The sequence below is a fragment of the Ambystoma mexicanum genome, chromosome 3p (genome assembly GCF_040938575.1).
Source record: "Ambystoma mexicanum isolate Mex_15411 chromosome 3p, UKY_AmexF1_1, whole genome shotgun sequence".
Lineage (NCBI taxonomy): Eukaryota > Metazoa > Chordata > Amphibia > Caudata > Ambystomatidae > Ambystoma > Ambystoma mexicanum.
The window spans coordinates 368,727,820-369,016,177 of NC_090925.1; the positions used below are offsets into that span (position 1 = coordinate 368,727,820).

The 288,358-nt window shown below is 45.6% G+C and overlaps 1 protein-coding gene and 1 non-coding gene across 4 annotated transcripts; one reads left to right on the top strand and one right to left on the bottom strand.

Moving 5' to 3' along the window:
• The first annotated feature begins 10,412 nt into the window (after positions 1–10,412).
• Positions 10,413–239,850, top strand: LOC138580467 (WD repeat-containing protein on Y chromosome-like). 3 transcript variants are annotated; one of them, XR_011304264.1, is made up of 7 exons: positions 10,413–10,462; positions 10,555–10,619; positions 61,587–61,811; positions 129,482–129,874; positions 131,930–132,094; positions 141,693–141,755; positions 239,054–239,848. XR_011304264.1 is itself a non-coding variant. In XM_069651033.1 (5 exons), the coding sequence occupies exons 3-5, from the start codon at positions 61,752–61,754 to the stop codon at positions 239,351–239,353; spliced, it is 525 nt and encodes a 174-aa protein (XP_069507134.1). In that variant the 5' UTR covers positions 10,413–10,462; positions 10,555–10,619; positions 61,587–61,751; the 3' UTR covers positions 239,354–239,848. The 3 variants fall into 3 exon arrangements, 1 of the variants encoding a protein (XP_069507134.1); XR_011304265.1 differs by lacking the exon at positions 61,587–61,811 and having other exon boundaries at positions 239,054–239,850; XM_069651033.1 differs by lacking the exons at positions 129,482–129,874; positions 141,693–141,755.
• On the bottom strand, positions 39,518–39,624 carry LOC138581571 (U6 spliceosomal RNA). The gene has a single exon (XR_011304633.1). It is a non-coding gene; the product is annotated as a U6 spliceosomal RNA (small nuclear RNA).
• Positions 239,851–288,358: the final 48,508 nt, after the last annotated feature.

Genomic DNA, 288,358 nt, shown 5'->3' on the forward strand with positions numbered 1-288,358 from the left:
CTTCTCCATAGCCTTCAGGTTCATTCCCACGCCAAACATGTGGGTCTCCCTCTCTCTCTCCAGATTTGTGTGTCATCCTCTCTCCTGTCTCTTGGATCACCTCCCCAGTCTCGCAAGTGTCCCTTGCTCCCCAGATCCCTCTTTTGCCTGCCCCTCAGCCTCCTGGGTTTCTGTATCCCCAGATATCTGGGTTTCACTCTCTGACCTCATGGGTTTATTTCTCCTAGCCTCATGGGTGTATTTCTCCCGAGCCACCTGGGTTGTCTCCCCAGCCCCTTTGGTCTCTCCCTCCAGCTTCCTGGGTCTTTCTCCCATCAGCCTCTTGGGACATTCCTTCCACCCACAGCTTCCTGGTCCCTTCTCTCACAAGCTGTCTGGGTCTTTCTCGCTCCATCTTCCAGATGTTTTTTTCACTCGACAGCCTCCTCAGTCTTTCTCTCCCCCAGGCCCCTGGGTCTTTCTATCCCTCTGGCCTAGCAGGATTCAAGTGTGGCTCCCTGTGCAATTGATATGAAGATTTGTTTATTTGCGCCGCCCATGGGGATGGCTTACAGTATCAATGTGGACTTGGGATCGGTTAGTCTCTCCTGAATGGCCATCCTCTTCCTGTTTACTATACCCTGTCAGCACCCTCTGTGTCCTCACTTAGCCTAACAGGTCTTATTTGCATATGTGTGGTGTCACGAATCAATGGGAAACAAGGTCTGCGCAGACTGTGTAAATCTTAATTTTTGGTTTTGCAACGCTGGTGGTTGTAATGGCGCCTACACAAGCGCTGTGAGCAAACGCGGCATAAGGTCGCATTCATATGCGTGCCGGGTAAAGATCAGGTTGCCTTGGTTACCCGACGCGAGGCGCAACAGAAACATACTGTCCGTCTCCCGTGTTTCCCATAAAGCACTGCAGCATCCGAACGCTGGTGCTTTGGATCAAAAGTCAGGGCTGTAGGTTTTTCTGCCTTCTTCCTTGCCATTCCTCTGCTGATTCTTGTTGTGACCCGGAAAGTTCGATTTGACTGCCTCTTGGATTTCGATTTTTGTACCTTTGACTCTCTGCTCTGCATGGTATTGACACTTCTGCTCCCTGGATTGCCTTTTTTCTCCTTTTGCTGTGTCGATTGATTCACTTCCTGCCTTCAGCTCATTGTGGAACTTGGGTAACGTAGAGTTATTTGCTGGGATTTTAACTGTGCACTGTACTTTGGACGCTATGCAGGATTTGTGCACAGGAAAGAATCATTAGCTGCGCCCTCATACTACCCGGGATAGTACCCTACTAATCACACTAATTACCCTTTCCTTTCCGCTCCTAGTTCTTTCCTTGGATGAATTTTTCCTATTTTTGATTTTCCTTTCAATTTTTCCAGTGGGCCTCATTACAACCCTGGCGTTAAGGGGTCAACGGCGCCGTTAAAGGCTGCGGCACCGTTAAACCCTTAACGCCAGATTCACACTTTAACGCCTGCTTTTTGCAGGCGTTAAAGTGCAACCCGCTAAGGGACCTTGGTGCTAATTACGGCACCGTAATTTACGGTGCCGTAATTAGCGCCTTCCCCATTCCCATTGAGCCCTATTGGCCAAAAATGGGAATGGGCCATGGTGAATAGGGATTTACTGCCCCGCCAACCTCGGAATGGGGCGGTAAATCCGCCATCCACCATGGCGGAATCCGGCATGGACCATGGTGCTAATAGCACCATGGTCCAACGCCAGGGTTGTAATGAGGCCCACCCCACAGAGTTTTCTTTGCCATCAGACGATTCCTCTGAATTTAAAGCCTAGTCTCCACCTAATCATGTTAGTCTCATATCCTTACGTTTATTAGAGAGCATCTCCTGTTACTTTGCCGCTAGATCTATCCCTTGTTTTTTTACAGCCTGGCGCATACCTGGTGGTATATTTTTTGCTCTTTCATTTAAACCGCAACTCTACCCTTGAATATCTTAACGGGCAGAGTGGTGCTTCAAGGGGACGGTCACCCTAAAATAGGAGACCCCACATCCTGGTCTGGGGTTTTGTCTGACCCAGAGAAGACTGGCCTTCTGATCTCCAATCCTGTTCGTGAGTACCACTAACATGTGGATACCTTGTAAGGTGACTGGTTCCTGGGTAATGCTTTCTGTCTTAGATCTGGTCCTGCTCTTTCCCCCTGTGGTTTTGGATATGATTTCTTCACCTGGGAGAGGGGAGCCAAGTCTGCAGATGTTACTCGCACCATGGAACCGGCCCTAATAATGGCTCCCTTAAAGGGGCAGGTTCTTCAAAGGAGCAATATTACAAGCCCCTGCCTCTGGTGGATTGCACAGCGGGGTTAGTGAAGAGAATCCTCCTGACGCTGTCCCTGAGCTCTGCATTACCTGGCTGGTGGTGGCATCTGGCCCCACTAGCAACCCCATCATCCAACAGTAAGTTCAGCCATGGGGCTTTGTTACAAGACACTCTTTGAATCCACAAGTCAAATAGCTACAGGGCAGTAGACCTATTACCTATTACAGTCCTATTTCCTTTAATGAGAATGCTTTTTTATTATCTTTCAAATTACAGAAGATCAAGTGAATCAACCAAAATGATATGTGATATGCTCACGTTAGAAACAATCTCTGTACATTTTATACATTCCTTCCCTCCATAACACCTTTCTATTGCCTGCAGTCCATGTATTCAACAAATAACATTCTAGTTCGATCATACAGTCCATCAAACTAGTAAGGAAGGCCATAAACAAGCAGTGCAGTCAATTCAAGAGCCCCAAGGCGCTCATCATCCAGGGGCAGATATAAGCCTTATTCATAGCTTCCACAAACTCCAGAAAACCACCCCCAAACACACAGCATTCTAGAAATGCTATCAATCATTTATTGTGGGAATTTACTGCGACTTCCAATTAGCAGCTAATGTGGACTTTGCCATCACCAACACTTTTGTTATTAATTCATAATTCCAGAGATTCAGGGAGTAAACCACCTGCACCTTCTCCCAGAAGTCTGAATGCTGGAAAGTGGACTACTCTAATTGCAGAGGTAGCATCAATTACTGGCAGCATCTCATCCTAAAGTCGCTTAAGAGATGTGGACATGTAAAACCTCCCCTCCCTATTGATATATGTAAATTAGTGTTAGAGAACCTATGTACTGACCTCAACAGATAACGGATATCATTTTCCATTGTAGTTAGTTAAAATTGGAATTTGTGACATGTAGCCCCAAAGAACGGAATAATTCTAAGATGTGAGGTAATATATACATTTTGGTTTTTGCTATCCTACCGAACCAACAAATGGCCTGATTGTGCCAAGAACATAGATCTTCTCTGATCGAAGCAAGAGTCCCAGGATAGTTTGCCCAATATATGGCTGACTTTTTGGAGGCCAGGGGCATGCCTAAATATTGACTACTGTTTGTTGGCCCAGAGAATCGGGCTGGTAGTTTTCAAATAATCAAAGTCAGAGGACTTTGGTGTCTTATTTTGGTCGCCAAAGGGTCTGCTGCCATCTCAAACAATAAAAGCAACAAAGGGCAGCCCATTCTAGTTCCTGTGGTAAGAGATATGTAATCTCATTGGAAGCCATACACCCCTACCCTAGATGTCCAAGAGGCATATAATGCAAAGATGCTCTGGATGAAGTTGTCACCAGCCCTAATTTCCCCATGAGGACCACTTAACTCGGGTCTAAGACTTTCTCCATGTTAAGGGCAAGCAGGGTGACCACGAAATGTTTATTATGTGAGACGCCAAACAGGTCTACATTCTTCCTGATATTGTTGGAGGCTTGCCTCCCATTAACAAACCATGATTGGTCTACACCTATAATTTTAGGGAAATGGAATCCAATCTTTTTGCTAAAATCTTCAAATAGAGTTTGATATGAGCATTAAGTAAGGGTATAGGGTGATATGAAGAGAAACTGGTCGGATTGTGTTTCCCTTTAGGAAGCATTGATGTTTTGGCTTCTCCTATTGGGTAAGTGTTTAGACCATTTTCACAAATAAAATTGGAAAGATATAAAAAGGTTCAATGCGTTGTTTGGCAAAGCACCTATGCAAGGAATCTGGGGCTTGTGATTTGTTAACTTTTGCAGACTTAATTGCCAACAGGTTTTCTTCTTTAGTAATCTTGCCACCTAATGTCAGTCTATCTTCCTCAGTTCTGGCCAGTAATGGGCCATTTTTAAGAAACTCAGTGATATCTCTATAACACTCGCCTTCTGCAGAGCAGAGCTTGGTTCAATAGTCCCTGAATTCTGACAATTTCTCATTTCTTTCGTGTGCAACCACACAGTCCCCCGGACTTATGTCTAAAATGTGAGCTTCATCTTACATGCCATGAATATTTCAGACTTACTGCCAAATTCAATGTTTTTGCTTGGTTTTAAGAAGGTTTATACCACCTTCTCGGCCAACAGGGTTTTAATTTGCACACAAATGACCTGCAGTCTGCAGAAGGGTTGCAGGAGCCTCTCCATCTATAGTTTTATTCAAGAGAATGAAGCTCACCAGAAAGCTTATCGGATTCCTGAGCTTGTAACTTTTTCTCTTCAAAGACTTCTCAGTCAGGATAAGTCTCCTGGAAACTACACTGCTACTTGTGAACCGAACAAGTCGTTATTTCTTGAACCTTCCATTCCAGTGCCCCCATCATTCCATTATCCTAGAGTGGTTGCATAAGGCTAAAATCTTTACAGGTATTATTAGCAATACCGGAGAAGGGGTCAGCTTAGAATCTAGGTGCTAGTTAAGTGAACAAAGTTAGTAAACCCCTCTTGGTCATCTTTCTACAGCTCCATCCTGTCTTTTTGGGAAGCAGAAAAATACTTTCCTACCACCCTGATCTGTTTCTCTCAGGGCACATAAATAATTTGTCCCTGTGTGGGAAGGGTACATGCCCCAATATTCCTGCTTTTCAGGGAGTGTGTCTCTCTTTCTTTTTTGTTTTTAAAGTAGTAATTTATCGGTATTTACTGGACAACTGTAACAGATGCTGGCTGACCACCAGGCAGCTATAACAAGTTCACCAACATCAAAGCAGTGTCCTTTTAACCCCCCTCTCCATCCTCCAGGAGTATTCCATAGACAGACGTTCAGTGCAACAACCAGATCAGGACGGAAAGTGTATCAAGACATTATTGCAGGCATACTTCAGGGCATATCTATAAGATTCAAAGCTCTCAGTCTTGTTGGCAAGATAGGGCATTAAGGTATTTTCTCATGTAAGATGAAAAGAGGGACCACACCGCCATAAAGGGAAGCTGTGAGTTCCTAATATTCGCTGTGAGTTTTGCCATGCCCAAGAATGTCCATACATTATCCAGCCATGGATGCTTTGTGGGAACCCCTGCTCTGTCCTCCACAACTGGAGTATTGACAGTTTCACAGCTAACAGGAGGTGGATCAGCAAGGTCCTTTCAGCAGAATTGCCTGAGAATGACAAAGGTCGCAGAAGCCAAAGGGGACACACGACTGGATCATTTGGTATATCAACCTTAAGAATCTCCTTCAATTTAGAACGAACCTCCAGCTAGTAGTCTAAGATCTTCGAGCACCCCCCAGAGCATGTACAGCATCATCCCTTCCCCCTTACAGCCTTGCCAACACAGCTTAGAATGGCCTGGGTGATAATGATGCAGTTGAGATGGGGTTTTATACCATCTCGTCAATATCTTAGTCTGGGTTTCTGCCAATTTGGCCCGTAGTGAAGAACATGCTCCCTTGTAAATAAACCCCCTCTCTTCCGTGGTTAGCGAATGCCCTAGCTCCCATCCCATATAGTATGATCTGCGTACAGAAGTGGAGAGAGAGTTAATACATTCATACAGGCGTGATATAAGTCCCTTCGAGTCTGTCCGTAATTTAAATACTCACTCCAGTTCCGTCTGTGGCCTGGTGGCTACTGCTGCGTTGGGTGGGTTAAGGACCCAATATCTGGCCTGGATCTATCTAAACCTGTCTGCCTCTTCCAATCCCAAGAAGGTCTTGCACTCCACAAAGCTCCTAATCCTGACATTAGCAAAGAAGTCTCTGATCTTACCCAACCCCCTTCCCATCCAATGTAAAGGCTCTATCTAACTGCCCCATGGTGAACTCAGCGTTGTTAGTCAGGGGGGTAAAGGGAGAGGGGAAGGGGACATTCCCTCTTCTTTTGCCAACACCGTCCAATCTTGTTTATAATTTTGCTTTTTTGATTAATGGTTTCTCCTGGTTCTATTGCTTGAATTTCCACCTGAGACCCTTTCAGTTGAACTTTGGGTTCAGGTTCCTCAGATTGCTGCTTTTTTTCTCTTTCCTGTAGTGTTTTGTTATTTACGGTTCCCGTTTGGTGTTGACATGTTATATGTGTTTGCGATGCAGTCACTTCTCTCTCCTTTTACTGTGCTGTTTTACTCATTCATTTTATCGTTTCCATCAAGTCAGCCATTATTTTATTTCTTTCCTCCTGTTCGTTGGTTGCCAGATCCCATAGTCTTTGCTGCCACAATGCTGAGGCTTCTGCTTCTTGATTTAGTCTCTCTGCAATTTTGGTCGTAAAATCCTCCATTTTTGTCAGTTTGTTTTGAATTGTAGCTAACATGTTCGTATTGTCTTTTACATTTTCATTAATGGCCTCATAGAGTTTTATATATGGTGCTAATGAGATGGTCATCGCTGCCATCACATTGTTGTGGATTTGTATCCCTGCTGTTGTTGATAATTGGATTTGAAGTAGTTGATTCTGACTAACAATTTTCCAAAAACTCCCCACTTTTACACATTACCGAAAGTACATAAAGATCCCAGTAATCCCCCAGGTAGACCAATTGTTGCAGGAACCAACAGTATACTACAACCATTGCGGATATATATTGACTATTTTTTACAACCTCTAATACAAAAAACTGGCACCTATGTGAAGGACACAACTCATTTTTTGAAATATTTAAGTTAAACAGAATACATAGCATCAGATATTCTCTTCACAATCGATGTGAAAAGCCTCTAGACGTCCATCCCACACGATCAAGGGAGAGAGGCAGTGGAGTGGTTATTACTACAAGAAGGAGACATTCCGGCTCAAAAATAATTTATAATGACCCTTTTGGAATTCATCAGTGAGAACTTGTATTTTTAATACGAAGAGGAGTTCTTTTTACAAACAGCCGGCGCCTCGATGGGGGCAACAATGGCACCTTCTTATGCCAATACATTTATGCATAAATTGGAAGTTGAGCACGTATTGAAACATGATGAATGGAAAAGTAAAATTGGGCTATGGATTCGGTACATCAATGACATTTTTGGAACATGGCATGGGAATGAAGAAGAACTGACACAATTCCTTGAATATTTGAACAACATAGACCAAAGAATCCAATTCACATCAGAATTCTCCAGAAACAGCATCCATTTCTTGGACGTAGAGATTAACAAGGAGACCTCAGGATGAAGAACGAATATATATCAAAAACCGTCTGACAGGAACTACATTTTACATAAATTGAGTTTCCATCAATCGAGTTTAATCAGAAATCTACCCTATAGCCAGATGCTAAGAGTTAAAAGGATTGTTAGTGATCCCACAGACTTTGAAGAAGCAATAAGCAAGATGGGGGAGACATTTCTAAATAGAGGCTACACTGTTTCAGAAATTGAAGAAGCAGAGGCAAGACTTGACAAAAAAAAGAGAGAAGATCTGCTTAAGCCCAGTGGTGGAAATGGAAAAAATGTGGTGGGGGATCCCACAAGACCCGTGTGGGGGAGGAGTTGGGGAAGAGAGGGCGTGGTCTAGAAGGGGCGGGGTTGGTAGTGGCCAGGCGATCAGATAAATACTTAAAAAGAAAAAGAAAAAAAAGCACCCACAAAGGCAACATTGCCTTTTACCACAGGGCTCAGCCCCGGCAGGCTCCGAAATTTCAATTTGAGGCGGGGCCCTGTGGGGCCCACTGATCTCCCCTGCCAGCCCCGGCCACTACACGAAAAGGATTTTTTTCTGAAGCCTCAAGCTCTCGCTCGTGTGCGAAAGCTTCAGGCTCCAGAAAAAACTGCCTTTCAGCCATAATGGTGGCGCCGCACCTGTGAGGCATCCCTTTAAGCAGGAGATGCCCGTGGGCCGGTGCCACCATTGTGGAGAGAAACGTGAGGCCACTGGAAGCTGAGGCTGTTTTCCTGAAGACTGAAACTATGCGAGTTTCAGTCATCAGGAAAACATCCTCAATTTCCAGCGGCCTCACCCTTTCAGCCTTAATGGTGACGCTGCCCCTCCCGAGCTGCCGAGGGGAAGGGTCACCATTAAGGCTGAATAGGCGAGGCGCTGTCCCTTGCCAGGCAAGCCTATAGAAAGTAAATGCAGAGATCAGCACCCTCTCCCCCATGGGAGAGGGTGTTGATCAATACAAAAGGATGCATGACAGGGGTGCCAGTTGCCCATTGAGGCGGGGCTCTTCAGGGGGGCGTGGCCTAACGGGCCAGCAGGATGCCTGCAGTTAGGCCAGGCCCCCTTGATGAGCCCTGGCTCATTTTGTTGTGCCAAAAAAAGAAGAAAAAAAAACGCCCGCGAGGGCAGCATTGCCTTTTATGCGGCTCTGGCACTGGTGTGTAAAGCACAATGCTTGCTACATGTACAACTGATTCCTTTCAGTTGTACATGTAGTGAGCATTGTGCATTACACATCAGTGCCAAAGCCGCGGTAAACGGCAATGCTGCTGTCGCGGACGCTTTTTTTTTTTCTTTCTTTTTTCCTGCGCGGTTCATGGGCTTGGGCGGCTGACTCTGGCCGGATCCCGAGATCCGGCTACACATCTGGTGCCGGATCTCGGATCCGCCGAGAGCCGGCCCAATTACCAGCACTGCTTAAGCCAAAATAAAAAAACAGGGAGACGCCTCCATTAGTGTTTGTCTCCAAATATTCGAAGCAAAGTAAACGCATTAAAGAAATTATCAAAAAGAACTGGAACATTCTAGCCTTAGATGAGAGAGTTGAAACATTACTCAAGGAACCACCCACTTTCGCCTACCAAAGAAGCCAGAATTTGAAAGATAAATTGGTAAAGACAAGAAACCTTAAGACTAAACAGAACACAACCAAGACTGGGACTTTCCCATGTCTAAATTGCTCCAATTGTGGATACATAATCAAAGGCAACATAATTAACCATCCACATAGTGGGGAGAAGATAAAACTCATGGATTTTGGGACCTGCAATTCCAATAACATCATCTATTCAATAAAGTGCCCATGTGGACTCTATTACGTGGGGCAAACAACACGGACTGCGAAGGTGAGATGGAACGAGCATCGCTCATGCATACGGAACCACAATAAAAATTCGGCAGTGGCCAGACATTGGGATCTGAAGAAGCACACTTTGTCACAAATAAGATTCCTAATACTAGAGGTGGTTAACAAAAGGGAACCACACATGAACATACAACAGAGGCTTGACCAGAGAGAAACTTTCTGGATCGATAAGCTTGGAACATTAACACCGAAGGGACTGAATGAAGGGATTAATTATGCCTGTTTTCTTTAAAAATCACAGTGACGTTCATATTGTACCAGAAATATCTTGAAATATTTGAAATTGTTTGTAATAGCCATATCAGCACCACTGATAGGGGAGCATGAGACATTGACGACATGGTATCAGAATAAGAAATGCATTGACATGTGGGGCATATATATGGGATCAGAATAAGAAATGCATTGGCATATGAAGCATATATAGATACAACTGATGTGATTATATGGCAGGTGGGACACACAATGCTAAACACCAACGTGCTGTTTGAATATGGAGTCCAAGGCAATTTAAAAATGATTGGAGAATATATAGTTAGATACTGTATAAACAAGAATTGATCGTATGAGATAATGGTTAAGGTACTCGGACCAGGGTCATGAATGATAGATGCACTTCAACTAATTTGACATAAGGAGACGCTTCATACTTCCGTGTGTATGATTACTTAGACAGATAAATAGGATAACCATTTTTTATGCACTGCAGCTTTAAGTAACATGGGCGATCACGAGTGTGTGTTCTGTCTACCCCGACAAGTAAATATGGTAACCATTTTTTATGTACTGCATCTTTAAGAAACATAAACACACACAAGGGTGTGTTTATCCGACCATGATCTACAACACTGATTAGCACCACTTAGTTTGAAAAGAGTTCCATTTGCCAACTGAGTAGTAATCATGACATTTGAATCTTGGAAAGAGTGTCTGCATGTCCAGCTCTCATATGAACTCATACGTCTAAACGAGTGTACTGTTTTCTGTGCACCCAGCATTTCGTAATTGCCATGGCGTCCAGTCCTGTCCGTCCACAGTGCGTGGGCGGGTGGGACTGGAGGCGCGTTCACTTTGTCCAATCAGGGACAGATGACGCCGCCTCGATCGCCAAGGCAACATCAAAACTACGGCTGCTTGCGGGCGCGCGCATTCGCGACCCTACCGAGGAGACGCGAGGCAGCATTTCTGCATGCAGGTAAATCACGTTGTGCTCGCCCGGCGGGCACATTAAGAACAAATTGCGGTCCAGAGCAGACAGTGTATCTGATCTCATGTTTATACCCACAGGATTGGGGTCTCGAAATACTAATACGTAGAAATGAATCAATTCAAGTTTCTGGAAAGAAGCTAAGGTAAATTTAAAACAACATTGATGGTAACTGCAAATGTTCACTTTTTCTTTTCTTTTGCTTTCACCTTATTACATGAACAGATGATTCCATTTCTCTCTCATGCATCTACTTGGTGGTATGTATATTTTGTGTATTAACGGAATGTTTGAAATGTTTATGTATATGTTAATACTTTTCAATGTAAAATACAGCCCTGATGATGGTGCTTTGCACCAAAATGCATTGGCCAAATTAGCTTAAATCCTGAATTGAGGAACCAGTGATTCATAACAACTGTGTGAATAAAACACAAACATTTGTTTTACACAACGCTTGTGAAGAAAATATTTAAGAATATTCACAAAGACTCTGGAAATACACGATTGAAGAATATCAGTTGAATATAATCCAAAATATATCGAATTATTGATCTTCTAAGAATTAAGGAAGGAAATATAAGCTCCAATAGGGGAGCCAAGAGGAGCACAGGGTCTGACAGGGTGGTTTCCACTCCGTTTTTTCGCTGGTTATTTGAGACATAGAGCCCTTGTGTCGCTGGGCTCTTTTTAAACCGGTAGCTCCAAATACAAACTAGTAATATACCCAAGAACATCCTATGTACTAAATGAAAATGAACAGCATTGAATGGACTATAAATCAATAAAGTAGTGCCCACCTCAACCCCACGTTGTTCCACATTTCAAAGATGTTACATGGTAGGCCTCACTTTGTCTTCCTATGTTGTCTCTATCAGTAAGGTATCCAGGTATTGTTTCGAAAACATAGTTTCGAATGACAAAAGTTTTGAAAAAAATGCATCAAAAAAATGTGTTTTTTTTGTAGAAAAAGGTTTTTTCTTTACTAAAATGGGTGTTAAGGGGAAAAAGACAGGGGTTGGTGGGGGACCCCCCATTAAAAAAAATGAAAAAAAAGCATTTTTTTCAACGCATTTTTATTCGAAACTTTGCAATTCAAAACTATGGCATTTGAAACTATCACTAGGAACCATCAGTAATCCTCATTGCTTCTGATAGCCTCTTGTTCGTCCCAGTACTTATTGGGAATGGGGAGTGTGAGATTGGGTGAGATTGGAAATACCCCATTAGGACTGAGGGAGAGTGAGTTGGTGTATAATTGGGATGGGGGAATACCATGTCTCGCCCTTGGGTATTCTCCTCCCAATCACTAGTGACCCTCCACTCAGGTGATCCTCCCTCGCTTGTCCACCCCCAGGGTCGGGTTCCAAAAGCGATGGGCCTTTCCTGGCCAACTGATTGGAAGATCCTGGGGGAGTAGGTGGGAGAATACCATCAGGTTTCTCCCAGCAGGTATTTGATTTTATGCATTTAAACCATAGTGTTTTGGAGAATGCAGAGAACTGGACCTGGCCTAATGGGTTTTCATCTTCTTAACTCGATTACATTTCTTTGCAGGTAACTCGAGTTTTCTGGTGGGAAAGTTTAACCAAGTTTGGGCTGAGTCGAGTGACCATAACTGTCACAGATTTCCCCCCTTCTCACCTGCCTGTGTTCTTTCTTCGATAGAGTCTTCCTGCGCACAGTGCGGGTCTTGTATAACCCTGTGTCCTGGATCGTTCAAAATGTCCAGGAAGTCCTGGAAACAGCGAAGCGTGCACTCGGCAGCGAGTACTCGGAGGTCCGGGATGCAAGAGAGGGCAAAGGGAAGGGAAGAATGTGGAGGTAACAATTGGGAACCAGGAGCCAGGAAACAAGAGGTAACGAGAGCGAACTACAGCAGCACATGTCTAGCCACAGTAAGCGGTAGCGTTGAGATGCGCAGAGCCGTGGGGGCGTGTCTGCTTTATAGAACGTGATGCGTACAACGCGGAAACTGGTACACAGCGTTCCGCGTTCAGTGGCCATGTTGGGAGTACTACTTAGTGTAAGCCTCAATGGGTCAGGGACCAGGAAGTCCAGAAGGGACGAGTCCGATGGTTCATGACAGCATGCCTCCTCCCAAGGTCTGTTCCTCCGGGTTTGCCGCGGTGTATAAGGTGGTACTTTTTGAGTAATCTGGGGGCATTGAGATTTGAGAATGGTTCCCAGGTGCGTTCACTGGGAGGGTACCCCTTCCATTCGACCAGATATTGTAGCTGACCACATCTGTACCTGGAGTCACATATTCTGGACACTTCATATTCCAGCTGGTCATTGACAATCACAGGTGTAGACCTTGGAGCAGTCTGGGAGGACTGGACATATGATTTCAGTAGAGACGTGTGAAAAACTGGGTGGACCCTCTTCCAGGAGTCCGGTAGTTTGAGTCGGAAGGCCACTGGGTTAATAATTTCCTTTATGGAAAAGGGACCATAGTACCGGTGGGCCAATTTATTGGGTCGTAAATGCCGAGGCAGTAGTTTCGAGGATAGCCAGACCTTATCACCTACTGCATAGGAAGGCCCTGGTCTTCCTTTGGAGTCTGCATAGAGCTTTGTAGTAGCTCGGGCCTTTTTGAGGTGTTCTTTGGCTTGCTTGTGTACGTTGATGAGGTTTTCAATCCAGGAGTCGAGTGTAGGTACTGGTGTAGGATGTGGGAGCAAGGATGGTAGAACCGAAGGATGGAACCCTTGGCTACAGAAAAAAGGGCTGGTTTTGACAGCCGAGTGATCCGAATTGTTATAGGCGAATTCAGCCACAGGTATTAAGAGTGACCAATCGTCCTGGACCTTGGTGGTGAAACAACGAAGATATTGTTCCAGGGTTTGGTTCACACGTTCAGTAGCTCCATTGGTCTGTGGATGATAACCTGAGGAGAGGGCACATTGGATTCCTAGTATACGGCATAGGTGTTTCCAGAATTGAGATACGTATTGAGGTCCCCTGTCTGATATGATTTTGGAAGGGAGACCATGAAGTCGGAATATCTGTTGCAGGAAGATTCCAGTGAGTTCTGAGGAAGATGGTAGTTTATATAAGGGCGTAAAATGAGCCATGTGGGTGAATAAGTCAATGGTAACCATGATAGTTGTGTATCCCCTGGAAGGTGGCAATTCCACAATAAAGTCGGTAGCAATGAATTCCCAGGGCCTTGTTGGTAGGTTGGTTGGAGTAGGAGACCCGCCGGTCTCTTGTTGTCATGCTTGTTTTGTTTACAGATTGCGCAGGATTGGATGTACCGTTGGACATCAACTTTCATTTTTGGCCACCAAAACTGTCTTTGTATCAAACGGAGAGTGTTGATAATGCCACAATGTCCTGAATGAAGGGTATCGTGGCAGAAGTTCATGATCCTTTGTCGCTGTCTTTGTGTGGGAATAACCAGGCCATTATCCTTAAATAAATACCCATCCTTTGTTCTAAGATTCCATCGATTCTTTCCAGTAAATTCCTTCCAGATCTCAGAGGACTGGGTTTGAATTTGAATGTCTTCCAGGAGGCTGATTGCTTGGGCTACAAAAATTGTGTGGGGAAACATCTTGGGAAAGGATCGATCTTCAAGAGTTTCGTAGTCGGGACGTCGGGATAAGGCATCAGCAATTATGTTGTGAGTTCCAGGGACATGTTGTATTTGGAACTGATAGATAGAAGCGAAGAAGAAGGCCCAGCGGGCTTGGCGACTATTCCTACATTCCAAGGATTGTAGAACTTGAAGATTCCGATGGTCCATACGGACCTGAACAGGATGTTTTGCCCCCAAGAGTAGATGACGCCAGTTGGTAAAGGCTTGACGGATGGCTAACAGTTCCTTTTCCAGGACAGAATAATGAGTCTCGCTAGGAGTTAGGGTTCGCGAGAGATAAGCGATGGGGTGTTCTAACTTGTCCTCGAGTTCCTGCTTGAGAACTGCTCCGATGGCGAAGTTGGAGGCATCTGTCTCCACTATGAAAGGTCGATCAATGTCAGGTTGAGCCAAGATGGGGGCTTGTGTAAACTCCGATTTCAGTCGTTGGAAAGCTTTATCTTGGGCTGCTGACCAAAGAAAGGGCGTATCCTTCTTCAACAGTGTAATGATCGGTTGAACCATGTCCGAGAAGGAAGGTATGAATTTCCGGTAAAAGTTGGCAAGCCCCAGGAAGGATTGAATCTGTTTCACGGTGGTTGGGACTGGCCATGATAGTATGGCTTTTACCTTTGAGTGGTCCATCCCGATTCCTTCTGGACTAAGGACAAATCCTAGGTAGTGAACAGTAGAGACATGGAAAAGGCATTTCTCGGGTTTAGCCAGGAGTTTATGTTGACGTAACCGCTGTAGAACTGCCTTAACATGCTCTTCATGCTTGAGATGGTCCTTGGAGTATATTAGAATATCATCCAGGTAAACTATGACAAAGAGGAGCAACATATCGGAGAACACCCGGTCCATGAAACATTGGAAGACCGCCGGGGCATTGGCGAGTCCGAAGGGCATAACCAGGTATTCAAAATGTCCAAAGGGTGTTCTAAAGGCTGTTTTCCATTCGTCACCCTCCTTTATACGGATTAGATGGTAGGCACCTCTGAGATCCAATTTCGTGAAGACTACAGCACCTCTCACCGCTTCCAGGATATCCGAGATTAAGGGTAACAGGTAGCGGTCTTTGAGGGTACATTGGTTTAAACCACGATAATCGAGACAAGGCCTAAGCTCCTTGGTATCTTTCTTGGGAACAAAAAACAACGAAGCTCCCGCTGGAGATTTGGATGGTCGTATGGTGCCATTTTCTAGATTGGTATCCAAGTATTCTCGGAGGGCCCTTTTCACTGGCTCGGATAGTATGAACATCCTTCCAAAAGGAATCACTGCTGAAGGTTCAGTATCAATAGCACAGTCTTCAGGACTGTGAGGGGGTAGAGACTGAACAATAGCAGTTGAAAACACATCAGTGTAATCCTAATAGGCCCGAGGAGCCTGGATAATATTTGAGACTGTGAATGGGCCTTGCTGTTTTGTCGGCGCACCTTCTGGGGATGTTGACGAGGAATCCAGGGATAGACAATGAGACATGCAATGTTCGGAACCAAGAAACAAGGATTCTACTGCCCAGTTGATGTATCGGTTGTGCTTCTGCAACCAGGGCATACCCAGTACCATTGGATAATGGGCAGACTTTGTGATGTCAAATTTGATAACCTCTCGATGATGGTTTACAGAGAGCTGGATCTCTTTGGTTTGTAGGGTGATGGGTCCTGAAGAGAGGGGTCTTCCATCGATAGCTTCTACAGGCTGCATGATGCCTCGAGTTTCATATGGAATGTGGTGGGTAGTGACCCAATCTTGATCTATAAATATCCCCATGGCCCCACAATCCACCAATGCCAAAATGGGGTAGGTTTCTTTCTTGGATGGCGATAGAAAGGCCTGCAAGATCACAAGATTGCTTTGTCCAGGAGAGTTCAGGGATGGAATAGATGTGGAGCAAACATCTCTCTCCCGAAGCTGTGCTCCATCTAGGAATGGGAGCTGGCATTTCACGAACGCCGTGGAGGAGCTAAGGGACATTCTCTCACAAGGTGTTTATCTGAGGTACAATACATACACAGCCCAGTGTGAATCCGTTGCATTCTTTCTTGCGGGGAGATGGGTCCACGGAAGGCCCCCAGTTGCATAGGTTCTGGGTCTGTAGTAGGGGCAGGAGTGGGCTCAGGTTTAGAGGAAGGTTCTATGGAGGCCTTTTGGCAAGGCATTTTAGTCTTCTTCTTTTCCGCCTTCCTTTCCTGGATACAGAAGTCTATTTGTAAAGAGCGATCCATAAGAGCCTGGAAGGAACCTGGGCGAGCTACCCTAGCTAGCTCATCTTTTATTTCCTCATTCGGGCCTCTTCGAAAAAGGGTAAGGCAGGCCTCCGGGGACCAATCTGCATCCTTGGCCAGTTGCTTAAAGCGTGTCACATAGGTCAGCATATCATGGGAACCTTGTTGGAAATCCAGTAATCGTTCCTGGGCACTGTAGACCTGTTCTGGGCGGTCAAATATGGCCTTTAGAGCCTGTACGAACCCATCATAGTCATCCAGGAGGGCATCTCCAGAATTAACCAAGGGCGTAGCCCAAGATAACTCATTCCTGGAAAGATGCAAAATCATAAAGCCCAACTTTGCCCTAGGGGTAGAGAAGTAATAGGGCTTAAAGGTAAAGTGGACTAAACATGAATCAAGGAATCCGCAAAGGTTTTTTGATGTACCATCATATTTATCCATTACTCCGCCCAGCAATACACTTTCCTTGGTCTTGGAATCACGTGACAGGACTAACTGTTTTAATGCTGCATTCTCGGCTTTGAGATTCTGAACTTCTGTTAACTCCTGAATGCCGCGCATGAGGTCTTGGACTGCCGCCTCCATGTCCGTATCCGTGTCGGTTTGTTGGCGTCTAAATCTGTCACAGGTTCCCCCCTTCTCACCTGTCTGTGTTCTTTCTTCGATAGTCTTCCTGCGCACAGTGCGGGTCTTGAATAACCCCGTGCGAATGTCCTCGGGTTCCAGCGTGCGTTCAGCGTCCCGAGTCCTGGATCGTTCAGAATGTCTGGGAAGTCCTGGAAACAGCGAAGCGTGCACTCGGCAGCGAGTACTCGGAGGTCCGGGATGCAAGAGAGGGCAAAGGGAAGGGAAGAATGTGGAGGTAACAATTGGGGACCAGGAGCCAGGAAACAAGGGGTAACGAGAGCGAACTACGGCAGCACACGTCTAGCCACAGTAAGTGGTAGTGTTGAGACGCGCAGAGCCGTGGGGGTGTGTCTGCTTTATAGAACGTGATGCGTACGACGCGGAAACTGGTACACAGCGTTCCGCGTTCGGTGGCCATTTTGGGAGTACTAATGAGTGTAAGTCTCTATGGGTCAGGGACCAGGAAGTCCAGAAGGGACGAGTCCGATGGTTCATGACAATAACATTTTGCAATTAGAGCATACCCAGGAGTATATGGAGCGGACGCTGCAAGTAAATTCCCAGGATAGCAGGGTCTCTTGAACTCAGGATACAGTTTATATTATAAACAAAAGGCTCGCCAATGATGAGATCCCTTGGGAGCTGAAATCTATTTCTGAGGTGGAGAAAGCAATGGAAATCCTTACTTCTTATGAATATCGTATTCGATCAGCCCTGGTTACATTTAGTTTAGATAACACTGAGCTCCCGGGGAAGTTCTATGATGCGATTATTGCTGCAGGGAAATGCATGGTCCTGCGAATCATTCAATATTTGAAAAAATTGGGAAAAAAGGCACCTTCTCTTCTCCTTGCAGCAAACAGCTTATATCTAATATTCATACCAAACAAAAAAACTGGGTTAGAATGTACAAGAAAATGGCCAAAACTGCAAGTTGGCAGATTGTGCTCAACCTGCTGAGGACCAATTACATCAAGCACTTTTGGTGGGTGGTAAAAAGCTTTCTCCACTGGAATAGTTCTAAAGAAATTAATCCCATCTCCAAGGGCGACTGGAAGTTCTACATTGGTGAGCTTTATGGTAGTACGATCCCCTTACAGGGTGATTTTACCTCTGTACCAGTCTTCTCGATTTCCTTGTCATTGAACTGGATTGTGGAGGATATCAGAGCAGTGAATATGCAACTCAAACCATCCAGGGCTCCTGGGCCTGACAGCCTCTCTAACCTAGTGATAAGAGGAGATCCTGATCTTTGGTCCTGAATATTCTGGGGGCTTTTAAACAAAATCATAGCTGATAGTGCCATCCCTGCGATCTGGAAAAAACCACTTCTCATTCCGGTATTCAATAAAGGAGAGTGTGGGAATCCGTCAATAGGCTTTTAGCCATGATTGAATCCCCATGTAAAGTATTTTGTATATATTTATTGAGAGAATTGCAGCGTTGGATTGTGCAGAATCAGATCTGAGCAGTACAACAAACTGGATTCCATATATGTATGAGCACTGATTGTAACATCTGGGCCTTAAAATACTTAATTCATTCCACTTTGTGGCAAAAGTCGTCTAACCTTTACATCGCCTTCATAGACTATACAAAAGTCTTCGATAGTGTACATCGCAATCGCCTTTGGGTAACATTATCAGCATTGGGACTCGATCCAGAGGTACTCTATTTGATTAGGCAGTTGTATGAAGGCACCACAGTGGCAATTAGGATTAGTCAATATGGCCAGTTGTCAACATTTATTCAAGCTGTCAAAGGGATGAAGCAGGGATGCTTTCTCGCTCCTATGCTTTTTAATCTTTATGTGCCGACCTGGAAACTGCAATGCAAAATATTATAAACGTTCCCCCCCGGGATTGGTTCACACAAGGTTGCCTGGTTGATGTACGCAGACGATAGCTTGTTATTAGATCGAACATCGGTGGGCTTGCAGCGCTCGTTAACGGCACTGTATAAGTATTCTAACGAAAATGATTGTGAGCTGAATAGACAAAGACAAAAATTATGATTGTGGGATGCAAACGACTACATGGGAACTTTAAATGGAAAATTCAAAACAAAGCCATCGAGGTGGTCACAAAGTATGTGTACTTGGGGGCCTTATAATATATCAAGCCTGTAATAAAAGCATTGTTCCTAGCATCCTGTTGCTAAGTAAGATCCTCACTGATCAGGGAAAAACACACAGTCGGGCTGGTATTAGGAAAACTGGAAAGACCCCCATGAATATATATATATATATATATATATATATGTGTGTGTGTGTGTGTGTGTGTGTATATATATATATATATATATAATTGGTTATTTATAACGTGCTTAATACCCAGAGGTTTCTTGGTCTTGCAGACCCGGGGATCAAACCTGTGTTGTTCTGCGTCGTCTTGCTTCCAAGGTGAGCACATTGCCCCTGAGCTATCCTCCCTATCCTCAATGAGGAAATTGATTAAGACATGTAAAGAGTTCCATGCTGCAATTGAATGGTAAAGTTTCTTTAAACATGTATGCTAAGCAATCCTTCCCGTATCTCGCTCCTGTTTCATACTTGGTGCTGCTTAATGATAAAGCATTGAAATATTTTGGTCAGAAAATTAGAATTCAATCTTCTGCCTGCTCTATTGGCGATAGGTGCTAAGGGGCAAATACCTTGCTCGGAAAGTCTGTGCAGAGTCTGTGGTGTGTAACTGGAGTCAATAAGGCACTTATTGACACAGTGCTCCAATTGGAAAGCTGATTGGGCTGCCAATGATCTGTAATGTGTACATTCTGAAATGGAACGAACTGGATGTAACTTTATTTTTATAATTGTTTTCTACGTGTTTATGATTGGATGTTTCTGTCTATTCCTTAAGTTCCCCCACAAAAAGCTCAGTCCATAAAGAAGTAAATATTTTATCAAATGTATATGTTTATCAATTGTTGATGTGTAAAGTGCCACAATGGAAACCAGAGTTACTCTGTGGCACTCCAAGAGGTTGCAGGGTAAGTGGTGATACAAGTGTAGACTGGCCCACAGAGGGCCTCTGAATCCTGGGCCTCCTGGGTGGCTACTCTGATTTTCTGCTCCTCTTACCCTCCCTCTCTTATGCAGTCCACACCCTTCATTCCTACTCTCTTCATACCCCAACATACTTTAGAAGTAAATCATTTGTTACAAAGCTTCCATTATGTTATTGTTCATTATTAACAAATGGGGTACCGTCACATTTTTGTTACAATCGACTACTTTTGAATCCCTGAATAGAGACAAATGTGCTTTAAAACTATCCACTAGTTGGATTCTTGCGTAAGGTCACTATTGCTGGATCTTTGATCTCGTTCTCAGTCACCATTTCACTGCGTGAACTACTTCTGGGGGTCACTCTGACCACATCTGGGAGGTCTGTTACTCTGATGATTCAGTGTTTTGCTGCAAACGCTGCCCATCTGGTTATCAACACTGATCATTCCTGCTTCAGCCAAAATGGCTCCAATCTGAAGGCATTTTTCTGGAGCAACTCTGATTATGTTTCTTTGTCTGGATTGCATGTTGAGGGTCCCCTGATTTACCATTGAGGTTGGTTCTGTTTGTCCTTGGCTGTGCTGTGCTGAGGTAGATTATCTAGAACAAAACCACAACCTTCCCTGATGGTGATGTTATGACTCACCTCTGAATGCTCCCATCCTGGGGCATATTAAGTGCAACTCTTGAGCTGGACTGCCTCTGATGGGTCCTTTGATCTCTCTGGAGGTCTTCAATCGGTCCGAACCTCTTCAGGGGCCCTGTGTGCCTGATATTCACTTATCACCATAGGATAGCATTGCCCTGTTCATTCCCAATGTGCCCATAGACTCAGCATTGGGACTTGGGTGAATAATCATTTTTTAAAAGCCTGTCTGACTTGTCAGACCACTTTCTGTGTTTTTATCCATATTATGGAAATATATTTTACTCTTTACTTGCCTTTGTATTTTGTAGCTAATTCCTTTGTCCAACTTTATTAGAAAAATGAATCTTTACAGATATATTGTGTGGGTATTCCCTTTTTGGTTGATAAACTCATATAATGTCTTAGCTTCTCTGGACATACTACACATTTGACAGTCAAGAATGCAAAGGAAATCACCCTGTAAACCAACTATAGTGACATATCTGTACCCTGTAAGTAGAGTCTAAGAAACATTTCTCTAGCAGATCAAATGCTCATCTAAAGTAAGCCAGGAGGTTAACCACAAGGATTACCATGCCCTCAAATTATGAAGATTTTGCCAATGCTGTTTAGGAGACAGCCACATCCCGCTTACATCAAAGGAGGCCTTCACACTTTACATTTTAAATCTGGACAAGACTAGCTTTCTTTAGAGTTCATTTATCAGTTGCTGTGGCTTAGATGAGATCTCCTTCAAGGATGTCTTCAGACAAACTGCCTGTTGTATATTGCATTTGAAGAGCATGAAGAGGGGAGTTCATCATGCTGGTATATCAGTGCACTAATAGGAACTCAACCTCAGCTAGCATGTTTGTGCTACATGTCAGATAGGAAGTTGACAGGAAAAGTGGCTTTTTTGTAGCAATTACTTCAGCTAGGATGTTTGTGCTACAAGCCTAATAGATTGACGAGCCATACACAGTATGCTACCAAAGCAGGAGAGTGTGAGGACTGATCCTTCTATCCTCCCAAAAGTGATATATGCATTCCAGCTTGATCTGACAATTAGCATGCCATCCTTTTGCACAAATCTAATCTACCTCACAGAACAAGCTCTACATACTCTTGGTTTCAAGATCTTTTCATTAAACTATATATCAAATCTGACGGCCCAAGACCAGCACTTCCACCTCCTTCCACATCTTGGGCGAGTTAGGCTTTCATCAATCTCTGGGGACCCTTTGCTGTATAGCCTGGTAGTATCTAATAAATAAATGGCATGCCCATCCAACCACATCCTTTAACCCATAAAAAGACATCTTCCTGACTATTCTATAAAGGGGGATTTTGAAATGAATTCAACTATTTCCTTTTGTTGGCAGAGGATTACCCCATCTGAGATCTCCAGAGGGAGTGCCTGAAACAAATACAAAAGACCCAGGAAACTATTAATCTTGATCAAGGCTATACAGCCGAGCCAAGATACCCATAAGTTGCTCCAGGTATGGAGATCTTCCCTTATTTTGGCAATATTGGGTTTGGGAGGCAGAGGGGTTGCCAAAACACAACACCCAGGTATTTGTCTTTTGAATCTGCCCACTGAAAAGTGGGAGTGTACCTAGTAAGCAATTTCTGCTGGCACGTGAGTGGTCTTCATCTCACTCTTGTATAAATTAACTTTTAATCAGGACATTAATGGAAGGTCTTCTAGGAGCCACAAGAGAGCTGGAATGGAAAAGGCTGGGTTGGAGACTCTGAGGATAAGTTTGTCCACAAAAAAGAGACTTTGAAATCAGAATCTTGGTATTTGATGCCCGTTAATATCCTCATTTTGGCAAGTATTTGCTGTTTATGTTTTTACCACCAAGGAACACTGCAAGTAGGAAATCAGACAGCCCTGTCTTGTTCCTCTAAATAATTAAAAAGCTGCAGAGGGAAACCTGTTCACCATGACCCATGCTTTGTGGGCTACAATAAGCGAGAAACATTGCTCTAAATAAATTCTCTGCAAGCTCCATCCTCACCATCACCACCCTCAGGAAGGCCACTCAAAACTATCAAATGCCTTCTCTGCATCAAGGAAAATCACTGCTTTGTATAAATGGGTCACATAATCCAAGGCCTGTACGCCCTACATGAATCTTTACTGATCTATTCAAATTATCCCAGAGAGCAGGTTGTTCCCTCTATTTGCCAGGTTCTTAGCATAGAGCTTGGCATCTGTATTAAATGAAAAAAAGGGCTGATATAAAGTACAGGGGGAGGGATATCAACTTTGACAGAGCCAAGATTCTTGCCTTTACTATTGTATGTATAACCTCTCCTCTTGCATAACATTATTGACAGTGTAAGGGATTGAGTAAAAGATGAGAGAATGTTTTACAAAAGAACGTAGGAAACCTTTCTGGGATTGAGGATTTATTCATTTTAAATGACTTCAGAGTGATCAGGATCTCACCTTTTGTTATTTGCCTGTCTAAATCTACCCATCTCAGGGTAAATAAAAGGGCAGATCAGAAGTTGCAAGGACATCTAAAACCCCTTGCCCTTCAGGGTTTTCATCATTTTATAAAGTGGAGTAAAAGCTCCTGATCAAAGCATGTTTACCCCCATTCCCCGTGCACACTTAATCCATCTCCTCTATATATGTATTAAGTAAAGCTGGCATTGGTCCTGGCCTTGAGATGTATGCTAAAAGCTTTCTGATTTTGATGCCCCACTCATAGTATTGCTGTTTACCCCTTTTGAGGGTGTATTTATGCTGCTGGTCATACTGATTTGATTTTGACTTCGTTGTAGCTGATGGTAGACCTTCTGAGATTCCAGCATTGAGTGGGCAGAAAGGAGGTTTCCACACTGAGAGGCAAGTAGCTTCTTCAGCGTTCCTGCCTTCTCTAGGATATGGCCCCTCTTAGTCACCCTAAATGCCTCTTACTAGTTAAATACTAGTTAAATATGCGGTATGAAGATTTTCATTAAAGTAGTTGGTTATGTCAGTTTCTAATTCTTTCCTACAAATTGAGTCCCTCAGAAGTGAAGGGTTAACCTAAAGCGTGATCAAAAAGTGAAATATCTCCTATCATTATCTCCATAGTCATAGGGGTGATTGAGACCCCAGCAAAATGTAATCAATTCTGGTAAGGTTCTTACTAGAAGTGAAATCTAGGACTGAGATCCAGATACCCTCCTCTTTCTAAGCCCCATCCCTCACCAAAACCTTGCAAGTAAACCTTTAGGAACAAAAAAAAAACATAATTGTCGCCTGAGGTACTAACACAAGGCCCAGTAAGGTGGTGTGTGAGTATTTTAAAATCTCTTTATTGCCATTTAATATTTATCCCTGTACAGGAGAAGAAAATGCATGTTATGTCACAAAAAGCCAGCTTGAACAAAAAACAAACACACAAACAAAACGGGCCAATATTCTTACAGTTGCTAAGAGACATTTTCACCCAGGAGCAGGTCCTGAGGCTTCCATGCAATTATCCACATACGATAAACATAGCTAATAACAGGATCAGCAATTTCCGATGCTCCACTACCATCCCAAGCTGAGGACATCACTTGGGGGCGTGGGGGAGAATGCCTCAGCACCTTCACCTATCAACAAAGCAGTACAAAGAGGGAATCTAGGCCCTCATGGGAGTTTGTCATCAGGTGAACCAAACATTGCTAGAAGGAGTGTATTCCACGCCTCTATATTGGTATTATGCTCCCTAAGGACTTTCTGCATGGCCCGATAGGGTCGGTGTGAGCACCTAATGTTAGGAAACACGCACCCTTTGAGAAAATACAGGCACTGCAAGCCCCAGAGGTTAGCCCTGTGCGCAGAACCATGAAACACTCTTCAAAGTAGTTGTAATAAATAACAGCTCAAACTGTATACCCTTAGACCTTGCTATTTCAGGCTTGATACTTTTCCTCCCGCTGATATTGACACAAGCAGACACCCAACCCACTGTCCCTAGACGAAACAGTGCGAAACCTATGCTACAAATCAAACAAGAAGGATATTACTAAGGAGAGACTACTTCCTCTCATCTTCCCCTGTCTCAACAATGCTGCATTATCCTGCTATGACCCCACAGTCCTAGTTGATATTTACAACCAAACTATCCTAAAAGCATTAAATTCCATAGCTCCATTAAAATTGCGCAAACCTAAACCACGTGCGCACCTCAACTCGTGGTTTACACCACAGCTGAGAGACTTACGCAAATGTAAAAGAAATGCAGACTCATGCAGGAAAAGCCATCCAACAGACGCTAACAAAAGTACACTGATCAGGAGGGGCGTGGCTCGCTAGCCATGTGAGAGGTCGGGCTGCTCCGGAGCTCCTGAAGATGCAAAATTATGCTGCAATGCCCGCCTGGCAGAACCGCAGTAAATACCACCTAAACGGAGTTGCAGCTGAATAAAGGCAAGCGGTGTGAAGCGGACCACGTTGGAGCCCAAGCCGAGCAGCCACAGAAGAGATAATAGTAAGAAACCTGCGGTGGGTCCCGGACGAAAGCCCAGTCAAAATGGCCGTCCAGCAGAACAAAGGACTTGAAAGGGACAGACCCCGGAAGAGCGTTGCAGCAACTCACAACACAATGAACTAAGAAGTGAGGGGGGCCCTTCATGGACATAAACAAGCCGCGGTGGAACTGATAAGCTTGCTACTTGCCACACAGAAACCAGTGCCCAGACAAGCCAAGGACACGATCAAAGTTGCTGGGAGAAACGGATAATACCTTAGAGCAACGCCTGCATCGCATAAGACACTGGACACCAGCAGAATGTTACGGAAGCTGCATTTATTGAGAGGAGCTGGCAGTAGTGTTAGCACGGCCTCATCGTCCGCGTGGTTCTGTCATGTGCACAGCTAATCCCCCAGATTAGCAATGAGCGTGCCAGGAGGAGGAGGCGCACGACACAAAAGAGCACTGCAAGAGGATGCGAGGGGGCCCGCCGGACGACTATTAAAGAAAAAGAGGCCACCGCGTGAAACGGCCACCACGCGCAGCTGAGGACCCACTGCACAGGAGTGAGACGCACAGAGGATGATGGAGACAGTGGAGTGAACCCCTGAAGGCAGCTGAGCTTCACCCCAAGCAAGACAGGGACAGCACCCCACGTGGTGGTGCACCACTGGACTGAAATGAGGAGTATACTAAGAACAGACAGCAGGATCCAAGGCCGGGCAACAAATAAAGACAAGAGCCTCATGGACATGCACCCTGCAGCACAGGCACGGGCATACCCTGCACAGTAAAGGAAGGATCACCCCAAGAGTAAGGGGGCGTAGTGACTGTGACCCAGAAAGGAATATTGGGAAAAGAGAACCCCACCACTAGGAACGATCATCCGGCTACTATACGTCAAATCAGAGGATGCGACAGAGTGGTTGGACGCACAGAATTGCCCGGCAGGGACGGACGACCGAAGGGAGAGCGAAACGGCTAATTGAATCTGGGGTTCCTGAGGCCAAGGAGCTGTATAAACTGTTACATTCGGACTCGAATATAGTAGTGGATATAGGTACACAGAAAATATACCATGGCCGAAACTGTAGAATACGGGCGGGCAGAGCATAAAGTAGTACAATTGTGGGAGATACAGAGGACCCAAACTCATACCCCAATAGGTAGATTAGTTAGGTTGCCGGTAGGGCGGTAACCCCCTGCTGAGCTCCAAGTACCGGCATAACCGAGAAAGGTCACATGCTACTGCGCATGGAACGGAAGACGAGGGAGGACAGAGGCGGGACTGGGTATGGATGAGATATGGGAGACCATAAGATAGCTACCTGAAATGTCAGGTGGCTTAATAGTTATTTGAAGAGGAAAAAGATCATGATGTACTTAAGGAGGCAGAGAATAGACATTGCCCTGCTACAAGAAACTCACCTCACTAAAGAAAAACTTGAGGTGATAGGCAAGAAATGGAAAGGAACCACCATAGGGGCAACATATTCGGCTGTGGCATATTTTAGGACCTAATATAGTAAAGCTAGCCCGTACCTGGGAGGGAGAGGGGCAGTCATCTGGGGGTGACTTCAATTGCACGCTGGACCCCAGGGTGGACAGATCGGACAGGAAGCTTGACAAACCCACCCCTGCAGCTAAAACCCTGAGGACCCTGTTGGGAGACCTGCAGCTGGAAGACATATTTAGGCTACACCACCCTCAGGATAAACATTACTCAGCCCCACAAAACCTGTGGCAGGAGAGATGGTGCGGTCTGAATACAAAGCAAGGGTCCTTTCAGACCACTCGCCACTGGTCGAAGCATGGCAACACTCGCCTCCTAGAGCCAGGATCCCAACGTGGAGGCTTAGAGACGAAGCATTGAAGGATACAGTGTTCAGGGGGGACCTGAAGGAAGAAATAGTAGAATATTTTTAAAACAAACACTGGACGCGTAGAACCGGCCGGCACTTTATGGGAGGCCTTCAAGGTGGTGGTGAGGGGAGCTGCCATATCTAAATCCAAAGGGCTACAGGGAGGCATAACTCAAGGCCTACAAAAGGCAGAAGCAAAACTAGAGGCAATCATGCGAATAGGAGACGGCTCCCTAGAGGAGGCCAAAACCATGAGCCAATTACAGCAAGAGTGCGGTAGACACTGGGAGAGATTATGCAACCTAAATTACAAGAAATATATAGAAAGACAGCACGCCGGTGGGGACAAACTGGGGAGGCTGTTAGCCTGGCTGTATAAAAATTAGACACCTAGAACAACGATCAGAGCGATAAAAGGGGAGGGAGGGTAAATACTTGACACTCAGGAGGGCGTGAAAGAGAGTTCTATCAACAATTATATGGAGACGTTGAGGGAGGAGAAGTGGACGAGATGATAGAAACACTCGAGGACATTGGTTTACCTAAATTAAGTGCGGAGGAGAGGGAAGACCTAGATGCCCCAATCACTTTGGAGGAGCTAGAAGCATTGTTCAAGCTATTACCCACTAGTAAGGCCCCGGGAGCGGATGGACTCCCCAGTGAGTTCTACAAAACGTATAAGACGGAAGTGCTCCCCCTGTTACTGCCAATGTTGAATGAAGCGCTAGAAATAGGGACACTCCCGGAATCCCTGAGAGAAGCAATCATTGTCCCACTCCTCTAGCCTAATAAACCGAGCATGGACTGAGGGTCGTATAGACCGCTATCCATGCTGAACCAGGATAGCAAGATCCTCACGGCAGTGATGGCTAGCAGACTGAAACAGGTCATTCAAAAACATATACACCCCAACCAGACAGGATATGTCCCGCACAGGAGCATATCCGACAATCTTAGAAGACTCCACCTTGTCATTGAGCAAGCAGATGAGGACCCACAAGAAATCGCAATTGTCTCAGTAGACGCGGTGAAGGCCTTTGACTCGGTCAGATGGGCATGGCTCATGGCAGCTCTAAAGGAATATGGAGTTGGGCCCGGGTACCTCAAGTGGGTGAAACTATAATATAGCACACCACTAGCCAGGGTCAAGACGGGCGATCGTTTCAGAGAGGTGGCAACTAAGAAGGGGCACCAGACAGGGATGCCCTTGGTCCCCGATGTTGTTCATCCTCGCACTGGAACCTTTAGCGATATACCTCAGGCAACAATACGAGGGGGTAGGGATCTACACAAAAGGGGGACCACACTTAATATCATTGTATGCCGATGATATGCGGTTATATCTGAAGTACCCAGAAGAAAACCTGCAGTATATCTTAGAAGTAATGGAGCGATTTCCGATGATGTCAGGCATTACAGTCAACCCTAAGAAGGCATGCATATTCCCCCTAGAAAGATATAAAGGGATCCTGCGAGAGAACCTACCTGTATTGCAAATACATTGGGAGACTAGAACCTTCAGATACCTGGGGATTGATGTCTATCATACAGTGGAGGCCGAATTTAAACACAATACAGAGAAAGCAGTAGCAAACATTGAGAGCAGCATGAGATTCTGGGTTAGACTCCCCCTGGCCATGGTAGGGAGGGGAGCACCGTTGAAAATGGTGGTACTGCCGAGGCTGTTACACTTTTTTGGGACTATACTATATATGATTCCCAAGAGATTCTTTGTCAAACTTCAGAGTATTTGCAGACGGTTCATATGGCACAACACCAGGAATAGAATAGCCCTGTGGAAACTACAGAACATGTATGACAAAGGGGGCATAAAATGACCCAACTTTGAGGTCTACTACCTGGCCAGCCATCTACAATATGTGGCCAAGTGGCTAATGGAAGACTCACCGCCAGAGTCCAGATTGTTGAGGGCAGACTGTGTCCCGTAGTTCTTGAAAGAGTGGATATGGCTACCGAAATAAGAGCTCAAAGTGTGCACGAAGATGTTAGAACTGGGATGGAAGATGTGATATGATATGATCAGGCATTTATAACACGCCTATACACAAGTGTTTCAAGGCTCGACGAGGCAAGGGAGGGGGAACAGAGGTAAGACAGACAACGATCCTACTAGGGTAGGTGTCATTCTGATCGCGCAAGTGCATGGGAAGGTCGAAGGGGAAAGTGCAGGGGGATAAGGGGAAGGGGACAGTGCAATACATGGGATAATAGAATAAATAACAAAATAAAGTAAGGCCAGCAGGTGGCAAGTGCAAGGGAGAAGGGTAAGTGCAGGCATCAGGTGTCAAGTGCTTGTGGTAGGACTGTAGGGATACAGAGAACAGTCCCCAAGTGCGGGGATTTCCAGGAGGGCAGTGCAGGGGTGCGACTGGTGGAGGGGGGTACCTGGGCCCGAGATCAGAGGGTGGCCAGGTAAACCAGTGCAGTTTCAGTATAAGCCAGGAAATCAGCAGGGGGAGAGGAGGAGAAATAGCAAAAGCAAACAGAAAGGTTTTGAGGTGCTTCCGGAACCATAGATGGGTCTCCTCAAGTTTCAGGGGGGCAGGGAGGCTGTTCCAGAGGGAGTCCCCGGCCGAAGAAAGTGATTACCACCAACTCGTTGCTTGGAGAAGCGACTGACCCTGAGGGAGTTGGAGGTGGATGAGCGAAGAGCTCGAGAAGGAAGATATTTAGGATGAGAGAGTTGGAGGTATTGAGGCCCCTGGCCCCAGATGGCCTTGTGGACGATGCAGAGGGTTTTGAACTTAATCCCCGCAGCCACTGGGAGCCAGTGCAGAGATTTCAGTCCTGGAGAGATAGGATCCCTGGGCTTGAGGCCAAGGACAAGTCTCGCAGTCTGGTTCTGGATGAGCTGCAGAGGGCGGAGAGTAGAAGCAGGCAGATTTAGAAAGAGGCTGTTGCAATAGTCCAGCCTAGAGAGAACCAGAGCTCTGGAGACAGTGAGCTTGTGGGGGAAGGATAGGAAAGGAAGAATACCTCTGAGGAGGTGCAGCTAGTAGTGTGACCTCTTAGAGATATCAGAGATGTGGCGTAAGGCATGCCAGATCATGGAGAACCCGACCCTGTATTACCCACATGTGCCGCTAGTGGCACTGACAGGAAAGGAGGAGGACTTGAGGAAGACAATCTGCAAGTATTGGGAGCTGGTAGGCATAGCAACGCTGGGAGATGTATGGCAAGATGGGATGATAACGGAATTCAAGGCACTGGTAGAAGACACTGGCCTACATCCGGGGCAGTATATGACGTACACTAGATTGATAAGGCGGGTGACAGAAACGTGGTCGGAAATAGCGCTGGAAGACCAACCCGACATGGCCATTGAAACGATCTATGATATCTCAGAGGGGGGTGTACCAGGTCTCCTGATTCTATGAACTGCTGATGTCCAGGGCGGGGAAGGAAGGGACCCAGCTGAGACGTGACTGGGACGAGGAAGCAGGGGAACCCATGGGTGATAGGCTATGGGAGAGAGTGCAGAGATACCACAAAAAAGTGTCCAGGAACGCGAGACTGCAACAGATCCAGCTATATGTCACTTATAGAGCGTACATGACCCCCCAGAGGATTGCTTGATTTAAGGGCGCAGAAATACAAACATGCCCCAAATGTGGCGAAGTAAATGCAGGGATGATACATATGTTCTGGGCATGCCCAGAAATTGGAATATTTTGGGGAGAAGGAGCTCACCGCTTAACAGAGAAAGGGATCACGCTAGAGGTGGAATCTGTGTGGGCATGTATGGTAGGGGGATTCTCAAGACCGCGCACACTGAAACACGTGAGCAACCTCAGGGATCTGGCCTATATACTGGCCAAGCGCAGGATCGCCATGGGATGGAAAGCACATAATAGGCCAAGGGTAGAGGTTTGGTGGCAGGATCTCCTGAAATGGGCAGAAGCAGAAACGGCAGTATGGTATGAAGCGATGAATAGGGGAGGGGAGGAGGAAGTAGAAAGCTGGGGGCCTGGAGACACCTGGTGGCCATGCTGTCCAAGTTCACCCAGTCCTGTCTGAGTGAAGGGGACTCCTCCGAGAACACAGAGGGGGAGGCACTCCGAGTGGGAACAACAGCGGGGAGCAAAGCGAGATAGGCTCGAGTTAGTGGGAGGGGCAAGGGCAAGACAGTGGACAAGTCACGACATTGAACATGAAGCTTGAAGTTCTTTAACATGCACTGTTCGGTTTGACTTTGTTGTAAGGTTGTTAATGAAATCAATAAAAATTGTTAAAAAAATAAAAAGTACACTGATCACTGCTTCCACTAACTACAAGGAAGCGATACTCACAGCGAAAAAGGACACCTACAATAAACGTATCCTACAGGCAGAATCTAACACCAAAGAGCTCTTCAAGATTCTTAAAGAACTTGAATCTCCCATTACCCCTACTGACAAGCGCATTACCAACACTGCATGGTGTACTAATATCCAAAAAGCACTTTTGGATAAAATAGCTACATTGAAGACTAAAATCAACAATAGAAAATGTTATTTACAATCAGACCCACTATCTACTGTACCTGTTCTTAACCCCTCAGCACCTGCTCACCCTTGCAAACCCTTCAGTCTCTCTCCATTATCTATCTGGGAAGTGGAAAACATCATTAAAAAACTTAAACCATCTAACTGCCAACGCGATTCATGCCCTCCACCAATCATCAAGGAAGCCGCCCATGACCTAGCCCCTTTCACCACCACCTTCATCAATGCCTCATTCAAAGCAGGTATGGTCCCAGATAACCTCAAGGACTCTTGGGTCATCCCTCTCGTTAAAAAAACCTACACTTGATCCTAGCAACCCTTCGAACCACAGACCCATTACCACGGTACCCTTCCTTCTGAAAATCTTAGACCGAACTGCCTATTTATGAATTCAGGTATACATCAAATCTAATAGACTCCTCGGTCTCCGGCAATCAGGCTTCCGCCGCAGACATGGTATTGAGACAGCCCTCATTGACCTAAAAACACAAAGTGAGGACCTTAAAGACAAGGGCAAGCTAGCTCTATTACTACTACTCTCTGCAGCGTTCGACCTGGTCAATCATTACATTCTCTGCCATCACCTCAAAACCGCTGCCCACTTCTCAGACGAGGCCACTTCGTAGATCAGATCTTTCCTGGCAAACAGAACCACACAGGTCTTCTCACTGTCTGCTACGGCTGATCCATCATCAGTCACATGTGGGGTCCCGCAAGGGTCTTGTGTATCCGCCACACTGTATAATGTGTTTACCAAACCACTATTTGATATTCTCGACTATTTGGGTGTCACCTACACTAACTATGCGGATGACACTCAGATACTCTTTCCCATCACTGGCGACTACTCAACTAATTCAAAAGCTCTCAACAAGGTCTACACAGTCATTCAAGCATGGATGGCTCATCATGGTCTATGCTTGAACGATGATAAGACGGAGTTAATCATCCTAGGCTCACACCTAAGACTTAGCAAACTGGACTCTGCTTTTAAAACCTTTATCATCGACGGGAACTCTATTAAGGTGTCTAATGATACTAAAACGCTCAACTTCCATCTGGACTCAACCCTCTCCCTGACGAAACAAATCAATTTGGGGGTTTTAGCATCAGCAAACACATGCAAACTTGTGACTGCTTGCCGACCTTTCATCACCACTCCAAATTGCATCATCCTGGCAAGAACTTTCGTTATGGCCAAAATTGACTACTGCAATGCCCTTTATATGGGGCCTAGGCAAAAGAACATCAACAAACTTCAAGTAACTCAGAATAATGGTATCAGAGCAGCCCTCCACATCCCCAGAAAAGCACACATCTCTGACACCAGATGGAATCTCCACTGGCTCCCCGTTGCACTCAGAATATCTCACAAAACCCTTGCACTCACACACAAGTGCTTAGCCAACCAAGCACCAGAATACCTGGCTAACCATTTCACTGCACACACAGCCACGCGGCCACTCAGATCTGTACAAGCTCACTAACTTGCTATACCTAGATTTAAACTACAAAAAGAAAGGGGGTCAAGTGTCCCTGTCCTTGCCTGTAAACTCTGGAATACACTCCCCAACACACTTAAAACGAACTCCTTTACCCTGCATTTAAGAACAAAGCCAAACACTGTCTCACTGAGCAGGACCTAGCCACCACTTTTGTATAAATGGTCATTTCTGTCTCTCTGTAGCGCCCACATTGTTGAGACTCTTATATGCTGACAGCCTCAGTTCCTATATGTAAATCCTGTGTACTCCTATGTAATGTTTGAAACCTATGTACCGTTATATACCATGCACTTCCTCTATGTACCTATTACCCCAAAAATTGTAATTGGAGGATCTTATCTGTAACCTTTGCAAGAAATGTGCCCAGATGCCCCCGGGCCAAGTGTGCAATATAAATGAACCAAATACAAATACAAACAATATCAAACAAGTGAAAATTAAATAGTGTGACGAATCTCAGGATGTCAACACTGCTTCATAGGAGGAGCCCCTTCTCATGAGGCCAGGGAGGTGAGGCCAGAACCCAATAGTCCCCCTGAGCCGGTACTCAGCGGGAGGATCTCATGGGGAGGGAAACCCCCTATGAGACCAGTGACGACTATTCAGAGAGAATGCGGTATGCTCCCCAATACATTACCCCCTTCCTCGCGCACCCCCTTCCCAGGCACCATCCATCCCATATGCCTCCATATGTCTCTGTGTGGTATACAATATCCCTCTGTCTGGAAATACTGAGACGAGGAAGAGTATGGTTTACTGGGAGAGAAAGTTCTCAGAAACTGGGACGAAGAAGAACACTGACAACCCATTAGAGAGTGAGAGCATAACTACTGAGACGAGGAAGAGGTGCAGAGCAATGTGGAGTGCACCGCAGAACCAAGGCAAGCAGACTAGACAACCTAGAACAACCAACACCATGCATACAATAAAAAGGGAAGAAGGATTTTGTTTTGATTTAATCTGCCGTGTAGGCGTGAGAAGCATGGAGACTGACCAAGACGCTGAGAGAGGAGCAGAAGGGACCAGTGCTGGTCGGGAGTGTGAGTACTAACATGCGATCCAGTGAACTAAAGCTCTTGGTGCTGAGAGGAGAACCACGCGACCAGGGAGACCGCAGAACGACTTCAGTCCTGCAGAGGTTTCCACCAGCCCCAGCAGTATCACGGCTGCCTCCAGATGCCTTTGAGACGCCTGGTTTCTTGCAGAAACAAAGTATGCTCAGGGCACTGGAAGCTATGGGGAATTAAGAAGGTTGTATACAATAGAAGGGACAAGGAAGATTACCCACACAGAGTCTGGGACCCACAATTGAGAAACCAGAGAAAAGAGGTCTTGGACCCATGACTAAGAAGCCAGAGAAAAGGGAGTCTAAGGCCCACAACTGAAAAATCTAAGTAAAGGGGTCTGGGACCCACAACCAAAGGCGCAATATACACAAGGTCTGGGATCCAAGATAGTCCCTGGCAGGGGAATACACCTGGGCTATCTATTGAACCATAGGTCCATTAAGAGGGGATCAAGAACCCAAAGCAATCCCTGGCAGGAGAGTACACCAGAGCTATCCGTGGAAGTGCAAAGAGCAAAGAGCTGAGAGAGAACCAGGGGAAGGAAGTCAAACCCCCGGTGTGTTTTTGAACATTGTGAAAAGCCAAGAGAAGGTAGGCACTCTGTTGCCAGTGCAAAGAGCTGAGAGAGAAACAGGGGAAGGGAGTCATACCCCCTGGTGCGTTTTTGAATTTTGTGAAAAGCCAAGAGAAACGGGGCATTCTCTTGGCAGCCCAAGGAGCTGAGAGAGAAACAGGGGATGGGAGTCATACCCCCTGGTGTGTTTTTGAATGTTGTGAAAAGCCAAGAGAAGGGAGGCATTGCAACCACCTTGCCGTTGGTAAAAACTCCCAAATTCCCTCTCGCCAATTGCTTGGGAGGAGCTTTCCCTATTAGGGCTGCTAAGCTCTGGAATGCCCTGCCCCTGGAGCTTATGCTGATAAAGGAATACAATATCTTTCGTCGGAAACTGAAGACTGCTCTATTCGTCTAAAATAATTTAAGTTCTACCTTGAACTAATGCTGTTTCCCTGATGTGCTGGTTCTTCCTGCACTTTTGTCCTGTGACTTTGTTTGTCCACTGTGTTTTTGTTTGTGCGCCGTGATACCTGCGGGCTTTGGCACCCTATAGATAAGTGTATAAATAAATAAGAGAACCAGGGGAAGGGAGTCATACTCCCTGGTGTGTTTTGAAAAGTGTGAAAAGCCAAGAGAAGGGAGGCATTCTCTTGCCAGTGCAAGGAGCTGAGAGAGAACCAGGGGAAGGGAGTCATACCCCTGGTGTGCTTGTGAACATTGTAAAAAGCTACGAGAAGAGAGGCATTCTCTTGGCATTGCAAAGAGCCTGGAGAGAGCCAGGAAAGCCATGAGAAGAGAGGCATTCTCTTGGCAGTACAGGGAGCCAGGAGAGAACCATGGGGCGAGAGTCACTCCCCCTGGTGTAGTTGTGAACATTGCAAACACTTTGCTGAAAAACCAAGAGAAGGGCGCATTCTTAACTTCAGAACCTTGTGTTAGAACTTTGTTTTCTCTCTGAGCAAGATAACTTTTTGCTACTTTGGAGGTTTGCTTTAACATTTGGGAAATGGATCTGTGAACTGGGGAAGGGAAACCACCTCAAGGACAAGTTTATCTGAAATATGGAGCTGTACCTGTCCAGAAGACAGCAGGCCGTTTAGTTTAGTTGTAAGTGTAAGGTTTGGAAATAGGTTTTTGACACAGAACGGTGGACTCTTGTTAACTCTTGGACATTCTGACAGATTCCCTAGTTTTGTTGAGGCAGGGAAATCCCTCTTAGAGTCAGGGCAAGATAGGGGTTTCTTTTCTTTTTTTCTCCATATAAATAAAAGTTTCTGCTAACTGCCATGCCACCACTGTGCCGGAGTCATTCTTCTGCACCCTTAAAATAGACTAGTGGATTTCTCGCTTGGTCCATCCATGCATATGCAAAAAGGAAAGTGTTGGCATAAGTCTCTGTAAATGGGTCTTCTCTGTTGTTGTGCCGCTTTTAAACACATAGCCATCATCCAACCCACCTAAATAGAGGAGCTTACGTGACAGCGTAAGGATCAGTCTCTGGAAGACAGTTCCCTTCTTCAAAGGTTGTGCAATTCACTGTCTTGCCCTCCCATTCAAAACCATACAAAAGGGGAAAGGCAACTTAAATTTAAAGTTCAACTGATATAATATAACTGTGATCGGCCTAAATGTTTCTCGCTTCTTCAGGGTGGCAGCTGCAAAGTCCTTATAGATTATTAGTATCCGGGTGCCATTTTTTTACTTACCTGACCGCACCCATTGGTGCATTTCCGAGGCTTACCTCTGTAGTAAGGCCTCCCGTCTCACGCCCGACTCCAGGCATCCTTTGCTTTTTTGTTGTTATTCTATTTCGTGGCCGCCATGGAAAGGGAGAAATGACTACGTGTAGTTCCTTCTCTGTGTTCCAGGGTGGCCATTTTTTGTTTACCTTTTTTTCCATTGGTTTTAATGGCTGCTAGGGAAAGGGAGAATGGACTACGATTCCCAGTCCGCAGCGGGAAGTTGGTTTTTTTTCTGGTTCCGAAACGTGAAGCGTCTGCAACCGAGAAAAAAAAACACCATAAGTACCCCGTTCTAACGGGTGGGGATACTAATGGCAATAAGCCCTAAGCCAGGGGAGGGCGGGTATTACCTGATGCAGTAATGTCCCCCAGCTCAGGGCTTATTACCTAAATAGAGACAGGGCCTACCAAAATAGCTACCAAGTACCAGGCAACCCAAGCACTCATTGCTTTGTAAAGCAGATGTGAAACTTCATAATAGCATCTCTCAAAGTGCCCTGTGCCCCACGACTCAGCGGACCTACCCTGTGTATCCTGTCAATCAAAATTCCTTCCTTATGGATCTTGGCAGCCACTGCTTGAAACATCAGTTTGATACATCGCTCCAGTTCCTAAGTGCCCTTGAACAAGCCTCTACCCCTGAAGTTCTGACATCTCTGCTTATTTTCTAAATCTTCTAGACTGTTCATTACTAGATCCAGCACCTGCTTGGTACCTTCAAGGTGATTTTCCACTTAGGAGAGATCATGCTGCGGCACCTGGATAGAATACTCATTTGTGTGCACTCAAGCCTCCAAGGAGACTGACGTTCTGCTTAATGGCGGCATGTGAATAGCCTATGCCACCAATGTCACTTGAATGTCCTTATTTATTGTATCCATGATATAATGTGTCTGCAGGGCAAGGCATAACATAATTTCTTGTTTGGTGGGTGGGTAATTCGCATGTTCACCCCTCTGCCACCCAGGATTGACCAAAGTATTTTTATTGTGTTAACCTTTAGTGAAGAAACACATAACAACATTGAATAACGTTCAGGTAAAAGGACGGCTGTTGTTTCACAGTACCCTGAACAGGGCACCTCCAGTCGAAGGCTCAGCCACCATATGACATACCAAAGATTAAGAGGATGAAGAGTATGCCGAGTTGTAATTTCCCAGGCAGAAACAAGGGGCTCTCGATCTAGTACTTTGGAATCAGGCAAATCTCCTAAGGAGACCCTGATCAAGTCTTTTAAGAAGCGGCACTTCCGCAATGGCTCTGGATCGACTCAATTGAGACAACTATCTTTAGTAGGCTCTGAGCTCATCTCCAGAAGCGGGCAGTTTGTATAATGTTAAGGCTTATACCGCCCACCTATAGAACATTCATGTAAAAAACATTCAGCAGCTGCAAGCTAGGGCCAGAACACAGAGTTCCTTGGTCAAGCGGACACACCTGCCAACTGCTTAATATCAACTTGCTCCTGTCTGAGGAAACTAGAGTTCAGGCTATAATGGGGAGTTTAGAGTCTATCGCACATCATTTGCCTCTGTGATGGTGCATCCCACTGCCAAGCCTCATAAGCCTGAAGAGCTGTAGAGCCCACTGAGCCCCTCCACCACGCCAATGTGTGTCACAGACCATCCAGATGGATGAGGAGTTCAGGGTGGGAAGGGACATTGATGACTCGAGAGAGACATGGATGACCATCTCAGTCTTCAAGTCATGACTTGATGACTGAGATGGTGAGCTGCATAAGCTTTTAAAGTCCTATAGACTAACGTTAAACTCCATTGGCTGCAGGAAAACTAATCACTCCTCGTACGGCCCTTTCATCTGCAGGGCAATACATTTGGGATAGGAAACAGACGCAACCATGCGGAAACGTGTTTCAACACAAATGCCAGGAAATCACATTTTAAGAAGAGTTGTGTTATTCACCCAATATTGTAGATGTAATGTGTCCAAACTCTTATGTACACTGAGTCTAACAAATGGGGTCCAGTATGAAAATATTTTGATGGTATTGTAGAGAAATGCCAATATGTAAGTTTCTACACATAATCCAAATGTGTTCACATGTACAGTAGGCTGATGAATACAATCCTTCAACTAGCCTCCAGTTTTTCCAAATGCAATATTTGCATCTTCCTGGCATTCACTACTGCAGTGATTGTAATGCCCAAGCCTGCCTAATAATGACACACCGTTTTGAAACTAGAGGGCATGTTTTTGCAGCCTTCACTCTGTGCTATGATCATATAATCGGTCAACCACGGTTACTTATGCCTACTCGTCTGCATATGATAGAATAAAAACAGAAATGTTCCCAAGGATGACATGGTACAATGTCTAATTTTATCGTAGTGGACCTCATGCACGTCATTTTCTTACTGGCTTGAATACAAAAGTGGCAAATACAAAAATGCATTGCTACTTTTAGTATTGTGAAATGTGCGCTGTTAGCTGTGGGTGCCTCTTGTGTGATAATGAGTACCAAAAATGTCAGCTCAGACATCCAAAAGTGCCCTTTTTGCTGCCTTTGTCCATATTCAGGATTCTGAAACACTGTGTCCAAAAGTTGTATGTGGGAGGTGGTAATGACAATTTGTCTTTTGGCATCATCAAGGTGGTTTTCTTGGTAGTTCCAGGCTAAAAGTTGACCATAGTGTGTCATACCCCCTCTATGTTCAGACTACATTTTCTTAAGTTGAGCATCTTCAAGTACTTGAGCTATCATACTCTTCTTGTGTGTTATCTAAAGGCCACTTTTCATGCCATAACTGACAAGTCATTCAGCATGTGGGTGTCCGTCTTGTGTGAAATGTTGACCAACTGTGTTTCTGTTCTGCGGTTCAAGATGGTGTATCTACAAAGGTGTATTCCTTGCCATAGTCTCACCTGCATACATTCCATGTGGGCATTACTTGCATTGGATGAGGTGTACAACATGGACTAGTTGCAGCTGATTGGCCCGTCTATCTGTACTGTTAGGTCCTGTGGAGTTGTCATATAAGATCTGGTGCGGATGTGTTGGCAGATTTTGTATCTGATAACATTGCACAGGAATTATTCTTAATTGTTCTTGATCTGGCAGAAATGTTCTTCTTTTGAGGGGCCATGCTAGATTTTGCCTGAAAATGTCTCTCAGCTTCTCCTGCAGGGTACATTTTTATTTTAGGTCTGTAACAGTTCTATTTGGTTGTGTTAGTGCTAGATGATATGTCACTGTCAATAATATTTTTTCCATAATTTCAGTTTCTTTTTTTTTTTCTTCTTTTTTTTACTATGGAACGCTTCACGAATTTGCGTGTCATCCTTGCGCAGGGGGCATGCTAATCTTCTCTGTATCGTTCCAATTTTAGTATATGTGCTGCCGAAGCGAGCACATAATTTCACAGTTTCTGTACAGAACCATGTCATCTCTGGGTAGTCTCAATACCCAATCAAATTTCCTGTCAATTGGTATGGCTCAGTGACCCTTTTGCAAGAAGCATGATTAGAAAGTGGCATTTTGATTGCACCTTGTCTTCCTGTTGGTGCATGTACATTGGTATGAGTTGGTCTGGGGTATCCAGTGAAATAATTGCTAGAAATAAACAACAAGCATGACTCAATATTTTTTTAAAGGCACTATGCAACAATTTCCCCAAATATTCTAGGAATGGGGTTTGTTTATATAATTGCACCTGTCCTAAAATATGTTGGGAAGGGTGTTTAGAGAGTCACCCTTCGTTTTTTCCAGCAATGTATATTCCATATAACCATGGTCTGGCTGTAGATAATAGATTTCTTTGAATGGCTTGAATTGAAACTTGTCCTGTGCAGGTATGTGTTCCTGTATGTTGATTATTTGCATACAGCTGTTTCTAGGTGGCCTTTCCTTCCAACGGAAATGCTGGTGCCCAAGAAGTGTATGCTCTTCTTGGGGTATTCTATGGTGAATTTAATGCAGTGGTGATTTGATATAAGGCATTTATAACGCGCCCATAAACAAATGTTGCAGGGCAGGATGAGGCAAGGGAGGGAGAACAGGGGGAAGACAGAAAACGATCCTACTAGGCCAGGTGTCATTCAGATCGTGCAAGTGCATGGGACGGGAGAAAGTGCGGGGGTGAGGGGGAGGGGACAGTGCAGTGCGTGGGATAATAGAATAAATAACCAATAAGTGAAGTACGGCCAGCAGGTGGAAAGTGCAAGGGTAAGTGCAGACACCCTGTGTCAAGTGCTGGTAGTGGGACAGTTGGGATACAGACACACTCCCCAAGTGCGAGGGTAACCAGGAAGGCAGTGCAGGTGTGTGTGGCTGGCAGGGGAGGGACCAAGATCAGAGGGTGGCCAGGTAACCAGTGCAGTTTCAGTTACAGCCAGGAGGTCAGCAGGGGAGAGGAGGAGAAAAAGCAGAAGCAAAGAGAAAGGTTTTGAGGTGCTTCCAGAACCGGAGATGGTTCTCCTCAAGTTTCAGGGAGGCAGGGAGGCTGTTCCAGAGGGACGCCCCAGCTGAAGAAAGAGATCTACCACAAACTCGTTGCTCAGAGAAGCGGCTGACCCTGAGGGAGTTGGAGGCGGCTGAGTGGAAAGCTCGAGTAGGAAGATATTTAGGAAGAGAGAGTTGAAGGTGGTTTATAGTCAAAATGTCGAAAAAAAAATGTCGACACGCAAAAAAGTCGAAAAAAAAATGTCGAAAACAATAATGTCGACATCCTATACATAGAATGGAGGAAGTCAATTTTTCGAAAAAAAAAATGTCGACAAAAAAAATGGTCGATTATCATAGACAATAACCCGAAATAATTATTGGGGGGGGTCCCCCCCCCAACCCCCCAACCTCACCCTACATCACGAACCATCCCAGCACCCCCTCCCCTTCCCTTCGTCCGTAATCACCCACTTGTCTGTTACACTAGATAAAGATAGGTTACGAAATGGTTAACACACTAGATGACATTCCTGAGTAAAGCACCTTGTTTTTGATAGCAGGAAACCAGTAACGGCTGTGGAAAACCGTCATTACCTGACAGAACATCTCTTGAGAGGTTACTTCGGGCAATTGATAACACTTCTTTCGTACTTATAACAGGAGAAAAGGTAAGACGCACTACCATAATAAAAAATAACGTGTACAATAACACAAATAGTATAAAATACCACAAAAAAATTAATTTTATGTGTCGTTTCAGGTGATAAAATGGAAAACAAAGTAGAATTTATAGAAAGCCAAAAGGGAGGAAAGCAGTTAATTTGGAATGGATACATATTCTATAAAGAGCTTCAGCGAAAAGAGAGAATTTACTGGCGCTGCACAGAATATGCGAAAAATAAATGTACAGCCCACGCAGTAACAGTGGGAACAGAAGTAAAGGGAAATGCTGAACACAATCATATGCCTGATCAGACAAATATAATAATCAGGAAAACATTAACGGAACTAAAAAGAAAAGCAATAGAACATGAGGGGGAAACTAGTGGATCTGTACTCAGAGAAGTTTGTGGCCAATTACCAACGCATGTAACAGCGCAATTACCAGCTGAAAAATTAATGCAGCGCACTATTAACCGAGCCAAACATACTAATGAAAACCTACCCCCTCCACCTACATCCTTTGAAAATATAACTATTCCGGATATTTTTAAGGTTACAGCACGAGGAGAAAATTTTTACTGTGGCTCAATTGGAGTAAACAATGACAAAATCTTGGTGTTCGCTACCGCACAAAACTTTCAACATCTAAGTCAAAGCAAAAATTGGCAGAGTGACGCCACTTTTAAGGTATGCCCTCACCCGTTTTTTCAATTTTATACAGTACATGGAACAATCAATGACAAAATATTACCACTTATTTACTTTTTGATGCCAAAAAAAACAGAGGACGCATACAAAATCATATACAATAAAATTAAGGAAACTACACCAGATTCGCAACCAGAGACAATAATCATGGATTATGAAACAGCACAAATCAAGGGTTTTTCTAGCGTGTACAAAGAAACTAGAATAAAAGGCTGTTTTTTTCATTTCACACAAAGTGTTTACAGAAATTAGGTTTGGGATCAAAATATACGGAGGACAGTTACTTTCAGATTAACGTTAAGAAACTTTTTGCATTGGCTTTTGTACCGGAAAATCATGTTATTATTTATTACGAACATTTCATTGAAAGTCTGTACTATAAAAATCATGAGGATGAATTAACAAATTTACTGGACTACTTCGAAAATACCTGGATAGGGCAATTAACTAGGAGTGGCAACAGACTCAGACCAAAATACGCAATTGAATTGTGGAACTGCTACCAGTCTACCATGGAAAAACAACCAAGAACAAATAACGCGTTGGAAGGCTGGCATAGCCGCATAAATAAAAATTTCAACACCCTTAATCCAAGTTTATGGCATTTCTTAAGAGACTTAAAATTAGAGGAACAACACCAGGAATTTAGAATTTCACAAACAATTTCTTTGGCAAATCAAGCACCGAAAACAAAAAAATACAGAGACTATGATAATAAATTAGTGCAACTAGTACAGGCATTCACAATAGAGAACAAGGACATTTACTTAGATTCTATTGCATTTAACTTAAAATGTTAAAAAGAACACTTACAGTTGATGGTCGTCAAGAATCCGTGTTGAAAAAGGTGAAAAATCCCCAAAAAAAACCATAAATCCAGGTGCAAAGGGAGATTGCGTTAACCATGAAAAAGTGCCAATTCCATGATAAAATCCACAGCTTGAGTAAAAAAAAGTATCCAAAGTCCACGTAAAGTATCCAAAATCCACATTAATCCGAGATCCAAAATTCTGTTCCAGGTAAACTCTCTGCTCCATGAAAAAAAGACTTCCAGGAAAGCCGTATCCGAAAAAAATGGAAACATCCAGGAACGCAAAATCCAACATCCTTACGGCAAAATCCATGGAATCCAAGTAGACCCAGTCCATCCGATGAAAAACCAAGAAAAAAATGATGAAATACCCAAAAAAAAAAACAATCCAAGGAACGAACGGACGAGGACGCGACCGCGGTAGAAACGAGACGATAGTGAGCTTTAAAAATGGCGCTCACGTTTACGTTGTACTACGTACCGTACGTAGAAAGTTAAAACAAATATAAGTTAATAATTGTATACATACATTTTTAACTTGCTAGCGCCATCTACTGGTTGTTTAGTATATAACATGTTGAACTGAATTATAAAAAGATGTTGCATTTAATTATTTATTTATCTGAAAAGAAGCATTGTTATGTTTATTTATTTATTTAATACAATACGTTGGTATTACCTATATATTTATATATTACCTATACATATTTTTTAGATTTAATAAACATAACGATGAAACTAAATTACTGTCTGAATTGTTTATTTTATATAGAATGTATTTATGTATTTATTTATGAGTCGAAAAATTAATGTCGAAAATATATTATGTCGACATTTTTGTATGTCGACATTATAGATTTTCGACATTAATTTTTCGACATTATTGATGTCGACATTATGACTGCACACCGTTGAAGGTATTGAGGCCCCAGGCCCCAGAAGGCCTTGGGGACAATGCAAAGGGGTTTGTACTTAATCATTGCAGCCACCGGGAGCCAGTGCAGAGATTTCAGTCCTGGAGATATACGATCCCTGGGCTTCAGGCCAAGGACAAGTCTCACAGTCCTGTTCTAGATGAGTTGCAGAGGGCGGAGGGTAGTAGCAGGCAGATTTAGAAAGAGGCTTTTGCAATAGTCCAGCCTAGAGAGAACCAGAGCTCTGGAAACAGTGAGCTTCTGGGGGGAAGGAGAGGGAAGGAAGAATACCTCTGAAGAGGTGCAGCCGGTAGTGTGACTTCTAAATGGAAGCCATTTAGGGATTCAAGGAATTATTTAAGGGACTATTTGCCTTCTGTCCAAATAAAGAACATGTTATTGATGTATTGCATGCAAGTTAGTGGTTCCTGGGATTGTTGTGAGAAAAGCCCCTGCTCAAGATCTGCAATGAAAACTTTTTCATACTGAGGCACAATTTTTTTGTCCATGTCCAATCCAGTATTTTGTAGCAAATGTCTTCCATTGACGCAGAAATTGTTGTGTGTAAGAATGAATCTCATGAGGTCTATGATGGCTCTGTTTGGGGTGCCTGTCTTTCTGGTCTTGTTTAGCAGGAATACATGGCATGCTACTTTTACATGTTCCTGTTCATGTGGAATGTTGGAATAAAATTAGGTGACTTCCAACATAGCGAGGAGTGCATTTGGTGTTACACGTTCTACCTCCTGAATCTTCCTGAGGATGCATGTTGTGTTATCTACAACGTGTTTTTGTGTCCATCACCAAAGGTTTTAGGGTGGATCCAATCTATCCCAATATGGCTTTGGTTAATGTGTTGACCTCAGAGATGATTGGATGGCCAGATTTCCTGTTTTTGGATCTTTTTCCCAGGAATCAGATTGTTTGGTAGTAGATGTTGATGGTGTTCCTTAATAATGCTTGGTATGGACTTGATGATTTGTTCCATAATGGAGTCATCGTTTTTTTCCTGGTAAATACTGTGTGTCAAGAAATTTATATGCTTCCCCATTGAATTTCTTGATATCGATGGTCCCAACCGCACCACCTTGTCAGCTGGTTTTATTATGAGTCCCTCATTTGTTTGGAGTGTTCTGATTGCCCTTTTCTCTTAGGAGGTAAAGTACTGTTTAGTTATATGCTGTTTGTTGATGAGTCCTTTTGGTCCTCAGATTCTGTTTCTTGTAAACAGACAGAAAGTAAATTTCGATGTCCAGCTGTACTTTCCGTCTCATATAGCAGATGCGCCATTGTTTTCCGGCACAGTTCGGGATCCATTATAATGTGCAGAGGAAAGGTTTGGCGCTACGTTAGTCCAGTTTTAAAATCAAACAAAGTCCAACTTTTGATACGTTTTATTGGAGAAACTAAAATGGCATGCTGATGTGGTAGGATGCATAAGTTTACAAAGTCATCAGTTCATGCTCATATGATAAAATGAGCAACAACAAACACACAGAGTGGACATATCTTTTACAGAGAAAAAGATAATATTTCACCTTAAATTCCATTGGCTGCATGAAAAAGTATGCAATGAATCCAGTCCTTGGAGGGCCCATTTATATACCAGGCAATACATTTGAGATAAGAAGCAGATATATACTTACACCCATTGGAAAACAGGTTTCAACTCCACTTCTGGGAAATGGCATGGTTTGTTCACATCCGATTGCCTCCTCTGTCGCTCTCTTGGTCAGTTACATATGGTTATTCTCCATAACATGGTTAATTTACTAAAATGCCCCTTTGAAATGGCCCACTGCAATTATCCAATCAAAAAAGATTTCACGCAGGCTGATTCTCTTGATGCAAGTCTGCATTCGATCAGGCGACCAAATAAGGTTTGGTTTGACTTTTAGCGACACCTAGCTCATACTGGGCATAAAGGACTCCCCAATTCACCCTGCAATGCCTTCACCATCAACACAGCTTAAAATGGTAAGACATTTGCCACAATGAACCAACCAAAAACTACTCAGATCTTTGAGACTGTACTCAATGTCAACTCAGTAGAGCTATGCATGCTGTATTGTCTAACCCATCTTCTTATTCCACTCTCTAGAACTTAATATGTCTAGGTTACCCCCATTGCTCCCAGCTTATTTGTTTACCCACTAAAATTATCAAATTCACCCCTTAGTACATCACATCTCTGGTATAGCACCAACTCACTTGGTAAGAATATGCTATGAGCCCTAATGAAAACCTTTTCAGTCCAAGTTGATCTGTCTCAGGTCGACAGAAATCATTCTATCCATGCTGCTGCAATCCATTTGTTTGGTGATGCAGGTCTGGCAACACGATAAATATGTATTGTCATTGGACATCGATCTGAATCTTCCTTCAAATATTACTGCAACCGTGCCCTATTGAACATTGTCAGTGGTCCTCCATCATATCATATGCCTTCTCCATTTCAGTTCCGTAGCACTCTTTAAGAACCTGTTTGTCACTGGCTACAGTACCCCAATCAATCCCCATTCTTCCCCTCCCGCTCCCCTTTGCCCTCTTTCCCTCCCTTTCCCACTTCTCCAGTTGTTCCACCTCCTTCCATGGCAATTTCCATTTTAATTCTAAATAGTTAATATTTCTGATTTTTCCCTTATTTACTCCAAAACTCTCACATGCTTTTCCTATGTCACCCCTAGACTCATTTCTTTGAAAGAACCTCTTTCCTCTTACTCTCTGTTTCTCACCCTCTTTACAAGATCTCTCTCTTTTTCTCTAAACACACAGAACGTTTAAATTGACAACAGTCGATTTACACAACGCTGCATGTGTGTAGTTGTATCCATTCTTGTTTCTCTTTTTTAACCTACATATAAATACATTTATCAATTAATACTTTGTGCAGCCCTTGACTGTATACTAACACAAAATTCACTAATTAATTCACTAATGTTTCTTTCTCCTTCTGACAGAAAGATATGCAGGGTGAGTTATTATGCCCTCTTCCTGTGATACTCTACTCATCCAATATGGCTGCCACTTGCTCCAATCTCGCTATACACCTGAACACGTACTCCATGATGTCCTCTCCACCATCCCCGCCATTTTCCCCTAAGCTACGTAAGTATTTTCCAGTGCCTCACCACCTTTCATTTCCCCTCTCAAAACCTGTTGAGTCACACCAACTTCCAAAACTCTTTCCCAGAGACCAGACTCCTCACTCTGCGAGGCAAACAGCAAGGATACAGACATGTGCTAATAATAAGAATCACTAATACTGTGGGCTGTACCAGTGGTAACATCCCTAGGTCCCTCACTAGGTCCATCGCTAAAGGCTGTCACTATTGACTCGGACATTGGCTTGTTACAAGACCAAACACCCCAGAAGAGGTAATTATCACTTAATGGCTCCTCACACATTCATGATTAAATGTCATTTGTTAAAGGAATGCTTCGGTCAAAAAATTTTATTGCCCCTACGGGTCGGCCATGTGTTTTTAAGCCTAAGTCGCTCGATTTAAAAAAAATTTCCTATGGACCTTACCCGAGTTTTCGTCCATTAAACGCACGCGAAAACAGGCATCAGGGAGCGGCCATTTTGTGATAATCCTATCATTTCCCCCATCGCCCTGGCTGACCTGCTTTTGCGGCACTAAATCATATCCCCCGCCCCTGAGCCTGACATCATCAAAACATTCATATTCCCCGCCTCTCTCCGTGACGTTTCCGTGCTGCGTAGGCAAACGTGCCCAGTCGTCTTCTACGCGAATTCACACAGAACCCGGAAACCAACACAGATCAGCTCACAACACAGCGCGCCACAATTCGGAATATGAAACTGTAATTTAAAATCAAACAGCAACACGGTAAATTTGGTAAAGTCATTTAGTTGACATTAAATGTTTATAGAATATTCAGCAATTGCCATATGAACTCCGAAAGTCATTTATTTTCTTTTATCTCTATCCGCAAATCCGTATAAGTTTATCGTAAGTCACGCGCTGTTCCTTTATGGTACACACGGTGTTGGTTTTCGTTCAAAGAAGCACTTTTGTCGCACGTTGAACCGCAAGGCTGTTCCATCAAGTAGGCACTAGGCCAGCGTAAAGGTTGATATGTTGCTTCTAGCCACTAGTACCGCGTAAGGGCATATGGGCCCTTGGCGATCATCCCATAAGATCATCAGGATTGTGCAGTTGTTTACATTAAGCTGCAGCTGGCGGTTAAAAAAACATCTGCCGGTGTCTGAAACTGGTGGCAGTGGCAAAAGGGAAGGATATACCTGTTTTGAAAACATAAAATTTATAATTAGTCTCGCCATTGATCTTTATTAATATTATTCATTTTATTTATTACGGCCGAGCTGAAACTATTTGCTTTCAAGGATAGTGCAATGGAGTATGTTCGGCTCTAAAATCAATGCGAAAACTAACAAAATAAATCGAGGTTAGTACACAATGAGAAACGACTTTTTGTCTACATGCGTGTGGAATGTAGACCTGCATGCCCATGTGCCCGCTACAAGGACGATCCCACAAACCTTTTCAAAGCTCTTCATTCATTAATTTATTCATGCATCCATTCATTAATTCTTCATTCCGGTATAAAAGCGTCTAAAGAGTTACTTACATTATATTTGCAATTTCCATTGTGTCTGCGCAATGCAGTCCGTAAATCCCACTGTGCTCTTGACAACGATTTTTCGTATACTGAACTAACATGAAACTCGGTCTAGTTTCAGAATTTTCTGCCTTATCGTCTCTTACGTTTCCCCCCCCCCTAAACCTCCTTCAAATGAAGTTCTTTCGGCATGGTCCCTGTCTCTCAAGGTCAAAAAACAATAGAACCTTATACTGCCAGTGCGAGTTGTGGGCCTCTTCAGAGCGCAAGCTGAAAATCAAAGCCGCTGACCTTCACTAGAAATTAGCATACATTCTTTCTTTGCAACATCCTGTAGTAAAGCCATCTTTGAGAACTTGAAGTTTCGAATCCATCTATGTAGTGCGCCTCAATGTGCCAATGCGAACTGGCTTGTCTCCCATCTGCAACGGCTCGCTTGGCGCGTTCTAAGGCCCCCAATTTTGTCCTCGTTGTCTGCGAGCTTTGAAGCCCCAAAGAACCATAACTATTGAGACTTTTAATTTTTTGGGGAAGGTCAGGGAAAGTATAAAGTACCCGAGGAGTTGAGTTGAAAGTGAGATTTATTGTTTGTTTGTTTTATTATTTGCAATACGCAAGCCTCCCCTCGGTTAACAGTGCCCAGCATTTAGAAGAGATTGCGAAAATTAGTTACATCAACAAAAATATATACATACACATATAGACAAGGTCAGCAATATGAGGTGAATAGAGAGAGAATTCAAAGATGACACCCAGGTTGTTCGGCACCCAGGATGGTGAAGGTAGGGGTTAGGGTTAGCGTACTTTATATGCACACTGTACAATAACATTTATTTACAAAAAGACAATCGTATTACAATTATTTAAACCAGGATTTGTACTTCACAACCAGCTCTCCTTTGGGTGGACATGGCACAGTGGCAATGTTGGGTGGCAATGGATCAGTGCTCTGCACAGAAATGTTCAAAATTCCATGTCTGTGCTTCTCTAATGCAGCAACAATAAGGCTTTTGACAAAGTCGAACTCCATTTCCTCATAGACTGGTTTGATCACCCATTGCTTACTTCTTTTTGAAAAGGCCTTAGTGTAGCGAGGCATCCTTACATTACCCTTAGTCCTAGATTGTTCATGGCCGAGATTCTCGTTATGGGCCAAGACCGCTAGTAGAGTCCTATGTCTCATGCCTTGTATGCTGAAATGCAAGCGCTTTGGCCTGTACTTTAGACACATATTGTGGAACACCTCCAAACCTCCTGTGTGACAGAATTCTGTCAGTCCCCTCAAATCTCTTGATAGAGTTTTATCGAAAACAATCTTCTCAATGGCTTTGTGTGTCGGTGAAGATGGATTCAACCACTTCTTCTTCCGTGCCTCCACTGGGGACAAAGGGCCATGTTCACATTGGTGGAAATGTAGGTTTTTTGACCAGCGGTGCACGTTGGTACAGTGGTGCATCAGTGACCGCCATTTTTCAAGTAGTATTTCCACTGACCCTTCACAAGATTGATTTACCAAGATGCCATACATCAACGTGATGTTTAATATGTGGGAACTGCTCTCTCATTGTCTTGGCAATTGAACCGTGTCTGTCCGTTGCTATGAGGTCGATGTGCATTCCCCTCGATTGCAGATATTCCACTTATTTTATAAATCCTAGTTTCTCCATGGCCACTGAGGATGTGCATTGTGTTACCTGCACGACCACCAAACTCCCAATTTTCTTACTATCCATGTCCTGAAAGTGGTAGGTGCAGTACTTGGCAGAAAATCCAGGGCTGTCGCACTGTCCATCGCCAGCTAGCCTGAATCGTTTGCCTTCGAATGTACTTGCTAGAGACAATTGTTCAATTTTCCAAGCATCACTAATGGCCGCTAACAGATAATCATGTTGGTATTTGTAGTACTGCGTTTTTTAAATGAAATGTAGTCCCACAAACTGAAAGAAAGACTTTAACTTTCTAAAACTGGAGCCACTAAAAAGTGATGCAGCTGCACACAGTAGATTGCCTGCTGGCAGTTTCCCCAGCATCGGTTGTGCAGACCATGAGAACGTATGATGTAATCTACAGGCGGCATGTATTGTGACATTACTGCCTTGTTTTTGACGAGTCACATGAATCAATGGCTTCCCACATACTTTCCCTCTGACGGAATGCCCACATTTCAGCATACTTATAATATCCATCAAACAACTGTCGAATACTATGTATTTGTCCTCTTTCATTAGACTGTCATCGTGCGTCAAAGTTGTTTCGGCCTGTGACGTTGAGGACATATCACCTCATTTGAAAGAAATATCGCTGCTATCAAGTTCTGATGCGTCGGTGAATGCTGCTGCTGGTTCATTCTCTGTCATTTCAACATCTGCTACTTCAACATTGATGGGAGAACACAACAATGTCGACAGCTTTTTTGGTGGCAATTTTTTGGCGGGTGTAGATTGTGTGAATTGATCTGTGACTACTTCAGAGCTATCTTCAATACATCCAGTGTCATGTTGTTGCGGTGGTGCGGTCGTACTGTAGCAATGGTCCAATACAACTTTGCCGGATTCTTCGGACACATTAATTTCATTTTCTGTACATTGGACATGAGCATCCCGAGTCTCAACACGCCGCGTCTGAATTAATAGTTCCTCCATAGCCTCCATAGTGTAAATGGTCTGGCAAGCAACATCTCTCATTCGCTTCACTGTCTGTGTATGTATAGTTCGTAGACCCACGGGTAACTAGAGGACAGATTGGAAAAGGGATGTGCAGTTTAAACACAAGATAAAGTATAGTAGAATTGACTTGAAAAAAACATAAAATAGTCCCCAGCACAAAAAAAATTCTAAAGTTATGAACTGTTTGTAACTAACCTTATTTTTGTTTCTTTTCTTTGCAACGTTTTTGACTCGACCTTCAACATCTGCACGCTGTTACTCTGATACGTATCCGCATGTCTCCCCTTCCTCTTGCGCTGCAGCGACTATATTTTCTGTATCCGCATAGACAGCACGGAATGAGGCTCCATCGACTCCCTGAAACATAGTATTTTCATTACTGTGTATCAAAATATTGTTAGCATAAAACACACGTGAGGACGAACACACATGTACATCTCAATAGCCAAACACGATTTAAACATTGTGTGGAACAATCAAACGACAAGTATTCAAGCTCTGATGACCTAGTTTGATGGAGCTGTCAGTATCCATACCTCTGGCTCTGCATGGACTGCCATGAATGATTGTATTGAAGAGGAGGCATGAGCAACTCCCTGAAACACAGTACTTGCGTTAGTATGGTTTTCAATATTGTAAACATAACACACACTTGTGGTCGACGGTACAGGTACATCTAAAGAGATAACCACAAATGTTGCATTGTCTAAAATAATCAAGGAATATTTAAATATGATCAGATTTAATCAACTTATTTCTCTGATTTGTTTACATCTGCATCATCTAAATTGGATCTTGCGATTGTAGTGGAAGCTCCATTGTCTCCCTGAAACACAGAACTTGCGTTAATAGGGAAGAAAGTATAGCAAATGGAATCACGTTATATGATCACGCTCGATGGAGCTGTCAGTATCCATACCTCGTGCTGCTGAAGAATATCTAGGGCTGTTGCCAATGTGGTGCGCACTTCCGAAAGCTGTTGTGCCGATTCGTATCCGCATGGTCGCGCTTCCACCGGAATAACTTGAATGTCAGGCTCCGCATCAAGTGCGTGGGTTGACGATTCAACAACAACTGCCTGAAACATAGTATTTGCATTAGTAAGGATTACAATATTGAAAACACAACACACGCTTGGGGCCGCACAGGTACATATCAACGGCTAACCACGAATGAAACATGGTGTAGAACAATCAAACGACAAGTGTTCCAGTCCTGATGATCACGGTCGATGGAGCTGTCAGTATCCATACCTCGTGCTGCTGAAGAACATCTAGGGCCGTTGTCAATGTGGTGGACGCTTCAGCATCTCCTTGGAAGACAGTACTTGCATTAGTATGGATAACACTAATTATAACTGAAAAAAAAACCACCAGGGGATGACAACTAAGGTGTATATCAATTGGAAAGCACTAACCAAACAATTGGTAAAATAATCACACGATACATAAAAACTATGACTTGACATGCATAAAACAAGTCTGTAGCGGAATAGCCAAGTATGATTACCTGATACGCACTAGAAATGGTTGATAACTGCGAGCCTGTGACGGAAGTAGAATGTTCTTGCTTCAGATTCAAGGGATAGTCAAGAAGTTGTAAAGGTAAATTATTGTTTGATAATGAAATGCCAATATTTAAAATTGCCATGTAAGGAGACAGAATACTTGAGTAATGCGCAATATAGCACAGTTGCCTGTGCCCATATATAGATTTTGTTTGTGGGTTATGAAATCTAAAAATAATATATTGATAAATGTCAGTATTCAAAAAGCTATACACTCATATCAATGTTGAAAGTATTACAAATTGGAAACAAGACCTAAAATATCAATGAATCCATTCAGCTACCTACACACTGCCGCAAGGCCTAAAGCTAAAAACAGACACTTGACTCACCATTGGCGGATTGTGGACGAATAGAGTGGGAATAGCGTTTGCGAGCAATTTTCATGTCGATCGCCGTTTATTCTTCTTTGTTACCCAAGATGTGGTGTACATGTTTGAGGGAAAGAGACCGGCTGCAGATGCGGTATCGATCACCCCTCTTGTCCTCAAAGACTTGTTGGACTCTACTTTCCAGCTCATCCAGTGGATATCCGCAATGTCTGACCCATTCTCTTATTTGATCAACAGTTTTCGGGAAAACATGCATTGTAGTGCCTTCAGATTTAGCATGGGTCTTCGAAGGGCAACCGTTAATCGAACAGGCAGGCATTGTTGAAAATTCTGAAAATTAAATATCAAGATTATTATAAAACCTTGATGAATAAAAATGTCATAAAAAAGTAAATGAACCATACCATGCTCAATGCAAGGTTTGTTTTGGGCGCCGGAACTATACCAGTTCATCATGTGCGGCTTAGTATTTGCATAAATTAGACATTTTTTTAATTATGTGACTAAAATCTGAACATGTGACTCGTCCCTTGGATGTTCTGTCTTGCACGAAAAGGAAACATGCTTACATTATAGACTGGACCCCCGAAGGATGCCATTCGATGACAATTGACACAGATGAAAATAAATAGATCTATTGATAGCATAACAATTGAAACTCAAGTTAATAGCAATGAGACCAATGACCACAGCTCTATTGGGTACTGTAATAGCAAATAGATTGAAATGTAAAAATGACCGAAATATGACTAGGATACATGGCCTTACCTTGACCAACAAACAGTTGGATTCAGCAGGCCGAGCAGTATGTTGCAGGAGAACAGGTAGATGGCCACAGGTAGCACACTGACGAGTTTGCTCGAAGCGGTCACAGATAGCACGGCGACGAGCAGATTAGCATAGATCTCAGTGCTTCTCAGGTAGAAGGTTCAGGAGTTGACTTGCAAAGCACGAAGATGTTCTCATGAGACATATCAAGTGGTTTATAAAGTATTAGAAACAGGGGTGTGTTTGTGAATGAATGACGTGTGTATGTCGTGGTGCCTCGGGGGAGGCCTGCCTGGAGACACGGGGTCTGAGGAGGCCATGTGAGCGATGGCCCCTGGGCGTGGGATACCTTTTGAAGTGTACATGCTGTTTGGCACCTTGGCCGTTTGCGCCCGTGACAGCCCCCCATGCCAGCGCTCATCCCCGGGTGCGAACCGCCTTTGATAGAGGGGGTGGGATGGATGGGCCTGGGGCGTGCAGGCAAGTGTGTGGGAGCGAGGGGCCATCAGGCCCCTCTCATCCTTTACTTCTCAGTAGAAACTCATTCCAAGTGCCTCCAGTAGTGGGTTTGCCCCTTGCCCTTATGTGATGTTATGTGATTGTTACCTTTGAGTTCAGATGGGAACACTGAGCAGGACACGGGGCATCCATTTTTATACCCCTTTCCACTCCATCTTGGTGACCAGGCCTCACTGCGATAGTACAGTGCGCAGAGCACATGGCCCACACCCTCGTTCCCACTCTGACTGGAAATCTCCAGAGGTATTTGCAACAGCTAATAAATGTAACACATCACTCTCTGAGATCACGGTCCTGCATGTGAACCGGCCTGAACCAAGCACAGAGCTTGTTCATCTCCACAAACGTGTCCTTGCCCACGCACCCTCGCCAGTGCAAACTTACTGCCATTCTGACCCTGTGTCCCTGCAAGGAATTCTCTTCATGTGCCAGACCACTGACCACGCCATGATGCTCACCTCGCAGATCCCCAACTAACATTAGACCCCTACTGCAGTATATCGTTGCCTATCAATAACAAATGCCACATACCGGAGATTCTTGTGAGCACAAACCCACACTTCAAACAGTGTATTATAGTGGTCAAGACCCTTGACCTAAGGCCTGTATAATCCAATGTTAATTGATAGTATAGATATATGTGTGACTTTTATAGAGACATAACCGACTGAAAGACTTTGAACAAGTGTTATTTAGTGCATGCATTATTGATAATATATTATGTTAGCTTAGATAGTGACCACCCTGCTTCACAGCGACCTGAACTTCACTGAACCATTCCGAGCACAGATGTCTGACGTCCATCCTTGAATGGAGACACACTTGATTCATTTAAAAAATCAAAACATCCGTTGTTAAAATATATGTGGTGTTTTATTTTGTATCTTATTTTGATGACACAAAAATACAAGACTTTAAACATTGTACAGTAAAGGTTGCAGCACAGCGAGAGAAAATCCCCTGTACTGACCGCTGTCACTCGGGAACGTTTCTCTTATGGCACGAACGGCACAGGCGGGTATCACTCTTCGAACGCGGTGTCCAAGCCTCCCGTGAAGCCACCATGTAAAGGAACGATAGGCCACCAGCCTGTACCACCTGTGAAAAGGAATGAAACAAACTGTTTTTAAATGACCAAGATAAGTTTAATAAACGTTTGTTGTCAAACACAATTCTTGTAACTAATGGCATTCTGCTCGGACAAATGCTATCTAGACACTGCACACTATTGAACGACTTTCGTGCGTTACAATGATATGTAAATATAATTTTGGATATAGTAGAAGACCATGAAATAGGAGTGGCATGACAAGCAGAGTATACTTACTTGTTACTTGGATTACGAGGACGAACAGTTGCGCGAAGTTTGTGCATAAGCACCATCATTATCCTCAACACGGACCGTGTGAGGCAGGCTGCCCTGAAGTCTGACAGCTCGGTGATGCATTGCGGTCGTGGCTCACCTTCCGAAATGTAGGCCACGCATCCCGAGTTTTCACAGCAGCAGCAGTTCTCCTCCTCGGTTGGCATTAGCTCGCACCGATTGCATGTGCACCAGGTGGAAACACCGTCCATGCGACTAGGTCCAGGCTCTTCAGCTGCCGTCCTCCCAACTGCCGTCCGAAGACCCATCGTTTTCGCGTGTTTCCCTTTCCAGTAGTTCCTCCTCGGTATACTCGGGCTCGTACATGTAGGGCATTATTGTAGCCATTGTGTGTTCAGAGCACAAAAACGAGTCACAGAATACTCAAAGTAACACAGAGAGAGGAATGGAATCGAAAATCTGCTGCTGTGTGTTGTGAAACAGTCTGTTTATACTTATTGAGGAAAGAGGCGTCCTGCCATTTCCATGGCGACACGTCATTAGCTGAAGTGCAGCGAATGTTGACACGAGACGTGCTTTGGCGTTGTGAAATGAGCGGTACGCGTCTGCTGATGACAGGCTCAGGGGCGGGGGATATGATTTAGTGCCGCAAAAGCAGGTCAGCCAGGGCGATGGGGGAAATGATAGGATTATCACAAAATGGCAGCTCCCTGATGCCTGTTTTCGCGTGCGTTTAATGGACGAAAACATGGGTAAGGTCCATAGGAAATGTTTCTAAAATCGAGCGACTTAGGCTTAAAAACACATGGCCGACTCGTTGGCAATAAAAAATTTTGACCAAACCATTCCTTTAAAGACAATTTGGCTGATGTGGGGTATGTGCTATTTGCATTCTATATGCTTGGCAATCTAGGGTGAACTAATAGATGGATCCATGGTGGTCTTGTGCCAACAAACGTTCTCACTCTTGGTGGTAGTTCTAATGTATGGATACTCAATGTTTACTTTTGCCCTCATTCAGCCTTCCAGGCAATATTCAGGGCACTTTCAATCATGTAGTTATACAATCTTGCAATTAGGTATTATTGATGGCTTCTATCTTCAGTAGTAACCTCCAACACAATATCAGTTTAATACGACTCATAGGCAAGATATCCATGTATTGGTCCCGTTCAGACGTGGTACACCATTCTCAAACTCAGTGTGGTAGGTTCACCTTGAACACAGGTTACATACGTGAGGTTTAACGGTCCATATTATATGTTACAGATCCTGAATATTGGAACACTAATCATGGCCCAGCAGGGGTCACCCTTTTCCCTTGTAGTGTTTTGCCTTTCTCTTTCAGGACTGCAGCAGAAGGTTTTGGCCATACCATGTTCAGAAGTTCAAGCTCAATGGTGCCTTGCAACAAAGACTGTGTCAAAATAAGCACTTTCTATTGTTGTATTAATGCTTATTCTAGGGCCGGAAGGACTATCTACATTTATGTGACTGTTAATACCTTTGCAGGTTCAACTGCTCCTTGTTAGAAATGGTGCCCTTTCTTTCCACTTACTGCTTCTAATTATGCATATGAATGGTTATGAGTCTTGCAAGGGTGGTTAATACCTCATATCCATTCATTTGTTCCATATTATCTTATTGCTAATGTAGCGGGGGATCATACCACACACCTTATAGGGAGACAGGTGTAGGCGGGCACACAATATACTTATTATATACCTTTACTGGATTCTTGACAAGCCTCTTAGCTGTCTCCAATTCTGCTTACCAGGGCCCAAGATCACACAGTGAGCTTCGCTGTGACGCGGGGAAGGGAGTAAAAGGCAAAGGATCCTTGCGTGGCTTCACGCGCCAGGGATCCTTTTGTTTATTCTTTTTCCCACTGATATTCATTCATAATGAAAATGGCAAGATCATTACCAAAAGTATTGTTTTGCTGAATCACGGCTAATCTTCAATGCAAATACATCTGGTTCGTCCTTGTCAGCATTCAAGTGTTAACACTGCCTTCAGGTTCTGTTTCAAAACAAATGGTACCCAATGACATCGGGTGGCCAGTTCATGGCACCCATTGCTTCATTTGGCAGTTGGTATCATTGAATGGTATAACATATCCAAATTGCTACTGGTGAGACAGCTGATGGGTGAGTAGTCTTGGGCTGCTTCTCCTCAGGGGTAAGGATTGCTAATTGAATACTTTCTATTCTTAGCATCAATCTTGAAGAAAACACATGGATTTTAGCTGGATTATCTTTTTATTTTTGAGTAGCGTTAGTGGAATTAATGTCTATTCATCATCCTAAGAGGGTTAGGCACGCTGCTATCCTCCTCTGGATTCGCCTGCAACCGGCAGAAGTACACCCTGTGCTACGCTTATCGCATATCTACAAATGAGTTGTGCGAGTATGCGTTTGTAGATACCCATTCAGTCTACCGTGGCGCTGTCATTGACTGGCTCTCTCTCAGATACTAGGGTCATACATCAGTCATGTGTTCATGAAGTGATGTTAACATATTGTTTCCATTAGAACTTCTGGCTACTGTGTTCCCGGTTTGCACGGCAGAAGTATATGAGATACTGCATTCTATATCTTCATTTAATAAGGAATGCAACTTGACAAAGGTGGATGGAAAGTAATGTCCAATTATGTATGGGAAACATCATCACTCCTAGTTCAACAGTCTTGTCGCATTGCTTACGTGCCACCCGCCTTCTCTCCCTCCTGAGTTCTTCTGCCTCCTTGTCTTGGAATAATAACAACACTGGCAGCGGCCAAAGAGAGGCAAGTTTTTTCTCCCCTTTGGCAGTAGTGGAAAATTCTGGAAATGTTAGGAAATTAAATTGGTTCATGTCTGGTAAGGCAGGGAGCCTTCATTAAGTAAGGACTGTAACCCCCTGTGTTGAATTTAAGGAAATGAGTGAACTTGAATTCATTGCCTTCCTCAAATCCATCAAACCATCAAATTGTAAAGGGGACGCCTGCCCGGCTCAGATCATCAAAGATTGTGCCCCCTCCGTTGGCCCATTTATCACTGCCTTCATTAATTCCTCCTTCCAGTCTGGCCATGCCCCAACTGGACTCAAGGAAGCGTGGGTCCGACAGCTCCTTAAAAAACCCTCCCTTGACTCATCGGTTCCAGGGAACTACAGGCCTATTACCACTGTCCCCTTTCTGTTAAAAATCCTGTTACAAAAAATCCCACTAAACAGCTTCCTTCCCTTACCGTGCTGAGTGAACCAACTTAGATGTATGTGTACTTAATTTTTGCATACTTAAACCTAAACAAAAGGGCACTTCACCTCTTAATTATCGAAAAATACTCATATTTTATTGTTTATCACACCATATTGACAATTCTAATATACACAATTAAAAATATTCCAAACACATATTCAACAATGAGTCATTGTATGTACATCTTTCTTCATTACAAATGAAGGCATAGACATATCTGCTTAGACAAACCTTTTATATGCCTTACTGGGGGTGTGTTCTCTTTTATAGAACGAACCCCACTCTTATTTCTGCCCTTCCTAATTTCTCTGGGCAAAGCGGACTGTGCCAAAATACTCGTTACCGTAACAGATGTATTTCGTTTTTTGCATAAAAATGTTTTATTTTAACCATATTTTAAAATGCAACTGTTTTATTTGTCTTTTAGAAAGATTGCAAATTACGACAAACCATTAAGTGGGTGAAAACCACTATATGAACTAAGCCTATGTGCCCTGAAGTCAGTACCAGCAGGATTCGCCATAGGGATTACTGACCTAGCTTATTCTTAAAGATATATTTCCATGCTGGTCCTAGAAACACATTTTTATAAAAGTGTTGGCACAGTCCGCTTTGCCCAGAGAAATTAGGAAGGGCAGAAATAAGAGTGGGGTTCGTTCTATAAAAGAGAACACACCCCCAGTAAGGCATATAAAAGGTTTGTCTAAGCAGATATGTCTATGCCTTCATTTGTAATGAAGAAAGATGTACATACAATGACTCATTGTTGAATATGTGTTTGGAATATTTTTAATTGTGTATATTAGAATTGTCAATATGGTGTGATAAACAATAAAATATGAGTATTTTTCGATAATTAAGAGGTGAAGTGCCCTTTTGTTTAGGTTTAAGTATGCAAAAATTAAGTACACATACATCTAAGTTGGTTCACTCAGCACGGTAAGGGAAGGAAGCTGTTTAGTGGGATTTTTTGTAATTGGTGTTTCATTATCCTCACCCACTCAGCCCCTAAAAAGAGGATAGGTACAGCTCAAGCAATATTCAATGTTAAAAATCCTGGACAAAGCAGCCTATCTGCAAGTCAAAAAATTCCTTGAAGATAACCATCTTCTTGGTCTACGGCAGTCCGGGTTCCGGCCACGACATGGCACTGCCTTTGATCTGGAGGATCACAAGACCCTTTGCCATCACCTCTCTACTGCAGCTAACTTCTCCCCGAGGGCCTGTGCCTGGGGAACTTTTTTCCTACAGGAAAGAGCGATGAAGGTTTTCTCCGAATCATCATGTGCCAACCCTAGTCTCATTAAATGTGGGGTCTCACAGGGTTCATGCATAGCTCCCACCCTCTATAACCTTTTCACGAAGCCTCTGTTCAATATTTTGGACACCCTGGGCATCTTATACACGAACTATGCAGATGACACCCAGGTGCTCATCCCGCTCTCGGGTGATTATCTGTTTGACCTGAACACGCTCAACTCCATTTACTCAATGATCCAATCCTGGATGGCAGAAAACTGGTTATGCCACAACAGTGAGAAAACCGAACTTCTGTTAATTGGATCCCCGTCCACCTTGCGTAAATTTGACAGCCAATACAGCTCCTTCACCGTTGATAACATTCCCATCTCTGTCTCCCAAGCCATTAAGACCGTGGGCGTATATCTGGAACCTAACCTGACTATGAATAGGCAGGTTAATGCCACAACCTCCTCTTCAGCGTACCACTCTAAACTGCTTAGTGCAACCAGACCTTTCCTATCCCAACAGAATTGCCTCATCATTGCTAGGGCAATAATTGGGTGAAGACTGTACTACTGTAATGCCCTCTTTGTATGGACCTCCCGTAAGAATCTTGCTAAACTTCAACTAGCACAAAACAAAGCTCTCTGGGCTGCAAACAGGTATCTCACGAATGGACCACATCTCTGAGGTCAGAAGGCAGGTCCACTGACTTCCCATCAAGGAAAGGATTGTTTTCAAAACCCTCGCCCTGACGCACAGGTGTGTCCATGACTTGGCTCCCCCTTACCTAGTTCAAAGGATTTCCAGACACATTCCCTACAGGCCAACCAGAGCAGCATATTCCAACAGGATCACCATACCCATAACCTGCACAGTGCGTGCGGGCGGTACCAGCTTTCCAACTATGGCCTCCACTTTTTGGAATGCCCTCCCTTCTCATATCAGGTTGATTGACTCTCATGCAGCCTTCCGGAAAGCCATCAAAACCAGGCTCTTTGTTTGATACTGCACATGTACCACCTGTATCTATCGTTGTATATGTAACTAAGCAACCTGTAATAAGTAATTCTTGTTGGGCCGCATTCTTGTAGCCCTGAATCAAGCCTTCTTATGCTCCTTCATAGCGCCTCGATGCCAGTGGGCTGTAGTGCGCTCTATAAATCAAAAAAATTAATAAAATAAAATAAACGAGACAGGTGGATTAGGCATAAGTAATGATGATTACCATGCTGAATCAGCCCATTTGCTGTATTTATATGATGTAAAAATTGAAATATTTTGTCATTCCCACCGAAAGCTTATGAATCTGGGAAGGATATCCTTGCAGGATAAATAAATGCGTGTATGGACAGTGACATCTGTGTCAGCTACTGTATAGATGTGGAGATTTCGTAGGAGTGGTACGAAATCTACACGCTCTTTTTGAGACTATTAAATTGGGAATAATAGGATGCCCAGGAATCCTCTTAGCATGGAGAGTGGAAGCTGTACCTGTCTGGATATCTGAGAAGAAAGCTTGATATCAGTGACACCTATATAACGGCTTGTCCTATCTTTTTCACAGGTTCTTTTCTTATGCACACGTGATAAGAGTCCTGACACCTCAATATTGCTCACGAGTTGCGCTAATGGATTCATTTACGCCTGGTCAGTCGGTTCCCATGGAGGGTTGCTGGGTAAATTTCGAGCAACATACGGAGATGAGAATCAGGATGCCTCAATCAGCACCATGTGCACAGATATGAACAACCAGATACTTTTAACTGGGGATTCGAAAGGGTTCATTAAGGTAATCAATACAATTTGTCAATTAGTCTAAAAAGACACTTTTCACAATTGAGGCAGCCAAAGGTGTGTGTTGATGTCGTACTGTCATTAATGGAACAAGCTCAACTGGTTTTGTAATATGTACTAATGTGAGAATAATTGCAATTTTCTTTTGGAAATTGAAGTGCTGATACTCTTGGCTACGTGGCCTATGGAGATATGTTAGCTTATTATTTAAGCCTTAGTGGTCGGGGATAAGGGTGGGGGCAGTGGGAATTCCTGGGCATTAAGTACCAAGAAGCCTGACTTAAGGTCCAGTGCGGAGCATGGTCTCCCAAAGGAAACAAGTATTGGCAAAGCCAACTGTTTTGGCTTGCGTATAAATATTCTGTATTAAGTCTTAATGGATCAAAGTAACCTTTCCTTAGAAGCATATTGTAAACACGATCTACATACCAAGTGTGCGCTCACAAACTTCTCAGAGCTGATCACTACAAAGAAACTGTTTACAAGTATGTAATTTCAAATATGTTCACAGGGAGGATAAGAAAAAAAATGCATTGGCAAAGTCAATAGCTATGGCTTTGTTTAGGCATTTACAAGGCACTGCCATAATGGTACTACCTGGCCATATGATGGTCCCAGCTGAAAAACAGTGTGATTACCTGAGCATATGATAGCAGCAGGGCTCAAACTTTGCAACCACCAATAGCCATTGGTTAGCGATAATTGACTTTTGGAGTTACTTTTTTATGGCTGGCTACTAGCGTTCCTGGCAAATGACCATCTCATACTATACATAAGCCAAAATAAGAAACTGATGGCTTTGTCAATGCTTTTTATTATCAGAACTTCAGTGCATGGAACAGATATAAAATCAAGTGGTTGAAGGCACACTTTGGTTAAAATAAGTTTATTACACCAGTAAGACATTTACAGCTGCAATTAAGCCATTAACTCTGACTACATAGAAAGAACACTGGCAAGTCAAAGTTTGACTGCTTAATAAAGGGAGCTTCAAGAGCTACCATGAGAATGTGTTTTGGGCATGGATGGGCAATCAATGGATGGGTAAATAACCAAACCACCACACCCCTACAAGATGTGTCCCTTATCACGTCATCTCCTAGTTGTACTCCCATGCAATAGTCCACCTTCTAGGTGGCGCTAATAGCCAAAGCTAAAAAGGGAGGTAAATGTACAATTGAATGCAATGTATAGTGCCATCTTTTAACACACATTGTACAAGTCCCCATTAACTATGCCCTGAAATCACTCCCTTGCTCAAACTAAGTACTATGCATCATCGAACCTGGTTACGAAACACCCAGATGTCTCTACCAGCGCTGTAGATTATACCAGGTGCTAAGGGTACTGCCAAATAATTGTAAACTTTATATTTTTCATCCTACAAAAAAAAGGCATTTGACTAGCACATAGTCAATTATCAGTACTAAATTCAATGGTTGTGGGCTGTCAGGAATCAAAGATCACTTCCACAAAAATCAAATCCTCATAAGCGATCATAAAAATATTTAGTGAGGTGGAGTGACCACTCATGGTTGGATAGAATCAGCATGGTAAAGAGCAAACTTCACAAATGCAATATTTGTTAAGACCCTAGCTGTCCAGGTACCTAAAATACATTTCGAGTGGATTGTGTCCTCCAACGTATTCCTCATCTTAGATGTATTCCATCCAGCTTTGCTGCTCTTCGGAATTTTTTTTCAGCAGAGGGCGCCGTGCGTCGATGTCGTCGAGTCGACGGTCCCTCAAAGGCCTCCGTCAAGGGTGACGTCATCGGGTGTATAAGTAGCACGCGCGGCGCCCGTGGGCCTCAGTTCTGTTTTTCCGCAGTTACGTTGCTTCGGACATTCGGCGCGCCTCGAGTTCTGTGAAGAAATATAATATAATAAGAAATATGTCCTCGTCATCGACGACGACCACGACCCCGAGATCGGGTTTCAAGAAATGCAAGTCGTGCGGCTCAAAAATGTTGATCACAGACCCGCACCGCTAGTGTTTGTGGTGCCTCGGAGAAGGCCACGACATGGAGGCCTGTTCGAAGTGTCAGGTGATGATGGAGAAGGCCTTGCCAGAAAGGAGAGGAAAACTACAGGTAGGTTGGAAGGATCGAAAAGCTTCTAGCGTCGAGTCGAGACCCCATGAGGAGAAATCTCCTCGACGCGAAAGGCATCGATCTAGATCCCGAAGCGATTCTCATCGCCCGTCGTCTTCGTCAAAAAAATCGAAGAAACGAAGCCACAGGTCTCCCTCCACCTCGTCGTCAGACGAGTCTCCGAAAAGGATGAAATGCCCCACGAAACATTCGTCTTCCGAAGAGTGGGAAGCATTCAGGGTCAAAATGATGGAGGTGTTTCAGAAGGCGAAGCCTCGGTCCACGCATTCTTCGGAAGCCGGCCGGGAGTGTCATCGCTCCGACACTCGCGCGCCCTCGAGCCGGGTGATCGTAAAAGGAAGGCTAGGGAACCTTCCAGGACGCCGAGCGATAAACGCTCGAGTCGAGTCGACTGCTCGAGGTCACCGACGCCGTCCGAGACCTATCACACCTCGAAGGGAAAATCGTCGAAGACTGCCTCGATGCCCTCAAAGCAGACTCTGCCGATGACCACTATGTCGTCGACGCGTCAACGGCTTTATCGACGTCGACGCCGAAACCCTAGGCGCCAAAGGCTCCAGCCAAGCCAGGGAAACCAGAAAAAGAGAAGGAGAAAGTTACAAAACATGTAATTTCTTCAGAGTCTGGTACTACACCTCTTCCTCTTCCTCTCCCAGAGAAGGTTTTCAAGCCTCTACCTAGGAAGGAGTTTTTCAAATCCTTGACCTCAATTTTTAAGGAACAGGAGAGATCCGATGAGGAAAATGTACCTTTTGGATTGGAATATGGCACCCCAAATGTCCCAGAATGCTTGATCTCAGAGGAAAGCAGAATGAGGGATTTGGTGGAGTCTTTACATAATGCAAGTGGCATTGACACTTCTCCTGAGAATTACTTTGGCAGACCAGATCCAGGAGAGCATGCCAGTCCATCTTACCGTCAGTTAATGACCAAGGTGGTAGATTACTTGGGATGGGCTAGACCACCAGCCCAATTCGTCCAAGACGATTTAACAGACATATTGGACCATGGTCCCACTGAAGACCCAGTACTACCTTTTCATGTAGCCTTACAAAACAGGGTGGCCAAGAATTGGGAAACTCCGGATTCTATTCCTCCGGTAAATAAGTCCCTCGCATCAAAATACCGCCCAGCCAGTAGCGACCCCGGCTATCTGTCAAAACATCCAACTCCCAAGAGTCTGGTCATACAGGCAGCCACAGCTTCCAAAAAACTTGCGTACCCGTCTATCCCTCCTGACAGGGACGATAAGCGTGTGGATGGTTGGGCACGGAAGCTATTTTCAGCCGGGAGCATGGCATTAAAATCTGCCATCTCCACATGTGCCTTGGGAATATTTTCGTACACTCTGTGGGAGTGCATCGCAATGGCGGCGGAGCACATTCCAGAAGGGGAAGATCGTTAGAGATGGAAAGGAAGCCATGCAGGAATCCCTTCAATCTGGGTTGGACACTGCGGATAGTGTAAGCAGGTCCATGGGCACTAGCACGGTAATGCGCAGGTTTGCATGGTTACGGAAGTCGGGTTTTGCACCGGACGTACAGAACCGTCTTCTGAACATGCCTTTTGACGGGTCTCACCTTTTTGGCAACAAGGCTGACGAGATCCTTGAGAGGTTGCAGACCTCAAACGCAGCGGCCAAATCTTTAGGAGTTGCTATTAGGCAACCTCAGCCTTTTCGTGCACAAGGGCAATCATGGAGGGGACGATCCTATTGTTATTACACCTCATATGGAAAGGCGAGAGGAATGGCCAGTCAAAGGGGCCAAAGAAAGGCCACTCGCGGTGGACGAGGAAAACGTGCTAAGCCAGCACCAGCTGCAGCCTCTCTGCCAGCAGCGGCTGCAACATCCGCCACAAAACCACTTTCAGGACTTGCACCACAAAACATCTGTAGGAGGCAGGCTGTCACAGCATCTGCAAGAATGGCGAGCCATTGCTTCAGATGTTTGGGCTCTAGAAATAATAGCCCAAGGCTACTGCTTTCCTTTTCTAAAGCAACCTCAAAGCAATCCACCAGGGAGAAACCCGTTGAAGTCTTCAAACCCGCTCCTACAGCAGGAGGTTCTAACCCTGCTGGAGAAAGGTGCCATAGAACCAGTACCTGCAGCGGAGAGGAACAAGGGATGGTACTCCCCGTATTTTCTTTATCCCCAAAATGGACGGAGGACTGAGACCCATCTTGGACTTAAGAAACTTGAACAAGTTCCTCAGGAAGGACAAATTCAAGATGGTTACCCTTTCTCAGATCCTTCAGGCCCTTCAACTTCAGGACTGGTTAGTGTCATTGGACCTCCAGGATGCTTATTATCATGTGCCGATTCATCTCAAACACAGAAAATACCTGAGGTTCGTAGTTGGCGACTCACACTATCAGTTTCGAGTCCTGCCATTCGGGTTGACCTCTGCCCCGAGGGTCTTCAACAAGTTAATGGTAGTGGTGGCAGCGCACCTCAGGAGAGGGGGGATTCATGTCTACCCCTACCTGGACAATTGGTTGATCATAGCGCGTTCTGCCTAACAAGCACTGGATCATCTAAAAGTCACCTGCCACTTCCTCCACAAACTGGGCTTCTCCCTCAATTTCAAGAAGTCACAAATGACACCTTCCCAACAGCTTCAGTACATAAGGGCTTTACTAGACACATCCTTGGGAAAGAGCTCGCCTCCCAAGACGAGGGCTCAAGACATTCTTCAGATGGTTTCCAAATTCCAAAATGCACAAAATCTCCAGGCTTACGACTTTTTAAGGTTGCTCGGCCTCATGGCATCCTGCATCTTCCTGGTGCCAGAGGCACGCTTGAGGATGAGATCCCTTCAATGGGCTCTAAAGACTCAGTGGTCCCAGTTCTTGAGTCAAATGACGGATCTTCTTCAGATTCCGAACAAGGTCAGACAAGACCTTCTATGGTGGACCTGTACAGAGAACATCCTAAAAGGAGAACCTTTTTGGCAACCATGGCCGGAGATCACAGTAGTGACAGACGCCTCACTCCTGGGGTGGGGAGCTCATGCCAACGATTTGACAATCAATGGTCGTTGGTCTCCATCGGAGTCCAAACTACATATCAACCTTTTAGAGCTGAGGGCAATCAGACTAGCGCTGAAGGCCTTCCTGCCATCTGTCAGGGGAAAGAATGTCCTGATAATGACGGACAACACAGTGGCCATGCACTACCTAAACAAAAGAGGAGGTGTGGGGTCACTACCCCTGTGCAGAGAGGCAATGCAGCTCTGGTATTGGGCGATTCAGGAAGGAATATCTTTAACGGCAATTATCTAGCCGGGGAAGAGAATATGACGGCAGATGCTCTAAGCAGGCAGAGCACGGTGTGCCACGAATGGGAACTGGCTCAGGAAGTCATTCAAGAGATCTTCGCCCTTTGGGGAACCCTCCAGGTAGACCTATCCGCAACCGGTACCAACCGAAAATGCAAAAGGTATTGCTCAAGGGAATTTCCCCCGAGAGGAGCCCTGGGTGACGCGTTCGTGGTGGAGTGGAATTTCCCACTATTGTACGCGTTCCCTCCGATTCCCGTCAATCCTCAGGTCATCAGGAGGCTGAGACGCTTTGGGAACCGCATGATCCTAATTGCCCCGGATTGGGCCAGGAGAACGTGGTATCCGGACCTTCTAGATATGTCCATCTGTCCTCCAGTACGTCTTTCTCAGAAAGAGAACCTTCTCTCTCAAATGGAAGGTCAGGTTCTCCACCCAGAGGTCAGAACACTCAACCTTCATGCTTGGTATCTGAAAGGCTGAGATACAGGGATTGGAACCTTCCAGATGATGTTATGGAGGTGTTGCTTTCGGCAAGAAGGCCAGCAACAAAGTCTCTATACCGTTGCCGTTGGAAAAAGTTTTGCAACTGGTGCAGGGAAAGGAATGTCGATCCTTTTCTATGTTCTATTCCGGAAGTACTATCTCTCCTTCTGTCCCTAGCACATAGAGGTCTGAATATCGGAACAATAAAAGGTTACCTTGTGGCGCTTTCCATTTTCAAGCGCTCATTGGAAGAATGCTCCTACTTCAGAATTCCTTTGATAACACAATTCTTAAAAGGTCTCACTAATGTGTTTCCTCCTCGCCCATTTCAAGTACCGATTTGGGATCTAAATTTAGTCCTAAAATTCTTAATGTGTGCCTCTTTTGAGCCTGTGCACACGTGTCCATTAAGATTACTAACGTGGAAAACGGCCTTTTTAGTTGCTCTAACATCAGCAAGAAGAGTGAGCAAATTGCAGGCACTGTCTTCTGGACCACCCTATACTGTGTTCCATAAGGACAGAGTTGTATTGAGGGTTAAGCCATCATTTTTACCAAAAGTAATATCTGATTTTCATTTAAGTCAGAATTTTTTTTACCCTCATTCTATCCTCCACCTCATCCTTCTAAGGAGGAGGAAAGATTACACAGACTCGATCCAAAAAGAGCTTTAGACTTTCTAGGCTTGGAGTGGACAACCAGTTGTTTATAGGCTACACAGGAAGGAAACTGGGTCAATCGGTAACAAAACAGACAATTTCACGCTGGATCGTACTTTGCATTTCAGAATGCTACAGACTAGCACAAAAAGACCCACCAGAAGGGTTAAGGGCTCATTCCACCAGAGGCATCGCCTCTTCCATGGCCCTTCAAAGAGGTGTCGCAATAAGGTCCATTTGCGAAGCAGCAACTTGGTCTTCACTTTACACCTTCTCAAAATTCTATAGCCTGGATGCTTTCCAGTCTAGGGAGCTGACTTTTGGAAAAGCAGTGCTTTATTCCGCCATCTAAAAGCATTGGTGGGGAAAATATCTGACCCCTCCTCCAGAGAAAGTATGCAATATACTGCTTTGGGAGTCCATCTAAAATGAGGAATACGTTGTAGGACACAATCCACTCGAAGAACAAGTTACCTACCAACTGGTAACGTTCTTTTGATTGGATGTTCCTCCAACGTATTCCTCATCGCCCTCCCAACCTACCCCTCTGTAGATTTTTCCGGGTTATTGCCATCTCAAATCTCACAAGGCTGATACCTGTCTGCCGGCACAATCTACACAGTACAAGATCACAGGCAAAAAAGGGGGAAAAACAGAACGTAGGCCAACGGGCGCCGCACATGCTACTTATACACCGATGATGTCACCCTCGACGGAGGCCTTCGAGGGACCATCGACTCGATGACATTGACGCACGGCGCCCTCTGCCGAAATTTTTTTCCGAAGAGCAGCAAAGCTGGATGGAATACATCTAAGATGAGGAATACGTTGGAGGAATATCCGATCGAAAGAATGTTACCAGTTGGTAAGTAACTTGTTCTTCATCGGCGTCGAGAGCTTTAGCTCTCGGGCAGAGCTCTTACAGCAGTATGTAGATGGGCCCTGATGTCAATCAGCTGCTCTATGATGAAAAGTGTGTGCTTCTTGGCACAGCTCCATTATAGCGTCTGCCATTTTGCAGAAGATAGTACAACTCTATGTTGGAACCATTGGCTTTGCCAATAAAAATTAGTCAAACCTATTGGCTTTGCAATTATGGTTTTCATCTGGTTAGTACATTTTGAGGGGCATGGGACTTTATTTCGATTTAACCACACTGCTTAAAAACATGTCCCCCGCCCCCCACTGCACTACTCATCCTAGTCATTCCTCAAGACAAACAAGTCTGCCTTTCAGTGTAAGCCGAGTCCAGCTCTCTGGCTACACCCCTGCACTCATCTCACCACTTAAGCCCAGCTCTCTATCTAGGGTTCCACTCACCCCGGCAATCCCGCTTGCGATCATGTACACCGTTGGTATACTGTGCTGCCCCCTCGATAAGCACAGCCGTTAACTTCAAAATGTTGAACCTACAAATTCGTATCCAGTCGCACCAGACGAAGGGATCAGAGAAATGCTGTCCAACTTGAGTCTACTTGAGTCGCTTAGTATACGCTGCGCAACACGCAGCCAACTCTAAGGCGTCATCAAAAGATGGCTGACACACCAGGCGTGCAGCAGCAGGAATAACAGTCATTGGGCCTCCTTATGACCCTGGTTAAAACGGCACGACTGCCGCTGGAGTCATTTATTTTCTGGCTTCCGTTGCCGGGCGCCAGGAAAAATTACTCCTCCATTCTCATTCGAGTCCCATTGGACTCAATGAGAATGGGGAGGACGGATGCACCAGCACTGTGTGCAACAGTGCCATTGCATTCGTCAAGATCTGCGAGTGGGTGCCGTTCTGCCCGCTAGGTAAGACCTGGCAGGCGTAAAGGCACCCACTCGCAGATCTCGCAGTATGCCGGTCCGGTAACAACCAGGTCCTGACAATGCACTAAAAGCATTATTGCCTGTATCGGCTAGACAATACAATGGGCCTCATTCTGAGTACGGTGCTAACCAATGGCGCTATTAACGCCTTGGTTGACGCCGTACCCGGACCGGCAGCGCCTTGGTGGGTGGCGGAATTACCGCCCCATTCCAAAGTTGGCGGGGCGGTAATTCCCCACTCACCAAGGCTCTTCCCCATTCCCAAATGAGCCCCCATAGGGCTCAATGGGAATGGGGAAGATGCAAATAACGGTGACCGTTCATTACGGTCACCGTTATTGGCTTGGAGGCCCCTTTGCGCCCTCGACTTTAACACCTGCTCAAAGCAGGCGTTAAGGGCGAGGGCGCAAAGGGAACTCGGAGTATGGCGGTAAGGGATCACCGCCACCGGTCTTGTTACCGGTGGCCGCTATCCTTACCGCCATACTCGGAATGAGGCCCAATATCTTATGGTCTTATGATCTCTTACCTCCTTTATGCACCCTTTCTTCGCTTGGGCCCTAAGGCAGCCTTGGGCCCTCAGAGCCCGTATCGCCTTGCAAATGTAGAACGTGCCGTAGCATCAAAAATCAAATGTTTAAGCCACAGGCTATCATTTTTATGTGTTCTTTACTGCGTTTTGTGTTAAGAAATATTTCCATTTGGTTATTTCATATCTTAGGTACCCCAATGTCTTTCATCTGATCCACGATGCAGAGCCTGCCCCTCCGTGGCCCATTACATCTTACGTTTGACTTTGACCCATTACCTTCGTTTATCATCTTGCCAGTCCATCCCAAAAATGTTTTACAAAATCTACTGTGCATAATCGTGCTGGGGACGAAGCCCATGCAGGACCCAAATATTTTTTTATTAGTATTATGCAACGATTTTCTTGATAATAAACATATCAGAACCTTACAAGTATCCTAATATTGACACTGATTTTATTGATTATAATTTGGAGTCTCTTTTGCATATCTTGGTTCTGCTACCTCTGAACCTCTTTTGACCTTCACAGAGGTCCACAGTCCTTATGTCCATCATATCTTCTTTGCCACTTTCATTCCTGTGTAGTTGTTGTTCCAGAATTAGGGTACATTAATGTATTACAATATTTCCTGATCCCTCAACAAGACTTCTGGGGGGAGGGGTGCAGCCAGCATCCAGAGGATGAAGGCGAAAGCTATCCCCACTCCAGCTAAATCCATTCTCAATCAAGATATACCATGTAGACCAAAGTCTTAATGCCCTAAAGGCAATAACGAAGACGTGGAAAACACCCCGCAAAGGGCATTTGCCATGGCCAGCCACTTTTCCACTTAGGCAAAGGCATACTTTGCATGGCACTTGGCAGATATGAGGCGAAATAGCGGGTGTTTCCACAGAGTGATTAAACTGAGACACAAAGCCAGAGTGATGTGGCACCTGTGGAGTGGCACCCAGAGCGATGGAAAAGTGGAACAATTTGTGGTCTGACTGGGTTGTCTCTCCCAATAAATTGCTTATTCTGTCTCTACTGCCCAGGGAGTTCTGTGCGGGGGATTAGGAGCAGTACCGAAAGGCATAAGATGGCAGCCTGAGCTGAGAGATAGACAGACAGGGAGGTGATGAGAGGGAGCGACCTGCCCAGGGCAGACAAACAAAGTTGGTGACTGACTGCTGCACACCAGGATAGGACATCACTGGAGAGAGGATCTGATTTTGGAGAGTGTGGAGGTGGCTTGGATGAACTTCCAGGGGCCCAAAACGGGGGAACTAGTAGTGATTGTGCAACCTGGTGTTAGCGGCTGGCTCTGAAAGTTGGTGGAGAGTAATGGGCCATAGACTGAAGATACCTGAATCGGCAGTGCCCTAAGTGAAGGGATAGAGGGGAATGACGTGCCGTCAGGCACCATGTAATAGGGAGAGCAATGGCCAACGGGAAGCTGATGGCACAGGACAGTGGGACTCCAGCAAATAATTCATGATCATTTCTTAGGGTCTCAAACCGCCACTGATCATCAATCATGGCATTGCAGCTGCCTACCTCATAAAAAAAGAGTGAGGGAAGCCCTGATGGGGCAATGACCCAGGGAGCTTGTGTGGTGGCCTGTGGGTGACTGGAGGTTCAACTGGAAGATGTATCCTTGCACAAAGGGGATCGTGTCCCAATGTACTCTATTCCAAACATATCAGCAATAAGAATAAGGTGCGAAATTGTTTCTGATGCCACCGCCCCGGGAACCCACATACAAGCAAACTCTGCAGCAAGAAAACACAATTAGCACCAACCTCTGTATGGCATGCATGGTTGCCCGACTCACAGAAGATGCATGCTTTTTTTTTAATTGTGATTTGGTTTAATAAAAAAAAACTTTGACACGTTTCCTTTTCCTCATATATTACATTTGTTTCCTTCAAAGTATATTTAGTTACATTTAATTATGATCTAGTCCCAATCTTCAACTTTGAGAGGTGCCAAATGTAGGTCCCTTCGAATGGATTGTGTCCTCCCACGTATTCCTCATCTTAGATATATCCTTACCTTCAGCTTTGCTGCTTCGGACATTTTTTCTCTCTCCACCAGAGGGCCCTCCACTCGAGACTGTGACATCGATGTTCCTCGTCATCCGTTGTATAAATGCCTAGAGCGCGCCCGTTGGCCTCAGTTCCGTTTTTCCGTTAGCTTCGCTTCGGATCGAGAAAATGGCGCTTCAGTTCATACGATAATGTCATCTTCATCTAATCCTTCCACACCGAAGACTGGATCCAAGAAATGCCAGAAATGTGGGAGAAAGATGTCACTAACTGATCACCATCGGAATTGCCTCTGCTGCCTCGGTTCCGACCACCGTATAGATGAGTGCGGTTCCTGTCAGTCGATGACCCATAAGGCCTTAAAAGAACGAAGAGGTAAACTGGCGGTGGGGGAGAAATCCTCGAAGTTTTCTTCGAGAGGGAGAAAAGACTCAGCTGAGTCTTCAGCAAAAGGCCATTAAAAATCAAGGCAGGGAGTAGATCATGGAAGTCCTCTTCTTCTTCCTCTAAAAAGGCTAAGAAAAGACGACACTGGTCTCCCTCTTCCTCTTTCTCTACGTCGTCTGAGGAAGTCATAACATGTCCGTTGAGACATGACTCCCCAAGAAAGTGGGAAGCTTTCAGAGCAACTATGTTCAAATATTTTGAGAATGCGGCCCAGACCCCCTCAAAAACGTCTGACGAAGATCATGCCACTGCTCACAAAAAAACAGGGGACGATCTAAGACGAGAAAATCCGACAAAAAATCGTTGAGGGTGTCGTCCAGGGAATCTTCCCAGACACCTCACAGAAAAAGCCTACCGGTGCATAAATCAGAGGTAGAACTCAAGAAAATGCTGTCAGACTCTCATACGTCATCAAAGTCCTCATCTAAAACATCCTCGAAGCCTCTATCGAAGGCGGTCGAGCACAAGGTGTCGATGACCCAACCCAAAAAGGTTACGTTGAGTGCTCAGTCAACGGTGTCGAAGGCTCCTTCGACGGTGTCGATGGTCTTGACACTCCTTCGAAAGGGTTGACGATTCCTTCAAAGGTGTCAAAAATTACTCGACAATATCGAAAGTAATGACTACAACATCAACCCCATCAACGCTTTTGTCGACGTCTTCGTCCACTCCAATGACAAAATCGACACCAATGTTAAAATCTATGCCACCTGAAAAGGTGCTTCATCCAGAAAGTAGACATGATTTTTTTTAGAACCTTGTCCTCCATATATGAAGGAGATTCATTAGCAGAAGAACAGATTTCACCTGCTGGTTTTAAATTTGGTACAAAACAAGTCCCTGAGCAGTTAATTGACCCTCAATCTGAGATGCAAGACTTATGAGTGCTTGCAGTCAGCAAGAGGTCTGGATACATCTCCAGAATATGAATTTGAAAAGCCTGACCCAGCTGAACATGCTGATGCTGGTTATAGAAAATTGATGAACAGGGTAACTGAATTCATGGGATGGAGTAGAAATTCACCTGTCTATCAGGATGATGACATGACTGACATCCTTTCAGGAGGACCTCAGCAAGACCCCATACTTCCCTTTCATGTAGCCTTACAAAGGAAGGTTAACACTGCATGGGAAAACCCTGAATCTATTCCGGCAGTAAATAAGAAGTATGTGTCAAAATATAGACCCTGTCCCTCAAATCCCAAATACTTAAGTAAACACCCATCTCCTGAAAGTCTGGTAGTTCAAGCAGCTACCTCTACTAGAAATGCTGCATACTCTACAATTCCCCCAGATAGGGATGATAAAAAGATTGATGCATGGTCCAGAAAGATTTTTACGTCAGGGAGCATGGCTTTAAAATCCACAAATGTAACTTGCACCCTTGCAAGATTTACATATACCCTGTGGGACTGCATGTCAGCGGCAGCTGAACGCATACCGGAAGGTGAGGAACGCGAAGAGTCCCTATCCATAGTAAGGGATGGAAAGGAGGCTTCGGGGGAATGCCTTCAAACAGGTTTGGACACAGGTGACAGTATCAGTAGGTCCATGGCGTCTAGTACGGTGCTACGCAGATTTGCGTGGCTAAGAAAGTCAGGTTTTGCACAGGATGTACAATCCAGGCTTCTTAATATGCCATTTGACGGCTCCAGGTTGTTTGGCAGCAAGGCGGATGAAAGTTTGGAGCAGACCTCCAAAGAGGTGGCAAAATCACTCATTGCCGCTATATGACAACCTCAGCAACACCCCTACACAGGCTCATCTTCCTGGAGGGGTCGTCCCTTTCGATGATTTTATTCCTCATTTGGGAAAGGAAGGGGACAGGCCAGTCAGAGAGGGCAAAGGAAATTTCCGCGTGGGCGAAGAAAAGGTGCTAGACCTGCCCCAGCAGCAGCAACTGTCTCTTCAGCCGCTGCTGCAGCTGCCGCAAAACCAATCTGATGTTTTGACCCACAAGACCTCAGTGGGAGGCAGGATCTCACAGCATGTGGAAGAATGGCGGGGCACTACTTCAGATGCTTGGGCACTGGAAACAGTATCCCAAGGTTACAGCCTTCCTTTTCAAAAGAAACCTCAGAATCACCCGCCGGGATACAACTCTGTCAAACATCCAGACCTGCTCCTGTTGCAGGAAGTCTTAACCCTGCTACAGAAAGGTACAATAGAACATGTACCTGTAGCGGAGAGGAACAAGGGTTGGTACTCCCCATATTTCCTCATACCAAAGAAGGACGGAGGACTTAGACCCATCTTGGACTTGAGAAGCTTGAACAAGTTCCTCAGGAAGGACAAGTTCAAGATGGTCACACTTTCTCAGATTCTTCAGGCGCTCCAACTCCAAGACTGGTTGGTATCATTGGACCTTCAGGATGCTTACTTTCATGTGCCAATCCATCTCAAGCACAGAAAGTCCTGAGGTTGGCGATTGGCAATTCTCACTATCAGTTTCAAGTTCTGCCATTCGGGTTGACCTCCGCCCGAGAGTTTTCACCAAGTTGATGGTGCTGGTGGCAGCGAGTCTCAGAAGAGGGGGGATTCACGTCTACCCCTACCTGGACGATTGGATGATCAGGGCACGTTCTCCAGGACGGACGCCTCACTCACAGGGAGGGGAGCTCACACCAACGAGTTGACAATCAGCGGTCGTTGGTCTCTATCGGAGTCCAAACTACACAGCAACCTATTGGAGCTGAGGGCAATCAGACTAGCGCTGAAGAAGGCCTTCCTGCCCTCTGTACGGGGAAAGAATGTCCTAATAATAGTAGACAACATGGTGGTCATGTACTACCTCAAAAAGAGAGGAGGAGTAGGGTCACTACCACTGTGCAGAGAAGCAATGCAGCTCTGGTTCTGGGCAATACAAGAAGGGATCTCTCTGTCGGCAGTCCATCTAGCCGGAGAACAATACACAGCAGCGGACGCTCTGAGCAGGCAGAGCACAGTTTCCCATGAGTGTGAAATAGCTCAGGAAGTCCTTCAAGAGATCTTCACCCTTTGGGGAACCCCGCAAGTTGATCTGTTTGCGACCAGTGTCAACAGGAAATGCAAACTGTACTTCTCAAGGGAATTTCCTCCGAGAGGAGCTCTAGGGAACGCGTTCGTAGTGGACTTGGAGTTTCCACTTCTGTATGCGTTTCCTCCAGTCCCTGTGATCCCTCAGGTAATCAGGAGGTTGAGAAAGTTCAGGAAAACCATGATCCTAATGGTCCCGGATTGGGCCAGGAGAACGTGGTACCCAGACCTTGGCCATGTCCATCTGCCCTCCAATACATCTACCAAAAAGAGAGGATCTTATCTCGCAAGAGGAAGGTCACGTTCTCCATCCAGAGGTCAACACACTCAACCTTCGCGCATGGCTTCTGAGAGGTTGAGATACAAGGATTGGGACCTTCCGGATGACGTCATGGAGATCTTGCTTTCGGCCAGAAGGCCAGCAACTAAATCTCTGTATCGGTGTCGTTGGAACAAGTTCAGTAACTGGTGCAGAGATAAGAATGTGGACCCGTTTCATATGTAATATTCCCACAATATTATCTTTTCTGTTACAATTGGCTAATCTGGGGCTCCAGGTTGGCACGATAAAAGGTTATTTAGCAGCACTATCCATTTTGAAGCGCTCCGCAGAGGAACAATCTTACTTTTAGATACCTTTGATAACTCAATTCTTAAAAGGTCTAAATAATGTGTTTCCTCCAATACCTTTTCAAGTACCTGTGTGGGACTTAAACTTAGTACTAACGTTCCTCACATGCACTCCATTTGAGCCTTTACATTCCTGTACGTTAAGGCGCCTTACTTTAAAAACAATACTTCTAGTGGCAATTACATCAGCCCGCAGGGTGAGTTGCAGGCACTTTCTAGCGGGCCTCCACACACCATCTTTTATGAAGTCCTTAGAGTAAAACCCTCTTTCTTGCCAAAATTGGTCTCAGATTTTCACCTGTCACAAAAAATGCACTGCCTATTTTCTACCCTCCTCCTCACGCAAGTAAGGAAGAGAAACGGCTACATAGATTAGATCCTAGAAGAGCTCTTAGCTTCTATATTTCAAGATTGGCAAAACTACGTCAGTGTGGCAAACTTTTTGTGGGATACACTGGCTGCAAATTGGGACAAGCCGTGACTAAGCAAACATTATCTAGATGGATAATTGTGGCTATAACTGAATGTTATAGATTATCTGGGAAAGATCATCCAGATGTGCTGAGTGCTCATTCAACCAGGGGCATGGCAACTTCAACAGCACTTCAAAGGGGTGTCCCTGTGCAAGATATTTGTGCAGCAGCCACATGGTCATCCATGCACACTTTTATAAAACATTATGCTCTAGATTCGACTCCTTCACAAGGAGGTCTGTTCGCTAAATCAGTACTTCATTCTGTACATGACTAAAATTTCTGTACTCCCACCTCCAATACAAAACTGCTTTAGGGGTCTATCTAAGATGAGGAATACGTGGGAGGACAGAATCCATTTAAGAACAAGCTACTTACCAACTGTAACATTCTTTCGATTGGATGTTCCTCCCACGTATTCCTCAGCCCTCCCAGCCTACCCCACAGTACAGTTTACATGGTTTACACTCTAAATCCTTTTAAGGCTTGGGTCAAAAGAGGCACGCCATTAACTACAATCCATTGGCTGCAATATACGAAAATACAGAACTTAGACCAACGGGCGTGCTTGAGGCATTTATACAGTGGATGACGTCGGCGCTCGACGGATGCCGACGAGGGACATCGACGCTGCAGCATCGAGTGGAGCGCCCACTGGTGGAGAGAGAAAACATTTACGAAGCAGCAAAACTGAAGGTAAGGATATATCTAAAATGAGGAATACGTGGAAGGAACATCCAATCGAAAGAACATTACAGTTGGTAAGTAACTTGTTCTTCTTTCCGTTAGCTTGTTAGTTTTAGTCTGTGGTTCCTTCTGTTATTCTGTCCTGCTGTTTCATTAAATTGTCTAATAGGTTTATGCCCGCATACACAAGTCGTGAGTTGTTTCTTAGTATAAATTCATTCCACCAATCTTCTTTCGAAAAGGTTGTATATTTACCCATAAACCCAGTTAAGTATTTCGCCCTTTCCACTTTCACTGCTGTACACAATAGTAGCACATGCTTTACAGTTTCTTGTGTACCTTGTAGTTGGCAGATTCTACATTGTCCGTTATTCACACCTCAATGTCCTCTTGTGTGGAGATATTCATTTGTTGGCTATACCGCTAGCCTTATTTGCAGTAATTTTGCACAATGATCTTGCTAGGATATTTTGTCAGATATTGTGGCATTGTATCTCTTTTCCTATGTTCTTTTGCTGCACGTTTTTGTGATTTAAAGGCTAGTCTAGTTGTTCGTGTATTTATCCAATCTTTCCTCTTAAGTTTTTCATTTACTTTTTCAGGGTTCTCGATTAGCTCATCTATTGAGTTGTCTAGAATTTCCAGCTGTTGAGACCATTTATCCTTCCAGTTGTTTAAGATGAATGCACTCTTTCCATACACTTTTGCTGAGAGGATTTTATAACCAATCACAGGCTCATTTAATGTTATTTTCCTTAGCAATGATAATGACTTCCAGCGTATTATAGAGTGCAAGGACTGTAGCCGTAGCTCAGCTCTTATAGCAGCTATTGAAAAGCGTCTTGATAGGTTTAGGATTGGTTTCCAGAACATACTATCAAGTCTTGCCCAGATCTTCCATGACAAGTTTAAACCTCTGGAAGTTAGCTCAGCGGCAACGTGCTCGCCTTGGAAGTAAGAAGACACAAAGAAACACAGGTTCGATCCCGGGGTCCTTAGAAACCTCTAGGTATTAAGCGCCTTATAAATAACCTATCATATCATATCAAATTAACCTGCTTTCACATCATAGGTGATAATCGGTATCACTTTCTGGCCATAGAATGTTTGTAAAGGGATTATGGACAATTTTCCATATCGCCCATTTAATATCGCTCATTGCGAACATAGCATTTTTATCTTGAATTGGAGTGCTTTTTCCCAGTTCTATTCGTCACTTGACCGGTTGAACTGTATTCCTTAGTATCGAATTTAGTTTACAATTTCCAATTTCTCTGTGCCATTGTTCCACTTGAACAGTTTTAATCTTAGATTTTGATTTACTCTATTCATCATTATTTTGTATTTATCGGCGTTAATTACAAGATCATTTAGCTTCATATATTTTTTAAGATGATCCAATAAATACTGCAAACTGATTGGAGTCTGCTCTACCAGGACCATCAGCATAAGATAATATCGATATCTCTGTGTTGTTGATTTTAGGAGGAAAGTTCTTTGCTGTACTTGGATCTTCTGGCAGATCCGCTATGTATAACTTAAAAAGTGTCACCGCAAGTGGACAACCTTGTTTGACTCCTCTTTTTTTTGGAATTGCTGCTGTTCAAGCTCCTTTGTTGTTTAGTCTCAATTGAGTTGTTGTTTTCTCGTGAAGAGCTTTAATTGGCTGCAGGATCTCCTCTGGACATTGCCACTTCTGGAGTTTTGATCATAGTTGTTGTCGATTCACCCCATCAAAGGCTTGCCTTAGATCTATAAAGGCCAAGTATAACTTGCCTTTTGTTCGCATGGTCTTCAGCTTTAACAATGATAGGATGAACAGGTTTAGCTCCGTCCCTGTCCCCTTCATGAATTCCGTCTCTCTGGGATCGATAATGTGATTTCTTTCTGCCCATTTTGAAAGATTGTTTTGTAAGATTGACGCAAACAATTTTCCAATAACGTTGAGTGACGTTATCGGCCGGTAGTAGGATGGATCTTCAAGTCAGCTTTTTTGAAAATCGGCACAGTTATGCTTGTGCTCCAAGATGTTGGTAGTTGTTGGCGTTTGTCGATGTTCTTGAATATTGATGCAATCAACAAGCCCCATATTTCAGGATCCTTTTTTAGTTCCAAATTTGTTAGATCATAGGGTCCTGCGGCTGAGGAGTTTTTTAACCCTTTTGTCATGTTTTCCAGTTGGTGATCTTCAATGTTCAGGGTCCAGGGTTGGCTGGTCTTATTAGTTTGGTATGGTTCATCTTTGTTCTTACTACCGAAGACTTTGGAATAGTGTTCAATCCATTTTTTTTCAGGGACACTGCTATTTAGTCGACGCTGCTGGTTTAGCGTTATCATGGGTTGTCGCATGTTTCATCACACTCAGCATCATTTCTCCCTGCTCTTGGTCTCGCTGTTGTTTAAACCCTTTCAACCAGTGTTTATAGTATTGCTTTTTTGTTTTGATTTGACTTAGTTGGTCGTCACTGTTGCATACGTTTTTCTTTATTCGTGCAATTTCTTGCCTTAATTGCTTTCTTCTATCGACAACCAGTTTACTGTAACAATGTTTTGTTTCCAGTAGAGGCAACTTCATTCCTGTTTTATTAATCCTATAAGTGCTTAATAGAGCATCATAAAAAGTGTTGTTATTCTCACTTCTTGATTGCTTACTATAATCCTCTGTTAATGTCTGGATGTCTTGTTTTCTTAACCTTAACCTGTTTCCTCCATAATTTATCTCCAGTTGTTCAGTTTTACCCGTTTCCCTTTTTCCTGGTCCAAGTTAGCCTTAATATGTTATGATCACTCACATGCTGAGTAAGTATGTCTAGTCGTTCGACTTTGTGTATTTAATTTTTGGAGACCCATAAGTAATCTATGGTTGACTTCTGGTTCCCATTTGACCAGGTTTCTCTTCCTGGAATATCCCCTTTTGTTTGCCCATTCAGCATATGTAAGTTATATGCATCTGCCATCTGCACCCATTACGAGTCGTCTTTTTTCCCTTTTCTTAGATGTTCTGATCTGGGTAATCCACATTTATGAAGGCATTTGATGTTGAAATCACTGCAGACGACAATTTGGACTTACCTTATTATTTTGTTAATTTCCGAAAGTATCTTTACTGCACTTTTTTTGCCCTGATTCCAATAAGTGTTAATCAGCATTATTTTGGAGTATTTTTGTGGAGATTGCTCTTTTTGTTGTATTAACGCCCACTGTATATGGGAATTTGGGATTTTATGTTTTATTAATATCACCCCCCTCCCCCATGAGGTCACCGTTGACTCCCTTTTTTGCCGGATTCATTATGATTTCATGGGTTTCACATACTGGAATTTCCTGTAGCCAAGTTTCTTGGAGGCAGATTATTTTTGCTCTCACCAATTGTTGGTCCAGATGGTTAAAAGGGTGTTGAAAGCCTTGTGTATTATGGGATATTAGACTGTCGGTTCCCTCTTTTTTTCCTTTTATTTGTTAATCATTGTCTTCTTTATTTAAAGCATTTGCCAGCCATGACCAGTCATTCTTGCTTTTTAAGTGGTCTGTGTTGTCGTCTTGGCTTTTGGCTTCCCTTTCAACATCTTTTTGTTGTCAAATGTCACTTTTATTGATGTTTTTTTCGTTATTTCTTTGTGACTGTTCTCGTCTATTAGATTCGACTCTTCTACTTGTTTTTTTTTTTTTGTGGTTTGATGTGATCTGCTTTATTTTCCTCTGTGGTCTTTGAGTTGTGAGCATTTACTTTGAATCCCAAATGAAGTAGCTCTGTTGTTTCCTTCAAAATGTGTTTTTTTACCATGCACGTTTTTAGGTGTAAGATCACTTTATCTGCTTGTCTATGTATTCCACTATTGCAATATCGTTGAATGAGATTTTGCTCAAAGATGGTATGCATTGTATCAAATGCATTACATTTTTCCAATTTAGGTTGGTATCCGTTCTATCCTTGAACATGTTTTCCAGCCTGATTTTGAAAATGATTTCTTTATGTGCTGTCAATAATTTGTGTCTCAAGGGCCTGTGGGCTTCTTTTTGTGACCTTTCTGCCGGTTTTGTTCCAGACTGGACTCATCTAGCACGCTTTCGTGTCCAATCTGCGTTTTGTCCTTGTCATCTATTTCAATTCGTCATTCATTTATCTCAATGTAGTACGAGACGTCATCAATCAAGTTATGTGTTATTTCTGGCCCATCAGTGTATTGGTCAGACTCATTTTCCTCCACTGTTGATTCTAATTGCGTTACTGCTTTGCTTTGCCTGACTTTGTTTCTGTCATTCTCCTTTGCCTCGTCTTGTTCATTAGACCTTCCTGTTGTTTTGGCAGGAGGCGTTGGGAGATTTTATGAGAATGCCTGTGAGCCATTTACTCTCCTCTTTGTGGTGTTTTTTATGTTTTTGGATTTCTTTTCTCTGATGTTTTCTTTCAGGATGATTCTTTTAGTGCTGCCTTGTCGATCTTTATTCTCCTCTTGCTCCTTGATTTTTTTCTCTACAGCCGTTTTTTTATGAAAAACCGACTTCCATGTCTTTTTCACTTTTTGTTTCAGGACTAATACTTCTTTCCGTTTTGCTTCTTTCTGCAGCTTTTTTTCCCTCTTCGTCGTTGTTCCTTTTTTCCTGTCTGGATGTCATTACTCCCGATTTTTGTTGGGAGATTTCGTCCTCTCTGTGTTATCTGTCCCCTGTTGTCTCCTCCATTCCAGTTTGTTCCTGGCTGAATTAGCTCCTTATCCACTTGAGGTCTTTTTGTCCTTTCATTCATTATTACATCTTTATTTGATATTGTTTTTTCAGGTAGCGTTCCTTTTATACTTTCGTGGATGTTGGGCCTCATTACACGGTAGGCGCTAAAAAAAGTGATTTACCGTCATGGCGCCATTAGCGTGTCCGCCATCGTAGGAGACCGCTAATAGCGTCACATTACGAGTTAGCGGACACGCGCATAGGGCCATGACGGTAAATGACCCCACCGCCATGGCGGAAAAGCACCTTACCGGCTCCGACCAAAGTGCTGATAGCACCTCCGCCCTCATGCTGCACGCTATTAGCGGCCACCGCTGTTAGCGGTCACTGCTATTAGCGGTCACTGCTATTAGCGGTCACCGTAAAACACCGGAACCGGAAATAGCGTCATCGCACCGGAACGGGAAAGAGCCCGGCGGCCATCTTTAAAAACACAATCCATTGCCATCCCCTGCACTCAGGACCTGCAGCAACACCACGACTGGCAAAACCACATCCCAGAAGAACAAACAATGCCCAAGGCCCTAAAGAAAGCCGATGCGCGCCAGCGCAAAGAACGCTTCTCAAATGAGGAATTGAAAATGCTGGCAGACACCCTGGCTGCAAATGCAGATGTAGTGTTCGCTAGCGACATGCGGCGCCCGGCACTCCTGAGAAAAAAGGAAATCTGGGCTGAGGTGGCGCAGAAAGTCAGTGCGGTGGGCTCCACCCCCCGCACCGTAAAGGACGTGCGCAAGCGGTGGGATGATCTGCGCCTCCGTGTACGCAGCATTTTATCGGCCAACAGGAATCTGGCCATGGGCACAGGAGGCGGAGGTGGATCCCCGATGAAGATGCAGGAGTGGGAGGAGACATGTGCCAGCACCATTGGCATAGAATCCATCGAGGGAGTGGGCCGAATGGAGTGTGGTGTGGCAACAACGTCAGACGGAGGTGAGTGACCACGCAAGACACAGCAATGCCAAGCATGAGTCCCTCCCCTAAATGTGAATTGGGAATCAGCTAATGGATGGGGTCATCACACACACATGTACACAACCCTGCATATATGCCCTGCACATCCCCACACAACCACATGCATGCAGCACCTCACACACGTGTCACCCTGACACATGTCCGGATGACCCACCCATCTGGCCAACAACCTGCAGGCCCAAAGTAGATGTCCAAATCCAAAGAACTGCAGCAACAACAACATATGCATGATGCACGTTGACCCATCACTGATGTTATCCCTGTTTTGCTCCCCCACAGGGTCACAATCTGACAGTGAGGAGCTGGACGCTGCAACGCAGGCCCCACCACCCAAAAAGCAGGCCAAGGGAAAGGATGCAGGCACCAGGCCCAGTACATCGAGGGGCACTGGGATATCTGGAGTGGCCCAGCGTACAAAAGCCACCCACGCAACGACCACACCAAGGGTCGAAATGCCATCCGACACTGGGGCAGCACCCCCACCACCCACCCCCACCACTCAGGAGCCAGTGCCAGAAGGCACGCCGTCCGCAGCCAATAGCTCCGTTGGGGAAGCAGCAGCCACGGCACCTATGAGTGATGTGGACGACCCATGTCCGACACCGGAAGGGCAGCGTACACCCAGCCCCCAGCTGTCCCCACTCCACAGCCCATGCAACACATCCAATGGCAACATCCATGAGGTGCATGCCGGAGATGCAATGGATGGGTCATTCAGTCCCGTGGCGAGCTCACCTGATGTCGGCCACATGCAGCAAGCTGCGCCGAGGAGTAACAGGGGCAGGGCCGCAGACGACACCATGAGCCTGATACGCCAGCGCCAGGAGGAGCTCAATGCCCTGGTTGCCCGGCAAGTGAGCGAGGCTGCCTCGACCAGGGAGGAGATCCGGGGGTTGTCAAGGGACATGAAAGCTGCCATGGACAGCAACACGACGCGCCTATGTGAGGAGATGGCCGCTGTGAGGCAGGTCCTAACGCGCATTGCTGAGGCGATGGAGAGCATGCGTCACTCACAGGGAGCAGATCAACCAGCCACGCCCTCGTCTACTAGCTCCGACCAGACAACCATCCTGCGCAGGTCCAGCCGGTCCTTGCGGCGGTCAGACTCACAACCCCCCAATGGTGGTAGTGGAGGAGGGAAGTAGGGCCAGCCTGTCCCTGTTGACACTTGGGAACTAATGCAGCACTGATGTGCACACCATGTTCGGTGGAGTTGTGGGGGAAGGGGGGTGAGGGTGTTTGGGGGAGTTGTGGGGGGAGGGGGGTGAGGGTGTTTGGGGGAGTTGTGGGGGGAGGGGGGTGAGGGTGTTTTGGGTGGAGGGTACATGCACGTTTGAATGTCATAATGCTCAATACAGACGTAATGGCATGGTTAATCACATGACTCGACATTGATAATTGTGTATGTGTGTTTTATTGTTGAAGGGTGCACTGTGATTATGTCCTCCATACACCCCGTGCCCTGAGCTGAACACCAATTGCACCCTCCTAATCCATGTGCATCAGAAACAATGGTCTATCAGGTGCTGCCGCACAGCACGTCCCTCATGGGCATCGCCACCTGCATGACCTGCAGCCCCCTCTCCTCCATCCTCATCCCCGTCATCATCCTCAGACGGTGGTCGCAGTTCTATGTCAGGGGGCATTGGCACATTCCGTCTGATACACATATTGTGAAGCATGACACATGCCATGGTGATCTTGGCCACCTTCTCATGCCCGTACAGGAGTGCCCCGCCCGACCTGCTGAGGCACCGGAAGCGTTCCTTCAATAGGCCGAATGTCTGCTCGATCACCACGCGGGTACGGGTGTGTGCATGATTGTAGTCCTCTTCGTGCCTGTTCTGTGGGTTCCGCACAGGGGTAAGGAGCCACCTCTTCAGGGGATAACCTGCATCACCTGCATGGGTGCAACAATGGGTATGTGTAAGTGTCTACATAATGTGGAGCGTGCACATGTCACACAAACAAACATTGCATATTCAACGACATCCACTGATCCAAGCACGCATGGCAATCAGGGTAACTGCAATGTGGGAAGGTGAGGTGGTCCTTGCAAGTGGACATGCACCATGCATGCATACAGCAGGGATTGCCATGTCCCGCCAGAGTTTAAGTGATTTGTGTTTCCTGGCCCTGGCAACGTTAGTGCCACACTGCTAGTACACTGCCATTCCTTAGTTGATGTCCCCATGCTGTTTGATGGCAATTCTGTGGTGGGGTACGGGTGTGCCTCACCACAATGGCTACAGGGGATCCATTTGTATGCACTCATGTGCGCGGACCATTTCTGATGTAGTTCAGCGTACATTTCAGTTGTGATTTTGATATGCATGTTGCTGATTTGTGTAATGGGGGAATGGTGTGTTGTGCGGTGTGCATGTTGTTTGGAATGGCCTGTTTGGCGTAATGGATTGATATGTTTGCCGTGGCACTCACTTCCGGCATGTGGTTTTGTCTCTGGTCCATTGTGGGCTGCCTCACTGTACAGTGATGCAAATATGTATGTCCATTCTTCTCATGACACAAGTTCACGCACAGTTGGAGTATGCATCTCCCCCCCCCCCATTCACGGCCAGTTGGAGTATGCATCTCCCCCCCCCACTCACAATCCACATCACACTGACATGTGGTCAGCCTGCTACTCACCAAGTAGCCACGAACGTTGTCCAGCATGTCGCTCCATGTATCGTGGTATTGTCGAGTTCCGCAGGACCATTGCATCATGGGTTGAACCGGGATATCGGGCACAGCAATGTGTGATGATCTTATTGGAGTCACATACCATTTGGACGTTGATGGAGTGGTATTGCTTTCTGTTACGGTACACTACCTCATTGGCATGTGGGACCAGCAGTTCTACATGGGTACAGTCGATGGCCCCGATGCAACTTGGGATGCCTGCCAGTGAATGGAAGCCAACTTTGGTGTTGGAGATCTCCTGGGCAGTCCGTGGCATGTATATGTGTTGACTTGTGTGCTGCAGCAGGGCATCGAGCACCTGGTTCAGTGTGCGTGAGAATACTGGTTGTGATATGCCATGCATCTGACCTACCGTATGCTGGTAGGTGCCTGTGGCCAAGAAGTGGAGCACTGTTACTACCTTCAGTAGAGGGGGGATGGCAGTACGGATGTCAATGAGACTCACAATGTCGTTGTATATCATGTCTACTATGGTGGTGATGGTATCCCAGTCCAGACGGTACAGGGTGTGTATCTGCTCAGGGGTTAGGTTGACTGGACTGGCTCTGATCCTGGGAATTGGTGGCTGCCTCTGTGGTATCACTAGGTGCACTGGTGGTGCTTGCTGCGCCTGTCTTGCCCTCCTCCTCCTCCTCCTGCGTCTCCTCTGTGCTGCCTGTTGTTGTAGCTGCTGCACAGCAATCATGTCCTCTAGCCCATGTAATGCTGCTAGTATTGCATCCATCTTGGTGTGGGAATGGGTGTGGGGAGGGGTGTGGTGTGCTCTTTTGTGCTGCCAGTCTCCATTGCCTCCACCTGTGCTGATTTTGTCCACCTGTGGCAGGTTGGAACTCTGCTGTGCTCTTTTAACGTGTGGTTCGCGATGCCGGTATTAGCGCCTTGCCGGTAAGGGTTCTTTGGGTCTAGTACATGCCGGTATTGCCATGTACGCATGGCTCGTGATGCCGTGATATTAGCGCTATGCCGCTATTTCCGGTCTGAGGGGCCGCGCGCTCACGGACTTGCCGCTAATAGTGCCACCGTACTTTGCGGTGCCGCTAATAGCGGTATGTCCGGGTCGTGATTGGGGAGGGGATTTACCGATATCGGTAATCCCTTACCGGTAACGGTATGTCCCTACCGCCTACCGTGTAATGAGGCCCGTTGTCTTCATTGTAGTTCGAGGTCCCCATTTTTTTCATTGTTTCCTTATTGTGTACTTTTTCCAGATCTCTTTGTAACTCCCTCTCTCTCGTATCTGCTGATTTTCTCATCCATTTTATTGTATCTAGTAAAGTTGAGATGATCATTGTTTTTTCTCCTTGGTCACTACTTGCCAGATCACAAAGTCTCCTCTGCCAAGCTGCTGAGGCCTCGGCTTCTTGGTTTAGATGGTCTTCTGTCTTTTGTGTAAAAGTCTCCAGATGTAGCAGTTTGCTATGTAGCATGGCCAGCAATGTTGAGTTATCTTTGACACTTTCGTTGATCGTCTCATAAAGCTTAGTAAATGGTTCTAATGAAATCGTCATTGCGGCCATGATGTTATTATGGATCTGTTTCCTGCCGCAATAGACAACTATATTTTATTTACCAGTTTTGTGTTTGCTACCCTCGCGTCTATTTTGGAGCTTTGTGCATTGCTCATGTCATCTGTTTCTTCAGTTCCTTTTTTGAGGTCCAGGTCTAGGTCTAGATCTTCCTTTCTCTGAAGACGTTTATTTACATTTTCTGTTTTCGGTAAAACGTCTTTTGTTTTTTTTGTTTTATTTCCTAGATTCTTTTGTTCCTTCTGTTTACTTGCTACACTCTGAGAGAGTTCCGACCGTGAACCACATGCTCCTCTCTTATGTTCCACTTGTTCGTTGTTTACCTCGCTCAGGTTTAGTATGCTGATGTTTGTTGGTGGTCTTTTCTTATTCATAACCTGGTTACTTGTCTTAATGATATTGTTTCCCTTTAACAATATTTGCTCTTCGGACATAAGTTGAAAATGGGTTTTGAACACTTTTTATGCGAATGTGGCCTGGATAACCATTCTTCTCTGAGTTTCATTGTTTCTATGAATTTTGTACGTTGTTCGATTTCTCTTATTTCATCGGCTAAAGAAGAGGTTTCCTGCCGACTTAAACTTCGTGAGTGCCACCTTTTTCCAGTCAGTGGTAATGGCGTTGACATTTGCATTTCTTGTAGATGTTTATTTGTATCGATTTTACCCGTTGGCCTATGCTGGTCATTTAAATGACGTCGTATCTTTCCCTCCTTGTTTTTATCATTGCTTTCAAAGACATCTTCTGTTGTCATTGAATCTTCGTTGTTGTCAAATAAGTTTTTCTCCAACTCCTCATGCTCCATTTCAAATGTGTAGTTAGATATGTCCAATCCTTCATCTCTTTCTACTGTGTCTACCTCGTTGTTTCCCTTCACCTGTGTGTGTTTTTCACTTGCACGCAGGCAACCTGTTAAACATTCACTTTGTATCGAATTTTCATTTGTTTCATTTGTTTCCATTCTCTCGCCCACGCTCTTGTTTAGTCCGTTACAGTCCTTTGTAATGCTCTGATTACTTACCGGTAATCTTCATTACTCCTAGTCCTACTCTTCCTCGTCACAGTACTTACTTCATGAGGCACCTGCCTCCGACACAGGACCTTCTTCTATTTCTTTAAATCTCTATAACTCCTCCCCCACATCCATGTCACTCAGTTTCATATTACCAAGCCGGAGCATGGGACCTTCCCCGGAGGGAGGGTGAGGAGGGTCGTCAGTACTGTGACGAGGAAGAGTAGGACTAGGGGTAATGAAGATTACCTGTAAGTAATCAGAGCATTACCTCCACGTCCACTCTTCCTCGTCCCAGTACTTACTTCATGAGGTATACCAAAGCAGCAACGGGGAAAAGGTCCCAATGAGACACAGAGCCAAAAACAGTGCAGCAAAACACACCCACAATAACTCTTAAATCACATCCCCACAGACAAAACTCCAACCACGAAGGAACCAACCCCCGAGTGGGAGAAACTCAACCCATAGCGGTTGATGAAAATGCCTAGACCAGCCAAGGCGGCAGCCATACAAATCTCTTGCAGAGAAAAACCCTCCTTGCATCGGCCCAGGAAGCCGCCAAACCCCTGGCAGACCGCCCCCGATTGTGCGCAGGCACAGGCAGGCCAGAAGCCACATAGGCCCTAGAGATCACAACCCGGAACCACCGGAAAATGGAAACCACAGATGCGTTATACCCAGCCCCAGCCGGACCACAAGCAATCAGAAGACTATCAGATTGGTGGAAAAAGCAAACCAAGCCAAATACTCCAACGCGTCCCGTCGGACATCAATGTTAAGCCGAGCCACCTCCTCAGGCGTTCTTGGATCATGAAAGAAGTCAGGGAGAACCAGACCCTGAGAGGTGTGAAAACCGAGAGACAACTGAAGGGAGAAACATCAGACCACACCCCGGCACCACCGAGTCTGGCAGCACCCTCAGGAAAGGAGCGTGACATAAGAGAGCCCCAATCTCCCCAAGCCTACGGGCAGAAGTGAGGGCAATAAGAAAAGCAGATTTCAGTGTAAGATGTTTGATATCAATCTCGGAAATGGGCTCAAAAGGAGGCCCGTGAAGGAACCGTAATACAAGAGGGAGATCCCAAGAGGAAAGCCCTTTATCAGCACAAGGACGGGAAGAAGAAAAACCCTGGATCAATTTCCCCACCAACACCTCCCCATCCAAGTGACCGTCAGAGTCCCCCAAAAGTAATTTCATGGAGGCCTACTGAGAGCAAAGCCTGGAAAAACTGCCAGGCCCCTGTCAAAACCCCTCCTGGAGGAACTGAAGGATAGCAGAGGCCAGAACGCAGGGGAGGGATCCCAGACCGCCCATACCAGTCTCGGAAATGGCCCCAGTGTCTGCCTAACACCTTCAGAGTGGAGGGTCTAAGAGCATCCATTTGGACCCAACTACAGGATCTGAGAACCCCTGAGATATCAACCTAGACTGAGCAATAGCCACACCGCCCATTGCATCTGGTGGAATTCCAACCGCAGATCCCCTTGAAGGGGACACAGCCACCTCGGAACCAGCCAAGGTTCCTAGGACCGAAGCTCCAACAGAGAGGGGAGCCAACTCCGGCGGGACCAGAACGGAGCTAACAACAACACAGTCACCCTGGACACTCTGATGCGCCAAACCACCCGGGGCAGAAGGGGAATAGGCGGAAAGGCATAAAGGAAAACCCCAAGGCCACTGTACAGAGAGGGTGTCCATCCCCCAATCCCCTCAGCCTGAAACCTAGAGCAGAAGAGGGGAACTTCTGCTGAGGCCGGGGATGCAAACAGGTTTAGAACCAGGGACCCTAATCTGACACAGGTCACCGCAAAGACCTGGGCCAACAGGACCAGTTCCGCAGAGGAGTGAAAACCGGCGTCTGAGAAGATCCGCTTGAACATTGTCCACCCTTCTGATACGTGAGGCCACCAGAGACACCAGATGAGAGTCCTCCCAGGTGCCTATCAGCGCTGCCAGAGCATTCAAGGAGTGGCCGGAACCCCTTTTGCAGTTGACATATGCCAGGGCCGTCGTATTGTCCGATCGGACCAAAAACCGCCGACCGTCCAGCAACTCCTCGAAGTACACCAGAGCTTGGACAATGGCACAACTCTTGCCAATTGGATGAACGCCGGCTCTCCCCAGATCTCACAACCCTTGAGCTGAGAGGACCCCCAATGTAGACCCTTTCTGCTGGTGTTGGTAGTAGGAGAGGCCACAGGAGGAAGGACCATGCACACCTCCGCCTGTAGACCTGAAACCCCCCGCCACATAGCAGGGACACTCGCAGCGCTGGGGACACTGAAAACAAAACTACGAAAGCTGAGATGTCGGGAGCCAGTGGGAGAGAGTATAAGACACCAGGAGACGTAACCGAAGACCCGCTCAAGGAACTGGAAAACATGCAAGACGCCACGTGCCCAGTAACTTCAGCAACAGGCGAGCCGAGACATACTGCCTTCTGAGAACCCAGCCCAGAACAGCCAGCAAGCGCCCCCCCTGCACAACATCCAGAGTACGCTCTCCCCAGACGTCCGGACAAGCAGTGCAGGGTCTTGAGACACATAAGCAGGTGACACATCCTAGAAGGCATAGGGACCAGGAACACCCGCAAGTAGAAAACTTGACCCTGAACAGGGAGAGGAACGGGCAAGACGGTAACCCACAACAACCGTTCGGAGAGAACGGATCCCATGGCCAACTACTTGGACCGTGAGCTGGGTACCAAAGTCCTAACCATGCAAACCTGGACAGGAGGAGACAGGAACGGCAACTGATACCCCCTCCAGAAGGAGCCCATTACCCAGGAAGCCGAACCCCACCAGTCCCATACACCTCCGAGAAGATAGAGACGAGGAGCCAGGGAAAACCGCCAGTCACTGCACTTGCAGCAGAGGGAAATCACAGGACGTTGAAACAGGCCTGCGCCACAATATAACAGCATGCTTGTCAGCCCACAAAAAGATCTGACCTATCAAAAGGAAGATACTGGACAGCCCAGAAGTCCAGCAGACTATGGCCCCCTCAGCTGACAGAGGAGCCACCAGGCTGGCGTCAAAAGGGCAGAGTACTGTCACAAAGCGGGGCAAAGCAATCCATCCCGGATAGCCGACATCAAAGGCAACCCCCTACCTGAGGTATGCCTATACTGGAAAACCCACTGAAGTGATATCCCCCTCCACCGGCACCAGGGGCTCTGAGAACCCCTCTAAGCACAGACATGTGCCACCATGTGCCCTATCACTTCCCACAAGTCTGAGAGGAGGCGTGAAAGCAACACGTCGGCACCGGAGGACCTAGGCCCTAAAAGAAGAGACACTGGGAACCCCCTGCATGGCTGTTACTTCCATGATGCATTTTCCATAATCCCATGCCGGACAAGGGAAAAGCAAATCAACTCCTTCGACTTTCCCTCGCGCAGTTTAGAGGAAGAGGACAGGACAAGGAGTCTGCGTCCATAGCTGGCACAGACCCAAACACACCACTAACACGCCACATGACTGAGAGGTGGCTTGCACCCTGTATCCAGTAGCTGGTAGCCCCATGCTCTAGATCGTTCCAATGCGTCGGTCTAGGAAGGTTGAAGGACCGAGTCAGCACCGCTGATACTCGAACCCGAAGTGTAGACTATGCCAGGCCGGTACCCTTCCGGCCGCTTGCAGACGTGTCCAAATCTGCGCCGTATTCACAGGCAGCACGCAAGGAATGCAGCCAACATCCGGTGCATCCTGGGCTGTGTGTGTCTGAGGAGCGGGTGGTATGTGACATGCCTGTGACAGTACAGAGCCCCCACACTTTCAAATACTCTGTCACAGACACCCCACAACAAGAAGCAGAGAGGCCTCACAACAAAAAGGGAAGGCTAGCCCATACTGCCAAGTGCTTGCCATCATTTCCAATAAAGATGTGTACACAGAGCACAAGATAACGGCCTTTCGAAGGAGTCAAGATGGCCATACCAGCAAGAGAGGGGAAAACATCAAGCACAGTCCTCCCCTCTCCTTACCTTCCCCCAGATAATGCAGCTAACATCCGGTGCATCCTGGGCCGTGTGTCTCTGAGGAGCGGGTGGTATGTGACATGCCTGCGACAGAACAGAGCCCCCGCACTTTCCAATACTCTGTCATAGTCACCCCACGACAAGAAGCAGAGAGGCCTCACAACAAAAAGGGAAGGCTAGCCCATACTGCCAAGTGCTTGCCATCATTTCCAATAAAGATGTGCACACAAGGCACGAGGAAAACGGCATGTTGAAGGAGTCAAGATGGCCATACCAGCAGGAGAGGGGAAAAATATCAAGCACAGTCCTCCCCTCTCCTTACCTTCCCCCAGATAATGCAGCTAACATCCGGTGCATCCTGGGCCGTGTGTCTGAGGAGCAGGTGGTATGTGACATGCCTTCGAAAGAACAGAGCCCCCGCACTCCCAAAGACTCTCTGCCACTGTCACCCCACGACAAGAAGCAGAGAGGCCTCACAACAAAGGGAAGGCTAGCCCATACTGCCAAGTCGAATCAAGACGGCCAAAACAGGAGGAGAGGGGAAAAACATCAAGCCCAGTCCTCCCCTCTCCTTACCTTCCCGGGGCCGTGCAGGACCCGGGACACAATGCTCACGCTGCGGTCCGGAGCCCAGCAAAGAACCGAGCGAGGCAATCCAGCTCAACTGTGACCCCAAGCCCCGCAGGGGGCCCAGGAGCAGCGCCGCACCTGAGGGAGCTGAGGGCCCCGCCACACAGCCCCCCCCAGGGGGCCAGCAATCGGTGCTCCCTGGTGCCCCGCACCGGGAAGAAAAAGTCCAACCTGCCGGAGGCAGGAAAAATTAAACTGAGTGACATGGATGTGGGGGAGGAGTTATAGAGATTTAAAGAAATAGAAGAAGGTCCTGTGTCGGAGGCAGGTGCCTCATGAAGTAAGTACTGGGACGAGGAAGAGTGGACGTGGAGGTAATGCAGTCATTCGTAGAACTTTTCTCATGTCTTTTATTCATGTTATCGATCGGTGACCGACCTGTTGACTCCATGATGGCGCATTTCTCTTTACTTGTATTTTTTTTGGCTGTAGATAGTCTCATGTTTTCAGGCTCTTCAAAGTCAAGAGCTACTATCATGTGCTCATGAGTGCATGTTTGTTTGTGCTGTTTATTTTTAGCTGGAATAGCCATGTTTGACCTATACACTTCGCCTTCTCTGTTACCATACAACGATGTCTCTACTTCTGCATTACTTATTAAGCTTTCTGTTATCTTAGAGACGGTTGCGCCTAAGTCTGATTGCATGTCTAATTGTACCGACTGTGCAGCCATTTCTTCCCTTTCGTTACGGTTCCTTGACACCGCTAAGCATTGTGATGGCGAGTATATGTTAGATCCAGCCTCTAGCAGCTCTGCGTCTGTGACGTCTAGAGTTACTATTTCAATCGCGGCAAGCACTTTGAAGTCTGGACAAGCTGGCATTTCTACCTCTCTCACACTTAGCCGTGCCTCGTTGTTCACACCACTCTCTCTGCTCACTTACTTGGTGTGTTGTGGTCTGTGAGGCTTGCATGGTGTGCGGTCCCGCCTTTGTCTTTCTCTTCGTGCTCCCTGCCCAATCGGTTGCTGATATCTCCCCTTGTGTCTCGGCCCCTCCCACAAGACGAAGGTTTGCTCTTGTGTTTGGCCAACTCCCGGCTTGCGCATGCTGTCAGGGTCCATTACCGCAGTCAAGCCTGTCTTTGCCTGGACTATGACTGGAGTAAGACTGGACTCCCGCAGCACTCACGCGTGGTGCTACGTGCCTGGGATGATCTTTTAAGGCGGTCTTTCACAATTAAAGGCACTAACGCTGTAACACGGGTCCAAAAACAGCCTGTTCACTCTCACGACTGGAGTAAAACTGGACTCCTGCAGGACTCATGCACAATCTGGAGCCTTGTTGCTGACTTTTCTTGGTGTCTGCTGTCGTATGGGTAGGGAACCCAATGGCAATCGAAGGCCTAGACAGCCTGCAGCTGAATGAGATTTCACCTGAGGCCTGGGCTCCTACCTTCATGAAGCCTGTCACATGGGCACAGCGCAATACTGACCGTGGCAATGGGTAAAGACAAAACTACGAAATTTTCCCCTGAAAGACGAGAATGGTTTCACGTCCTGGACATCTTTAAAACAGGTTCTTCAAATGATGTAGAGGGGTACATGAGCAGATAAAAGCCTGTAGTTTAAGAGTATTGAGACAGGCTTTTATCATCCTTCAATACATGGCTCCCTTATCAGGGCCTATTGAGATTTTGCATCCCAGGTAAACAGAAATCGGCAACGTGAAAAGGTGTTATCAACCAAGTGTCTAGACACGGTATCAGTATTTCCCCTTAAAATGAGTAGGTTTCAGGATTCCTCAATCCAGATGGATGATTGGATGGTCCGATGAGGTGCAGAATGAGGACTCCGGTAGCCTATTCATCATAAGGGGAAACCCTCTATCACTGAAGAAGATAAAAATGGCAAACACATAAATGCCTACAGATTATGGGATTTTTGTAAACATAGAACCCGTGTTAAAGATACAATTGGAAACCATTAAGCTGCTTCACTTCATAACCAGAATTGTCGTTCATAACAACTAACTACCAATAGTAATGAAAGAGTCCTGAGGAGGATCAAAGCTTCAATCACGTGTAGGCTCATGCGGATCAAATGTTCTGAAATACTCTGTATTAAAATTTGAAAAAAACATTAAATGAATGCATAAGGTTATACTAATTGTGATGTATTTGATTCGACTTTAAGCATATATTTCATTGTTATTTTGAAAAAGAATGTGATTTATTTGTATGGCATAGTGGGATGATATATGCAAGGAAGGCACAAACATCATCCATGAAATAATGTTTAACCGTTCGTTTCTCTTTGGCCTATTGACCATGGGATAAAAAGCATCAAGCAGGGGTCCTGCGCTGAGACAATGGACCTTGTATTGAGGCAAAAGGTGCATCATATGTTGCCCCATATTACAAACGTCGATGACAAGTGCTGTTGGAGCAGATCCCAGCTTGAGCCATCAAAGACCAACATATCACAGATGAAATCATCCAGGAGGAAATATTACAGAGGACCCCTCCCAGGAGCAAAATAACAGTGCAGATATCATAGATTACCCCACATCGATGCAAATAATATCGGTGGTCCCATTAACTTGTGGACTACTCAATGAGTAGCGTGATTTCTTAGGGCATTGTTTCTTATCTGGTCAACAGGCGGGTTTCAGGGGGCATGGAGGGTGGAAGTGGTGGACATAGGCGATTTGGCAAACAGCAAAACAAGCAACACACATAACCTCTGCCCTTCGCTGGTGGCCCGGTCCATGTTGCCTTGAAGGGGCTATTGCTGTTGATCAAGGTTTGATCATGTAACCCTCTGATGGCCACTGGAGGAGCAGGGAACATTCACACACCTGGGATAATGTTGGGCAGGGAACTGCCTGCTGTAAAAAGGCTTTAAAATGAAGTTCATCTCTGGTCAAAGTAAACCAGAGTTCTAGCCAGGCTTTCCCAATATCGATCAGTGTCTGCTCGAAGACTGTGCCTGAGGATGGTGGGCAAGGTACTTCGCAGCTCACATAACCTTCGTAGATGATGCTGGAATTCTGGGGAAGGTTTGGGTGGGTAATTAGGTGGTGGAAGGGGCTTTACAATTACATTCAACTGTTGCAAATGTAAACTAGATCTCTTATCAGGCATTCCCAATGGAAATGAGGGTCTGTAATGTCTGGCAAATGGCTGTGATCTGAGGGTCTAAGGTCAGACACCTGGCCTGAGGTATGAAGATAAACAATTTAAAAGAAGATTGAATTAGTGCGCTTTTGTAGGTTGTAGTGAAGCTACTATAAGGTTAAAATGGGCTTCTATGACCTCTGTTGCAGGGCAGGCCCCAAAGGGCTATAGGTATTAATCTCATGCTTGCCCTCTGGGAAATACCTGACAGAGCACTCTTAAGTTAAAGTTGGGCTGCATCATAGTACTTAATAGCTCCTAGTCATTACTTATCAGAGAGTCCCATAGTATGCACCTGTCTACGCAATCGAATACTGTGGACAGCTGAATGAACAACATGCTGTAATAACCCTTACCGCTCCTTACATACTTTTCACAAATCATTGTGAGATTTAAAACCAGGTCCACTGTATCACTCCTCCTGTGAAAACCACATTGAACGTTGCTCAAAATCTTCACCACTCCTGCAATTGAATCGTGAGGAACTGCAACATGATTTAATGGATGCATCAAGGAGAGCGATTGGTCTATAGCATTTGGAATCTGTTATTAATCCTGTTCTAAAGATGGGGACAATGACGTAGGGCATTACCTGGGAGGATAGCTCAGCGGCAACGTGTTTGCTTTGGAAACAGGAGGACACAAAGCAACACAGGTTCGATCCTTAGGTCTGCACTTAGAAACCTCTGGGTATTTAAGCGAGTTATAAATATGCAACTAAAACACACAAAAAACAATTATGCAACTAAAATAAACACAATTCCTCTGACAGCGCTTCGATGCCCGCGGGCTGTGTGAGCACTTTAAAAATGCAAATAAATAAAATAAATGACAAGGGAATCATGCAGGCCAAACATAAAGCACCGAATAAGTTAGCAATCAAGGGGGGGCCATCCCTCTATATTATCTAGATGCAGGTCAGTTGGAATCCAATCTGGTCCTGGTGCTATCTCTGATTTTTGGGAGTGCATTATTTTTACACCAAGTTCTTTTTAGCAACAGGATGGTCCCACCTATTCCAGGGAAGGTATTCAATAATGTGATAGTGAGTAGTCTTCAGGTTGGCCAAGGCCTGGACGTCAACAATGGCTGTAGCCTAATACATGCCTTAAGGTTGAGTTTGGCATGGAGCATTATTTGGAGTTTCTGAAAGCAGCCCAAAAAAGGATATCCATAACTAAAATTCGCTTTGGATAGTTGGAGACTGTGAAAGTGGCCTTTTGTCCTTGTGGGCGTACGATTTTAGCCACCCGTAGGCATAGAAAGCATTCTGTTCTTTGCAGATGACATCTAAAAGAATGTTTACATTCCTGCGCTGAAAAGGTTTACGTTTCAAATTCTGGAATTGGTTTACGTTATTTATTGGCTTTATTGGCAGCTATTCAGCCGGTCTTTACCTAAGCAGGAGGATGTTTTTTATCTGATATAACAAAAAAATCGTTTGTTTTGTAACGTTTTAGCAGCTAATTTACAAATGAATAATGGTGATAAATAATAATTTGGCATTTATATAGCGCTAAGAACCCTCGGGGATCTATCTGAGCGCTGCTTACATTTATCGACCTCGGAAGGATGAAAGGCTGAGTTTGGCCCCGCCGGGATTCGAACCTGCGTTAGCAGGCTCCGCACGGATGTCAAAGCGAGCGCTCTACTCGCTGTGCCACTTGACCGTCTTGAAGCGGCTTTTGAAGGGGCTATGGAAGGGGCTCTTGAAGGGGCTCTGATGCCAGAGGAGGGTGATTTTATGCACATATTTGTACAGAAGGAATTTGGGATGTGGTAATCAAGCGGGGCTTATTTCTTGCTATTTCTTGCTCCGCTCAAAGATGGCTTTTGCTTTTTGCCAGAGGTCTTGAAGCAGTGTCTAGAGGTTCCTAGGTATCAATCGGCTCGTGATGATGCAAACACGGCATTGTGGGGGGAATCTCTGTTACAGTTTCAGCCATCTTTTAGACTATTGTATGCTGCTTTTAAGAACTTCCTCTGTTTCCATGCTGCTTTATGCATGTTTTTACAGTATTGTGCTGCATTACAGAGTGGCTGAGTAGTCAATAATCAGACTCCCAATCATACCAGCCAGCTGCCATGACATGCAGAAATTGCCTTTCATTGGGCCTTTGCGTGGTCATTAAACCAGCATTTGTAAGTATGCACATTTTGGAATGCCATGGCCCACTAAACAATGCTATTGTGTTTATATTTGGGCTTTTATATCGTGCCCACTAGATAGGTTTGCAAGAGATCACTGTACATGTAATTGAGGGTAACATAGGAGGTAGAGATGGAGAGGATGTTGCAATCTGTGGCATAGGATATGGCCCTGGGGGTGGGATTGGATGCTGGACCGCAAGGAGCTTAGGTGTCATCTAGTTATTGACTGAAAAGTAAGGTCTTGAGTTCCCTACTGAAGTGCGAGAGCCCTGGCGCGGCCCAGATTGCCACAAGGATGGTGTCTCAGTGCGCAGTGGAACAGCAATAGAAGGCTTGTTTCCAAGGCCTTGCAAGTAAATACTGTTCTGATCATTTAATCCTGTAAAGCTTTGTATGTTGTCTGTAGAAAACACAATGGGCCTGATTCTCAAAGCGCTTTTTGGCACAAGCGATGAAATGCACTAGCGCATTGCATCACTTGCACCAGAAAAGATGCGCCTAAATTCACAAAGGGCTTCTGAATGTGTACATTTTAAATGCACCCAGTCACATGCCGCTTTTCACTCACTTTGCTCATTTGCCCATGTAATTGGGCGTTTTTGCTAATTTCAACGTGCCTCCGCAATACACAAATACACAAATAAAATACGCAATACACAAATGGGTTGCACTTTGAAATGCACAAAAATTCAAAAAAGACCTTAATCACTGCGTGTTTGGACTTGTCGCGGGGCAAGGCACAGTATGTTAATTTCTGAACCTTTCGTGCCTTTTCGTTGACTTCCATTTCTACCCTTCAAACAAGGACAGAAATGTTTTTTTTTATTTTTGACTGCATTTCACAATGGCAGGCCGTTTATGAGCCTGTCACCCTGAAACCTTCTCAATGCACCCATGTGGTTGCTGGGAGCCTGACACGCTCCTCACACTAATGCATTCAAGAGGGCTAGGCAGCGCATCTTGGCGCTACTGTTCAGCCACCCCTGAAATGTGCCGGTCTCCTTTGTGAATAAGGTGACCTGCACATTTCGCAAACGAGCGTAAATGAGAAAAGTGCATCCTCTGCACTTTTTCATTTGCGCTCATTATTGAGAATTTGCCTCGATTTGGCTGTTCACTATGGCACAGCTCCTGTAGTGTTCTCACCTTCTGTGGGGAAAATATTGATCACGAGCAATCCTGAAAGATAAAATGCATATTGAGACATTTTTCAGAAAATAGCTCACTGATGTAAGCACTCATTACAGAAATGTGTGCTCATATGTCAGATTGCAGAACCAAATTCCAGCAAGGCAGACACAGCCTTTCCTATGTCGCAGGCTGATAAACACGAGTTCCTAAATACTTTTGTGAAAGTAATACAAAACAAGATTGTGTTAAAAAAAAAAAGTAACAAAGCATCACAGTATGATGCAGCTCTACAGCTTGGTTCCTGCAGACGTGTTGCAAAAACTGGCAGCCAAGCCCAAGAGAGAGCATAATGTATTAGTCTGGAGAGGTGATTAGGTAGTACAATTCGAAACTGCTGACCCAAAGTGTTGAGGCTCATATCCTAGCTTTACCAGGAGACCATATAGTGATCCTGGACCAAGCAACGTATCTCACATAATAGTATTCTGCTGCCTTCCATGGAAACAGTTGCCTTCTCAGCTACTGGTGGCATTGTTTAGCCCATTGCCTGATCTTGCTTTTTGTGTGAACGGCTACTAGACCGAAGAGATAACAACAAATGTCAGAGGCCGCTGGCGAGAATATTTTAAGGTGTGCTTAGGTGGCACAAGGCATTGTTTGCTTTTATGTACAATTTCAAAGAAGGTACTGCTGCACATCATAAATGACAGTCTACAAGTGTATGTTTGTTGGATGTATTTAAAGCTTTGAAATTAAATCGGAAGACCAAGAGAAAATCTTTTAAGCTTACATTTTTTGAATATTCTTTCACTTGTATGATTGTATGGGTGGTGGAGATCATAAAGTCAGAATCATTCTCCTTTTGCATAGCAACCAACGTTCTATAAGGTTTTGTTTTTTAAATGTGGTCAAGTTGGATTATTAAATGATGTATGCACTTCCAAACAGGGTGCTATTTTAGTCCATGAAAGCCAAATATTTTAGCACACACAGCGATAAAAGTGTCGGAAGCGGCCGCCTATTGATTATTGTGAAGCTGAGCGGGGCGGTGCGGCTTGACACTCGTGGTTACACTATGCCGGCCTTTCCTCAAACCTGCTGATCCTTCGCGTTGGTTCCTCGCGCGTCCTGAAGCTCTTTAAGCTCTGCTGCATCACCCCAAGACTCGGCTCCAGTTCTCGAGCTAGTGCCGGCGCTAGACCGGCTCCCTCTGTTGTGGTTAGCTCGGGGCCCTATTCGAGTTGCCAGCAGGGGTGCTCTTGTGTTCTACCAGCACCCTCCCCAGGCATCCGCCCCTCCCCCCAATACATATTTCCCATCTGTGAAAGGTACAGTGAGCTAAAGTGTGGTTGCAGACTCTAGAGTGGGTACTTTCCCAAAGAACAGGCCATTTATGCCGCATTTGTTCTCATAGAGGGGCGCCAATGACTATTTTTTTATTCCTATGTATATACATTGACGCACCGCCGCAATCTAATTTACTACGTAGCAAGCCTCATGAATACTTTTCCCTACTTGCGGTTAAGCAACTGTACATGTGTAAACTGATTTACATATTCTTTAGCGTTTCTGTAGCATGAGCATCTTCATCTCGAGACGAAATGTTGCTCATCTGTACCATCTGTTCTTCAATTCTTAGAGAATACTGTTATGTTTCTTCTTTCCATCCAGCCTCTAGATACATCAACTCCTATTTCATGTGACGTCATCAGGCTCCTTTCTTTGTTCAAATGCACATTTCTGCCGGTACTTCATCCAAAAGAATACTATGTCTCTGTGCATTTAGATAGGGTTTCCTCAAAGGATATCTTGTCTCGAAGGTTCTCTGCGGTATTGGTATACTGACTGGGACTGCACATGTCGTCATCTCTGGTTCCCAACATATAAGCAGCATAGGGGCAGAGCTTGGATTGAGGATGTCTGACTGAACCTCTACACTCTCTGTATCTCATCGACCACTTCATTATCAACCTCTACATCAAGACACCCTCGTCTGAAAAACTGTTTCTTTGGGACTCAAATCTTCACAACTCCGTTCAGGCCTCCCACTGAATTCACATGCTCATCAACACTCTAGCTCATAAGAGTGCAGTGCCCAGTAGGACTACAGTAGACCCATCTTCCCACACTTCTTCCGTTGTCTTGGGTACAGAAACCTTGTACCTTCAGGTGCATGTATGCTGGCTTTCACGTAGCCTCTGATTTCTTCATCGGTTAGTTCCTGAGTCTTCCATCCTGATTCAACAGCAATCATGATCTTCATTCCTACAGCTTTCTTTGCAGTCTTCTTGCACTGAGCGATTATAATTCTGATCACATAAATTCCAAGCATGATCATCACCAACAGGGCTCCAATAAACTTTAACATGTCTGCCATCCATTGTGGAACCCATGAGAAAACGGTTCCAAACCAACTGTCATCAGCATTTTCTTTCACTTCATCAATCATCTGGACGTGTAGGTCTGTCAACATGGATATGGCCTCTGTCAAGGTGTCGTTCTCATCGTCATGAGAAGGTATACATGTGCAACATGATTCTCCAATCTTGGCACAGACACCTGCATCCATTGCTGTAATCGTTTCTAGAACATATCGGTTCTGAAGAGTCATCAGTCTTATGGCTCTCAGCTCCTCCTTGATTGCATTGAATCCTTTTATGGTAGTGTTGATCATTTGTAGAAGCTCCCATCTGGTTATCTGTAACAATTTAGTATTTGCATCCGTCTGGATCCTGGGCATAAAGATTATCATGAATATCGATGAGGTCTTGCTGAACAGTCTGTGTTCATATGGGATAGAATCAAACGCTTCTATTGATTTTGCTGAGAAATAGTTCTACCTCTTCAATCGATGCAAACGTTCTGTAGACCTCTTCTTTCTTAGATGTGCATCTGCTTTCGGGAATTCACCAATGGTCAGATCACTTTTCGGAATCACCAACGCTGGAAAATGAACATTCACTATAGGACATAGACCTCCCCTATCCTTGGGAAGCTTCATATAAACTCTGTATCGACAAGCCCAGTAGTGATCCATTATTACTGCTGTCCCAACGCTCATTCCTTGTGCATCAAAGATTCAACCACAATTCTGATTTTCTCCCATTTTTCTTGTGCCATTATTTCTGAAACACAACTGGGCACTATCTGCAAGGGTCCTCCTTTGTCTTCAACCCTTGTCAGTAGTTCAGCAAGTCCTGACCATAATGGTTTGCACAGCTTTTCCACATTGTCATCAGTTGGCTTGTAGTTACCCATTACTACCCAAGCTCTGCAGATTACCACACCTTCTTGCCAACCATCTGGAGAGAGCACTGAACCCCAGATCTGCATTTGGCCTCTTTCCTTCTTCAGATCTCCTCTTTAGCTTTTCCTGGGCTTGCCAGTCTTCTGTTTAATTCCCATCTGATTCCAGCTCCTTTTACTCCAGGCCGTTCATACCTGATCACATGATTCTTGTTGTGGGTTCTTGCTCTTGTCTTTATGTCTTGCACATAGTCATCTTCATCCGGGTCTGTCTATTCAGTTACCCATTTTAGATAAGCTGTTAGTCCCATAAACTGGCCTCTTTTTCAACAGAATGCTATGTGAGATAGGCAGTGTGCTGTCAGGACATCTATTTCAATAGCTATGAAGACCTTAGATTTTCCCATACTATAAAACAGTAGTGCACATACACAGCAGTCCTCCTCTGAGGTTCTCTTGCCCACCTCTTTCATGGGCTGATGCCAAACATTGTTTCCCAAGGTTGTTGTGATGTCTAGATAAGGCAGTGTGCTGTCAGGACATCTATTTCAATAGCTATGAAGACCTTAGATTTTCCCACACTATAAGACAGGAGTGCACATACATAGCAGTCCTCCTCTGAGGTCCTCTTGCCCACCTATTTCATGTGCTGATACCAAACATTGTTTCCCAAGTACGTTGTGATGTCTAGATAATTATTAAATTCATAATCATCCTCTGGTGCATATCTCTTAGGTCTCCTCCTAGCCACATGAGGTTCAATGATTATGTCATAAACTATATCAGCATAACTCTTTCTTTCTGCAGGGATCATAGGAACATTAGTCAGTACAATTGGTGTCTTTACATGTACTACTGGTGTAGGGTTAGTTACAGAAATACTTCTTCTTTTGTCTTTCCCTAAGAATCCGTATCTGGTGCTCATCAAGAATTTCCAAGAGACTCTTTCCTGAATAAGGATGTCTAGTGACATTTGCCACAGAACCAGTTGCTTTCACATAAGCTATTGGAGTAGGGACAACTTCATAAGGCCTAGCATCTCTTGCAATTTGGACTTCTGCCTTACCTTCAGAAGCAGGGAGAATAAAAGGAACTCTCCCTTTTTTCGGATCCATAATATATGCAGCATGTATTACCAAGATCAAAATGACGACAACAAACATTAAGCAGGCGTAAATCATTCACCAATCAAAGATGCCCCATCAACGTGAAGATGGTGATCGTCGTTGTCTTTCTCTTTCTGGAATAGCTAAGTGGTTTATGGACCACATGATTTGCCTGTATTTAACTTTAAGGGAAAAAAATGCTTTATTCAGGCAATTTCATAACCCTTCTGATAGCTGCTGTATCTTTTCCACAAGTTCCGCAAGCACCTGACTGATTGCTGGACGATTCATAGGGTTCTTAGTAAGGACAAATGTGTCGTCCTTTCGCCAAACGAGGTAGGGATGTGCTTCAATTAGATAATAGAAGATTAACGCCAATAAGTTATGGATATCTTCCTCTGACAACACCATTCACTAGTTCATGAAGAAATGTCATATAAACGATGAATCTGCTCCATTATGTCACGTAGCAATTAATTAAGGGCAAGCTGATTCCTTGGATCTCTCAGACATGTACGAACATCAGTTTGCCTACCAACAAGATGTGGGCGTTCTTCAATTAGGAAATAGAAAACCATTCCACATAGTTTATGAGCGTCATCATTGGACAAGATCATCAGTTTGTTCACAAAGATGCACCAGGTGGTGAATGAGCCTGTTTGCAAAGTTCACATATCAACCAATTTATTGCAGGTCGATTTCTGGGATCCCTTAGAAATACACAAGTGCTTGTGCGTCGGCCAACAAGATGAGGATGCTTGTGAATCAAAAGGTAGAGAATTAATCCAAGTAGTTTATGAAAATCTTTATCAAGCAGAACCATCTGTATGCTCAAAGAAACGTTCAGGCAACAGTCTTATTTGGTCTAGAATTGCTGCCAAAAGTCGTCTAATCGCTGGACCATTCTTAGGATCGTGGAGGAAAGTACAAAAAGTTACCACGACTGCCAATAAGAGCAGGGTAAGCTCTGAGTATGAAGATAAAGGCAGCAAGGAGTAGTATGTATACGTCCACATCCGTGAGAACCATAGAATTGTCCAAAAAGAAACTTTGTTTGAAACTATTACGGGAACTGCTCTCGCTTCTAGTCGTCGTATATAAAATCCAAGTCTGGCATTGCTCTGCTCTTTCTTTTACAGTCCAAAGTCAAATGTCAACACACTTCTGTGGCTCAGGAACAGTGATTGTTGTCACTCTCTGCTGTAGCAAATGCAAAGAATGCTTTCCAGGAAAGCCATAGTCCAAAGTTCTCTTTGTCTACGCTTAGTTAGTCTCTGCATCCTTCTTCCTTGTCATCGATCTTGTATGCACGTGCTGAACTGCTTCTTCTTGACTTGCTTCCGAATGGGGTGGCGGTGCAGGGGTCTCTCCAGCGTATATTTTCACTTCACCTTGATGAATCCATGCTCTTCTTCCTACAACCTTTATAGCTGACGGTGTAGTGTTTTCCACAATGAAAGGACCACCAAATCTAGGCTCGTGCCACTTTCTGGTGAAATTGAGAATCAGTACCTGGTCTCCTGGAAAGACCTTTGGTACAAAAAATTCTTGCACTCGAGTAGCTGAATGGTCTTCAACTGTCTTCTGAGCCCGACAACCCGTCCGCTTGACTTGGTCTGAAATGACAGAGATACTTATGGTCAAGCATGTTAAATATTCTTGCAGCTCAGGTCCTAACAATTCTGCAGTTGTCTGGGCATCGCTTCTAATCCTCGATGGAGGAGTTTGAGGCGTTCTCATTTGCCTCCCAGTGACTAGTTTGTGGGATGTGAGGTGGTGGTCTGAGCCAGGTTGATTTCTAAGTGCATATAATGCAAGGGACAGGCAATGCAGCCAGCCCTTCTTTGGGTCAATTTGAGCTTGGCTATCCTTTCTTTTAGCAGGCCGTTGAGCCTCTTTCATATCCCATTTCCTTGTGGATGATGCACTGAAAAAATGTGTGTTTTATGCCAAGCAGCAAACTTATTTGCTCAAAAACTTTGTTTACAAAATGGGGGCCATTATCTGATCTCAGCACCTCACATACTCCCCATCTAGGAAAGACTTCTTGAACTAAAAATCTTGCAGCGCAAGTGGCATCTGGATGTGTGCATGGATCAGCCTCGATCCACCTCGAGAAAGGGCACACTACCACTATCATATACATATAACCATTACAGGCTTGCAGCATATCCACATAATCTGGGTGTAAATGCTGAAATGGATCATTCGGTCGAGGGATGACTCCTCTGACTGTTCGCAGAGTGTGCCGAGCAGTAAACATTTGACCTACGATGCAATTTACTACATAAAATGCAATGGGCCTCATTACGACCCTGGCGCTAATGTTTTAACAGCGCTGTGAAAGAGCGTCAGCGCCGTTAAACCATTAGCGCCTGATTACAAGGTCCCTTAGCGGGTTGGAGGCTTTAACGCCTGCTTTTTGCAGGCGTTAACATCCAACCCGCTAAGGGACCTTGGAGCTAATTACGGCAACCGTAATTTACGGTGCCGTAATTAGCGCCTTCCCCATCCCCATTATGCCCTATGGGGCGAAATGGGAATGGGGAAGGGCAAATGGTGAATGGGGAATTACCGCCCCTGCCAACCTTGTGATGGGGGCGGTAATTCCGCCATCCACCATGCCGGAGACCGGCATGGACCATGGTGCTAATAGCACCATGGTCCAGTGCCTGGGTCGTAATGAGGCCCAATGTGTTCTAACAGGTTCGGCGTGAACCAATCCACTGCAATGGTTGCTGCAAGGCTTTCTCTAGTGACATGCGCGGGGTAGTGTAGCTGTTCCAACACCACCCTTAATAATGCTACAGGCATTACCGGTTTACCAGTGCTGTCCTGTCGCCATAACGCTTTGGTGGGGGATAAAGAACACCCCCTCCATATCCAAAGGTCGTTCTCTTCCTGCAGGATACCACCCTGTATTTCCATAATCTGTGTTTTTGACTGATTATTAAAACTCTCATTCACAATCATCATCACCACAATCTTCTCTTTCATCAGGTGTGTCAAAGGTCATTATGTCTAATGAATATTAGACAGTTTTTTTTCTGCACTAATTTGGCTTCCACTACCTTTCTAGTATCCTCCTTCTTCTTGTTTTTCTCTTGCAACAATCAGCAATGATGCGCAATGGTCAGCTGGATTTCTGGCCATGGCTTTGGTTCCATACCCACTAATTTCTTGAGCTGAGCTGCCTCTGTACTTGTTCTGGCAATCCCTGACATAAAATATGATAAAACACTGGTATAGATTTCCCCCACAGCTCTTGCATTTCCAAAGACCACTGCTCTTGAACATTTTTAATGTAAGCAAGCAGATCTTCCCCTTTCTGCATCCTTCATGCCATTATTGCTCCCATATCTCGGCTCTCGTGTTTCCAACTACCACTGCTCTTGAAAATGTTGAATGTAAGCAAGCGGATCTTTCGTGCCATTATAGCTCCCATATCTGACATATCAGGATACTACACTCTAAGCGCTTTCCACTGCTCTACAATTATTAGACGGTGCGCCATTGTGTGCCGTGTTCTGCGCGGTAACTCCTGCGTATCCTGCTCTAGACCAAATGTCATCAGCTCTTTCCACAAGAACGGCTGCAAGGAGACCTTTAAAGTCTCCTATAGCTAACGTGTTACCTCCTATCATTTTCTCTAGCCCATAGATCCATTTTCCGGCAGCCAACGTTAAACTGGGAAACTTGTATCTTAAGTTGTCCTTATCCATCTGAGGCCATGGAATATACTGTGGTCTGACCCCTCCTTTCTATAATAAAGGAAACTGTGAAACTCCGAAATCGCAATCGGCTTCCATCATCTGCCTATCCATAGTAGGGACGATGGTTTCTGATCTCCTTCTTCCTGGCAATGACCTTAATCTACTTACATATGGCAGTGATTCACCCTGCACACTCTGGGATCGTCCTTTAGGTCCACCTGGCTGTGCTACTGTGTGTCATGAACTACAGAACACGTCCCTTTTGGACTTCCTGGTCCTTGTCACAATGGGGCTTGCACTCCATAATACTCCCAACATGGTCGTCCAGCGTGAAACCCCTTTCTCACTCCACGCGCTGGACGTAACGTATTCTATTAATAGACCACGCCTTCCGCGGCTCCGCGCGTCGCAATGCTATTGCAAAGTAGCGGTCCGACGTGTGTCCCGTAGCTCGTGGTATTGTTTCCTTGTACCTGTCTATCTACCTTCCTTGACCCTTCCTTTCCTCCTATCTCCTGGACTTGTGTGCTAGTTGCACTCTTCCTAGTTTCCCAGATTCCTGGATCCGCGTCCCGGAAACTGAACGCACTCTGGAGTCGGAAGAGACTCGGGCAGCCTTGTTCAAAACAAGGTCCGTCCGCAAGAAGGCAGCAACCAAGGACTCCAGCAAAGAACGGACCCAGGTGAGAAGGGGGGAACTCCTTGACACTGTGTCTGGCATCCTCGGTTTAGGTAGGTCTAGGTCTGACCATCTAATCTCCTTATCTGTCAACAAACATTCTCTGACCCCACATGCACCGGTCCCTCCTTCCTCACGGGAGGTTTCCCTTTCCTCATCTGACATCTCCTCTCCTCAACTTGTGTGAACTCCTTCTTTCTCGTCCCTATTCAGAGTCAGCCTGTCCAAAGACAGAGCACGGTGCTCAAAACTAAACAGACTTCCCTCCTTTCCTCGCAATTGGGAAATCTCAAATTGATCATCTTTCCCCTTATTTTTCAATTCACTTTTCATCTTCATTTCATGATATGCTTTTGCAATTCTTTCTCAAATAGTTTCCTCTTCATAATCCTCCTCTAGATTTACTCTAGAAGGCCCTGCCATCAGCTCTTGTGACGGGAAGAACTCCTCTATATCCTCTCATGCTACTACTGGATTCGGGTTCCTTTACTCTTTCTCAATGCAATCAATTGCATGTGCTGTCTGCCTTCTTTTTTGTTCCATTGCGTGTTTTGTCAACTGCTTGCACATGTGTACATGTGTACGAGCAGAGTAATATCCTCCATTCTGACAAGGCTCACTCGCCTGTCGATACTCACACAAACAACACTTTAATCAACAATTACTATGATGTGAGCATTCACCAATCGTCGCAGCTCAAAACCTCTATATCTCATTTCACTTCCACTTCTCTACCTAATCAATATTCTAAACAGCACAAATAGACAATTCTCCTTCTCCTTTTAAACACAAAAATATTCTCTTGTCGCTCTTCGACACTTCACTTTTCTTTTTAACTTACATACACATAACATACAAAACATATAAAGATACTTGGCTGGCCCACATATATCTTCTAGCCGACGCTCCTCGCGGCTTTCTCGTATTGCCCCTAATTTTTACTCCTGATGGGAGGTGTATGATATCTTCTTTAACAAACCTGTTAGTTTGTCTCCTATGTATCTACTTAGATTTTAAGATATCTTCTTCTGACGTTCCTGAATGCAGGCTTCTGGGCTACCTATGGAACACTCTTTGTCCATATGTCTCTATTCAATACGTTTTATCACTATTCACAATATTCAACTAACCCTCCGTTATCCTTTCCCATTGTTAGTTTCCCCATGCATACAGTTTTCCACGTTCCCCAATCTACTCACCATTTGTTTTTCGACTTCCGAATCTCTGGATCGCATCCTCCTCAATCAGCCGCTTCAGCCTTCTGTCCGCTCAGCTTCCCGTAGAAATCCGGAGGGATTTTCGCAAGAAAATGAGAGACCTGTCCTACCCATACTTGCAAGATTTTGCTTTTTAATCTAAACCGCTATCTACAGGGAGCTTTACGTTCTTTCAGCTAAATGGCGGAGGACGTCCGATATTACCGGCACCCCAAAGCTTACTAGATCGATGGGCCTTTAACCATCTTCCCTCTGCTACCGAGTGAACTCTTACTCCTAAGAGCCCTTTAAGACGAGGTAGCAGTACCCTTGACATGGATGGGGATGCAGAAGTTACTCAAACATCAATAATCAAAATGACTCACGAAGTTTGCCAAAGTGCGTTTTTGTTTTAATATCAATTATCTAAAATAGGGAGTATAACGGGCATTATCTAACGCCGCACAGCTCGAAACATTTAATAAAAAACAGCTCTTTTATAACAATAATTTGTCACTGTTGATGTCATACTACGTGGTAAACTACAAAAACTTATGAGTACCTGTGGTTGGCTCTCAGTGAACATCTACGTATACGTTCTTTATAGCCACTGGTTATGATTGGGTAGCTAAGTGAGGTGGGCATCAAAACCTACCCTCAATAACTGGTCATCATTGTCGTCACTAAATAAACAATGATTTATTGGTTCTTCAAACTATAGGGCTCTTCATTCTACGGCCCACTATGATTGGTTTGGCACCCTTATAACCCTCTAGAATATCCCACACGCTAGCAGCACGCAGGCTACCATGCCAGGTGCATGGAAGCTCGGTGTGATCATGCCTCCCCTCCAATTAATCGACTATCCATCAACACTCCTTCAGTCTATCAGATAATTAGGCTTTTGAACTTGGCCTTGTAACTGTTGACTTAATCTGGGAAATAAAGGGAGTGAAGCTTCACTCTGTCTTCTAGTTTCGGCACAGCCTGACCCAAGCTATTTCGATCTCACTCATGTGACTTGAAGACCACTCTTTTCTAGCCTTTTGCCGCATTTAATCCTATTAAATGATGAACTGTAGAAACCGTTAGTGTTTTTTCATGCTGCTTCAATCAGAAGCATGTTCCTTTCTCACATTCATTGTAGCCTTCTTGACAGGCATCAGTTTCACTGTGGTCTTTTCTACTTGTTTCTGGGCCAGTCCCATCTTCTCTGAAACTTGCCTTGCCATCAGTAATGTCCAACTGCGCCATTTATTTGAAAGTCTTTTTCTTGTTCATCAGGTTTCAGGCCTGCTAAGGTGTGTTGTGCAACATCCAGGTTCTATACATTCCTATGTATATACATTGGCACATCGCTGCAATCAAATTTACTATGTAGCAAGCATCATGAATACTTTTCCCTAATTGCGTTTTAGCAACTGTACACGTGTAAACTGATTTAGATATTCTTCAGTGTTTCTGTAGCATGAGCATCTTCATCTCGAGCCCAGAATGTTGCTCATCTATACCATCTGTTCTTCAATTCTTAGAGAATACTTTTGTTTCTTCTCTCCATTCAGCCTCTAGATACGTCAACTCCTATTTCATGTGACATCATCAGGCTCCTTTCTTCGTTCAAATGCACATTTCTTCTGGTACTTCATCCAAAATAATACTATGTCTCTATGCATTTAGATAGGGTTTCCTCAAAGGATATCTTGTCTCAAAGGTTCTCTGCGGTATTGGCATACTGACTGGGACTGCACATGTCGTCATCTCTGGTTCCCAACATATAGGCAACATAGGGGCGGGGCATGGAGGAGTGAGGATGTCTGAATGTACCTCTACACTGGTGAGGCTGGTCCAACACTAAATGACTACACTGTTATGCACTGTTACCTTATCATTGTTCCAAACACCTGACAAGTATATTGATGGGCTGTAGGAAAGTCAAGGTCACACTAACTCATATGCTTCACTCATTCCCAGGTAGCTCAGCAACGTCGAAGGTCCTCCACCTTTGTTTTTGGGCTTTCATTTAGTTGTTACTCTGCACCTTGCTGCATAAATCACGTGACCTATTTCTGAAGGCGCGATAGCCTTGCCATCTGATCTTAGTGATCGATCCAGGGGTGTAAAGGTGTTATGGTCGGTGGTCTGGGTTTGGGTGGTGCTGTGGCATGTGGGGGCGTCTTAAGATGAAAGCATTGCAGAGCTGCATTTCTCATTTTGGGATCGTTGGGGGCGGGAGGCCTGGCTATCAGTCTTACAGGATGATTCTGCCAAGAGGCGCGCTGCACCCTTCTCATGACCATGCAGGGCGCATTCTTCCCTGTGTGCGAGGGCCTCTAATTCTTTGGAACAATGTAGGATTTCATGGGCTGTGTGGGACCTGGCAGGGGTGGGTGTGTTCGCACTCTTGCGAGGGACCTAATATTTGCACACCTAATATTATTTGCTACCTTTGGACCTACATGCTAGGATGGCTGCCATTTGCATAAGGTGGCATTTGCACTTGCATTTATTTTATAGCTCCTAATACATGCATCACAGTGATTGTTCACCCCATTTGTGTGTACCCTCCTCCCCCTGCTCCCCGAATGTGTCCTCTAACGTTTGTGCTTTATGCAGTAATGTTTAGGGGGGTGGGAAAACCCTGTCTGCTCCCCAATATTAGCCCCAACATTGAAGACTTGATCTCGAGCGCGGAGCAGTCCTGTGACAAAAGTCGTTCTGTTGAAGAAACTTCTGCTGTAAACAAGAATAATATCTTGCAGGGTGCAGCAGCCCCTGTTCTTGCTATCAACGCCATCATATCTAAAATTGATGCTCTTTTCACTCGTTGCACAAACTTGGCTGCTGAGCATCATGAGTTGAAGGGCATTATTTCAAAAGTTGTTGACGTTTTATTCGATTGCTCTTCTGAATGCATATATCAGGATAATGAGCCTTGTTGCTCTAATTTTTCTGCAGCTCAAATCTCAGCTGAACCAAGGAATAGAATGCCATTACAGGATAATGTGTTTATTGTTGCAAATCATGCTGCTCATGTTGGCGATCAAGTGGTACATTCAAACTCCCCTGACCCTGGGTCGGAGCAGGAGAATGCAATGTTACTGCCGAATCAGAACAAGATACAATTGAGGCACTATGCCATGAGATCGCACTGTTAAACAGCTTGCCTAAAGTGCATAACGGTCGTTGAAATCGCCCATTGGCTAGAAAAGAGTGGTCCAGCCACTCAGACGGGTGGATTTTAAGAATGCTTCTAACCTTGCAGTTAATCCTCTCCATATTGAAAGCAATGCAGCTTTGCCAAACCACCACGTACACCAAAGACCAGGATCAAAGCTACACACAGAATGAAAAGATCAACCGATACAAAAATTGTCTAAAAGCCCATAAGTGCTCTTTGGCAGTGGAAATTGGCGACGATTATACCAACTTATCAAAAGTCATGATGAAAGAAAATTTTGGGCCACAATTAGAACATGTATTAATTATAACTCTAAACTGGAGGTCAATCCTATTAGTGAATCTGATTGTGGCTATAAAGGAACTTTATCACACTACTGATGTTAATGAATGGCCCAATCTTAAATATGAGCCCAACACTTCACTCTTAGAGTGTTTTGATTCAGAGGATATTGTATTGATTATCAATGCCCTGAACAATTTGCGGGCACCTGGAACGGATTCCTTGGCAAACGCTGTTCTCAAGGGTTCTGGGCTTCTGTTCTTGAGCAGCTCTATTAGAAAATGTTAAACAATGGTGTAATCCCCACTAGCTGGCCGAGGGCTGTGCTGATTCCGGTGCATAAAAAAGGAATAACCCTTTTAACTACCGCTTATTGGCCATGATAGATGCTAGATAAAAAATATTCGCCACTTTATTGCTGCAAAAACTAGTTAAATGGGTCAGGGATGAGAGCTTATTTCCATTTCAAACGGGTTTTCGTGAGGGTCATAGTAGCTTGCATAACTTATATGCTCTACAGTTTCTCATCTTTGCCTGCAATGCCTCTGCTAATGATAGGCTATATCTTTGCTTTGTTGACTTCAGCAAAGCTTTTGACACAGTATCTAGACCACAATTTTGGACAAAATTGAGAAAATGGGGCATTGATTCACCATTATTGGACTTTTTGGTCACTCTCTACACTGACAATACGGTGATGGTATGCATGAATCAAGTTGGGGAGATCACCTCTGAAGTCCCCTTCAATATTGGTGTGAAGCAGGGATGCATACTTATCCCCCCTTCTTTATAATCTTTATGTTAGCGACTTGGACCTGGCTATTAAAGCTGTCTGCAATTTCCTGCCTTGTATGGGTACCACCCCTGTACCGTGGATAGGTTACGCAAATGAAACTATTTTTATTGATTGTACCCCAATTGGATTACAGCGCTCATTGGAGGCTCTATATACATTTGCTGGGACTAACAACCTCAAAATAAATGCTGTAAAAACGAAAGTCTTCATTATTGGTGGTAAACCCAAGAAAACAAATTACTCCTGGTCAATCAACAAGCCTTTGGAAATAGTTGATAGATATACTTACCCCGAATTCCCGATTAGCAGCTCACCATCCCAAAAGCTCTATGGTAGCTTTGACTGTTTCAAAATATTGAAAAAATGGTTCCTACTTAAGCGATATGCATGCACCATGGGTGGGAACAACATTGAGGGATTAATAGCGATATACTGTAAAAGCATAATCCCAGGGATATTGTATAGGTTAGCCGTAAGTCCTGGTAACATGTTATGTTATGTTATGTTATGTTAGGTCCAATTGTAAACCCGAGGTTATCATGGCGCTAGAGTGAAGGAGATCCTAGCTAGGGGCCAGCAGCCTAGAAAAGAAAGGTTTTAACAGCCTTTCTAAAGGCTAGATAATTCAGAATTTTCTTGATGGTCGTTGGACTGGCTAGACAGCATGGAGGGGAAGATCTTACGTTTGATCTTGGGAGTACCTCAATCTGTATTGCTTGAGGCTCTCCGATGAGAGTTAGGTGTTCCCTCCATTCGCTCGCTATGGCAGGTACAGCATAGTAATCTTTACTTCCCTCTTATTCTTTCATGTAAAGTAATTACTCCCATGCTTAGTTTGTTGGCTGAACAGTACGCACTGGGTAGCAAAAATGAATTTTTAATACAATTAAGGACAAACACAGTAAGGTCTTTAGATCAATTAGATGTATCGCATGGGGATATCTTGTCAAACCCTAATATGATAGCGATATTAAAAAGTAAAGCAGGAGACAATGATATGTGTAATAATATCAATCGTCTTGCCAAATTAAAAATGTACGCTTTGTACACGGAGCAGAGAGCGTTCGCCCCAATTCGCCCTGTACTTATTTAACCAAGCTATGCTCAAAGCAATTGCAAAGATGTATTATTTATCTGCGATTTAATATATTAGGTACATTCGAACGTACTGGGCGGTGGGCCAACATTCTTCAGCATGAGAGAATTTGCTGATTATGTAATGCAACAGTCAAAACCGCTCACCATCTCCTCACCCAGTGTACAAAAATGAAATATTACTATTTTAAGTTATTCTAATTGCATTCTACTTCTGATCTGATTGAGTACGATCAATTTTGGAGTACCTTTTACAGCGCAGAATCTATTGTAATTTTTGCCGCTGCCTATCACGTCAGGAGGGAAGTCCTATATTTGATTTCTATCTGATACACTTGGACAATATTTTCTCGGGATACATGCTGTGCGTTCATTTTTCATTAATTAATGTTTAATTAGGAGTTGTATATTTCTGTCAGCAGTTTTAGGAATTTTTGGTAGTTTTATTGAATTTTAGTAAGACGAATTTTACCATTTTCATGTTTTTCTATCCTATTAAAATGTATAAAAGGTTTGTATTTACTGAATAAGCACAATAAAAAATAAAAATAGTAAAAAAATATTGAAAATAATTTCAACTTGCTAGACAAGGCATTCATTTTGTGGTATCTAACCTGTCAAAATTGCCAGTCTCTAAAATGGTCACAATTGTCAGGCTCTAAGAGTGATTTAGTTCTCAGGGTATGCTCTTCAAAAAAAAGTCTTGCTCATGCTTTATATAGCTATAGTTTTCTGTCATGCACAATCATAGTGGCCTTGATATATTGCACAGCACAAAGTCATTGGTTTCTTCGCTAGCTAAAAGCAATATCGCTTGAAAACCAATCTACGTTACCATACATGTACCTTTCTGTTAACTTCTAATTTATATCCACTATATGTGCAATGCTATGTGTACCTTTCTCATTGTTTCCAGTCTGTCTTCATGGTTGAGCACTTTTACTCCCTGTGAGAGTGCTAATCAGTGGCACCCCAGACAGTTTTTATAGGGGGGGGCACACTGGAAATCTTGTGGTGGCACACCAAAACAAACACACATAGCTGAATGGGCCTGTGGGGTGGAGGGCAGCATTTTATAAGGGTGGCTGCGGCCCCCCCTTCGTGGTGCCCCTGGTGCTAATATGAGTGCTCCGTCTATGATGGTGTACTTTTTTCACTGACATGGCTACTGATCAGAGTCCTGCAACTGATACTATACCCTCCAATTGGCAGTGTGAGAAACCTGAGGGTATTCTCCCAAGTAGACCTTGAGAATCCCTTATTCAGGTGGCCCCAGGTGAGATGCAGTAATACACCAGGGAGGAGGACAGAGTCCTTGAGGCTTTTAAAGGCTATTCCAAATTAAATCGTTATCCCCACAGTCATTCTCCCTTATCAAAATCCAACAACCACTCCTTGTCTGTGAAACAAATTAGGAACTTGAACAACTTTACAGTGGGTAACTACATCTCTTAGAGTCCCTATTTTCCGGTTACCTACCCGAGTACTCCCAGTCATTCTTCTCCCCGTCCCTCAGATTATCATTTTCCGAAGTCCCAGTCGTCTGTGACAAAACACTATAGTTCCCACAATCTCTCCTACTCATTTCACAAAACCCAACCTTCCAAGCTAACCACAACCACTAGGAAGAGGGCTAACCAGCAGAATATTAAGAACCTCTACCCCTCCCCATTTTCTGAAATGAGCACTTTCTCATACCGCGAAAGACAACGGAATAACAACAAAGCCGTTTATCTGACATGTCCCAACGCAAGGGTCAGGCAGAGTCAGGCAATTGACCATAACTACTCACGCCTGACAGCCCTTTCCCATCCCCACAGGGATAAAAGGCGGAGCACGAGAGCACACTTTGAGCAAGGTCGAACGCACGAGCAAACATCTACACCAGACCAGCAGTTCAAATGGAGGAGAAAAGCGGGGAGAACGGGAAGGACGACAAAGGGGGAACTGCCCTTGCCCTTTTCAACTCAGACCCACGAAGACTCTGAAAGAGAAATCATAAGACCGGGAAGTCCAGCTGGCGTGTGGTGTGACAGGTATCAGTGGCACACAGGGCTTACCCGCACTGATAGCCAAAGCAGGAGGAAGCACTTGCCGCTGTGGTACTGTCCTTGACTCACAAGACAAGAAAACTCTGACAGTTCAGCACAGCCGGTGAGTCGAACAAGTTAGATAAGTAAAACCGAAGTGTGCTGGGCACCAGGTTGCAGGCGGCGACCTTGTTGAACAAAGAACTTGTGTAAATGAACTTTAAAGAAACCTCAGTATAAGGTTCAGAAGCAGAGTGGGGCGCTCATTCAAAGAACTCTAACTGAAGCCTCTTTTTGGGTTTTGTTTTTTTTGTTTTGTTGAAACTACAAAAGCCAAGAGGCCTTAAGAGAGGCTGGAGAGAAGTGTTAAAGTGATCCTATGAGGGTCGAGCAAAACCCCTAATCGAAAGTCTTTGACACATTGGAGAAAACTGATAGAACTGTGTGTAGCCTGGCTGGGGGCTTTAAGGCAAGCCTGACTGGGGGCTGAGACCCGGACTTAGGTAGAGGGAAGAACCTAAGGGGTCTAAAGAGACTGTATTGGGACTGTGGCGAGTGTGAGGGATGCCAGGAGAAAGCTAGGGGAAGGGAACCCTGCTTTCCGATGAGATGAGCAAATTGAATTAACTGTGAAACTGGCAAACGCGAACCCGACAGAGGGATGCCAAATTGAATGAACTGTGAAACTGGCAAATGTGAACCCGACAGAGGGATGCCGAAGAATTGAGGGGGAAAAAGTAATGTACCCGTGAACATTGTGACAGGCCGTAGTGAACCCGATTGCAGGAGGCCAACATTGCAAGAGGGATCAAAGCCCGGCTGAGGGGGATGCAAAGGGGCGAAGAGCAATCGGCCAACGTGAAAGATTACCAAAGAGATACTTTGTTTGTTTATTGTTGTGGTTCAACCGGCCTTCTAAAGCAAGAGACTTACCAGGAAAGAGAATTAGCTCCAGAAGGTCCTGGCATCATTGAAGGAACTGTAATCTCATGCTGGCGAGGCCCATGAGTGTGCTGTGCTCAAAGGTCCTGCCTTGTCCCGTGCTAAAAACGTAGGTAAGGGAGACCCCATCCTTACCATCCTACCATCCTGACTTATCATTTGGTAAACACTTCTTTCTTTTCTCGTGAACATTATCACACACTACTTTGTGATTTAGTTGTAAGGATAGGCAATGTTTCTTTTTTAGTATAGACCCTTTTTATTTGACAAGACGCCACTAGGACTGCCTTATTATTATTTGATGGTTGTAGCTTGCTTCCATCTTAGATTTAGGTTTAGGTTAGGCACTTTTCTCACCCATTATAACGTTTCATAAAAACCCTTGAACTGTGATCACTTGTGTCTGTCTTTACTGTTGTCACCATGAGTTCCTCACAGTTGCTCTTTATAAAATGTGTCCTGTAGCTATGCTAGTAAACAAGTACCCCTCATTGTCCATTGCTAATGTTACACTTGAAATGCCACTTGTTTTTTTGTCTAATTCCAGCAATTCTGAAGAGGGTATGGAGACTGTAAGGGAGTAGAAATGCATATTTTTATTTTGAATGGATTGTGTCCTCCCACGTGTTCCTTATCTTCTATTTTGATAGCCTTCAGCTTCAGCTGCTTCAGAAAATCATTTCGGAAGTGGGTGCTGTGCATCAATGCAATCGACTCAATGTCCTTTGAGGGCCTGCGGCTCGTAGTTGATGTCACAGACGGTATATATAGCACGCCCAGCGTCCCTTGGCTTCCGACTTTGTTCCAATTATGGCCTTGTCTTCAGCTCCATCAACCCCGGCGACGAAGTTCAAAAAGTGCTACAACTGTGGTGCCAAGATGTCCCATCGAGTGTGTCTGTGGTGCCTTGGCTCCGAACATGAAACAGCGGATTGTCAATCCTGTCAGTCGATGACTGGTAAGGCGCTGTAAGAGCATAAAGGGAAACCAGCTGCGGGTAGGACCCCTACTAAATCCCCTTCGATAACTCAATTGAGAAAAAGATCAACCGACGAGTTGAGATTCCTCTCCTTGAAGGAAGAAATTTAAAAAAACATCATGCTCCAGGAACAGGTCACACCATTCCTCGTCATCTTTGAGGAAATCGAAGAAAGGGCATCAAAGGTCGCCCTCTTTGATTTCATCCGATTCCTCTCCAGAGAAAAGTATAGCCTGTCCTTCTAAATCCTCCACCTTGGCTGAGTGGGAAGATTTCAGACATAAAATGATGAACATCTTCGAGAGAGAGGCCCCAACCCCCTTGAAGGAAGAAGTGTGCCATACCCGTGTCGAGCCGTATAAGGCAGACAAGGAAAGACCAAAGACTACATTTCGTGCACCCTTGAGCCCGGAACGTAAGTCGAAGACCCATCGAGATCCATTGAGATCTCGACATGACCAGAAATCGGCAAAGACTCCTTTGAGTCGAGTGTTAAGCCCTCTGAGGACTCTGACGAAGGCAAAATCGAAGAATTCATAGACGTTGACACCTTTAGCGTCAACGCCATCAACATCTAAGTCATCGGCACCATTAGTGTTGAAGTCATCAACACCTTTATTGAAGTCATAAGAGCCTTTACCTGCTAAACCAAAGGAAATTGAGAAATCTTACAAGTTAGTAACAAAGAAAGATTTCTTTAAGTCTCTATCCTCAATGTATAAGGAATTCGAGCCCTCAGATCAAGATACACCACCAATTGGATTACATCTAAGCACACCTAACGTCCCAGAATGTCTGGTCTCACAAGAATCAAGATTAAAGGATTTGTATGAAAATTTGCAGTCTGCTAGTGGGGTTGACACTTCACGTGAGATGCAGTTTGGGAAGCCGGATCCGGCAGATCATGGCGATGCTTTTTATAGGCATCTGATGACCAGAGTAATAGATTTTATGGGATGGAGCAGGCCTGCTCCACCGTTTGAGCAAGACAACCTAATGGCTATCCTGGATAAAGGTCCACAAAAGGATCCCATACTTCCTTTTCATATAGCTTTCCATAAAAGGGCCATGGGGAATTTGGAAGTTCCAGAGACAAACCCTGCAGTGAACAAGAATCTCCCCACAAAATATAAGCCATCTAGTAGCAACCCTACCTATTTGTTGTAACGTACTACACCTGAAAGCCTAGTTGTGCAGGCAGCAATGTCAACCCAAAACAGACTGTGTACCCTACCATTCCACCAGATAGGGATGATAAGCGTTTCAACGCTTGGGCGAGAAACATTTTTTCTGCTCGAAGCATGGCGCTCCAGTCCACGAACTCCCCTTGCGCGTTAGAAAAATTACCATACACCCTGTGGGACCGTGTAGCTATGGTAGCTGACCATATTGCTGAATGGGAACAGAGAGACAGCTTCCTGAGCTGGCAAGGAGGCAATGTGCGAGTCTCTGCAATCAGGATTGGACTCATCTGGTAGCACCAGCAGAGCCATGATGGCAAGCACTGGGATACACATATTTGCATGGTTGAGGAAGTCAGGTTTTGCACCGGACATGCAGTCCAGGCTCCTCAGCATGCCCTTCGATAGCACCCAGCAGGTTGGCAGCAACCTGATGAAAGTCTGGAGAAGCTGCAGACCTCAAAGGCAGCAGGCAAGTCTCTTGGAGCCTCTATTATACAGTCTCAAACCTCTCATCCCAGTCAATCATCTAGGATGGGGCAAGTCCTTTTGCTTCTACTCCTCAGTTAGAAGAGCGAGAGGATTCACAAGTTAAAGGGGCCAAAGAAGATTCCACAAAACCTCTCTGATGCCTTAACCCACAAGACCCCGGTGGGAGGCAGACTATCGCTGCATCTGGAAGAATAGTGGGGCATTACTTCAGATATGTGGGCATTGGAAACAATAGCCCAGGATTAATGCCTCCCCTTTCTAAAGAGGCCTCAGGACCATCCATTGGGGAGCCACTCTTTCAGGCTTTAAGATCCGTTCCTTGTGCGGAAAGTTTGAGCCTGCTAGAGAAATATGCTATAGAACCAGTGCCTGTGATGGAGAGGAAGAAAGGATGGTACACTCTTTATTTTCTAATCCCCAAAAAGAACAGAAAATTGAGACCCATCTTGGACTTGAGAAACTTGAGAAAGTTCCTCAGGAAGAACAAGTTTGAGATGGTTACCCTTTCTCAGATTCTTCATGCACTCTGTCTCCAGGATTGGATGGTGTTGTTCGACCTTCAGGATGCTTACTTTCATGTGTCGATCCATCACCAGCACAGAAAGTACCTGAGGTTCGCAGTTGGCGGTTCTCATTATCTCATTTCAATTTCGTATTCTGCCATTTGGGTTGACCTCCGCCCGAGGGTATTCACCAAGTTAATGGCAGTGGTGGCAGCGTGTCTACTCCTACCTGGACGATTGGATGATAAGGGCATATTCTCCTGAAAAAGTCCTGCAACATCTCAGTGTTGCCTGCCACTCTCTCCAAAAACTGGGCTTCTCCCTCAATTACAAGTCCCACATGATACCATCTCAAAGACTCCAATTTATCGTAGCAGTCCTGGATACAACTTTGGGAAAAGCCTTGCCACCCGAGGTGAGGGCTCAATACATTCTGCAGATGGTCCCCAAACTCCAAAGTGCCCAGCGTCTTCCGTCCATTTACTTTTTGAGGTTGCTCGGCCTCATGGCATCCTGCATTTCTCTGGTACCAGATGCTCGCCTAAAAATGAGATCCCTTCAATGGGCTCTCAGGACACAGTGGTCTCAATTCTCGACAACAAAGTCTGACCTACTTCAGGTTCCAAACAGGGTTGTACAGGATCTCCTGTCGTGGGCCTGCAAGGACAATATTCTAAAGGGAGAACCTTTTTGGCAACCGTGGCCGCAGATAATTGTAGTGACGGATGCCTCACTCGCGGGGTGGGGAGCCCACGCCAACGATCTGACAATCAGCGGTCGTTGGTCACCTTTATAGTCCAAACTAAACATCAATCTTTTGGAGCTGAGGGTGATCAGACTTGCGCTGAAGGCCTTTCTGCCCTCTGTATGGGGAAAGAATGCCCTGATAATGACGGACCACACAGTGGACATGTACCGCCTCAACAAGAAAGGAAGTGTAGGGTTACTTCCACAATGCAGCTCTGGTTTCTGACAATTCAAGAAGGACTCTCTCTTTTGGCAGTTCAACTAGCCGCAGAGAGGAACACGGTGGTGGACGCTCAGAGCAGGCAGAGCACAGTCTCCCATGAGTGGCAACTAGCTCAGGAAGTTCTTCAAGAGATCTTCACCCTTTGAGGAACCACTCAAGTGTACCTGTTCATAAGCAGTGTCAACCGGAAGTGTGAACTGTTCTGCTCCAGGGAATTTCCCCCAAGAGGACCTCTAGGAGACGCGTTCATAGTGGACTGGGAGTTTCCAGTCCTGTACGCTTTTCCTCCAGTCCCCGTAATTCCTCACGTGATCGGGAGGTTGAGAAAGTTCGGGAAATCCATGATCCTAATTGCTCCAGATTGGGCCAGGAGAACGTGGTACCCGGACCTTCTGGACATATCCATCTGCCCTCCAATGCGTCTTCTGCAAAGAGAGGACTTTCTCTCGTGAGAGGAGGCTCGGATTCTCCATCCGGAGGTCAAGACACTCAACCTTCAAGCAAGGTTTCTGAGATGTTGAGATATAAGGATGGGGACCTCCTCGATGACATAATGGAGATTTTGCTTTCGACCAGAAGGCCAGCAACAAAATCTTTATACCACTGCTGTTCGAATAAATTCTGCAGCTGGTGTAGGGAAAAGGATGTGCATACTTTTCAATGCATTACACCTATGGTGTTGTCTTTTTTGTTACATTTGGTTAATCTGGGGCTTCAGACTGGGACCATTAAGGGATATTTGGCAGCGCTTTCTATCTTCAAGTGCACCTCAAAGGAGGTATCTTATTTTAAAATGCGATTGGTCATACCTTTTCTTAAGGGGCTCACTAATGTGTTCCCTCCTACACCTTTTCAAGTCCCAAATTGGGATCTTAATCTGGTATTAAAATTCCTGATATGTGCTTCTTTTGAGCAACTTCAGTCATGTCCGTTAAGACAGCTTACATTTTAAACCATTCTATTGGTGGCGTTAACATCAGCCCGCAGGGTGAGTGAATTGCACGCCTTATCTAGTAAGCCTCCAATTGCCATTTTTTAAAAGGATAAGGTGGTCCTTAGGGTTAAACTTTCTTTTTTTACCAAAAATTGTGTCTGACTTCCACCTAGCCCAGAACACTGTGCTTCCAACTTTATATCCGCCACCTCAGAGGAAAGGCTACATAGGCTCGATCCAAGAAGAGCCTTGAGCTTTAACATTTCTCGGATGATGAAGATATGTCAACATGACCAGATTGGCTAAGAAAGATCCTCCAGAAGGCTTAGGAGCACACTCTACAAGCAACGTCTTCCCTCTCCAAAATAGGGTGCCTATAAAAGATGTGTGTGCGACAACCACTTGGTCTACCATTCACACTTTCAGACAGAATTACTGTCTGGACTCATTCGCTAGCCAAGAAGAAGGATTTGGGAAAGCGGTTTTATACTCAATCCATGACAAACATTAACACTGTTAATTCATACTTCTTCCTCCAAAACATAACGCTGTTTTGGGAGTCTATTATAAAATGAGGAATGTGTGGGAGTACACAATCTGTTTGAAAAACAAGTTACTTAGCCCTGGTAACATTCTTTCGACTGGATGTCCCTCCCATGTATTCCTCATCCCCCCCACCCAGCCTAACCCGTTGTAGAATTTGCAGGTATTTCACGTTATGCTCTTTGAGAATCTAGTACTGTTCAGGTTTGACTGATGCTGGTAATTCTGCATGAGGAAGGCATAAAAACAGAACTGAAGCCAACAGGCTCTGCATGTGCTATATATACTGACCGTGACATCGACTACGAGATGGAGGCCCTCAAGGTAAATCGAAAATGACCTAATCGACGCACATCGCCATCTGCCGAAAATCTTTTCCGAAGCGGCTGAACCTGAAGGATATCATATCATAAGATGAGTATTTGGGAGGAACATCCAGTCGAAAAAACGTTACTAGTGGTAACTAACTTGTTCTTTTGTGGGGCAGCATATCAAGCTATGAGTTGTAATCACATTGAAGGGGGGGCGCACAACCAATTTTGTGTTTCTCATAATGAGTTGTGCCCTGGCAAATTTGGTGGCCCTAACTGGGGGCAGTTGCATTACATGAATACTGGTGAGGACAGCATTTACCTCATTAATGTGTGAGATTACCAGTGCCTGGACTGTGGTTCTGAAGTCCTCTGGTAGAACAAAGGGCATTATCCTCCAGAGAAGGTTTATCTGGTCTCTGGTGGTTTGGGTCCTTTTTCTCTATCTATCCGTTCTTGGAATAACCTACACCATTCTAGCATATCTTATAGGTCAATATCGGTCAGTAATTCATAGGGTCACTTCTGTCCCCCTTCTTAAATATCAGAATTACAACTGATCGCTTCCAGAAAGGGGGCGTAGGTCCCTGTGGCTTATACCCCCATGAGTAACTGCCTTCTTTTGAATTTGAAAGGCAGATTTGTATCAGATGGAATGAGAGGTATGTGCAGTATAAGAACAGTATCTAAGTTCCATCGATTACACATGATGTGTCTTTGGTGATGGGTAACTGTCAACCTTGTTCCATTGCAGTGTCCCTGTGATCGCATAGGATTGTGTAATAGCATAATTACAGCACCTACTTTCCGTTTTAGCTTGTGAGGAGGCATGCGTCCTACAGGGTTTCGATTTTTAGGGACTGAAACTTTGAGCCAGTAATTAACTGTTCATTGACACTGGAACTGCTGTGCCCTGTGTGAAGAGAAGTGGCCATGGAAAGAAGTAACTTGAAATTATTCCGAATGTTTGCGATAGTGGAAGTTGAAGATGACTGCGTAGAACCATGCTCATTCTGTTAGTTAAAATGATTGCTGTTGTTGAAGTTTAACGACACACAGAGGTGCACCTTTCAATTTTGACGGCAGATGGCAACCTAACACTGATAAATTGCATCAGCTGAGTACAGAAACATACCTAAGTGTTATATATATATATATATATATATATATATATATATATGTTGTTGGACCGAGAAAGTGATGTCTTTAGTGAACCTGCATGATTTGTCAGTCGAGGCTAGGTGAGGTGTGATGCCATCAATATGCATGTGGTTTAGCTACCTACGAATGGTGTCCTGCTTAGATGGATGAGCGAGTAGGATTAATTTGATCTTTGTTCAATTGAGCTTCATGTATGTGCTTTTTATCCAGGCTAGGTTGGAGGGTAGGCAATTCTTCAGGTGTGAGACATCCTAGGTACCATTGATGTACAGGTATAACTGGGTATTGTCTGCATATTGGTGGAGTGAGATGGAGTCATTGAGAAGTGCTCCCACAGCTAAATATATACATTGAAGATCACTGTAGAAAGTATTCAGCCTTTTGGGACTCTGCAGGGGATCGGGAGGCGGTATGAGTGGAAGCTGCTCATCCAGACAGCTTAGTGCCCATCTGAGAGGTAATATGTGAACAAGTTGCGAATTCTGTATGAGAGGTGCATTCTGTTTGAGAGTAGGCTGGTCAGTGTGAGGTGGTCGACCATGTCAAACACAATAGAGAAGTCGCAGAGGACCAGGAGGCAGGACCAGGAGGCATGAGTCGTCTTTGCGCATAGTTTACAGAGTGTCAACTCTGACCTGGATGGTGGCTGTTTCAGTGCTACATTTGCTCTGAATAAAGGAGCAGGCTGTGTTGGTTAATTCCATCACAGAGTTGGTTTGAAACTGCCTTCCCAATGATTTGTCCAAATAATGAGTGGCTAGCAATCGTATGGGTCCAAAGCAGGTTCTTTGTAGAAAGGAAGGATTAGTCCTGTTTAAAGGTGCTTAGAAGGATGCATTATGTGAGTGAGGTATTTATTGTTTTGAGGAGGGGAGAGACAGTGGCACATTCAGCTGCTTTAGGATGGCAGTAAGGAGGTCATTATCTTTGTATATAATTGATTTGAGTGACGCAAGGGTGTCAGCAAGATTCTTGGAGGAGAGGGAAGTGAAGGCGGTGCTGGTTTGTGTTGTGCACCGTTGGATCGAGAGCTGGTTACCGATTTTGCAGTATTGATCTATCATCCTATGTTATCTATCTTGCTAATGAAAAAGTTAATAGTATTGCATTTTACTGTAGACACAGGGATTACCGGTTCTGGCAATGGGTTTGAGCAGTGTTTGACTTCTTTGAAGAGATCTGTACTCTTATTGGTGGCCACACACATAGATGATATAAGGTTTTGGCTTCAATGATGAAAGACCAGAACATACTTCATGAGGCATTGAGGGTGAGGAGGTCTTTGTTCCTCTGCATTTTATGCAAGCATTTTTCGAGTGACCAGATGGTCCGCTTATTGTTGGTTAGTACTTCCATGTAACAGGGGGGTTTGGCTTTGTCCCTGGTTTGAAGTAGTTTTAGGGGGCATATACATCAACCAGCTCCATTATGGTTTGGTTAAGAGTTGATTAGAGAATGTTGAGGTTATGTGTGGTCGGTTGGTTAGAGTTGCTAGTTTGGGTTCTAGTACTTAAGTTGAATTCCTTAAATGAGACACTCAAGGACATGATGGTTCGATCTGCCCAATCAGGTGACAGAAGGTTAAGATGTTGCATCATCGAAGATGCTGAGAAGATGAGGAAGAGTATCTATCCTGTGATGTTTATGGGGTTTAGTCAATCTTTGTTTATGTCTAGGGAATCCATAAAATGGAGGGGAGCATCCCCGATTTGATGTAGTGGCTTGGGTCCCTGGCAGATCATATTACCAAGGAATATGTTTGTTGAGTTTGCGATTGATGCTGTGGTGATGAGTTTGGAAGAGTGATTGGGGAATGACCCACACCTGTAGGTCGCGTGGTAGATCAAATGGAATGTGGCAGTTTGTTTATGCAAGAATAGAAGCTGGTATGAGAGAAGCTCTAAGGAGTTCATGGTTGTTTGTCGGAGTATGGTATAGGTCCAGTTTAATTTGAAGATAACTCCCACACCTCCTCTGACTTCCTCATATGGTCAACATGTTGGTTGATGTTTCTGGGTGAGCTGAGCACATCATCGACTTGGGTAGACATGGGAGAAAGGCTTTTGAATGTGCCAGTTATGTGATAATGTTTCTATTCAGTGTGGGTTTTCATTGTGCATGAAAACCTTAAGATGCAGCATGTAATGACACAATATAGTGAAAGAATACCTGTACTTTGTCACAGAACATTATTGCTTTGTGCGTTTAACTTTGAGCAGTGATAAATAATGTACAATTTACTGACTATAATGTGTCTCTGCATTATGTTTATATTATAGAACAAAATGTACAAACACCACCGTTTATGTGTAGCTTTGAATGACTGGGTTTCATCATCAACTGCTAACCTTCATTAGAGTACTTTATTTGTGTAACACAGCTGTTGTGAGATGGAGACACAAGGGTGAACAGACAGAGGCTTTTCCTATTACTGAGGAGATGAGGCAAGGCTGTTTTATGGCCCCCTATCTATTCACCTTGTTCATAAACAACCTCGCCAGATCATTGTTGGGTACCCAAACCGTTGCCCCATTAATATATAATGAACACATACATATCCTGCTATTTTCGGATGATGCAGTCCTGATATCCAAACACAAAACTAAAATAATGACTTGCTATAAAACAACATTGCCTTTCCTGGATCTGGACCTGGACGGCGTCAAAATTGAAAACATTGATTACTATGACTATTTAGCGGTATGTTTGAATAATAATGGGACCTGCCATCCTCAAACCCAAAAGAGCAACTTGATCTTGCACAGATGAGCTAGGGCACACCTGAGCTTTTAAAAAAATTACTTGGATTCTCCCAGGATCTCCCACATATGATAAAGAGTGACGTGGGCATTTGAGCCCTGTCTGCAATTTTGGCAATTGGTCCCATTGTTTCTGAGTCCTTGCTATACAGCAAAGTGCACCTATTTGTGAGTGTTTGATTTTCCTGAACTAAATGAATACCCCGTTTTGTAAACCTGATTTTGAAAGTGTAACTATCACAGGGTAACTAGACATGAACATATTTAAAAACGTATAGAAACATGTTATGCAACATGAAAGTGATTCTTTCGTAGCTTTATTTTCTCCTTCATCAAAAGAAACATACACATATGAGAACGCAAATTGATGTGGGTTTTACTATTGTCTTTGAAAGCTTTAAATACACCCAAAAAAGAAACTGCCTGATGAAGTTACCTTTGTAAAGTCATTGTTTAACATAGAGTTGAACATTGTTATTCATGTTGCGAAAAATAACACTTGAAACTGTATACAGCAAACAATTTTTTGTGTCAAATCAGCTGACCTGAAAATAAGCTCTCTAGAAACGTATGATATTTGGTAGGCTCTCTCCTATCTAGGACCCCTTCAAATCAATTGGCCAACCTGAAAAGGAACGGCAGGCAATGGACTAAGCAATGTAACCATAGTGTGAGAAGGAAACCCTTTTCACAGAAGTCAGCACAGTACTATAAAGTAAGATACAAAGATTTGACCAGGGTCACATATCATCTTTTGGAAAAACCTCGACATTTCACTTTGACAGCCTTGAATTTGGCTGCCTAATCTTCTCGCCTCACTAATGCTTTATGCTCTTCATTAGGCGTCACTGCTCAGTTTTTATAACCCTCATTCAGAGGAGCTGAACTGTAGACTTGCACCACTCTGATGTTATGTTATACTTTCTAAGTCTTTTAGCCCAGCAGGTTTTACTATTATATATTCACCTTTATCAACCTCACAGAGTAGAAAGCTTGATTTAGTATTTTGATCTGGTGTATGAACACTTAACAGTTTTTCATAAAAAGTTGTTTTACACTTTCAAATTGATGTGGCATAGTATCAGTTTATAACGAATAATCGGCCTCATTCTGAGTAATCCCTTAAAAATCTGCTAATACCGGCAATCAGGTATTAGCGTTTCCGGCTGGTCATGCAGCAGAATCCCTGCCGTACTATGAGTATGCGGGCGTGTGCACAAACCCAAGCCGGAAGCGGCAATAACAGATTGCCGGTATTAGCAGATGAAGGGGAAAAACAGCTGGCAATACCAGACTGAAAAATAAAGAAATAACAGATCCGCCATCAAAAATGGCTGTAAACCCAGAATGGCGTTAAAAACTGGTGCCGGAAACAGAAATGCAGCAGAAACCACAAGAAGTGCGGCGGCCATTATTAAAACCCCAATCCAAATGAATCCACTGTTTCCCACAGCCATCCAGGACCAGAACAACCTGAAAAAGATGCAGAACTCACAGCCCTGATGGACACTGTGCTGCAGTATGCAGAAGAGTTGTTTGAAGCCAGGCAGCCCAAGACAAGCTGCCAGATGAAGAGCGCCATATGGGATGAGGCGGTGGCCAATGTGACAGCTGTCAGGACCATCCACCACCAAAAAAGGACTGCGGGAAGAGGTAGGACGACCTCAAGTCCAAGGTCCGTGCAGCCATAGTCAAGCACAGGAGGGAGTGCGCAGCCACTGGTGGCAGCACCGTGAACCCTTACGACTCATCCCATGGGAGGAGCGCCTCAGCAGCATCCTCCACATGGAGGGGATTGAGGGCATTGGAGGTGCTGAAGCGGGAGCAGAGACTCAAGGAGATGCCAGTAAGTACAAGTGCATGTACATGTGCATGACCCCCCTCACATTGCATGCATCCACAAGCAAAGCACAGAGTAACGGGCATGGCAAGTGGCCTGACCCATGGCATGTCACGCATTACACACCCCTCAATGGCAGTGGCACCCTGATAAATCACACATGCATGCACATCGCACACACCCAGCATGAACCCAGCCCCCTCTCCATAAATGCCCCCCATGCATGAACCCCCCCATGCATGGCCTCCCATTTGAGCAATACGACCCATGTGAGACACATGCTACCAACAACACTGGGACACACACATCATGGGATGGGTAGAATGCATGACTGACAACACATGTGACAAAGTGCTGACAGCCCATCTTGTCTCCCCAACAGCTGTGTCAGCCCATCCACCACCACCTCCGGCAGTGGCAGCCCAGCCACCACCAGTGACACCTGCACACACTGTTGTGGCCTCCAAATATAGCACAGGCAGTGACAGTGCACACATGCCACAGGACAGCGTCCCGACACACACCAGCACTCCCCTGCACCATACCCGCCGCCACATGCCACAGTTGGACATTGTCGAGGAGCCTGACTTCAATGAGGAACAGGATGTGGCCATGGAGTCATATTAGCAATATGAGGGAGACCCCCACACCTGGCTTCAGCCCAGCCACACCCCCAAGCTCACATAGCCCGCCACCACTGCCTGAAGTCAACCTGTCGGCAATATGGTCACAAAGCACACTTAGGGACTGGGGGTGAGTAGCTAACCTGTAACTATACCCAAACACATTCACACATTACAGAAACAGGTTACGTACTCAGTTGTGATTATTCAATTGTGTGCATAAATACATCGTATTTGCACCTCCAACCAATCTTCCTAAGCCCTCGCTTGGGAACTAAACCCTAAGGTACGGTGGTGTGCTGCTTATCTAGGGTTAGGAGACAGAAGAAGAGGCTTGCCCTAACTTGTAGTAACAATGTGCGGACTGCAAAAAGTGGCTAATTTATAAAGACCTTGCAGGCGTTGCTAATCAGACCTTCCAGTGTTGGAAGTTATACAGGGTTCTGCTAATTACTTTTAATGACCCTGTTTTACGGCTTCACAGTTGTTCAAAACTAAAAATGAAAACGTTTTAAACTAAAAGCAAACCTCTGTGTTTTAATGGCGCCAAGTACATTGTTTACTATGCACTGAGGTTACTTTGGAGGTCGCAGGAACCCTTTTCTCGGTACAAGAGAAGGGTTCCTGTGACCTCCAAAGTACTTAGGAACTCTCACACCGTTCACTAGTCCTGCGACGGGAGCTATGGCTTGTTCTCGCAGAGTAGAGAGATCTGTTACCAAGTCCTTTGAGACATTTACATAGTGTGTTGTTGGAGGGGTAGATTGCTGTTATTCTTTAATAGATCTTTCTCAACACCCTTTTCTGTTTTAATGAGACATCTTGTGACCAATAAATACAACTTGTCCATGTGATCTGGGACTGTGTTCCCTCTATGCATATGCTCTACCACACTCCTGAATTCTTCGAATGTGATAGCAACTCATTACTTTCCCTTGTCCCCTGCAAAGAAATTCCAAAAAATGACCTCATTCTCTGTGTGCTAAGGTTCCTCTTGAGTGCTAAATAGCTGTCCATAATACTCCATAGAAAACTCAACAATCTTACCTCCCTTACCCAGCCGACCCTTCCCCTCTCCTCTACGGGCGTAAATGCCTCGGCAGTTAGACAACAAGATAACCAGTTTATAGTCTCTTTTGTTCAATAAGTGTATCTATTTACATGCCTCGTCCCCAAATTAGCCCCAAAGCTCTTGTGATAAAGTATTTTAACTTACTCCTTTTCCTTTCTAATTTTCTAAGTGTGCCCTCCTTGGGGGTAGAAATATACTCGTGATCAGAGACTGGGATGATAGCCACGCCAGTCACATTTTGTAGATATGGTGAGAGAAGAGAGTGTGCATTATTGTTCTAAAGCTAACATGTTTTACCTGCATATACATGCCAGCAGTTGCTTCTCAGAGTACCCCAATAAATGTGTATATTGTGTCTTACAACAGATCTGGGATATTGAAAGTTACTGCAAGCGTGAAGGAGAAGTGAGCAATGAGAAAAGAAGAGATGAAAAAGCCCCTCGCACAGACCAGAACTCTCTCTGTTCCTTAATCCCAGGGTACTGTAGACCCTCTGTGCCTGGGCGTGCGTCCTCACAGCCTAACACTGATGTAAGTGAACCAGGCTCAGAGGTTCTGCATTATTGATCAATGCTTTTAACAGTTGGCACAGTAAGTGTTTGAAATTTTTGTTCTGAGAGAGAAATATACAATGCACCTTTTCTTTTTTAAGCAGTGAAGCAAGCGCAAGTTGAACCTTAGAGAACACCAACATATTTGTCCGGATATCATACTCCACCCAAGAGATTTGTCAAATTTTCCTCTTTGGGGAGATAATTTACAACAAATCTCTCCAACTCAGTTTTCTTTTCAGACTGCGGCTCTGGTTCTGCTGTTGCAATACTTCATCCTGTATTGTGAACTTTGAACTGTAAGACTGCAGTTCAGAGTTAAAAAATATGTTACCTATTATTTCTTTAATAGTCAGTTGCTCTTCTCTAAGATTCAACTGATGATTATAGCAATGTTTAAAAAGAATATATATATATAAACAATGGAGTGGGCAATTTGCAGTCATTCTCGGATTACTTACCAGTAATCTTCATTAAACTTAGTCCTACTCTTCCTCATCACAGTACTTTACTCTATGAAGATGCTCTGCCTTCCGACAGAACACTTTACTAAAAAGATATTTTTTTCTTTTAGCCCCTCCGTCTCATGGGCATAATGCACCTGACCTGTCCCATGATCCTCCTGTCTATACCAAAGGCGCCAAGCTGATTTTACCACCAGGGAGGAAGAGGAGGGTGTTAGTTCTGTGATGAGGAAGAATAGGACTAGGAGTAATGAAGCTTGCTAGTAAGTAATCTAAGCATTACCTCCACGTCTTTCTACCTCATCACAGTACTTTACTCTATGAACCAAAGATCCAAGATCTAACCGGAACATACTAGAACCAAAAAGGAAGATCTCTATGCACAGGGTGAAAATGTTCTCATCCAAGGGAGAATCACAAGCAACCATCTTGAGGGGAGAAAGGGAAGTGCAGAGGATATTGCTCACCAAAACCAACCGGGGAGGGGCAAAATCACAGTTGCTTGGATGCACACATATCCAAACCACTAACCAGGACCACGTCAGGAAAGCCAATGGCTCTTCTTCTGGAAAATCCAACCCAGGGATCACCAGAGAATCTCAGAAGACACATGCAAAACACCAGGGGAGAAGCAACAGCAGGTCAACTGCCAAGTTGATGAGTCCCAAGGAACAAACTGCGTGAGATGGGGGCCCATCACACTTTACAACAGAAAAAGGGCAACAACCACCCTATATTCCCAGAGTCAGATGATCAGGAATAGTCTCCCAGAAAGATTGCCATCTGAGAGATCAACAATCAACAACTGGCCAGCAGTAGTCTAAATGTGGAACTGCCCATCCATTGAAAAATGGGAACCAAAAACTTTAAAAGGGCTGCAAAATAGGCTTCCTTGGTCCAAGGGAGCCGACTAATCCCCAAGGCAGGCACTCTTCAAAGAGGCAGAAAAATGAGCTTGGGGGGATCGTTTGACCCTGCCCTTACAAATGGAACAATAGTCAATTGGGGGAGAAACACTAACAGAATGAGGGGCTATGCCAAAGAGCTACTACCCAGTGGCTAGTGCCTCAAAAACAATCATCAAGTCATCCTGTGTTACAGCCTGTAGCCACTAGATCCTCATCACCATTGGGCTGAAGAAGCAGACACCGAAAGTGGGAAGAACCAGGCGCCAAGCATGCACAGATTCAGAAATGCCCTCCACAAATGAAACATGTCAACAAAGTAGATCCTGCTTGCGACTACCAAATCAGAAAGATCTGGGGTGGGAGGCAAAGGAGGGCATAGGCTAATTCAGAGAAAAACACCCCAAAAACACCTGAACAATGCTGGAAACAACCGTCCAGCACGCCCGATCTGAGAATGGAACCCCCCACAATTAACACAATAGTGCCACTATACTAAGAGTGACAGTGAGCTATCCCTCTCAACCATATTCCACTGTGCTAAACATGCCACACTACAACACTGCAGGAACAGGCCACATCAGGGAGAAGGTAGGAATGCAAAGATGGTCAGCAGCCCCCTTTACCTCTCACCAGGGGGGGGGGCTTGCAGAACTCAAGGGTGTCATCCTCACCCATTACAGAGCTAGAACATAATTATCTATATTTATAAAAAGTGAACATTTGTGGTTTGTGGGTGGGTGGGTTTGTGACTTGGCGAAGCGTTGTTCATTATACAATTCCACACCGTTTCCCCAATCTGCACCACATTTTGCATAGTTACCTGTTAGGCCCCTCCGGCCAATAATGGCTACATGACATTGGGATACCCCACCCCGTTCCCTGGATTTCAGAAAAAGTACAAATATGGTTGTGGGTTTGTGGCTTGGCAAAGCTTTGTTCATCATACAATTCCACACCATTTCACCAATCTGCAACACATTTTGCATAGTTACCTGTTAGGACCCTCCGGACATTACTGGCTACTTGACATTTGGACACACCACCCCTTTCCCCGGATTCTAGCAAAACTCTACATTTGTTTTTGCTAGGCGAAGCATTGGTCCTCAAACAATTCCACACACTGTATCACCAATCTGCACCAGATTTTGCATAGTTACCTGTTAGGACCCAGTGGACATTACTGGCTACATAATACTTAGACACTCCACCCCTTTCCCCGAATTACAGCCCCTTCACACATGACACGGTTGCCTGAAATCAGCAAAACATCAATGTGGTTGCAGAAGGACCGGTCCTCAACCTTAGAATGCACGGTTTGAGGAACATTTACACCGCAATTCACCGCAACGAACTGTACCACGCCAGTGTGAGGCAACAGGTGGAGAGAGAGCACGGTAGGTCCCATTATGCAGCAGCACACTAACTCTCTCCTCTCCCCAACGTCTTCTCTGGGGTATGTCAGCCATCTACACGCCCATTCTCAATGCAGTTTATTTCAGAGTTCAAAGCACATCAAGTGATTAGCAAATCGGAACAGCGACCTAGAGGATCATTGATTTTCAACAATTGATATGAGAGTTGTTATGTCTGTCCACAGAACCCGTTCAGAGAATGGGTAGTTTTTGCTAAGAGGATATAAACTACAGAGGGCACAACGGCTGCCCACACCATACACCCACTTTTTTAAAGGGTCTCCTACCAACAGCTGACCAGCACCCACTCCATTCATCCTCTGAAGCAAAGAAAGGGTCTAGTTAAACTATCTAGGCCACATCTACATTTGTCACAGGATACCCAGATACCTTCTTAGAGAATATGGGTGCAACTCTACATGAAGCATCCTTAAACAAGGGCACTCCAGTGGCTCCTGAGCAGAGCCAGTCATGACCCACACAGGTCTGATACTGCCATTGCACAGGCGGAAAGCTCAAACTCTCAGGTATTCCTGAACCACAGGGCGTAGAGTACACCAATCAAGGGCACCCAGTAATGGAGGAAGACGAGGGCCAGGGATTTGTCCTAAGAGCAGAGACCCTGCCCATTACCACTAACAGGAAGGAATATCCTACCTACTGGTCGGACAGCCTCCAGAAGGCCACCAAACTCACAACCCACTAGGGTACTTCACACAAAGCATATCTGGTCCAGACAGGAGGTGACTCGAAAGCTGAGTCCCGTCAACACCAAACCAGAGAGGTAGGAGTGCATGTTACCCCCTCCACCTAAGACTGAGGTCAGCAACTGGAGGGAACCTGGAGGCAGAACCCAAAGAGCACTCACATCTACCTCAATGACCCTACTGCAACTCACAATAATACACAGTAAAGACTTGAAACCATGCAGCAAGAATCGAGCACCTACAGTAGTCGGTGCACATTGCCAACAGCTTGCTCACACCACACGCCTCAGATGCGGGAGGACCAGTGATTACAGATTACACCAAGGGCTATCAGGACTCAGCAAAACCAAAATCTTCACCCTGAGCCATCACTAAGTAAGGTCTTTTTTTTGTTTTGTTTTTTTAAACTTTGTTTTTTATGATTATTTGCAATAACAAAATACACTACAAACAGGTAAAACAAGAAGAAAACAGTGGTATAGTGAGTCATTCTTCTTGCCCGCAATTCCCCAAGGATGTTTGTTCTCAATCACAATTACAAACTTTGATCTATTCTCTGTCCCACATATGAATTGGTCAGTAATAGCACTACGTGCCCCCCCGTACATATGGACCTGTCACCCACAATAGCAGGTACCCAGCCGCTTCACTCTGGCAATCACCATTAACAGTTACATTAACTATTCTACAGGATCCAGCACACACTGTTGGGCTTGAACAATAGCATATTGTACATATGGACCCAAGATATCTGTGGGCCTGGTGCAGGGATGCATCAGCGTACCATATTCCACTGCCATTTCTTTACAATAATGTGCTCTCGCCACTGTTCCACTTTAGCGCCCACCCCTCATCATCGCCACCCTCCTCTCAGTTAAGATTAGGAGCACTCCGCCAATCTCCTCACTCGTCCCGGAATCAGTTTTGTATAACCCAACAAGGCGGGAACTGGCGATGGCTTCACCCCCTCCCCCACAATCACGCTCAATGTCTCAAATACCTGTTCCCAGAACCGTGACAATGACGGGCAACTCCACGCCACATGCACAAAGTCAGTTGGTGTAGTGATGCATCTAGCGCACCCATCTGAGGTATCTGGAATGAATCTGTGCAACACAACAGAGGTGTAATAAAATTGATGCATGTTTTTAAAATTAATCGATTTAAATCGGCTATTGTTAGCTACCTTCCTTGTTTGTCCACAGCAGTAAGCTCACACTTCGTCCGACACAACACTGCACAGTGACTTTTGCCATTTCTTCCAGGAAGATTTCCCCCATCCCACCCAAGCACCGAGTATTCTACTGTAAAGGTCAGAGATAACTTCACCAGCATTGACCCTTTCCAACATTCCATCTAGTATAGGAGCCACCTGCGGCTCCTTGGGGAAGGTGGGGAAGAGTTTATTCAGAGATTCTTTCAATGAAAAATACAGAAACAAATCCCAAGATGTGAGAACTCCTTTGCTCCTCTTCTCTTCCAGTCAGAAATTGCCCCTCCGGGAAAAGATACCTGAAATAGGAAATATTCAATTGCTTCATACAGCTTACAAACCCAAGTTCATTAGTCACTTGCAAAATCCCGGAATGTGTATAATCAGGAGTTTTGGAGAATAGATAACCTTTCCCTTCGCCTTTCCTTCAATACGAACCTACGATCTACAGGTAATCTCCACCACATTCTCCACTTTGGAAGTAAATACAACCGCTCTCATCAGAAATGGGGTTGCGGGGGCTCTCTCCACTTTCACATGCCTTCTGTCTATGTGGTCCCCAAACCAATATGTTAGTAATACCATTTGAGCTACCTCATAGTACATTTCAAAATCGGGCAGTACCAGTCCTCCCAAATCCGATGGCGCCACCAACTTCTCCCAGGATACAAGCGCCTCTTTGCCTGCCCAAATGAACCATGAGATTTACGACTGTAGCTCTCTAAATAAGACTTCAGAAACACCAAAGGCACATTGAGAAACACATAGAGAAATCACGGCAACAGGGCCATTTTGACTAGTGATATCCTCCCATAAAGGGTGTGAGGTAACTCCAGCCACCTAACCACTGCCGACCTTGCACGTTCCAACTCCTGCCCATAGTTATGTCTGTATAACTCCTCTGAGGATTGTACAATATCTATCCCAAAATATTGAGTGCAAATCGCATGCCACTGAAATCCATACCCATCAACGAACCAACTCATACCCTCTGTGAGTACTGATTTTGTAACGTTAATCATCAACCCAGAGAAGTCTCCAAAGGCTAACACATCCACCATGATCGGGTCGAGGTTATCCTGTGGGTCCCTAACATAGATTACCATATCCGCATCGAAGGAAACAACCACCCTCTGCTTACACAGCTGTATCCCTCTATGGACATGGCGTTCCCTAACAAATTCGTCCAAGGGTTCAATCGCTAACGCAAGCAACAGTGAAAGAGGACAACCGTGTCGCATGCCTCTTTCCAGCTGTATATTTGTTGTAAATTGGCCATTCACTCTAATATTTGCAATAGGCAAGGTATAAAGAAATGAAACTATGGAGATGAACTCCTCCCCCATCCTGTGCAATATCGTGAAAAGAAATGGCCACTCCACCGAATCAAATGCCTTTGCAGCATCCAACAGTGCCACCACAATTCAGTCTAACTGCCGGACCACCAACAGCAAACCAAAACATCCGCCGTAGACCAAAGGAGGTGGAACGCCCCGGAATGAATCCCGACTGATCTGCCTTCACACATCTGTGCATTAAGGGTGCTGACCTGGATGCCAATATTTTAGGTAGAATCTTATTATCCAAGGTAATAAGTGAGATGGGACGGTAGGAAGAACAATCGTCTGCCACCTTAACAGGTTTCAAAAGTACCACAACTACGACCTCCTTCACTGACTCCGGCAACCGGCCATCTCTCGGACTCTGGCGGAATACCTTCAAGAGATGCAGAGCTAGCTTTACCGCAAAATGTTTGTAAAACTCAGCTGTGAAGCCATCAGGCCCCGGTGCTTTTCCTGATGACAGTGGCTTGATCGCCAGCATAATTTCTTGAACAGTTATGGGACGACCCAATATAGCACCACCTGGTCTAGGTAAACCATATATCTCAGATTGCGTAGCCCGGGTATGCGAAGAATATAACTGAGTGTAAAATGTGCAAAATTCCTAGACAGTATCTCCATCCCCAAACTTTACCTCCCCATGTTCATTTTTTTAAATGTATATATTTTTATTGGTTTTACAACATATTACTTGCAACATTTTCAACTTCCCCTAGAACCCCTCCTCCCCCCGCCCCCCTGGGAATGTCTGCATCTTCCTGTCTTCCTGTCCGAGTTATTCCGCATGCTTTTCTAACTAAACATGTCCAAAATCCTTATCTGGTTCCATATACTCACTCTGGAGGTATTCCAGGGTTTCGCCCCAATCTTCTGGAAATTTCTGGTGGGCCCCTTGTATGTTGTAGGTTAGCCTTTCCATTGCCATGTGACTCCAAACCCTCCTGATCCAATCGATGGACAAGGGCGGATGATTCTGTTTCCATTTATGGGCTATTTCAAGCCATGCGCCTATCAAAAGTCCCATAAAGTTCCGTTTTTGTTTCTTGGTGAGTTGTTTGTCCTTGGGGGCCCACAGCCAGCACATCCATATCTCTTCTCCTATGGTTCCCATTGTCGGGAACATCAAGTTCATATGTGCCTTGATTTCTCCCCAGAATTGCTGTATTTTTAGGCAGTCCCACCATATGTCTCCAGGTTCCTTCATTTCCACAGCCCCTCCAGCATATTTTTGTGGAATTCCGGAACATTTGACTAAGCCTTTCTGGCGTGTAATGCCATTGCAAAAGGATTTTCATCCATATCTCTTTTGTTTGAATCGCCGTTGTCAATTTTGGGATCATTTTCCATATATATTCCCAGTGCCCTTTGGTGATGCTGTTGTTTAAAGTGCGGTCCCATCTTTTGATGTAGTTCCATTTCACTTATTCTTCAGAGGTGTTTATAAATTTATAGGTGGTGGAGACAAACATTTTTTCGCCTGTGTTTGTCGTAATGTATTTTTCAAACGGGGTTAACTCCCTTGACACTGCTTCTTTGATTCTCGGCGTGTCCAACCAGTGATATATTTGATCGTACCTGTATTTGTCTGTGATGCTGAGCTTTAGCAGGGATGTGCTTTGATCTTCGTACATATCGGCGACCATTTTACAACCCGCTTCTTTCTGGAATGCCCCTTTCTCCAGCCCTGCCGGAAATTTGAGGTTTCCAAAGAGAGGTATGAAGGGAGCCTGATCCTTTGTTAGTGTTCCTTTCTGTGTGGCTTTGTCCCATATCTCTAGTGCTGCCTTCATGATTTCACTGATTTGTACATTTGGGTGTCTGTATTTCTTCCCTACCCAGAGCATGTATCTGGTGGGTGTTGCCGCTACCGCTCTGTCTTGGGCTGCCCATATTTTCTGTGATTCGACAGGTATCCATTCCTTCAGTACCCACAGCTGGGCTGCCTCGTAGTACTTCTTAAAATGTGGGAGTCCACATCCACCTTCACTTCTTGGGGCAGCGAGAACTGTCCTGGATACTCTCGGGGTATTCCCTTGCCATATAAAGGTCATAATAGTTTTTGTTAGGGCTCTGAAGAAGGCTGATGGGATTCTAATTGGAAGGGCTTGGAATAGGTATAACAGCCTTGGGAGTATAGTCATTTTAATTACCGTTATCCTGTCCCACCATGATATTGATAGGGGATTCCATCTCATCGTTTCACATTTCATTTGTTGCAGGATTGTGGGGTAGTTTTGTGGGAATAAATCTTGTATTTTCACTGTCAATGTTATTCCCAGGTATTTAACCCCAGTTTATGCCACTTTGAAGTGTAATGCCTCAGCCATTTTGTGGGTTTGTGCGGTGTCTCCTGCCAGAGCTAAGAGTTCAGATTTCAGTCTATTAATTTTCAGGCCCGAAAGTGATCAGAATGTGTCAATTTCCTGCATCAAAAGTGGGAGAGAATGCTCTGGATCCACCAGGGTCACCAGCATATCATCCGCATATGCGGCTATTTTGTGGGAGTATCCTGCCATGTCTATGCCCTTAATATCTTTATTGGCCCTTATCCGTTCGAGTAATGGTTCTAGGAAAATGGTGTATAAGAGAGGGGAGAGCGGGCACCCTTGTTTTGTCCCCCTTCTAATATGTATCTTGTTGGTTAGGCTCCCATTCACTGCTACTCGTATGTTGGGGGAGTTGTAGTTTGCTCTTACCATCTGGATGTATGTCTCCCCCATCCCCATCTTCCTTAGTGTGTTAAAAAGGAGTGACCACTCTTCTCGGTCGAACGCTTTCTCTGCATTGAGAGCGAGAACTATCGCCGGAGATTGCTTGATTCCAGATTTTTCCACCAGGTGGATTACCCTACCAATATTATCATGCGTCTGTCTATCTGGGATGAACCCCGCTTGGTCTTGGTGGATTAGTTTCGGGAGTACTTGTTTAAGTCTGGAGGCCAATATCCTAGTATATAACTTAGCATCTTTATTTATCAGGCCTATGGGACGATATGAAATAGGGAGCTGAGGATCCTTTCCCGGTTTTTGGAGAACCAGCATCTTCGCTTCATTCATTGATCTAGTGATATCCCCCTTATTCTTAAAGGAATTAAATATGTTTGTTAGTATAGGAGCGAGTATATCCTTATATGACTTATAGAATTGTGCAGTAAAGCCTTCTGGACCTGGGGCCTTGTTCCTTGGGAGATCCCTAATTGCTATCAAGACTTCTTCCTGCGTGATTTCTTCGCCTAGCATTTGTCTATCCGTTTCCGATACTGTTGGGAGATCGATGCCCTCTAAGTATGAGGTTTGTAGCCTCTCCTCTGGCAGGTCAGATGTGTATAGATGCTGATAGAATTGTACAAATATGTGGCCTATCTCTTCCGTTTGTGTCTTTCTATCCCCTCCCTCATCCCTCAACACCTTTACCGTCCACTCTTGTTTTTGCCCTTTTAGTTGTCTAGCCAGATATGTGTCTGCTTTATTGGCTTTTACATAGTACCAGTGTTTCAATCCTAACAGGTGCCTTTCTGCTCTTTTCATGCAGAGGGAGTCCAGCTGGCCCTGGACGTGTCTGAGTGCTTTATGCAGCTTCGGGGTGGATTTCTAGGTAAGTTCTGCCTGGATCTTTGCTATGTTATACTCTAGTTCTCTTTCTCATTGGGTCTTTTGTTTCTCCCTTATATTCTTTAGGGCTATTAAGTGTCCCCGGGTAACTGCTTTTAGGGCCTCCCATTGTGTTTCTACGGAGATTTCTGGAAGGTTGTTTAGTTCTAGGTATTCCGTAATATGTTCACGCAAAGTGTTTCCTAACACTGGGTTCCTAATTATCTCCTCCGGAAGCCGCCAATTCCACAGCCCCAGTGATCTATAAAGCAGGGCTATCTCTACCCATAGGGGGGTATGGTCCGATAACGAGATGGACCCTATATCTGATTCACATATTTTGCCCAGGAGGCCTGTCGTGACCCAAAGATAATCTATCCTGGACATTGTCCCATATACATGCGAAAAGTATGTGCATCCCTGCTGTTTGGGGTTGGTATGCCTCCATACATCTTCCAAGGATAGGTTAGACATTTTCTGTTTTAATGCATTTGACGGGGTTCCCTGTCCCTGATGTCTGGGCCCAGATCTGTCTCGATTCGGATCCCACGTTATATTCAATTATGATTTCCCATTATGATCCCCCCCCTGCACATTTTTCCACTTTGTCTAATGTATCTTTAAGAAAACCATCTTGGCCCGAATTTGGAGCGTATATGGTTGCAAAGGTGATAGGGATTCCGTTGATTTTTGTGTTAAGGAATAAACATCTCCCCTGTTTATCTCCTTCTGTTTGGAGTCAGGGCTGTCACAGGGTGAGGTGAGGCCCGGGGCAAAACATTTGGTGAGGCCCCTTCATTTTTTGCACTTGGCCAGTGGCACCGTAAATAAGTGAAGCGAGAAATCTCTACTTGAGTTTATTTATGGAAGAACCCGAATATGGTTTATTCTTATGACTACAAATCAACTAAAGCAAAGCCATGTTTCTAAGCTGAAGAAAGGTTAATTCCAGACTTGGTTTGTATCATACACATTAAATATAGATTTGCATGCATTTTATTTTTAAAAGACACTTTCTGAGGTAACTTGTATTACAACTCTATATATATGTCAAAAATTGAACATATGAACACATGCCACCCAGCTTTCACCGCAAGTTCCACTTTCGGACTTTGTTCTCTGTAAATAAAGAAATAATTCTTTTGTAGTCAATTTTGGAAGCCAGTGCATTTTCAATTGACAAAATAGATAGGCTATTTAATCTCTCTTGGCCCATTGTTGACTGTAGGTAGTTCTTGATTAATGACAGTTTGCTAAAGGAACGTTCCCCTATAGCCACACTAACTGGGATTGTTAGAAAAATCCAAAGTCCTATGCAAACCTGTGGAAATAAATTTTCCACATTTTCCTTGTATATTGTGTTCAATAAATGTAGAGGATCAGGTTCTGTACAATCTTTGAGGTTCAGAAGTGTTTTCCTGACACTGCACAGATGGTTAAGTTGATCTATGAGCAGTTCAGAAAAATCCTCTTTATAAAATTCTAGCAAATTGGTGGCTTTGCTGTGAATAGATTCTGGATCCATTTGGTCAAAGTTCCACAATACACAAAATTTGTTATAAATCTGTTCTGCTGACTTTGAGCGCTTGCTCATTTCTTCAATCAAATTATCAACCACTCTGTAGAACACATTTCTGCGGAAAGTGGTTTCTTCAAGTGTTTCAAGTGTGTCTCCAGGCGGTAATGGCTCTTCTGGTGTTTCATCTAACATTGTTTTCTGTTTCTTTATCCGTCGAGCTGGAAATTCTGCTGGGATGTTTAAATTTGTTGCAATTAATGTTGCTTCATGCAGTATTTTTGGCCATGAATCACAAAGATTTCTAAGATCAGACACAAGTTGCTTACCTAGCTGCACTGACTTGGAAAGGGAGAGCTGATTTTGCTGTAATACTCTGTTCACATGATCTATAAACAGAAGAATTTTAAACCATATGCAGGACATCAAGATTGAAGGAAATGAAGAAAAGTAAAACTGCAGTGATTTTGCTTCTGCCTTTGCATCTTGTGTTAAATTGATTTGTGCCTGAACTCTCTCAAGTGCTTTAATAAGAGATCGCAAGTGTTTGGCGACTGGTTTTACAGCATCAAGTCTTTCACTCCACTTCATTTGAGACTGTGACTTGAAGGTAATCTTCATTTCTTCATTAACAATTTCCATCTTGCTGGACTGCAGCTGAAAAGTGTATATAACTGTTGTATGCTTCCAAAATATGTTACACATTCAGAACATATTTCGGCAGCATGGACTCCACAGAGGTTGAGACAATGCGCTGCACAAGGAGAGAAGAGTGCACATTTGATTTTACGAATCATTTCAGCCTGAAGGCCTTTGTAAATTCCAGCCATGTTTGACCCATTGTCATACCCCTGTGCTCTACAGTCTGCAAGACTAACTTTGTGTTTCTCTAAAACAGAGCACAAGAATGAGTCAATCTCAACACCGGTCTTCTTTTCATTTTCCAGAAACTCAATGAATCTTTATTCAATTGTCCAACTTTTTGAGGGCATGTCAAATTCTGTGTATCTCAAAATTATGGTTGTTTGCTCCATATGGCTTATGTCTGGAGTAACATCACAGATAAATGCATAATACTTTGCTTTTGCTACTCTTTTCATAATTTCTCTGCTGACTTGTTCACTGCACAGTGATAAAAATTGAGAAGTGCCTGAAACATAATGTACTGTCTTTTCTCCAGCTTCCTGAGACTCCTGGTTTTTTTTTAAATGGTCTGCTAATAAATTGTCATACTTTCCTAAAAGTTCCAGAAGACCAAGAAAGTTTCCATTTTGCGGACTACCAATTAAAGAACTACTGCCTCTAAATGACAGGTTCTTGCACGCCAAAAAGAGAGTCACATCAAGATAACGTTCCAGCAATCCTTTCCATTTCTGGACCTGATTAACCACTGCTGTTTGCATAGCAGGGTCAATGCCTTTTCCCTTTAAACTGTGCCGTCTATTTTGCCACTGTAGAAATGCAAACAAATGAGGTTTGCTTTGCTCATGTAGTTCTATTTTTTCATGTAATTTTTTATAAGCACCAAATCTGCGAACCATGTATCCATCTGGAAAACATAAGCGTGATCTTTGTGCAGGATGTTCGTTAGAAAACAAGCGACATGGAAAACAAAATAAAGCTTTTTTCCTCTCACTCCAGCACAGACAGTTTCGAAAACATTGTTCGCCATTGGGGAGAACACAGGAGAGTACAGTTTTAGGAAACTTTCTATTATCACCATCTCTTGGGAGACCACTAGCCTTAATTACTGATGGTCCTTCTTTAATGGGAAAGTCAATTTCACCTTGTGTAAGAATCTCTCCCCATGTTCCTGGATCAGAAGAAATGTTTGTGGTTGTTTGTCTTAATTGTACAGCAGCAACCGCTATGTTAAGACATTCTACTGTACCACTGTCAAGTTGTAATTGAGGATGAGGTTGCAATTCGGTTCATTGGGCCAATGCAAGCTGATTAGTTGAACGTGTAGGTTCCTGATCTTCAACTGCAGGTTCTTTTACGCTGTCCGGGTGGATCCTCTCTTCCTCGTGTGATTGAACAGCTTCTGGTTTCTGCTCCTCTGCTTGGGAGATAGGTGCCTTCTTTGCAGTCTCTGTGATACCAAAATCAAGTAGAGTCCTTCTTCCTCCTGTTAGGGCCTTTTCATGTTGCAATTTTCTTTGTCTTTTCACAGACCCACTTTCATGCTTTCTTCCGATATCACGTGTACGACCGATGTCCTCCCAGGCAAATAATTCTACATAAAAGGCAAATGGAAATAGATCTTTAAAAGAAAAATATTCATCCATCCTAGAGGAAGTACATCTTTTGTCTAAGGGACGTTGATGTATTGGGTATTGGCTAAGCAACATTTCTGAAACAATTTCTAAGCACTGAAAGAGTAAAAGTAGGTATTATTGAATGGTACATCATTTATCAACCTCAGAAAGATGAAAGGCTAATTAGCCCAGCCGACATTTGTACTTGGAAAGTACAAGTATGCTGAAAAATGAGCATTACTTTTAGTTATTGAGTAGTAAGGAAAGCTCAGTGTGAAGAGAGAGCACTGCACTGCACCTCTCTGGGCTGGGCCAGTTTGATGAGTTACTTTACTATGCGGCTAGTAGTTCTGACCATTGTGGCTGGATAAATATTGTTTATATTGCACAATTTGCATCCAATTTCATCAGAAAACTCCCCCTTGGGTACTAGTCAGACCGTCATAAAAGGAATGAACAGCCATTTGCGACTATGGCCACTTTTTCATTGGTGCCCAAGACAATTATTTGCCCCAGTCCTACCCAGTCCTACCCTTGTGACGGCCCTGTCTGGGAGACAGGTGTACCGTGTTCCCCTTCTTCAATGCTCCTCCTCCAATCGTCTAATGTTGCACAATGCTTTTAAAAATCCTACATAGGCAGCCACTGCACAGTCTCCACATGTGCCATAGCAATGTGTATGGCAGGTCACCCAAACCCTGTGCTTTCTCCCAGTGCCTCACTGCCTCCATTACAAACATTGCTTCAAAAGAGAAAACCTCTCCAAGCCAGGGTAATGTAGTATGAATTTGGGAAATGCAGCCATGTTTATTCAGGCCTGCAATAAGCCTAGCAGGTGAGTTGTGAAAAGGTTGCATTTGGGAGATACTTGAAAAGGGGAGCCCTAAATTCACAGCATTGTCAAAGACGCACAGCAAAGCATTTGCACTATGGAAGTAGTGAATGCATTATCTTCAAGTGCTTATTAGAAATACATATGTATATCAACTAAACATGTGAAGATGTGCTCAGTTGCTTAAATTGTCCCCATCGCGGTTTCACCACTTAACCAAAGTGTGTGATCCTGGGCAGATCATTTAATCACACTGGGCCTCATTACGACCTCGTCGGTAGCCATGCCACTATTGGCGGCATGGCTGCCGCCGAAATCGCGTCCGGTCCGGGTCCTCAGAATGAGGAATTACCGGGCCATTCTGAGTTCGGAAGGCCCGGTAATTCCTCCCTCCAAGGACCCGGACCCGGTCCTTCCCCATTCCCATTTCAGCCCCCATAGGGCTGAATGGGAGAGGGCGCAAACAACGGGCCATTACGAGTTGGCCAGTTGTTTGCTCCCTCTTCCCCTCACGGGACCTGGTAAGCACGCCTGGTTTGACCAGGCATTGCTTCATCGGTCCCGTGAGGAGACCTCGTAATGAGGCTGTACGGGGTAAACGGCACCGGCACCTTTTACGGCGCCTTTTACCCCGTACCGCCAGGGTCGTAATGAGGCCCACTATGTCTTATGGCAGCTCTGTGCTTCACTTCAGAGCTTATGTTAATATATCCTGCTGTTATTTAAATAAAGTGGGTGTGGATGTCCACAAAATGCCTACCATATCATATTATACATAACAATCAAATATCTAAGCTGTCAGGACTTGTGCTGTCTGTTTTTCCCCCATTCGGGGGGAGTTGAAGGGATCTGCCTCGGCCCTCTTGCCTCTCAGTGCGCTGGTGTTGAGGGGACAGCAGCAACAGAAGAAAAGACAAGCTGCACACTCGAGTGACAGGTGACTGAGGAGTGCTACCAGCCTGCCGCCACAGAAGGCGAGAGAAAAGTGCCCGCTAGCGCCTCTACCTTTACAAGTGTTGCTGCCTAGTCCAGTCCCCTCTGGGGATGAAGAAGAAAGAAGACAAGTTGCATTGTCCCTTTCAAGCCCCCTGCCACCAGCTGTACTTGCAGGCAGCCTGGCTATGCCCAGTGAGCGAGCCCCACACTTACAGTGTCTCGGGCGGGCATCTGCCATCTGGGAGGAGTGCTCAGGGCTGTCAATGTAGTCCTCCTGCCTGATGCCACAAAATACAAATACACTCTGCCTGAAAGGAAACCTAGTACCTTTCACGCCAGTTATGAGGTCCCAGACTCTGTAGGGAACCAGGGCTCCACTGTAGACTTTTCTTTACATTTCTGGCCCCTCCTCCCCGTTCAACCCCCCTCACTTTGAAGCAGGTGCCTTTCTTTCTATTTGTACACCGTATACCTAAGATCACTCCCTTCTTTTCTTCTGTCCCCAGGAAAACCCCACAACCCAATGGTAAATGCAGGGGCCATCGTCATCTGCTCCCTCATGAAGGTAAGGAGAAGCTCAGGGTTGAGGTGCACTGTCAGAGCTGCTGGCGGGTTCCTGTGTGGAAATTGATGGAGTACTGTACGGTAGGGCGCAAAGCTTCATTGGCAGAGCTTCATTGGCAGAGCTTCTGTGCATAACAGTACCAGAAGAGGTGGGCGAGCGAGGCAAAGAGTATGGTAGATGTGCGTTAGGAGAGCAGTTTACTGAAATAGCAGATAATGCTGCAGGTGTGACGCAAGAATTGACGAGCAAACGGGACAGAGGGCAACTAAAAGGAAGATAGTGGAGAAAACAAAATAGCGGGGCAGAGTGAGCACTGATTTTGTAACGTTAATCATCAACCCAGAGAAGTCTCCAAAGGCTAACACATCCACCATGATCGGGTCGAGGTTATCCTGTGGGTCCCTAACATAGATTACCATATCTGCATCGAAGGAAATAACCACCCTCTGCTTACACAGCTGTATCCCTCTATGGACATGGCGTTCCCTAAGAAATTCGGCCAAGGGTTCAATCGCTAACGCAAGCAACAACGGTGAAAGAGGACACCCCTGTCGCGTGCCTCTTTCCAGCTGTATATTTGTTGTAAATTGGCCATTCACTCTAAAATCTGCAATAGGCAAGGAATAAAGAAATGAAACTATGGAGATGAACTCCTCCCCCATCCCCATCCTGTGCAATATCGTGAAAAGAAATGGCCACTCCACCGAATCAAATGCCTTTGCAGCATCCAACAGTGCCACCACAATTGAGCCTATCTGCCGGACCACCAACAGCAAACCAAAACATCCGCCGTAGACCACCAAAGGAGGTGGAACGCCCCGGAATGAATCCCAACTGATCTGCCTTCACACATCTGTGCATTATGGGTGCTGACCTGGATGCCAATATTTTAGGTAGAATTTTAATATCCAAGGTAATAAGTGAGATAGGACGGTAGGAAGAACAATTGTCTGCCACCTTAACAGGTTTCAAAAGTACCACAACTACCACCTCCTTCACTGACTCCGGCAACCGGCCATCTCTCGGACTCTGGCGGAATACCTTCAAGAGATGCAGAGCTAGCTTTACCGCAAAATGTTTGTGAAACTCAGCTGTGAAGCCATCAGGTGCTTTTCCTGATGACAGTGGCTTGATCGCCAGCATAATTTCTTGAACAGTTATGGGACGACGCCATATAGCACCACCTGGTCTAGGTAAACCTCACATTGCGTAGCCCGGGTATGCGAAGAATATAACTAAGTGTAAAATGTGCAAAATTCCTAGACAGTATCTCCATCCCCAAACTTTACCTCCCCATGTTCATTTTTTTTAATATATATATTTTTATTGGTTTTACAACATATTACTTGCAACATTTTCAACTTCCCCTAGAGTCCCCTCTCCCTGCCCCCCCCGGGAATGTCCGCATCTTCCTGTCTTCCTGTCCGAGTTATTCCGCATGCTTTTCTAATTAAACATGTCCAAAATCCTTATCTAATGTGGGCACCATTGTTCCATATACTCACTCTGAAGGTATTCCAGGGTTTCTCCCAATCTTCTCAAAATTTCTGGTGGGCCCCTTGTATGTTGTAGGTTAGCCTTTCCAATGCCACGTGAGTCCAAACCCTCCTTATCCAATCGATGGACAAGGGCAGATGATTCTGTTTCCATTTATGGGCTATTTCAAGCCATGCGCCTATCAAAAGTCCCATAAAGTTCCGTCTTTGTTTCTTGGTGAGTTGTTTGTCCTTGGGGGCCCACAGCCAGCACATCCATATCTCTTCTCCTATAGTTCCCATTGTCGGGAACATCGAGTTCATATGTGCCTTGATTTCTCCCCAGAATTGCTGTATTTTTGGGCAGTCCCACCATATATGTCTCCAAGTTCCTTCATTTCCACAGCCCCTCCAGCATATTTTTGTGGAATTCCGGAACATTTGACTAAGCCTTTCCGGCGTGTAATGCCATTGCAAAAAGATTTTCATCCATATCTCTTTTGTTTGAATCGCCGTTGTCAATTTTGGGATCATTTTCCATATATATTCCCAGTGCCCTTTGGTGATGCTGTTGTTTAAAGTGCGGTCGCATCTTTTGATGTAGTTCCATTTCACTTATTCTTCAGAGGTGTTTATAAATTTATAGGTGGTGGAGACAAAACATTTTTCGCCTGTGTTTGTCATAATGTATTTTTCAAACGGGGTTAACTCCCTTGACACTGCTTCTTTGATTCTCGGAGTGTCCAACCAGTGATACATTTGATCGTACCTGTATTTGTCTGTGATGCTGAGCTTTAGCAGGGATGTGCAGTCCGCAAAAGATTGTATGCTTTGATCTTCGTACATATCGGCAACCATTTTATAACCTGCTTCTTTCTGGAATGCCCCTTTCTCCAGCCCTGCCGGAAAATGTGGGGTTTCCAAAGAGAGGTATGAAGGGAGCCGGATCCTTTGTTAGTGTTCCTTTCTGTGTGGCATTGTCCCATATCTCTAGTGCTGCCTTCATGATTTCACTGATTTGTACATTGGGTGTCTGTGTTTCTTCCCTACCCAGAGCATGTGTCTGGTGGGTGTTGTCGCTACCGCTCTGTCTTGGGCCATATTTTCTGTGATTCGACAGGTATCCATTCCTTCAGTACCCACAGCTGGGCTGCCTCGTAGTACTTCTTAAAATGTGGGTGTCCACATCCACCTTCACTTCTTGGTTCAGTGAGAACTGTCCTGGATACTCTCTGGGTATTCCCTTGCCATATAAAGGTCATAATAGTTTTTGTTAGGGCTCTGAAGAAGGCTGATGGGATTCTAATTGAAAGGGCTTGGAATAGGTATAACAGCCTTGGAAGTATAGTCATTTTAATTACCGTTATCCTGCCCCAACATGATATTGCTAAGGGATTCCATCTGATCGTTTCACGTGTCATTTGTTGCAGGATTGTGGGGTCGTTTTGTGGGAATAAATCTTGTATTTTCCCTGTCAATGTTATTCCCAGGTATTTAACCCCAGTTTAAGCCACTTTGAAGTGTAATGCCTCAGCCATTTTGTGGGTTTGTGCGGTGTCTCCTGCCAGAGCTAAGAGTTCAGATTTCAGTCTATTAATTTTCAGGCCCGAAAGTGATCCGAATGTGTCAATTTCCTGCATCAAAAGTGGGAGAGAATGCTCTGGATCACCCAGGGTCACCAGCATATCATCCGCATATGCTGCTATTTTGTGGGAGTATCCTGCCATGTCTATGCCCTTAATATCTTTATTGGCCCTTATCCGTTCCAGTAATGGTTTTAGGAAAATGGTGTATAAGAGAGAGGAGAGCGGGCACCCTTGTTTCGTCCCCCTTCTAATATGTATCTTGTTGGTTAGGCTCCCATTCACTGCTACTCGTATGTTGGGGAAGTTGTAGTTTGCTCTTACCATCTAGATGTATGTCTTCCCCATCCCCATCTTCCTTAGTGTGTTAAAAAGGAGTGACCACTCTACTCGGTCGAACGCTTTCTCTGCATCCAGAGCGAGAACTATTGTTGTAAATAGCGTCACGAGAACGCTGCGTACCTGTTCGTCCGGTTGGGTTCCTTGGTGATGAGGCCAGGCTGTCAGATGATCCGAGGGGACGTGAACGATGGCGCGGGGAACCAGCCCAACACCAGCCCGAATGGAACCGGATTGGAGGTGAACCGGCTCCCAACGCCACGGGTTGGCTCACCCCTGATTTGCGTGGCGTCAGGACAGTGCAAGCACTGGCAGGGGGAGCCTCTGAGTAGAAGGTTCAAGGTCCACAGGAGGCAGTGTGATCTCGGCGGAAGCTGATGAAGATTAGGAGACCAGAAGCTGAACAGTACCTCCAGGAGCGAAGACTAGGAGCAAGAGGAGGCGGCCGGACAACGAGATGAGCACGGAAACCAGAAGGAGAAGTGGGAACTCAGTGCTGGATGGAATCAGGGAGGACTGAGCCGGACAGGCGGGAAAGGAGCACAAGGACCAGAACCAAGGTAGGCCAGCGGGAACTCAGAATCAGGGAGGAAGCAGGAGGAAGGGAGCGAGGCAGAACAGGTAGGAGGGCAGGGTGCCCCAGGCAGAACAAGGGCAGGTGAAGGTAACAGGATAACGGGAAGGCAACACAAGGCAGCAAAGACACGATCCGAACAAACCGTGTTGAGACGCGGTTTGAAAAAGGATCAGGACTCCTTAAATAGCCCCACCAGCACCTGGGAGGCTTGCAACGCAAGCCGTGCCATCTCCCAGGCATTGAATACCCCACAACGAGGCTTGAGCCGCATATCTCCCTGAATCGAGCATCCTGCGCACCGCGCATGCGCGGAGAGCGGACGCCCGCGCATGCGCAAAGCAGTGTGCACAGGAGACCCGGAAGCGCCCGAGACCCAGGACAACCCCGAAGCCGAAAGCGGGGATACAATCTCCAAGACGGGGAGCGCCGTAGCGGGTAAGGAGACCCCTGGACAGGCGGCGTGACACTATGCCCCCTCCCAGAAAGACCCGGGGCCCCAGGTTTCCAGGGAAAACGAAGAAAGAATTCACGGATAAGCCGGGGAGCGTGCACATTACAGTGCGGCTCCCAGGTGCGATCACAAGCAGGATAACCCTTCCAATCGATTAAGAACTGGAGTACACCCCGACGAATCCATGAATCACAGATTTCCCGAACCTCAAACTCAGGAACCCCCTGTACCAGAACAGAGGAGGGCTGTGGACCAGAGCGCTTAAAGACATCCTTCACATAGGGCTTCAAAAGGGAGACATGAAATACAGGGTGTATTCTCCAAGTGAGGGGCAGCACTAATCGAAAAGCCACTGAAGACAAACGTTTGGCAATCCTGAAAGGCCCATAGAACCGGGGTGCCAACTTGGTGGGTAAATTACAAACAGGTAGGTTCTTGGAGGACAACCAGACCAGATCGCCCACCTGGAAATCGGGCTCCATGGTTCGGCCCCTATCAGCCTGCTCCTTCATGCGTTCCCGTGTCTCCGTAAGGGTTCTCCGGGCCAGGTCATGCTGTTTCTGAATATTGAAGACCAATTGATCCGCAGATGGAACAGAGCTGGGCACCACAGGTGAGAAGGGAACCAGCTTGGGATGTTGTCCGGCTGAACAAAAAAAAGGACTGATGCCGGTGGCAGCATGGGCCGCATTATTGTAGGAAACTTCCGCCAGATCCAGGTACCTTAGCCAGTTTGACTGAGTGGCATTGGTATAGCAACGTAAGTATTGCTCCAGGGTTTGATTTGTCCTTTCGGTCTGACCATTGGTGTGCGGGTGATAGCCTGAGCTCAAGGCTCTGTGGATACCTAGATGATTACACAACTGATGCCAGAAAGAAGAAAGAAATTGTGAACCACGATCAGAGATGATCTTCTCTGGGAGTCCATGTAACGATAAATGTTGTGTAGAAATGCCAAAGCCATCTGGGAAGAAGTTGGGATCTTCATGAAAGGAATGAAGTGTGCGTATTTAGTGAAACAATCCACGACCACCATGACACAAGTGTGACCCTCAGAGGGTGGAAGTTCAACAATGAAGTCAGTGGCGATAGTATGCCAAGGGTAGGGTGGTGTTTCAGTAGGCTTGAGTAGTCCCAAAGGCTTTCTTCTGGGCGTCTTCGTCTGAGCACAGATCGGACAACTTTCCACATACGATCTTACTTCTTTGGCCCATCCAGGCCACCAGAATTGTCTGGAGATCAACTCCTGGGTAGCCTTGATACCTCGATGACCAGCTACTTGAGAATCGTGAAAACCATGTAGAATGTCCAAGCGAAGGGCAGTCGTTGGTATGTATAACCGGTTCAGGAAGAACAAAAAACCATCGCGTTCGCAGATCTGGGGTCTCTTCAGCAGGTTGACACGTTCCGGATCCCTCAAGGTCTCTTGAATGATCTTCTGGAGATGCGGAGCTAAGGTCAGTAGAAAGTGTTTGGGAGATATCATAGGCGTGTTCAAACCGACTCCCACTTCTTCCTTTTCCAAGGATCGAGATAAGGCATCAGCCTTCTGGTTCTGGGAGCTAGGAATGTATGTGATATTGAAGTCATAGTGAGAGAAGAAGAAGGCCCATCGCGACACTGCAATGATCGTAGGAACTGCAAGTTGCGATGGTCAGTACGAACTTCTACAGGGAAACGACCACCAAGTAAGTGATGCCTCCACTCTTCGAACGCCGTCTTGATGGCCAAAAGTTCTTTTTCAATGACTGCGTAGTTCAGCTCACTGGAGGTGAGTTTCCGTGAGTAATAGGCCACAGGGTGTTCGTCGCCGGACGTAGGATGCTTTTGCAGGAGGACCGCTCCAACAGCGAAGTCGGAGGCATCTGCTTCGATGACATATGGCATCTCATCGTTAGGATGACGCAAAACAGGAGCTGTACTAAACGCTGTCTTTAAGCACTCAAAAGCTGTTGATGCCTCTTGATCCCAAAGGAAAGGTATCTTAACACTGGTCAGACCTGTCAATGGGGCCGTGACCTGTGAAAACTGTGGGATAAAACGCCGATAAAAGTTGGCGAACCCCAAAAACCGCTGAAGGGACTTCAAATCATGTGGTTGTTTCCAGTTCTGAATAGCCGTCACTTTGCCCAAATCCATGTGTATACCTGCATTGCTGATTACGTATCCCAGGAACTCCATGCTATTCCGATGAAACTAACACTTTTCGGCTTTGGCGTACAGGTGATTACGTGACAATCGCAGAAGTACTTCACAGACATGCGAGACATGTTCCTTCAGATTGTCCGAGAAGATCAGGATGTCGTCCAGGTAAACCCAGACCGAGATTCCAACCAGGTCGCCAAAGACGTTGTCCATAAACCGTTGGAAGACGGCTGGGGCATTACACAACCCGAAGGGCATTACCCTGTATTCGTAGTGCCCAAAGGGTGTCTTAAATGCTGTCTTCCACTCGTCGCCCTCTTTGATTCTAACCAGGTGGTAGGCACCCCGGAGATCCAACTTGGTGAAGATATTGGCAGAACGTAAGGACTCTATGATGTTCCGAATCAAAGGTAATGGGTACCTGTCCTTGAGTGTTATGTCATTCAATTGGCGGTAATCGATACAGGGCCGCAGGGTCCCCTCCTTCTTCTTGACAAAGAACAGCGGGAAACCGGCGGAGGATTTGGAAGGTACGATGTAACCCTTCTTAGAACAATCATCCAGATAATCCCGGAGTACCTGTTTTTCAGACTGAGTTAGAGAGTATAACTTCCCATGAGGAATCACAGCACCAGGAATCAGGTCTATGGAACAGTCGAATGTCCTGTGAGGAGGAAGAGGTATTTCTCCGGGCTCAGAAAACACTGTACAAAAGTCGGCATAAACATTCGGAATCAAGGACAGGGAACATAAAGCAGATGAGTCCCCTCCCGGGACTAGAGGGATCGAGGTTGTAGACTTCAAGGATGTGTTGTGGCAGCAACATTCACGGAGGCAAAAGGCAGAAACAAACTTCAAAGTGCGGAACTCCCAATTGATTGCAGGATTGTGTCGCAAAAGCCAAGGCAGTCCCAAAACCACTGGATACGAAGGTGACTTGATGACGTCGAGGGCTATCCTTTCTTCATGCCCCTTGATCTGTAATAGCATGCTGACTGTATGCAACCGGATGGGACCGGAATCCAAAGGTGTACCATCGATGACCTCTACCGGTATAGCAGTTCTTCTGGTAAGTAAAGGCATACCAATGTTGATGGCGAATGCCTCATCAATATAGTTTCCGGAGGCCTCGCAATCTAAAAGACCATGGACATTAACCGTTTTATCAAGCCACTTTAAAGTGATCTCAAGAATCATCAAGACAGCAGGCTGCATTGGGGACAGTTGTAACCCAGGACTGGAAAGGTCTGAAAGCAAGAAAGGACCTGTCGTAGCCTTTCCCTTAGACAACAGGTCTTCTAGTTTCCCCCTTTCTTGATAGGACGCAGAGGGCAGGTTCCCAGAAAATGACCAGCACCTCCGCAGTACAAACACAGTTGCTGACTTCTCCTGCGCTTCTTCTCCTCTTCCGATAAAGGGCCCCTTACAGCTCCCAGTTGCATCGGTTCCTGGGTAGAATCGGAAGGTGCTGACATCCCAGTAGGTAGAGTTAGTGGTCTGGGGTTTCTCTTCTCAAACCGTCGTCTCTCTCCTTTTCTCTCGGCCAACCTTTGGTCAATTCTCAAAACTTGATCAATAAGTTTCTGTAGATCGTCAGGTTCAGGAATGTGTAACAATTCATCCTTGTATTCCTCTCTTAATCCCCAGCGAAACAAGGTCTTTTGTGTTACCTCTGGCCATAAGGAGTCAGTTGCTAATTGACGGAAACGGCTGATGTAAGAGATAATGTCAGTATTGGCTTGTTGTAGGTCCATCAATTGGTTCTGTGCTGCTGAAGCTAGATTGGGGGATTGAAACACATCCAAGAATGCCTTCTCGAAGGCTACAAAATCATTCAGGATTGGGTTATTGGTAACGACCAAAGGAGTTGCCCAGGCCAGTGCGTTTCCAGACAAGTTGCCCAATATGTGTCCGATCTTGGCCTTGTCATTGGTTAAACGAGTTGAACGGAAGAGAAAGTTTATGCGGCAATGATTACAGAATTCACCCACGCGGCGGGGATCTCCATCGAACTTGATGGGAGCAGTGTGAGCCATGGGACCTTCAGGCTGTGGAATGGCACCAACATTCTGTGTCACCATTTGGCGCAAGGTTACTTTCTCCTGACGGAGTGCCGCCATCTCAGCATGAAGCGCTTGAAGCTCGTTACGAAGACCCGAATCCTCTTCCATTGCAGAGTCCGAGGTTTCAGAAGACAGGCGTCTCAATCTGTTGTAAATAGCGTCACGAGAACGCTGCGTACCTGTTCGTCCGGTTGGGTTCCTTGGTGATGAGGCCAGGCTGTCAGATGATCCGAGGGGACGTGAACGATGGCGCGGGGAACCAGCCCAACACCAGCCCGAATGGAACCGGATTGGAGGTGAACCGGCTCCCAACGCCACGGGTTGGTTCACCCCTGATTTGCGTGGCGTCAGGACAGTGCAAGCACTGGCAGGGGGAGCCTCTGAGTAGAAGGTTCAAGGTCCACAGGAGGCAGTGTGATCTCGGCGGAAGCTGATGAAGATTAGGAGACCAGAAGCTGAAAAGTACCTCCAGGAGCGAAGACTAGGCAGCAAGAGGAGGAGGCCGGACAACGAGATGAGCACGGGAACCAGAAGGAGCAGTGGGAACTCAGAGCCGGATGGAATCAGGGAGGACTGAGCCGGACAGGCGGGAAAGGAGCACAAGGACCAGAACCAAAGTAGGCCAGCGGGAACTCGGAATCAGGGAGGAAGCAGGAGGAAGGGAGCGAGGCAGAACAGGTAGGAGGGCAGGGTGCCCCAGGCAGAACAAGGGCAGGTGAAGGTAACAGGATAACGGGAAGGCAACACAAGGCAGCGAAGACACGATCCGAACAAACCGTGTTGAGACGCGGTTTGAAAAAGGATCAGGGCTCCTTAAATAGGCCCACCAGCACCTGGGAGGCTTGCAACGCAAGCTGTGCCGTCTCCCAGGCATTGAATACCCCACAACGAGGCTTGAGCCGCATATCTCCCTGAATCGAGCATCCTGCGCACCGCGCATGCGCGGAGAGCGGAGAGCGGACGCCCACGCATGCGCAAAGCAGTGCGCACAGGAGACCCGGAAGCGCCCGAGACCCAGGACAACCCCGGACCCCGAAGCCGAAAGCGGGGATACAATCTCCAAGATGGGGAGCGCCGTAGCGGGTAAGGAGACCCCTGGACAGGCGGCGTGACAACTATCTCCGGAGATTGCTTGATTTCAGATTTTTCCACCAGGTGGATTACCCTCCCAATATTATCATGCGTCTGTCTGTCTACCTGGGACGAACCCCGCTTGGTCTTGGTGGAATAGTTTCGGGAGTACTTGTTTAAGTCTGGAGGCCAATATCCTAGTATATAACTTAGCATCTCTATTTATCAGGCCTATGGGACGATATGAACTAGGGAGCTGAGGATCCTTTCCCGGTTTTTGGAGATCCAGCATGTTAGCTTCATTCATTGATCTAGTGATATCCCCCTTATTCTTAAAGGAATTAAATAAGTTTGTTAGTATCGCAGCGAGTATATCCTTATATGACTTATAGAATTGTACAGTAAAACCGTCTGGACCTGGGGCCTTGTTCCTTGGGAGATCCCTAATTGCTATCAAGACTTCTTCCTGTGTGATTTCTTTGCCTAGCATTTGTCTATCCGTTTCCGATACTGTTGGGAGATCGATGCCCTCTAAGTATGAGGTTTGTAGCCTCTCCTCTGGTAGGTCAGATGTGTATAGATGCTGATAGAATTGTGCAAATATGTGGCCTATCTCTTCCGTTTGTGTCTTCCTATCCCTTCCCTCATCCCTCAACACCTTTACCGTCCACTCTTGTTTTTGCCCTTTAAGTTGTCTAGCCGGATATGTGTCTGCTTTATTGGCTTTTACATAGTACCAGTGTTTCAATCTGAACAGGTGCCTTTCTGCTTTTTTCGTGCGGAGGGAGTCCAGCTGGCCCTGGAGGACGTGTCTGAGTGCTTTATGCAGCTTCGGGGTGGATTTCTGGGTAAGTTCTGCCTGGATCTTTGCTATGTTATACTCTAGTTCTCTTTCTCATTGGGTCTTTTGTTTCTCCCTTATATTCTTTAGGGCTATTAAGTGTCCCCGGGTAACTGCTTTTAGGGCCTCCCATTGTGTTTCTACAGAGATTTCTGGAAGGTTGTTTAGTTCTAGGTATTCCGTAATATGTTCACGTAAAGGGTTTCCTAACACTGGGTCCCTAATTATCTCCTCCGGAAGCCGCCAATTCCACAGCCCTGGTGATTTATGAAACAGGGCTATCTCTACCCATGGTCGATAACGAGATGGACCCTATATCTGATTCACATATTTTGCCCAGGAGGCCTGTCGTGACCCAAAGATAATCTATCCTGGACATTGTCCCATATACATGCAAAAAGTATGTGCATCCCTGCTGAGTGGGGTTGGTATGCCTCCATACATCTTCCAAGGAAAGGTTAGACATTTTCTGTTTTAATTCATTTGACGGGGTTCCCTGTCCCTGATGACTGGGCCCAGATCTGTCTCGATTCGGATCCCACGCTATATTCAATTATGATTTCCCATTATGATTCCCCCCCTGCACATCTTTCCAATTTGTCTAATGTATCTTTAAGAAAACCATCTTGGCCCGAATTTGGAGCGTATATGGTTGCTAAGGTGATAGGGATTCCGTTGATTTTTGTGTTAAGGAATAAATATCTCCCCTGTTTATCTCCTTCTGTTTGGAGTCAGGGCTGTCACAGGGTGAGGTGAGGCCCGTGGCAAAACATTTGGTGAGGCCCCTTCATTTTTTGCACTTGGCCAGTGGCACCGTAAATAAGTGAAGCGAGAAATCTCTACTTGAGTTTATTTATGGAAGAACCCGAATATGGTTTATTCTTATGACTGCAAATCAACTAAAGCAAAGCCATGTTTCTAAGCTGAAGAAAGGTTAATTCCAGACTTGGTTTGTATCATACACATTAAATATAGATTTGAATGCATTTTATTTTTAAAAGAGACTTTCTGAGGTAACTTGTATTAAAACTCTATATATATATATATATATATATGTCAAAAATTGAATATATGAACACATGCCATCCAGCTTTCACCGCAAGTTCCACTTTCAGACTTTCTTCTCTGTAAATAAAGAAATAATTCTTTTGTAGTCAATTTTGGAAGCCAGTGCATTTTCAATTGACAAAATAGATAGGCTATTTAATCTCTCTTGGCCCATTGTTGACCGTAGGTAGTTCTTGATTAATGACCGTTTGCTAAAGGAACGTTCCCCTGTAGCCGCACTAACTGGGATTGTTAGACAAATCCAAAGTCCTATGCACACCTGTGGAAATAAATGTTCCACATTTTCCTTGTATATTGTGTTCAATAAATGTAGAAGATCAGGTTCTGTACAATGTTTGAGGTTCAGAAGTGTTTTCCTGACACTGCAAAGATGGTTAAGTTCATCTATGAGCTGTTCAGAAAAATCCTCTTTATAAAATTCTAGCAAATTGGTGGCTTTGCTGTGAATAGATTCTAGATCCATTTGGTCAAAGTTCCACAATACACAAAATTTGTTATAAATCTGTTCTGCTGACTTTGAGCACTTGCTCATTTCTTCAACCAAATTATAAACCACTCTGTAGAACACATTTCTGCGGAAAGTGGTTTCTTCAAGTGTTTCAAGTGTGTCTCCAGGCGGTAATGGCTCTTCTGGTGTTTCATCAAACATTGTTTTCCGTTTCTTTATCGTTCGAGCTGGAAATTCTGCTGGGATATTTAAATTTGTTGCAATTAATATTGCTTCATGCAGTATTTATGGCCATGAATCACGAAGATTTCTAAGATCAGACACAAGTTGCTTACCTAGCTGCACTGACTTGGAAAGGGAGAGCTGATTTTGCTGTAATACTCTGTTCACATGATCTATAGACAGAAGAACTTTAAACCATATGCAGGACATCAAGATTGAAGGAAATGAAGAAAAGTAAAGCTGCAGCGATTTTGCTTCTGCCTTTGCATCTTGTGTTAAATTGATTTGTGCCTGAACTCTCTCAAGTGCTTTAATAACAGATCGCAAGTGTTTGGCGACTGGTTTTACAGCATCAAGTCTTTCACTCCACTTCATTTGAGACTGTGACTTGAAGGTAATCTTCATTTCTTCATTAACAATTTCCATCTTGCTGGACTGCAGCTGAAAAGTGTATATAACTGTTGTATGCTTCCAAAATATGTTACACATTCAGAACGTATTTCGGCAGCATGGACTACACAGAGTTTGAGACAATGCGCTGCACAAGGAGAGAAGAGTGCACATTTGTTTTTACGAAGAATTTCAGCCTGAGCGCCTTTGTAAATTCCAGCCATGTTTGACCCATTGTCATACCCCTGTGCTCTACAGTCTGCAAGACTAACTTTGTGTTTCTCTAAAACAGAGCACAAGAATGAGTCAATCTCAACACCGGTCTTCTTTTCATTCTCCAGAAACTCAATGAATCTTTCTTCAATTGTCCAACTTTTTGAGGGCTTTTTGAGGGCATGTCAAATTCTGTGTATCTCAAAATTATGGTTGTTTGCTCCATATGGCTTATGTCTGGTGTAGCATCACAGATCAATGCATAATACTGTGCTTTTGCTACTCTTTTCATAATTTCTCTGCTGACTTGTTCACTGCACAGTGATAAAAATTTATTTTGAGAAGTGCCTGAAAGATAATGTACTGTCTTTTCTCCAGCTTCCTGAGACTCTTGAATTTTTTTTAAATGGTCTGCTAATAAATTGTCTTACTTTCCTAAAAGTTCCAGAAGACCAAGAAAGTTTCCATTTTGCGGACTACCAATTAAAGAACTACTGCCTCTAAATGACAGGTTCTTGCACGCCAAAAAGAGAATCACATCAAGATAACGTTCCAGCAATCCTTTCCATTTCTGGACCTGATTAACCACTGCTGTTTGCATAGCAGGGTCAATGCCTTTTCCCTTTAAACTGTGCCGTCTATTTTGCCACTGTAGAAATGCAAACAAATGAGGTTTGCTTTGCTCATGTAGTTCTATTTTTTCGTGTAATTTTTTATAAGCACCAAATCTGCGAACCATGTATCCATTTTGAAGACATAAGGGTGATCTTTGTGCAGGATGTTCGTTAGAAAACAAGCGACATGGAAAACAAAATAAAGATTTTTTCCTCTCACTCCAGCACAGATAGTTTCGAAAACATTGTTCGCCATTAGGGAGAACACAGGAGAGTACAGTTTTAGGAAACTTTCTATTATCACCATCTCTTGGGAGACCACTAGCCTTAATTACTGATGGTCCTTCTTTAATGAGAAAGTCAATTTCACCTTGTGTAAGAATCTCTCCCCATGTTCCTGGATCAGAAGAAATGTTTGTGGTTGTTTGTCTTAATTGTACAGCAGCAACCGCTCTGTTAAGACATTCTACTGTACCACTGTCAAGTTGTAATTGAGGATGAGGTTGCAATTCTGATCATTGGGCCAATGCAAGCTGATTAGTTGAACATGTAGGTTCCTGATCTTCAACTGCAGGTTCTTTTACGCTGTCCTGGTGGATCCTCTCTTCCTCGTGTGATTGAACAGCTTCTGGTATCTGCTCCTCTGCTTGGGAGATAGGTGCCTTCTTTGCAGTCTTTATGATACCAAATTCAAGTAGAGTCCTCCTTCCTCCTGTTAGGGCCTTTTCACGTTGCAATTTTCTTTGTCTTTTCACAGACCCACTTTCATGCTTTCTTCCGATATCACGTGTACGACCGATGTCCTCCCAGGCAAATAATTCTACATAAAAGGCAAATGGAAATAGATCTTTAAAAGAAAAATATTCATCCATCCTAGAGGAAGTACATCTTTTGTCTAAGTAGGTATTATTGAATGGTACATCATTTATCAACCTCAGAAAGATGAAAGGCTAATTAGCCCAGCCGACATTTGTACTTGGAAAGTGCAGGTATGCCGAAAAATGAGCATTACTTTTAGTTATTGAGTAGTAATGAAAGCTCAGTGTGAAGAGAGAGCACTGCACTGCACCTCTCTGGGCTGGGCCAGTTTGATGAGTTACTTTACTATGTGGCTAGTAGTTCTGACCATTGTGGCTGGATAAATATTGTTTATATTGCACACTTTGCATCCTATTCCATCAGAAAACTCCCCCTTGGGTACTAGTCAGACCGTCATAAAAGGAAAGAACAGCCATTTGCGACTATGGCCACTTTTTCATTGGTGCCAAAGGCAATTATTTGCCCCAGTCCTACCCAGTCCTACCCTTGTGACGGCCCTGTCTGTGAGATAGGTGTACCGTGTTCCCCTTCTTCAATGCTCCTCCTCCAATCGTCTAATGTTGCACAATGCTTTTAAAAATCCTACATAGGCAGCCACTGCACAGTCTCCACATGTGCCATAGCAATGTGTATGGCAGGTCACCCAAACCCTGTGCTTTCTCCCAGTGCCTCACTGCCTCCATTACAATTATTGCTTCAAAAGAGAAAAGCTCTCCAAGCCAGGGTAATGTAGTATGAATTTGGGTAATGCAGCCATGTTTATTCAGGCCTGCAATAAGTCTAGCAGGTGAGTTGTGAAAAGGTTGCATTTGGGAGATACTTGAAAAGGGGATCCCTAAATACACAGCATTGTCATAGACGCATGGCTGCCGCCGAAATCGCGTCCGGTCCGGGTCCTCAGAATGAGGAATTACCGGGCCATTCTGAGTTCGGAAGGCCCGGTAATTCCTCCCTCCAAGGACCCGGACCCAGTCCTTCCCCATTCCCATTTCAGCCCCCATAGGGCTGAATGGGAATGGGAGAGGGAGCAAACAACGGGCCATTACGAGTTGGTCTGTTGTTTGCTCCCTCTTCCCCTCGCGGGACCCGGTAAGCACGCCTGGTTTGACCAGGCGTTGCTTCCTGGGTCCCGCGTGGGGACCTCGTAATGAGGCGGTACGGGGTAAACGGCGCCGGCACCTTTTACGGTGCCGTTTACCCCAAACCGCCAGGGCCGTAATGAGGCCCACTGTGTCTTATGGCAGCTCTGTGCTTCACTTCAGAGCTTATGTTAATATATCATGCTGTTATTTAAATAAAGTGGGTGTGGATGTCCACAAAATGCCTACCATATCATATCATACATAACAATCAAATACCTAAGCTGTCAGGACTTGTGCTGTCCGTTTTTCCCCCATCTGGGGGGAGATGAAGGAATCTGCCTCGGCCCTCTTGCCTCTCAGTGCGCTGGTGTTGAGGGGACAGCAGCAACAGAAGAAAAGACAAGCTGCACACTCGAGTGACAGGTGACTGAGGAGTGCTACCAGCCTGCCACCACAGAAGGCGAGAGAAAAGTGCCCGCTAGCGCCTCTACCTTTACACGTGTCGCTGCCTAGTCCAGTCCCCTCTGGGGATGAAGAAGAAAGAAGACAAGTTGCATTGTCCCTTTCAAGCCCCCTGCCACCAGCTGTACTTGCAGGCAGCCTGGCTATGCCCAGTGAGCGAGCCCCACACTTACAGTGTCTCGGGCGGGCATCTGCCATCTGGGAGGAGTGCTCAGGGCTGTCAATGTAGTCCTCCTGCCTGATGCCACAAAATACAAATACACTCTGCCTGAAAGGAAACCTAGTACCTTTCACGCCAGTTATGAGGTCCCAGACTCTGTAGGGAACCAGGGCTCCACTGTAGACTTTTCTTTACATTTCTGGCACCTCCTCCCCGTTCAACCCCCCTCACTTTGAAGCAGGTGCCTTTCTTTCTATTTGTACACCGTATACCTAAGATCACTCCCTTCTTTTCTTCTGTCCCCAGGAAAACCCCACAACCCAATGGTAAATGCAGGGGCCATCGTCATCTGCTCCCTCATGAAGGTAAGGAGAAGCTCAGGGTTGAGGTGCACTGTCAGAGCTGCTGGCGGGTTCCTGTGTGGAAATTGATGGAGTACTGTACGGTAGGGCGCAAAGCTTCATTGGCAGAGCTTCATTGGCAGAGCTTCTGTGCATAACAGTACCAGAAGAGGTGGGCGAGCGAGGCAAAGAGTATGGTAGATGTGCGTTAGGAGAGCAGTTTACTGAAATAGCAGATAATGCTGCAGGTGTGACGCAAGAATTGACGAGCAAACGGGACAGAGGGCAACTAAAAGGAAGATAGTGGAGAAAACAAAATAGCGGGGCAGAGTGAGCACTGATTTTGTAACGTTAATCATCAACCCAGAGAAGTCTCCAAAGGCTAACACATCCACCATGATCGGGTCGAGGTTATCCTGTGGGTCCCTAACATAGATTACCATATCTGCATCGAAGGAAATAACCACCCTCTGCTTACACAGCTGTATCCCTCTATGGACATGGCGTTCCCTAAGAAATTCGGCCAAGGGTTCAATCGCTAACGCAAGCAACAACGGTGAAAGAGGACACCCCTGTCGCGTGCCTCTTTCCAGCTGTATATTTGTTGTAAATTGGCCATTCACTCTAAAATCTGCAATAGGCAAGGAATAAAGAAATGAAACTATGGAGATGAACTCCTCCCCCATCCCCATCCTGTGCAATATCGTGAAAAGAAATGGCCACTCCACCGAATCAAATGCCTTTGCAGCATCCAACAGTGCCACCACAATTGAGCCTATCTGCCGGACCACCAACAGCAAACCAAAACATCCGCCGTAGACCAAAGGAGGTGGAACGCCCCGGAATGAATCCCGACTGATCTGCCTTCACACATCTGTGCATTATGGGTGCTGACCTGGATGCCAATATTTTAGGTAGAATTTTAATATCCAAGGTAATAAGTGAGATAGGACGGTAGGAAGAACAATCGTCTGCCACCTTAACAGGTTTCAAAAGTACCACAACTACCACCTCCTTCACTGACTCCGGCAACCGGCCATCTCTCGGACTCTGGCGGAATACCTTCAAGAGATGCAGAGCTAGCTTTACCGCAAAATGTTTGTGAAACTCAGCTGTGAAGCCATCAGGTGCTTTTCCTGATGACAGTGGCTTGATCGCCAGCATAATTTCTTGAACAGTTATGGGACGACGCAATATAGCACCACCTGGTCTAGGTAAACCTCACATTGCGTAGCCCGGGTATGCGAAGAATATAACTAAGTGTAAAATGTGCAAAATTCCTAGACAGTATCTCCATCCCCAAACTTTACCTCCCCATGTTCATTTTTTTAATATATATATTTTTATTGGTTTTACAACATATTACTTGCAACATTTTCAACTTCCCCTAGAGTCCCCTCTCCCTGCCCCCCCCCGGGAATGTCCGCATCTTCCTGTCTTCCTGTCCGAGTTATTCCGCATGCTTTTCTAATTAAACATGTCCAAAATCCTTATCTAATGTGGGCACCATTGTTCCATATACTCACTCTGAAGGTATTCCAGGGTTTCTCCCAATCTTCTCAAAATTTCTGGTGGGCCCCTTGTATGTTGTAGGTTAGCCTTTCCAATGCCACGTGAGTCCAAACCCTCCTTATCCAATCGATGGACAAGGGCAGATGATTCTGTTTCCATTTATGGGCTATTTCAAGCCATGCGCCTATCAAAAGTCCCATAAAGTTCCGTCTTTGTTTCTTGGTGAGTTGTTTGTCCTTGGGGGCCCACAGCCAGCACATCCATATCTCTTCTCCTATAGTTCCCATTGTCGGGAACATCGAGTTCATATGTGCCTTGATTTCTCCCCAGAATTGCTGTATTTTTGGGCAGTCCCACCATATATGTCTCCAAGTTCCTTCATTTCCACAGCCCCTCCAGCATATTTTTGTGGAATTCCGGAACATTTGACTAAGCCTTTCCGGCGTGTAATGCCATTGCAAAAAGATTTTCATCCATATCTCTTTTGTTTGAATCGCCGTTGTCAATTTTGGGATCATTTTCCATATATATTCCCAGTGCCCTTTGGTGATGCTGTTGTTTAAAGTGCGGTCGCATCTTTTGATGTAGTTCCATTTCACTTATTCTTCAGAGGTGTTTATAAATTTATAGGTGGTGGAGACAAAACATTTTTCGCCTGTGTTTGTCATAATGTATTTTTCAAACGGGGTTAACTCCCTTGACACTGCTTCTTTGATTCTCGGAGTGTCCAACCAGTGATACATTTGATCGTACCTGTATTTGTCTGTGATGCTGAGCTTTAGCAGGGATGTGCAGTCCGCAAAAGATTGTATGCTTTGATCTTCGTACATATCGGCAACCATTTTATAACCTGCTTCTTTCTGGAATGCCCCTTTCTCCAGCCCTGCCGGAAAATTTGGGGTTTCCAAAGAGAGGTATGAAGGGAGCCGGATCCTTTGTTAGTGTTCCTTTCTGTGTGGCATTGTCCCATATCTCTAGTGCTGCCTTCATGATTTCACTGATTTGTACATTTGGGTGTCTGTGTTTCTTCCCTACCCAGAGCATGTGTCTGGTGGGTGTTGTCGCTACCGCTCTGTCTTGGGCCATATTTTCTGTGATTCGACAGGTATCCATTCCTTCAGTACCCACAGCTGGGCTGCCTCGTAGTACTTCTTAAAATGTGGGTGTCCACATCCACCTTCACTTCTTGGTTCAGTGAGAACTGTCCTGGATACTCTCTGGGTATTCCCTTGCCATATAAAGGTCATAATAGTTTTTGCTAGGGCTCTGAAGAAGGCTGATGGGATTCTAATTGAAAGGGCTTGGAATAGGTATAACAGCCTTGGAAGTATAGTCATTTTAATTACCGTTATCCTGCCCCACCATGATATTGCTAAGGGATTCCATCTCATCGTTTCACGTTTCATTTGTTGCAGGATTGTGGGGTCGTTTTGTGGGAATAAATCTTGTATTTTCCCTGTCAATGTTATTCCCAGGTATTTAACCCCAGTTTAAGCCACTTTGAAGTGTAATGCCTCAGCCATTTTGTGGGTTTGTGCGGTGTCTCCTGCCAGAGCTAAGAGTTCAGATTTCAGTCTATTAATTTTCAGGCCCGAAAGTGATCCGAATGTGTCAATTTCCTGCATCAAAAGTGGGAGAGAATGCTCTGGATCACCCAGGGTCACCAGCATATCATCCGCATATGCGGCTATTTTGTGGGAGTATCCTGCCATGTCTATGCCCTTAATATCTTTATTGGCCCTTATCCGTTCCAGTAATGGTTTTAGGAAAATGGTGTATAAGAGAGAGGAGAGCGGGCACCCTTGTTTCGTCCCCCTTCTAATATGTATCTTGTTGGTTAGGCTCCCATTCACTGCTACTCGTATGTTGGGGAAGTTGTAGTTTGCTCTTACCATCTAGATGTATGTCTTCCCCATCCCCATCTTCCTTAGTGTGTTAAAAAGGAGTGACCACTCTACTCGGTCGAACGCTTTCTCTGCATCCAGAGCGAGAACTATTGTTGTAAATAGCGTCACGAGAACGCTGCGTACCTGTTCGTCCGGTTGGGTTCCTTGGTGATGAGGCCAGGCTGTCAGATGATCCGAGGGGACGTGAACGATGGCGCGGGGAACCAGCCCAACACCAGCCCGAATGGAACCGGATTGGAGGTGAACCGGCTCCCAACGCCACGGGTTGGCTCACCCCTGATTTGCGTGGCGTCAGGACAGTGCAAGCACTGGCAGGGGGAGCCTCTGAGTAGAAGGTTCAAGGTCCACAGGAGGCAGTGTGATCTCGGCGGAAGCTGATGAAGATTAGGAGACCAGAAGCTGAACAGTACCTCCAGGAGCGAAGACTAGGAGCAAGAGGAGGAGGCCGGACAACGAGATGAGCACGGAAACCAGAAGGAGAAGTGGGAACTCAGTGCCGGATGGAATCAGGGAGGACTGAGCCGGACAGGCGGGAAAGGAGCACAAGGACCAGAACCAAGGTAGGCCAGCGGGAACTCAGAATCAGGGAGGAAGCAGGAGGAAGGGAGCGAGGCAGAACAGGTAGGAGGGCAGGGTGCCCCAGGCAGAACAAGGGCAGGTGAAGGTAACAGGATAACGGGAAGGCAACACAAGGCAGCAAAGACACGATCCGAACAAACCGTGTTGAGACGCGGTTTGAAAAAGGATCAGGACTCCTTAAATAGCCCCACCAGCACCTGGGAGGCTTGCAACGCAAGCCGTGCCATCTCCCAGGCATTGAATACCCCACAACGAGGCTTGAGCCGCATATCTCCCTGAATCGAGCATCCTGCGCACCGCGCATGCGCGGAGAGCGGACGCCCGCGCATGCGCAAAGCAGTGCGCACAGGAGACCCGGAAGCGCCCGAGACCCAGGACAACCCCGAAGCCGAAAGCGGGGATACAATCTCCAAGACGGGGAGCGCCGTAGCGGGTAAGGAGACCCCTGGACAGGCGGCGTGACACTATGCCCCCTCCCAGAAAGACCCGGGGCCCCAGGTTTCCAGGGAAAACGAAGAAAGAATTCACGGATAAGCCGGGGAGCGTGCACATTACAGTGCGGCTCCCAGGTGCGATCACAAGCAGGATAACCCTTCCAATCGATTAAGAACTGGAGTACACCCCGACGAATCCGTGAATCACAGATTTCCCGAACCTCAAACTCAGGAACCCCCTGTACCAGAACAGAGGAGGGCTGTGGACCAGAGCGCTTAAAGACATCCTTCACATAGGGCTTCAAAAGGGAGACATGAAATACAGGGTGTATTCTCCAAGTGAGGGGCAGCACTAATCGAAAAGCCACTGAAGACAAACGTTTGGCAATCCTGAAAGGCCCATAGAACCGGGGTGCCAACTTGGTGGGTAAATTACAAACAGGTAGGTTCTTGGAGGACAACCAGACCAGATCGCCCACCTGGAAATCGGGCTCCATGGTTCGGCCCCTATCAGCCTGCTCCTTCATGCGTTCCCGTGTCTCCGTAAGGGTTCTCCGGGCCAGGTCATGCTGTTTCTGAATATTGAAGACCAATTGATCCGCAGATGGAACAGAGCTGGGCACCACAGGTGAGAAGGGAACCAGCTTGGGATGTTGTCCGGCTGAACAAAAAAAAGGACTGATGCCGGTGGCAGCATGGGCCGCATTATTGTAGGAAACTTCCGCCAGATCCAGGTACCTTAGCCAGTTTGACTGAGTGGCATTGGTATAGCAACGTAAGTATTGCTCCAGGGTTTGATTTGTCCTTTCGGTCTGACCATTGGTGTGCGGGTGATAGCCTGAGCTCAAGGCTCTGTGGATACCTAGATGATTACACAACTGATGCCAGAAAGAAGAAAGAAATTGTGAACCACGATCAGAGATGATCTTCTCTGGGAGTCCATGTAACGATAAATGTTGTGTAGAAATGCCAAAGCCATCTGGGAAGAAGTTGGGATCTTCATGAAAGGAATGAAGTGTGCGTATTTAGTGAAACAATCCACGACCACCATGACACAAGTGTGACCCTCAGAGGGTGGAAGTTCAACAATGAAGTCAGTGGCGATAGTATGCCAAGGGTAGGGTGGTGTTTCAGTAGGCTTGAGTAGTCCCAAAGGCTTTCTTCTGGGCGTCTTCGTCTGAGCACAGATCGGACAACTTTCCACATACGATCTTACTTCTTTGGCCCATCCAGGCCACCAGAATTGTCTGGAGATCAACTCCTGGGTAGCCTTGATACCTCGATGACCAGCTACTTGAGAATCGTGAAAACCATGTAGAATGTCCAAGCGAAGGGCAGTCGTTGGTATGTATAACCGGTTCAGGAAGAACAAAAAACCGTCGCGTTCGCAGATCTGGGGTCTCTTCAGCAGGTTGACACGTTCCGGATCCCTCAAGGTCTCTTGAATGATCTTCTGGAGATGCGGAGCTAAGGTCAGTAGAAAGTGTTTGGGAGATATCATAGGCGTGTTCAAACCGACTCCCACTTCTTCCTTTTCCAAGGATCGAGATAAGGCATCAGCCTTCTGGTTCTGGGAGCTAGGAATGTATGTGATATTGAAGTCATAGTGAGAGAAGAAGAAGGCCCATCGGGCTTGGCGAGCAGTGCGACACTGCAATGATCGTAGGAACTGCAAGTTGCGATGGTCAGTACGAACTTCTACAGGGAAACGACCACCAAGTAAGTGATGCCTCCACTCTTCGAACGCCGTCTTGATGGCCAAAAGTTCTTTTTCAATGACTGCGTAGTTCAGCTCACTGGAGGTGAGTTTCCGTGAGTAATAGGCCACAGGGTGTTCGTCGCCGGACGTAGGATGCTTTTGCAGGAGGACCGCTCCAACAGCGAAGTCGGAGGCATCTGCTTCGATGACATATGGCATCTCATCGTTAGGATGACGCAAAACAGGAGCTGTACTAAATGCTGTCTTTAAGCACTCAAAAGCTGTTGATGCCTCTTGATCCCAAAGGAAAGGTATCTTAACACTGGTCAGACCTGTCAATGGGGCCGTGACCTGTGAAAACTGTGGGATAAAACGCCGATAAAAGTTGGCGAACCCCAAAAACCGCTGAAGGGACTTCAAATCATGTGGTTGTTTCCAGTTCTGAATAGCCGTCACTTTGCCCAAATCCATGTGTATACCTGCATTGCTGATTACGTATCCCAGGAACTCCATGCTATTCCGATGAAACGAACACTTTTCGGCTTTGGCGTACAGGTGATTACGTGACAATCGCAGAAGTACTTCACAGACATGCGAGACATGTTCCTTCAGATTGTCCGAGAACATCAGGATGTCATCCAGGTAAACTCAGACCGAGATTCCAACCAGGTCGCCAAAGACGTTGTCCATAAACCGTTGGAAGACGGCTGGGGCATTACACAACCCGAAGGGCATTACCCTGTATTCGTAGTGCCCAAAGGGTGTCTTAAATGCTGTCTTCCACTCGTCGCCCTCTTTGATTCTAACCAGGTGGTAGGCACCCCGGAGATCCAACTTGGTGAAGATATTGGCAGAACGTAAGGACTCTATGATGTTCCGAATCAAAGGTAATGGGTACCTGTCCTTGAGTGTTATGTCATTCAATTGGCGGTAATCGATACAGGGCCGCAGGGTCCCGTCCTTCTTCTTGACAAAGAACAGCGGGAAACCGGCGGAGGATTTGGAAGGTACGATGTAACCCTTCTTAGAACAATCATCCAGATAATCCCGGAGTACCTGTTTTTCAGACTGAGTTAGAGAGTATAACTTCCCATGAGGAATCACAGCACCAGGAATCAGGTCTATGGAACAGTCGAATGTCCTGTGAGGAGGAAGAGGTATTTCTCCGGGCTCAGAAAACACTGTACAAAAGTCGGCATAAACATTCGGAATCGAGGACAGGGAACATAAAGCAGATGAGTCCCCTCCCGGGACTAGAGGGATCGAGGTTGTAGACTTCAAGGATGTGTTGTGGCAGCAACATTCACGGAGGCAAAAGGCAGAAACAAACTTCAAAGTGCGGAACTCCCAATTGATTGCAGGATTGTGTCGCAAAAGCCAAGGCAGTCCCAAAACCACTGGATACGAAGGTGACTTGATGACGTCGAGGGCTATCCTTTCTTCATGCCCCTTGATCTGTAATAGCATGCTGACTGTATGCAACCGGATGGGACCGGAATCCAAAGGTGTACCATCGATGACCTCTACCGGTATAGCAGTTCTTCTAGTAAGTAAAGGCATACCAATGTTGATGGCGAATGCCTCATCAATATAGTTTCCGGAGGCCTCGCAATCTAAAAGACCATGGACATTAACCGTTTTATCAAGCCACTTTAAAGTGATCTCAAGAATCATCAAGACGGCAGGCTGCATTGGGGACAGTTGTAACCCAGGACTGGAAAGGTCTGAAAGCAAGAAAGGACCTGTCGTAGCCTTTCCCTTAGACAACAGGTCTTCTAGTTTCCCCCTTTCTTGATAGGACGCAGAGGGCAGGTTCCCAGAAAATGACCAGCACCTCCGCAGTACAAACACAGTTGCTGACTTCTCCTGCGCTTCTTCTCCTCTTCCGATAAAGGGCCCCTTACAGCTCCCAGTTGCATCGGTTCCTGGGTAGAATCGGAAGGTGCTGACATCCCAGTAGGTAGAGTTAGTGGTCTGGGGTTTCTCTTCTCAAACTGTCGTCTCTCTCCTTTTCTCTCGGCCAACCTTTGGTCAATTCTCAAAACTTGATCAATAAGTTTCTGTAGATCGTCAGGTTCAGGAATGTGTAACAATTCATCCTTGTATTCCTCTCTTAATCCCCAGCGAAACAAGGTCTTTTGTGTTACCTCTGGCCATAAGGAGTCAGTTGCTAATTGACGGAAACGGCTGATGTAAGAGATGATGTCAGTATTGGCTTGTTGTAGGTCCATCAATTGGTTCTGTGCTGCTGAAGCTAGATTGGGGGATTGAAACACATCCAAGAATGCCTTCTCGAAGGCTACAAAATCATTCAGGATTGGGTTATTGGTAACGACCAAAGGAGTTGCCCAGGCCAGCGCGTTTCCAGACAAGTTGCCCAATATGTATCCGATCTTGGCCTTGTCATTGGTTAAACGAGTTGAACGGAAGAGAAAGTTTATGCGGCAATGATTACAGAATTCACCCACGCGGCGGGGATCTCCATCGAACTTGATGGGAGCAGTGTGAGCAATGGGACCTTCAGGCTGTGGAATGGCACCAACATTCTGTGTCACCATTTGGCGCAAGGTTACATTCTCCTGACGGAGTGCCGCCATCTCAGCATGAAGCGCTTGAAGCTCGTTACGAAGACCCGAATCCTCTTCCATCGCAGAGTCCGAGGTTTCAGAAGACAGGCGTCTCAATCTGTTGTAAATAGCGTCACGAGAACGCTGCGTACCTGTTCGTCCGGTTGGGTTCCTTGGTGATGAGGCCAGGCTGTCAGATGATCCGAGGGGACGTGAACGATGGCGCGGGGAACCAGCCCAACACCAGCCCGAATGGAACCGGATTGGAGGTGAACCGGCTCCCAACGCCACGGGTTGGTTCACCCCTGATTTGCGTGGCGTCAGGACAGTGCAAGCACTGGCAGGGGGAGCCTCTGAGTAGAAGGTTCAAGGTCCACAGGAGGCAGTGTGATCTCGGCGGAAGCTGATGAAGATTAGGAGACCAGAAGCTGAAAAGTACCTCCAGGAGCGAAGACTAGGCAGCAAGAGGAGGAGGCCGGACAACGAGATGAGCACGGGAACCAGAAGGAGCAGTGGGAACTCAGAGCCGGATGGAATCAGGGAGGACTGAGCCGGACAGGCGGGGAAGGAGCACAAGGACCAGAACCAAGGTAGGCCAGCGGGAACTCAGAATCAGGGAGGAAGCAGGAGGAAGGGAGCGAGGCAGAACAGGTAGGAGGGCAGGGTGCCCCAGGCAGAACAAGGGCAGGTGAAGGTAACAGGATAACGGGAAGGCAACACAAGGCAGCGAAGACACGATCCGAACAAACCGTGTTGAGACGCGGTTTGAAAAAGGATCAGGGCTCCTTAAATAGGCCCACCAGCACCTGGGAGGCTTGCAACGCAAGCTGTGCCGTCTCCCAGGCATTGAATACCCCACAACGAGGCTTGAGCCGCATATCTCCCTGAATCGAGCATCCTGCGCACCGCGCATGCGCGGAGAGCGGAGAGCGGACGCCCGCGCATGCGCAAAGCAGTGCGCACAGGAGACCCGGAAGCGCCCGAGACCCAGGACAACCCCGGACCCCAAAGCCGAAAGCGGGGATACAATCTCCAAGATGGGGAGCGCCGTAGCGGGTAAGGAGACCCCTGGACAGGCGGCGTGACAACTATCTCCGGAGATTGCTTGATTTCAGATTTTTCCACCAGGTGGATTACCCTCCCAATATTATCATGCGTCTGTCTGTCTACCTGGGACGAACACCGCTTGGTCTTGGTGGAATAGTTTCGGGAGTACTTGTTTAAGTCTGGAGGCCAATATCCTAGTATATAAATTAGCATCTCTATTTACCAGGCCTATGGGACGATATGAACTAGGGAGCTGAGGATCCTTTCCCGGTTTTTGGAGATCCAGCATGTTAGCTTCATTCATTGATCTAGTGATATCCCCCTTATTCTTAAAGGAATTAAATAAGTTTGTTAGTATCGCAGCGAGTATATCCTTATATGACTTATAGAATTGTACAGTAAAACCGTCTGGACCTGGGGCCTTATTCCTTGGGAGATCCCTAATTGCTATCAAGACTTCTTCCTGTGTGATTTCTTTGCCTAGCATTTGTCTATCCGTTTCCGATACTGTTGGGAGATCGATGCCCTCTAAGTATGAGGTTTGTAGCCTCTCCTCTGGCAGGTCAGATGTGTATAGATGCTGATAGAATTGTGCAAATATGTGGCCTATCTCTTCCGTTTGTGTCTTCCTATCCCTTCCCTCATCCCTCAACACCTTTACCGTCCACTCTTGTTTTTGCCCTTTAAGTTGTCTAGCCGGATATGTGTCTGCTTTATTGGCTTTTACATAGTACCAGTGTTTCAATCTGAACAGGTGCCTTTCTGCTTTTATCGTGCGGAGGGAGTCCAGCTGGCCCTGGAGGACGTGTCTGAGTGCTTTATGCAGCTTCGGGGTGGATTTCTGGGTAAGTTCTGCCTGGATCTTTGCTATGTTATACTCTAGTTCTCTTTCTCATTGGGTCTTTTGTTTCTCCCTTATATTCTTTAGGGCTATTAAGTGTCCCCGGGTAACTGCTTTTAGGGCCTCCCATTGTGTTTCTACAGAGATTTCTGGAAGGTTGTTTAGTTCTAGGTATTCCGTAATATGTTCACGTAAAGGGTTTCCTAACACTGGGTCCCTAATTATCTCCTCCGGAAGCCGCCAATTCCACAGCCCTGGTGATTTATGAAACAGGGCTATCTCTACCCATGGTCGATAACGAGATGGACCCTATATCTGATTCACATATTTTGCCCAGGAGGCCTGTCGTGACCCAAAGATAATCTATCCTGGACATTGTCCCATATACATGCGAAAAGTATGTGCATCCCTGCTGAGTGGGGTTGGTATGCCTCCATACATCTTCCAAGGAAAGGTTAGACATTTTCTGTTTTAATTCATTTGACGGGGTTCCCTGTCCCTGATGACTGGGCCCAGATCTGTCTCGATTCGGATCCCACGCTATATTCAATTATGATTTCCCATTATGATTCCCCCCCTGCACATCTTTCCAATTTGTCTAATGTATCTTTAAGAAAACCATCTTGGCCCGAATTTGGAGCGTATATGGTTGCTAAGGTGATAGGGATTCCGTTGATTTTTGTGTTAAGGAATAAATATCTCCCCTGTTTATCTCCTTCTGTTTGGAGTCAGGGCTGTCACAGGGTGAGGTGAGGCCCGTGGCAAAACATTTGGTGAGGCCCCTTCATTTTTTGCACTTGGCCAGTGGCACCGTAAATAAGTGAAGCGAGAAATCTCTACTTGAGTTTATTTATGGAAGAACCCGAATATGGTTTATTCTTATGACTGCAAATCAACTAAAGCAAAGCCATGTTTCTAAGCTGAAGAAAGGTTAATTCCAGACTTGGTTTGTATCATACACATTAAATATAGATTTGAATGCATTTTATTTTTAAAAGAGACTTTCTGAGGTAACTTGTATTAAAACTCTATATATATATATATATATATATATATGTCAAAAATTGAATATATGAACACATGCCATCCAGCTTTCACCGCAAGTTCCACTTTCAGACTTTCTTCTCTGTAAATAAAGAAATAATTCTTTTGTAGTCAATTTTGGAAGCCAGTGCATTTTCAATTGACAAAATAGATAGGTTATTTAATCTCTCTTGGCCCATTGTTGACCGTAGGTAGTTCTTGATTAATGACAGTTTGCTAAAGGAACGTTCCCCTGTAGCCGCACTAACTGGGATTGTTAGACAAATCCAAAGTCCTATGCACACCTGTGGAAATAAATGTTCCACATTTTCCTTGTATATTGTGTTCAATAAATGTAGAAGATCAGGTTCTGTACAATGTTTGAGGTTCAGAAGTGTTTTCCTGACACTGCAAAGATGGTTAAGTTCATCTATGAGCTGTTCAGAAAAATCCTCTTTATAAAATTCTAGCAAATTGGTGGCTTTGCTGTGAATAGATTCTAGATCCATTTGGTCAAAGTTCCACAATACACAAAATTTGTTATAAATCTGTTCTGCTGACTTTGAGCACTTGCTCATTTCTTCAACCAAATTATAAACCACTCTGTAGAACACATTTCTGCGGAAAGTGGTTTCTTCAAGTGTTTCAAGTGTGTCTCCAGGCGGTAATGGCTCTTCTGGTGTTTCATCAAACATTGTTTTCCGTTTCTTTATCGTTCGAGCTGGAAATTCTGCTGGGATATTTAAATTTAAATATAATACTGTGCTTTTGCTACTCTTTTCATAATTTCTCTGCTGACTTGTTCACTGCACAGTGATAAAAATTCATTTTGAGAAGTGCCTGAAAGATAATGTACTGTCTTTTCTCCAGCTTCCTGAGACTCTTGAATTTTTTTTAAATGGTCTGCTAATAAATTGTCTTACTTTCCTAAAAGTTTCAGAAGACCAAGAAAGTTTCCATTTTGCGGACTACCAATTAAAGAACTACTGCCTCTAAATGACAGGTTTTTGCACGCCAAAAAGAGAGTCACATCAAGATAACGTTCCAGCAATCCTTTCCATTTCTGGACCTGATTAACCACTGCTGTTTGCATAGCAGGGTCAATGCCTTTTCCCTTTAAACTGTGCCGTCTATTTTGCCACTGTAGAAATGCAAACAAATGAGGTTTGCTTTGCTCATGTAGTTCTATTTTTTCGTGTAATTTTTTATAAGCACCAAATCTGCGAACCATGTATCCATTTTGAAGACATAAGGGTGATCTTTGTGCAGGATGTTCGTTAGAAAACAAGCGACATGGAAAACAAAATAAAGATTTTTTCCTCTCACTCCAGCACAGATAGTTTCGAAAACATTGTTCGCCATTGGGGAGAACACAGGAGAGTACAGTTTTAGGAAACTTTCTATTATCACCATCTCTTGGGAGACCACTAGCCTTAATTACTGATGGTCCTTCTTTAATGAGAAAGTCAATTTCACCTTGTGTAAGAATCTCTCCCCATGTTCCTGGATCAGAAGAAATGTTTGTGGTTGTTTGTCTTAATTGTACAGCAGCAACCGCTATGTTAAGACATTCTACTGTACCACTGTCAAGTTGTAATTGAGGATGAGGTTGCAATTCTGATCATTGGGCCAATGCAAGCTGATTAGTTGAACATGTAGGTTCCTGATCTTCAACTGCAGGTTCATTTACGCTGTCCTGGTGGATCCTCTCTTCCTCGTGTGATTGAACAGCTTCTGGTATCTGCTCCTCTGCTTGGGAGATAGGTGCCTTCTTTGCAGTCTTTATGATACCAAATTCAAGTAGAGTCCTCCTTCCTCCTGTTAGGGCCTTTTCACGTTGCAATTTTCTTTGTCTTTTCACAGACCCACTTTCATGCTTTCTTCCGATATCACGTGTACGACCGATGTCCTCCCAGGCAAATAATTCTACATAAAAGGCAAATGGAAATAGATCTTTAAAAGAAAAATATTCATCCATCCTAGAGGAAGTACATCTTTTGTCTAAGTAGGTATTATTGAATGGTACATCATTTATCAACCTCAGAAAGATGAAAGGCTAATTAGCCCAGCCGACATTTGTACTTGGAAAGTGCAGGTATGCCGAAAAATGAGCATTACTTTTAGTTATTGAGTAGTAATGAAAACTCAGTGTGAAGAGAGAGCACTGCACTGCACCTCTCTGGGCTGGGCCAGTTTGATGAGTTACTTTACTATGTGGCTAGTAGTTCTGACCATTGTGGCTGGATAAATATTGTTTATATTGCACACTTTGCATCCTATTTCATCAGAAAACTCCCCCTTGGGTACTAGTCAGACCGTCATAAAAGGAAAGAACAGCCATTTGCGACTATGGCCACTTTTTCATTGGTGCCAAAGGCAATTATTTGCCCCAGTCCTACCCAGTCCTACCCTTGTGACGGCCCTGTCTGGGAGATAGGTGTACCGTGTTCCCCTTCTTCAATGCTCCTCCTCCAATCGTCTAATGTTGCACAATGCTTTTAAAAATCCTACATAGGCAGCCACTGCACAGTCTCCACATGTGCCATAGCAATGTGTATGGCAGGTCACCCAAACCCTGTGCTTTCTCCCAGTGCCTCACTGCCTCCATTACAATTATTGCTTCAAAAGAGAAAAGCTCTCCAAGCCAGGGTAATGTAGTATGAATTTGGGTAATGCAGCCATGTTTATTCAGGCCTGCAATAAGTCTAGCAGGTGAGTTGTGAAAAGGTTGCATTTGGGAGATACTTGAAAAGGGGATCCCTAAATACACAGCATTGTCATAGACGCATGGCTGCCGCCGAAATCGCGTCCGGTCCGGGTCCTCAGAATGAGGAATTACCGGGCCATTCTGAGTTCGGAAGGCCCGGTAATTCCTCCCTCCAAGGACCCGGACCCAGTCCTTCCCCATTCCCATTTCAGCCCCCATAGGGCTGAATGGGAATGGGAGAGGGAGCAAACAACGGGCCATTACGAGTTGGTCTGTTGTTTGCTCCCTCTTCCCCTCGCGGGACCCGGTAAGCACGCCTGGTTTGACCAGGCGTTGCTTCCTGGGTCCTGCGTGGGGACCTCGTAATGAGGCGGTACGGGGTAAACGGCGCCGGCACCTTTTACGGTGCCGTTTACCCCAAACCGCCAGGGTCGTAATGAGGCCCACTGTGTCTTATGGCAGCTCTGTGCTTCACTTCAGAGCTTATGTTAATATATCATGCTGTTATTTAAATAAAGTGGGTGTGGATGTCCACAAAATGCCTACCATATCATATCATACATAACAATCAAATATCTAAGCTGTCAGGACTTGTGCTGTCCGTTTTTCCCCCATCCGGGGGGAGATGAAGGAATCTGCCTCGGCCCTCTTGCCTCTCAGTGCGCTGGTGTTGAGGGGACAGCAGCAACAGAAGAAAAGACAAGCTGCACACTCGAGTGACAGGTGACTGAGGAGTGCTACCAGCCTGCCACCACAGAAGGCGAGAGAAAAGTGCCCGCTAGCGCCTCTACCTTTACACGTGTCGCTGCCTAGTCCAGTCCCTTCTAGGGATGAAGAAGAAAGAAGACAAGTTGCATTGTGCCTTTCAAGCCCCCTGCCACCAGCTGTACTTGCAGGCAGCCTGGCTATGCCCAGTGAGCGAGCCCCACACTCAGTGTCTCGGGCGGGCCTCTGCCATCTGGTTGGCATACTCAGGGCTGTCAATGTAGTCCTCCTGCCTGCTGCCACTAAATACAAATACACTCTGCCTGAAAGGAAACCTAGTACCTTTCACGCCAGTTATGAGGTCCCAGACTCTGTAGGGAACCAGGGCTCCACTGTAGACTTTTCTTTACATTTCTGGCCCCTCCTCCCCGTTCAACCCCCCTCACTTTGAAACAGGTGCCTTTCTTTCTATTTGTACACCGTATACCTAAGATCACTCCCTTCTTTTCTTCTGTCCCCAGGAAAACCCCACAACCCAATGGTAAATGCCGGGGCCATCGTCATCTGCTCCCTCATGAAGGTAAGGAGAAGCTCAGGGTTGAGGTGCACTATCACAGCTGCTGGCGGGTTCCTGTGTTGAAATTGATGGAGGACTGTACGGTAGGGCGCAAAGCTTCATTGGCAGAGCTTCATTGGCAGAGCTTCTGTACATAACTGTACCAGAAGAGGTGGGCGAGCGAGGCAAAGAGTATGGTAGATGTGCGTTAGGAGAGCAGTGTACTGAAATAGCATATAATGCTGCAGGTGTGATGCAAGAAGTGACGAGCTAACGGGACAGAGGGCAACTGAAAAGAAGATAGTGGAGAAAACAAAATAGCGGGGCAGAGTGAGCAAAAGAAAAGCAGAGAAAGCTTCAAGGACAAAGAAAGAAAAAATGACACAAACTAGGAAAGCAAAGAGGGAGAAAGGAATGATAGAAGAAAAATGATGACAGGAAAGAAACAAAGAAAGAATGGAACAGAATGTAGAGTAATACAAAAATAAGGAATGCGCGGGATCGGGATTCAAACATGAGTTGCGCTGCTTTGTCTTGCCCCGAGCTCTCCCACCCGCTCGCCATACCTGCCACCTTTACTCATTAAAAAGAAGTAAACACTCCGAAAATTATAAGATAGGGAGTACAAATGCTCCTTACAAAAAATATGCTACATATGACGCATTTAACATGAACATAGGAAGCTGCCTCCTGTTTCTACACAAACCGATCCACGGATATGTCTGCATCAGCGTCACCAGAGGAGCAGGGCCACAGGAAGGAGCTGAAATATCATTACAGCCAGATCTAATGAGCACATTTAAGGTCAAAATGCATCTTTTAATTGCATGCACTATTAGGTTCAAACAAGTATGGATTATACAACAGTACGCATTTTAGATTTAAATACATTTTCTTTGTTTGAAAAGTAAATACCCCCACTCGGAATGGGAATTACTTTTTTCAACCTAAAAATCTTTTTATTCCCAACTTCAAAAAATAGGGAGTAGAGTAGAATGCTCTGACTGACCTTTTCTGGAGTGGGTGTGCGCAGTGGGGTGCTGTTCTGACTCCCGGGGGAGACTGTCTGTGGCTGGAGGGATCTCTTTTTGCACCACTTCACCAGCCGCCAGCCCGGAGCCGGGGATGCGGCCCCCAGAAGCCATTGCAAGCCGCTGCACTGTTGCACTCCACAGTTCATGCCCTGAGTGAGGCAGAGGCACCCAAGTCTGCGGGAGATTCAAACCCAGTGCATCAAACCTCGCATCTTCCAACACCCGCGCATCCCCTGGACGTTGATGCCAAGTTTGCAGAATGATTTCTCTGCCCCTGTCCTTCTCTCTGGCATGGGAGAGGGGGCACAGCACCCCAACGTGGTTCTGGGTGCCCCCCAGGCAGCCACACGCCAAGCATTTCCCAAGGACGTCAGGTTCCAGCTGCACGGAATGCAGTCCTTTCAATTCCTTAAAAATTAGTTCAACCCCGTGGCCCGCACAGGCGCATCTCTTCAAGGCTGCCTGGAATCTTTTTTTTTGTGCAAAGCAAACATTGCATACAATTAGAAGTAGTCAAGTGGATATGTATAATTGGGCTCAGCGGTGATGGGAGGGCCCGTGTTGTAAGGAGTCGTGATACCGGAGCGGCGGAGCCACATACATAACCCCCCTGACTCCCCCTTGTGTGTCTCCCTGGCAGAGTCAGAGTGAGGCTAATGTATGAGCAGGGCTTGCTAATGGCCTCTTGCGGCGGGTTTTGTGCAGTCCATAATATTAATGATGTAGTTACTGCTGCATGCATCTCTGCTATTTGACTCGCACTGTATGTGACCGTTTCTTTGGAAAACAAGTTAACAAACATTTTATATTGGAAAGATGCAGGCAGAAATTTTTTCCCAACTTCTTCTTACCTTCCAAGTGTCACTGTCGCCTCGCCCTTGCCTCGCCTGTGCCGGCCGCCTGGGTCAGGGTGGGTGGCTGCATGAGTGCCGCTCTCTATGCCATCAGCCCTCCTGGGCTGGCTGGGGGATAAGGGGGGGAGGGGTGGCGGGCGGCCGGCCTCTGGCTGCTACACTGCTGTGGTCCTCGATGGTCTCTGAGCCCGGACTCCTGACGGACTCGCAGGCCTGGCCTGCCTCCTCCTCGACCTGGGCTGGTCCTGTCCTCCTGGACCACCAAGTTGTCCTTGACTCGAGTCCCTGGCCACGGCCCTGGTGTGGTCTGTCCTGGACTCCTGGCAGATGGCACTGGTGAGTGTGACTGGTCCTCCTCCGATCTGTCACTGTGCGTGGGTGGCTGAGAGGCTCTCTGCAGCCCAGTCCTCTATGCACAGCACCTGTTGCCAGCTACTAGTCTGTCAGGGCAGAAGGCAGGGTCAGAGCATAATATAGGGGCGGGGGGGCATGCAGGCATTGAGTGCTGGTGGCAGCACAGACTCTTGTGGTGCCGCATTTTCATTGGCCATTACTTATTTGCTTTTAACTTCGCAAAGTGGCCTCGTGCAACAACAAATTGGTTGTTTGCTTGGCAGTGCAAAGTTGAAAGCAACTTTCATGTGCACGCCACTTGCCCAGCCCAGCACTGCAGGCAGCCTGGCTCCAGCCTCCTCCTCAGGAGGCCAGGTGTGAATCTTATCGCACATCGACAGGTCTTTGCAATTGCAAAGAAACAAACACTTGTTGTCTCTTTGTGAGCCGACGGAGCAGAAGCAGGGCCCGAGCACCGAGAGCCGACAGAGCGGAAGCAGGGCCTGAGCACCGGACGGACCGCCCCTCGCCCCCGGCCCTCTTGTTGTTGCATAATTGATTTGCATACATGCTGCCTGATGCATGCATCATAATTTACGATGCACACATCATGCATGCATGCTGCAAATCAAAGCAAGATAACAATGAGTGTTACCTTGCTTTGTTGATTTATGCTGCCCCCCGGCCCCAGCCAGCCCAACCCCTCCACCTCCCCCTGCATTGATAGCAGATACAGTTCAGATCCTCCGAACAGCCCGCCAACGCCATCCTGGCTGCTGGCGGCGTGGGCGGGCAAAAGCAACTTGCAAGTTAACTTTGCAAGGGGCTGAGAAGGGCAGTGCACTCACTCTGACTGTTTTACGGTCTGGCCACCAGCCAGCCCAGAGGTTCTTGCTGGCGCGGGTGGGGCGGCGCCACGCCTGACCTCCGACCGAGCATGAGCTTGAAAGAGAAAAACAAACAACACTGTTCTGGTGTTGTCAGAGTCACTGGGATGTGATGTTCCATAAAATGCACAAAGCTGCACGGCAGGCACACAACAGAACAGTGTCAGTCTGCAAAGCAGCTGCACGAGGCCTCCCTGAGCACTAGGCCCGGGGCAGTTTTCCCCCCCTGCTCCCCATTTGTGAAGGCCCTGTTTGGAGTATCTGAGGGTTGAGGGAGTCACGGATGGCTATCATGACCCCTGCTCTTTTCTCGTGCGCGTTTGCCTGCAGGATCATGTTGTAGCCTTTCAGTTTGATTTTATTTTTATCTTGTCCCCGTATGTGTGTTTCTTGGAGCATCAGTATATCATATTTCCCTTGTTTTAAGAAGGTTTCCACTTTCTTCCTTTTGACTGGGGAATTTAGGCCTCGAATGTTATATGTTAATATTTTTATACCCATTGTTCTGTTTTGGATTGTTGCTTCCATTTGCCTCGGACAGAACCTAAATACGTTTGTTAATTCCCGTGTGTATAACTTCCCCCAACCTGAGCAACCCCCAACCTGCTCGAACAGTATACCTCCTGCCCCCCTAAACTGCCCTGAGGTGGACTCTGTTTCCGATGACCGCTCTGGCATTGCGCCGTCCGCGCCATGCCCACTTTGTCTCAGGGATAACTTGAGGGGTATTCTAAAACCCCTCCGGTTGCCACGTGTTGACCCAATTCCTCCCCCACCGCCCCTGCCGCCCCTATGTGATTGTTGGTCCTGCTCTTCCTGTTACCATTGGATAGCTGAGTAGGTTGGGGTGTCGCTGGATCTGTGGATTTCAGAGGCTCTTGTATTTCTGGTTGCTTCGACTGGGTTCTCACTCCTTTAGTTGAGGCCCTTTTACCTTCCTGTCATTCCTCTTCCATTCCCATTCTGATCTTCTCTGGGTGAACTTTTCTATCCGTCCTCTCTGGCTAAATCCTTCTTGATCCTGTATTCCCAGTATTTGCTTCCCTTCCCACAGTCCGTTACCCTTCTTTGTTTCCCTTCCCTCATGACCAGCAAACCAAATGGGAAGGTCCACTTGTATCTAATTTGTTTCAATGAAAGTTCCTTTACCACTGGGCCCATTTCCCTTCATTTCTGCAGTGTGGCCTGTGCCAGATCCTGGTAAAGTTGGATGTCCTCCCCGTTCATTCGTATATGAGCCATTGTCCGGGCTCGCCGGAGAATTTGTTCTTTTTGAGGGGAAGAGGATAAAGCCACCAGTACATCGCAGGGTCTTGCTCCTGGTTCTCCTGTCCTCTTGGGGCCCACTCTATGTATTCTGTCGATTGCAATTTCCTCTTCCTCGCTAGCGTCTAGGAAGTCCTTGAACACCTGTTGCACTGCTTCTTTCAGGTCTTTTTCTTCCACCGTTTCTGACATGTTCTTAATTCTTATGTTAGCCCTCCTAGAGCGGTTTTCCAAGTCTTCGCATTGCAGTTCTAGGTTATGGGTCTGTCTCAGCAGCTGTTCTTGGATTTCCGCCTGCTGTTGCGCCTCTTCATCCAGATTTTGCATGATTTTCTCCAGGGTGTCTGTTCTCTCCCCCACCGAAGCTAACTCAGTTTTGAGCTCTTGCACAATAGTTCTCATGTCTGTTTTTATAGTTTCAAATTGGGACTGCACATTGGCCATAAACTGTGCCTGGAATTCCGCAAACCACTTTTTCATATCTTCTTTTGTTGCCATTTCTCCTGGCTCTGTCTCGATGTTTCCCGCCGTGGCGCTCTGACCTTCTTGGGTTTTTTTCCTCGTTGAGACTGCTGGTGTACCTATTTCTGTTCCCCACGGTTGAGGGAGGCGCTGCTCCTGCTTTCTCTGAGGTGATGGTTGGAATTGTTGCGCAGTTTTTCCCCTAGATCTGGACATAGATGCTGTTATATGTTTGGATCACTCTGCCCCTGTGTTCCCACTGGTCTCTTCTGTTGCAGCTGTCCAGGCGTGTATATTGGCCCTACTAGGGGCAGCTCTTACGGTTGGGTATTGTAACGCTCACCTGATTCCCGCAGAGGCGCCGGTCTTGACTGGGTGAATGCCGTATCTTCAAAGGTGATGTGTAACACACGGTTGGCTCTTTGGGCTGGACCTCTGTGCACTGTATGTCTGACTCGAAGAGTAAGATGTCTGCAGATAGAAAATATGGGATTAATGAACTGGGGTTATTGGGTGCCTCTCTCCTCTTCCCTTTCTCTTCTCCTGTAGAACCCCAAAGGTTAACGCCCTCACCTTAGGTAAGTGAACGCCGAGCTCTCCATCTGCCTCGGGGCAGGGTGCCGTAACCAGTTTCTTCACTGGATAAGGGTGCAGGCCTCTTGACCTCAGAGGACTGCTGTCCGTCGTTAACTGCACGAACGGTAAGTTCTGGGCACTTCAAATGTCTTAAAAGTCTTTTATAATGATATCTCTTGTTTTGCAGGGTTCCGGCGATGGCGGATGGTGGGCTGATGAGAGTTGAGGATCGAACCCGCGTGAGGAATAGAAGCGCCTGGAAGCACGTAAGTAAGCGCTTGTAGCCTGCTTCACGATGCGCACTAACTGTCCCTTTTATCTTGCAGGTACAAGTTCGGAGCTTTAGAGAAGCTGAAGGGTGCTGGAATACCCACTGGATTCGGCGTGTGAAGGAGTAATGGCACGTGAGTAATAAAGTTGCCCAATGTCTTTAAACGCACCTTCTTTTGTCTTTCAGATGCGGGATGCAGCGCCGAAGGCCTCCGGAGCGTGCAAAGAGCTGGTAAGCTTTTGTCTTTCAGATGCCGGAATGCAGTGCGAAGACCCCCGGAGCATGCGAAGAGTAGGTAAGCCTTTGTCTTTCAGATGCCGGAATGCAGCGCGAGGCGTTGGTGACAGCCGATGGACCAGGTAAGAGATGCGCTGCCACTGAAGACCGTAGTGCTAACCTGTTCTTTCTTTGTCTTTACAGGTGCTGCTGAAGACTGGATTCCAGGATGGTAAGCCTTTGTTCCCTTAGGCCCAGGATCAGAAGCAGAAGACATGATGAGCGTTCTGCTGCAGAGAATGCAGAATAACGCAAAGCAAGATTCATCCATCGGGTGTGGTTTAAATAGCCTCCTGTAGTGCTTAGGTGTCTCCTTCCACAGCCACGCCTAGGTAAGAAAAGAGTTCCTGCTTTTCAGAAGAGTTCCAGTGTTCTGAACCTAGGGAGTGGCTCCTGCCCCACCCAACAGGAAAAGTAGTCCCAAACAGAAGAGGATCAGGGGTTCAACTGGCAGGTAAGTAAGCAGCATGGTCTGCTGCAGGTAAGTCCACCCAAGCATTATGAGCCCGGCGCTTCCAGCGCTGGGACTGGGCATCTTTATGAGCCTGGTGCCACTGGCGCCAGGACAGGGTCCAAAAGGTCCCAATTGGGACTGGCTGGCACTCGGAGCCGGGGTTATGGGTCTGCTTCCAAGGGAGTCGGGCAAGTCCTGATCTTTTGGAAGCAGAGATCATGACAGGTATTTTTAGTTCTTCCTGGGCCTTATCTTTATATTCCCGGGTCTCTCGTAGGTTGGTTCTCTTTGAGTAGCGCAGATGATGAGAGCCTCAGTGTTAGGTGCAGCTTGTGTAATTGAGGTTTCCCCTCCAGGAGGGGTGGTGGGGTTAGTGGGGTTTCCTCCTACCCAGAGCTCTTGCGTGCTTATATTCTCCTCCCCCCACAGGGGTTCTGCCTGTCCTTGTATTGCCCTGAAGTCCTTGGGCGCCCCTCTTTGTGGGAGATATTTCAGATTCTTTTCTTTACTCCCTTTTTCTCCCCTTCTGCCCCTTCTGCTGCACCCCTCTGGCTGCCCAGTAAGTAGTGTACCTTGTATTGTGGGGGGGCCAATGTCCCCTTGTGCGATGCCTCTGTCCGCTTGGGCTGCTCTGCTCCGTGTCAGGGTTTCCCTCAGCTGCCGTACCTCCTGGAGTTTGCCGGTGTTTTGCCTCTCCGTAGGCCGTGCTCAGTCAACTTCTCGCGTTTTCTCATTTGTCCCACCGCGATCCTCCTGATCCCGATCTCCTCTGTGTCTCTCGTGGGCTACTCCCCGAGCTTCCTGCTCCCACACCTCCAACCTGCGGGGGGAGGTTGCAGGGACCGTAATCAGCAATATTGAGGTTCTTTATTGGTGCGGCTGTTGGAGGAGAGGACGGAGCTCCTCGCACGCACATCCTCCCCTCGTCGCCGCCATCTTGTAATCCCTATGTTCATTTTTAATCAATAGGACATGTCCTCTGTGTGTGTGTGTATGTCCTTGAGGCTCTCGCAAGTAACCTACCAGGGCATTGTCCCTCCCCGTACCGCCGAACAGCTGCCTTCCTCAGTAGAAATGTCACCTCTCTCTGTGCCAGGTCTCTAAACAAATCCAGCTGTTCCTTATTCTCCGCCTGTCTAGCAGGTGCATTAGCAGACACGCCCACCTGCAATTGCCCTATCTGGGTCTCACTGGCTGCCAAGTCTTTCCGAATTAGTTTCAGTATCCTATATTCCTTTAAGATGCACTCCACTTGTATCACACATTTAAAACCATCCCACGACACTGCATATGACTCAACCGAACCTGCATTCTCCTCAAAAAATGTATCAATAGCATGCGTTACCCCTTCTCAGAATATCTCATCCGTCAAGCCCTTACTTTTAAACACCCAGGGCTGTGTGAGAATCCAGAGGGTGTCTCACCCGCTAATCCCCAGGGATCTCTCTCTCAGTCTCTCTAGGCCAGGGCAAGGCCATCACCTTTGGATCCAGACCCTGAGGGTGGACCAGTGCGGGAGGATCATCTGGATGAGGGGTCTTCGGGGAGTGGGGGTGAGATAGCTGATGGTGAGGTATGGCATTCCCCCCTTTTTCGTTCATCTAACCCATCCCATTTTTAAGGATTCTCTGAGGTCCCAACTGCCCCCTCCCCTTTTCACACATACACTGGGCCAATGAAGAGGGTGACTGAGAGTAACAAGACTAAATCTCATATATCGTACTGGACATGTCCCGCTAATCGGGTCAGGCAAAGTCAGGCACTTGACTCCAAGTGCATACACTTGATACCAATTAGCTCTCCTCACACGGATAAAAGGCAGAACCTACAAACACACTATGAGCAAGGCAAAACACGAGCACGAGCATAACTTCCGGGATGAAGGCAAATCTACTGGAGCAGAGCGATGCACCAAGGGACGAGAGCAGCAGGTCGAAACCCCAAGAGTTCCCCGCTGGATGACGTTGCCTCTGACAGGCTGCAAGTGGAGAAGGCCAGATCCTACATCCAAAGGCTGCATTGTGTTCCAAGGACGCCAGCGACCCTCCTTGGTGAACGGCAGAGTTGGGGAGGCGAGGCCAAGCCTGTGGTACTAACTTTGACTCGTAAATGGGAAATCGTAAAACCAAGAAAGAAATGCACACAGCCGGTGAGTTGCAAAGCAACCTGAGAGACCGGTGTGTGTTAAAGAAAGTTTGAAGTGAAACATTATGTTGCAAGTGAAGGCTGCACGTGTGTGGATGAGACATGAAGAAAGGCAGACCTGTGAACAACGTTTGAAGTGAGGACAGCTGTGAAATCAGCGATACAGAGTAACAAAGTGGTCCAGCGAAAGGAAGTAGCCCACTAGTAAGTTTCAGTGAAAGGTACATTGTTTGTAACGATAAAACGAATTAACTGCAAAAGTGAAGTAAGCAAAAGTAAGTCCTAGAGAAGGGGAGAGTGAAAATTGAATCTTGAACTTTTAGTCAAAGTGGTCCTGCGGTGGTCTGTGAAGAAAGCCACGCACATTCGAAAGTCTTTGACCTTCGAAAGTAGTCTGAGCCCGACTGAGAGAGACCCGAAATGTAATAAGCTTGGGGAAGGGAGCCCCTTGCAGGTTTTGTTGAACTTTGTTCTGAAGAGGTCTAAGCCCAATAGAGGGGGACCTATATGAGCTTTGTTGTGAAAGGTCTGAGCATGACAGAGGAGGACCCACCTGAGCTGTGTTTTGAGAGGTCTGAGCCTGACAGAGGGGGGGCTATGTGAACTTTATTGTTAAAGGTCTGAGCCTGACAGCTGGGGACTACGTGAGCTGTTTTTTTAAGAGGACTGAGCCCGACAGAGGGGGACCTATGTGAACTTTTTGTTGAAACATTATTTGGAAGTCTGAAAGAGAGACTTAAACGTGAAAGGCCAGACGAGCCTCGATCCACGTTTTGAAACTGTTTATTGTGTTTAAAACCCGATCCAGAGTGTGTCATCCCGCCTACAAGAACCGCCTTACTCCATGTGGTCTAACATGGGGAGAAGAGCTGATTCAGCCATATTTATTATTTTTAACACTGATTTTTCCTTTGCATACATTTCTCCTTCATACACTTTTTTGTACAAGAGATAGGGCAGGCATTAGGTTTTTGTTAGCATAGGCCATTTTGATTTGACATCAGACGGAAAGCAAAATGAGAAGTTAAAACCTTTTAATTGACTATTGGGATGAACTTTTATGAATTGGAAATGATAATGTTAAAGGTTTAAATTGTATTAACCAATAAAACATAAAAAAAGAACAAGATTTGACACACTCCACTAGGACTGTTTTGTTTATTGTTGATGGTCGAGACTACTCCCATATTAGTTATAGAGCAAAGTAGGAATTTCTTCAACCCCAGAAACTGCAAATAAAGGTTTTACAAATTGTACCTATTGTGTCAGTGTCATACTTGTGATGCCATACCTCCCATACAGATGCCTCTCACCCATTCGTCCCGGTACCTCAAAGGCCAGTCCCATAGGTGCATAGTGTGACAATGTACGTGCCAGTATTCTGGCCTCAGCCACCCAGCGCACACTTGTATCAGAGACCAAAAAGTAATCCAACAGAGAAGCCAGTGGTGGACTTAAGAGTGGAATGTATACCCTGCCTCCCCCTCGTGTCTGGTCTTACAAATATCATTTCACTCCCAAGTCCAACTCGGATCTCGTAGCTTACAAGTTACTTTCAAAAGTTGTCTATGAACCCCCCCTAGTTCTATCAAGGTTGGGCTTCAGCACCATGTTAAAGTCTCCGGCCCATATAATAGCCCCAGCCAAGTTCTTATCCAGCTGCTGAGCTACCCACTCCAGGGTTTCCACTGAATCCTGATTCGGCCCATAATAGTTAAATAACTGCCTGTCCATGTAAAGTCCCAAATACCAGCAAAGCCCGCTCCTCCTGATCCTTAGTCACCAAGACCAGGCGAAATCCAACAGAGCTCTGCAGCAATATGCACACCCCTCTACAATAGGAGGAGTAAGCGGAGAAGTAACAGTGGCAACCCCAATTCTGCCCAAACTTTGTTTCCCCCGACAAGGTCAGCAGAGTCTCCTGGAGAAATGCTATATCAACCTGGTGACAATAATACCTTGCGACATTTAGATGGATAGTTCAGACTCCTAACATTCTATGTCATGCATTTTTGTGTCTTAGCCATATTTCTGAGCCAACACCGTAAACATCCTGAGGCTCTCCAACTTATAGTCAGTGACACTGTACCTCCCCATGAACCAGGAAAGAGAAAACCAAGAGTGATAGAAAGCAACCCCCAGAACCACTGTCTTCCCCCAACTCCCATTCAAACCCCAACCGTCCCCTCATCCCCCACCAGCAACCCCATCTTGCCAGTTACCACCACCCGCCCACACCCTACCAACAAACCTATGCTTCCGTATGAGGACACACTAGCACTCCGTCGCCGTGGCAACCCTGCGAACAATTAAAACCCACTGCTACTTTCACAGAAGAGTATTTCCACAATCTTTATCCACTACCAACCCATGCTTCTATTTCACAGGGAGTCCCCCTACCCGCCCTGTGCATTGTTCCCTCTGCGACGTGGCACTCTTGATAACGATTATAGAAACGTGTTATCTTCCTCTGGGGTTTAAAAGAATAGCGCCAGCCTTAATGTTCCACCCTGTGTTTGGCGGGTAAGAACATGGCATATTTCATGTCTCTCTCCCTGAGTCTCTTCTTAACATCGATATAAGTCCTCCTGAATTCTTGCACTTTATCCTAAAAATCAGGGAAAAAACAGATTGGTGCACCCTGATATACCAATGATCCTTTTTCTCTGGCCTTCTGTAGGGCTAGGTCCCTAACACAATAGTTCAACATCTGGGCTATTATCGGCCTCTGGTATTGGCTTCCTCCCAATGGAGAGAGCCCACTGCATCCCAACAATGAATACCGCTGAGAAATCCTCGCTCCTAAGGACCTCTCGTAAAAGACGCTCGACCATGGGCTCCATTTTGCGTTGGTCAGCCGCTTCAGGTACTCTGACAATTCTCAGATTATTCTGGCACGGGCGTGACTCGAGATGTTCTGGCTTCTCTGCCAATTCCTTAAGCGCCCTCTGAACTAGGCCCAGTGCCTTCGTAGCTGAAGAAGATTCATTTTCAACCGTCGACACTCACCCCTTGAACTCATCAAGCACCTCTCTCTGCTTGTCTAAGCGCACCTACATGTGGTCCACCTTTCATGTATGGGTGTCCATTTTCCCATTCAATAACTATATGCCTGCCTGCAGCTGACTGAGTATAACTTTAATATCACTGAGTGCTCCACTAGGGTCCAAGGAGGAAAACTGAGAGGTGCCCCCCGAGAATCTTCCATCATTGCCTGGTGTTTAGCCGGAGTTGAGGTCTCAAACTGTAACTCGGATTGTTACTTACCGGCCTTCTGCAATTTCACCATGTCACTGCTCTTCTGCTACTTACTTCACACTATGCCTCTGCTTCTCATTGACTGTTTAAGCAGGTGGGACTATTTAGGGCGAAGTAGCATCAACCACAGTCTCCTCCACTGCTCCTCCACCAATTTCGGTCTGTGCACCCCTTCGCCCTCTACACCTTCCAAGGCAGCAGGGACAGTCCTGTCATGCACTGTCTCATATGGCAACCCCCCTAGTCGAGGCCCCCAATCAATTACAGAAACATACCAATGCCACAGGCAACTGTGGTACAATATGTTGAAAGGAAGGTAGGGATCTAGGCACTCACAGTTAGCACCTGCTGGAATTCCGAAATCCAATCAAGCAGCTCTCCCCAAAGTGTGCACATACAGCTGGGGCGGTACCACAAGCAGCGCCCGCACAAGAATCTGGCACCAGACGTACAAGTGAAACAACCCGACACAGTCAATTATTGAGCAGGTATCCCCTTCCAACCGCAGCAGTTCCGCATTCGTCCCCACTGGGGATGCCACCCTTGTGGAGCGCACGTATCCCATGCACGCACTTTATCCAAGATCCAGCACAGCTTCTCATGTAGGGGTCTCAGTAGGGGCAGCTGTGTGCTCTACACGCCAAAGTCAAGAAGGCTCCTCCGCGCAGGGGTCTCAGCAGGGATCCTGCCACCCAGTCATGCAGCAGCTATGTGCACCGTGCCCCAGAGTTCAGCAAGCCCCTTCACACAGGTGCCCCAGCGGGGGCCCCACCATCCAGTCAGTGCAGCAAATCAGGTATGGCAGATGCAGTGTCTCTCCCCTGAGGCCTGATTTCCAGCCTCACATTGATTCCCAATAGACTGTTACACCCAGCGCTTCACTCCTCACTACGTGCTACAGACCTGGGTCTCATCCACTGCCCATGCCCACCTCAGGTACCAGTGGATCAGGTTCACCATCCTACTGTTGTGAGCCCTAGTCAAAAAGGAAGATCATCCTGGAATCATTCTGGAGTCATCCGATGAATCCATTCTAGAGTCATCCTTGGATAGTTCAGGAAGATCATCCTGAAGTATATGTGTGGGCTGAAATATTTAATGAGATGATGACTCTAGAGTCATCACAGAAACTACTCCAAGATGAGTTTGGATTACTTCCAGTGATGATCTTGGATTACTCCAGGATGACTCCATTACAACTTCAGGATGAGGGGGGATTACTCCCGGATAACTTCGGATTACTCTAGGATGACTCCATGACAACTTCAGGATGACTCCATGACAACTTCATAATGAGTTGGGATTACTCCCGGATGACTTCAGATTACTCTAGGATGACTCAATGACAACTTCAGGATGACTCCATGACAACTTCAGGATGAGTTGGGATTACTCCCGGATGACTTCGGATTACTCTAGGATGACTCCATGACAACTTCAGGATGACTTCATGACAAATTCAGGATGGGTGAGGATTACTCCAGGTTTTGGATTGTGAATGATTATTGCAGATAACTCCGGGATGAGTTTAAATGATTTCAAGATGCTTCCAAAAGATTTAGGAAAAGGGGTTACTTTTGAGTAAGATTGTTGGCATTACTTTAGAATGACACTAGTTAGACCTACGTATAGTGTACTGGAAAACTCCTAGGGAATTTTGCAGCCGTCACTTTCCCTCTTTGACTTCTATGCTATAGCACCCAAATGTTGTCAACTAAGTTCGCTGATTTAGTGTACAAAACTACAAATCCCCCCATGTCACGAACCAACCTGTAAACTCTCTCATTTCATTTCTCACCTCTAGCTAACATGTCCTCACACCGAATAAACTCCCACAATTACAAAGCGCTGCACTAAAATACACAATCTTAAAATAAACCCAAGCATTGGCTTCCTTTTGGTTTAATGCACCGGAAATATGTTAATTAGAAGTCCTTCCTGGTAGAAGCAATGCAATCCCAAAACAATCCTATAAAAATCCAAAAGCAATGCAATATAACCCTGAAAAGAAACCCTCCTGCAGGCATTACACTCATTGGGTCTTAGTCGTCATTTGGGTAAAATGATATGACAGTCAAACAAGGCTAATGGGATATTATCTATTTAAAAAAAAAACGAACACCTGATTTCTATTCAATTGCATTTATTAAAAGAGGCACAATGAGGTTCAACCTGAAAATGGGCACATATACACAAGCATGACTAGCAATCCCAGAACTGGGTACTTTACAATTAGTGCGCATGCATTGATTTAAAAAAAAAAAACAATACCAGCCAGGGAGTCAAACCCGGATAAGCCCAGTAAGCAAGAAGTCAGGTACGGACCAAGCTCACAGAGCAATTGTGAAGCAGGTACCCAGACTCAGCACAGCTTTCAAGGAAGTTAGGTGGGGAGCCAGAACCAGCCAATGAGACAAATTGAGACCCACGGCAAGTGTGAAGGAGGGACCCAGAACCAGCGCAAGGAGCCAAATGGGTACCCAGACATAGCCCAGCCAGTAAGGAAGTTCGTTACGGACACAGAACAAGCCAGTGAGTCAAATGGGGAACCAGAGCAAGCTGGGGAGCAAGGGATTCTGATGTGGACCTAGGGTGAGTCCAGGGATCAGGGGAGTCAGATGGTGACCCAGAACCAGCCCATGGAGCAAGGGACGGGGCACAGACCCAGACCAGGGAGCTGGGGGGCATGTCCCATCCCAAGGAGGAAAACGGAGGTGGGGACACAACCCAGAGATTAAAGGAGAGGGTGATGCATACCCATCCCAGGGATCAAGCAAGTGTTGGGGAGGCCCTTGATTAGCCTTGTGAGCAGAGGAGAGGGAAGATGCAGACCCAGCCCAGAACGCAAAGGGAAGGGATACCGGACCGGCCCACGGAGCAAGAGAGTCAGAGAGGGGAGGGCACCAAACCATGCGAGGTAGGAAGAGGTGGAGGGGACCCAGCCACAACGCAGGGAGCAAGAGGGTCGGGGGGGCCCAGACAAGTGCAGGCAGCAAGGGAGTTCTCCTGAACCAGCCCAGGTAGCATTTTATAATACAATAACTAAATGATTTGAAAAATAAGATGAATTTTGCATTCTGTAAATAGTGACTAGACTTGCGTAGAAAAAGACAAGTCAGATGCCTTCTGCTTCAGACAGGAGATCCCAATTGTGTTCGGCAGTGCTTTTCGGTATTCAACAGCAGAGAGTTCTGCAAAGCCCATTTCTGTTGCTTTAACGGATACATTCTGAAATGCAAAAAGGAATAATTCTGTACAAATTGTTTGAAAAGAGCTGGAAAAAGACATCTTACCAACAGGTAGATGTTGAAAGGAGGTAATTAACAAACATTATAACTTTGCTGAACAAGTGCCTGGCATAGTGATGCCTGGATGAAAGGAAGTGCAGTAGACAATTAGCAGTGTACAAGCTCCAAATAAATATATTTAACATGTGTGTTCTGAATGGCATTTATGTACCTTTTATAGCTTCTTGTCGATGACAATCCAATGTTAATCTTTCCTTTTCTGCCATTTTGCTACATTCACGGTCCCGCGGTTTTTTCAGCAGATAGCAGGCCAAGTTGCTCGTCTGTCTTTTTTTGCCGTCATCACAATCTCCCTTGGTTCACCATGAAGCCTGTAACAAGAAGAATGTTCCTCTGTGCATATAAGAAAAGAAAAAATGATTAGATTTCTCAAACCTGAAAAACTATATAAAGATCTGGAAATTGTTCAGATTTCAATATTTAATAAAGCCACGCCCACAAGTATATGCTCTCTTTTTGGTGGTCTGTTTATCGTGTTTCCTTACTGCTTTTCTGCCTAATTGGTTATTTATTCACATAGTATCGCGCTTTGGTGAAACAGCTTTGTAAGCACAATACATATAATTATAGATCTGTAGGCTTAGGCATGTAGTCGATTGCAAACTTTACAAAAGTATCGACCCCAAGATGTCTTTACAGGAATGCCGGAGGTAGAGGGGAGAGATGAGGCAGGAAAAGACTACGATTTCACTGGCATATTGACTGAGAAAATAAAGCATTACTTTTAATAGGGGTGTCAACCAACTTGCTTTTTACTGAAGGGGTGCTTACTTCTGATGCTGTTGCCGGACCAGGATCAGGCACTCTGTGGTTCCGGTCCCCCTCTTTCTCCACTGAAGAGCCAGTTCCAGGCAGTGTCCGATGGCCAGCTTCCGATGCAAGTCCATTCTATCCCAGTGCACTGAAATAGTAGCACAAACATTAATATTACACATGACCAGTGACCAAATTCCCTTCTACCCCCAACGGCCCGCACCCCCCTTCTCCCTGAACTGCCCCATCCCTCTTTTTCCCAAACTACCTACCCTTCTGCCCCTACTATTCTTACACCACCATACATACAATATCTCACAAACAACGCACACACTATCTTCTACCCACACTCACATTCCCAACCGCACAACCTCTCCTACCCACCCAGCTAATCGATCACTCCCTCTATGCAGTTGAAGGGGCCAAAAATTACAATATAAAACTCCGAAATAAAATAACCAAGAAAAAATAAAAACACACATTGAAAGAAATAATATGAGATATCATTCTTAAAAAAGGTAGCATATTTGCATTGGAGTAGCACACTACTTCCTCCCAAGCTTTCACTCTTGTTTTCTTTATCCATCCTGGCCTGGAGAGTTCGTAAACACCAAGAAGATAAATCCACGCTGGCAGCTTTTACCAACAACACTGTTTGCATCTGCTGGGGAAAAAAGACAATGGGGGTCATTACGGTATTGCTGGTCTGGAAACAACAGTAATGGTAAGCTTGCCGGTACCGTTGTTTCCAGACCAGCATATGCCGCACTTAGATGGAATCCTCAACCTAGTCTGCGTCGCATCTAGATAGAATTGTGATTGTTAGCATGTGCACACTTAGAGGGAATTCCTAACCTTAGCATGCGCCACATCTAGATAGAATTGCAAATGTTAGCATATGCTGCACTTAGATGGACTCCTCAACTTAGTCTGCGTCGCATCTAGACAGACATATAATTCAATGATTGTTATACGACTCTCCTGCAAAGCCTGGACCAAGCGTGCAATCATGAATCAATAACCAACCCACTAACAATTTCACTCCTCTGCATACACCTCTCAAACTCAAACCAAACACAACCACAAGCCTTAAACGCAGCAAGCCGCACAAACTTCACTACACTGCAACAACAAAACAAACCGCACATAGACTTCCACAACAGCACACGCCGACTTCTGACCGTGAAATACCCCAAGCTCAGCCAACGGACCCACCGGGCTGAGGCTGCCAACAGCACATCACTGGTATCTTGCACTTTTCCAGCTCATTCCCACTAACTCACCCCCTCTCCCTTTTTGTTCAGAGCCGCCAGATCGCCAGGGGACCTCTCCGGTGGTGATAGTGCACGGTACAAATATCCTTTAACATTAACATTAACTATCTCAATTTATTTATTTATTTTTTTTATTGTGATATAACCACATTTGGGTTTTTTTTCACATTCAAAAACAAAACATATATACATGCAAAACATCATATCTATAAATTGTGTCTGGATAAAATTTAAAACTAATTCGTCACAATCCTTTAAAATTAGCATATTAAAATTGAATTTATCACACCAATATCTAGTTTACCTATAAAACAGTTTTTCCCCTTATTTCAACAATCAATCAACAGTATTCTGACGATATAAAACCTGTCAGTTGCAAGACCCTTAAAATATTTAGGGTCAATTTTGTTTCATGGCCCGCAATCATTCTTTCCCAGAAGGAATCGGAGGATAGTCTATCCAATGACCCAACTGAATTCCCTAGATGTTCCACCCTAATTTTCCAAGTGCCTTTGCAGAATCTTAGTAGGTGCTCTAGCGTTTGTTTGCTTAAATCTGAGCATTCCGTGCATAGACTCCGATTTGGTTAATACTGATCCAGTTTTAATCAAGTTTAACCGTACCCTCATAAAATTTTGTCTTCCTTTTGGGTTAGGGAACTTCGTCAAGTATCTTGGTACTATACCCTGTTTTTTCCCGTACTTAAAAAACCCTTCGGGAATAGAGGATGATCTCACCATGTCCCCTGTTGAGATCCAATCTCTGAAAGATAAGGACTTCTTAACTTTCAGCGGGTTTGAACTCAGTGTTAGTTTATCTGATTCACTATAAGTCAGCAAGTTTTCTGCTATCTTTTTCAGTTCTGTCAAAGTTAGTGAGGAATCTAGATTCATATTTTCTAGGAGATTTTCATATAGTGTATTTGTCATTGGCACCGTGATTGACCTATACAAGGACAGAAGTTTCCAATCTACTGCGTATTTTAAAGATTTTAATCCAAGCTCGTATCTGAGGGTTATCGTATGTAATCCTTTAGGCAATCCTAATGCCTGTTTCCAAATGTAACCTTCTATTTTTTGCCAGTCTATTGACCACAACAAAGGTTTGGATTCGATTCCGTACAATAGTACCGGGATTACTTTGGCCACATAGAAGTTTATAATAGGCATAATCGAAAATTTACCATAGAGGCTGGCAATCTTCTTCATCTGGGCTATTAGTTGTGTCCCTTTAGCCAGGATTTCACCATACTGTTTCCCAACTGTAGGGGTTGCATACATAGTGATGCCCAGATACATTACTTCTTTTGCCACCGGTATCTGGTTACTGCCAATTGACCACCGATGTTTTGTTTCTTTGCAACCTTTCTGCTCAAAAATTACGATCTTAGATTTATCAGGGTTTACAATCAGGTCATTTAATTTCATGTACTTGTCGAAGGCATTCAACAATCTTTGTAGACCGATGGGAGTCCTATCTAGAAGGACTATATCGTCCGCATACATAAGCCATTTTACGGGCAAGGACCCCACCTTAGGGCTTATTAGTGATGAGGATTCTAGAGCAGCTCCAAAATCTCCCAGATAAAACTTAAAGAGAAATGGAGCAACCATACAACCCTGTCTGACCCCCCTATCTATACTTATATGTTCTGACAAATGTCCATCTATATTTAATCTTACTCTGGCTGTATTTCTTTCGTGAAGTTTTACTAGTATGTTAATTAGAGTTTTAGGAGCCCCTTGTTCCAATTTGCTCCATAATTTATCTCGATTTACCATGTCGAAAGCGCTTGACAGATCGATAAATGCTCCATAAAGTCTTCCTTTATTATTTTTATCTTTCAGATTTGATAATGAAGCTAATATTATACCATTCAAAGAAGTTGAATGGCCTCTTCTAAATCAGGTCTGCTGTTTAGGGATTACGTTATTTAGTTTCGCCCATGTTTCAAGTTCTCTTAGTATCAGACTAGTAAACAACTTACTTTCTACGTCAAGCAATGTAATTGGCCTGTAACTAATAGGGTTTTTACGATCCCCCTTCTTGAAAATCGGGATTATAATTGCAGTCTTCCAAGAAGATGGAATTATTCTATTTGCAATCACTTTCTTGTACAAGGTATATAGGATTTCAGCCCACAATGTCCCATTTCCTTTAAGGACTTGATAAGTTAGGCCATTTGGGCCCGCGGATCGCGGCACCGAGGAGTTTGTGATCAAATTCAAAATATCCTCTTTGTCAAAATTTAAACCCCAATTTCCATTGTCACTTATATATTTTTGTCCCCCCACTGGTTCCTGATATTTTACGCCAAAGTAGGTTAACCAACTTGCTTCCGACACATTATTCGTCTGAGCAATGGTTTGATGTATTTGGGGAGCATTTATTAGTGACTAGAAGTTTCGCGAGGAATTATTTTGTAATGCCCGCAGCATCTCTTCCCCATCTTTCTGCCATAGTTTTCCTCTATGTTGTCTAGACCAACTCTTCAAGTCATTTTTATTTTTTTTTGATTCTATCTCTAGCTCTAGTAAACTTTTAGCCCGTTTCTTAGCGAGTCTTAGTTGTTTTTGCGTCTCACGTTTTTTTGCCCAAACTGCTTCGTCAAAAAAGTGTTTGTGTACTCGCTGCAAACCCTTTTGGATACTTGACGGGGGATCAATTGACCACAGGAATTCATGAAACCGTGATGGGTGACAATGCTGGTGCAAAGTATTTTGTTCTCCCCAGTTGGAAAATCCCTCCAGGGCTTTGTTTAACCGCTCTCCTTCCCTCTTGTATTTTATCAACCGATTTTTCTGTACATTAACTTCTACTCTCTGGTCCCAGATCTCTATTTTTTCCTCACTACACCAATTTAGATGGGCAACTAGTCGCTTATGGTCACTTGTTCCACCATCGGCCACTGAGAAATGTATACAAGTGTCGAAGCACTCTGTTGATAAGAGCATATAATCCAATGTCGATTCTGATGAACCCCTTTCCCACGTTGTGGTCGATGGAACATCACCTTCTATGGAGCCATTTAGGAATTTTAAATTCCAATCCTCAAAGAAGTTCGACCATTTTCTCCCGTTATTCGTTGCTTCTTTCATTTTCCCTGTGTGGCATTTGGAATTGATACATTGCGAATTTAGATCTCCTGCAACCAATATGTGTGCCCCAGGGTACGTTATATTAATGTCACAAAGGGTTACCGCAATTGATTCTAGAAACTCTGAGAGTTTTTCCCTCATGGGGTTCCAATACAGGTTCACAATTATTATCTCCTTAACTGGAGAGCTTTTGGGGGGAGTGACCACTCTCACCACCAGTGTTCCTTCCTGTTTGCAAGATAACATTGTTATTTCTTTAAATAGAATTCTTCTACAGGCGATCAGCAAACCTCCCGTCGGTCTTCCCTTGGCTTTGCAGTTAGCTGGTTGTGCTATCAGTGCAAAGCCTTCGAGTAGTTCCGGGGTGTTTACTAACCATGTTTCCTGTAGAAGGATCAAATCGTTTCCCCCAAATAACAACGCACTCATTTTATTATTTTTAAGTGAACTGGATCCCCGAGTGTTACAACTAGTGATTCTCAATTTGTCATTATTAAAAGACCTTTGTGATACACCCAACTTCTGGCAGACTTGCATAATTATCTCTGGTAACATTGACCAAGATGATGTTTGTGACCCATCATTGATGATATTTTCGTTTTTTCCCCGATGGGTTTCAGGCAGTAAGGAAATGTTTCCCTGGTTTAACTCATGTTCCTCCGTTTCAATCATTTCTATTGCGTGAGATGGCAATTGCTCATGCACTTCCAAACCCACCTCCCTTAATCTTTCTTGTAAATTTAGAAAAGCTTTTACCCCCAATTTAGAAACAAATCCAACTTCGACTAAACTGATACATTCTGGTTTAGGAAAACGAACATATTCAATGTCTTTTGTTGAAAATAAATATAATTCTGGAAGTTTTTTAACCAGTGATAAAATCGAACTCCTATTCAGTGGTTTACCAGACTTTCGATTTTCCTCATTAGTAAACCACAGTCTCGGGATTGCATATGGATTTGGATCATCTTGGGGATTTGTTATTCTTTCAATTACCATTTCGGAGGATGAGTTTCTCACCGGGGCGTTCATAGTCTCTTCTTTTCCTACCTCTTTGGTTTGATCAAGGTAATACGTATTCAATGTTAATGTTTGGTTACGTATTGTATCCTCTACGTGACCCATCCTAGAACTTTGGGTGACCACCAAATCTCCAGTCTTTGTTTTTGTTTGATTGAATATTGGAGCAATTCTTAAGCCAATCTGGGTCTGCATTGGTACTTTGAAATTATTTTTCTGTTTTTGAAGAAATATAGGAGCTATTTTTAAAATCTTCCCTGTAGTCTCTGATCTAATCGAGTCATCTTGTGATTGGTTTCTATCCAGGTCAGCCATTTTTCCTTCTGTTTGAGGACCCATTGATTTTTTTACCATGTGTGCATCCCCCTCGGGAATTCTGTCAGTCTCGAGTTTTTTCCTTGGTTGTTTTTTGGGTTTATTTACCCTGACAGTTCTTTCTTGTTGTGGAGAATCATTACCTTTGGTTCTACCATCTTTGTCTGATATATTTTGATTCTCGATTTTTGCAGGATTTTTGCAGGATCTGAAATCCCCTTGACGAAGCTATTTATCTGTGATTTTTTTTGATCCATTATTCTTCACATTTTTTGTTTTCTTTTCTTGTCGACCTCGTAACTTTGAATCTGTTTTATTTTGCTTTTGGTTCTTCCGCCTTTCTCTTCTCCTTCTCTTATAAGATTGTTGCGAACTCTTCTTCCACATATGGTTGTTTTCTGTCTCCACTTCATGATTCTCAATAACTTCCCATCGATCTTCCGCCAGCTGTTCCACCGTTGACTCAGCAATCTGTGCCAATCGGCAGAATTCTTCCATTATTGATTCGGATAAGGGAGTATCATCCCCAAGGATATTCAATTCAGGGGCTAAAACTTTTGTTTTAATTGCTAGATCTTCATTTAATGAAGAAGTCGAAACATTTCTTTCATTCATTTGCAATAACAAATCCTTGATCTCCTTATTCTCACTCGTGAGGGAAGTCATTTGGTGCTTAATTTCCATTAAGTCTCCACTATGCTTTATGAGACCATCTTCCATCTTTATCGTCAAGGGTAGAACTGAACAATTTATTACATTGTTTTGGCCTACGACTGAAAATTCAAGTTGTTCAATATCCTTTGTCATTTCCATTAAAATCCCTGTGTGGGTCTGCACATCTTTTTTTAGAAGGTCAAAAACCTTCACCAAGGAATTTAGAACAAAATTTAAAGCCGAGAGAGAGGAGTCACCATCATTTGGGTTTTGATTCTTGTTTCCCTGTGTCATACTTGGTATTTGCACCGGTTGATCCAGTATAATTCCATCAGACTCGACCGTGTCCCCTCTCGATGCCACTGTTGAGTTTAATCTTTCCTCATGCGGTTGTATATTCTGCGCCGAACTCAACAGATGATTTGGGGTCCTTGAAAGTCCCATAACTGGGATGAGTAGTTCAGATCCACTGATCTCTGTTTGTAAGTTGATGTTTTGATTTAAAAGTTTTAGGGTATGTAGCATAGGTCCATGTAAAGATTCTTGCGCAAATTTCTGAAAATAATAATCAATAGTCCCTTTTATATTAGTTGATGTCAGAGTAAAATCTTTCACCTGTCTAAATGGGGTGTTCCTTGTTGAGTCCCTTAGAATTTCTCCCTCCGTTAATTTGTCCACTTGAGGTTCTTGATGAATTTGTGCCTCTATTATGTTGTTATTTCTTGTCAAGGTAATCGGAGTTTGAGAATTTATGGCGTTCACATCCTCATGCAGGGACTTTTCAATGTAGGAACCATCCCACTCTGGAGCTCTTAGATCGTCAACGTGTTGTCCACTCCTTAGATTGTATCGGGCCATTTCTTACCCCTTCGTTGACTGTGAGAATTCAGCCAGAAAAAAAAAAAAATGGGGGATCAAAGGAGTAAAATCTCCCGCAGTCTCCCCCCTTTTTTTACTTTATATTGTCTGAACCAGGCCCCAACCACTTCTTTTCCGCTATCCACTCCGAATTACCTAGGCTCCAAAAATTCCTGCCAGCGAACCGCGGATTTTCCAAGAATAATCTCTGGGGCTCTTGTTTAAGGAGACTTATAAAGGGGCTTACAACTTGAGGCCGCTGCTGTCTAGTACTAAATGACAACGGCCCACCGCATATAGGATAAGAATTTCTGTACTACTACCCTTCGAATCCTCAACCTAATGCCCTTTATAAGTATCAATATCGAGCCCGGGTTGACTCGCTGTCGGTGGCGGTGGCTGTGGATCAGATCAGGGTGGCTGCCGTTAGTTTGGTGAGTTGGTTATATATCAGTAGACCCTCCAGCACTGATACTGGCACTTATACGAGGCCCACCAAATGTAATAATCTATCTCTGCAAAGTCGCTGGAGGTAGCGGGGGTCGCCGCCTCAGGCTGCCTCAAGCCGCTGCAGACACTCACTTATGTGCCTCTGTGCTCGCGGGTGTGTGAGGATCGGTTCAAAAAAAAAAAAAAAAAAAAAAAGAATGCTAGGCTCGCAGCCGCGGGCTGCTTCAGGCCGCCACGGACACCCACCTCTGTGCCTCTGCTGCCTCGCGGGTGCGCGGACACGCCTCACTACACAAAATCTATCGAACTGAGCTCACTCTCCACTCTTCGCTCCGACGCTCCGATGCCGCCGATACCGCTGTCTGCTCACCATCTGCTCACCATCCGATCGAGGAAACCCAACGGTTGTCAGGACCTGGGACGTCCTGAGACTTCCTGCTAGAGGAAAGGACCCACACGCCCGCACACGCTTTGCTCGTCACTCGTCGCCGCAGTCAAGCCGCACTGAAAATCTGCACCAACGAGCCACCAGTGTACAGAGTGTCAGCCGCTTCCGACCGCCTGTTTTAACATTAACTATTCACTCACACCCAAAATGTGGCCTTCAAACCGCACAATGACCAAAATGCCAATCTAACTTCCACATGAGATGCACACTTTACTTTGTAAGACACCAGTTGGCCCCGGGAGCCAAAGGTAGTACCTGCTAATCTTTGTGAAACACCAAAACAGAATAGATAGCTGGGTGGGTTGTGTGCCTGCTACAGGGTTTCATATGCAATCTGCATGTCACACGTTCCAAATCTGAGATTCAATAGACTTTTATCAATGTTTTTTTTAAAGAAAACACCCCTTGCAGAAGCGACAGGAGGCAGGTCGCGTTGCATGCTGTATTGGGTGATTTTTAATTGTTACTTGCTAAGAGCAGTCATGGTAGAGGTGAGTGACGGCGCTTCTAGAGTGTTTCTTGTAGGTAAATGAGCTTGTTCCGTCATCCCATTATACTGCGGCGAGTTCGTGTTCAGCGCTCTTATTTTCATTATTTTTGGGGCTATATATTGGACCACCCCGCTTCTGAGCGCGCATGGACTGCTAGTTAAATGCAGACCCGTTTCAGAATGCTGACCTATATCGCCCATGGTGGCCACCCTTTATGCAGAATCTCATGCCAGATGTGGGAAAGAACCTATGCCAGTACTAATGTAGATGGTATGTTACTGTGAAGCACTGCAAAAGAGCGTATATTTGCCCCCTAGCACTTCACTGCAATAGAGACTGTACGTTAAAAGCACAGATTGTAAACACTAATGAGCTTAAACAATTTGTATCATTTGTTTACCGCAACAAGACACAGGCTTGGTGAATCATGGCACCCATAGTTTCGTGTTTCACAGTATAACTCAAGGCCTACAAGTTCCATAATGCAAAGCGACATTGGCTAAAAAGAAAAAAAACAGGCCGTCTTAATTTCTAGCTGTTATGAAAAAATACGGCCGCGAGCATACGTAATTAAGTGGCTGCTGTGACCTATGCTGGCATGCCCATTCGTATTTGGACCGTACATTAAATCCGCCACTAAGCAGATCAGATGCCAGATGTTATTTTTGCAGCTCCTCCAAAGCGATTACTGTCTGTAACCCCTCCAGCAAGGGAGTCGCCAGCCCCCCAGCACCCAGATGTATCAGAGGGGTCACAGCTCAGCTCATTTCGCAGTATGCATGAAGCGGCAGCAGTCGCGAGTTACCGATCAGCTCAGGCAGGTCAGCTCCCAGTTTAAGATCGTTGCCACGGCAACTGCAAGCAATCTACGACCCCCCATAGGGCTCAATGGTAATGGGGAGGGAGTTAACAACGGGCACGTTAATAACGGGCCCGTTGTTAGCTCCCTGGTCCCCTCGCGGGACCCGCAAAGGACGTCTGGTCTGACCACAGCCACCCACAAGCCTGGGCACTCGTTGCGCTCAGCCTAGCAGAAAACTCCTGGGGTGCCCCATACTAACACTTCCTTGGTTCGGAAAAGCCAGCACAGTCAGCTGAAGTCAAGCCATCACTTGTGATCAGAATAATAAAAGCACTTTCATACATATCGGGCTTCATTACACGGTAGGCTGTAGGGGATTACTGGCACTGGTAAGGGCACCGGTGCCGGTAATCCCCTACCGCCCTACTACGAGTTCCCTTTGCGGGTCCTCCCTTAACGCCTGGTTTTTCCAGGCATTAAGGACAGGACCCACAAAGGGACTTTAGAGCTAAGAACGGTACCGCAATTTGCGGTACCTTTATTAGCGCCTTCCCCATTCCCATTGAGCCCTATGGGGGCTCAAATGGGAATGGGGAAGAGCCCCCCTGGTGAATGGGGCATTACCGGTCCCGCCAACCTTGGAATGGACCGGTAATTGCTCCATTCACCAGGGCGGAGTCTGTAAGGTTTTGGAGGCAGCCATGGTGTTATTAGCGCCATGGTTACCTCCTACCGTGTAATGATGCCCATCAACTATTTCGAGTTCCTTGGTTGGGTGAAAACTGCGGTTGAGAGCCTGCTGAACCTTATGGACAGTTATTGGGTTTTGCGGGTGAGTTACATGATTACATGGCGTGTAACAACTGCCAAAAGATGTGAATTGAGAGGTATAGTGGCATGAGGAGTTCTCATATAGTGCGGCGAGCAACCCCAAGAACTGTGTGACTTGCAGTTTCCTCGCAGGGTTTGTACACTGTACAGGAACTCTGATTAACCCTCATCAGAATAGGGCAGACATGGCCAAAAGTGGCAAAAGGCCTTATTCCAAAGCGCAAGCACATGAGAGATGGGGTGAATGAGTTAGGTGTTTTTGCAGTCTTTTCTTTGCGAAATTTGCTTGCACCTTCTTTATACATCCTGTGTACGGAGTAGTACGATCACCAGGAAAGTCTGCTGAGAGGAGAGCCAAAGATGGAAGTTCAGTGGGCTGCATAACAGCTCCAGGTGCTTTGATTACCAAACCATCTATGTAAAACCACTTCATAGTATATTACATTACATAAATAGATATGGCGCTAGCATAACACCCAGAGGCAATTTAGGATTGTCCTGGTGGTTCCAGATGTAAGGAATTTCATTTTCTGCAACTGTTAGGCTGACTTTTTTATTTGTATATATTTATAGAGAGACTTTCTAGAGGGAATGATGCTGAGAATAAACTAGAAATACAAATGATTTGAGAAATAGCTTTTTTGGGAATGTTATGATTTAAAGGTTTTAAAAGCAGTTGTAATGCAAAGGAAAAGAGCAGTTGGTTGCGATGGGGGTGCAAAGAAGAGGCAGCAGAGCGGCAAAGACGTCACGAAGTAGGACGAGTTGACAATAAGGGATAGGGCTACATAGGTGGGACTACTGAAAGAGAATAGCAAGTACTGGGTGCATTTAGGAACAACAGCTAAACGTACAGTGGATGACCCCCATGCTGGATTCTCCACCTCCTCTGAATTAATTGTGACTGCCTCTCTACTCTTCTTTGATAAAAAATGTTTTGACCTCAAATGGTTCCAACTACTCAATGATTACATGATTGTGTGCTATACTTTTATAGTTCTTAACATGTGATTTATTTCAAAGGTTCTCAGCATAACATGTTTTCATTACACTGCAGCCATGGCTTTGATTATATGCAAGATGTTTTCCAGGCTTTGATATCATCAACTCTCTGTGCTGCAAGTATGAATGTTATTCCATACTTGAGAGCTCTGTGTGGCACTCCTGAGAATAGATTTTAGTCCCACTTGTTGGCTTCTGATATTAAAGCTTGTTGCCAATGCTTCATTGATTAGAATACCAAATACTCTCTTAACTGATTCACCTTGTTGTCCTCTATTAATGTTACTGCCTAATGCTGATTCTGCTAGCTATGCTGAATAAAATCATATTTTGCTAAAGTAAGGATGTTGTGGACAACAGTAACTTGTTCCTAAAGAAACACCTTATTCAACTTGACAACTAGATCGAACATCATACCTAACTTAAGAAAACTCCATCAAACAGACTCATTCTTCACCAGGTGCAGAATCCCCAAAATGTAGCCAGATCACTAGCCAATCCATGCTACTGAATCTTATCCAGGGATCTGCTGAAAAACAGCATAACACGGATGAAATGTGTGGTGATGTGGACTTTTCACATTGCCACCTACTCCCTGCACGTGAACAGCCAGAATTCTGGACAATCTGATAGAAAATGTGTTGCACAAAACACACTGTGCACACCAAAAGCATCCATAAATGTGTTTGTAAACCCAATGAACAACCTGTAATACCTACGGACCCCAAAATCTCTGCTGCAGAGGTTTATCCTACCATTGCTTACTGCTTGTACTGCCCGTCAAACACCTGTACATAGATCCTGCCCCTAACATCTGGCCCTTAAATGTGTACTTGCTCCCTGTTGTGCCTACTGTATCCTGCCCACGCACCACCAGGCAATGCCGCCTGCCGTAATCCAACTCCTAGGATTTCAAACGTACATAATACCAAATTCTCTGATGAAGAGCCGAAGGCCCTAGTGGATGGCAAAGTTGAAGAGGTGCGGGTTGCCAATGATGAAGAAGCCATCAGGGATGAGAACTTACTTGTGGGAGAACATCTGTATACAAGTCAGTGCTGTGGCTGTACTCTTATGCAGCATTGAGGGCCTGAAAAAACGCTGCAGCGATTTGACTAGGGGTATTTGCGGCAAACTGTTATATCATTCGCCAGAGTCTCTTATCCCAGAAGATGACCTACTACCATGGCTGGAATTGAAGCATTACGAGAAGGGGATGCAGATCATTGGTTCACATACTAACGTGGAGCGACCTTCAAGGGAGCTGTGAGATATGACTGTAGACCCTCTCAAATTAAAACAATCAATTAGTCTGGAAGCAAGAACATTTATTGCAGTTTCACATTCACGTTCCTCTGTTCCAATCAATACTGTTTTGTAATTTACTTCGAAAAGGTATAGAATACAACATTCTTTAGGCTTCATATCCCTAATTTCCCCCATGCTATTAACAGGCCGATTCATGGAATTCCTCACAAAAGTGTTGCACGCCGCTGGCGCACAGCGTGCCCTTGCGAATGTCTGCGCCAGCCGCGTGCGATAAAATCAATTTCCGCGCACAGCGTATTCATGGATTCTCGCCTCCAAAAGCAGACGTGGCGCAGAGTGGCGCAGCGACCCTGCAGCAGCGCCAGTTACGCCCCCAAGAACGCCCTTGCTCAAGGAAAAGCCATCAAGATCGCAAAACCATCGCAAAGGGCTGCACCAACCCTGTACCCGTTTACCTGACTGGCAAACAGCAAACGCAAAGCAGGGAACGTGTATTACGGGTTTCGGGAACACGCGTGCGCGAGAAGTCTCACATGCGATTTGGCCTGGGGGAGCGTGTGTGTGTATTTCAGGGGTGCGCGAGAAGTTCCACACGTGATTGGCCTGGGCGCGTCTATTCCAGAGATGCGCGAGAAGTTCCACATGCGATCGGGCCTGGGGGAGCGTGTGCGTGTATTTCAGGGGTGCGCGAGAAGTTCCACACGCGATTGCCCTGGGTGCGTGTATTTCAGAGGTGCGCGAGAAGTTCCACACGCGATCAGGCCTGGGGGAGCGTGTGCGTGTATTTCAGGGGTGCGCGAGAAGTTCCACACACGATTGGCCTGGGCGCGTGTATTTCAGAGGTGCGTGAGAAGTTCCACACGCGATTGGCCTGGATGCGTGTATTTCAGAGGTGCGCGAGAAGTTCCACACGCGATTGGCCTGGGCGCGTGTATTTCAGATGTGCGTGAGAAGTTCCACATGCGATCGGGCCTGGGGGAGCGTGTGCATGTATTTCAGGGGTGCGTGAGAAGTTCCACATGCGATTGGCCTGGGCGCGTGTATTTCAGAGGTGCGCGAGAAGTTCCACACGCGATTGGCCTGGGCGCGTGTATTTCAGAGGTGCGCGAGAAGTTCCACACGCGATTGGCCTGGGCGCGTGTATTCCAGAGGTGCGCGAGAGGTTTCACACGCGATTGGCCTGTGCGCGTGTATTTCAGGGGTGCGCGAGAAGTTCCACACGCGATCGGGCCTGGGGGAGCGTGTGCGTGTATTTCAGAGGTGGGCGAGAAGTTCCACACGCGATTGGCCTGTGCACGTGTATTTCAGAGGTGCGCGAGAAGTTCCACACGCGATCGGGCCTGGGGGAGCGTGTGCGTGTATTTCAGGGGTGCGCGAGAAGTTCCACACGCAATTTCAGCAGGGTACGTGTATTTCAGGGGTGCGCAAGAATTTTCACATGCCATTTCAGCAGGGTACGTGTATTTCAGGGGTGCGCAAGAATTTTCACACGCAATTTCAGCAGGGTACGTGTATTTCAGGGGTGCACGAGAATTTTCACATGCGATTTCAGCAGGGTACGTGTATTTCAGGGGTGCGTGAGAATTTTCACATGCGATTTCAGCAGGGTACGTGTATTTCAGGGGTGCGCAAGAATTTTCACACGCAATTTCAGCAGGGTACGTGTATTTCAGGGGTGCGCGAGAATTTTCACACGCGATATCAGCAGGGTACGTGTATTTCAGGGGTACCGGGGAGTCCTACATGTGATTTGGCAGTGTGGGTCCTCCCAGGTGTCCCCTGTACACCCTCCACGGCCCCTGCAGGCAGCCCACACCACAGGGGACTACCCTGCATCCCTGGTCATGTCCCGCAGGCAGCCCACCCAACATAGGCATGCCCCCCAGCAAAGGCACATGTCTCCTTGCACTACTGATCACCAACTCATGTCCCCTTGCACCCCCACCCCCAGCATTGCGGGGCACCTGCCAGCAGGCCCCCACTCATGTCCCACTCATGTCCCCCTGCACCCCCACCCCCCAGAATTGCGGGGCACCTGCCAGCAGGCCCCCACTCATGTCCCCCTGCACCCCCACCCCCCAGCATTGCTGGGCACCTGCCAGCAGGCCCCCACTCATGTCCCACTCATGTCCCCCTGCACCCCCACCCCCCAGCATTGCGGGGCACCTGCCAGCAGGCCCCCACTCATGTCCCACTCATGTCCCCCTGCACCCACACCCCCCAGCATTGCGGGGCACCTGCCAGCAGGCCCCCACTCATGTCCCACTCATGTCCCCCTGCACCCCCACCCCCCAGCATTGCGGGGCACCTGCCAGCAGGCCCCCACATATGTCCCCCAGCCAACATGTCATCACAATCTAGATCCCTGGCCCTTATGGTCAGCCTCCAAATGCAAAACACCCACTCGAGTATTGCATCCACCCACTTAGAAATGGCAATGACATGATAGAACCCCAATAGCAAGTTTGGAAATGAACACATGGCCCTCACATTCACCCAATGGGTGTCAGTGAATCTCAAAACCCATATCATGATATGCATGATACCAATGAGATGATACTACACATTGAAGTTTGATGAAAAAAATGTATTAAAAACAGCATAAATGGAATTAAAAATAAACAAATGACAATGGGAATCAAAAACCAAAAGCAGCATGTCCGTAAAATAATGAAAAACGACAAATCATAATCCAAAGGAAAGGTGTCCAAAGTCACAGTTCAAGAAAGTAAATCCAAGGTAAAAACAAAACCGAAAACCATTGCTCCATGGGTAAATCAAAAAAATAAAATAAAATCAAACAGTCAACTATATACAAATAAACAAACCAGGGTCCATGATCCCAACTGAAGAAATGAAACCTACATAAAAATACTACCTAATAGAATAAAACTATATACAAAAATGTGGCCCATTGTCCAAAAGGTCCAAAATAAATAAAAAAGCAAAGGAAACCTAACACTAACTACATAACTATTTACAAGGGCAGCGGGCTAGTCCGACGGCTCACTGGTTGTTGTCATGGGCCAGGGCATCATCGAACTCCTGTTCAATGGCTTGGAGGCGGGCATGTTCCCTGGCCCCGAGGTCCCGCAGGGATAATGCAGTGTCCAGCTCCAACTCCCTGTGAATACCCTCAAGGCACTCAGCCCGCCTCAGCGCCCTCCGCATGGAGTTCTCCGCCCTGACCATTGTGAGCCGTTCCTCCTCTGCCCGCTGCCGCTCTGCACCTATCTGCTGGCCCAACCGCTCCCACACGGAAGCCACTCCCATTCCAGGGTTCTCCTGCCCTCCGGCCGATGCCTGCACCCCTGATGTTGATGGACCCGAGCCATGATGCCTCCCACGTCGAGCCTGCCGCTGCCTCCGACGCAACTGCCTGTGCCAGCACAACGGCATCCAGGCTGATGGAAACCACCGACGCCGTCGTGCACGTGCCCTGCCCGATGATGCCGTCACATCCTCCATCTGCTGTGGTCCAGTTGCTGGTGTGTCCACCCCTGCTGGACCTCCAACTCCCGACTGTGGCAGGGATGGGATCCCCACCGAGGTGGCTGCATTGGTCGGGGCAGGTCCACAGGGGGCCCTGGTGGCATCTGGGCCGGAAGACGGCATGGAGTATGACTGGCGCATAGCCTCCACAGAGGAGGAGAGGGTCGCCAGAGTGCCCGACACATGTACGAGACCCCCGACCATGACCACTCCCAACTGGGCCACGTTGGCACGGTGCTCTTCGTGATGACGTGCATGCTCCCCCCGGGAAGCACGCACCTCATCACGAATGACAGCCGTGCGCAACGCGATACCAATCAGGACTTTCACCATACGGCCAGGGGTCCCCTCGTCCGCAGGTGGAGGGGAGTCAGATGACATGGACATCCCCCCTACCTGCGGACGGGCCTGGGATGGGGCATCCCTGCTAGTGCATGGTGGTGCAGTCACAGTGTCAGGGACAGTGACATGCACAGGCACCTCCACGGCGACCTGTGCTGCCTCCTGCCCCTGCCCCTGGACTGCACCACTTGCACCAACAGGGATGCCCCCACCAGGCCCCATGTGCGGCTCAGTAGCGGCCTCCTCCTCCTCTGTGGAAACCACCAACCTGGATGGCTCCACACCGTCTTCCGCCGTTGCAAGCCCCTGTGGGGGCTCACCCACCCCTTCCGCTGCAGCCGTGGGGGCATCCCCGCCGCTTAGCTCCACAGCGCCGTCTCCGCCCTCTTCTTCACTTTGCGCTGTGTAGAGGGAGACATAGAACACAAGCATCAGGGTACTGTACAATGGTCCCCTAGACAGGAAGCAATAGCAGATGAGTGGCACTGTCAAAGATCACTTCCATCATGTCCCTCCACAACACATGGGTCAGTGCAGGCAAAACACATGCAGTAACAGGCATGGCGCATGCTATGGACATAAGAAAACATGTCCAAGGGACTCTTGAAGCATACAATGTTGTTTTTGGACTCACATGCATCATGGGTCATGCCTATCACATGCACACACTTCAACGTACTTTCATCCATCTGGACTCGTACACCCCAGACACAGTGGATGCAAGGATAACTAGGCTGCATCAGTGAATCTGAAAATTGTCACAGACATGTGTCATGCATCCATGGCATCCACAAGTCACAGACACGCAGGTCAGAAACACAGGCATGGACACCATACATGTACATGGCATCAGCACCCATCCCTTACCCACACCCATGTCCAGGAACAGAGACTGGCATGCTCTCATGTGTCCATTCTGCATAGGGCTCCCATGTTACATTTAAACACATACACCAACCGTGTGCTTCACACATTACTGGTCTCACATGCATGTCCATGATGTCCCTGCACACACACACGCGTACATGGCCTATGTCACACATACAGGCAAGTATAAGACAACCAGCACGCTGCAACATGCCCTGTCTCACACAGCAATGCTTGGCCACTTACTGCTCGACTCCAGACGGGTCTGCCTCTCAAGGATCTGGGCATGGAGCGCTGGGCGTGCGCGTTCCAGGACCCTCAGCTGGATGGTACTCATGCTGCCCCGGCCCCCCTCCACGAGGCGCCGGGCCTTTATGAGGGTGCTGGACCTGAAGTCCTCCCAGTGCTTCTTGACTTGCTTGATGTTGTGGGTTGCCACCCCCTCCGCGTTGATGGCAACCACAAAGTCGTCCCAGATCCTGTCCCGTCCTTCCTTGTCGGCGCGTGGTGATCCGAAGAGGGCATCATAATGCCCCAGGACAAGCTCCACCAGGACACCAACTTCCTTCTGACTGAAGCTGGTGGCCCTCTGCCCCTCTGGCTGGGGGTCGCCAGTGGTCTCGGATGGTGTTTGCCCCGACATGGCGACCCCCGAGGCAGGCGTGGGTGGGCAACTGGGTCCTGGGGCTGGGCTGTGGAGCGATGGTATCCCAGTCGGGAGTGCTCTGTTCCAGCAGGGGTGGACACAGCAACTGGACCCCTGCAGATGGCTGATGTGCAGGCACCAAATGGCAGGGCACGGTGGCAGCAGGCAGGCAGGCAGCAGCAGATGGCTCGTGGGAGGCTGCTCGGGGCTCTTGGGGGCAGTAATTCGGCCTTTTGGGCAGGAGCGTAGTCTTCCGTGTGCTTACGCGTGGCCAGCTTGATATGGAGTGATTTGGCACGTGAAAATTCTGCACGTCAGCGTGTGAATCGAGCAAAGGCCCTTAGCGCGTAAGCGCGTCAGCACGCATACGCAATTCCATTGGACCAAAGGCCCTTAGCGCGTATGCGTGTCTGTGACGTATCGCGCACCTCTGAAATACACGCGCCCAGGCCAATCGCGTGTGAAACTTCTCGCGCACCTCTGAAATACACGCGCCCAGGCCAATCGCATGTGGAACTTCTCGCGCACCCCTGAAATACACGCGCCCAGGCCAATCGCTTGTGGAACTTCTTGCGCACCCCTGAAATACACGCGCCCAGGCCAATCGCGTGTGCGAAACTTCTCGCGCACCTCTGGAATACACGCACACGCTCCCACAGGCCCGATCGCGTGTGAAACTTCTCGCGCACCTCTGGAATACACGCACACGCTCCCCCAGGCCCGATCGCATGTGAAACTTCTTGCGCACCTCTGAAATACAAGCACACGCTCCCCCAGGCCCGATCGCGTGTGAAACTTCTCGCGCACCTCTGAAATACACGCACACGCTCCCCCAGGCCCGATCGCGTGTGGGCCTTCTCTGGCGCACATTTTTTTCCTGCGCAGGGACGCTACCGCCTGCTTTCGTGTGGCGGACATGTATGGGCCTGTGCGCATCTTTGGCCGTGCGCTGTTTTTCCCTATTCGATTCCATGAATACGTGTTGCAGGCGAGCGTGTGGGCGTTCTGCGCACTTGCCTCCTGTACTTCCCCCGTGACGCCCACATTTTCACGAGTTGTTCCCCATTCTGCGTGTGACGCCCCGTGTTACGCCTACTTTTGTTATGTGCGCCGCGCTATGTGCGAATTCGCTGTGGCCTTATCGCACGGCGTTCGATGACCTGTGCGCCAGCGTGCACCGTGCACTTTTTCAGCGCACATCCACATTTTGCGCGTGCACGGATTTCCATGAATTGATTTGCGATGTTTTCTGTTCGATAATCTCACTTGCACTGCGATTTTCGCTATTTCACTGCGAATCGCACGTTATCGCACGCGTGCGCCGTTTTTTCGGCGCACATTGATTCCATGAATCGGCCTGTTAGTCTCTTGTCACTTACAACCAATAGAGCTGAAACATTGGCATTCTCTGAGGAGGAAGCTAATAGAATATTGAAACTTATTAAAACTAATGAAAAGGAACTTGGCGCCACTGCCAAACTGGAAGAACTTGTGTATCAACTAGAAAGGTTAATACAACGAGAAATAAGTCAGAGATTACACGCTACGACACTGTCACAATATTACAGATCCCAAGGGATCCCCAGGGGATTAAGGATAGACTTGGAGCCTACCCTTTGTAAAGACAATCCTGAGTTCATCAAAAGGTGGAGGCTGATACTAAATAAATGTTCACTGGACTTAATTATTCTTACGTTTGAGGAGTTATCAAAATCGCTCACCACCATTGTGACAGACATTGAAACTAACAAGAAGTCATTATTATCTCTAATTGCCAAGGATGAGCTGTCATAGTTACTAGAAAAAATCAACAATAAATTGGATGACTACAAGACTGAAATTGAAACAAAGAAGATATGGAAATTTAGAAAGGATACCCTTGATTATAAGTTAGACATTGTGTACTCTTTGAAAGAATATTATTAATAACAAGACAGTACAAAGGAGGGAGACAACCATTTAATAAGAACAAACAAGTCCCAAATACAACACCATCATCATCAGAAGCCTCCAGTACAGAACTGGACAACCCTCAAGAACTATCCAAGCAAGTACAGGAAATAACCAAGGATCCTAAAGAGACCGGTCAAATTCCAATAATGTCTCTCTTCTGTTTTCTTCCCTTAGATGGAAATGCGGCCTCAATGAAGCTGTGAGACTCGAGATGCGGCCAGATGGAAGATTGATGCTACCGCAACGTTCGACAGCAGGTAAGTGATGGTTTAAGGAAAAGCGCAAAGTATGGAGAAGCGCGACCTTAAACTGACTGTTTTTTCGATGTCTAACCTTGTCTTCTGTTTTTCCTTGCAGGCGATGCTGTCGACGATGGAGCGTGTCGTGCTGCGGTGCCAACATGAAGATTTCGGCATTCCGGAGAGTGTAAAGATGAATGCTTGGTTTGCTGAAGAGATGTACAGGTAAGAATAGCTTCCCCCAGTTGGTAAGTATGCTGGTAGGAAGCAGGATGTCCAGGAAGCAGGGTCTTCAAAGGTAAGCAGGTCTGACCTCAGGCGACGGTGAGCATTACGCTGCTGGTAAGGGCAGAATAACGCAAAGCGTCTGTCTTGAGGATCAGGGCAGCTTATATAGCTGTGAATCCATTAGCAGCCACATCCAAGAATACACTTGGGGCTGCTTAATGGATGGAATGTTCAAGGTTAATGCATCTGAAGTGCTTAATGGATGGAATGTTCAAGGTTAATGCATCAGAAGTGCTATGTCCATAATAAAAGCTTTCTGGTGTTAAATTGATGTTCTTGTTTACTTTTGTTCATGAGCTTGGCGCCAAAGGCGCCAGGACAGTGTCCACCCAGGTCTCCTGTGCATACGACCCCTGCATACTTGTGCCCCTGAATTCATGACCATGACAGCCACACACTCCTCGAATGCTCCAGACTGCAACCAATGCTTTGCAACCAACACTTTGCAGCCAGCCTCCAAATTATGCAGATTCATCAGTGTGATTCCTACTCAGAAGCTTCAACTTCTCTATATGGTATCCAAGTGGGTTGGATACCATCTATGAAACCATTAATTCTATTTATGCAGTTTGGGATCTCCAGACCAACACAGTATTGATTTATTTATTTATTTAAAACTTTATTTTTGGGGTTATTCATAACAAACAAAAAATGGACTGCACCAATCGGGTGCAGTCAACAACACTACTTTCAAGACCTACAAAATTCCCGGCTTAAGCCCCCCCTTCCTGTAGCGATTGGCGTACGCTCTCTTCTGTTGACTTGTTCACTGTGTTTCAGCTAGCTGCGTTGATTGGCCCTCTGCGTTTGGGAGAGTTGTGGTTGAGAGTCTGAGGTGTCTGATTTGGAAAGTAGGTAGGTGATGTATGGGCCCCATAATATCGGGGGGTCGTGCGTGGAGGGGCAAGGTTCTTATGAATTCGGTGTCCATGTCTTGGCAGTAGGTAATATCTTTTTTCCATGCTGTTAGGCGACACTTCTGCGTGCCAGCACCAGGAGAAGGGCAGCCAGTCTCCTCGACGGGGGTTGCAAGTATTTGGTCAGACTTAAAAGTGCGATGGTCGGCCAGGGGATCAGCTCTTCTCCCACTACGTCGGCTGTTGACTGTAGGATCGATGACCAGAACCGGGCAATCCCGGGACAGTTCCAGGCGAGGTGGATAAAGTCTGCGGCAGAGGCGACACATCTTTCACATTGAGCTGATGCCTCGGGGTGGTGGTGTTGTTTTTTGGCAGGGGTGTAGTAGGTTTGATGTACGAAGTTGAAGTGAATTTGTTTGAAGCGGGTATTTATAGCGAGTTTCTGAGTTTGGCGAATAATGTAGGACCAGTCGTCATCTGGTATTGATGACTGGAGGGCTGTCTCCGATTGTCGTTGTGCTTGTGTGTCGGTGATTATCGTATCTGTTAACAGTGAATTGTATATCATGGACACTTGTGTTCCCTCCCCTTTAGCCTGGATAACGTTGTGTAGCAAGTCCCATGTCGCTGGTTGCTCGGGAAATGATGGGAATTGGGCTTGCAGGTTATGGCGTAATCTAAAGTAAATGAATATATTGAGTGAAGTGTTACCTCCTCTCTCTTTGGCCATCTGAGGGGTTATGAACATTCCTTCGGGGAACAGGTCACCTATGGATTGGATATTGACTTTGTTGAGCCAAATATGAAATATCTTTTCACTTGTCAGAGATATACCGGGAAATGGACTTGATCGGTAGTAGGGGGGAATATCTCGTGTGTATATCATAATTGTTGGCAATTTTCTTCCAAATGGCATAGGTGGAAAGGACAGTGTTCATCGTTTTGTGTGGTACCGGTAGGTTGCTGAGAATAACGGCTCTTAAGAGGTTTGGAGAAGCTAGGGCCCGTTCGATCTGCACATGTGGGCGTATAAAGTGTGTGGTGTACCAATGGCTCAGGAATTGTGCTTGCGCGGCCCAATAGTATTTCTCCATGTCTGGGAGTGTGAGGCCACCTTGCGATATTGGTAAAATCAACGTTGTATAAGCAACTCTTGCTGGCTTTCCGGCCCATATTAGTTCAAGGATAAGGCTTTTCATTTTTTGGTAGTATTAGGGGTATATTTGTGAATAAATAAAGAGGTTTGGGGAGAATCACCATTTTGGTCAGTGAGATCTGCCCCCAAAGCTTTAGTGGGAGGGACTTCCATCTCTGAATATGTTCCTGGAGGGAGTTTACTGTCTTCCCATAGTTGTCTCTAAATATTTTGTTGTAATTCAGTGACATCAAGATGCTGAGGTATCGGACTTTGGAGCATTCCTATTTTAATCCGTGATCATCGGGGAACTTGGGGGTATTCGGTGTCAGCGGAAATATCACTGATTTGGAGTGATTGGTTTTTAGGCCTGAGATTTTGCTGAACTTTTTTACTTCGCGCATTATCGGGTTGAGGTTTGTCTAGCGATCATTGACAAATAACATGACGTCATCAGCATAAAGGGAGACTACCAATCTATGTGGACCTAGGGTGAGGCCTCTATTGATTTGGTGGGATCTTAGTCTGGAGGCTAGGGGTTCCATGACTAGGGTAAAGATGAGGGCCGACAAGGTGCAACCCTGCCTGGTGCCGCGCTCTAACCTGATACAAGGAGATTTCTTGTTACCTAGGGTGATGTATGATCGGGGATCATTGTAGAGTAATGATATCATTTTAATAAAGAATTTTCCCAGGCCTATTTGTGTAAGTGTCGCAAAAAGGTAGGGCCACTCTACGGAATCAAAGGCCTTTTCGGCGTCCAGTAGGACGGCGATTGCTTGTTGTGTTGGTTCAAGTGCTGCGATGATGCCAAACAGCCGTCAGATGCCGTAGGTTGTGCTGCGCCCGGGGATAAAACCGGCCTGGTCACCTAGTACTAGTGCGGGCATGAGAAGAAGAAGTCGTGTTGCTAGGATTTTAGCTAGAATCTTGTTGTCAAGATTAATTAAAGAGATTGGCCTGTAAGAGGCAGTCTTTTGGGGCTTGCCTGGTTTGTGTATCAGGAATACATTGGCTTCGCGGAGTGTGGGTGGAAGGATCCCTTGCTCTAGGGCTTCTTTGTGTACTTGAAGGAGTAATGGAGCTATGATGGCCACGTGTGCTTTGTAGAATTCTCCCGTGAGGACGTCGGGGCATGGAGCTTTGGTGTTTGGGAGGGATTTTATTGCTTCTGCTATTTCTTCTTCTGAGATTGGTGCGTTTAGTTGTTCGCAGAGTTCTTGCACTACCCAATTTACGGGCCGATTCATGGAATAAATGTGCGCTGAAAAGGGGAGCGCAAGCGTGAAAATCGCAGCGCAAACGTGAAAATCGCAGTGCACGTGTGCCAAAGCCGCGCACATCTATTCATGGAATTCAGTGCACTTGTAAATCCTGGGATGTGCGCTAAAATCGTGGGTGGCGCACACGGGCGCACACGTCCTCAAACAGCGTGCGCTATGCGCACAGGGAAAGCACACATAGCGCAGCGCACACAACAAAAGTGGTCGGAACACGGGGCGTAACACGCGGAATGGGGAACAACACGTGAAAATGTGGGCATTACGGGGGAAGTACAGGAGGTAAATACTCACAACGCCCACACGCGCGCCAACAAAACGTATTCATAGAATCAAGCAGGGGAAAGGCATGCGCCAAAAAAGATGCGCTAATCCGGAAACACATACGCCAGCAGGAAGCAGGCGTAAGTGGCCCCGCGCAGCATAAAAGTGTGCGCAAACAACAAACAAGCTCAGACGCTACGATGAATATACCGTTCCTCGCAGCAGTGGTCGTGGGACACCGCAGGAGGAAGAGGATAGCCAGGCCCGCATTTTTTTACCCAGGACCAGCCTTTTTGGGATGCCTGATGACCAGGTGTATGGGAGATACAGGTTTCCACCACACATAATCCTAGAACTGGTCAGGGAGTAGGAGGATGACCTCACATCACCCACCCTGTTCTCCCAAGCACTGAGCCCCTCAACGGTGCTCAATGTACTGCACTTCTTGGCTACTGGGTCATTTCAGCGGACAAGTGCCATAGTAGGGGGTGTGTCACAGGCCACGCAGTCACGCAGCCTACACCAGGTGTTGGCCATCATGACTGCATGCCCCTCAGTCCTCAGGCACATATACATGCCCAGAACACCTGCAGAAAGGCAAGCTGTGGTGCAGGACTTTTATGGGGTGTCACACTTCCCCAAAGTGCTAGGTGCCATTGATTGCACCCATGTGGCTCTACGTCCTCCCAGGGCCACTGAGCACATATATCGAAACCGCAAGCACTGGCATTCAATCAACGTGCAGGCAGTATGGGATGCCAAGGGAATAATCACTTCAGTATATGCCAACTAACCAGGGTCAAACCATGATAGTTTCATTTTCAGAACGTCACCCCTAAACCGGGACCTGGAAGCTGGGCGGCATGGCGACACATGGCTGATTCGTGAGTATAAATGCCTCTGCACATGCATGCATGTCAGCTACTGAGTAATGTGACAACACCACTAATGATAGCCAAACTCCCCAGGGGATAGTGCCTACCCTTTGAGCACCTACATGATGACGCCAATTCAGGACCCCACCACACCACCCGAGGTAAGATACAACACAGCCCATATTGCAACCCGGGGCATAGTGGAGCGTACATTCGGAGTGCTCAAGTCACGCTTTAGCTCCCTTGACCGCTCTGGTGGGCAGCTGCTATACGCGCCCCCATTAGTGTGCAGGATCATAGTGGCAGCATGTGTCCTGCACAACGTTGCAACACAGCGGCGCGTGCCGGTGGACATGGTAGTGTCCCCACATCCCCAACCACATGCACGGCCGCTGCGCATGGGAGGTGAAAGGGCACGTGGTGAGGCAGCCCGTACCCAGCTTGTGGCAAATTACTTCACCTAAAATCCCACCCCTGCGGAGTGCACACAGGCTTGGCACATACCAGCTGACAATCAATGATGATGACAAAAGGGACAGTCAACTGTCACAACCATACCAGCCTGAGATTGTTCACCTGGAAGTGTTACATTGTGTGCATACCTACCTACTTAAAGACACCCAATGCTGTGTCACAAAAAGACACAAATTCATGCAGCAGGAATGATTACCCCCTTGCAAAATACCACATCAAAATAGTGCCATGTCACCCAACCCCTGCCTATCTCAGCTACCCAACACACCATTGCATGGCATGCAATGTGAAAGCAACTAAATGAATGCACAACACATGACACAAGTCTCACAAAGTGCAATGTCCCTAATGTAAACAGTCCACAGACAATATGCTCTCAGTAATCAATAAGAAACACCACACATTAACAAATACCAGCAACATAAAACATCAGTACAGGATGAAAGTGTGGCAATATATGACAGCAAACAATTAAAGTAGTGCAAGTCTCACAACCTGACAAGGCAGCACATGGACCCCTTCCAACTGCAGAGTGTTGCTGTCAGGCAAACGTCTCAGTGTACTGCATACAACATGAACTGCATCTGCAAAGGAGATGGCCTTGTGAAGACATGAAGAACCTACATGTATATAATGAGAAAGACATGGATGCACAAGCACATATCAATATACCATGCAGTGTAGAATCCAACAACAATCCCCACTACAGATGTACACACAGTTTTGACTACAGACTGCCCAAACAACTCATGGGAGCCCAATGTCACTGTGTAAGTTACTGTCACTTGGTCACATCCTTTGCAAGCCCATGGAAAGGGGAAGCAGGAGGGGGGTGTGTGTCAGGAAACCAAGCATCTAACCCAAAGACAGAACAAGCCTGCCTGTGCCCAGCTGGAATATACAGTGGATGCCCACGGGAGCCACACAAAGCAACACACTGTAAAAATAAAAAAATAAAAAATGGCCATGTGTGGACCAGAGGGAGGGGGGGCACCCAGGAGGCACGAGGTACAGGGTGCATCCCAAGACCCACATGCGTGGATGTTGAAAAAAAAAAAACCTCCATGGGCTCATGGCCTGCACGGCTACACTACAGTGGGAGAACTGCTGTCGCTGTCATAACCCTCTGCTGCTACATCAGGAGGTGGCCGTGATATGGGAGGCAGCCCACGCAAAGCCTTGGTATGGTCCTCCATGGCAGCAAGCATGCGGGTTTGGAAGGTTTGGTTCTGCAGGATGATGGTACGGAGATCCCCATGCAGCACCTCACGGGTAGCACGCATTTCTGCCTGCATGGCCTCGCGTGATGCCCGGATCTCCTGACGGGTTGCCTGGAGCTCAGCTGACAGTGAACGTGTGAGCTGCTCCAGCTGCTGTTCTGACCTAAAATTCCGGGAAACCTCAAGTTCACCTAGAGTATCTCTGAGGGGCTTCCGTGTGCACCTGTGACTCTACAGATATGGCTGCACGCAGAGTCTCCAGTGCAGCCCGTCGGTCCCTGTTGGACGCCAACATGTCCTCCCTGTGTGAGTGGCAAATGGAGTCTGTTGCCTGCTGCTGGAGCTCCATCTGCCTTTCAGGGGGGAGAATGGAAGTGGCCACCCTATCCATTGCTTGACCCATCATTTTACACGATGCCCCCTGTTGTGCTGCTATACTGTAAATGGAGTTCTCCCACACAGTATTGCCTGGTGGCGCACGGCCACCACGTTGGCGGGAACCACTACTGTTTGGGGCAAGGCGATCTGCACCTTGCTGTGCAGGCACTGCCTGAGGCTGCAGGACTGCATTCCTCCTTTGATCTGCTGGCCCAGGAACAGGGGCAAATATTGTGGAGTGTGACCCTGCATCCGTAACCGCCACAGGCGGACTTTCCAACACTGAAATCCCCATAGAAGGGTCTACCCCCGGTGCAGGTGGTTTGGACAGAACAGCATCCCTGCCAGATACACTCACCTGCGATGGCACATATGTCTCACTGTCCGATTCAGCACCTGATTCATAGAGGTCTGCCGAGGTGTACCCAGAGACACCCGTGGACAGTATGGTCTTCAGGAGGATTGGGTTTTCACCCACCACCACGACATGTACTCCACTGGTGCCTGGTTGTGGCTGAGATTCCTCCTGGGTCTGCACCATCTCCTCCTCCTCAACAGCATCAAGTGCTTGATCAGCTGCAAAAACATGAAAGACAACAGATGGAAACAGGCATGAGCACCATAGCACACACATAGGCCTGACGAGGCAGAGATCCAGTACATAAATTGCACGTGTCCCACATGACTATAACCCTGGGATGCATGCACTGTCAATGAGTTGGCAGGGGAGGCAAAAAACACACACTGAGGACTCCAAGATGGAAAAGCAACACATGTGCAGCATGCTGGATAGCACTGGCAGCACACATTAGCCTAAGAGTGGCATGGCCAATACACATACATGACAGATGCCATCACACAGATGTCACGTAGCGTAGCCATGGTACATTTGACAAGTACAACCATATGGTAGAAAATCAGTACTGTCACACATCCATGTGAGATGGACATGATGAGATGAAACCTGCAAAATAGTGTGACAAAACACACATGTGCCACACGCTGCAACAGATCCAGTGTTCACTGATACAGTGATGGCAGGCAGATGAATACATCAATGGTTGGTCACTTCAACATAACAGAAGACAACAGTCATGTTCAACATTCAAACAGGGCCCAAAAATGATTGTGTGCAGCCCATTACTCAATCATCCTGAATGGTCAAATCATTCCCATAACAAGGTAATACATGTGGGCCATTGTGGGGTGTAATGTATGACAGAAGTAGGTCACATATGTGGCAGTACGTCAAAAAAATGTCTCCTAAAAATGGCAAGGATTGAAACAATCAGGCGGAATGAACAGGAAAACATTTTGAACAATGTAGTTGCAAGATGACAGTTGAAGGGCAACTGCAGTAATCTGGTGAAAATTGGAAACTGTGGTCAGAAGGGATACTATCATACCCAAACCCAAGGCCGGGGAATGGTTTTCAGGGACCACATGGGTGGCCCATACCAGTCATAACTACACAGCCTCACCTGGCACTCAGTCAGAACACATCACCCAAGCAACATACACATGGATTGCACACACATGCATGGACACTCACTGGACAATGCTTCAAAATCTGGTAGGTCTCCCACGCCTCGGATCTGTTCCTCTGTGACGAAGGCTTCAACGACAGACTCATGTTCAGTGAGTTGGTCGTCCTATGGTGGAGACCCACCGCCAGTTACCAGAGTAGAGGCATGATTGGAAGCCAGCTTGTCCTTTGCTCTGCGTTTCAGGTCAGTCCACTGCTTATAGCAATCATCAGCTGTGCGCCTCACAAATCCAAGGGCACTAATGTGGTCCGCAATGGTCTGCCAGTGGGCCCTACGTTGAGCAGGCGTAGTCTTGCACCCTGCAGTCACCACCATTTTGCGGCTATGTGCCAACACATGGGCCACTAGCGCATCTAGTTCGGCGTCATTGAAGCTAGCCTTCCTTGACGTGCCGGAGTGTGTAGCCGTGTCTGGGGTCCCAGCCTGTAGTGCAAGAGCACCCTTCCTTTCTTCTTCTTGGAAGGTGGTGCGGATCCTGAGTGTTTTACGCCGCTCTGGTTGGTAGGGGCAGAAGCGCAGGTGGACTGGGTACTTGAAGTTTGCAAAGGCACAATGACCAAAGGTCTCAATGCAGTCATTTGCTGCAGGGTGATGTTGGCAGGACCAACCTCGGTGTGAAGGGCTTGGACTGACATTTTCCCGGCTGGGAGACTCAGGGCTGGGGTGGATTGAGCTGCAGCGGCCCCTGCAGCCTCCTCACCCTGGCTACTTGGGGCAGCAGATGACATTGCTGCCCCAGATCCACGTGGTCTGGTGACAGAAACTTTCACTGCCACACGTGGCTTAGACTTGGTGACACGGAAGTCAGCCTGTGCCGGTTCAGTTGACAATATGGGCCGATTTCATGAGGGCTGAGCTGGGATGGAGTCAGCTACATTTCCCACAACTATTGCACATCCTGGCCACGTGCCCTACCGCGCCCACCTTTTGGAGGTCGGCCACCTTTGCCTCCCTTACTGCTTGGTCGCCTCCCAACCATGGCACTGATGTTGTTGTGCGTATGAGAGTTGCAGTAAACAATTGTCCTGGGAAATTGGGGTGAAAGGGGTAGGGTACTAGATGGAATTCGTACCCTAGTGCTCTAGCAAGGCTGTCTGTGACCCCTGGGGGAAGATGACGGGTCACGCAACGCACAGGCACCCCGAAAACAAAATTAAACGTGCATGCAATCCCTGGTAGACCACGTGCGTGGAAAAATGAACCCGCACTACGCTATGGCACCCAGAAACACAAAAATAAGCATACGCATGATACACGCAGCCTACACTGACCTCTGAAGGGGTACGCGACACACAGGGGCAACCACAGTTGGAAAATACGTGCGTGACTCACCATCTGCCTGGAAAAAGAACGTGAAAAAGACGCGCGTGTGCGCGTTGGCAACACCCCCGCCAAAAGAAGAAATGAACGCTGTCTGAGTAAACGGGGAGTACGAACTGGAACCGTTGTGAAGTAATCGCATGTGAACCGACAAGAAGTACAAGAATCACCCGCTCGCTCTCCACAAAAAGCACGTACAAGAAAATGGCAACCTACGCGTACCTTTTAAGCCAGCCCACACATGCCACGTCACTTACGCGCGTACGCGCTAAGGGCCTTTCCTCCAATTACACGCAGTGCCACCCGGACGTGCAGTTTTTTCACGTGTACAATGAACATGCACCCGTGTTGTGGGAAACGCCTGTGCGCGTTACGTCACAGACGTGCTTACGCGCTAAGGGCCTTTCCTCGAATTACATGCTGACATGCACTTTTTTCATGTGCCAAATCACTCTGTATCAAGCTGGCCACGCGACAACACACGGAAGACCACGCTCCTGCCCAAAAGGCCATTTTCCTGCAACCCAGAGCCCCGAGCACGCTCCCACTTGCCATCTGCTGCTGCCTGCCTGCTGCCGACGTGCCCTGCTATTTGCTGCCTGCATGTCAGCCATCTGCAGGGGTCCAGTTGCTGTGTCCACCCCTGCTGGAACAGAAGACTCCCGACTGGGATACCATCGCTCCACAGCCCAGCCCCAGGACCCAGTTGCCCATCCACACCTGCCTCGGGGGTCGCCATGTCGGGGCAAACACCATCTGAGACCACCGGTGACCCCTAGCCAGAGAGGCAGAGGGCCACCAGCTTCAGCAACAAGGAAGTTGGTGTCCTTGTGGAGCAAGTTCTGGGGCATTATGATGCCCTCTTCACACCATTGCGTGCCAACAAGGAAGGACGGAAGAGGATTTGGGAGGACGTAGTGGTTGCCATCAACGCGGAGGTGGTGGCAACCCACGACATCAAGCACGTCCGGAAGCGATGGGAGGACTTCAGGTCCAGGACCCTCAGCAAGGCCCGGCACCTCATTAAGGCAGAGGATGCAGAGGGGCACCGGGTCAGCCTGAGCAACATCCAGATGAGGGTCCTGGAATGCATTAGCCCAGCGCTCCACGCCCAGGTCCTTGACAGGCCGACCCATCTGGAGTTGAGCAGTAAGTGGCCATGCATTGCTGTGTGAAACGGGGCATGCTGGAGTGTGCTGGTAGTCAGCTGCTTGCCTATATGTGTGACATGGGCCATGTATGGATGTGTGTGTGCAGGGACATCATGGTGCTGCATGTGAGACCAGTCATGCAGGAACCACATGGATGGTGCATGTGTTCCGATGCAACATGGGGAGCTGCATGCGGAATGCACACATGAATGCATGCTTGTCTCTGTTCTTGGACATGGATGGGGGTGGGAGATGGGTGCTGCTCTCATGTACATGTATGGTGTACATGTCTGTGTGTCTGAGAAGCGTGTGTGTGACTTTGAAACGCCATGGATGCATGACACATGCCCGTGACGATGTGTTGATTCACTTATGCAGTCTAGTCACCCTTGTATCCACTGTGTCTGTGGTGTACGAGCCCTGATGCATGACCCTCCGGTGATGTGTGTTCATGGGATCAGTATGAGCCATGATGCAAGTGAGTTTGAAGGCATACCTTTATGTGAATAGAGGCCCTTGTACATGGATGCTGATTGCATGCGCCGTGCCTGTTTCTGCATGTGTGTTGCCTGCATTGACCCATGTGTTGTGGAGGGAAAGGATGGAAGTGACCTTTGACAGTGCCACTGATGTGTTATTGCTTCCTGTCTAGGGGACTATTGTACAGTACCCTGATGCTTGTGTTCTATGTCCCCCTCTATGCAGCGTCGAGTGAAGAAGAGTGCGGAGACGGCACTGTGGAGCAAAGCAGTGGGGATGCCTCCACTGGGCGGCGACGCAAGGCCCAGCCACCCTCCCAGGAATTGCCATCATCCGGGAGCGCGGGGACTGGTGCCGCGTCTGCCACTACGGCTGTAGCGGATGGGCCGGGTGAGCCCCCACAGGGGCTTGCAATGGCAGAAGACGGTGCAGAGACATCCAGGTTGGTGGTCTCCACAGAGGAGGAGGAGCCCGCTACTGAGCCGCACATGGGGCCTGGTGGGGGTAGTACCACTGGTGCAAGTGGTACTGTCCAGGGCCAGGGGCAGAAGGCAGCACAGGTCGCCGCAGAGGGGCCTGTGCATGTCGCTGTCCCTGACCCTGTGACTGCACCACCATGCACCAGCAGGAATGCCCCGCCCCAAGCCCGTCCGCAGGTATGGGGGAGGCCCACGTCATCTGGCACTCCACTACCTGCGGACGAGGAGTCCCATGACCGTATGGGCTCCGTCCTTATTGGTGTCGCATTGCGCGCGCGTGTCATTCGTGATGACGTGCATGCTTTCTGGGGGTACCACGCACGCCATCACAAAGAGCTGCGTAGCAACGTGGCACAGTTGGGAGGGGCCATGGTGGGAGGGTTCCTACATGTGTCGCGCACTCTGGCGGACCTCTCCTCCTCTGTGGAGACTATGCGCCAGTCGTTCTCCTTGCCCTCTCCCGGCCCAGATTCCACCAGGGCCCCCTGTGGACCTGGCCTGACCAACACAGCCAGCTTGGTGGAAATCCCATCCCTGCCACAGTCGGGAGTCGGAAGTCCAGCAGGGGTGGACACCCCATCAACTGGAGACCAGCAGATGGAGGATGTGCAGGCAACATCGGACAGGGCACATGGACAGCAGCAGCAGCAGGCTCAAGGTGGGAGCGATGATGGCTCGGGGCCATCAACATTAGAGGGGCAGGCATCGGCCAGAGGGCAGGAGAACCCTGGAATGGGAGTATCTTCCGTGTGGCTGTGGATGGGCCAGCGGATAGATGCGGAGCGGCGGCGGGCGGAAGAGGCGCGGCTCACCATGGTCAGGGCGGAGTTCTCCATGCGCCGGGTGTTGAGGCGGGCTGAGTGCCTCGAGGCAACTCGCAGGGAGTTGGAAGAGGCCATGACTGCATCCCTGCGAGACCTCGGGGCTAGGGCAGAGGCCCGCCTCCGGGACATCGACATGGAGTTCGACGATGCCCTGGCCCGGAACATCACAGAGTGAGCTGTAGGACTTGCCCGCCGCCATTGTATATAGTTAGTTAGTGTTAGGTTTCCTTTCCGTTTTTATTTGTTTTGGGATGCTTGGACAATGCCCCACGTTTTTGTATATAGTTCTTCATTAGGTAGTTTTTTTTTATAGGTTTCATTTCATTCGTTGGGCTCATGCACCCTGAAATCAATCTTTGTACATAGTTGAACTGTGGATTTATGACAAATAATTTAAATTTAAATCACCATGGATCAATGGATTTTTAAATGTACGTTTCAGTTGGATTTGCTTTGGTGGACGGAGAGTTTGGACTAACTCTCTTTTCGATGACTTTGGATTGAGACTTCTTTTATTTTTTTCATTTTTGGACATGCATTTCTTTTCTTGTTTAAAATATTTTTCATGTTTTCATTCCATTTACTTCATTTTGTGCTAAATACATTTTGATTAATTACTTCCATGTGTGGTATTCGCTAATTGGTTTACTGCATGTCACAATGTGGATTTACACAATCACCGGCACCCAGTGTGTGTGTGTGACGGACATGTGTTGATGTAGGTTTGTGTCATGAAATAGGCCTTTCAGTGTGGGGTGGATGGGAAACTTGATTGGGTCTCAAGACTGGGGTGGCATGCAGTGGTATTTCGGTGGACATAAGGCCCATGAACGTGCATATTTATGACATGTTGGGGGGACATGAGTCGGGGCCTTTTGGCAGGTGCCCGTCAATGCTGGATGGGTGGGGGTGCTGGGGGACATGAGTGGGGGCCTGCTGGCAGCTGCCCGTCAATGCTGGATGGGTGGGGGTGCTGGGGGACATGAGTCAGGGCCTGCTGGCAGGTGCCCGTCAATGCTGGATGGGTGGGGGTGCTGGGGGACATGAGTCGGGCCTGCTGGCAGGTGCCCGTCAATGCTGGATGGGTGGGGGTGCTGGAGGACATGAGGCAGGGCCTGCTGGCAGGTGCCGGTCAATGCTGGATGGGTGGGGGTGCTGGGGAACATGTGTCGGGGCCTGCTGGCAGGTGCCCGTCAATGCTGGATGGGTGGGGGTGCTGGGGGACATGAGTCAGGGCCTGCTGGCAGGTGCCCGTCAATGCTGGATGGGTGGGGGTGCTGGGGGACATGAGTCGGGGCCTGCTGGCAGGTGCCCGTCAATGCTGGATGGGTGGGGGTGCTGGGGAACATGAGTCGGGCCTGCTGGCAGGTGCCTGTCAATGCTGGATGGGTGGGGGTGCTGGGGGGCATGAGTCGGTGCTCACTAGTGCATGGCGACATGTGAGCTGGCTGGGGGCATGCCCAGGGTGGATGGGCTGCCTACGGGACATGACCAGGGGTGCAGGGTAGTCCCCTGCAGTGTGGAGCTGGGGAGGGGGTAGAGGGCACACCTGGGAGGACCCACACTGCCAATTCACATGCGAAACTCCCCGTGCACCCCCCAAATACACGTACCCCGCTCGGCCAAGGCCTATCGCGTGTGACACTTCACGCACACCCCAGAAATACACGTACCCCGCTCGCACAGGGCCTATCACGTGTGATACTTCACGCGCACCCCAGAAATACACATACGCTGCTCGCACAGTGCCTATCGCGTGTGATTCTCCACGCGCACCCCTCAGAATACACGTACCCCGCTCCCAAAGGCCTATCGCGTGAGATTCTCCATGCGCAACCCAGAAATACACGTACCCCGCTCGCACAGGGCCTATCGCGTGTGACACTTCACGCGCACCCCAGAAATACACGTACCCCGCTCGCACAGGGCCTATCGCATGTGACACTTCACACGCACCCCAGAAATACATGTACCCCGCTCGCACAGGGCCTATCACGTGTGATTCTCCACGCGTACCCCCCAAATACACGTACACTGCTCGCACAGGGCCTATCGTGTGTGACACTTCATGCGCACCCCAGAAATACATGTACCATGCTGGTACAGGGCCTATCACGTGTGATTCTCCACGCGCACCCCTCAGAATACACGTACCCCGCTCCCCAAGGCCTATCGTGTGTGACACTTCATGGGCACCCCAGAAATACATGTAACACGCTCGCACAGGGCCTATCGCGTGTGATTCTCCACGCGCACCCCTCAGAATACATGTACCCCGCTCCCCAAGGCCTATCGCGTGTGATTCTCCACACGCAACCCAGAAATACACATAGCCCGCTCGCACAGGGCCTATCGCGTGTGATACTTCATGCGCACCCCTCAGAATACAGGTACCCCGCTGCCCAAGGCCTATCGCATGTGATTCTCCATGCGCAACCCAGAAATACACGTACCCCGCTCGCACAGGGCCTATCGCGTGTGACACTTCACGCGCACCCCAGAAATACACATACCCCGCTCGCACAGGGCCTATCGCATGTGACACTTCACGTGCACCCCAGAAATACACATACCACGCTCGCACACTGCCAATTCACGTGCGAAACTCCCCGTGCACCCCCCAAATACACGTACCCCGCTCGCACAGGGCCTATCACGTGTGATTCTCCACGTGCACTCCCCAAATACACGTACCCCGCTCGCACAGGGCCTATCGCGTGTGATACATCACGCGCACCCCAGAAATACACGTACCCTGCTCGCACAGGGCCTATCGCGTGTGATTCTCCACGTGCACCCCTCAGAATACAGGTACCCCGCTCCCCAAGGCCTATCGCGTGTGATTCTCCATGCGCAACCCAGAAATACACGTACCCCGCTCACACAGGGCCTATCGCGTCTGACACTTCTCGCGCTCCCCAGAAATACACGTACCCCGCTTGCTTAGGGCCTATCGCATGTGACACTTCACGTGCACCCCAGAAATACACGTACCCCGCTCGCACAGGGCCTATCACGTGTGATTCTCCACGCGCACCCCCCAAATACACATACACTGCTCGCACAGGGCCTATCGTGTATGACACTTCATGGGCACCCCAGAAATACATGTAACACGCTCGCACAGGGCCTATCGCGTGTGATTCTCCACGCGCACCCCTCAGAATACATGTACCCCGCTCCCCAAGGCCTATCGTGTGTGATTCTCCACACGCAACCCAGAAATACACATAGCCCGCTCGCACAGGGCCTATCGCGTGTGATACTTCATGCGCACCCCAGAAATACATGTACCCCGCTCACACAGGGCCTATCGTGTGTGACACTTCACGCGCACCCCTCAGAATACATGTACCCCGCTCCCCAAGGCCTATCGCGTGTGATTCTCCACACGCAACCCAGAAATACACGTACCCCGCTTGCACAGAGCCTATCGCGTGTGCACACCCCCAGAAATACACATACCCCGCTTGCACAAGCTCTGTTGCGTGTGATAATTCCAGCGCACCCTAGAAATACACGTTCCCCGCTCACATGATTGCGCTGCATTGGGGATTTCAATGGCTTTTCCTTGCGCAAGGGGCGTTCTTGGGGGCGTAACTGGCGCTGCGGGATGTTCTCTGCACCAGCGCTCATTATGGCTTGGGAATTCCATGAATACGCGGTGCGCCATAATGCTGTTTAGCGCACACGGCTAGCGCACGCTGGCGCACAATCCCTCTCTGCGCTGCTCGCGTGCGCTGCCTCTGCGCTGAAATCTATGAATTACCCTGATAGTTCGGTGTCGTTGAGGTAATCTTGAAGTGTCTCAGGGCTGGTGTTGCTTTTGGAGCTCTATAGGTCTTGGTAGAAATTGCAGAATGTATTTACTATTTCCTCTTCTGTGTAGAACAGGTTTCCTTGTGCGTCTCGAATATGTTCCACGCGGGCAGGTGTTTTGTCGATTCTTAGCAGGTGGGCTAGAAGTGCCCTGGGTTTTTGACCCTCGCCATATTGTCGGATCTGGTGTCTGCGACCTAAATACTTCAGTTCACGTTCAGCTGACTCGTGGAATTTCCGTAATTCTTCTTTCAGGTTGGCTTGAGTCTGCGGATCTTGGGACGTTGTGTATTTACTTTCGAGTTCCTTCAGCCAATGTTCACTGTTTGTCAATTCACGACGTATCAGTTTCAGAATGCCGTTTTCCTTTGCCATGCATACGCCTCGTACATAGCATTTCAGTGTTTCCCACAAAGTGCCGGCAGAGCTCACCAAATCCTGGTTAATTTCGAGGAAAGTGTTAGGCAGAAACCTGTGCAGTTACCTTAGGGACCACTGCAAAAGATTTAAGACTACAGGTGTTTGGCAGTAAACCCACTTGGTAGCAGTCTGTACCACACAGATTCACTTGGTAGCTGTGGCTGAGCAGTTAGACTTCCCTCAAGAAGAGTTAGGCAGTATATAGAGTATACACAATAGGTACAGAGATACAGTAGCACAAGCAAACACTGACCAGAGCTTTGGTGTAAAAGTATATAATTATTTATTTAATGACACACTTGTAAATTACACTAGCACAAAGAGGTAAGTAAATTCAGCACACAGTCACTATTATATATATACAACCCAAATTACTTATTAGATAAGTCTTAATGAGAAACACCACTTATTTTCAGACAGAGGTGAGCGCTTAACATAAGATGACACTCTAATAAGTTATTAAAAAGGGAGGGAAAAAGGCAGAGTTATGGAAGCACACAAATTTAAATACTTTTCAACGAACCACAGTAAGGCAGGATAGGCAGAGTTCCACTGGAGAGCAAGGAAGTCAATTGCAAGGCCACTCTTGGAGAGAACAAGCAGAAGGGGTCCAGGTTCACACAGTGGGGGTATGCCCAAAGAGTCTTGTAGATAGTTCGCACACAAAGAATGAAATTAAAGTCAGGAAAAGTTAGCTAGGTTGTCCCAGGCCATCCCAGGTTAGAAAGTCGAGGCTTTACTGTCACCCCGAACGATCTATCGCAAGGGAAGCCAGGCGGGACACAGTACCTTAAGTGGGAAGGACGCTCCAGCGGGGGCAGTTGTTCCTGGCAGCGGGTTCAAGTCGGTGTTTCGTCCAGAGGAACAGGAGGTCTCGACATGGAGGAAAGATGAAGGTTGTTGCACTGCCAGGGAAGAAACCAGCCGCGGAGTTCTTCGGTTAAAAGGTACTACCCTTCTATTCGCGGTAGTGGTAAACCATGGTATTCCGGTTGCCAGGGTGCTTGGCACGGGCAAGGCGGCCACGAGATGCTCCAGGAAGGCGAAAAGAAGGCAAAACTGGTTATCCCCACCAGTCAAAGGAAGAAGACTCTCTGGACTAGAGATCTCCTCTGTCGTCGGGAAAAGTGGTGAGACGGTTCAGCAGGGCTCCACCGGTGGTGTCATCGTTGCAGGTCAGCTCAGCTTCTCCCTCCTCGGATTCTTAGGTCCTGTGGCGACTTCTGAAGTTCCAGTCCCCAAAGCCCTGCTTTTATGCAGAAAAACCCCATTCATTCAGCCTAGCTGTCAATCAAACATGCTAAGTGGTGAGCCGGGCGGCTCACCACTTGGGCCAATCACACAAGAGTGCGACTTGAGTTGCCGAGGCAACTCAGTCCAGGGTGGCTAAACCCCCTCCCACACCCCCTGTGGTACCCAGACAGAGTGGCACCACTTTTGGAGGCTTCTGTGGAGAAGCCCGCCAAAAAGTGGAACAAAGGGCTCGACTTGGGTTGGAGTCACAGAAGAGAACACAAACACCATTTTAGAATCGAGTTCTGGCAAAACATACCAACCGGTGAATTAATATTAAATAAATAAACCGGCGGTATGTTCGAGGCTATAGGAATTAAATAATTAAAGTTGGTGGCCTCGAACAATGGGAAAATCCCATAGAGATATATTCGCTGTCGAATATAAAAAGTAGTATCCACTGCCACCAGCCAAAACTCGATCAGGGGGGACGGAGACATGCCCCCTCGAACAACAGACCCCGGGGCAATCGAATTGCCCCGACCAGTACGTCCACAATATGATGGTTTGTACTGGTTTCTGTTCATAATTTGGGACTAGTAAAGCAAATGGTGACTTTACATGCCCTGGGAGACAGTAGTCAGTCCCAGGTATGGAGTCTATGTTTGGGGGTCGCAACGACACCCCTGGGTTACGGCACGGAGGGTGCTGTGTAACCCACATCAAAAACACATGAAACCCTATGGAGTAAAAGACTGCATAGCCCATAAAACACATGGAAAGACAAAGGAACACCTCAAATCATGTCTAAGAGTGGGAGTAAAAGAGTCTCACTCTTAGCAGGAGAAAAAAATAAACCCCAAAAATCCAGCAAAGCTGCTGGGGGACTCACTAGGTTTGGGAAATTAGCCTTTACAGAGAATTCTCCCTAACAGAAAGTAGTGATCTCTTGCTGGAGTTCCGATGCAAAAACAGAATCTGAGAGTGAACCTGCCTTGAATCTCCAGTTGAGGGCAGCCTCCTTGATGTTAGGCAGCGTGAACTCAAGTGTCACCATGGAATGGTCGGAGAAGGAACGTGGGAGGATTTGACAGGGTCCCCAGCAGTATGGGCTTTTGGTTGATGCCATGATATAGTCGATGCGTGAGCTGGTATTATGGACTGCTGAGTGAAATGTGTATTCACGTGTGTCTCGATGGGTGTGCCTTCAGATGTCAGACAGTTCAAATGCTTGACAAATCTCTGTCACCTGTTGGCTCACTTTAGAGGGTTTGCTGGCTGTGTTGTGGGATTTGTCGCTTTTGGGGTCTAGCGGGGTATTAAGATCTGCGCCCCAGAAGATTGTTGCTGAAGTGAGCGTTCCTAGTTGAGACATGACCCAGTTATAATTATTTGGTCCGTCCGTGTTAGGGGCATAGGAGTTCACCAAGACTATTTCTTTCCCAGCAAGTAATACTCTCATCAAAAGATCCCTTCCCTCTGCGTCTTTCTTTGACTCAATTAGGCTGAAGTTAGCCTTTTTGTCAATTAAGATCGTGACCCCTCTTGCAAAGGATGAGTATGAAGAGAAATATCTATGGCAACCCCATGACCGGGCCCAGTGTTGCTCAGCAGTTGGCATAAGATGGGTTTCTTGTAGCATGGCAATATTGATTTTGTGTCTCCTGAGGTATTGGAGGATCATTCTGAGTTTAACTGGTTGGTGTTTTTGCTTATCTTTTAACAACTTCTCAGTTTTATATTTTCTTATTTTTTGTTGTCAAATCACTTGTATTTTTAAAAAAAACCTTTTTATAAAAAAGTATTTTCCCAAAACATGAAATAAATAAAATGCAAAGACTTTCTTTCTTCTTCTTTTTTTTTTTCTTTTTTCTTTGCGGCTGACTGTTCACTTCAACTACAAAGGTTTTGAAATATTTGAGATATCTAACGATACTCAGCACAAAAATTAATTGAATTTATTTCACTATGTGGGCAAAATAATAATTTCGCTAGCGGACTTTTGGAAACCCAATGTATGTAGAATGTAGATATAGTCGTAGGTAAAGGTATGTTGAGAGGTCAGGGTATATGATTAACACTAATAATACTTTGATTGGCCCCTGACATAACGCCTTAGTAGAGAGGCTTAAGTCTCTGACTTTTTAAGGGAGACCAAATATTAAAGGTTCTCTTTGTATGAGTTTAATTCTTCTCATTTATGGAAAGATATGCAGTTAGACTTGCAATGTCAGGGGGAGTCTTGGGTCTCTGCTGCACAGGCAGGCTTCAAGCTTTGAAAATGGAGTGGCGGGACAGTGGCGCAAAGATGCGCTGTCCAGCCCCATTGCATAATGAATGGCAGGCTCCCAGCTATTACGTGGTTGCTGGGAGCACATTTCACAGAGTTGGAGCTTTTAGCCTTTGCTTTACCATCCTTCACCAAAGTCACCACTAACTGAATTACATACACCAAAGTTTGGTCCTATGCATTGAAAAATAAAACTAGGCTTACAGGAATGGCATGTATTCCCTGTACAAAAGATCTTATATCTCAATCATATAACTATCATTACAATTCAAAAAACATATTCAATAAATGAATGATCTTTACAGAAAATGTATGTGAAAATGGATGGTGGATAGATTAAACTCAAGAATTCTTAAAGTCATTAAACTGGTGGACTGACCTTCTCTATCAAAATATGTTTATGTTTATATGTTTCGTACGTGCCGCAGGCATCAGGGCACGGAGAAGACAGATCAAATAAATGGAAGGAGAGGGAATACTGCATAGCGGTTTAAGAGAATAAAAGTGTTTTCAGTGCCTTTTTAAAAGTAGGAAGGGTTTCTTCACAGCGCAGGTCTATTGGCAAGTTGTTCCAGGCTATAGCAGCCCTCACTGGGTAGGACCTCTCTTTCCCTTTAGCTTGCTTAAATCTGGAACATAACAATCTCTTGGAATGTTTGGACCTTGTGATCCTAGCAGAATTCTGGACATTAATTTGTGTTTTTAAGTAAGCAGGAGCTTTGCCAAACAAACACGTGTGTGTCCGAGTGTTGATTTTGAACTGTATTCTGGCTTCCATCGGGATCCAGTGCAGTTTCCTTTTAAAAGATGATATATTCTCAAATTAAGAGACCTTATTTACAAATATGGGTAATTGTGGATGATACACCCCCCTTGAAAGTAAAAGTAATGACGGACAGCTGTGGAGTGAAGACGAATACCCTTTCCCTTCCTCCCGGGTTGCTTAACCCTTATCTTCTCACTTGTAAGGCATTGTGCACTGAGCTGAAATGACAGTCAGCAAATCACCTCATGGTAAAAGCCCTGTTTACACAAAATAAGATTGTTGCTTTCGACTAGTTAAAGATTTGGTGGTAGAAAGTAGTGGCAATATTGTTTTGCTATGTCCATTTGTCAAAATGTAAATGGCTCTAAAACCTGCTGGAAGGAAAACCTTTTGGTGTATGATGATCTCTTCTTGAGAACTGCAGTAGACAGTTTTATGAAAGGCTTATCATGGACTGTCTGGAAAGAAAGGTCACTCTTGTTGATGCGAGGGCTGAAGATTTATAGACAAGTACTGTGATGTAATGGTGGTCTGGGACATAGTCATTGTTGTGTTTTCCCTGAGAAATGGAGACATTGACTCCTGTAAAGCATTTACTAAACCCCTGCTTGGTTGCACCAACTGTCTGTACTGCCCTCCTTTGCCTTTTGGAGAGTATGTGGTCAAAAAGGAATTCGTACCTATGTTATGGAGATGTCTCTTAGGACAGAAATTCTGGGTGAAGTCTTCAGGGAAAGTTATAGCTGTGGTTAAACGAGGTATCCTACACAAACCAACAACATATGCCTGGTCATCCCTTTTCTTCTGTGTTCTTCAAGGGAATAGACATTAGTAAACCATTCTCTTATCTTGGACTTTACCAAATATAATATACTCTCCCTCAGACCTGCAGTGTGAACAGAAATTCAATTGTAAGAAGATGTCTTCCTGCCACCACAAAAAAAATATGGGACTTGTATGGTAATTTATTTGAGATCATCTTTTTTTCATCCTCTGGATAGGCAATTGATGTGGTAGGAATTGTTGCAAATGGAGCGTCTGCTGAATTTATGTGAAATGTCGATTTTAATGGATTTATTCTCAAATGACAGTCACCTGTATATAATCTTACTGTATTTAACTGGTTAAGAAAGTTTGTTATGACATAGCCAAATTAGCTAGTTCATAATATACTATGATCAAAAGTGCACTTAAAACAATATGTTGCCATTTGGATTTTTGGTTCCTTTTTGTTCTAAGGGTATAGGCATTAAATTGAAGTCTGTGCAAGGATCATAGGCACTGGAACATTTATTATGATAAAATCAGACTTGCCACTTAGGTTCACTACTATGTTTATGGATACATCCCAATCCTAATGCTTTGTTATTCAATATATAGATTTCTTTTAATACCTTGAGACTGTACTTGATATGTTGCACTTCGCAATTATTGTTTACTCTTAAGCATGTATTAAAAATAATTTCATAAACAAAAACATTTTTAAAACAATCCTGTTGACAAGAAAGGGCCCAACAATAGAAATATTAATGAAGAGTTCCCACAAAGTGTGCAAAACCTTGACTGAAAGAATAAGGTAACCAACTTTTTTTGATGGTTAAAAAAAGGACAAAATGTGGCGCGTGTCTAGCTATCTTGTTTTTACATACCTACCAACATTTGAGAACAGCGATCAGAAAGACTTTGGTGGAACATCAACTAAATGTCTTAATACAAGCAAATGGTTCCATTAAAAGGGAAAGCTATTATTGAAATTATGTATTTTCTTTCTGTTTGTCCAAATGAGGTGCTAATTGGGTGCAAACGCATAAAGGACAATATTGGACTTTTCCAACTTCCCATATGTTAGCTCATGCAGAACTGACTGGCATGTCCTTTATTTGCGCATGAATGGAAATTTCACCAAAAGCATGAAATTATTGGAGACATCTAGAATAACTCTGTATGGTGTTCTGTCATGATACTGACAAATTGCCCTCAAAATCTGGGTAGGTTGAATTACATTACCCAAAATTCTTTCACTCTGACTAATTCGTATTGTCATCAGTTCAATATTTGGTCTATAGGCTTGTCAAATAATTAGACCACATTTTGACAGTTCAGTATGGTACTAATACTTAGCATCCCTGTTTAAGGTATCTATAGACAATATTAGGACTCTGTACACAAACCTAGAAGAGCATCACATCCAAATGATTTTGTATTATTCTGTCTCTATTGCAGGTTCTGGCTGAACGGATCATCACTCTGCAGACTCCGGACCTACTGAGCTCTTGGCGGGGTCACTTGAAAAGCATTTCCCACATGGAATATGTGGATAGGTTTAAGCTGATAGTCACTGCTAGCTATGACTGCAACATCAGGCTTTGGAGGCTATCTGGAATATACTTAGGTTTGGAGGTTATTTTACTGTTCAAAATGTTAAGCAAATGGGTTTATGTACATGCAAGGCATGGTGCACTGTGTTCTCAAAAGATACTCCAACACAGAGAACAATGCAGGATCAATAGAGGAAAAGAGTAACCTATTAGCCACTGGTCATGCACTTCAGAATCTTCATATTCATTGGAAATGCCCAAAGGGCTGGGGAAACTTCTTAAAGCAGCACCACTCTTAAAAGTGATATTGTCAACATAGACAGCAGTTAGACAAAACCTAAACAATAATCTGTACCCCTTGGTATGTGTCTCTTTTGTATCATATATGTAAGAGTTAAGGTTAAACCAACAAACACCTAAAGACTACACACATCAGGAATCATAACGGTAAGGTAACAACATAATGAACTTTCTCAAAACATTTAATAAAATATTATATTAAAATCAGATATCATAGTAACCTTAGCTCACCCTGTTTTTGTTTTGCATTATTTTGTTTTTGCTCTAAAATGCATCATAGTGAACATGATGTAATTTGTTGTGTGAATATTTGTCTGTTTTTAATAACAATGTTAAACTGTTTTATGTATGTTTTTAATGTGTATTACATTTGTGCTGCTTTGTAAGTATTTATAGTTTATATTATTTACTACATTTTATTTAGCACACATATTACATGTTTGTATTTTTTATGCACAGTTTAATGACTAAATATTGTGTATATACTATTTGTAGAAGTAAATGTTACTAAGCTTTTACTGTATATGAAATTTTAATACTTTTTTAGTTGTCTAACATATATTTTCCTTTGAAAATGATATGTTGGTTTAGTAAATTATATGTTTTTACAATGATGAGATGTGCTTTGTTAATTGATATTGTTGTATATGTAAAGTATGACACTTGCAAGTTTGTGCACCTTTTGTTACTGTGGATTTATTTTTTAAATTATTCTGTGTATTTTTTAATTGCAGTTTTTTGGAGGAAATATGCTTGTGTATGTTTGTTATTGTGTAGTAATTTTGTATTACAAACATATTTCATTATTTCTTTTAACATTTATGATAGGTCTAAATTGTGTGTACTTTTGAATGATTTTACATTTTATCCAATTACTTGTTTTTATGCGTGACATTTTTATAATTTTATGGTAATATTGTATGCTTTCAAGTGCGTGGGTGAGTTAAACTTACCATGATATTTGATTTTAAAATAATATGTTGTTTTTGTTTGTTTAACCTTAACTGTGTCATTAAAAATGTATTCCAAATAATTTCAACTTTTTTTACGGTTACTTGATTATTGATTTTGAGTGTTTGTTGTAATAATAGCATGTGTTGTAGACGCCCATACTATATGTGTGTGTGTGGAATAAGAGCATGTTGCATAACAGCACGTGATGTAAGTGTATGTGTTGTAAGTGCGTGTGTTGTAAATTTTTATGATTTAAGAACGTGTGTCATAAGAATGTGTATTGTGTGTGTCCTAAGAGCATATGTTGTAGGAGCGTGTGTAACAAGAGCATGCGTTATAGGAGCACATGTCATAACACTCTGTGATAAGAGTGTCTGTTGTTATGGGAGCAAGTGCTGTAGGAGTGCGTGTTGCCGGAGGATGTGTGCAAAAAGTGTTTATCATTGGAGTGTTTGTGATAGGAGTATCTGTCATAGAAGTGTGTGTTGTTAGCCTCTGTGGTGTAAGGCATATGAATGCTTGGTGTATAAGTGTTTGGCATGTAAGTGTCTGGCGTATAACTAGAGCATGAGTGTCTGGTATAAAGTCATAAAATTCACATGTCCTATATGCCTTTATATGTATGAAAACCTACAATTAAATCAGGTTTGACTTTCATATGAGGTTTTAAACTTACAAGAGGCAAATACAAAAGTTATATCTCCTAAAAACCAACATCAAAGTTAGTTCTGAATGTTATGTGAGGTTTTTAGAGGTATATTAGTGTGCATATACAAATTGTTAATTTCCCACACGTACATGTAGCATTTGTATATAAAATGTACATTTCTTCTGATAATGGATTGTATGCTCCTATATACAAGTCAACTTTAACTTTAATGTGCATTTAATGTGGCCATACCACCTACCTGTCCTTAAAATGTCTAATGTTGGTTGTCCTTAATCTATGTAAGTCCACCCATGTATTTTCCCCGTCAGGCCTCCAGATAGGGTTTGTACCAGGCCATTCTATGCATTCAAATCTTGTAAATATGACAGCTTTATTATTTTCCTGTGCACATTTACGCACAAGTTTAGAGCAGATGGCAGTGCAAAGGTCTGGTTACTTGACAGAAACTAGAACACTTCTTTTGATTTGTATCTACATGGTGTAATTGCAAGCCAGGGAGAAAAGCCTCTGAATCAGAATGTATTTCTCTAAAGATTTTCAAAAAAAGAAACTGCACACTGATAAAAGGAATGGTTTATTCCCATTCAGCTTCTGCTGTGTTGTGTGTAGATGCTCATGGAGCAAACAGAAGCACTGTGCATTTTAGGATTGTATAATTAATAAGATGGAAAACTAAGTTACAATTGAGAATTCATCTTGTGTAACAAATTATGCTTTCCAGTGAAAGCAAACCAGTATTGCACAATTGTATTTTCCAGAGTTCATTTTTACACTTATAATTTAATTTGCACTCTAATTATGAAAACAGTGTGTAAAATAATGAGTATGCACGGTCTAGTTTACATCCATTCAACCTTGCAGTCAATGGGGTATATTACTATAAATGGTCAGTGGCAGCAGCGTCTTTGCTCAAGGGTGAGTGATTGTCATTACACCAATCACATGTGTTATAGCCTCTCAAATCTGCAAGACTAAAATTAAAACATCCAAAACCTGACTCTTCAGGAAGTGCAAGTGCTGTTTAAAAACAAACAAATGAAAGTTACATTTGTAATTGAAATAGAAACTCAGCAAAACCTGTCTCAGTGATAATCCAGATAGGTATTTTACTTTATTTAGCGCTTCATACATGGTTCATCCAACATCTAGGCACTGTGATTATTGTACCTCAGTCAATACTCAGTTTACCGACCTCTGAAGGATGTTAGCGAAAAAGATAGCTCAGCCGGTTGAGTACTTGTTGCTGCGATCTGTGCGTGATCTGTAGGTTGCAGGTTTGGATCCCGGCAAGGCCAATTCAGCCTTTCATCCTTTCGAGGTTGATAATTGTGATAAATATGTTCTTTGTACAATGCATTGCCAAAAGCGCTATATAAATAACCATTTGACCATGAGATTAGGTATAGAATTTAGCATGGAATCTTTCCCTTTCTGCTCTGTTGTATCTTTACATTGGCATACCATTAGGTAGTAATAGCTCCAGGAAATGAGGACTTTAACACCAGAAGACAATTCTGCTATCAAACGTTAAAGCACACAATACAATTAATGTTTGCTTTATTATGCAATTAGCTAGGTTTTTATGTTTTCAACACTTAAATACAGGCGAGATCAAATGGCCAGACCTTAGAGAAATAATGAAAAGTGTATTCTGTCACAATGCAGAAAGCTGCTGCATGGTAATGATTTCCATGCAGTTTTTGCAAATGTCGCCTAGATGCCACATACATTTCACTCTCTTGCAAAGGAGAAAAGTAATTTTTACTCTCTTGAAATCACATTTACTCTCAAAGTTTAAAAATAGGGAGTAAAATACTCCCACCTCAACATCTTATCTGGAGCAATGGTACCTAGTGATTGTTTCATTTACTCCCCTCCACAATCTGGTCAGAATGTCACTGAAGCCCCATTGTAAGAAGCTCACTGCTTCTTGCCAAATCTGATTTTGTATCTGTTGTACATTCTTTTGTGATCAAAAGAGCATTGTTCCTTCCTGTATATAGATTACATAAATAAATGAAAAGCATACTTTATTTTTTAAAACCTTTATTTTCCACGGACCGTTACAGTACATAAATAAAGTTCACATTCAACAGGGTATATTGTGCATTACGAAAACCATTACAAATCTGTGTCGTGGCTGGTACATTTGATCTGTTACATGGCATTCTGGACTCGTTTCTGACTAGGCCTCTCCGGACCTTTCGGCCAAGTAGTGGCGGAGTGAGACCCATATATCTTTCACTCCTGGTGTCACTCCTCTTACATAACTTTCTTCACATTCATGCACGTAAATCAGGTCTTTGAGCCAAGCGTGAATTGTGGGTGCTGCTTTCGCCTTCCAGTGTCTGAGGATGTTACATTTAGCCACCGCACTTGCCACAGAGAAGAGCCTGCGCGACTTTCCCTATGTATCCCAGTAGGTATTTCTGTGGGGTGGCAGGGATGTAGATGTCGAGTATTGCGCTGAGCTTGGTGGCCACTTCCTCCCAGAACTGTGAAATGGGTGGGCATTCCCAGTACATATGTATAGAGTTGGCGCCTGGGAGTTTACATTTGAGGCACAAGGACTGTTTGGAGTGGTCGAACCTCGTGATTTTTCCCGGGGTGGTATGCAAGTGATTTAGGATCCTAAATTGCACTAGCTTGAAGTTTGTATTCAGGGATATGGATTTAGTGTGCTGGCGGTACCTAACCCATTGCGTGTCCTCTATTTTTATGTCTAGGTCTCGTTCCCATTTTGCTTTCATTGTGTTTTGGGAGGGGGTGTGGGACTGTATCATGTTGTAGAGTGTAGAGATGTTACCCCTGAGCCCCTCCTGTTCCATGATAGCAATTATAAAAGGATGGAGGGACGGTTCTGCCGGGAAAGATGGCCATCTGTGTCTGCACGCTGCCTTCAGGCAGTGGAACTGCAATGTTACTGTGAGCCCTGAGCCAATCTTACTTTGCACTTCCTCCAGTTTTACAAATTCACCCCCCGGAAGCAGGTCTCCCAATGTCAGTGGCTCCTCTGCATCATGGTATCCAGTGTGGGGCCAATATCGTGATAATTCCAAACAGGGGAGGCTGCCCAGTATGGTTCTACATCCCACCCTCTGGTACTATGCGGCCCAGATGCGGGTCGTGCAGGCCACTGGGTCAATCCCACCGGCGTCCCTGTGTTTCTTAGTAAATATCATAAAGCGTAGATCGGTGGGGGCCACATCGTATTTCTCTACTTGTATTTGGGCATAGGGTTCTGTATCCTGAAACCAGTATTTTTCGAAATGGGCTTGTGCAGCATGGTAATACAGCTCAAAGTCTGGGGCTGCTAGTCTACCTGTGTCATAATACTCACATAATTTGGCCCAGTTTTGTCTGACCGTACCACCCCCATACAAAGTTGGAGGCAAGTCGCTGCAGTTTGTCAAAGAAAGTTCGGCTGGGCCATATTGGGATATTATTAAACAGATATAATAGCTTGGGGACCAGGACCATCTTGAGCAGGGCTGTGCGACCATACATTTATATCGGGAGTTTATTCCATAGGGACAGTTTGGTCTCGATTTGTGTTATGTAAGGGTCGTAGTTAGTGTTGTAAAGTGTATTCCTGTCTGTGGCCAATACAATCCCAAGATAACGGGCTGAGTTTGAGGGCCAGCGGAATTATGTTGTGGCATCCGATCGTACTGCCCCCGACGTCAAGGGGATAATTTCAGACTTGGCTTGGTTAATTCTGTATCCCGAAAATGTAGCAAATTCTGTTACGTCCCGCATTATCAGGGTCAGATTGGTCTCAGGGTCTCTTACGTATAGCATGGTGTTGTCCGCGTAGAGCGAGATAAATTGGGGGGAGGCATGGATCCGGATACCCCGGCACGAATGTCTGTGTCTTAGATATGCCACCATCCCTTCTATAGTGAGAGCAAAAATGAGGGGGTTAAGAGGGCAACCCTGGCGTGTACCTCTGTGTAGGGTGAACCCCGGGGATAGAGTGCGGTTTGTCCTTATTCTGGCTTAGGGGTCTGTGTACAGCAGCCGTATGAAACCTAGGAACCTTGACCCAAATCCCAATCGATGCAGTGTGGCATACATATATTTTCAGGAGACTGAATCAAATGCTTTTTCATCATCGAGCGATACCGCTACTGATTTTGCCTTGGGGTCTAACTGATTATAGCAAAGAGTCTACGAAGATTTAGGCAGGTGTATCTTGTGGGGATGAATCCAGATTGGTCGGGTGGATCCGTTTATTCATGTGTGGTAGCAGCCTGTTTGCTATGGCTTTTGCAAATATTTTGGTGTCTGTGTTTATCAATGACAGGGGTCGGTAGGATTTAAGGTCATGCAGGGGTTTGCGTGGTTTGAGCAGGACAGTAATGATTGCTTCCCTCATGGATCCCAGGAGTGTGCTGGTCGATAGGGATTCCTGCCACACCTCCAGAAGTTTAGGGGCTAGTTCTACCGTATAGGGTTTTACAAGACTGGCGGAAGACCATCGGGTCCGAGGGCCCTCCCTGATGTCAAGTCTTTTATCGATTGCCCGATTTCCTCCAATGTAATGGGGTTTTCCAGTGCTTCCATGTCCACCTGCTCGAGCGTGGGAAGTGGAAATGAGGACATGTATTCCTCCAGCTCGCACCATAACACTTGGTCAGCGTTTGTGTATAGCTCTGAAAGAAGTCTAAAAAGACACTGTTGATCTTCTCAGCCTCAGTATGGACTGTCCCATCCATCCCCATGGTACTTGTGACTAGCCTAAACCCGTGGTCTGTCCTGATTAGGTTTGCCAGAGTCTTCCCCGCCTTATTTCCCTCACCATATCGTCTGGCCCTTATCGGTTGTGTGGTATAAATTATTTCTCGTTCCGCGAGGTCTCTGTATCTCTTTAGCTAGTCTTGTAGTGGCTTGAGGGTATCAGGCCCTGGTGTCTGTGTGTGCATTTTCGAGAGAGCGTAAGGTAAGCTCTGCTTGGTTTAATTCCTTTCTAATATCTCGCAGTATACCCAGCGTTCATGATAGTAGGTGCCCCTGTCTCCAGACTTTGAATGCTTCCCATACGGTGGCCACCGAACCCACGATTTCCACATTGCGTTCAAAGAATTCCGTGAGGTCCACACACAAGGGTTCAATGATAGTTTCATGACCAATTCCAGTATAACCGGGGAATGGTCCAACATTGTTTGTGGGAGGATGGAGCAGTGACCAACCTGGGGAATGATTTCTGGGGAGGTTAGCCAGTAGTCAATGCGTGAACTAGAATTGTGCACCGGGTAGTGGAACTTATGTTCCTCCAGGATGGGGGGGCTCTATCCAGGCATCAACCAAAGGCAGTGTAGTCATCCGCTGTAATATTGTCATGCCAGCGTTGGTATGCGATCCGGGGAGTCTGGATGACCTATCTCTTTGTGGGTCTAAAATAGTGTTAAAATCCCCTCCCCCCCGACCCACCATATAACTCTGGAGTCCCAGGGGTTCTATCTGTGCTATGATGTGGAGGTAGAAATCCGGAGTGTCAATATTTGGGCCATATGTATTGATTAATAACACCTCTTGGTTCCTCAGAACACCCCATATAATTACGTACCGCCCCTCAGTGTCCACCAATGACCAATTAAGTTGGAAGCACGTGCGTTGATGTATGAGGGTCATCACCCCCCTGGACTATGAGGAGTAGAGTGTGCCTATCCGCAGAGGACCCCAGTCACGGGCAAAGGACTCCACCACTTTCCCAATATCATGAGTCTCTTGCAATAAGAGGGTGTCCACCTTATGCCTCCTTGTATATACCAGTATTTTCCTGGCCTTAACAGGGTCCACACGCCCTCTAATGTTCCAGGTGAGGAGACCTATTCTATGAGACAGCCCGGGTGTCGCCATCCGTGATCAAAAAATGTCATGCTATTCCATCCACACATCGTCTTCCGAGCGATGTATACTTTCCAACTGTCCGTTTTTTCCATTAACCAACTCCCACCCAACTCCCTCCCTTCCCACTCTTACCATCCCTCCAACTGGACAGTGTATCCCCTTGACTCCACTTAACCGTCTGAAATAGTGGGTGGCTTTGTGTGGCCAGCAGTAGCCGCAACCTATGGCTTAGGCGGAGTAGATGGCCCTCGCACTGTGGTTGGGTCAAGGGCCATTCAAGTATAAGGTCTGCAGTACACGATCCATGTCATTTCACCTGTCAACCATTGTTCAGCCTAGCGGGAGTGTGCTGTTCAATGTAAGTCATGGCTTCTACCAGTGTTTCGAGAAAGTGGGCTCTGCCCGCATGTTGCAGACAGAGTTTAGCTGGAAACTGCATGGCCTGCATCCCATTTGAGAAATTGGGGTAGATCTGAATCCTGATGGAATCATATGACAGGCAACCCTTTTCTTGTGGTTTGTAACCTTTGTACTTCATGCAGCTCTCTTTCACAGCTAAGTCTCCCCTGGTTGTGGTGCAGTGGTCAGACAGCATGGTCCACCCACTACAGGTCACGCGACTAGTTGCCTAACTTTGTTTGAGCTCTCCTGTTCTCCCTGTGGTGTCTCTGCAGCCCTCTTGGATTAGCCTCCTGCCTGGGAGCCACCCCATTGCTTCTCAATGTTCTTGGTTTCGTGTAAAGTCTTTGTGGGGTCGCTGCAGCCCTCCTGGATCAACCTCCTGCCTGGGGGCCACCCCAATGCTCTCAATGCTCTTGGTTTAGTGGAGAGTCTATTTTCCTTTACTTCCGGGAATGTTTCTCCCACTTCGGTTTTCACACAGCTCCCCCTTTTTGGATCTCTATTTTCCCTGGTTTTCAACACTGTGCCCAGCTTCCCCTAGGAGCTTCCTATTCAGCTACAGAGTAGAGTCTTTCTTTCGACATTGTGTACTCCTGCACACGACCACTCTGTTACTTTGTATCAGCAGAATCCTCTTTGTCAGTTTCACCCGACACGTCTTTCACTATACGCAGTCAAGCAATAAGATTGTATCTTGCTCATACATACCGGGCTTTCGAATCGCTTGCCTCTCTTGTTGTGTTTCCTTGACTTTTACTAACAGTGTCCTTGTCGTCGGAGGTCAGGGTCTTCCCACCTGCCACTCAGACACTCCTGGGTCTCCAACTCGGCCCAGTGGAATGAGCACTTGGCATTTACATAAAAAGGGATTAACATGCCTCCCGGCTTCCTTTGCCAGACCCTTTCTCGCAACTGGAGGGGCAGGCTTCTGGCCACGCTGTTATAGGGCGCTCCTCGTGTAAGCCCTTGGCATCCTGGATTTCCCCACCTGCTCCTGGGCAGCCACGGCTCCACAGCTCTCCTCCCAACTCATTCTAACCACTGAGTGCTTGGGAGCTTTTTATACTGTCCTGAATACCTAACAGGCTGCATGGGAGCATGGTTAATGTCAATTGTCTGACCTTACCTTGCCTTGTTAGTGGGATATAGAAAAGGAAGAGGTTGATGTGCCTGCATATGCATCTTCTTCGTCTCAGTAGTATAATGGCATTTCTCATAGGAAGTCTGTACTTCTCTTGACTTCCTCTTCTTTGTCAAAGTACTTAGATAGTACTTAGGGAAATGAAGATGGTGTGCCCTATAACAGGAAGGTGTTTCTAGTTCTTTCACTCTGGTATCCTCAGTAAATGAGGTTAACAGAGAAGGAAAAGATTGGGTCTCACAGTAGTTTATATGAATAAAGTGATGCGACGATAAGTCAGTGTTATAGTTAGAGAAAGGTGTATGCTGCCCTGGGGTTTTACATTCCCATATTTTCCTCTGGGTCTGAGTGTTTGATGGAAAGTCTTGCAGTAGGGCAAGACATGTGTGACAATATGTTTTGACAGTAGGGTGGAGGTAGGATAGATCGGGATTAGGAAGGGGGGATACCATGTCTTACCCTCAGACCTCCCACTTCTGTTCTTCGAGGACCCTCCATCCCAGTAATACCCCTTCTCAGACTCACACCAAGGGTCAGAATCTAGCAGTTTTACCCTTCTCTTTATTACTTGAGGGGGGCCTTAAGCGGGTTAAATGTGAGAACGTCCTCATATTTCTTGTGCCTACAACCTGTTAAGTAGTTGCAGGTGTATTAAATGAGGGTCAGATAACAGTACAGGGAAAGGAACAGGGAGGCATGTGTGGGGCAGACCAGCATGCAACCCTTTTTATCTGGAGCCAGCCATTGTGGGACCAGAGAAGGAGCCAGGACGCCGTCAAATAACCCAGAGGATTTGTGGGGCCCAAGACAAGTGGGCTGTGACGTTGCCACAGGTGTGGGAGCCTCTACGACAGAGAGCTAGCAGCAGGAAAAGAGAGGACGATGTCCACGTCCATCCAGAGAGAGGCATTTTGAATTGCCGGAATGCAGAAGAAAATACCCAGCCTGCGAACAGGGCTTTTAAAGGTTGGCCCGATGGCCTTGCAAGCAGAGAGGAAGCAACAGGGTGCTGTCAGAAAGAGATGCAGAGAGCCGGGGAGTGTCAGGGAGAGCACGTGGGCACCGTGGTGCTCTTAGCAGACCGTGGATAAGTAACAGTCCTTAAAAGTGAGCACAACGAATGCACAAATTCATATTGACTATCGTACTGAACAGAAACTTGAAATTAAGCATAATAAATGCATCTTAAATACTGAACTGAAAGAAAACTTGAAATTAAGCATAACAGATGCATATTGAATACTAAACTGAATAATGCAAATGCATATTGAATACTAAATTGAATAATGCAAATGGCTCTCCATTCAACAAAAAATAGACCTAAAAACCATCTGCCTCACTTACAAAGCTCTTAACCACCTAGCCCCGCCCTACCTCACCAATAAATTCACATTAAGACAGAATACTAGAACCACTAGATCCTCTAATACACTACAACTGACGGTGCCCACATATTCCCTTAAAAGAGCCGGTGGATCCAGCTTCCCAGTTCTAGCCTCACAACTGTGGAACACCATTCCACTGTATATCAAATCCACCCCCACCTTCCAACCTTTCCGAACTAAGGTCATCACTTGGTTACTCAATACATAACCAACTATGTATGTATGCCTAATTTAGGAATGTATCCGTTACTATGTCTGCTGGTTACTATCTCTGCACTAACTGTTTTCTTGTCAACTATACATGTGCTGCACAATTGTACAAATGTTCCTCACCTTTGCCTGTAACTTGATGTTTAAGCGCCCATATACCCCTGGGTCAGGAGCGCTATACAAAATAAATAAACAAACAAACAAAGAAATAAACTGAATGGAAACTTGAAAGTAAACATGTTGAATGCTAAATGAATACTGAATTGAATGAAACCTTGAAGCTAAACATATTAAATGCTGAATGGAATGAAACTTGATGGGCAAAGCGAATATCAGAGGGCAGCCAAAGTGCCCATGTGAATGGAAACTACGAAATAGGGCGCAAGTGTGAAAGAGTGCCATAGAAAGGTGGGGTTTGATCAAAAAAACCCACAAAATGAACATTAATGAGCGAATGCAGTGTGACAAGGCCAAAGACTGACAAGGGGTGTGTGACACGTGATGGCAGAACCAAGACACTAACAAGCAGAAGCTGGAGAAGTGTGAAACTGCACATTATAATTATTATAATTATAAATAAAGCAAAGAGGCCGACGGTTAGGAACTAAGTGACTTAGTATACAGGGGCAAGTGCTGAAGAACCTGTGTGGGATGGGGAACGTAGGGATCCTGGTTGCGCGACCTGTGTTTGGTGGACGGTGTGGTCTGACGGTGTGGCGCCTAGAACAGTGAGCCCTGAGCAAGGAAAACCAAAGACGTTGTGAAATAAACCAAGGAGATGCATTGTAAGTGAACTGATGAGGCAAGCCAGAAGGAGGGTCAGGTTGACCTTGAAATATGTTGAACTTTTGAAAAGACTGAAACAAGTTTAAGTGGCAGAGTTAAAGTCTTGGGGAAGGGAACCCTGGGACTCAAGGAACTGCCTGTATTGTCTTGAAAAAGAGGCCTCAAGACCTCTTTGCTTTTGAACTGTGTTGCTTGGAACTTGGGGAAGGGAACCCCAAGAATTGTTTGAAACTGTGTTGCCCTGAACGTGAGAAAGGTAATCTTGAGACTTTTGTTGAACTTTCTTGCACTTGGGGAAGGGGAGCTGAAAAAAGCTGGGAGCTGAAAGAAGCTCAGAACTTTGAGTTAAGCACCATTTCTTTTATTATTGACATCCCTATACACTGGTTAGCTTTAGTTGTGAGTGCCAAGAATATGTTTTGGACACAAACTGACTTTTAAGTTGAACTCTTTGACTCAGACATTCCTTTGTTTCGTTCAGGTAGGTAAAGCCCACCTTAGAATAGGGCAAGTTAGCCCTTATACCATCCTGACATTTGATTTAATAAAATATCTTTTGTTTGAACCTAAAGTCTGTTGTCTGTCTTGCTTCATGATGCCTTCACATTAGATAAATGAATATTGGTGAGTTGTTTGTTTTCAAAACCACAGCAAACCATAAGTACTATATAACAACCATTAATATTATGCATATATTAAAGCATTACATTAAATTAGTTTTGCGCTTCAATCTTTGTTGCATACCTTAGAATAACGCACCAGTCTGATATGGTTACAAAATAACGACATTGCCAACATTTGTAAAAGCTTGCATTTAAGAACATATGCATGTGCTACTCATAAAAACTGGTTCCTAATGATGAGAAATACATCTGTTTTTGTTCTGATTACTTTCTCTCTAGGATTTGAAGTACTAGCAAAAACAACTTTATTTCTTTGTTTTTCATTTTTCTTTATTTTGATGTTTGTAATATGATATGTCCAATTCACTGTTCGCTTTTATTTTTTAAAGGAATACTCTCTCTCTCTCTCTCTCTCTCTCATGTCGTTTTAATTAAAAATACTGTGTGGCCCAAAATAAATAAAAGCATGATGGAGGGAGCAAGATGGTAATGGTTGTATAATAGTTTGATGAAACTCCTCTCTGATATTGTTGTGATATCCACCTGAAACATTCCAATTAAGCATTGGGGATATATCCTACTACTAGTGCAATTCTTTAAAAGTGTGGTGAGACCACCAGTGCAAAAGAGCTGATAACTGGTAGGTTTTGAAATAACTTGTTTGATCACATCCCTTCTGCACAAGACCACAAGCAACCCCAGACATGTTTCAGCCTCATTGGGTATCATCAGTGAGATTTAGCTTGTGCCTCTATGCCTAGCAGCCTAGGGACCACCTCTGTGCATACCCATCCTAATTGAGGTGTCTGAAGCAAAACAAAAGAGGTGATGGGTGGAATTTTCCAATTAATCTTAACCTCTGGCAATTGTTTTGTGCAACCCTCCAGACCATCATTCTTCATTTTGCCAAGACATTACAGAAAGGGGAAAGAGTGCATGCAAATCAGGGTTCGTCCCAACCTAAAAGGGACAGCCCAGACCAAACTGCTTGGTCACATTCCTTCTGCTCGCCACCTGCGAGCTGACCCTGATGCTGTTCATTCCCGGCATTAGTTCTTGACACCATCTGCCATTGATCAACCCTGTGACAGATGAAGTGGGACTGCCTGTGCACTTAGTAAGTGTAGTGAAATGCCCCCGGACATGCGTTGTCTGGCTGGATTTAATGTGGGAAACAGTGAGGTGCACCACTGGCCGCTTACTGCAAGGCGATTGCATCATGGCTGTGCTGTGCTTTATGTTTGCAACCTGTCTCTTACCTGAGGAGGTCTATGAGTGAGTTGCCCCAAGACATTTGTGCTTGTGTGCATTCTATACAACAAGCCATGCCTTGGAAGTGCAAAAGGAGAAGGACCATTAATAAATAGAAGTCTAGGGGGAACTTGGGAGCCCAAAGAAGATGGCTGCCTCTCTGTGCAGCTCTGGGCTAACTGGGAGGTTCGCCCATGCAGGTGCTGCCCCTGCTTAACGAGCGAAGTGGCTGGATGGGCCTGGAAGCACCGGAAGGCCCCGGGCAGTGACAGTGAGGTCCTGGGTGCCAACCAACACCTGGAAGCCAAGAAATCGGCCCCATGTCGGCGGTGCTCCGGGAGTGCACGTTCGGTGCATGCTTGTGGAGCTCGGGTTGACTGTGGCAGGGAGACGGTGTGCCTGCCGGAGGAGGTAATCAGCTGTGGCCTCCCGAAGACGCTGTTGCCCAGAACCCCAGACAAATTTGCTGGAGCGCAGCAGGGGCTAGAGTGTGGGATCCTCAGTGTATGGGACTGTGCCGCACAACGCCATAGGACAGCACTGGAGGCTGGTATGTGGAGAAGGGACATGCCCGATGAGACAGGGCTTCAGGAGTGACAGCGGGGCTGGGTGAACTGTTAGCCCACCATGTGAGAGGTGTGGAAGGCCCAGCACAGGCTCATAACCCACACCTACACACTCAGTTGTTAACAGAAAGTTTGCCGGATCTGCTTGCTCGCAAGGACCCTAACACCAGTATGCAGGGGCACGCGGATGAAATGGAGAGAGCAGCATGGGCAGAAATGGCACAGAGGGCTATTTCATATACGGATGTGTACTAGGCGCACCACTGTGGTGATCTGAATAGCATGGGGCTGCCCTGGACCCTAGTAAGCAATGGAGGAAAGCTGCTGCCAGCTCAAGTGAAAGTGGTTCTCCTGTTGACCAGTGTGGTAGTGGGGGCCCTGCACTGTCTGCGTGGGGCTGCCCCGGGCCTCAGGGGATGCAGAGAAGAGAACACGCCTGTGGGACATGACGCCTAGACCAAAAGAACTGTTGTAATTTAGACAGGGATCAGTGCTGCTTTCGTTGTGCGAAACCCCACCCTAACAATAAAATCTTCCCACCTGAAGTGGAGAAAAGAAAAGGAGGGTGAAATGGCTTCAGGGAAGTCAAGTTAGAAGGCTAAGGAAGCCAGTGGAGTAACGTTGATGAAAATGTTGGGGGGGACATGACATCTGAAAAAAAAGGTGCCCCACCCAAATGAATGGGGACAAAATAGTGTGCCATGAAAGTTGGGGGACAAACACCCCCATCTCCCCCTAAAATTACGCCCATGAAGGAAGCTAAGGCTGAGGAGGCAGAATTTGTCTTGCCACGTGGTAAACAGCATAGCCAGGAGAAGGTAGCGACCCAGGATCCTGTGATGGCCGCACTTGGCAGGATAGAGACATCGATGGCGTGCCTCGAAAACAAGTTTGACAAAATGAGTGAAAAAGTGGCCCATTTGGAAACAAGGACCGAGAAGATAGAACAGAGAGCAAGCGCAATGGATCAACAGTGTGCCCATATGTTGCCTTTGGTGCAGCATTCTGGGCGCGATATGGAGGCTGTGCTTAAAGGGATCTGAGCAATGGAGTCCAGACTGGAACACTTAGAAAATGAGGCACGTACGGTGCAGCTCCAGATATTCAGTCTCGCAGCTGGTGCGGAAGGCCGACTACCCAACCGGGTTTATTACCAACTGGCTCCTAGAGGTGCTGGAATTGGAGGTGGAGGAGGACCCTATACATGTGGATACATGTTATCGTATTAAGTCCCCCGCCTCCGGTCTGTCTTCAAACACATCTGTGGGCCCGACATTCAAAGTAAGATTCGTTGAAGCTTGGGACAGGGAGAAAGTTCTGAAGGCGGCGGTAGCCAAGAGGTCTTTGTCATTCCAGGAACACAAGCTCCATGTCTTTCCCGACCTAGCACCAGCAACTGAAAAGAGGAGGAAGGGGTTAAATGCCATAAAGAAATCTTTTTTGGCATGAGAGGTTAAGCAGGACTGCTTAGGCCAGCTAAGTTGAGGGTTTCATGGAACCAAAAAGAATATGTGTTTTGGGACATCGAGAGTGCAGAGAAACTGCAACCGTATCTGTGAAATCACCATCCAGCCAGGACAGGGGATGAGACAGGTTGGTGATAGGGGGTTCACCACAGTGATATATGCCTTTGACATAGAAACGGTGCCCTTGCCCCATAGAATGGTGGGTCTGTTACTCATATAAATTATGTCCTTCACTGTCTCTTGTATGTTGGTTCTTATGGTCCAGGGCTGGTGGGAGTCCCGTAGGTGGGCGAGGGCAGCGGGCAGCATTGAGTAAACTAAGTGAGCGTTTAATATTGACATCTGAGTCACACAATTTGACTTTTTCCCCCTATTAGCAAGAGGAATTGCAGGTTGTCCCATTAAAGCAAAGCCTTGGGGTAGTAAATTGTTGTTGTTTTGTGACATGGGGCACCTATACAGTGGATTTCCCTGTTGTTTGTATTTGCATATTAAACTTGCAATCTATACATTTAAAGTTGAATGTATTTATGTGTGTACGTTTATCCGGCTATACAAATCCATACCTTTGAACCCACTGCTACCAAATTTTGCATGGATTTCTCATTTGTCTGGGACAAGATTGTAGTCTGTGTTTGGATGCAAAAAATGTACTCTGTAGACACCCTCATTTACTGATGCTCACCCTGATTCACTACAGTAGGTACTAGAAGGAGGCAACATTTGGAAAAGTGTCTGATGCAAAATGTTCGATATGTTGGTTATTCCATTAAAATGTATTACTACTGTATACAGCTTGAAACTATGAAAGCATTTTTTAAAGAGAATACAAAAAAATAATTAAAATTTTTGTTTTTATCACGCCACTCAAAATATGGGAAATGGCAAGGTTACAGTTTACTTAAGTTCATTCACGAGAAGAGAGCACAATCAATTAATCTTTTTTTTGGACATTTTCTCAAATGTGCTGAAGCCATTAAGTTACTGATCCATGCGGCACAAAAAAACGAACATCACTTGGAAAAGCTCTATCTGATGCAAAGCGAAAATCAATATCAAGAGCTTCTGAAACATAACAACAAACAGCAGCACGACTTGCCGACCAGGGGACCAGAGCTACTTTCTCCAGGGCAAATGAGATGCCAAAGTAAACTGAAGCAAGACTTGCTGACATGAGGACAAGAGCAACATCCTCCAGGGCACATGAGACCCCCAAGCAAACTGAAGCAAGACTTGCCGAAAAGATGACAAGAGCAACATCTTCCAGGGCTCATGAGACACCAATCGATCAGGACACGGGCAACGCGGGGTACCCCAGCTTGTAAAGTATACATTAAACATTTTTTTTAAATCAAATAAATAAACAGAAGTCTAAGGAGAGAGATGGATCTAGACCAGTTTGCCCTGACTACCACCTGCTTTTTGAGGCCTTAAGGCGTATTCTCCCAGAAGCTCACTGTCTTCAGAGTTCTGGTCCTCTCTAGGCTGGACTACTCGAACAGCATCTTTTTAAATCTTCCTGCTTCTACTCTCCGTCCTTTAAAACGTATCAAGAACAGGACTGCGACACTTGTCCTTGGCCTCAAGCCCAGTGATCGTATCTCTCCAGCTCCGAAATGTCTTCATTGGCTCCCAGTGGCGGCAAGGATCAAGTTCAAGACCCTCTGCATCATCCACAAGGCTTTCTGGGACCTAAGACCGCACTACCTCCAACTCTCTCTTCCTAAACATCTCCCTTCTCGAGCTCTCTGCTCATCCACCTCCAACTCTCTGAAGGTCAGTCACTTTTCCAAGCAGAGAGTTGGGGGCAGATTTCTATTTTCAGCTGGGGCCTCACTCTGGAACAGCCTCCCTGCCTCTCTCAAATTTGAGCAGAACCAACTCTTCCTCTCCCCTGCTGATGTCCCGACTGCTCCACGCACTGGTAACCTGGCCACCCTCTGAACTTGGGCCCAGGTCCCTGTACCTCGTACTGCCTCTTGGCTCCCCCAGCACTTGTGGTCTGTATCTGCACCTCTACAGTCCCTTCTCTCTGCACTTATGAGCCACCCGTTGGCTGCACTTTCTGATTTACCTGCACTGAGCCACCCGCTGGCTGCACTTTTGAGATACCAGTACTTCTCCTTTTCTACCCGACCCCCCCTCAGCACTTCTCCCCTTCCACTTCCCTGCACTTGCGCAATCTGATTGACACGTAAGATCGTTGTTTTGTCCTCCCGCTGTTTCCCCCTCCTTGTCGCGCCTAGAAACACTTGTGTACAGGCGTGTTAGAAATGCCATATCATATCATATTGAGTCTTCCTTCCTCAGACTAGAAAGAAAGTACATTTCGCAAGCTAAATGAGGAAGTGATCCAAGTAAACATCAACAAACATGATAGACAGGAGATGAGTGTTGCTCACAATGTTGGAACAATAGATAAAAAGCAACGCCTTCATAAATCCAAATAGAGCCTAGGCCACTGTAACAGACTACCTGGAGAACACTCAAGTAAGAACAAGATAAGAGTTCTGAATCTTCTGGGTGGTATTGAGGATATGTGATCTTGAGGGTTAATGGAGTGTTTGGGTACCAGCAGTGTATCTTGGTGAAATGAGAGTAAGGAGGATAATTGAATGAAGGGGGCCGCATTGGTTAAGGGGGGGCCACAGGAAATAGTTAACGATAACTGGGAGGATTGCTACAGTATGGATGGTTCTGAATTTAGACTGGAGAGCTTGGTGATGCGCCATCTCCCTCCTGCCAAAGTAAGCCACAGACCATTTAGTCCTCTCCTGCAATGCCACGTAGTCCTTTGTCTTTTTGCTAGTGTTAGGGTTCGCTCAACCAGGAGAATGTATACGTACATGCAGAAAAGGTGTGATGAGGCTCCACTAAGCAGTACTGATGCTTTTAGGCTAGAGTAACGTTCTGCCACCCATCTCATTCAATTTGGCCTAAAACCACAATTTCTCAATGTTCCCTTCAAGAGCCTGCAGCTGACTCAGTCGAATGCCTTTTCTGCATCAAGAGACAACAGCACCAAGTCAGCTGGAGATTGCATTACCACATGGATGAGGTTTATGCTCCTTGACGTCCCCTAACAAATCCCACCTGATCCAAGTGGATAAGGTTCAGTCTGACTATCTCCAAAATTGTCAATGTTGAGAATGGATATCAGTCTGTAAAATGCACAATATTCCAGATAATTTCCTTCTTTGGGGATTACCTCGACATAGGCCCCCCCAATAAAAGGCAGGGGCTCTATGAGCCTCAATAATTGCATTGTAAACCTTTACCAGCCTGTGTGCCAAGACCTCTTGAAATCTCTTATAAAAAGCCACTGAGAATCCATCTGTCCCAGGAACCTTCCCTGGACTCATCCCTTTAGTAACCTGAATCATCTCCCCAACCGATACCTGGGAATCCAAATCATCTACATCTGACAATTTAGGAAAACCTAGTGCCCTGCTAGAGTCTTGTATCTGGCACCTTGAACCCAATCATTCCTTCTTGAGGAAAGACTTAAAATAATCGGCAAAGGCCTCAACAATTCCCTTCACTTTGCAGCACCTCCTCCCATCCATACATTCTGACCTACGCTCAGCTCTCTGCTTTGTTATCCTACAACATTGAATTTGCTATATCACCAATATGATAATATTGTTGCTTGAAAAAGTGTAATTTATTGCATAGATCCTCATTTCAGATTGTCCTTGGTTGGGCAGTATACCACATATAAAGTAGTCAAGCATCCTTCCACCTTGCACTTCTAAATCAACAACCTGTCTTCCAAAAGTCTCTTAGCAATGGCCCCCTCTTCCCGAAAACGCTAATTTATAACCAGCCCCAGCTCAGTTATACCCAGTATAAGATTGCTATGCACAATCCTTGTATGGCCCTCTCCTGCCCCCTCCGTGATAGATTTCCTGCACCAAAGGCACATCTAGTGCATTCCTTTTAAATTCCCTAGCAAGCAAGGTTCCTTTGGCAGAAAAATGTAACCCCTTCACATTGAACAAGTCTATTGTCCATCCACCCTGGTGGGAGCCATACATAGATAGAATTGTATAAAATTAACCTCATTACTTGGGGCGAGGGAGTACTAGAGAGCCTGACCAAGTTGGTTGCGTCTCAGTGTGCTCCTTGTCGCCACTGGCATACCCCCCGAAATCCTGCCATATCCTGGTCCCCGTATGTGCTAGGGAGCGCTTGAAGGGACATTGAGGGCTTACTGTAGGAGTTGGGTGCTTAAACTGGGTGAATTGCGGCCTTTTGACAGTGCAAAATATGGCTCTGAGGGCCTTGTCATGCATGGGCAAGTACAGTAAATGGTGTTGGCTGGAGCCTGAGATGCTGGGATGTGCTGCGTAGGTGCTGTGGCAGTTTCTGCATCGCAGTGAGGTGCTGAGACACCGGCGACAGAGGTGCGCTCCATTACGGGCCTGGGAGCCCCCTGGATCGCCATTGGAGGGGCCAAGCCAGTGTGGAGCCTGGAAAGGGTGGCAGCAATGGCAACGAGTGTCCTGTGGAGTGCTGGTGCAGGGGTCACCCTGCATGGAGTGCTAGCTTATCCCAGAGCCTATTGTAGTGGAGACTGAAGTGGAGAGGCAGGCAGGCCCTCTTTGGTGTGTGCTGTAGAGAAGCTGTGAGGGCCCGTCAAGCCCAGCTGCGAATCACAGGTGGAGGAGCGAGGTGTGGGGGTCGGCTTAGAGGACCGCCATGCTCTGTTAGCAACGGCAGATGGGGAGCTCCTCATTCTGAATGTACTGGGTCGGTGTTTGGACGTCTGAGGAGGAGAACGTAGCTGGTGTGGGGAAGCACTGCTGTGTCTGGTTCCCATCACATACACCCAGTGGTGCTGGCACAGAGGACTGGAGGTCCAGGGCCACACCCTGGTGAGCACCTACTCTGGTGGTAGACCCATTGAAGTGCAAAGGATGGTGTGTTGTGCCGTTGGCGATGGCCGGTCACAAGATGGTCAAGAACCAGCAGCAAAAGTTGGAACAGTGTCTGGGTGGCAAGGGCAGGCAGCCCAAGCAGAAGCAACAAGCTATAAAGGTGAGCAGAAAATCTGTGGCACCGGAGGGAGCCATCACAATTGGTCAATAGCAATTCAGGAGTCCAGATCTTCTTTGTAAAATAAAGTGCAGACAGTTTCCGTTGAGCTCTCCCTGTTTAGGATGGACCTCTAGAAGTTGGGAGAAAGGGTGACGGAGGTGGAAAGGAGAGTTGGGGATGTGGAGGATACTATGGCGGTGTTGCAGTCGCGGCTCAATGCTCTCGCGGCAGCAACAAGATCAGTGGAGAAAAGGGCAGAGGACGCAGAGGGCTGCTCCAGGCTGAGTAATGCCAGGATCCTTGGAATTGTTGAAGGGGAGGGAGCACCAAGCATGGAGCTGTTTTTGGAGAAGCTTTTCGTGGACACCCTGAAAATCAAAGGACTCTCGATCTGTTTCTCGTTTGAGAGAGCGCATAGGGTGCCAGATAGGAGACCACATTTAGGGGCTTCCACGCAGGCCATTGTGCTAAAGTTGCTGAATTTCCGGGACAGGAATGCTATGCTCCACGATGCTAGGCAGAGCTCTGTCTACACTGTGGGTGGTGCAAGGATTATAGTGTTCTCAGACTTTACTCAGGAGGTGCAAAGGCAGAGCAAGTCATATGATGCAAGCTATGGATGGGAGGCCTTGGTGTGATGCATTGCTCAGGGGGCTGAGCGGACGGCTCCTGTACTTTGTTGAACAGCACTTGAGGGGTGGTGGGAAATCCTTAGGGTGCCAGGCTAGAGCAGGGGTGGCAATGTTTTGTTTTATCGGAGTGAAGTGTAGGGATGGTGTTGGGCAGAGGTAGTTCTCTGGTGGTGGTGGTGGGGAGCAGCTTTCCCTAGTGTTCTGCCTCTTGCCCATGCATTTGGCTTTGCTTAGGTCAGGTCTGCATGACAGAATCTCATTTTGAGATTTATTCGGGGTGGGTATGCTGAGGCATTTGGATTGGGGGTTAGGGTGCGTCTGCTGTTGGGTGTTTGGGGCACGGGTGGGGGATGAGAGAGTTTATTGGGTTTACTTTGGTTCTATGTTACTTTTTCATACATAGGGTGGTCTTGACAATGTTTGCATCTGCGGAAGGGTGGGCGTTGAAGGGAACGGGTCTGGCTGATGGCTTCTCTAAATGTAATTAGTTGGAATGTGCATGGACTTAACAATCTGGTGAAGAGGAGCAAGGTTCACTCGTATTTAGACATAAAGTGGATGTGGCTTTCCTGCAAGAGTCTCACCTGGACGCACACGGGTTGGGGAAGTTGGCTGCGAAATGGAAGGACAGTGTTAATGCGACCCCCCTTCTCCTCCTACTCTAGGGGGGTCCTTAAATGGGTCAGGGATGCTGGGGGGCTGAGTATTACGTGATCTATGGTGGACATGGAGGGGAGGTATGTGGCCATAATGGGGGACATGTTGGGGCGCTCTATATTTCTACTGGGTAGCTATGCTCTGAATGTAGAACAGGCTGAGTTTTTTCGAGAATACAGGACTTAATAATAGGACACCGGGTGGACTGGACCCTATGGCTTGGGGACTTTTATTGTGTGCTTGATTTTGGGTTGGATGTTGAGAGTGCAAGGTTTGCTCCCATGGGGATGGCTACGAAGGAGGATTGTTGAGGAGCTGTGCCTACGGGATCTGTGGCGGACATGGCACATTGAGGAGCGCAGCTACTCATATTATTCAGCAGTACATGGGTCTTGCTCATGCATAGACTATGAGCCTCATTACGAGTTTGGAGGTAAGTCAGTGTCCATACCGGCATGGAGTAAATAGTGTGTTTGTGTTGCAAAGAGTCTGCTATTAGAGGGCCATTACGACTTCACGGGCACAAGCTTTGCGCCATGCCGGTAAGGACCTTACCGCCATGCCGTAAAAGACCCAAAAACCGCCCTTAGCGGCATCGAGAGAAGCGCAGATAGCAACACCGCCATCCACGCCTCCGGCATTAGCGGTGACCGCTATCATTGGAGACCGCTAATAGCGGTCACCGCTAATAGCGGTCACCGTAAATAAGCGGAACCGGAAGTAGCGTCATCGCACAGGAACGGGAAAGAGCAGGGCGGCCATCTTGAAAAACACAATCCATTGCCATCCATTGCACCCAGGATCCACATCATCACCACACCTGTCCCAAAATAATCCAGCAGCATATAAGAATGCCCAAGGTACTTAAAAAAGGAGCTGCGCGCCTGCGCAAGGAGCGTTTCTCTGAAGAAGAGCTCAACATGCTCTCGGACACCTTGGCTGAAAATGGGGATGTAGTGTTTTCCACTGATATGCGTCGACCAGCACTTTTGCGCAAAAAAGAGATATAAGATGTCCCCCGAACTCACAGTGAAATGATTCAAAGCAGGGTCCACCAGACACATGTGCGCAACCCTGCCTACAGGCAGTGCACAGCACCATCTTATCCACATGCATGATGCACCCCATACATGTGTCACCACAGACGCTTCCCTGCATGACCCACCCAAAAGGCAAGCAACCCGTATGTCAGTACCCCAATGGCAAATGCCTGCCATTCCATAGAAATGCAGCTACCCGAATGCATGCCAGATGCACGTAGACCCATCACTAATGCTCTCCCTCTCTTGGTCCCCCACAGGCACACAATATGACAGCGATGATGAGGACCCCAGGGGGCAGCCTGCGACACCAGTCAAGAAGTCCAGGGGCATGGAGGGGGCAAACAGGACCTCAACATCAAGGGGAAGAGTGAAACCAGGACCACATCACAAGCCCAACACACCCAAGAACCTACAGCACCATTGTGCAATAGGTCCACAACCACAGCACCAACACCAGCCACCACCACACAGGAGCCAGTGGCTGACGGCACTGTATCCACTGCCAGCAGTACTGTCGGAGAGTCAGCTGCCACGTCAGCCGTGTCAGATGATGAAGCACATTCTCCGACACCCGGAACACCTACTGCTACAGGCCCCCTGCAGTCACCCCACCTCTCCCCACCCAGCATACACAATACCAGCAGCCATGAGCTGTCTGATGTGGAGTCATGGCCAGGGAGCTTCAGCCCCACAGGGAGCATGCATGAAGCACCAACCATGTTGCGTGCACCTTCGACATCCACCAGTGTCCGGGACAGGCAAGAGCGGAACACGGTAGTCCAACAGTGCCAGGAGGAGCTGACTGGGCTGGTGACCCAGCACACCTTGACGTAAGGGGTGGGGGACGAGCTCTCACATTTTTGGATGGAGATCCCAGAAGGGGGATTTCAGTATCCCAGTATCATGTTGAGTGCAAATTGGGAGTGTGTGTATCAGAGGAACATGGAGCATGCACTGGCCACTGTTGGCAAGCTGGCAGAATTCTGGGAATGGTTCTCTATCTCGTTGATGGGGCAGTTGGCACTGGTAAAGATGACTGTGTTGCCAAAGCTGCTGCTTTATGTGTTTCAGGTGATGATCATGCCTATACCCGCCTACTGCTTCAGAGTGCTTCACAGAACGTTATCTGCACTACTTTGGAAGGGTGGCTCACTGAGTATAGCATTGACTATTTTGCAGTTACCGACTGGTAGAGGGAAAGTTGGGGCACCAAACTTTAGGTCCTATTACTGGGCTGCTGTGCCCCAGCATATGCTGGACTAGTTTTTTCTGCCACATGCGGACCAAGTTACCAATTGGATTAGGTGGGATATGCTCCTAGGAGACTACTGGAATTGCATCGGGGGCGGGTTATGGAGCTCAGGCAGCTTTTGACTCCAGTGAGCCCTATTATCCGGACGCGGTGGCAGGCTACTGAACTTCCGGGACAGAGAATACCCTTCATGCCGGAGATGTTCTTCGCTTGTGGTAGTTTGGGGAATGTACTTTAGCAGAAAGGGAGGAGTGGGATGGGGCGAGTGGAGCATGGGTGTCTAGTGGGAGACATCTTCAGGGATGAAGGGGCTGTCAAGTTTGCAGAATATGGGGCTGCAGACCGGTTGGTTTTCCTTAACTTTCCAGTTTGCTACTTTGGTGGGAGGGGTCAGGCACACAAAGGATGGATTTCCGAAGAAGCCCAGACCCACGGGGTGAATGTGATGCTCTTGCAACTGACTGGAGGTGGTAGAAATGAATGAACTTTCTGCAGCAGACAGGTCCAAGCAGGATGAAGTTTGGTGAGGTTTGGTCCAGGGGGGGAAAAGTTATAGGGGGGTCCCAAAACTTCTTTTTTCCCCATAGACTGAATGGGGGAAATACTTTGCGCATGCCTACAGCTGAAACCGCTGGACGGATTTTCACCAAATTTGTGGCAGGAGCAGGGGCTTGGTCCCAAAAGCGTGCTTTTGTAAATTTGGTGAAAATCCGTCCAGTAGTTTTCTTTAAAATGATGAAAAAGTAGGTCTAAAAAAATTTGTGATATCTATGCCCGCTCCATGGAGACACTTCCCTGTTCGCTCCGCGGGCAGGACACCGATTGGCTTATGGGCTTGCTGAAAAGGAGGGGTGTCCTAAGGATAGTATTTCCGTCCGTGCTGTGCGCAGGCAAGTTGAAACTGTTCTTAGGGCACGCGTGGTATCAGCGGACATTAAAATTGAGTATATGCCGCAGTTAGAATTTTTGATTCTATGGGTGTGATACTGAGTTATAAGTCACCATGGGTGTGATATGCTGCGGTGGTTGTGGCCAGGGCCTAGAGTCTTGGGTACATGGCCGCAGGCCGTATGCCGTAGGCCATACACCCAAGACTCTAGGCCTTGGCCACAAACACCACACCATATTACAGCCATAGATCACACCTATAGATTCCAATACCTATCAAATGTTTGAAATTATACTTACTGTTTGATTTGTTGAGATTCAATATATTTTTACATGAGTTTGGTACCTGGAGGAAATATTCTTTTTCAATTTCTGTGATAAGAAAAGAGCATGTTAGTGTATATATACTATAAAGACTTATTACATTGCATAATAGACATTTTAGCTTTTTTTTTGGACCCTCATATTTGGTTTACAAACCAGTGTACTGTGCATTTTGCTCAGTTTCTGTGTTTGTTTTTCAAATCATTGGGTCTGTGGGAAAAAAATCCTTGTCGGATTTAAAAAAAACTACTTTTGTTATGCTACAGTCTATTTGTTTGTTTCCTTTCAGAGTTTATTACTTGTTGTTTCTGGTTAATGTTCTATCTGTTGGCTTGTTGCAGATTTATGAAGCAGTTAGATACCTGTTGGCGTATTCTAACTGTCTATTTTCTGTTACAATTTAGTGGTATTCATTTATCTGTTTGGTTGTTATAGAATCTTGGGCCAGTTAGATACCTGTTGGCGTATTCTAACTGTTTGTAGTTTTTTCATTGAATTTTTGTTAATGCTTAAGTACAGATTAGTTATTAAATTTTGGTTTTAAGAAGATTAAATAAGCGTTTGTAAGATTTGCTGGTAATTTCTGCTTTAGAGTAATGGTACTATCATTACATTCGAACCATCCACATTTCTTTTTAATATATGCAGTGTAGTGACCTGCGTTGGTTGTGGCTCCTGTGTCGTAGATTATACCTATTGTTGTGAAGGTTTTCTTACCAAGTGATACTTGACCGTGTGTGAATCCAGTCTGCTTGCAGTTGTTTTTGGTACCATCTGCATTGTAACGTAGAAGCATTAGTATTACGTAGTTACTATGTGTTTGTATTAGTAAGGTGGAGTGATTATCTGAATTGCAGGTAGTACATAATCTGCCATGGTTTGCATTTTGTACAAGTTGCTGAAATGGAATGGATTGAAAATTAGGTATGGATACATACACGAAGCGCTCATTAGGGATTTGTTCCTGTGTCACATTGTTGCAGAGAGTGCATGTATGTTTCCACATGTATTAAATCAGAAAGATTTCATTTATAGGTATGTTTTTGTTTTCCAGTACTTGTAGTAAGTACATTAGAAATTCTTGTGGATCTTCTTGTGAGTTTATAGTGAATTTCACCATTCCAGCACAGTAGTCCAATTCTTGTCTTATTCCGTGAACACTATACGTGTTGGATGTTTGTTGCGTTTCTATGAAGGACTAACATTTGCAAACACAATTGATCTGTACTGTGTAAGTAAATGTTCTCAACAATTGGTGGCAATTGAAGTAGAATATTCATTGCTACATTTGCGTAACAACTTACACCAGTTACATTTGAAAATTTGAATGGACCAGATAAGTCTATGTCCAAGTCATTTTTTCGGAGTGTGTGTTGCTTCTTTGAAGAAGTACCTGAGTTACTTTGACTAATTGGTTCTTCTTTGGTTGTGGTAATTGATGAAGTATTAGCTTCTTTTACTCTCTTTGGAGGATCAGCGTTTACTTTACTTGCATCAAAGTTGATTAGAAATAGACCGTCGAGTGTACATAAGCGTGATAGTGCTATGTAGCTCATGCCTTCTTTAAAGACTGTGTTACCAATATCTATCATTCTCCAGCATTGGATCTTTCATGGATTCACATGCTTAGAATATTCCCCGTCATCAGACTGGGACCCCTCGGTTGTCCCAGTCTGACGACGGGGAATATTCTAAGCATGTGAATCCATGAAAGATACCAATGCTGGAGAAATGGAGTTACAGGTAAGAAACTATTCCCTTCTCCAGCATTGGATCTTTCATGGATTCACATGCTTAGAATATTCCCCGTGGTTAGACTAGACTGGGACAACCGAGGGGTCCCAGTCTGACGACGGGGAATATTCTAAGCATGTGAATCCATGAAAGATACCAATGCTGGAGAAATGGAGTTACAGGTAAGAAACTATTCCCATGCTTTGTCTAGGGTTAGACCTTGGGATTTATGAATGGTGACTGCATATGCAAGAGAAAATTGTTCTCTGCGTACATACATGTCTTTGAAGAGAAGGAATCAAGCTGTTGAGCGCCCTATCCTTTTTACTTCTGAAAGTTTGTCAAAGAGAATATTGACAAACTGAATGTTGTTGTCACGTGGGTATGTTTGAAAGCCAACAACTGTACCCGTTGCTTCATTAACTAGTCCTTGCTCCACCTCAAGGTCACGTTTAAGCATTACTCTACAGTTTAAGGATAATTTTAATATTTTCTCCAACCCAGCTGTGTTGGAGATAGAATTTTCTAAGGTATTTAGTTTTGTTGTGGCTTGTTGACACATGGGTAGTGTCTCACCATGTACGTCCAGTTTGCCTGTGGAGCAAATTTCAATTATTGGTTGCATTTCTTTTTTCAACATTGTTTCATTGAATTTGGAACAGCTTGCAAGAGTTGGCATTAAGGCCATACAATTGAAATGTTTGTGTGCTAATTGTTCCACAACATCAGTAGCATATGAGTTATCGCCATAAAGTGCATGGATGTGCCGGGTTTTTAATATTGCTTGTGCTTCTTGAGATAGTACACCAACTCTAATACTTTTTTAAAATGTTGACATAGGTGAGGTCTGCAGATTGGTGCATGTTTTCTGTTAATTCTCTGTATTGGAAATGTTGCCAAAGGTTGACATTTCCTATGCTGCCAACAGTTTTACGGCAGATTTTGTGTCCTAAGGTTTTAAAAATAGGTTCACCTTTCACTGGCGTCAATTGAAGAAGATCTCTGAAAACAATAATGTGTTTTTCTCCAAACGAGTTCTTCGTAGTTTGTTTTCACTCATGCTCACTTCATCTATTAGTAGCATTTTCATTTGTTTTAATACTCTGCGTAGTTCCATTGCAGCTTCTGTAGAAAGTTTGTAATAGTCTAATTTGTTTTGGTGTTCTACTGGAAGGAGTAGTAATCGGTGTAAAGTGACACTGCCTATGTTGTAGGCAGCTAAACCTGTGGGGGCAGTTACAACAGCTGACATTTTGTTGTTTGTCAATTGTTGAAGGAACTTGCTGATGATTTTGATTAAGAATGTTTTACCTGAACCAGCTTCACCACTGACGTATAGTAGTATAGGTTTGTAATTTTGGCAGGTACATTCTTTATTTTCGTGTTGTACACCATGTGCAATTTCTTTTGTTACTTCTTCAAAAATGGTGCGCTGGTCTTTGTTATGTTTTGATTGTAGTATAGTTAAGTCTTCTGTATCTTCTTCATAGTGGCACATGGGGCCTCATTACAAGTAGGGCGGTAAGGTTTAACGGTCACCGGTAACGAGACCGGTGCCGTTAAACCCTTACCGCCCTACTACGAGTTCCCTTTGCGGGTCCTTCCTTAATGCTTGCTTTTAGCAGGCGTTAAGGACGGGACCCACAAAGGGACTCTCGAGCTAATAACGGTACCGCAAATTGCGGTACCGTTATTAGCACCTTCCCCATTCCCATTGAGCCCTATGTTCATTGTGCAACATTGTTTTGTACTGTGTTAAGTTCATATCAGTGATAGTGGTTTCTTTTGCTTTTAAAGTGTCTTCATAGCGGTCATAGTTATCTAGTCTCTCCTTATTTTCTCCATGGTTTAAAAAGTTGTAGCAGGGACATGTAATATAGTCAGAGGCGTAGCCAGGATTGTCTAGCAAATGGGGCCTGATGCTAATGTAGTTGGGCCCACTGCACTGACAAAAATATCTGTAAATACCCACACAGCACTGCTGAGTGGGCATTTACAGATTTTGGGTGGGCCTTGCCCCTCAGGCCCTACCCTGCCTTTGCCTCTGAATATAGTTCTTTCTGTTGAGGAGTTTTTAATGACAATTTGATATGATTAATTAAGCTTTGTTTGGTAAGTTTCACTAAGCTGCCTTCACAATCTGTCACTCTGTATCTACCATTGTTTTCATCCGGTTTTATATTATTTTTGTATGTATAGTTTTGGGCTATGTGGTATAGACACATGGTTTCCAAAGTGGTACTCCTGTTTGGGTAGTATGTGTCTAGTAAATTGTTTTTCAAAATGTCTTGGCTGTTGGGATCATTTTTGGCTATTGTTTCTATGTCCTCATGTGATTTGAGAACTCTTTTTCTAGATTTAGCAGGACCAAGACTTAGCCATACTATATTTTCAGATTTTCCATACAAAGCAGTACCGGTTAAATGATCTGCAGCTTCGTAGGCGCCACATTCTCTATGAGAGAGCATTTTTATGCCTAAGCTGTACAATTTCTGAGATAGTGTTTTGTCTGATGATAGGTCATTCCAGAGATCTTGAAGCTCTGTTTTTTCTGCTTTTGTTAAGTAGGCTGTAACATATCGTGCAACTGCAGTGGAATTGTCTGCAATGCACTGCATATCTATTTTTGCATTCCATAAGAGGGCAATGATTGCATTGTAATCATTGATATATTTTGATTCTTGTGTTCTTTTTATGTAATACGTATTCTTAGGTGATTTACCTTTAACACTATGGGCCTCATCACGAGTTTGGCTGTAACCGTTAAATCCGGCAGTAGCGCTATTACCGCCGGATTTAAGGGTCCGCTCTGAGCTGGGAGGAAATCCACCGAAAATTTGCTCTATTACCACCGGCGGGAAATCCGCCGGCGGTAAGAGCACGAAAATTCCCCATTGAGCCCAATGGGGAATGGGGAATTCCCGAATGGGCTCAGTGGGGAATGGGCAATACCCGTTCCACCAAACCCGTGATCCCGCGCTATCAGCGCCGGGGGGTTTGGCGGTAGGGCTATTACAGCCCAACTCGTGATGAGGCCCAATGTCTAACTGAAGACATGACGTTGTTCACTTCACCTGTTTCTGTAACTGGTCTAGGGAAACCAAAGCGGCATTTGGTGTAGTATTTCCCTTTGTTTTTGTATTTGCGACGACAATATTTGCCACATTTGTGTTTTTGAAATTGTACAATTTGTGCATGAAGGTCACTATGTGTCATTTGTGAAGGGATTTCAAAAGTGACATATTTTTGGATGAACTGCAAAACAGTGGCATCACTGTCCTGACCAGATTTAGGAGCATCTTTAATCCATAAAAGCATGTGGATATGTGGTGCAACTCTGGCTTGGTATTCTTTTCTCCAAAAGAAGTGCACTTCTCCGAGGGGAGGAACAGTTTTATTACAAATAAAGTGTAGCATAGCAATGAAACGATGGTGGAAATATCTTGAAACATTAACAGGATCTAGAGAGCAAAGTTCTCCAGGTGTTAGTATATCTATGTTTGTTTTGTTTTTGTTTGATATGCGTAGGAAATCATGTAAATCTTCCCATGCATATTCTGCACAACTTAATGTAACAAACCAAGTGGGTGGTCCAAGGTTTCTGATCATACAACGTACGTCTCTGTGACGTCGGAACCAGTATTCTTTCGTACCACGCATGTTTGCAAACAGATTTGTAATGCTTGATTGTAAAACCTCATCTTTTTCTTGCACTTTTTGCATTAATTGCGTAGCTGTCATATTTTGAAAGTGGGTTCCCGATTTCAATATGTGTGCAACTCCGTAACATAGAGTTGCTAGTTCACTTTCAAAGAGTAGGTGGAATATGTATTCCACATTTTGTCTAAATCTGGGATCTTCAGAATACATTCGTAATGAGCGGTATTCTGATGCTGTTATCTGAGTGGGTCTGTCATCGTACCTTCCTCCTTTGCCAGTAGGAAATAGTAGAGGAAAAGCATGTGCTTCTATACTTTTTTCCCATATGCTCATTGGTGATCCTTTGGTTTGTCGCATTTGGTACGTTTCTAGTGCATCATCTATGCTGTCAATAGAGTGCAATTGATGAATTGTATAATGGTCTAAAATATTGGATACTGCAGCAGGATCCAGAAGTTCAAATTGACCAGTTTCTGGTGATTCTTGAATTATTTCAGTTGTTTGCCTTATGTTTTCTTCAATATTTATTTCTTTGTAGTATTCATTATTGTCTTTTAGATATTGCAAGGCTTGTCTAACTTTATGTAAATCCACGAGTTGTTGCCACATTTCTTTGTCTTTTGTTGGTACATCATTTACTAAGACAATTAAAGATTGCTCTGTTGGACGGTGCACTCCTAGAGTGTGCACATTTTCTGTCAGATCTAATGGTAAATAAACCACTTTGCCACAAATGCCTTTCACCAATTCAGAGGGAGGTAATTTTGCTGTTTTTGGTTGAAGGCGTATTATTGCTTGAAATGGGTGTACTGTTTGAATTATGATGCTCTCATACAAATTGAGTTGTAGCAGGTGTTTTGGTAGTGGGAATAATTCCAAGTTATTTGTGATAGCACGTGAAGGAGTTTGGTTGTTGTCATTTTAAATTTTGGAATTTCTTTTTTGTATGTGTGTAGTAGAAGGTTTCCATGTGCAGAATTGTTGCTAGTCTGTTCTAAAGCTATTGCATTTTTTAAGTGGCTTTCACTTCCAAAATATTTTCTCTGGATACGGTTGATTTCTTCTTGTAGGTCTTTGGGTTTACCATGTAGAAGAGTGTTGTTTAAATTGGCTAGTTCTAAAGCAGGACTTTTAGCATAGTACAGTTTATAGACTAGAATTCTTACAGTTGAATGATGTGTTGATATCATTTTGATATCATGCAAGGTGCTTTTGCAAATAGGTCCTGAAATGCAGGCTAATGAATGTCCTTGTAGTCCTGTGTATTTGCCCACTGGACAGGTATCCATATTTTGCAGTACTTTCATTTCGATTTTGTCTTTACCTTTCACATACTGATTGAGGAAGTGCCGTAAAGATTTGAAAGATTTGTTGGGAATGTTACACAATGAAGTGCACGGCCATTTGTATACTGGACGTTCTGGTTTAGTCGAATGGAGGGGTAATTCTGAGTTTTCTGGGGATATTTTTGTAAGCAGTGTTTCTTGTTCCATGGTGGTATTATTCATTTTTTCATAACCTCGTCCACTGCTATGGATGGCAATTGTGTTTGTTTGGTTTTGTTTGTATGCTTCTTCATTATAATATGGTTCTGTGGTCGTGGTGTGACTCAATTCACCTCCACAGATATTTAAAGTTATTTTTGTTGACATTGCATTTATTCATAAGTTTTTTTTGTAGTTTAGTACTTAGTTTTGTTAGTGGTTTCATCCTGTTCAAAACTAAAATAAATAACTTCCTTTTGAGAAGGATTGCACTGTGTCCGAGAGCTTCTAGGATTAATTTTCTATGATAGGTTTTAAGGGTTGTGCATGATTTCGCTCCTGTTTTTATAAGATTCTGAAGGACTCTGTGGCAGAACATTTTTGCTAAAATACTTTTTTTGGTATGGTTACTTGCCACGACATCAAGATTTCTAGGAGCAGTGGTAGCAGTAGTGGTAGCTGAATTCTTGTTAATCACTTTCTGTTTTGTTTTACATTTTGATAGAGGAGGCAAAGTTTCTGTAGTAGAAGCTTCTTTTCTTTCGTTAAATGACTGCATTAGCTGTTTTGTTTGAACATTTTGTACTAACTCTGGTAGAGATGGATGCTTATTTTGGACACTTTTATTTGCATTTGCTCTATTTCTGCGTTGATTTCTACAGACTTACTTTTTGGTAGGCATACTTTGGGGTCTGTTGAAAAAAAAAGAAGGTATGGGTTGGTTTGTTGTGCAATGTATTTGTGCTGTATGCATGCGTGTATGAGTTTGATGCAAAAGATGTATGTGGTAGTGTGTGAATGTGCATTGGGCAGTTACAATGAGTTGGGAAGTCTATTCTTCTGTTTGTATGTTACTACACTGTGGTTTAGATGAGAGTAGAAAATGAGCAAGTGGTGAGGAGAAGCATCAATAGTAAACATAATGGTATAACATTAAAACAGTTCTTTGTTTTGTAGTAGTAACATTCTAAGGCTTGAGTATGTTATTTGTGTTCCAAAAAAACGGGAATTTGTGTGCTATTCTGCCTGCTAATCTCTGTTTAATAAATGGGGATTTGTGGGCAGAATGGTTCAGAAATCGATGTTTTTTTTGGTGCGCAAGTTACATGAATGAACCACACAGTCTCTTTGAGGAACAGTAAGAATATAAAGGTAGTATTGTAATTACTTTTTTTTGTGGAATGAGCAGATTTCTTTGGATATTTTGTTTGTAGTTTAGATGCTGCTGATTTTCAGGAGAGTGTTCTTCACTGCAATTGTAAAAGGAAGAAGTTAGTAATTGTGTGTGTTTATAGCACTGATGTTAGTGTACACGTTGATTTTTATGTTTTCGTGGTAGTATTCTTGTTTGATATCTGAACATAGTGTATTCATGCATTTCATTTGAAAATGTGCAGCCTTTATATGTTATTTGCAGTATTTTAGTTCAACCTGCTTCACAAATGACTAGAATTTTAAGTTCATGAAATTCACTTGTTTTTTTGTAGGTGTGTTGTCGATAACAGAGACGTTTGGAAGTGATAGTTCATTATAGTAGATGGGAAAAATTTTAATAATTTCATATTATAAATAGACATGCGAACAATCGGGAGCACCTGAGAGGGAGATTTCACCATAGCAATCGAGAACATTTATTTTTCTCATACAATTGCATTGGGATTAGCATTAATTTAGGTGGGAGACAGTAAAAAATGGTGACATTTTTTATTGAAAAATCGAGTTTCACGCGTAAATCGGGAGGGTTGGCATGTATGTGTAGGTTATGCGGGAGACAGTAAAAAGTAGTGCAATTTATTAATGAAAAAGCGGGAGTCTCGCGCTTAAATCGGGAGCGTTGGCATGTATGTATTGGCTATGCAGATTTAGTGGCATTACTTTGTTTATATGGAATCATAAGAGTTGTACATGTACTCTGAATAAAATATGCATACCTGTACTTTGTAATCATGCATGTGGATATGCATGGAACTGTAAGTAGAAATCTTCGAGAGTTGCACAGTAGTTTTTGTAGTCGGTGCTTTACAATGATATGAGACTTGTATTCAGAGTGATCAACAGTACATTTGAAGTGCGGAACTCTGATGATGGAGTTAGATGTAGAGGTCTTGGATGTGATTGGTGGATGGTTGTGTGACTGCTTAGCTGTGTCCAATGAGGGAATGGAATCGCGAGTGATGTGGAAAGGGTAGAAGGGCTGGCTAAGAGTTACGTGCCACACGGACACCGCGGCTGTCCGCGGTTAGGGCCTGCCACATACAGGGTTTTCCAGCAAATCCAGCATGGAAAGGGGACTGTAGGGATCAGCCAATCAGATGTTGATGTTGTTGATTTGTGTAGAAAGACAGTGTGTGTAGTGAAGATGGCAGAGGTGGAGACAGTCAGGGTGTTGGTGCTCGGAGATATGTTTGTCCATGGTTTAGAGCAGTATTCTGAATGCAGGCATGTGGCAAACAATTTTGATGTTAGAGGAGTGGAGGTGGTGTGGAGCGCTGTGACTGACTGCAATGTAGAGGCAATTCTTCAAGTTTGTCGAGATATGCATAGGATGAACAGTCCCCATGTGGTAGTTTTGCACTATGGTGCTTTCCATTTGGGCTACGTGAGTTCCCCTACTTTGTTGGGAGATTTGGAACAGTTGGTTGAAGGAGTAATCAACATCCTTCCAAATGCAAAAATTATTTTTTCTGGATTACTTCCTAGAGCAAATGGGACAACAGTTCTGTTGTTTGTCCTGATCAAAGCATTGCTAGGTGTGCAATCAATTGAGGCATGCATGCTTTCATGCTAAGAGCTGGTATGTTTTTCCGTAAACAACGAGAACCTTGTTTCGAGTAATGCTGCTTATTTTGAAGCAGATGGTGTTTCTTTATCTTTTTTGGGAAATGCCATGTTCTTTTGGGATGTAAGGGCTGCTTTGAAACAGGTCATGTGAAGATTTTAGGAGTAAACTAGGAAGAAAAAACCCCCCAAAAAATACAAAATAACAGGTGTCTGTCAGGCATCTGCAAAAAAACAGAGCACACATTAAAGGGAAATGGGGAACACTATTTAAATGTATATTCACCATGCTCAGATCTTCTACATGTCCGCGGACATGGCGGTAGTCTGCGGACAGCGCGTATTACATATGGGTATTCTGGGGTGGAGAGGTATGCAAGGAGAGGTATGCAAATGAGAATGAGCGGCGCTAGAGATTGGTCAGTAAAGTTTAGTGGGTGTGTTGTGTAAGGAGAGATTTGGTAAGGACGTCTTTTTCCTGAGAGAAGAACAGATAGCTATGGCTGTGTGTTTTCGAAAACAGATTATCTGGATTTTGGGAGACTCATGAATACATTGGTTGGAGGTGCATGCAGAACGTTGTGGTGTATCTGCAGATCTTGGATTCCCTCATGTGGAAGTGCACTGGCATGGAGTGCGTGGAATGAAGTGGCTGGACTTGGTACCTCACTGTGCTATTTAACAGACTGAGCATCATCCAGTCATAATTTTAATTCATTGTGGAGGGAACAGTTTAGGACATGTGTCTGAAATTTCTTTGCAATTTGCAATGAAAGAAAGACTTGAGAAGGTCATGGACATGTTTCCAAATTCCCAAGTAATTGTTTCTCGTATTGCGCAAAGACAAATGTGGCTGTGTTCTTCTTCATTTTGTCCACAAATGGAAAAAGTGAGGCGCAATGTCAATAAGGCTGTTTGTGCCTTTCCAAGAGATGTTGTCATGTCCTCTTTTGACAATGAAAATATTATGTTTCGTAGCACATTCATTTTTCGCAGAGATGGAGTCCATCTTACATATGCTGGCAATCAGATTTTTCTTAGAAATGTACAAAATGCATTGCAACCTTTTTTTGGAATTATAGTCATCTATTTTGCATTAGATGTTGACGATTCAAAGTTTTTCAAAGACACAAAAACACCACCAAAAGGCTCTTTTCAGAGCCACCACTTCCTACCAGAGAAAAGTGCATTGGTTTTGCTAGGGCAGCACCCCAAAATTGTATCTGTCCTAGGACTGTCCGTGGACTTTTAAAAAAATGCACAGGGCCCTGCACTGTTTATTTGAAAAGTAAGGGTCAACAGTATTGCAAATGGCCTGTGAAGCAGCTGGAGGGATGCGCTCTCCCACAGGAGTGTCTCTTGTGGTGAGAGGAGAGGAAACAGAGGATGCTGTGGAGGAACTCAACCTACTAGGTTCATTACAAGGTACAACCTTGCGAACGTCCGCACCGTGGAACGAACTTAGGTGTCGCTTCATGGATGTCGTACCAAAGCTGTATGCACCACGTCTCCCACGACTCAGCACTAATTTGCACTGGTTACAGGTGACCTTGTCTGCACGTGCTTTTGGCACGTTACCATGAACGGTAAATAACCGCCACACCCAAGACTCCCGGCGAGTGGTGGTAGTAGGGCGTTCCTCCACCTCATTCTCTTCATCCTCTTCATCCTCATTCTCTACATCCTCACGCGTGTTCCCCTCTGCAGGCCCTTGGGGAGGTGGTTGTGGTGAAGGGTTTGGGGGTGGTGCTGAGGCTGATGTAGCAACATCAGCCATGGATGCCTTTAGGGTTGATGCGGTAATCTGAGCTAGAGCAGTAAAGGCAGCAAAAGTCAATCTGCAATAGCCAGAAGTACAATGAAGATCAGCTCTGAGGCGTGGCCTTTTATAGGGGTGGAGGGGTGCACCTCGAGAAAATATCGAACACTCAAAAGCCTTCAAAAAGTTACAAAAAATATGTGGAAAGCCAGGGCCATTGTATGGGACATGTGAAATGGTGATTTGTTACTGTAAAATAATTTGAATTGTCTAAATAAGTTATTTTAAAATGTTGGGCATCCAGACAGAGGCCGCTAATTAGGACACACGTGCGTGGGTTCGGTCACATGATGAAGGCGGGAACACGTCTCCGAAGGGAACGGGTGTCCGCAGGACAGCAAATGCGCAGGAGCGGTCGTGCGCATGTGCGCGGTTGTTCTATGGACAGTGTTCGGGTCCTGAAACTAATTAAAAGTGCGACACAAGCGAGACGGACAGTTACGGACAGGCGCGATGTTCGGTATGGTGTGCATGTGCGCAGATGTTCTACAGACTGTACGGCCAGGCATTCCACTCCTCAGGACACCGCCATTTTGTTTCACTACGCACATCCCAGACAGTTCCATCTTGGTTGCGAACGCTACGGACAGGTATAGTGTCCTTAGGACACCTCCATTTTGTTCAATTACGGACAAGCCGGACAGCGGGTGTGTTCTAAGAACAGTTTCATCTTGGTTGCGAACGGTACAGAGAGGTGTAATTTCCTTACGGAAACATTTTGTTAATTACGGACAGGCCGGACAGGCGCGCTGTCCGCTGACATTTCAACTGTTTTAAAAAAAAAAAAATAAGATACAAAAAATTTCCTTACAAGAAACATAACATTTTTTTAGTTATATACATATACACAAATTATGAAAGAGAGGGGGAAGCAGAAACTGATACAAAAATAGGGGAATTAGGGTTTTCGAGAGAATGGATGGGAGGGGATGAAGGGTTGGAAATATCATCAAAACGTTTATTTTGTTGTTCACGGTTTGGGGATAGGTCACTGGCACATGGAGAGGGGGCACAGGTACAGGTGGGACAATGGTACGTAATTTTTTCTTTGATGTGGTCCTCCACTAACTGTTTCAAACTATCAAAATGTTCCTTAAGAATGTCTACTTTTTGTTCAATGCATTTGAGAGTGTTTTCCATTGTGTCTTTTGGAGTCACATTTTCAATCTTTGTATGGTCTGTAAAAAATAAAGATATATATGTTACATACACATTAGGTAATGATTATTAATGTCCTTGTATAGAAAAGTGTGTACCATTATTATCACTCTCTTCAGACATTTCCTCATGTGGAACATTTTCTTCCAGCCACTCCAAAGTACTGCACATTTCTGTGTGAAAAACAAAAATATATTAATTATACTGTACCTCACACAAAAAAGTATACCAAAAAATCAAGTTTACTTACTAGTTTCTGGAAAGTTGTAATTGTTGTGTTGTGTAGGTCTACTGTGTTTTCTAGCTCTGCAGTTTCTGTGAGGTAATTACGTTGGAGGTATATCTTTTGTTATGGTATAATCCATTTTTATTACATATCGTATTTCAATGACTGCTTGATGTGTTAAATATGTAGCTTCCACTGCTTATTTATTAATATATATAATGTGTATATGTACTGTTTTTTCAACTTGCGTAGTGTTTATATGGTATGAAAGAACTATTTCAGGTTTGGGTAGTGATGATGTCGCCCGTGCCAGTCCGCGGCATCAAAATTATTAGCGGGATGTTCAGTATGTTCTAAGTTAATTGTATATAAAATAAAGGAACCCTAGTACACATCTATCAAATTTACACTATGAATATGGATATTCAGTAAAAAAACTTTGCTAAAGAGATGTTATGGTTAATTTACTCTACTAAAAACCTATGAAGTTCATTAAAAAAACTTTGTTAAAAGGACGTTATGGTTAAGTTGTGCTACCAAAAACCTATGAAATTCAATAAAAAAACATTGTTAAAGGGACATTATGGTTCCAAGTAAAGCCGAAACCCCCTGAAATTCGCCAGTTCTGGTAAGCTAAGCAACCATAATTCGCGCCACCACCGTGCACTGCTAAGACTAACACCCAGGACATCAAAGATGACATCAGAAATGTCATTGATGACATCACTGATGACATCACATGTGCATTTAGTTTTCATGGAAAGCCTCCAGAACGGATTGTCATTGTAATATTGGCAGAAAACGGTATGCCAAATAGTTCAATAAGCAATGCATAGCTAGAAATACCAGTGCATTACTGAGTTCTTTCAGTATATGAACGAAGTCATAAAGAAACTAAGGCATTTTCTGCTGCATGCTCCATAGAGGTGCACTAATCGAAATCTTCCCATGTTGAATAGTAAAATCATAAATGCATCCATGACAGATTTTTGCATACTGTGCCACATAAGTTCCTACGAATGCTTCCGTTACTGCACAATTGTACTGTTACACACAAAACATAAATACACCACAATGCATACAAATACAAATAGAAACATATACAGGGAAGGTAAGGTAATAAAAAAAAGTGCAATATTACCAGAAAGTGTTCATACCCAAACTATTTAACTGCATGCACATAAAAGATTCCTGTGTTGCAAAATTCCTTTTTCTCCTATATATATGTGTCGTATCAACCCTTAACCATAACATCCCTTCAACAACATTTTTTTAGTGAATGTGATTGTTGTGTTGTAGTGCTACGTATCCTAAATGTAAACTATGAGCTGACTTCATTGCACATTTTGTGGACAATGCCACATGCACATTTCCCTTACACAGCTGCGATACTTATTCGTGTGCAGCCATTACTAATGCAGTACACAGTGCATATTGTTTGCAAAAGTACTATTTATCTGAAAACGACATGACGTACTATCAACACCCTCCCCAAGAAACATCATCACTGCTGTAATGAAGGAGCATGAAAAACAGTAACTCCTAGGTAATAACGTTTTGGGCCGTCCACCTAACCCTTCAAAGTACTGTTTGCACCTTTTCTTCTAAGCGGGGTTTGAAAAAAAAAAGACATCTGTACATCAAGTAAATATTCCTTTAAGAACCACCTTTCACAGTTTGAAAAGAAAAAAAATGCATAGACTGTATCTACTTTATATTCTCAGTACAGTACACTTCAATGCTAAAATGGGGAATGCATCGCATTAACAACGTAGATTTCCTAAGATATGACACGTGCTACTTAAAAAGGAGGTTTTTGGTTTTATTTCGGGACACCGGGGTGTCCCGAAGTAAAGCATAATTCACTTTCCAAGATGGCCACCATACACATGGAAAGCGGTAGTTACATTCACTGCCCCTCTTACCTTTCCATGGCAGCCTCCAAAACCACAAAAGGAAACCCTGATAACATATTAGCACAATTACTTTTTTCTTCCCTTTCTACTTTATCCTAATGTGGAGCAACTCTATGACTAAAGTAGTCGCAGGTTGACATGGCCACTGTAATGCTATGTTTTTTGTGCTCATGGCCAGTAGGCACATAGTGTAGATCACGAGCTTATACCATGAACCCCACATTGTGGCCACTATCCATAGCTGCAGCCAAACCTTTAATCAATGAAATTATACTGGTACATTTTTTGAAAACAGCACGACACTAGTGCAACGCTAAAACACTCCCACATCTCGTGACATAACCAACCCTAATGATATTGTACACCTTCTTTGGATGACATTTCTCTCCACCGTAGCCAGATTGCCCATAAGCACATTTGGCTACGGTGACGCAAAACCTGAAAATTAATATACAGCAACATACAATTTAGCATGTTACATTTAGAAGTAATAAACTGATGTTCAAAAGAAAACAGTAACATTTTAGAATTTTGAAAGTAGTTTTATTTCACAATAAACTGTTAGAAACCATAGGAATATTTCCATTTGCAATCACATTGTAGCATTGTTTTTATCGGCGTCATCAAAAATGTTAATGGTGAAAATTTTAATGGTGAGGCAGACGTTGTTCTTTTTCCATACACAAAGTAGGCGTTTCCCATAAAGCATCCGCTATGTTTGAACAGGTAGTTGCAAGACAACGCCATGACCTTTAACCTACACAACAATAAAACATGTTATATTACTCCTAATAGCCACTTCAGCGTATGGACAAAGGGGGCAGACTCGTTCATCCCACAAAATTGTCACGCACAAGCAGCCGGTCACAAGCAGTTGGATCTGCCGTCCAAAGAAACCATCCCTTGGCATGTGAAAACCATGACACACACAGTACGGGAAGATGTACCTGGGTGGAAAACGTTAAAGAAAACACATATCAATACCCAACCTTTACCAAAGATTTTTACCAAAATACAAATAGAACGTTGAAACTAAGACAAAAATGGAAGTGGGTAGACGTCACATTTTAAATAAATATTAGTGTCCAACATTAGTAAATCTAGTGACAGCCTACAAACGCTGAGAAACCGCACTCTCCAGAAGTAAAACAAAATACCAACTGCACAGAATAATAGTACTTTTAGTCCCCAAGTCAAAATTAATGTGCACGAACTAAGAAATGCCATCGCGTAATTTCAAAAAAGACAAAAAAAGTAATATACAAAGCAGTGTGGTGCAACATGACATTTTAACGTAGACAAATTAGCGTTCAACAAGGGTGATTGTAGTCATAGCCTGCAAACGCAGAAAATCTGCAGTCTTCGTAAGCAAAAAAAATTACAACTGCACATAAAGTTAATACCTCAGTTAAATTGTCAAAATTATTGTTTTTATATTAAAAAAATAAAACTCGTTCCGGGGTACAGTCGTCAAAAGTAAATTTACATAATATGTACCACCTCCATTCTTTCCGATAAAGTCAGTCAGCAATGTGTTTGCAGCAAAGAATCTTCATGAACTAATATTTAATGTGCCTTACAAACGTTTTTGAAACATAACCTTATCAAATGGTATGTTTTTCAAGCTTTCACTCCCTACATTCTTTCTTATTTTTCCCTTTAGCCCAAGTTCAAAAAACAATTGACCCTTATGGCTCATTTCGATGCGTGGGCCTGCTGAGCACGCAACCAAAAAACGAAACCAAGTGACCTTCACTCAGAATGCAAATACATTCTCACTTTGCAACAACATATGAGAATCCATTCATGAGAACCGCTACTCCCATACACTTGCACAAACTCTGTTTGCATCAAACAGTGCAGGTGGCTTCCTCAGTTTTCAAACTCTAGGACGCCAGTGTGACCGCAATGATATTCTAAATACATTGTAATACAGACGTCTTACATTGAGAAGCGACTGTCAATTTACTCTATGACTTTGGTGCCAATAAAACACTACTTATTCACTTTCTGCTGCGACATCCCATCTCACCTTCATTAACGCTAACCTTCCGAAACAGTATTGCATAAATGTAACAAATGCAATGGTGTCTTGTTTTATATGTGTTACTGTCGATGTCCGCGTACAGCAAAACACGAACGTAAATTGTGAGCGCAGCGAAAGAATCTGACGCACTTCACGCTATTCCACAACCAATCAGTTAACGCGCAACATGTCCGCGGACATCATGCCTTGGATTAGCCAATCGATTTCTTTTTCCGCGGAGCGAACAGGGAAGTGTGACCGCGGAGCGGACATAGATATCACTAATTTGTAGAGACATATTTTTTGGTCGTTTTAAAGAAAACTACTGTATTTATTGTCATCAAATTTACAAAAGCACGCTTTCGGGACCAAGCTCCTGCCGCAAATTTGGGAAAATCCATCCAACGGCTTGGGCTGTAGGCGTGCGCAAAGTTTTTCCCATGAAGGGAGACTAGGCTTTGCCACATAGATGATGACAGGGGTCAACAATGGCTGACACAAAAAAAAATAGAATTAAAGAAAGGGTTTATTCTGGAACTGATACAGACTCAGCATAAAAATAAAAAGTAAGGTCTTCAATTCAATGAAGTTGTTTTGTTTAGTTTAGTTTATTATTTGTAGAGCGCTCCAAGCCGTGAGGCATCTGACTTACAAGTTGCATAGTTACATATTCAAAGTTACATATGCACAATCATATTAACAGGTTGATAGTTAATTGCATAGATGCAGACATTTAACATGAGCATAATAGTGAGGAAGTACAAGATCCAAGGACAGTTTGAGCCACGATTAGAAATTTACAATTAAGGTGTGGTATAAACATATAATACTTATGAAAGTTACAAAATCAGCAGAGAAACTGTACAAGGTAGGCAAATTTATGTGGAGTGGCTACGTTCTTGCTCATGTAGCCAAAGCTTGAAATGTTTTCTGAATATGTGTTAAGAGGGTTCTGATCTTATTGTTATGGGGAGTGAGTACCAGCTTTTCGCTGCTAGGACAGGGAAGCTTATTCCTTCTGCTCTTTATAAATTGAATCAGGGAATCTTAATGCAGTGGGTCTGAGCAGTTCTGGTTGGATGTGCTGGTATATTGCGTGTGAAGCAATTGGTAAAGTATTGGGATGCCGAGTTGGTAGACAAGGATTTGAGAGTGATTCTTTGCTTAACGGCGAGCCAATTCAAATTACCACTAGTTTCAGAGATATGTTGTGATCTGGGGATATTTAGGGCTCACCTGATGGCATTATTTTGTGTAACTTGCATCTTATTTAAGTTCCGTTGAGTGGTGCCTAGATAAAGTGCATTACAATAGTTGAGTTTGGAGAGGACTAAGGCTTTAGCTATCGTGATGCAATTAGCCGGTGTTAAAAATGGTCTGTAGGCAGTAATGAGTTTGCAGGTGTAGGCAGAGGAAGATATGATAGCATTAGTTTGTCTTGTAAGTGTTAAAGCCGAGTCGATGTAAATGCTCAGGGTTTTTACATCTTTAGAGATTTTGATAATATTTCCGTCAATGTTGAAAGAGGAAAATTATTCATCCAGTTTGTTCAATTTAGCAGGTGACCCAAAGAGGAGCAATCCTGTTTTATCATCATTAAGACAGAGTCCGTGCTTAGCCATCCAGGCTTGTATAATGAGGTAGATATTGTTAAGTGTTTTACTATGTGTCATAGTCACCTGTGATAGGGATGGGTATTTGGGTATCATCAGTGTAATTGGTAGAGGTGACCCCAAAATAGTCAAGGTCATCAAACAGGGGCTTAGTAAACACATTGGCCCTCATTACGACCCTGGCGGAAATCGAAAAACGATGGCGGAAATGCAATACCGCCATCGAATAGCGCTCGGTGCGATTATGACCCGTCACCGTAAAGTACGATGCCATTAGCGACACCGTAGTGAACGCCAACGCTAACTGCACCAAGTACGCGCACGCACGCCATGCGAAACCGTAATTACCACCATGGCGCAACGGTACGCAAATTCTGACCCTAGCGGACATTTACCTAACGCCATCAAGCATGGCGGAAAGTACCATTCCGCCATGGTGAGAAGTACGGCATCGCGAACCAACCGTAAAAGGCCCTACTGAGTGCCCGTACACCACTCCCTGGCCACATTGCACAACTCCTCGTAGGTGCAATGAAGTCACACAATGCAACCAGTGAAATGTACAAGTCACCCATGCATGCCAACGAACAAAAGAATGTAGGGGCTCCAAGTGCCTTGTGAGTGGCCATCCATATTTGCCATGGCACCATTGCCGTACTGATGCAGCACAGACATGTGAAGGTTCAAGTACAGCAACATGAACTGAAATATGAGACAAACAAAAACAGGCCCCCCATCGCTTGACACCAGTGTAAGGCAACATTCAAAGCAGTATCTTGAGTGAGACTGCACCAGCCCTGTACTCCTGCCAGTAAACAAACCAACCATCAGCATAAGCATGTACCACACAAGTTGGCAGAGTGACTGAGCAGCCAGGCTCATCTCAAGAGGGGCCAATGGGAGCTGCAGGGCACAGATGGCACGAATACAGAAGCTATTCCAATGGACATGACCTCAGTCTCCCTCCAAGAAACGCACGCAAACACAGGCACCTGTGACCAGCCATATTCTGATAATCACATCATTCCACCAATCCACCTGGCTGACCGGCATCTGTTACACAAAAGCTAATCCCCCCCCCGAGCATGACATCATTAAAACAGTCATAATGGCAGCCCCTATCCCTGACCTCACTGGGCTTCGTAGGCAAACGCGCCCAGTACAGTACCACGCAACTATACTCAGAAGCCGGAACCCAATGCAGATCTTCTCACAATACATCGCTCCACAAATAGGAATATGCTACATTACTTGCAAAGAATAACGCTACACGGTCAATATCATAATCAAAATTTAATGCACAACAAAATCACCAAGCCCATACAGCTATTAGGTCATGAACTCCAAAATATATTTCATCATTGTGGGCTGCATCCGCAATAAATGACCAGCCTCTTCTTGTGTGACGCCCTGTTCCTTCATGGTACACAGGGGCTACATTCACGTTCAAAAAGGCAACATGGAAGCGCCTAGAACCGCAGGGCCGTCCCATTAGGTAGGCACTAGTCCAGCTGAAAGGTCGATATGTTGCTCCTAGCCACTAGTACTGCGTAAGGGCATGTGGCCCATTGGCGATCGTCCCATAAGATCGTAATGGTGCTCCACTGATTAACACGAAGCAGCAGGTGTCGGGAGTAAAAGCCATCTGCAGGAGTGGCATACAGATGGCAGCGGCAAAAGGGGAGGAGATACCTGTCACCCAAATGAAATGAAAAAGAATAGTATGGGCATCAGAACTTCATTTGAATTACTCACTTCAATGATCACACTAAATCCACAGCCATATGCATGCTAGCCCACTCAAAATGATTATTCCCACCCAAAAATCACTTGCGAATCATAACTATATAAATCGAGGTGAAAACATTATTACAAACGAGTGTTTGTGTGCATGCGTCTGTTAAAACAGATTCCATTAGATGGGATTAGTAACGTGCATAGACACAAGTGTTTGAAGGCGCGTCGAGACAGGGAGGGTTCAACAAGGGCACATAGACGATGGTCCCACTATGGCAGCCCTGCATCACATAGCGCAGGGGAAGTGGACAGATTCCAAAAAGCCATGTACATGGCAAACTCTCTATTAAATCATCTGTCCATGCATCCATACATCATTCCCTCATCCCGGTATGAAAACGCCTGATTATTTACTCACATAACATGTGAAATTTCCATTGAGTCTGTGCGTAATGCAGTCTGCAAAATCCACTGTGCTCCAGCCCGGAATTCCAGTGTTGTGAAGTAACATGTATTTGGGAACGTCCGGCCTTATCGTCCACTACGCTATTGCGCATCCCATACTATTCATATCAATCATTGCATTCTCGCCATGGCCCCTGTCCCAAGGACATTAAACAATAGAACATTATATTTGCAGTCAGACCTGTGGGCGTCTCCTCGCCGCTAGCTGAAAACCGAAAGCGCTGTCCTTCGAATTCCTCATTTGCAACATCACGTCGAAAAGGCATCTGTGACCGCTTGAAATCACAAATCCATCCATGTAGTGCGGCAGTGTGTGAAAATGGCAACTGGCTTCACTCACAAATGGGACGCCCCGCCCGTCGGTGAACCGCGGTACAGTGCTGCATGAGGGTCCACCGTTAATCGAGTACTACATTCCACTGACCCTTCAGAAGTTTGTTAGCGACTGCAAAGATAGTATGTGAAACAATGGGACCATAGCAGAATGAACATATGAACCAATATTTCACTGCCATCGGGATTAAATACATGATTGTAATAGCAAGATGCCATGCGTCGAATTGCAGCGTTGTGTGCGGGACGTGCTCGCCCAAAGGGGATTGCAGCTTGCACAGGTGGAATGAATCACCACAGGTGGAGGCTATACAGCCTGAAAACACATAAATTGCACACCCAACCCCCTCCCACAACCACACCCACTCCAAAATGCTACGGCAGGACTAGCGATGTTGGCCCTGGGGGACCTGATAGCACTGCAAGTACTCCAACTTCAAGAAGAAGACGAACACCAACTACTACAACAACCGGCCGCACAGAGGAGACGCAGGAGGAGGAGGAGGGCAAGGCAGGGCCAGCAAGGCCCACCAGCACAGCCACTACCACCACGCAGGCAGCCCGCAATCCCACGCCTCTGAGCACATCCGTTCAACCTCACTGATGAGCAGATCCACACCCTCTACCGTTTGGACCGGGACACCATAACCGCCATTGTGGACATGACACACGCTGACCTTGTCAGCATGATAGATAGCCCAACCGCCATCCCACCCCTACTGAAGGTGGTGTCTGTACTCCACTTCCTGGCCACAGGCACCTACCAGCACACAGTCGGACAGTTGCATGGCATTTCACAGCCACTGTTGTCACGGACACTATTGCAAGTGCTCGATGCCCTCCTGAAGCACGCAGACGACTGCATCTCTCTACCACGCTCGGAGCAGGAAATTACAAACACAAAAGTGGGATTCCATGCACTTGCCGGCATACCGGGTTGCATTGGTGCCATCGACTGCACCCATGTGGAATTGGTTGTCCCACATGCCATGGAGGCCCAGTACCGCAACCGAAAACAATATCATTCTCTTAATGTACAAATGGTGTGTGACTCCAACAGGATCATTACACATTGTTGTGCCCGATTTCCTGGATCAACCCATGATTCTATGGTCTTGAGGAACTCTACAATACCACGCTACATGGAGCGACACGCAGGGAACAGATCCTGGCTACTCGGTGAGTCTCATTTCATGCATGATAATGTGGGGTATGTGATGCGGCAATGACCTAGCAGGAAGGGGGGGGGATGCGTACGTAGCAATGTCATTCCACAAACATCCTTTATTGTCCACATACAGGTGATGCCGGGTATCCACTGAAGAGATGGCTCCTTACACCACTCCGGAACCCACAGAACCAGCATGAGGAGGACTACAACCATGCCCACTCACGTACCCGTGTAGTCATAGAACAGGCATTCGGCCTACTGAAGGGTCGTTTCCGCTGCCTCAGCAGGTCTGGCGGGGCACTCCTGTACCGCCATGAGAAGGTTGCAAAGATGGTCATGGCATGTGTCATGCTACACAACATGTGCGTACGTAGAAATGTGCCCATGCCCCCTGACGCAGAACTGCAAGCACCTGAAGATGGTCATGATGAGGGTGGGGATGTGGCAGCACCTCAAGGAGTCCGCGAGGCACAGGAGGGCCGTGAAATTCATCAGATTATCATAGATTCATGCTTCTAGCACTCACGCCCGGAGGCTGATACATGGACACGGGACTTGTGGCACTGTGTGTGTCTGGAACATGCACAATATGGACTGTACGCCTATAAAGGCCTCGTACACAAAGATCAATGTCCACACATCTCATTGGATGATTGTGAAATGTTTATAGCATATGTGAAATTATGTTACACACCCCATCGACCCGCCACCCAAGTAAGCCCAACACACCCCCTCCACCCTCCTACCTCCCCCCCGAACACCAGTGTCCAAAGATGCTCGTTGTCAGTGGGAAGACGCTATTGCAAGCCCCCTCTCCGGGTATCAGGGGCTCCCCTGCCTGTGGAGCGCAGGTTCCTCCCAGATCTACGTTGGGGGCTGCCCTGGACGGAACTTGCAACGGATGATGTCTCTGCCTGCTCACGTCCATGAATGTCCCTAAGGGTTTGTGAGAGCTCAGTGAGCACACGGCGCACAGCGGCAAGGTCAGCACATACGTCTTTGGACGTCGCATGCAGTTCCCCCCTCAGGCTCTCGGTGCTTCTCTCCATTTGTACTCTCAGGCTCTCGGTGCTTCTCTCCATTTGTACCCTCAGGCTCTCGGTGCTTCTCTCCATTTGTGCCCTTAGTGTCTCTGTACTTCTCTCCATTTCTGCCCTAAGTGTCTCAGTAGATGTTTCTATGGCTGCCTTAGTACCCCCACATTCATCAGCATGGTCCTTGAGGAGCGTGGCCAGTTGCTGCTGTTGCACGATCACCTGGTCGAGGGACTGTTGCCTCTGCTGGGCCATGGCCATTTGCGGTGGTGTCACAGAGGGGCTGATCACCTCATGTTGCCTTGACACAGGGCTTGTGGGGGATGGCCAGTCGTCGTCTTGTGGGTGCCCCTGCGTGGTATCCTCATGGTGTACGGGATGAAACAAACAGGGGGATTGAGACAGGTCATGGATGGATCCTACATCGACATCACCGTTTTCTGTGTCGGAGCATGCTGCCATTAATGCAGTGTCACCTATGGTGCTGCTGCCACCAGAAGCAGTGCCTTCTGTGGCATCCATTGGGGGGACCTGTGGTGGTGCTGTTGTGGGCATGCTGGCTGCTGGGGTGCCTGTTGAAGTGCCCTCCTGTGTGCTGCCACTTGATTTGTGC

What these genes read in the sequence shown, in the direction of transcription:
- LOC138580467 (XM_069651033.1), top strand. Translation starts at nt 61,752, where the DNA reads ATGTGCACAGATATGAACAACCAGATACTTTTAACTGGGGATTCGAAA. An exon ending in ATTCGAAAGGGTTCATTAAG is followed by an intron (nt 61,812 to 131,929) that starts GTAATCAATACA and finishes GTCTTACAACAG; the next exon opens with ATCTGGGATATTGAAAGTTA. An exon ending in CCTCACAGCCTAACACTGAT is followed by an intron (nt 132,095 to 239,053) that starts GTAAGTGAACCA and finishes TCTCTATTGCAG; the next exon opens with GTTCTGGCTGAACGGATCAT.